The following is a 288358-nucleotide window of genomic DNA, read 5'->3' as shown; positions in this document are numbered from 1 at the left end:
ACTTGTAGCAGCATGAAACAGTCCCTACAGAGAAAGATCTCGTATCAGGAGGTAGGAAGGAGGTATTGCAAATGAATGTCCTAGAGCTTTTGATCTGGCCAGAGAGAGGACATTGTGGTGAGGACCCAAGGAACCAAGCAGATAGGCAGCTGTCAGCCAAGTGAGCAAAGAGTCGGCAGCCAGGGTCAGCACAGCTCAAAGCTAGCAGAGGCCTCTCAGTGCCCAAATGCAAGTTCAAGCAGAGATGCAGGCCATCTGGACTATACCACTGTGAAGTAAGTGGGCGAGAGGGAGAGCTGTGACTTGGCAGCCAGCTGCTATCCCTGGGGATACAAGGCTTAACCCTGGCAACAAGGAGACCCAATAAGAAATATAAAAGCCTAGCACTCATGGCCAGGCTATGATGTCCAGGACTAGCTAAGTGAACTATTGTAAGCTGGTTATCATTTGTCCATTGCTGTGACAAACCTCCCCCAAAACTTGGTGGTTTAAAACAACAGAGATACATTATTTCTCACAATATTGTGGGATGGCTGAGCTCAGTTGAGCAATTCTTTAGCTCTGTGTAGTGTCATCTGGGTTAACTGATGTGGCTATATTCAGCTAGGAGCTTGGCTGAGGCTAGAACATCAAAGATGGCCTCGCTCACAAATCTGGCAGTGGATGCTAACTGCTGCTGGGACACTTCAGTTCCATGTCACATGGCCTCTCATTCTCCAGGGTCTCTCTCAACCAGAATAAAGTCGAGTTCTTTACAATGGCAAGTGTTTTCCAAGAGGGCAAAATCAGAAACAGGTCAATATACAAAGAATTAATTATATTTCTTTATACTACCAAAGAACAATTAAAACTGAAATTTTCAAAACAATACCATTGATAAGTCCAAAGAAAGACTTAAATTAAGCTAAAAACTATAAAACACTGATGAAAAAAATTTTAAGAGTTAAATCCATAGAGGGACACCTGGGTGGCTCAGTCGTTAAGCATCTGCTTTCGGCTCAAGTCATGATCCCAGGGTCCCGGGATTGAGCCCCGCATCGGGCTCCCTGCTTCTGTGGGCAGCCTGCTTCCTCCTCTATCACTCCCCTCGCTTATATTCCTTCTCTTGCTGTGTCTCTCTCTGTCAAATAAATAAAATCTTTAAAAAAAAAAAAAAAAGAAGAGTTAAATCAGTAGAAAGATATGCCATATTCACAGATTAGAAGATTCAATATTGTTAATGTCAGTTCTCCCCAAACTGATCTCTAGACCACTAGAAATCCCAACACTGTCCCAGTAAGAAGGCAAGTTTTAAAGATATTTACAAGTTGATTCTTAAACTATAATAGCCAAACCAACTTCGAAAAAGAACAGCAAGTGAATGGTTAATCAATTTCTAGTACGTTAATATAATGCAATGCTACTGAACAATAAAAATGAATGACAGACTAAAGTACACAACAACTTGAATGAATTTCAAAGACATTCATTACTCTAAGAGAAATAAGCTAGACACAAATTTTATACACTGTATGATCCCACTTATATGTCATTCTGGAAGAGCCAAAAGTATAGGAACTCACTATAATAGGTAGGATAAATATATATATCAATGAAGCAGAATAGAGAGGTCAGAAAAAAACACAGATGGTCACTGATTTTTTTTTAAAGATTTTATTTATTTTATTTGACAGACAGAGATTACAAGTAGGCAGAGAGAGAGAGGAGGAAGCAGGCTCCCCGCTGGGCAAAGAGCCCAATGCGGGGCTCCATCCCAGAACCCCAGGATCATGACCTGAGCTGAAGGCAGAGGCTTTAACCCACTGAGCCACCCAGGCGCCCCTGGTCACTGATTTTTGACAGAGGTGCAAGGGCATTTAAATAGAAAAGGGTAGACTTTTTAACAAATGGTGCCAGAACTGAGTATCAATATAAAAAAAAAAAAAAAAAAAAGAAGAAGAATCTTGACCAACATCTCACACCTTGCACAAAATCTAACAAAATGGGTTAAAGACATAAGTGTAAAATTAGAAAGATTTTAGAAGAAGACAGAGGAAAAAAAATTTATGACCTTGGGTTGGGCAGAAAGTTCTTGGTAGGACAACAAAGCACAATATATGTAAAAGAAAAATATTATGTTATATGCAACTAATGAATTGTTGAACATCACATCAAAAACTAATGTACTATATGTTGGCTAACTTTCCATAATAAAAGCAAATAAAAATTTTTCAAAAATTTATACTACAACTTCAAAAAAAGAAAAATACTGTTAAACTGGACTTAAAATTCAAAAATCTTTGCTCTAGGGGCGCCTGGGTGGCTCAGTCATTAGGTGTCTGCCTTTGGCTCGGGTCATGATCCCTGCATCCTGGGATAGAGTGCCATGTTGGGCTCCCTGCTCAGTGGGGAACCTGCTTCTCCCTCTCTAGCTCCCACGTGTTTGTGTTCTCTCTCTCACTATCTCTCTCTCTGTCATAAATAAATAAAATCTTTAAAAAAATTTTTTTTTTGCTCTATTAAAGAACTTTTTTTATCATTCTGAAAAAGGCAAAAATATGGGCATAGAATAGATCAGTAGTTGCCAGGGGCTAACAGTTGGTAGAAGGTTTGACTACAAGAGGCAGTATATGGGAATTTGGGGGAGAAAACCTTATACTTTGATTATGTTAGTAGTTACACATTCTGCATACTTGTCAAAATCAGAAAAATCTACACAATAACAGAGAAAGTAAATTTTACTGTGTTTCTTTTAATATTTTATTTATTTATTTGCGAGAGAGTGAGAGAGAGTATGAGCAAGGAGAAGGTCAGAGAGAGAAGCAGACTCCCCGTGGAGCTGGGAGCCCGATGCAGGACTCGATCCCGGGACTCCGGGATCATGACCTGAGCCGAAAGCAGTCGCCCAACCAACTGAGCCACCCAGGCGCCCTGTATGTGTTTTTAAAAGAAACAAGTGCCATAAATAAAATTTAGCCTAAAAAAGATCAAGTCAAAACTCTGCCAGATCTACAGTGGAGAGGATATCAAGTATTATCATCTCCACAGCAAACAAACAGTTTTAAATGTTTGATCCCTTCTGTAATAAAAAATGAAGCTATATTCAAAGAAATGCCATTATTTCTCTCCTTTATATATATTTTAAAACTCTTAATAATACCTAGTACTAGCAAAGGTATAATAAAATGAGCATTATCAATGCAATGAGTGGGCATGTGAATTGGTACATTCTTTTTGGAAGACGATATGGCAATACATATAAAGAGCCTGAAAGGTATTCTTAACCCTTAGAAAAGTAAAGCCACTTCTAGGAATCAAACCTCAGGAAATAATCAGAGATTCTGATGAGGATCATCATCTTTTCTGCATTAAAACGTTGTCTCCCTCATCACAGCGACAGATGTACAGCGGCTCCTAAACAAATGTTGCCGACTAACTGGATGGCAACTGACTTTCATAAAACATCAGCTTCCAGCCAGGAGCCTAGGAGGAAGAGAAGCCTTCTACCACCGGGCCTGTTTGGTCAGAATGCTGCCTTCTGTGCAACAGCACGGAATGACTGCCTATACTCACTGGGAACAACCAGAGTGATGGTTACATTCCTAATGAGTTAGCAAGTGATGCCCCTGCTCCTACCCCTAAAGACAGCAGGGGTCTCATCCAGGCTGACTGCTTCATGAGAGACAAACTTCGGAGACCAGACTGAAGACAATCAAAAAGGCAAGAGAGTTGTTCAGCAGACACTGGGGACTGCTGGGAAAGCCAGGAAACTTGGACTGAGAAGATACTTTAAGATGGAGAAAGACCCTGGCACAGGATACAAAGTCAAGGCCTTGTCTCCCGCCCCCACTAGTGATGTCTGTGCCCTAATAATTACTCTATTTAATGTCGGTAACATTCCATCAATCCCCTGCACACTGCAACTCCACTCCCCAACTCTGGCTGAGTGACCACCTGTTTATACAGCAGCCTCCCTCCTGGCCACAGTGCTCCAGGGACCCTCTCAGTCCCGCTACCTCAGCTCTCTCCTCTGCTCCTGTGCTCCTCCAGCCCCCACTCCCGCCTCCATCTACCTCCCAGCACACCTCTCACACTCCCTCAAAGGTTACAACTACGCAGGCTTGGTTGATAGAACCAAGTTACTGAGGAAGGAAGCAAGGAATCTTTCCATAATAGCATCTTTGACACAGAACGTTGATTCTGTATGCTGACTCTAACAAAGAGTAACCATTCCTAACATTCATTGAGGAAGCACTAGCTGTGTGCTGGACACTATGGTAAGTGCCCTATATGTGCATTATACATTGTTACAATTTAACTCCTACGGTAACATGAGGAAATGATTCCTCTACTCATCATGATTAACATGCCCATTTTACATACAAGGAACTGAAAGCTCAGAAAGGAATTTTCCAAGGACAATATGGCTAATGAGCAAACCAGAAACCTAACTTTGAACTTGTTCATTTCACAAGTACTAATAGAGTCAGATACTACTATGCTAGGCAGGTAGCAACAGGGTGAACAAGACAGATCCAGCTGCCGCCCTCAAGAAACACACTGTCTGGCAAATTGGGTAAATCTTTACAGCTGCCGTAATTGGCCAAGGAGCAAGGATCCAAGGCCATGTTTTCTACACCAAAGCCCAAGCACTCAATTATCACACTTTCTGTCTCTCTTACTGTAAATAGTCCCTCTTAGAGAAATAAAAAGTTCTGAAGTTCTCAGGCTGAAGTGAGCGACCTACCCCTATGACCAAGTGTTGATGACGAGCAGATGTTGCATACAGAACACATGGAATGGTTTTTAAGGCTTTACTCAAGTGTCACCTTGTCAAAGAGGCCACTCGCCCCATGTGCCTTCTGTCAGCACTGTCAGGCCATCTTTCCCTGCTCACTTTTTCCATCCTACTTATCACCTTTTTATAATATATTCTTTTTTTTATTATACCTATTGTTTAGTATGTGCTTCCTTACATGTTAACATAATCTCCCCAAGGGGAGAGAATCCTTACTTGTTTGGTCACTGACGTATCCTCCAGGCCTAGACAGAACCTGGCACACAGAAAACACCAAATAATTATTTTTTGTGTGAATCAATGGCAGTGAAAATCACATATGGGTTTCACAGACAGATGGTACTGATCAGACCAGAGCCAGGATAGGGAAAGGAGAATGAACTTGGAACTAAGTTCCCACTCAGTAGGATGAGAGTGAGCCTCCTGGAGTCCGGAGGGGTGTGCTGCAAGAACTGGAAGGGAGTGGCAAAGGCATGTCACAGCCTGGAAGCCAGAAGCCCCTGCAGGAGGTAGAGTAGATATGCTCTATGCTCAGAAGCAGGTCAGATACTGGAGAGCCAGGAAGCCAGGGTATATCCAGGAAGTGTACAACCATCTGTGCTCCACACAAACTCAGGGAGTCAGGGGGTCAGATGAGCACGCAGGGGTTGGGGATCAAAGCAGGCAACAGCTGAGGTTTAGGAAGTCTGAAAGAGCAAGATAATGACACCCATCTAATGAAAACATAGAAAAGATCCTAATCTTGAGGCAGGGACTATGGGAGTTAAGGTTTACTTCAAGTTTTCTCCAATGAGGTGTTCAAGCTTCAGGACCCCAAGAGTGGGCAGGGAAGGGGCTATGGCTGAATGGTATGCTATAGCTACGTGGAACTGATCGTACATCTCCCTTCCCAGCTTCAGGTTCAGTGGCTCACATTTGTAGCATGAAACTGGCCGTGGTGGAAGTACTGACACTACAGAAAGGGGCAAATGCTACCAATCAAAGATTTATAGAGAAGGGTCAGATGTGTGGTCAAAAAGCCTCAAATATTTACTACCTGGCCCTTTACAAAAAGCGTGTCAACCTTTGATCTAGCAGCAGAGATAAGCCTTACTCCTTTGCAGCTCCCTCAATCAGCCATTAAAAGGATGAGGTCTGAGCCAGGACCTGGCCTGAGGAAAGACCCACTAGTAGAGGAGGTGATGCTAACACAGAAAACGAATGAGGCTGTCTCCTGTACTATGGCTCAGAGTCAGCCAATCAGAAATGTATATTTGCAAATATGTGGCCGTGTGGGCCAAAAACCTAAGGCTGAGGCATATACATTGAGTACAAGGAGAGAGTAGTTTAAGGGTTAGCCCAAGAACACAAGGTGGAACAAAGTCAAATGACCCTCATTGGAGTGAACAGCAAAGACAGAGAAAACAACAGCAACAACCAGCACTTCTCGAATGCCCACTGCATACCACATGCTTGCTGCTCCAAGCACATTACTCATATTAACACATTTAATCCTCCCAAAAGCTCTATGAGGCTGTACCTATAATTACTCCCATTTGACGGATAAAGAAACTAAAGCACAAAGAAGTGAAGTAAACTGCGAACAGTCACAAAGTTAAGAAGTAAAAAAGCCAGGATTTAAAATCAGATAATTTGATTTTAGAATCCACATTCCTTTTTTTTTTTTTTTAAGATTTTATTTATTTATTTGACAGAGAGAGAGAGATCACAAGTAAGCAGAGAGGCAGGCAGAGAGAGAGGAGGAAACAAGCTCCCAGCCAAGCAGAGAGCCCGGTGCGGGGCTCGATCCCAGGACTCTGAGATCACGACTCGAGCCGAAGGCAGAGGTTTAACCCACTGAGCCACCCAGGCGCCCGGAATCCACATTCTTAACCATTACATACACACTCTCTCAGACAGACTGGTTGGAAATAAAGCAGGTGGAAAAGGAGAACAGGAAAGAATGTGGTGACAAGCTGCATCTGAACCCAAAGAAGGAGTAGGGAAAAGGCAACAGTAAACATTTTCCTAATCCCTTGATAATCATTGCTGAGCCTTCCCTGTGCTGGGCTCTGTGCCAGATGCTGGGGGCACACAGATGAGTCCAGCATGGACTAGATGGCAAGTAGTCACAAGTAAAGAGGCTATTACAGTCTGGATTCAGTCCTACACAGCACTGTTGGGGCCCCCAAAGAAAAAAGCTTCATCTAGCAACCTTGAGAGCTGCACCAGTGACCTTGGAGTCAGGTACTAGGGAGGGATGTGGAGCTTGGGCTGCCTAGTGCCACCTGGATGAACAACCTCCAGAACAGGTCACAAAAAGAAAGGGCTCAAAAGACAGATCAAGGGACCACCGGAGAGCCCAACAAACATCCATGTGCCAGAAGAGAGAAGGAGAGGCATAAGTCCTGAATAAAATGATAGGTCAAAAGCTCAGCAGTGACTAGAAATGAGAGGTGTGGGGCACGGGCAGCTGGGGAGCCCAGATCAAGCAGCAGAAGCCAGAAAGGAGCAAGAAGAGATCAAACAAGAGGACCCAGGCATTTCTGGGTCTTCGTGCCACACTTCTTTCCCTACCTCACAGATTTATCCCTCATCTAATTTTCTAACAGCAGACTCTCCACCAGCCTCATGAACTAGAAACTTACTGATTTTGGTGCTCCTAGTGCTGGAGGAGACCTTCTAGAGTGAGGCATTTTATGCTAATGTTCCTAATGTTCCTCTTATTCCCTCCTGCCATCCAGCTGACCTACCCAGGATGAGCTAATGGCCTGCTTCTAAAAAGAAGGGTCAGGTTCCTCTGTTCACTCACATTTCTCCCCAGAAACATTCCATCCATCCAGAGCTTATGACTGCTGATAACCTGGCAGTGTCGGTGACTTCATATTCTCCCTCTGGGAAATGCAGTGACTCAGCAGTCACCAAGACCAAGATAACAATGGAAGTCATTAGGAGTTCTCTGCAGGGCAAAGAAATGTCAGGTTTGTTGGGGGGTGTGAATGTAGCCACAGGTCCTGGGGTTAACACAGCAGGAAAAAATGACAGTGTACAGAGTTGTAGGCTGGTCCAACAATTATCAAATTCTCCAAGAGCAACTCTCAATAAAGACTTGTTGACTCTGCTCTAGCAATAGGAAGGGTGGTACACTAAACCCTAGTTCTTCCTTCCTGCTTTCCAGCATAATGACCAGCATGTCTGTACTGAGCACTACTGTGTACACAGTAGCTGCCGTGCTATTAGGTATGACATGCGTGGGATTGTTTGCCAAAACCCCATACTCCTGGGAACTATTCACCCCACCCCAAACTACATGGCATCTTCCTACATGGCTATGACTCCCCCCAAGTGTTTGATGAGTCAGGGGTGAGCATTTGACACAAGGCATGCCAGTTAGAGCCCCTCCTTGGGATTCTCCCAACTGGAATAAGAGAATCAGCCTCTGATAGTGGAAGTTGAAAGCTGTAAAATTTAGGAGCTCTTTATGGCTATGTTTACAACCATGTAAAAGAGTGCTGTCTGCAACACCGAAGATCCAAATACAGAAAGAAACAGAGGTTAGGGAAACAAAAAAGATTCTTGGCAGCATCCAAGTCTAGACACCCAGTTCCTGAGGTCAAGTTGCAGCCATACTTCCTATAGCTTGGTTATTTGATTACTGGATACCCTGAGTTTTTGCCGAAGCTACTTCTAGCTTCGGTTTCTTCTGACTGGTTACAAACAGTGTCTGAATCAACCTGGACTTTGGGTGGCAATGACTATGTGGAGAGATGGAAAAAGTAGACTTCTCCAGAATGCCCCCAGAGAACTCCCTGCTTTGCTCTCTTAAAGAGGGTACCAGTGTGCAGTGACAGTCAGTCCCTAGCCCAGACAGACCACACCAAGTCCAACATGAGAGGAACAAGAGGCCACTACCTTCTCTATGCTTATTTACACCTCATGCCCCATTTGCTCTAGCATCTAACTGCTCATTTGCTCAGCCATTGAGCAAACTGCTGTCTTCTTGGTCTATTTCTCTGGATTCCAACTCACTGCATCATTCGAGGCTATTTAGCATGTCTTCCAAGCATTCAAACCCTCCAGCCAGCAAGCTAAATTAGCCTCTGCCACTCAGCATCAAAGGCTGAGCCTAGGTGGCACAATCAGTCAGTGATTGTTAAATGGTACAATATAGACTAGAACTGCCACAGGAAGTCAGAAAAGGGAAAAATTAGTTGAGGGTCTTTCAGAACAAATGGCCTTGAATTTGGAGAGATAGAAAGGACATTCCAGTGTAATAAATAAATAAACAAGGACACTGGAGCAGAAAAAGGTTGGGCTCAAGAGGTCTAGACACAAGAAATGAGCTTGACTAAAATGAGTGTCATCAGAATGGGACCAGTATTAGGTAAATCTAAGAAAGAAAAATCGGGTCAAGTTCACAGGGTCTTAACAATAAAGCAGAAGAGATTAGACTTGATATGCACACACATTTCATGGTAGGATTTTGATCAGAGGAAGGAGGAAAATGATTTGGGGGCTATGTCTTTCTCACAGAGAATGAGAGAGAAAATATCTCTTTAGTCTAAAAATGATAAAAGAGGAGATATGCCTATTCTCTCTACCCAAAGCATTCTTCATTTTCCTAAAGGATTCATCTGGTTATTTTGAGAGTTTTTGTTGTTGGGATGCTGTTCAATATAGAAATTTAGGAAATACAGACAAGCAAAAGAAAGTTCTCCCAAAACTTCACACACAAATAAGCATTGTTAAAATCCATTTCCAAAATGATCTATAACATGTACTAATAAAAATTGATTTATCTTACATAAATATGGCTCTTCTCACTTAGCAATATATTTTCCATTGACTGCTTCTGAGTGGTAAATTCCTCTATATATATTAAAATATTATTTGATTCAAAAAAATTAAGTTTATATGTACCTTTTCAGAATTTATTCCATAGCTAGGATTAGCATCTTCCTAAATTTGTTCTACAAAACAGAGCTACAAGATTTTCTGCCCCAAGTCGGGGTTATGTTTAGGAGAGGCTTCATTCTTTGTGGAAATTAAAGGTTCTTAGGTGCCCTAAATGAACTGATTAAAACTAAATAAGGTTTGCTCTAGGAAATACCTTTCCAGTGAAAATTCACCAACATTGGTATAATTCTAATTGAAATTAATGTATTCAGAAAGAGAGAGTTCAAAACACAGTCCTGGTCAAAATATCCTTCATCCAAGGGAATCAAGAGAATTGAATAAAACCCCACTTTCTGGGATGCTGGCAGTTGCCCCCTCACCCAATGTGGCCAGCAGTAGCCATACAGCTATTTCACGAGGACAGACAGACCAGAAATCGAGCATCTATCTGCCTGAAGTTTGACACAAAACTGTTAAGGTCCCTCTCAACACTGAGACTCCATGAATTTTAATTGAGAGCATTAAAAAAACTTTCAGATCTCATTATTCATTTGCCAGCCTCAAGCAAGCCATCTCTCCTCTCCAAGTCTCAGGTTCTTCAGTTTCTTTCTGTGAAACAAGGGCTGCCATCCAAATCTGAGCCACAAATCTCTAGAGCTCTTTGGAGTCCTTTCCAACAGTGACACACTCACACTGCCATGGTCTCCTGGTCTCCTAATTTCCACAGCCTTACCAAGGACCTTGATCCTTCCTCTTCATAGAAGGAAAAATGAGATAAGCAAACAAAATAATCAAGAGTTGCTCCCATGTGCACACAAAGCATGAACCAAACAGCTGGAAAACAAAGAAAGTAGGTGAAAGGTGAAGTTGTTTTGCTGAATGGTGTCAGAGGTTGGTGTACAAATCCACAGGGAGGATCAGAGCTTCACTAACACTTGCTCCGAAAAATCTGTTTGCAGAACTTCCATCCCAGCAGCCCCAACTCCACTCACCAAGCTCGTTTCTTCTCAGAGGCCTAGAGGCAAAGAAAATCTCACTTTTTTTTTTCTTTCTTTCTTTTCTTCCAGGAAAAAGAAGTTTAAAAAAATGGTTTTTTTTTTAAGAGACTGAGGCTCAATTAGAAAGAGATCCTCCTTCCTCCTTAGGAAAAAAAAAACAAACCTTCAGCTGTTCCAATGCAACGCCAGGGTCCCACATGATTTGGCTTTTCTGAATGCAGGGAGGGGTCTTGTTTTGTGTGCTCCCCAGAGTCCAAGGAAACCATTTCTGTGCTTCCTTTTCTGGTGTTGAAAAATAACAAAAGGAAGCTCAGGGAATGTGGAGAAAAATACATTTAAGTAGTGGTCAGTTCTTGAGGTGACCTTCCACCCATCCTCCAGGCAAAATATCACAAAGACCAACAAAACCTGAATCTAATTAAGGCTGAGAATGGCACAGAGCTGATTTACTGGCTGAACAGGACACCCCCCACCCCCTGCACAGGCCCTCTGCTCTGAAGCCCTTGAGGCCCCTCACTGGATGCAGAACAAAGCCCATTGCTCTGCTTTAATGTAGTATACAAATTCAACAAGCAGTCTGATATTTTTGGTGCAGTGCCCGAGGTCTAGTGTTCCTTTGGTCCTCCTCTCTCTCCACAGAGGCTGTCACTTGAACCAACTGCAAGGGTGGCTGGCTCCATCACTGTAATATCCTTCAGTCCACTTTACAGAGAACCTATCATTCTCGTAGTACTTGCAGTGCCTAAGGGAGAGCAAGGGCGTTCCCCCAAAGCCTTAAGAATCAGTTGTAGGGGGGCACCTAGGAGGCTCAGTTGGTTCAGGGTCCAACTCTGGATTTCAGCTCAGGTCATGATCTCGGGGTCGTGAGACCCAGCCCCACACTGGGCTCCAAGCTGGTCATGGAGATTACTGAGATTCTCTCTCTCTCTACATCTGCCCCTCCCTCCAACCCCTCATCTCTCTTTAAAAGAAAGAAAGGACTATTGTCATTCTTTAGGCTCTAAGACTGTTGTAGGACTATTTTCGTACCTGCTGGCTAATAAACATTCATAGCTTTAGAAAAATTTTATCTAAGACCTCACCTGTTGTGGAAGTTATAAAATAGGAGAGGTATAGCCCCACACAGCTAGAACCATCAGAGTTGGAAGACCAACTCATCCTGGTTTGCCCTGGGCTTTCTCAGTTTCGGCACTGAGAATCCCATGTCCCAGGAAAACATACCATGCCAGGCAAACCAGGGCATTGGTCCCCGCAGATATCGACCCAAAGAATTTACCAATTGCTAAAAGCCAAATTAGCTTGAGTTAGTAAAAAATATCATGTTTCTCTTGAAAAAACTTCTGCAGGCTTAAGTTTCCAAAAAGGATTAAAGGAAAAGATCTAGAGCCTTGTTGATATAGATCAACAGCATCTATATACGCCAGGAGCTTGTTAGAAATGCAGAATCTCGGGCCTTACCTCACAACTACTGAATTAAAATCTGCAATTTAGCAAGGCCTCCAAGTGGGATTTTGCACAAGGGCTTCATGTACTTCAAATTCTCAGGTGCGCTGGCCTTAGAAGAAAAATCTCAGAAAGTGACTTTTAGCTGGGCCTTGAAGTCAGTAGGAATGAGCTGGCAGAGGGCACCAGAAAACAAGGGCATAAAAGGCCCAGAAAACACCAATGTGCTTAGTCAGCAGGAGCCATTTGTTGTTTCTGGGTGTGAGAAATGGGAAATAACCCACAGGCAGGTTGGGCAGACAGTGGAAGCCCTTAGCCCCATATCTTCCTTGCTCTCTCTCCTTTCAAAACTCAGGCAGCTCCTAAACTCTGATTTATTTTCTGAAAGCCAGAGTTCCTTCCTCCCTGTGGCCTGGTTTGGTGCAGCTGAACTTGCACAATGCTAGCTTAGAGGGGGACAGCAGGCCCAAGGAGATCCTCCACCAGGGCAACATTCAGGTTCAAGGCTCTCATTTCTAGGGACCTCTGAAGGATCAGAGCTCTATAGCTCTGGCTTAGGGAACACAGTCTCTGATAGTGGAAGGCAGAGGAGACAGCCAGCATTTAAAGGGATGCAGATCAAGGATCTCTACTCTGAAATGAGAAGTTGGCAAAATAAGAAAAATGAAAAGTCTCAAGCAATATCTTGCATTCTGAGTCAGACTATACATACGGTATTGGTTTCTCAACCACTCTGTGCCCCAGTTTCCTAAACCATACAATAGGGATAACCCATGTACCCACCTCACAGGTTGTAAAGATTCAGTAAATTAATGCATGCAAAGCTCTTAGAATAGTGCCTAGATGCTATCAGGAGCCCCCTACAAGGTACTGCCTTGAATTAAACAATGACCTCTGTCCTAATGTAGGAGTTGGAGACATGACTTGCTGAGTGGGGATCTGGGGTGGCAGCCTGTCTCCAAGTCAACCCAACAGGCCATTATCTTCATAGATGTTGGCATTTGAAACTATATTATTCTGTGCTACTTACTATGGTCCTCAAATATGGAGTATTAATCAATGGAACATAGGGTGAACTGAGACTTACTGGGTGCATTCATCAGGGGACAGAGAAGCAGAGCCACGACGAGTGATAGAGAATAAAGGATTTATTACAGCAGTTAGACCTGAGGCTAAATTGACACTGTATAAAGCTACCATACTATGCATTCCTAACATGGCAGGTCAGTTTTGAGAACTTCACCAAAAATCTCTTATTCCACATACTAAAGTCCAGGAGGCTTCCCTAGGAAGCCTTTGTTTTGGTCCCTCCCTCTTGGGGGTGTACCACACGCCTCCCTTTGTACACATCTGTAACAGAAGCTGTATCACTTGTGCTCCAACTATCTGTGTCCTCCTTCCTGGGCTCTGAGCCCTTCCAGGTCAGAAGCTGTGTTTCATCCTTTTGCATCTCCAGCTCCTGGCATGGCTCCGAGCTGGCCTATGTTAGGTCAGATCATGTGACATCACTGCCATTTTATCATCTTTCATCTACAAAAAAAAAAAAAAAATGCAATTTCATAAACTTCAGAGTATTAGAGGAAGCACTCAGCAAATGATTTCTAAATAAGTGAACACAAGACAATCAAATACCCACAAATTCTAGTTAAACATCGAAGAATGAAACTACCTCAAGTTTCTGTGTGGCCTCGGGCTCCTTTTTACACACCTCAATTATTTTTGCACTTTTGAATGTGGAAATGCCAATGAGTAATCCCAACAGGTCAAACAAACAGGTTCTGTACCATTTTCATGTCTCTGGAGCCTGCCAGTATCTCCACACAGAAGATGAGGAAGTCCCCAAGGGGTCAAATGCAGTTTTCTGTACCGTTTTAGTGGTTTTGGAGGCTGGCAACATCCCCACACAGCTGAAAAGTGGTGGACTCCAAGATGGATAAGATTAAGTCTGAGATGGCAGATGGCCATGATGGCTCAGAAAGCAGGTGCTGAACTCCTCTTGACTTCCAGTCCCAGCATCACAGAATGGCAAGGAGCCTCGGAGGTCATGGAGCTCAACCATACATCCCTCAGAACTGAAAATTAGCACATGCAATGTAACTTTTTAAAAAACCAAGACATGTATCAGTGAAAGGGACTTTAAAATAATAAAAGGAAAACAAGAAAGAATCTTGTTCTTTGTACCAGGGGGCTGGTACAAACTCTGTACCAGGCAGGTACACCTGCCAAACACAACTCTTGACTTTGCTTCATCTAGTTACAAAGGGTCTAAAATTGTGGGGGTTGTCAGGATCCACAATCCAAATGGACCCCAACAGCCACCATTGGAGGTTGTAGAGGCCTGATGAGTTGGTGGATCAGGGAGAGGCTGTTTGAACCTTCAAAAAGGCCAGGGCTCCAGAGAAATGATATCCATGCAGACAGATATGCTCCTACCTGGGACCGGCCTTGGGATTCCCTGGGTTCTGGCCCTCCTCTCATTTCCCCATCCTGCTCCTTGGTCCCCAGCAGCCCTTACCATCCCTGCCTTCTGTCCTATTTACCTGATGACCCAACTCTGGACCTCCACCCTGGGTTCTGCCTTTCAGGCCTGCCCTGCTTACAGGGACAGGGGAAGGGAACTAAGAGGAGTTGGCTGCGTTCTATAGGGTTTGTCACTTCACATTCACACCAAAATGCAGAAAGTTAAGAATAACTAGCCTCCTTTTAAAAATGAAAAGTTAGGGGCACCTGGGTGGCATCTGACTCTTGGTTTTAGCTCAGGTCATGATCTCAAGGTCATGGAGTTGATCTCTATGTCGGGCCCAGCACTAAGTGCAGAGTCTGTTTGAGATTCTTTCTCCTTCTCCTACTACACACCCCCCCACTCATGCTTGCGCTTTCTCTCTCTCAAAATACATCAGTAAATCTTTTATTAAAAAGTGAAAAGTTAGATAATCTGCTTAAAGTCACAGAGCTGCTACAGGATGAAAGAGAAATCAAAACCCAGGTGTATCAGATTCCAGGGCCATATTCTTTCCAATAGGCCATCCAGCTTCTCTTACTATGATTCCTTTCCACCTTTCCTGCAGTCTCGTTTGCATGTTCTGCACCCCTGGAATTCATTCTGAGTACTTCTTCAACCTATATTTCATCTCTTCCTCTCCAGCAGATTCTCCCACTCAGACTCTGGCCAACTCACAATGTCTTCTAAGACAGAAGAGCTGCTCACCATTTGTAAGCCACATATGAAGTGAGGATGCACCTGATCACACTTCACTTAACTTACATGAATCTCCACTGCTACAGGAAGTATCCAAATATCTTGTTCTGGCATAAATGTCATTCACAGTGTGGCCCCTACCAGTACTTCTGGCCTCACCTCTCACCTGGCCTTTCTGTCTTCTTTTTCATCAGAAATTTTTAAAAGATTTTATTTCTTTATTATTTGAGAGAGAGAGAGATTGAGAGAATGAGTTGGAGGAGGGACAGAGGGAGAAGCAGACTTCTTGTGGAGCAAGAAGCCTGATGTGGAACTTGATCCCAGGACCCTGGAAATTAAGACCTGAGCCGAAGGCAGATGCCCAAAGAACTGAGCTACCCAGTGCCCTCACCAAATTTCAACTACACTGAATCTCCTCCCTAAAGAAGCCTACTCTAAGACCAAAAAGACAACACATTGGCCTATTATGTTATTATGGAAAGCTTTTTATTATCTTGGTATCTGGTACTGGATTTCTCTTTGAGCAGAACCACCTTTACTGGAAGAATTTCTTGATAACCCCCATTGGTGCAGAAGTTGAGAACCCCCATAGGGTCCCAAGTGTGGACAGGCTGGAAGTTGGGCTCTGCAGAAGTAGATGCTGCGATGGAGTTTGGGGTACAAGATGTTTATTAGGACAACCCAAATGTACATCGACTGAAAAATGGATAGACAAAACTGCAATATGCAATGGAATCTCATGTTAGAAATCCTCATATCTTCACATAAGTTAAGGCACAGAGTATATAGACCCTTAGCACTTTGCCAAATAGGTATTTCTTTTTTTTTTTTAAATATTTTATTTTTTTATTTGACAGACAGAGATCACAAGTAGGACAGAGAGGCAGGTAGAGAGAGAGGAGGAAGCAGGCTCCCCGCTTAGCAGAGAGCCCAATGCGGGGCTCGATCCCAAGACCCTGGGATCATGACCGAAGCCAAAGGCAGAGGCTTTAACCCACTGAGCCACCGAGGCGCCCCGCCAAATAGGTATTTCTATTCTAACACTACTTTTTTTCTTTTAGACTCTCCTTTCTCTCAGAGCCTCAGTTACCTGAAGCATTTGTTCAATTAAATTTTTCTTAAGTTTTGTAGAACAGAGCATCTCTTTTTCCCTCTCACAGACTTGTTTTAAAGATATTAACACTGAGGTGTAATTTATAGGTCAGGGTACATTGTGCTTAAAATCTACAGACAATAATGAACAACAACAGTGGTAAAAGAAAAAGCAAGAGAAAGACTATCACCAAAACCAAGTTGGTTTTCGTATAAGGTATTGGGCCTATAGCTTTTCATAAAAATACTGTCAGGAAAAGCTGCAATAAAGACTGTATTTCACATCTGTTTAAGACAAGAGCTATGGGAAAACCAGCAGGGAAAAAAAATGTAAACCTAGACATTTAATATGAAAACTTAAATCAATGTTTTCCATATATCATCGCATTCAGTCCTCTCAACAACTCCCTAAATTAGGGAGATCAGAATTATTACAGTCATCATTTAGAGTTGAATCAGCTCTATTCAGAGTTTGACTGGCTCAAGTTTACACAGAAACCAAGCAATGGTACCAGGTCTTGCCCCCAGAGTCAGTGACTCCAAATGCAATATTCTTTGAGTGACTACCCCGTGCCATACATAGCGCAACTGCCACCACCTCTCTACCCTCCATGGCCAGAGAGATAACCACAAGTGGCCAGACAGAAACCTGTTCAGCAGTTCAAATGCATTTCCCATGAGGCAACAGCCATTTGAGGATTAACATCTTAGAGGAAGGTTTTCATTAATGAGCATGGCTTTCAGCAAACAAACAGAATGAAAAGAATTATCTTCTAACACACCCCAGTCATGCAAGAACTCATTTGTGTGTGGTCTTACCTCAGTAAAACTCCAGACAGGCAACCGGCAACCATTTTTATCTTATTTATTTATTTATTTGAGAAAGAGAGAGATCACAAGAAAGGCAGGCAGAGATAGGAGGAAGCAGGCTCCCCGCCAAGCAGAGAGCCCGATGCAGGGCTTGATCCCAGGACCCTGAGATCATGACCTGAGCTGGAAGGCAGAGGTTCAACCAACTGAGCCACCCAGGTGCCCCAACCTGTAACTATTTTTAACTCCAGCTGTGGTCGCAAAAGGAATTTTAGATGGCAAGACAGACAGAAATTATTGAACAAAGGGCTTCCATACAACAGAGTAGCATTCAGCCCAGGAGTTTTTCTTCCTAACAAAAGTCACTACAACAATACTAGAGCACCTGGGTGGCTTAGTTGTTAAGCAGCTGCCTTCAGCCCAGGTCATGATCCCAGGATCCTGGGATGGAACCACACATCAGGCTCCCCGCTCAGCAGGAAGCCTGCTTCTCCCTCTCCCACTCCCCCTGCTTGTGTTCTCTCTCTTGCTGTGTCTCTCTCTGTCAAATAAATAAACAAAATCTTAAGAAAAAATACTAAGAAATCAAAGGCATCCACTGACAGTGATGGTGGACAGAATTCCAGAACTGGGACAAAGTGATACATCCAGTATTGATATGGCTTGTGTGATTAGAAATGAAGGGACAGATGCCTTGTACAAAAAATATGCTGGAGAAACTGTCTCAACAAGTTAAATGGCTTTCTTTCTCTAGGACTTCCCAACAGGAGAATAACTTATATAGCAATTTAAGAAATGGTGAATTCAAGCAATAAAATACAATTGGTGTGATTTATAACAGCCACAGAAAGAAACTGATCATTCCGGACAACTAATTCAGGTATGACAAGTACATGGCTTGTTTGCCTTCATTTCTCCCTCCTGCCCCCATAGCAGTCACTGCATTCCTTTCCAGAGATTCCAGATATAGCTCACAATCTTTAAAATAGTCCAAGAAGCTGCTACTCGTTAATCATATCTGCATTAACAGCTTTCAAACAAAAACTTGGGCATAAACTAGCATAAGATTAAAAAATGGACTAGATATTCCTCATGGTGCAATGGATGAAGACGTTGAGACCAGAAAGACTTGCTAGTTCACTCCCACAGGAGGAGTAAAGGGCTAGGTACCAGATAGCATGTGTCATTTTATCTTCAGTAACTAGCAAAGTGCCTGACATGGTAAACTCTGGATTTGTTTGATGAATTAACAGTTAACAACAAAATCACATGGTAGTGTTGATTTTTCATGGTCCACAGTTACTATATGCATATATTAGCCAGTAAGAAAAAATGTGTATAATTGTTCCCTATAAGGATTTACTTTCTTTCCCAGCTACTCTTTCTACTATCCTTATCAGAACCTTTATAAACAATTTCACCTAGTAAGGTTTAGAAAGCACCAGGAACCACAAAGATTATAACACCAACATACTTTGGTTTGAATTCTGAATCTACACTTAATTTGCTATATAACCTTAAGAAAATTACTTGATTTCTCCAGTCTTCAGTGCCTTTAATTATAAAAAGAGGATAATTATATCTACCTTGTAGGGTTGTTACAAGAATTAGGGATTTATTATGCAAAGTAACCTACCCAATACAGTTCCCTGTCTCTTTGTATTTATGCCTCTCCTTGCTCCCAAAAGGACTTAAAATGTTACCTACAATGAAGTAAATATATATAAAATAAAGAGGCAAATTTTCAAAGCAAAGGGAAAACAAACATAGTCAGAAGTAAACAAGGAATGACTCAGAGCATCTCACACACAGTAAACATACAATAAAATGGTGGCGGTGATGTAAACAGTTTGTACTAATAACATCAGTTGTCACTGGTGCTGTCATCTCTTCCCAGGGAATTCCAATCATCCTTCAAGTCCCCGTTTGGGGACCAGCCCTACCAAACAGTAAACATAATGTAGAAGCTTAAAAATTAAAACAGTGTGGTATTGGCACATGAATAGACAGACCAAGAGAACACAATAGAATGTCCATAAAAGATTTTAGTATTAAAAAAAAAAGATTTTAGTATATGATAAAGTTGCAAGATTCTGAAAATCTCATATACAGGTATAGACACTAAAGCAATGAGGAGTTAAGTAACTTGCCACGTTCACACAGCAGGTGAATTATAAAACAGGGGTTTTATTTCAGAGTCCATTTTTTTAAGCACTAAACGATAATATTAAGTTAAAAAAGCAAAGTACAGACCAGTAAGTATACTATGCACTTCTGGAGTAAAAAAAGGAGAAAGAAAAAAATTTATTTATATTTGCTTGTGTATGTATACAGAAATTCTGAAAGGACACATATGAAACTAGTAATAGTAGTTGCCTTTGGACAGCATGGGGATGAGTAGAAGAGTAATGGGGATTAGGGGTGATAGATATGTGAGTTAATTTTATAGTATATGCATATATATTTGAACTATATTGATATATAACCTGACAAATTAATAAAAATAAATAGGATACATTAAATTAAATATAAAAACAGAAAGAAAATGCTCATGCTGGACAAGTCTTTTCTGGCCTCCCTGCCAAACACAGTAAGCCCATCCCTCTTCTATGTTCTCATATCACGTGTGCCTACAATTTTCCCAGCACATACTATTTTGCACTGCCCTCATTTATGCTCTACTCCCCTGCTCACCTCACCCTCAGTCAAGCAATAAGCTCTTCAAAAGCAGGGTTCTGATTCTCTCATTCTTATATCCCTCGCACTTAGTGCGGTCCCCAGCATGCGGCAAACATCCAGTACATGGGGAAGTGTAAATGGAAAAACGGAAGTGGGGCAACCAGCCAAATTTGTGGTATGAGCACTATGGAAAGGGGAATCAGCTGGGGCCTTCACAGAACAGTAAGATTTTGAAGAGGAAGTGGGGAGAGAGGAAAACATAGCAACCCTTGCAGAAAAGGTGTACTCAACACTGCAAAGGCCAAGGGGGTAAAAAGGGTACTGTGGGCCAGTTCTAGACAGGGAGAAATAGGGAAGGAGAAGCCCCAGCTGAGGAAGACGTAAGCACTGAGACTGGCCCTGGAAGGGCAGGAAATAACAGCATAAGGCTGAGACTTCAGTCTTGTGACTCCAGAAGCCAAGACTGAGACCCCAGAAGCGAGGGCCACAGGAGATGCAGCTGAAGACTTCCCACCCCTCTGATGACTGAATATGGAGCAAAGGGCATATGAAAGATTGATTTTCTAATTGTTATGCCAACCACACATTTGATCTGTTGCTTTCTGTTCATTCAAACTCTGTATACACTCATCTGAGGGTTGAAAGGTGATCCACATTGAGTCATGAAAACATTTTCCCCATCAGAATAAATTCCAGATTCCATAAGCAGGGGAACTGGCCCATTCCAGTCAGACCACACGCAAATCCTGACCCTGCAAAACTGGGCTTTTGCAAATAACTGTGCATATCTTAACACTATGAGCCACAGGAATATATTTCATTATCTGATTGTGCTAATCATCAAAACTGCACAGATTCAATAGCCCTTATTTTACAGATACACACTGGAATAGATATAAGCGAAGTGAAACAATGTCTGGGATTTGCTTCAAAAGAATAGAGTGCCTGGCTGGCTCCATGAGTGGAGCACGTGACTCTAGATCTCAGAGTTGGAAGTTCCAGCCCCACCTGAGGCATGGAGTCCACTTAAAAAAAGAGAGAGACAGAGAAGAATGAAATAATATGTAAAAGTAAGAAGCTCAGATTGTCCAAACAGTAACCCTTAGGAAGAGAATGTGATTTATGCTAAGGATGCTTCACCCTAAGAGGTAAGCTAGTTAAATGAAGAAAAAAAAAAAAGTAAAATCCTAGATAATATAGGAAGTGTTTGCAGAAGGAATTTTTATTTTATTGCCTCAGCCTTAAGTGGCATTAGCAAATACTGCAAAGTAATGAAGGAGGTCATTAGGAAGGAGCTAGAAACACTGTCCAACGTTATGGGGGAAACTCGGACATCTTAATTATATTCTGCCACCTAGTGACAAAGGAAATTTAACATACTTACTGAGTCGGACTCCAAGAGCCGAGAGGGCTGTGCCCTCCACCACCTGGACACCAGATCATGGCCTGACCACTCCGGAACAAGCCTAATCCCACAAGCGGTGGTGCATGGCGTCCTCTCTCCACTTCTGCTCAGAACTCTAGGAGACACTGCAAATATGGTCAACAGCCAAAGAAGCTGTGCAATCTGTGGCTGACAGACTTCACGCGGGGCCAGAAGGTCCACGTTCTACCACTGAACAGTCCACTGCCTCCTTTGCCACCTCCTGCCCGTTGCTAAGGGCTGCAAGGGGAAACACACAGCAAGGCTGAAAAGGCCTGCTGAGGTGGTGCCTTTTTTTTTTTTTTTTTTTTTTAAGATTTTATTTATGTATTTGACAGAGAGAGATCACAAGTAGATGGAGAGGCAGGCAGAGAGCCCGATGCGGGACTTGATCCCAGGACCCTGAGATCATGACCTGAGCCGAAGGCAGCGGCTTAACCCACTGAGCCACCCAGGCGCCCAGAGGTGGTGCCTTTTAATCCTAAAGCTCCACCGGTAAGAGGGAAGAGTGTAAATACTGGGAACTCCTTCCCATGAAACGGGATAACCTTTACTCACAAATCTTGGCGCACAACACGATGGGCGGAAAACGATTAATTCCTGAATGTAAACTGAAGGAAATGATGTTATAAAAGAGTGTTCATGTCCAAGGGGTGACGACCTCCCCAAAGGCAGCCGGTCCACCAGGCTGAGGTATGCCCCATAATGCATTGCGAGGCAGGTCAGTCAGGCCAACGAGGAGACCGGAAGTCAGACTGTGGCCGCTCTGCCACGCGAAACCATAGAGTTTCTGGGGCCCTAACAAAGAACATCTTTGACGGTTCCGGGGTGTGCAAGTGTTCCTCTTCTGTTGGGTCAGCAGTCTCAGTCCATTTGTGGAAAACCATGAGCCTTACACCAGTGACATTTAATAAGGAGCTTGATCCCGTGCAGAAACTCTTCATGGACAGGATCAGGGAGTAAAAGCTAAGGGATCGGTATCGTGAGGACCTTTTTATACTGGCCCAGAGCGAGGGAACGTTTTAAAGGTTAAACAGATGGGGGCTTAAGTGGGTACGAGAAGAATAAATGAAAGAAGATGGGATTGGGAGGGAGACAAACCATAAGTGACTCTTAATCTCACAAAACAAACTGAGGGTTGCTGGGGGGAGGGGATTTGGGAGAAGGGGGTGGGATTATGGACATTGGGGAGGGTTATGTGTTTTGGTGAGTGCTGTGAAGTGTGTAAACCTGGTGATTCACAGACCTGTACCCCTGGGGATAAAAATATATGTTTATAAAAAATAAAAAATTATATTAAAAAAAAAAAGGTTAAACAGACATACGGTAAAGCAGACAAATACATTCAATGACTGAATTTGATGATCCCAAATTTTAAAGACCCCTGTCTTGAAGAAGTAACAAAACTAATCTGGTTATTTGTTACGTTTGGATTAGGAGAAGTATAACTAATTAGTATCAGACTAAATTTATATTGCACAATCGTTAAAAAAAAAAAAAAGCCATTCAAAGTTATTCATCTTAGATTTATTTCTGTTGCCCATCTGACTCCCTCCAAAGGATTTAAGAGACTTAAAAGAGAACATACAAAATGATATTCAAACCATAAATTAAAGCAGAAACAAAAAACAGCAGAATGTAAACATAATATTTATAAGGAAAAACATAATTCAGATGCAATTCAGTGATAAGAAAAGAATCTGAGGAGAATTTGTTACCAAAATATTGATACTCTAGGACTTTGCTTCAATTGTGATTTCAAGACCAACAGCATCAACATCACCTGGGAACTTTTCAAAAATGCAGAATCCCTCAGCTTTTGGATCAGAATCTGCCTCTTAGGGGCGCCTGGGTGGCTCAGTGGGTTAAGGCCTCTGCCTTTGGCTCAGGTCATGATCCCAGATTCCTGGGATCAAGCCTCTCGTTGGGCTCTCTGCTCAGCGGAGAGCCTGCTCCCCTTCCTCTCTCTCTGCCTGCCTCTCCCTCCTTGTGATCTCTCTCTGTCAAATAAGATAAATAAAATCTTAAAAAAAAAAAAAAAAAAAAAAGAATCTGCCTTTTAACAAGATTCTCAAGTGACTTATATGTACATAAAGTTTGAAAAGCGCTGACCTAGCCCCCACCCCTCCACCATGAAGACAGATTCAGGAGATCTGAAGTGGAGCTCAGGAGCCTATATTTTTTTAAATACCCACAGCTGATTCTTATTAGTCAAATTGGGAAATACTATAGGTGAATATTAAGTATAGTTTTGGCTTCCTAGTATAAAGGAAAATCTGAAAAAAAAAGTAAGCATAATTAGTTCCTCAGTGGGAAGTCAAGCATTTTAAGAAATTCTTTACCTTAAGAATGAAGCGTATAATGCCTCAATGGAAAAATGTCCTCAGGGGCGCCTGGGTGGCTCAGTGGGTTAAGCCACTGCCTTCGGCTCAGGTCATGATCTCAGGGTCTTGGGATCGAGTCCCATATCGGGCTCTCTGCTCAGCAGGGAGCCTGCTTCCTCCTCTCTCTCTGCCTGTCTCTCTGCCTGCTTGTGATCTCTGTCTGTCAAATAAATAAATAAAATCTTTTAAAAAAAAAATGTCCTCAATGATTTTTTTGGTACCAAATGTTGCAGCAAATGTAATTTGGTAATTTCTTATATCTTTAATAAAAGCTGAATGTTCTGCATCAAAAGAAAATCTCAGTGAAGGCAGTTCTGAAAAGGGGCTAAGCTACTAAGTCAGGGGTCAGCAAACTGTGTGGTGTACTCTGTAAAGAAAGTTTTTGTGGGACAGAGCCACGTCCATTCATTATGTTTTGTCTGTGGATGCATTCACACTATAATGACAGACAAAAATAGTTGCAATAGAGACCATATGGTCTGCAAAGCCTAAAATATTTACTATCTGCCCTTTATTAAAAAGAAGAAGGAGAAAAGGAAAGGAAAAAAAAGGGGCACCTCTGTGGCTCAGTAGCTTAAGTGTCTGCCTTCAGCTCAGATCATGATCCTAGGGTCCTGGGATGGAGGTTTGCCTTGGGCTTCCTGCTCAGTGAGGAGCCTGCTTCTGCCTCTCTCTCTCTCTCTTTCTCTCTCTATCTCTATCTCTGTCTCTCTCAAATAAATAAAATCTTTAGAAAGTAAACAAAAATTAAAAAGCCAAACATGGTCTCTATGAATTATTCAGGGGACAAGACAGCTTTCAGATTTCCACGAACATCACTTGTCCTCATGGGCTTTTGTTGGGAATTAGAGATTGTACAATGATGCAGGTATAAAAATTCATTTTGGGGTACGTGGTTGGTAAACTGTGGCTAAAAAATATAATTTCTAAAAAATAGACTTGTTAAATTTCCTAATTTCTATGGTACAAATCAGAGTTTCTCAACCTAACTGCTATTGACATTTTGGACTGGATAATCCTATGTTGGGGGGAGCTGTCTTTTGCATTGTAGGATATTGAGCAGCATCCCTGGCTTCTACCCACTAGATGTCAGTAGTAAACCCCCAGTTGTGATGACAGAATATGTCTCTAGAGATGGCCAAATATCCCCTAAGGGGCAAAATGACCCTCGCTGAGAATCGCTGGGGTAAATACTCCTGCTATGACCAATTTCAAGCTAACCAACCTGACATCGCTGACCATGGATATAGGAAGAGATAGACACAGTCTCTTAAGCCAGAGAAAGGCATTTCTAGCCTACCACTGTGTGAGAACACAATTGCACAGGCAATAATGTCCTGTTTTAAAAATTGAGGAAACTAGCCAGGATCTCCACCCAAATCAAAAGTTACCCTTTTCCACAAAGATGAATATACTGGCAAAATTGGTTTTTTTTTCCTTCAGGAAGCAGCCTAGATTCCTGTACACAAAGCCATGTTCCACAAACCATGGTTAAGATTATTTTGAACTACAAAATATCCAGAGCAGATGTTAACAGTCACCCCAATGGATATTACAAACTCTCAATAATATATCAGTAAATCACATGGCTTCCAAGTGGATTTGGCAGGATAAATTAGCCCCAAGCAAACGAAATGGCTGGATACGTTCTTTGGATTTGGGCTGTTTTATTATGATTGCTGTTTTTGTTTGTTTTTTTTAATTTATTTAAATCAATTGAATTTGGGGAAATATCTGCTAATGATAATGACATTAGCTTTGGAATCCTTTTCATCAACAGCACTGACAATGGTTAATTACTCAGAACCAATTACTGAGGCCACTCTTAGACCATGACATGAAAATCATATCATCAACACACGGGAGGAGACTCATCTCCTGTCCTGGGAGGGAAGGCGTCCATTTTTGTCTACAGTTTCAGATCATTAGGATAGAGGACAATTTGTATCAATCCTAAATTCTTGAGGGATATTAAAATGCATTTTTTGTAGAATTATCAATACTGTAGTGTCTATATTGAGCTTATGATATGGAAGACCAATGGAAAGTCAATAAAAGCTACAATTATATTATTTTTGCAGATTTCTGCACAAGATAATTCTACACAAATATCAATGTTACCACTTCTGGGATTTCCTTTCCCCTTCCTAGCTGTGGCCTCTCTGTTCCTTGGATGATTAAAGAAACCAAAGGCAGTTTGGATCACAGACTCAGAAGAATTTTATCAGCTCTGCGATAGCCCCTGATATCATGTGACTGACAATGTAACTCACCTCTAAATTTAAGATGCATACAAGCACACACATGCACATAGGCACAGGCACACAATGAATCACCAGCAAAGTTGAACTTCGCTTTCAAGCTGGAGCCACTACATTCTGAGTCTCATCTTCTTGTGGGATCTTGGCATCTTGTGACATGTTGTTAACATCTGCTCATAAGCATCAGGAAGTTGTTCAGGTGGACCTAGGTGATCCCAACATCCTGGCACGAACATATTGTTTAAATATACATTTTTTCTCCTATAACAAGCAACTATAAATAAGATGAATAATAAAACCTATATACCAATTTTGGGGAAATTGAATAATCCCAACTAGAATTAGTACAATTGCAAAAAAGACAGATTTTAATTATCGTAAGGTGCCCTTATACAGTGATGTTTTACATACACACATAAAGAGCCATAAATGCACTGTAAGCTAGGATATGACTGCAAGCCTCTGTCCTTTAAGCTGGGTGAGTATAATTCACCCCAAATTCATTGGAAATTACTGTATAGCTTACTTATGATAAATAATACAGTAAATATGCTTAAAGCCCATTTGCTCTACCTATAAAATTCTGTTTAGAAACCCAAACAAGGGATGCCTGGGTGGCTCAGTTGGTTGAGCAGCTGCCTACTGCTCAGGTCAGGATCCCAGCGTCCTGGGATGGAGTCCCACACCGGGCTCCTTGCTCAGCAGGGAACCTGCTTCTCCGTCTGCCTCTGCCTGTGCTCATTCTCTCTGACAAATAGAAACCCAAACAATAGGCTGCCTGGCTGGCTCAGTCATTAGTGCATGTGACTCTTGATCTCAGGGCTTGAGTTCAAGTTCAAGTTCAAAAGTCTACAAAATTTAATGTAGTTAGTTGGAGGAACCATTTCTCCTATACCTCCGTTGAAATCTTTAGTTCCACTGTCTCCATAATTATGTTCATTACAGATTCTCAAGTACAAATTTAAAGTTTTCCAGAATTTATGATACTCAATTTTTTAAATTGTTAAAAAATTATTATATTAAAATTATATTATATTAAAATTGTTAAAATAATTGTTTAAATTATTAATCAGGATAGGACAGGTTTTATGGTGGTAACAACCCCAAAGTTTCAGTGACTTAAACATTTATTTCTCATCCACAGGACCAAAGTGGGCTGCCAGGGGGATTCAACCTATCAGAAGCACTCAGATGATTTCAAGGTGAGCTTCCACAAACATCTCCAGAATAGGAGAAGGAGAACATGTAAATCACACATAACCTCTTGAAGATTCTGTCCAGAAGTGGCACATGTCACTTCCACTTGCCTTCCATTCATCAAAACAAATCACACAGAGGCGTGCCAGGCTGGCTTAGGCAGTAGAACATGTGACTCTGGACTTCAGGGTTGTGAGTTCAAGCCCCATGTCCCGTGTAGAAATTACTCAAAAATAAAAGCTTTAAAAAACACTGCACATGGCTACATTCAATTCACTGAACTGAGTGAAAGGGGAACCGAAATAATGGTAAGCAGCCCTAATAACTGCCACAATGACCAGATGTATCTCCAGGTATAAATGTAATGACTCCTTGAGTTACCTCCCAGTACTTCACCCGTTAGCTATCTAGCATTTTTTGTTTGTATAAGGCGAAACTAGAGACTCCAGATCCCATAAAGCCTCATAAACCTCCCCAGAACAATTCAAATGTGCTGCTAACACAGATAAAATTTGAGCTCCAGTTAAATGTTCTAGGGAATGCACCACTGAAGAGGAGTATATAACTCAGCATTGATTCGTTGGGCTCCAAGAGACAGGAATCTAACTCAACCTAGATGGGCAAAAACACTATGACTGAATTCAAAAAGAACTATGGCATACCAGGCCTCAAAGTGAGCCTGAATTGAGAGACTTAAATACTGTTAGTCCTCTCTCTTCTCTGTTTTTCATCTCTGCTGCTTTCTGCTTTGTCAGCATCTCTTTCTTGAGCTGGCTTCTCAAAGCAGGGGAAGGAAAGAGAAATATAACTTCAGGGAGCTCTAGGCTTACAACCAGAAAGAAACTGAGGTCCCTTCCTCAGCAGCTCCCCTTAAAGCCTAGGGAAACCACTGAAGTTGCAACAGAACCAGGTCTGTGCCTTTAAAAGATTGCTCTGGCTGTTGTTTGAAGAATAAATTGGATAGAGGCAAAAACGAAAGCACTACTTAACCCTGTTGGTCAGTTCCTTAATGACATTCTCTCTTGCCCTGCCTTCTGTGACACAGAACATTATGGTCTCTGCTGGGGGTTAAGAAGCCCTTCGGGTTCATTTCTGTTGTTACTACAGGTCATCTCTGGAGTTCTTCATGAGCTGCAAACATGGGGGCCAGGAATCCAAAGTGTTACTCTTTTGATCCTGAGGCTGGAACTCAAGGGGAGATGTTCACAGACTAATCCTGGAATGGATCTCCTTTCCGTACTTAAACCCAAACCTCATCGCTCCAACTTCTCTTCTGAGCCTTACTACTCTGCTCACGAACTGGGGCACCCGGCTGGCTCAGTCAGAGGAGCATGGAGTTCTTGATCTCGGAGTCATGAGTTTGAGCCCCGCATTGGGTGTAGAGATTATTAAAAAGAAATAAGTAAATTTTAAAAACCGTCCACAGCTCCTTCACTTACTGATTTAAACACGAACTTCTCAGGTCTTCACAATACTGCCTCCATTTATTTTTCCAACCAGTTTTTCCATTTTTATTACCCAAATATCGATGACTACTCCTCATAAAAGACTAAAAATTTGAAAGTATATACAGAAAACCGAGAAAGCTCCCCCTTTGGCCTCCTCTATTCCCCTCTCCAGAGGTGACCACTCTCACCAGTTAGACAAGTATCCTTCCATTCTCTTTCAGTGCACCTATATATGTATGAAAATGCAGAAGTCTCTTTTTATAAATGTAACAGGAATCATAATATGTATTGTTTAGCCAAATGCTACAACACATATGGTATTATCACTTAATGTCCCTCACTTTCCATTTCAATATGTATAGATCTGCCTCATTCTTTTTAAAGACAAGCTAGTATTCATAAGGTGGGTGCATTATAGTACAGGTGTACGATCTTTTATATACTTTCCCAGATTCCAAAACCATTCTGAAAACTGAGAGGTTTTGGAAGGTTTGCAGCAAACTCATCTGGTGGTAAAACTTGACCTGAAATGACACGAATCTTTTTAGTCTTTATTTGACTTACTTCGTAAATATTCCTAATTGTCATTGCAGAAATAATGGGTTTGATTAGGGGGTGTTGTCCCAAACCCCACCAGTGATGTTGCATAAAAAACAACCAAAAATTCTGAATTATGAAACACATGTACCTCATGAGCTTCAAACATACTCTTGTGACCCTATAATGGAAGGAGGATTGTTACAGTTTCTTTTTTTTTTAAAGATTTTATTTATTTTTATTTATTTATTTATTTATTTTATTATTATTTATTTGTTTGACAGAGATCAAAGAGAGAGAGAGGGAGAGAGAGAAAACACAAGTAGGCAGAGAGGCGGGCAGAGAGAGAGGCGGAAGTAGGCTCCCTGCTGAGCAGAGAGCCCGATATGGGGCTCGATTCCAGGACCCTGAGCCAAAGGCAGAGGCTTAACCCACTGAGCCATCCAGGCACCCCATTGTTGCAGTTTCTTAAGAAAAAATCATGATATATATAAAATTTACTAATGTAATAATAAACAAACATTGCTCCAGTGCTTTCCATAAACTAATTAATGCAATCCTCACAGCAATACTATAAAGTATTATTATGATCTCTATTTTTTAGATGAGAAAAACTGAGTTGCAGAGAAGCAAACTAACTTGGGTAATTTCTACAATTAATAGGTCATGGAGCCAAAGTCTAATCTGATCCAATTTGGCCCCAGCACCTGTGCACTAAGCCCATTGTGCAGTTTTTGCCTTCGTGTTGCGAATAATATAGCAAACACCTAATCAGATCTTAAAACATGTGGCCCATTTGAATGAAATGAAATCTCACAAATACAGTATGTAACCCTGTGCATCCTATCTTTTTTTTCCTTCTCAGAGGTAATCATTGCATTCAATTTGGTGTTTATCACTGTATGCATAACAATATATAGTATTGTTTTTCATATTTTAAACTTTACATAGAGTGGGGAGGGGGGCACAAATGAAACAAGGCTCACAGGTCTTCAAATGACTCATATTCTGTTTCTTCAACTGGATAGTGAGTACACGAGTATTCATTTCAGTCTCTAAATGGCACATGCATTTGTATGTGGGGTTTTATTTGTATGATGATTTTTAAAGATATAAATAGGGTAGTATTAATGGAAATAATATTATACTATTAAAAATTGTACCATTATTCAACCATACACTAATCTAGTGTTGCTGCAAATGTATTTTTAGATGTAATTAATATATATAATCAGTTGACTTTATATAAAGGAGATTATCCTATAAAATCTGGATGACTTTTATCCAGTCTGTTGAAAGGCCTTAAGAACAGAGCTGAGGAAAAAAAAAAAAAGAACAGAGCTGAGGGACTCCTCAGCTGGCTCAGCTGGTAAAGCACACGCACGTTGATCTCAGGGTCGTGAGTTGACCCCAATCTCACCCCATGGTGAGATTACTTTTAAAAATTAAAGATTAGAAGAAAAAGGTTTCGTGGTATCAGGGTGGCTCAGTGGGTTAAAGCCTCTGCCTTCGACTCAAGTCATGATCTCAGGGTCCTGGGATCAAGCTCCACATCCGGCTCTCTGCTCAGCAGGGAACCTGCTTCCCCCACCCACTCTGTGCCTGCTGCACTGCCTACTCGTGATCTCTCTCTCTTTCTCTGTCAAATAAATAAATACAATCTTTTAAAAAAGAAAAGAAAAGAAAAGAACAGGACTGAGATTTCTCCAAGGAAAAGGACTTTCTGTTTGTGGACCACATCAGTTTCTCTCCCAGACTTTCCAGCCTGCCTTTCCTTGCAGCTTATCCTGCAGATTTCAGATTGGCCTAGCCAGTCCTTAGAATCATGTGAGCCAATTCCTTGGAACAAATGCTTTTACACATACATAAACATACATATCCTCCTGGCCACATCTCCTACTATAGACCTTACTGGTCTGTTTCTCTGGTGGAACCTTGACTGTTACCAGGAAGAAAAAATATTGGAAAATAATGGCTAAAAATTTCCCAGACTTGGTGAACAACATTAAGTCACAGATCCAAGAATCTCAACAAGCCTCAAGTAAGATAAACAAAAAGAACACCATGCCTACCAGAGCTCAAAGCCAAAGATAAAGAAGCACATTAACAACTCACGTTGATGGGACACATATAAGTGAATCAGATGAGGAGTGCATTCTGAACTGTTCTGGAGAACTTGGTGGGGCAAGACTACCCGGAGAGACTTGCAGAATTCCTAAGTAATTCTGCATTTAATCATCTAATTTAATCTAAATTTAATCTAATTTAAATAATCTAAAATTGGAGAGGTAGTTTGATCCTTGAGTTATGTTTAAGTCCTATGGGTAAGTGGCAGGTGCTTCCTCCAAAATGTGAGGAGATTTAGATGTTGAAGGTTGTAAGGAAGGAATCTACCTTAGGATGGGATCAAGAAGAGGAGCCGGTGTTAAATGCCAAGATATACCTCACCTCCTAATACTCTCCCCCAGAACTTAACCTTAACCCAGCCAGTCACAGAGTGAGCTGGACAACCACAGCTTTCCCCTGACCCCATGCCATCGAAAGGCTTAATTTGTGACAAAGAATAAAGCATGCATTCCCAGTATCTACTAATTCAGGAAGAGAAAAGAAAAAAACATGCTGAGACATCATGCTCAGTCCCTTTGCCCAACTCATTGATCATATAAATTACTCCTCCTCTCTTAGGAAGAAGCAAAAGAGAAATGGAAATGTCCTACCTTGGTTGTAGAGTAGAAATTTCTTCTTCTCTATAGAAACATGGGGAGAAGGGAACAAATTGGTCTCATCTCCCAACTAGACTGTAACTTCTATAAGGAAACTGACTTCTATAAACCTCTATCTACATCTATCACTGTTCAGAGGTGGACATACCAGAGAGAGTGAGCAAATATGTATCAACGTGACCATTCTATACTTAACATGTGTATGTCATGAAGACTAAACACAATTTTAATATAACCTAATTTTACCTAATATTTAAATAGTGATCTACAGTTTACAAAACATTTCTGTATACTACATTACCTTATTCAGTCTTCACAGCAACCAGTACTATGAATGAGGAATATGAGGCTCCGAGGGGTTACATAACTTGCTCAAAGCCACACAGCTAACAAGAACCAGAGTTGAGACTCAAATCCATGTAATCCATGTAATCTATCATCACACCATGACTGCCTCACTCTTGCTATTTATTGTTAAGTATTTTGACCTCCTTAAAGAAGAGAAGGATGTTGCCCACGAAGTTTGAGGCAACAGCTGTGTCCCCGGCTGTCTGAAATGCCTCCACCAGGTTTGGCAACAGCTGTCTCAGCTTGACATCTCACTGGGTTCCTGTCAGAGCCCCACCTTGGGGAATGACAAGTTTAATGAAGAAAAATCCAACCTTCCACCTGAACTCCTAGCTTTGCAAATGCAACTGACATCTGACAGGCTTGGAGGCCCTCGCTGCAGGGAATGCGATGACCCCAGCTTCTCAGCTCATAGATTATATGTTTGGCAGCTTTCTCTGCAATTGGCTGACAACATTTGTGCCCTCTCCAGATCTTCCTTCCTGGTCCCAGCGCTAATTTAGATGCAATTCAAACAAATACTTACGGAGTATGTCCTATATGCCAGGCACTGGGGACATATAAACAGATGAGTAACACACCATTCCTGCCTTGGGGGCACTCAAAGTCCTACAGAAGAGTCAGAAACTTTTCACTGATACTATTTCTATGGAGCTAATACTCATTGCCATGGCAAATGGGCCCCTTTTGAAAAGAGAAACTCTAATGAGACTGCTCAAAAAATTAAATACCATGTTGACTATTTCCTTTGGCAGGAACAACAAATTCAGATGCCAAAAAGAATCTCAAAAGGGCTGTGGAAGGGGCACTTTGAAATGAGCATTTGAGAACGAGAATCCCATTTTTTTTTTAACCTTAAAAAATAAAGCAGTGAAAAGCATAAGCAAAGACTACCCAAAATCATGTGGTATATTATAGGGGAAATAAACAGGGCCATATATTTGGAGGACAGGGTAAAGGAGGTGAGATTAGAAGGCAAGATGGTAAAGAGACTTCATTATCATACCAAAATGTTCAGAATACATTTAGAATGGAACCATAGAAGATTTGTAAGGTGGGTCAGGTTAGCTTGATTACGTGTATGATTTAGGGAAATGATGCTAATGCTGAGGAGAGGAATGACAGAGAAAAGACTAGTGAGAGAGAACACCACAATATCCCAGCTGAGAGATGATGAGGGCCTGAACCAGGGAGGTGGAGAAGGAAACAAGAGAAGAATGGCAAAGACCATTCAGAAATGGAATAGTCCGATCTGGGTCAGAGAGGTAGAACATACCTAGTCATGTGACTGGGCACTGGGGAACTCCTGAACTGAGAGGAAACCCAGGAGAAGAGGTGAAGAAAGAGAAGGTTCAAAGAGAAGGCAGTGAGTTTGGTTTCAGCTGGACATGTTCAGTGTGAAGTACATACAGACATCCAAGTGAAGGGGCTTCACAGACAGAGAGTATGGTCCAGGGATGGAGCAGGCTCTCAGATTAAACCACAGCGAGACATCTCAAGAAGAGAACCTGGAGGGAAAATGGGTGAAGGACAAAGCCCTCAGGAACAATGACATTCAGGGGACTCCTGGGGGGCCCAGTTGGTTCAGCAGCTGACTCCTAGTTTCTGCTTAGGTTGTGATCTCAGGTCATGATTTCAGGGTAGTGACCTCAAGTCCTGGGTCAGGCTCTGCCCTCAGTGTGGAGTCTGCCTAAGACTCTCCCCCTCTGCCCTTCTCCCCAACACTCTGTCTCTCTCAAAATAAATAAATAGATCTTTCTAAAAAGCAGGGGAAAAAGAAGCACTGACATTGGAAAACAGAAAACAGAGAACAGTCATAGGAGAAAAAGGAGACTCGGAGACAGCAAAGGCAGGGAAAGGCTGAGCCACAGTAGCAAATACTTGGGAATGACCACAGCAGACTAGAGCTAAGACAGGACCTCTGGATTCCCCCCGAAAACTGAAAAGTCATTAGATTTAGAAGAAAAAAAACAAAACAAAACAAAGCAGGAGAGGAAATAAGACTGGCAAAATGTTGATCATTGTCAAAGCTGAGCCACAGGTCCATGGGTGTTCATTATGATAGCTCTGTTTGTATATATGTTTGAAATTTTTTTTCCAAATAAAATGTTGAAAATTTCAAAACAAATTAACATGTAAAAAGAATAAAATGAAATGTCATTAGTGGCTTGTAAGACCAGAGTTTCTGCTGAATATTGAGTAGCAAGCAGGAAACAAAGAAGAGGGGGCAGCTGGCATCTAATGTCACACTTTGAGCTTTGCTGGCAATGTGATAGAGTGAGAGGGAAGAAATGGGCCCTGTGCCTGTATCATTCATTCAATGTCACTACGGGAAACAGATGACACTCAAATTAGGATGGTTCCCCCAAGGGTTTAATAAAGGGAGTATTTACAGTGTAAGAGCATGGTGTCGGGAGGCACAAGGAATGGTGCAGTAACCCTGGTGCTAGTAACAGTGGGGCGTGACCAGCCTTTATCACAATGCAGCTAGAAGCATGTATTTCTCGTGGGGGGCAGGTGGTGGGGGGTAAGCCAGGTCAGCTGGCTCAGCAGGGTCTCTGCTTTAAGCTGGGGTCCAGCTGGGCTTGCCTTCTCTTTGCAGATCAAGATCTGGTCTGTTTCACATAAGTTCATTCTAGGGCCCAGACTGAAGAGGCAGCAATGCCCAGGGGAAGCTCTTCTTATGGTAATGGCAGAGACACAAAGAAAGCATGCAGAAACGCATGATGCTTCTGAAAGCCCCCGCTGGGAGATGGTAACAACAACTGGTTCCACTCATCCACCACCAAAGCAAGTCACAGAGCCAAGCCAAAGGGCAAGGGACAATAGACCCCTCCTTTCATGGAAGTAGTTACAAAGTCACATGCAAGCAAAGAGAGTGGATACAAGGAGGGACAAAGAACTGAAGTCAATAATCTAATCTATCACACCCCCTAATGTCAACCAAGGGAGTGCATAGCCAAACTCTGAAATGTCGTGAGAATAGGGTCCTCTTTAGAAGACCTCTGGCCTTCATCTGAAAGCACCTGAGGAGAAGCCACAGGGAGGATCTCAACCAGGTCTCCTGCTCAGGCTTCTCACCCACTGTGGAGCCCTCTTATGGTCCAAACAGGTCAGCCTCCCAGGGCAGGTGGCAGTGCAGGAAGGATGGACAAGTCTGGAAGGACACGTGGAGGACGAGGACCTGGCCAGCTATGAGAAGAAGACACAAAGTGAGGGTAGGAGAGCAGGTTGCTAGGAGAGGCTAGGTGGCCTGCACTGCCACCTTGGACATCTGATCTAAGGGCCTCATGGGTGGGCACCAAGCCCCGAGACAGAGTTTTTTCCTCTTGTAAGGAAGAGACACAGCTGGAGGTGGAGACAGGCAATTAGGACTGATTGACTCAGCAAGAAAATTAGCCTGCAACAGCTGATGATAGTCAAGGGGGAGGCAAGTTGCTGGTAGGAGCCCAAAGTGGGTGATCAATGTGGAGACTGACACCTTGGAGGACATGAGAAGATGTTTTATGTGCAAGGGCTCTAGGGAGACACCTCCCAACAGGGCACCTTTTATTGAAGTCAACCAACATTCCCCAGATAGGCTATAGGGAAGCTCTTAATGTTTGTGCTGGTAACATTTCTGGAGAAAAATTCATGTAGAATGCAGCCAATGTACTCCTGACAATTGACAGCAACTTTCTAAATACAACAAATCTGTTATTTTATAAGCAAAGAATCTTTACTATTGGGAGGCAAAATAAAATGAGTCCCTCAGACTAAGTTCTACACTTTGTACATACGTGATTTATTAGGCCACACACACACACACACACACACACACAGAAAATTAAAGTAGTCCCCCAAGCAGCCATTAGAAAGACAGATGTTGGATTATGGTCATCAAGAAATATGGACTCTGGAGCAAACTGCCTGGATTCAAAGTCATCTCAGATGTTTAACTATGAGCCCAGGGAAGAGCAAGTTACTTTACTCTGTGTCTCAGTTTCCCCACCTGTAAAATGGAGGTGATGATCACACAGCATAGTTATGAACATGAAGAGTTAGATGTGAACACCTCCTAGTGTTGGGCCATAGTTCGTACAACTTGAAGGTTAGCTTTTATTTTTCTTGGTGGACTCAGGGACAGTCTTCTGCCCTAGACCTGGATATCCTTACCTTCTGCCACTTCGCTCTGTGTCACAGGTGGGAGTCTGGGGAATAGAGTGTTCCAGCCTCTAGCTGAGCCTAGCTTTCACCTAGATTTCAGCCCAGCCCTGAGTATTTCTGAGTCAGGAATGCTCTCATCATTTAAGGCTGGAACCCAGAGGAAATTTCCTTCCTCAGTATGTGTTCCAACTATCCCACCAACTGCAGACTCAAGACTGATGAGAACAAAGAAAGGACGATGGAAGGGTCTTAGCTGCTGAAGGAAATCTGCGTTTTTGTGAAAGCTATAACAAGCCCACAAGCATGACATTAGCCTGGAGAGAACAAGTTTGACCAAGACGGTCATCACTGCACAGCACGTTTCATGAATTATTGCATCTCCCTGTCTCCCTGAAGTTTTCTGTCCTTTGGCTTTCGTGCGTTGGTGTGTCTCCCCTCCACATCTCTCCCTCTTTCTCTCATTTACTTCTTTCTCTCTCCTTCTTCACCTTTCCCTTTGTCCCTTCTCCCTAAGCTCTCTTTCTTTTTAGACCCGTCTTGCCGCCGCGCTGACTCAATCAGTAGAGTATGCAACTCTTGATCTCAGAGTTTTGAGTTCAAGCCCCATGTGGGGTGTAGAGAATTACTTAAAAATAAAATCTAAGAAAGAAAGAAAAAGAAACCTGCTTTCCTGATTCAATAGGACTGGGTCTGCCTAGGAAGAGAAGAGGCACCAGGGGTGTGTACAGACAGAGGAAAGGGCAGTCAGGATGAAAAGTCTCACCAGAAACCAATCCTACTGACAACTTAATCTTGGGCTTTCATTGTCCAGAACTGTGAGAAAATAAATTTCTGATGTTTAAGCCAAAAAAAAAAAAAAAAAAGAAAAGAAAAGAAAAAGGAAACTGCTTTACATTGGTTTTTACATGTGTTTGGTCCTTAGTTGTGGATTCAAGGCTCTCAGTACAATTTTTTTCTTCCTTTCAATTACAACACGTGGGATCTATTTCAGCTGTCACTACCCCACTAGATGATGTTCAGCAATAAAATAACAAACACGTATTGTGCTTAATGGGTGCCACTCACTTTTCTAAGTGCTCTGTGTGTAAAATTAACTGATTTAGTTGCCAGGGCAACCCATGAGGTAGGAACTTTCATTATTGTCTTCACCTGTGGTAAATTAGATTTCTGTTCACTAAATATTTTAGTTTACCTTCCTGCAGTGCTCCTACCCATAGCAGATTTAGGCATCCCCCCAAGTCCTGGTGGACTAAGGAGTGACTATATAATTTTCTTTAGCCAATGAAATAAGGGGAGAAGTGCCATGTGTCAGTTCTACAAAGAAACTTCAAAGGCCAGTGCGTATTTTGCCATGTTCTCTTCTCACTGTCATGATGGCTGGCAGTGCCCAAAGAGTGTCAGCTCTGTCAGCCTGGGTCTGAAAATAAGACGGCATGGAGCACAGCCATAGTCAACTCATGAAGGACACACAGTGGGTATAAGAAGGAAACATTTGTTGTTGTCTGCCATTGAGATCTGGGGGAGTCCTTTGTTACTGCAGCATAACCTATCCTATCCTGACAGTTTCCCACTTTTCGAGTCATGAAGCTGAAGCACATTTAGAGAGTGTCTGGCAGTCTCACTCCAGCGTCTGAGCTCCTAACCACTACTCTATAATTATTTCTTTAAACTTCAACTCCTGGCTTAGGAGCTGGGATAATCTGTCCATAAGCTGAAAGTAATGAATCTTATTTATTTTGGTTCCATGTGTCTAGGTCTCACTTATTCCACTCTCTGCTTTCTTTTCAGCTTTGAACATACTAGGCATATTTATTATATGGTGGATGCTGGTTATGTTCAAGGGAAATGAAGAGTTCAAAGCTGCCTACTGATGTTCCCAGCATGTTTATAATCAGAGATCTCTACTGTCCATGTTCCCAGCTCAGGACACCCTGAGGGAAAGGATTTCCAAGCTTCCACATCTCCCCACCAGGTTTCTTACTGTTGTTGGTGTTTGAAGAGGGATGGTAATAATTGTTATTATTTATTAAGTATCTGCTATGCTCCAGCAACTATACAAATATAATTTCTAATTCTTAAAGCCATATTATAAAGAAGGTAGCATTGCCATTCTTCTTGATGAGGAAACAGAAACCCAGTAATACTAAAAGATGTCTAAGGTCACATATATCTTCTGTATTTGAAGCTCCTGATTCTACATTAGAGCCATCTGGCACTAGAGCCTGTGTTCTTTCCACCAGGCTGTTTGTGTAGCAAGCACCTCTCCAGCTGATCTTCTGGTGCATTCTCTTTTATCATTTGTGACCATGGAAGTATCTGAATCTTTCAGTATATTCTATGCTAACTAATATTTAAGATGTTTTTGAAGATGAGAGTAAAGGCACAGTGAGCTAAATCTAGGCAAATTCCTAGGAAAGCCTTAATGTCACAGAAAAACAGAGAGGCTTGAAAAACAAGTAAAATGGCCTAAACACTTTGAGGTTTTCACTTAAATAATAAGGCTAAGCACAGTGCTGAGGAGACTTTGATTCAAAGCTTTCTGAGCTCTCAACCAAACCTTAATGAAGCAAACCTCCAAAGGAGGCATCCCAATTAGCCCTACATTCCAGATGATCAGACCAGGACCCCAAAGTCCAATTTCCTGTCCCTGCTGCTCATCTTGGAACACAATTATCCCTATTGCGAAGCTACGCACCAAATACCACATGTACAAATAACTGCCTGAGTTTTACAACAGGCTTATATTGAGTCATTGATCATTGCTATGTTTCAATAAATATTTTTTTCCTTATAGTGAGCCAATTTATAATCCAAAGCCAGATGTTGACAGGCCTGGACTCTTAAAAAAAAAAAAAAGTATCATAATTATTATTATTTGGTATTGCCATCTGGGTCCCATTATGAAAAATAAAAGGCTTTCTTGTGCTTTTGGAAGCTTCTTCCGGAATACTGTGTCCTCAAGACATCCCCTCACAGCATGGCCTCACAAATAGCAAGTCATTGGTATAGGCTTCTCAAAACACTTTCTCCTGAATAATCACGTTTTCACCGAAACCCCCAAGTCCTAATACCCCCTCATTCACGCAGCTGCCTTTACAAGCTGCCTGCAATATGCCAGATCTAAGGCATATGCCGTGAAGAATGCAAAGCTATACAAATATATAGTCCCACCTCACCGCTCAGTTGAAGGACATTAAATAAAAATTACTACTATTAGGTACCGTTAAAATTGGAATCCATGTAGGGTATCTAACTTTTTAGAGAGAAAACAAGGTCTGTCCATTCTGTCAAGCCTCATAATGCTCTCACTATCAAAGATTAGGGTGTTGACCTTCTTGAGAGGAAAAAATTTTTCTCTATCCTTCTCAGTTCTTTGGCCAGTTCTTTGGCCAGTCTAATAATAATCAAGATAACACAGCACATATTAATAGGGTAAAAGCATACATACAAATGAGGCCCTTAAGAATATGACACCCACAGGCAATCAGGCCGTGGAGGTTTTTTGTTTTTTGGTTTTTTTAAGATTTACTTATTTATTTATTTGACAGAGAGAGACAGAGGTCACAAGTAGGCAGAGAGACAGGCAGAGAGAAGGGGGGGGGGGGAAGCAGGCTCCCTGCTGAGCAGAGCCCATGTGGGGCTCTATCCCAGGACCCTGAGATTGTAGGTGCCCCAGGCCACGGAGGTTTATATGCCATTCTGAGCTAAAAGAAATCTCTAGAACTTCAAAGGAGAGGAAGACAACTCACAGGATAATGAAAAGAGCAAATGTTTGGTAAACAAATATTTGCCTTGCCCTGCAGAAACAATGGGACACAGAGAGAATTTTAACCTCTAGGCCCTGCAGCCTCCCCCACCCCCACTCTACCCTCACTGCCCTGCAGTTAACCACACCTAGTCCATATGCTTCCCTAGTTGTCTCTAGTAATAGTTCTCTTCCTGGACCAGCTCCATTATCTAGATCTTTGAGGCCCTTCAAGAGATTCCTTGAATCTGCTAGTCTTGATTGCCTTCACCTCAGCATAATCCATATGCCAAAATTGCACATTTTGAGGAGACTTGTTCTGAATTCCTTCCGTAGGCATTGAATCAGGCTTTATATTTCTTGGACCAAAATGCCAGGAGGCGGTGCTTTGGTGTGAGTGGGAAGTTAGCTAAAGTGCTAAAGCCCTTTGCAATCTTCAGTCTCCCGGGAGAGGCCTAGGGCTGCATTCCCACTCAGACCTTCTGTTTCCTAAAGTAGAACTAGAGTGGAGCCTATGGCAAGGCCACTAGGCCTATGCAGGCTGGCAAAATGCTTTCTCACAGTTCCACAGGAAATGACACTGGGCTATGAGTTAAGAAAAAATTACTCAAAACATGGTAAGTTCAAGAGAGCACAAACTGTCCTTTCCATATCATCCCAAACCGTAGTTTAAAAGGCCCATCCAAGAATTATGTAATTTTACAGGGTGCCTGGATGGTTGGTTAAGAGGCTGCCTTCAGCTCAGGTCTGGATCCCAGGGTCCTGGGATAAACCCCCGCACTCCACCACCGCCCCCCTCCCCCCAATCAACCGATTCCCTGCTCAGCAGGGGAGTCTGTTTCTTCCTCTCCCTCCCCCCACTCTTGCTCTCTCTCTTGCTTGTACTTTCTCTCAAATAAATAAATAAAATCTTAAAAAAAAAAAAAGATTTATGTAATATCTCATGAGAAATTTCCATCCTGAATTTGCCATTTGGTATTAATTGAGGCTGGGACTCAGTGACATTGCAGGTTAACTTGTAGAAGTGTGACTAATAGAGATGCAAATGATTTCTGACTAGTAGATAAGATCACCCCAAAGGTTGTAGTTTTATCACCCTGTAGGGTAGTAAACCAGTTTTGTATCTGCCAGTGACCTTATCCTGAAGTTCTTCTTAAAATTACCCACAAGTATCCCTTATTGGTTCCCTCATTAATTAACGAGTTAAATAAAATCTTTGACGTGTTTATTCTGTATTTTGGAAAGAGTCATGTTTTCAACTTTTGAAATATATACTTTGACAGAGGCCAGTGATCCATCCTGGGACAATGAGAATTCCTCTGCCTGGACTTGTCCTCTGGCATTTGCATCTCTTGGAAGCCTCAAAGGGAAGAACCAGGTAGGAAAGGATTCTAGTGTTATGGGACCTTAGGTCCTGGCCAAATATTACCTCCGTGGCACCAAACCAAGGCCACAAGCAATGTATTATAAACAACTGTAGATGAAAATTCAAGTATGTGCAACAAAATAAAGTAGTATTGGATAATAACTCAAATATAAATAAATACCCATGAGTTCATTCTGATTAAATATATGGCTGAGTAAATGAGTGAGAAGTCACACAAACCTCCTGTGCAGAAGAACCCCAAATAATTTATGTCAATTCCCACCCATAAGGAGGAGAAACATCTCCTCTCCTCTGTAAGAGTGGACTACACACGACTTTCTTCCCAAGAGTACAATACGAAAAGAAGGAAGAAAGAGTAACTTGACAATGAAGCAATGTGGCAAACACTAACTCAGCCAGGTGATCTGGGTGAATGTCAACAGTGAGAATATTTGCCCTTGATACAATGTAATGAAAATGTTAATCAATTCCTATGGCCTTCCAAAAACACATAACCCCTGTTTAATCATGAGAAAACATCAAACGATTCCTAACAGAGGTATATTCTATAAAATGCCTGATCTGTACGCCTCAAAACTCATCAAAAATAAGGGGAATCTGAGAAACTGCCCCAGACAAGAGGAATTTAAGGAAACCTAACTACTGAATGTAATGTGGTGTCCTGGATGGGATCCTAGAATGGAAAAAAAGGACATTAGGGAAAAACTGAGGAAATCTGAATAAAGCATGGATTTCAGTTAACAATGACATATCAATATTGGTTTGTTAATTGTGACAGATGTACCATATTAATGGATGATATTGATAATCAGAGAAACTGGCTGTGAGGTATATGGGAACTCTGTACTCTCTTCATAATGGTTCCATAAATCTAAAACTGTTCCAAAATAAAGTTTATCTAAAAATAAATCATAATATCACCTACAGAATTTTAAAGACGATTCCATCGAATGCCAATTCCACAGCTTATTGACTGTGACCTTGGCTAAGTCATTTAACCTTTCTAAGTGTCCTCCATAAAATGATTGTACTGCTTTCCACCTCACAAGATTGTTATGAAACTAAAATGCAAAAGCGCCTGGTTCCCTCCACCTTGCCTTAAGGACTATCAAAATGCACTTGAGTGAACCTGGGGAGGAAATGCACTCTAATTTGCCTAGAAACTAGGTCCTTTGCACCTTCTTGAAACATTCTAGCAGAGCCAGCAGTGCCAGGTATAGCTCCCCCTCCCCCTACCCAGTGCAAAGCTGACTAAATGCTCAGCAGTTCCCAAAAGACAGCTCTAGTGCCCTCCAGTCGCTGAGGTTCCTGGTCTACCAAGAGGGAAGGCTGGTGTGCAAAGTGCGGTGGAGTTTTCTGCGCTTACAGAGAAGGGCAAAGCCTAAGGAGGACGGTCTTCACTTAGAATACACCTGAGAGGATTTGGCAGGTGGTTCGCTAGTGAGACAGCCAGGCCTCTTTCCCCCAGGGACTTCTGCTTGGATGGGGAGTCCAGCAGCACCTGTGGGGCCTGGAGTCCCGGGGAGGAGGCTGCTGGGCGGAGCTGGGATGCCCCCGGCATCACTCTCTGGACCAGGCACTGGGCAGGGGAAGATGACAGTCTTTTCAGAAAGGGAGTTGCCCTTATACACGCCTGTTTTCTCAGAGCTCTACACCAGAGGGCAGTATAGGTGCTTGGTTCTAGAGATGCCCTCTTTTCCTAGAGGGTATAGCTGAGTAATGGGTCTTCTCACAGGATTTTTCTGAGTAATAAAAGAGGAAGAAGGTACATGTATTCATTTTCTTTTGCTGTGGAAGAAAGTACCACAAACTCAGCAGCTCACAAAAACACCCATTCGTGAGCCCAAAGCTCTGTAGGTCAGCCGTGGATTGCTTTCACAGTCAAAGACAGGAGGCAACGGTGGGTATGGCTGGCTGCAGGGGTGATCCAGGAAACCAGGCATATAACACTCAAGCCATCAACATGGGCTAATGAGCGTGACCATGCGACAGCCACGTCAGCCAAGGAAAAGAAAAGGATATGATGCAGAGTGCTTTGGAAGAGCCCAAGGGAGCAACTGAGTGGGGATTTGGCTAGGTTTACAAAATTCCCTGGGTGATCCTACAATCTGACTTCAGATCAGAGTTTCATTCTCTGTGATGGGACAGTTGGGGTGCTGTTCAATTCATCAGCACACTGAAATCTTTCCAAGTCTTAAAACAAAACAAAACCCTCCTGACTCTAGAACTTTTCCTCTGTGGTCTACATCCCTTGAAGGCTGTTTTTTATTTTCTTTTCCAAGCTATCCTGGAAGGAAAAAAAAAAAAGAACCTTTTCAGGATGCAAAAATAGGACTTCTAATTGCAAAAATAGGCTTAATCCTCCCTCGACTGCCTATTGCCTTTGCAACAAACCCACAGATTTTACTCAGGCTTAAAAGGAGAACACCCAAGCAGAAATGAGCTTAGTTGTACTGTTCCAGCCTACAAGACAGAAAACATAAACTCTACCTTCCTTCTAATTTCTCTAACATGCTGCCACTGTATGTATATATGTATGTGTGCATGAGAGAGTGGGGGGGTGGGCAGAGCAAGAGGGAAAAAGAGAACCTTAAGCTCAATTTCATGATCCTGGGATCATGACCTAAGCCAAAACCAAGAGCCAAGCCCACCCAGGCATCCCCGACATGCTGTATATTTAATTTTAAAGAACAGAAGCAGCCGAAGGAGGTCTGTGCTCTTTCTTCTCTGGAGACATTTTTTTAACAACCAATTTTGTTAACCAGTTAGGAAGCCTTACTTCTCCTTACTTGGTATTTAAAATTTATGGGGTCCTGCTGTTCAAATTTGGTAAAGAATCATATGCATTTAAGTAGTACCATTTGTTGCAAGATGTCAGGAGTGGCCAGACCTCTTTACTGACTTCTTGGGATGAAAAAGAGCCTGTAAATGCGTTTTCAAGAAAAATAACTCCTTTTTCTGCCTCTCTTGGTTAATCTACAATAGGAAGGGGATGCTAAATTTGGTGGAGAATGGAGAAGACATTGCAATGAGGAGAAAGGAATTAACCCATAAAATCTTGGTGAGTGCAAGGCTTATTACTTTGAGATGACCTTGAAACATTTCACCGCCTTCTTCTGTGCTGCCAGCTGGCTTCACAATGGACAATAAAGTCTCCAAAAATACTCCATGTAAAATTATTGTTTGTCTTCATTAATCTACCCTAGTGACCCTGGGTGGAACGTTGCTCCATCAGGAGAGGTAGAGTTCCAGGAGAGCCATCTCGCTAGTCAACTGAATTACCAATGGCCGAACTGTCACAAGAAGCCAGTTACTCACTGCTTCCTTTTTGGTAGGCTTTCCTATGGTTGAGGCTACCTCCCACTTCCTTATCAAACCTAACTTTGTATTTCTCACTTTTATCAGTGCATTTCCATTCAGACACCAGGCATTCCGGGACCAATGGCACTGTCTAGTCAATACTCCTATCACAGAGAGGGCACTTAAAATTCCTTAACTGATCCAACACTCCCCCTTTCACTTCCAAATTAACATTTTCTCTCAGCTAGATGGGGACTTCTTCCTTCCTTACTCTAGATGCTGTTTTTTCTAACTCCATGCCAGGACTTGCCAGATGAGTCAAGAAAACCTATCCCTTCTTTCACAGATACTGCCCCACACAGATATCACATACTTGTAAAGCTCCTAGGCATTCATCTTTTTAAGCCCACCTTGAGAAGAGTTACACATAAGCTGTTGATCCTCAGTTCCAATGGACACTGGGCTTATGTAGGCTTTTTCTGACACATAAATTGTCAGATAGGGCTATTATCTTTATTGAATCACGCTCTCTCCTTCAGACTGACACCAAAAAGAACACTTTAAACAGCTGGAAACATGAGGGCCCCGAAGAGGAGAAAGAGGAAAAGAAGAACAAAAGGCAAAAAGGGAGGTGGTGGGGAAAAAATAAAATAAGGCTGAGAAATAATCTCAAAACAAAAGGCCACGTATAAGAACACATTCTTGGCATTCTCACCTTTCAAAATTAAAACAACCTAACCGTCCAATGTTAGAGGAATGATTAAGTGAATTATCATCTATTCACACAATGGAATATGGTGCAGCCATCAAATGCTCCTTTTGAAGAATGTGCTGCAGCAAAGAGCAAAAGTTTATGTAACGATAAATGGGAAAAAAAGCAAAACAGGGTACCTGGCTGGCTCAGCTGAAAGAGAGTGTGACTCTTGATCTGGGATCGTGAGTTCAAGCCCTATGTGGGATATAGAGGTTACTTCAGTAAATAAAATTTTAAAGAAGAGGGAAAAAAAAGTAAAACAAGCTTTGCACAGTGGCAGTATTGTAGCCAGTGAGGCTTATCTGAGGCACAATTATTGCTAATTGATCATTTCCCAATACCCCACTATGACAACTCAAATTACAGTGTGCACTGACAATTTTTGACAGTCTCTTTCGAGACTGCATTGGGGGGGCAGCAAAACAGAGTCATATTGTACTGTAATGTGCTTATCAATTCATGTGTCTGTAGCACCATTAGATTGAAGGAAGGGTAAAGAGTAGGAGCAGCAGAGAGCCATGTCAAGGACAGAACCCTGAGGAACTCTGACATCTATGGAATGTTCCAGGAAGGGGTGTCTTCAAAGAAGACAGAAAAAATGAAGCAAAGGGACTGAACCAAGAGAGTGTGAAGTCACAGACTATAGGAAAAGATGGCACATCCAAGGTGTCTCCCAAAGTGGGAGATCCCAGTATACTACGTTAGCTGTGAGCAAACTTGAGCAAAGTTTCAGGAGGACTTAGCAAGTTGCATCACATCCCAGGTTAAGGGAGAGATGGGATCTGAGCCGGTCGGCCTTTCAGCAAAGCCTACGCTCTCTGCTTTACTCTAGGCTGCCTCCCTACCATGTTAGAAATACCTCCCGAATGTGTAGGAGATCATGATTGAAAAAGGCTCAATCAGCAGTATTTTCCTTTTTCCTTAAGATTTTATTTATTTATTTGAGAAAGAGAAAGAGAGAGGAGAGAGAGAGCATGAGCAGGGTGGAGGGGCACAGGGAGAAGGTGAAGAAGGCTCCCAGCAGAGCAGGGAGCCCACTGAAGGCCTTGATCCCGGGAACTCAGGATCATAATGGGAGCCAAGATAGATGCCCAACGACTGAGCCACCCAGGCATTCCCTGTATTTTCTACTTAAGGGCTACCCTTCGATACAAGGACAGCAGTGCGAGTAGAAGGTGAGAAAATGGACCCCAGGGCAATTGATTAGTATGGGGAGTGCAAACCTCATTGCTTGCAAAGCAGATAAGATGGAAGGGGCAGCTGCCTCCATAACGCACCTACACCCACTGCCTACAGGGGGCAGCAGTGCAGGAACCTCAGCCACTGCGGCTGGATCAGCCAATTTGTTCAAAGATGCCAGAAATCTGGATTTTATCTTTCTCTGTGACATTTTCACATTTTAAGTGCTGGGATCTAAATAAAAAACATTTTAAGACACTATGCAGACCAGATAAATCTGTGGAGTCGATTGGGTCCAATTTTAGACTCTGGCTTCTTATCGGTAAAGACAGTTTGTCTTCAGAAACTGTGCCTTCAGTGGCGTTGGTTCCATCCAGAGCTAATCCCCAGGCTGAGGGGAAATCCCTGAGCAGGCCTGGGGTGGGGGCACTTCCCTACCAACTTCCTTCCCCAGCTTATCTCATTGGGCCCATCACTCAACTTACTGTGATGAATGCTTTGTTGGGTTCAGTTCCATAGAGTTAAAGGAGCATGGAGTGTCTCTCATCACAGCCCTTCTTTCCTAAGAAAATAAATGGCCAGCTCCCTGGAGTAGGGGATTTTTTATGCAATGACTTTCCTCTACGAGATTTATTGCAGCAGCTTTGTGAGCGATTTGTAGTAAGTAGTGTTCGGGCTGTAGGTCTTAAATCCTCAATGCCACAGTCATAACTCTCCAGGAAGGAAATGATAGAAGATCACAGTAGCTAATATTGCATTATGATGATACTGTCTCCGCAGAAATGATTGCCATCTTGCTGCTGCTGTCTTACTTAGGAAACGTGAGCTCTTCAGATGTGCTTGAGATATCTATCCTGGTGGCGTTTTGTGAGATCCCAAAGAAACTAGGGGAAGGGAGCAAACATTTACTGAGTGTCTACCACTTCCCTTTTCACATATGGGGAGACTGAGGCTCAAAGAAGTTAAGTCATTTTCCCAAGGTCTCCTGCTGTAAAACCTTTCTGATTACAAAGCAGATCTCACCTACCTTGCCACATGGAACTTATTTTTAAACGTAAGAGAATGTCTAATCAATCAAAGTTGATAGGAGTGAACGGTGAAATATTTTCCCCATTTTACGTTTCAATGCACTTCACTTTTAGACTCAGTGCACAGTGTACAGGAAGTCCAGGGGATAAACAATCTATATAACACCATGAGGAAACAATCAGACAGACCCAGGCTGTGGAATAAAGACAATCATTCCAGTCACCGTCAATGTCATGGTGAAAAATGTCAAGATGCTCTTCTAGTTTAAAAGAGACTGAGGGATGCCTCGGTGGCTCAGTTGGTTAGGCATCTTCCTTCAGCTCAGGTCCTGATCCCAGAGTCCTGGGATGGAGTCCCACATAGGGCTGCTTGCTCAGCAGGGAGCCTGCTTCTCCCTCTGTCCGATGTTCCCTCTGTTTACTCTCTCTCTCTCTTTGACAAATAAATAAATAAATAACCCCTGGGGATAAAAATATATGTTTATAAAAAATAAAAAATTTAAAAAAAGATTCATCCATGTTGTTACATATAAAAAAATAAATCAAAAAATAAATAAATAAATAAACAAAATCTTCAATAAATAAATAAGAATGAAAAGAAAAATTAACAAATGCAAGATACAAACCTTAACTGGATCTTGGTTCCAAATGGAACTATTGGGTATAATATTTTGGGAACAATTGAGGAAATTTGAATATGGACTAAATACTAGATGATATTAGAGATCATTATTCATTGTCTGAAATGTGATAATGGCATGTGGTTATGCAGGGAAAGTCTTATTCTTAGGAGACACCTACTGAAGTACTTAGGATTAAAGTATCATGATGTCTGCCCTTCAGTTTCAAATGACTGAGAAAAAAATTATGTGTGTATGTATAAAATGTAAATTGTTGAATCTAGGTGGTGAACATAGAGGTGTTTGATACACTATTCTTTCAACTTTCCTGTGCATTAAAATTCTTCATAGTAAAATAAATAAATAAATAGATTCTTCATAGTATAAAGTGAAAATATACAAGTAAAAAAAATGACTGGATTAAGCTGCCTCAGAATGCTGAAGAGGGGGCTATACTGAATAGGGTAGATGCATTTTTAAATTCCTTTAGAAGATTACAAATATGGATAAACTTAGACAGCTTCGAATATGTGTTCATTAGAGTAAATCAAAAACTTATTTTAAAAGGATAGATGTACATAACCACATCCATATAAAAATATATTTGCTGGTGGACAAGAACTAAAACTATGTTTGGTAGTGGAAAGAGGTGATTTTTTTCCCCAAAATTACTCTTGCTATATCACCTTTTCCATTTATATAATCAACAAAAATATGCACAAACACCAAGGCAGAAAAAGATCATAATCTTTTGCTATAGTGTGAGGTTACAGATGACTATTTTTCTTTTAAGAGTCATCCTCCATTATAAAAAGTCCATTATAAAACAACATCCTGTATTTTTATTATCAGTAAGCGCATTAAATTTATTGCATTACTAAAAACACATCAATATGGGGACCTCAGCTCCAAAATTGTAGCATGGTTAAGAAAGATCTAGGGAAAACAAGTGAAATTAAATCATTAAAAATTTAAAACAGCTTCAGAAAGTTAGAAGTTTGGTTCAGGAATAGCCAGGCAAATAGTTTCATCTGAATTACAAGAATAACTGCCGAAAATATGGTTTAGCAAACACAGGCTGGCCACCTACATTTGTAAATAAAGTTTTATTTGGAGCATAGCCATTCTCATTCATTTATGTGTTGGCTATAGCTGTTTTCACACTACAAGAGTTGAGCGGTTTCAACAGAGACCGTGTGACATGCAAAGCCCAAGGTATCACTATCTGGTCTTTTATAAAAAACTTTGCAGAGCCCTAGTCTAAAAGTATCCATGTATATGAAAAATGATTAAATGAGAGTATGGACAAAATAAAGTTAATTTATTATGGTGAGCATATGTTGTAATTTTTACATACATTTTTAAAAAATTGTATTGTTATTACAATGCGATTTGTACATTTAATATTTACTTTTTAGGAAAAAATAATTGACTAAGAAATTACTATTTTTTCTTTCTTTCTTTTTTTTTTAAGATTTTATTTATTTACTTGACAGAAAAAGACACAGTAAGACAGGCAACACAAGCAGGAGGAGTAGGAGAAGGAGAAGCAGGCTTCCGGTTGAGCAAGGAGCCCGATGCAGGGCTCAATGCCAGGACCCTGGGATCATGACCTGGGCCGAAGGCAGACACTTAATGACTGAGCCACCCAGGTGCCCCAAATTACTATTTTTTCAATGCTTGAAATTGTGAGGGGAAAAGCAAATACAAATATGTATTATAGAGTTATTAAAGCCTGACATGGAGATTCTAATTTCCATGTACCAAAGAACATAATCAGAAATACAGGAGGGAGGGGCACCTGGGTGGTTCAGTGGGTTAAAGCCTCTGCCTTCAGCTGCCCCAGGTCATGATCCCGGGGTCCTGGGATGGAGCCCCGCATAGGAATCTCTGCTCGGTGGGAAGCCTGCTTCTTCCCCAACTCCCCGCCTGCCTCTCCGCCTACTTGTGATCTCTGTCTGCCAAATAAATAAATAAATAAATAAATAAATAAATAAATATTTTTTTTTTTAAAGCATCATCTACATAACCTTAGGAATACATACAAAACTATCTAGAAAATTTAAACTGTACCCACTAACAATATTTTTGGAGGTGATATTTGGAAGGACTTTTTGTTTCTTAATATAATTCTAGAGTATTTAATTTGATAAAGAGCATATATCAAAAGAACAAATATATATATCCACCTTTTTTTTTTTAACTTTTTATTTTTAAGTACTCTCTATACCCAGCACAGGCCTCAAACTCACAGTTCCAAGATCAAGAAGCACATGCTTTACCAAGTGAGTCAGCCAGGTCCTCCTATATATCCAACTTCAAAAATAATACTTAAAGATTTAAATAACCTAGTTAAAAGTTTATGCAAACTGAACACAAAATTAGATAAAGAATATGATCTCAGATTCAGGAATAAAATATACAAAAATAAGAACAAAGAAAATATCAAAATATTAAGTGTTGTTTCTTTTTTTTTAAGATTTTATTTATTTATCTGAGAGACAGAAAGAAATCACAAACAGCGAGGAGGAATAGAGGGAGAGGGAGAAGGAGAAGCAGACTCCCTGCTGAGCAGGGGGGGGCCTCCCACTGCCACCACCACCACCCCCCCACCCCCCCACAGGGCTCAATCCCAGGATCATGACCAGACCCAAAGGCAGACAGATGCTTAACCGACTGAGCCTCCCAGGTGTCCATGGCTGTTGCTTCTGAGTGATGGCTCGTTGGATGATCATTCCTTATCTTTGTACACTGATCTCTACCTTTCTGATCTTTCTACAATGACCATATATTACTTGGGTAATCAGGAAAATTTTTTTAAGTAAGAATTCATTAAAATAACTTTTTTTTTTAAAAAGATTTTATTTATGTATTTATTTGACAGACAGAGATCACAAGTAGGCAGAGAGGCAGGCAGAGAGAGAGAGGAGGAAGCAGGCTCCCTGCCAAGCAGAGAGCCCAATGTGGGACTTGATCCCAGGACCCCAAGATCATGACCTGAGCCGAAGGCAGAGGCTTAACCCACTGAGCCACCCAGGCACCCTAAAATAACTTTTTAAAGGAAAAGAATGTTGTTGCAGCTACAGCCAATCCATAGTACTAGACTTTGGATCTTTTTATCTCTGTCTCTGTCTCTCTCACACACACATACACGCGTGGTGATTCCTCACAATAATGACTTCTATTATTAAACTCTACCAGGTCCTCCACTTCTGCCTCACGCTTCCTGGCCAGCCTCCTTTTCTCACAAGTTCCTAAAATCCTGTATGCCATTTGAACTCTATAGTGAGGGAGAAAGGAAGAAAATGACAGCATTGAGGCATATATTTTCTGCAAGTCTCCTGATATTTTGGAAGGGATAAAATACCCATGTCCTTACAAATGGCCAACAAGGCATACTTGGTCTGTACCCTGCCCATGCGCTCCTACCCTGGCACACACGCTACTCTGATCTTACCTTACCACTCTCTCCATCATTCTTACATTTCCTTTAGGGCTCCATGCAAATTTCATTGTATGAGGGGACACCTAACTTGGGCTTTCACCAATTCCACCAACTTGGTTTCAAGGTATAAGCAAAATATGCTTTATTAAATCTGAATGAAACCATCGTAAAAGTGAAAAGTCACTCAACAGTCAGCTCCCAAGAGGGCGTCCTGATAATTGGATAGTCTTCTCTGACAGTGAATAGGGCTGACCTAGGTAACCCGTAGGATACAGCAGGCATGACAGTAGAGCTTCCAAGGCCAGGCCATAAGAGATATTGAGACTTCCACCATGCTCTCTTAGATTGCTCACTCTGGGAGAAGCCAGTCCCCATGACATGAGGATACTTGGGGGTCCTACAGGGAAACCCATGGAGTAATGAACTGAAGCCTTCTGCCAACAGCCAGCATCAAAGCATCAACTTGCCATTAACATGCGTAAGGCACCAGGGAAGCAAATTGTCCAGTCCTAGTCAAAACTTCACATGACTACATTTCTGGCCAACATCTTGGTTGTAATATCCCGAGTGACTTTGAGCTTGAACAACTCAGCTAAAGCACTCCCAAATTCCTGACCCACAGATAAAATGAGGTATTAACAACAACCAAAAAAACCCCTCTACTGTTGTCTCCTCCACTGGTAACTTTCTGCACAGCAATAGGTAATTAATACACTCACTACCTAACTCTTAAAACCTTTTAATCAATACATCTCTAATTCCTTTAAGTGACCCACCCATCAACACAAATCTACACAAACTCAGGGGAAGAAGTAGACCACTAACCCTGTCAGTGGGACTAACAAAGTCTGTTCAAAGTACCATTCTCCAGGCTGTTCCATTCTTCCTTGCTTTTCCTACTTCCCTAGGTCTTGAAGGCACATCTGTCTCTACATCTCAGTGATTGATACTCACTTCTCTCACAACGGGGTTGAGACAGATTCCAGCCTGTACATTCTCCCACGTTTCTGTTAGTCCCCATGCAGAGCCTCGCCTGAAAGTCTCAGGCGGGAAACATTTCTCATTCTTGCTTCCACTCCCACTTCTCCGACCCTCGCCTCAGAATCCAGCACTGCCTAGGGAGGAGACTGAACAGTATACAGCAGAAGCTTATCTGAATGAGCCCATCTCAACCTGCTCGTTGGGCCAGACTTTGCAACTTAGACCATTGCTGTGATAGACCGCAACCCCCCCTCTGCAATTAACAATCTCACATAGCGTCAATCTTGCTCATTTGCTCTCTTTCCCCCTTTAGGTCTTATTTATTTATTTATTTATTTAGTAATCTCTACACCCAGTGTGGGGCTCGAACTTACAAACCTGAGATCAAGAGTTTCATATTCTTTTGACTGAGCCAGCCAGGCACCCCTGCCCTGACTTTCATCACCAGTGTTCTATCGTCTCTCAGCACATTTCGAGCCCCATCAACTGGCTTGAGTCACATCAAGAAACATTCTCTGTGGGGCTTGCAACTCTGGACCTCGGGGTTGTCAACTGGAGCCCCACCTTAGCTATAGAGATTACTTAAAAATAAAATCTTTTAGGGCGCCTGGGTGACTCAATGAGTTGGAGCCTCTGCTTTCGGCTCAGGTCATGGTCCTGGGATCCTGGGATCGAGCCCTGCATTGGGCTCTCTGCTCAGCAGGGAGCCTGCTTCCCCCTCTTTCCCTGCCTGCCTCTCTGCCAACTTGTGATCTCTCTCTGTCAAAGAAATAAATAATAAAATATATTTTTTTAAATCTTTAAAAAAAAGACGAGAAAGGAAACATTCTCCATATGTGGAGGATGAACCCCTAATTCTAAGAGACAGTATGTGTGTATGTGTACGTGTGCATATGCACATTTGTGTATATGTATGTGTCTGAATGTATATTTGTGTGTGTGCGTGTCTCTCTTGTTGTATGTATGCTTTGTGTCTCTATGTATATTGTGTTTGTATGTGTGTCCTGTGTGCATGTATATCAACTATATCGTATTATAGCGTATGTATATCTGTGGTGTGTGTGTGTGTGTGTGTGTGTGTGTGTGTGTCAGTATGCATGATATGTGCACACACGTGTGTGTGCTAACGCATGTATCCAGCTTCGCCAGCCTGGGATTCATACAATCTCTCTCCACAAGGACACCCAAAATAAAACAGATTCCTCATTTGTAAGTGGACATAGTTACATAAGATGTTGGCATTAAGTGAAGCTGCATAAGCGGTGTACAGGCACTCTTCTGTAAATCTAAAAGCAATCCAAAACAGGTTTTCTAAAAAAAAAAAACTATTATCCAGATCAGTAAGAAATTCAATCTTCCTAGATTACCTTCCTCGGTAAACTTCCTAGAGTTACCTAACTTCTGTTCAAAGGCACCCATAGAGCTGAAGTCAGGCTTGATGCCCGTAAGTACAGTCCAGACAGGATATTCTGTAACTTGCCAAATTGGCTTTCCAATTTGCTAAACCTGTAGTTGATTGCCAACGATCCAGATCCCCTTCCATGCTTAGTATATTAGAACAGTTTTTAAAAGATAAAAATAAAAGAGAATTCTTAGGGGGAAAAAAAAAGAAAGAAAAAACAGAAGCATGGGACACCTGGTTGGCTCAGTCGGTGGAGCATGAGACTCTTGATCTTGGGGTTATGAGTTCAAGACCCACATTAGGTGTAGAGATCACTTAAAATCTTTAAAAAGAAATCTTTTTTTAAATCCACCAATCTTTAAAAAAAAAAGATTTTATTTATTTATTTGAAAGAGAGAGAGAGAGAGCACTAGAGAGAGGAGGGTTAGAGAGAGAAGCAGACTCCCCCACTGAGCAGGGACCCTGATGCGGGACTCGATAGAGGGACTCTAGGATCATGACCTGAGCCGAAGGCAATCACCCAACCAACTCAGCTACCCAAGTGCCCCTTAAAAAAAAAAAAAAATTTTTTTTATTAAAAAAAAACTAGGGATACCTGGGTGGCTCAGTCAGTTAAGCATCTAACTTTGGCTCAGGTCATGATCTCGGGGTCCTGGGATCCAACCTTGAGTTGGCCTTCTGCACTCAGCAGGGAGTCTCCTTCTCTTTCACCCTCTCCCTCTGCTCATGCTCTCTTTCTCTCTCAAATAAGTAAATAAAATCTTTTAAAACAACAACAACCAGAAGAACAAAGATTGAAGGGCTAGCAGCTAATTTAGGGCATAACTGCATTTTTAAGAAATCAGAGGAGGTGCTGGGTCTTACACCTGACTTTGTTCAGATCTAGGCTGAACAAAGGGAAGCTCTGGAGCAGGAGCAGTAAACTGCCCACTTAGTGGACTTGGGCCTTAGGTATTCAAACCCTCCTTAGACCTGTGTGTTGCCATGGGCTTGATATTTTACAGAGGGCTATTTTGGGTTTAAATATTCTCTCTTCTACCCCCACCCCACAAGTCAATTAAGCCTCCTTTCCCGAAGAGTGGCTCTGCCCTGCCTGCGAGGCTGGAAACAAAGTGCTCAGCTCCTGGGGGGGAATGTGGTCTTGTCCTTGCTCTCAGCTCACTAAGCAACCTGTTGACAAGCTTATAATTACCCGAACTGTGTGCTACACAATGAATGTTCTTGGGGATTTTAATGATCGAAGTGAATGAACATGCTTCAACATTTGGAAACGTGCTTGAGAGGAATAATTGCCTTAAAGTGTTTCATAAATTGTTGCTAGGAGACCACATCAAGATGGGCCTTTTTACTTACAACTTGAAGTTCAACTGGCAGAAAACTCTCCCATTCAAAATACAGATAAGCAAACAGAACAATTCAAAAAAGAAGAAAAAAAAAGCACAAATCCACTAGCTACTAGAGAAAATTTGTCACCTGAAACAAAATGGAGAACAAGAGGCAAGATAATGTTGAGGACAGTTATGAACTTGCATCTCAGTTCTTACCAGTTACATGATCTTGGACAATTCTTTTAATGTCTTCTAGTCTCAGTTTTACCTGAAAAGTGGAGTTAACAATAGGCTTACTCACAGAATTGGAGATCATGGAACATGCAAATGTACTCAGCATGTGATACTCCATATTTTATTTCATTATTTATATTCATTTGTTCTGTAAGGTTTTGAGGTAACTTACAAAGTTATTGCCTATCTTAGATTCTGTTCCCCCAAAGCAGCCCCGACTTAAGTAATTGGGTATGGGGGGCTATTTGAGAGGTAACCCCAGGAAGTTCAAGTGAGACAGTGAAGAAAATAAGATTGGAAAGGGAAAGAAGTTAATAAAAGGTGCATCAGTGACTATGAAAGTCCGCTGCAGGTCAGTCTTCTGAAAGGACCCTCTGAAGAATCCCATAGAACACCTCTCAGGATTTCCCTGCTGTGCGATGGGGAAGGTGACCTATTTATCCATTGACTCTGTTCTCTTAGTGGTTGAGGGTTGCCTCTGGGAGCCTTAAATAACCAGGACCTCCGTAATGCCCTGAGCAGTCTAGTAATTTCCAGTGGAACAGGAGAAAACCCTTAGGAAAACAGGAAATCACAGGCATGTGAGGTAGGAACGGACCAGGGAGCCCAAGAGCTATTCCATTCCATCTGCATGTGAGCTCAGAGGTGAACCCAAGAGATATGGGTTGGGACATCCACGGAACCTGCTACCCTTAGGATTCAACAAGGTAAAATTAGTTGATGACAAAACCAAGGCCATATAAAATGGTTATTCTGTAAATGTTGCTGAATCTAACAAAAGGTTATTTTGTAGCAAGGCTGGCAGTGATGACTGATAATATATTTTTTTTCTTTTTTGTAGATTTCCAATGAACAAAATAGCCTAGGTCTTGGGCAAAGTTTCCATATTAGTGTGGGCAAGAAATGGTTGAGCAAATCCTTCATCTACGGCAAGCTCTTGTTGACTAAGGAGTTACTCCTGCAGATGTGGCTACATTTTTACTGTGTTTGAATCCTCAAAGTAACTTACTTGGAGCCATGTAAGTTTCGTGACACTAAAACTACAACATGAAGCTAAATAACAATAATAATGATGACAGCCAGGCACTAAGCTAAAGACCTCATTATGTAACACTTGTCACAACTTCACAACTTAGCTTTGATTCCTATCCCTGTTTTACGGACAAGGGAAGCGAGCCTTGGGTGGTGTAATCACCTTAGCTTGCACAGCTGAGATGCAGCTGAGCTGAGACTCAAACCTGCCACGTTAGTTTCCCCTGGGGCCACCAAGCACCACAGACAGAGTGACCTAAACAGCTCAAAGCCATTTTCTCACAGTGCTGGAAGCCTGAGATCTGAAAGCAACATATCCCTAGGGTGGATTCTTTTCAAGGGCCATGAGGGAAGGATCTGTTCCTGGACTCTCTCTTTTCCAGGCAAAGCCATTTTGACCTCTGAGATCCTCATCTTCCACCTCAGTTCTCCTGACTCTCATGCCTCTGCCCATTTGCACAAGCTAGCCTCTAGGCCTCGAAGGCCTTTCCTCAAACATCTGCTAATTCCTCCTCTTCATCCTCCGAAGCCAACATCAAGGATTGCCCCTTTATGGAAGCCTTCCCTCAACTGCCAGGCTCTGCTGAGCTTCCTAATGCCAAGGTGTTATTTCTGGATCCTAAAGGTATCTCATCTAGAGAGACAGCCCCAGTGTCTCAACCCCTGTGGAATCCCCAGCTCTGGGCCTGGCACATCACAGTGTGGAGGGAATGCTGGACCATTTGATCCCCGTCCTCACTTAAAGCCAGGAGCCCCGCAGACCCCCTTCATGGTGACTTGCTGGACCTTTGAACAATCTCTGTGGCTTTGTCCTCTAGCCTTTAAAAGCTGTTGATATCTAAAAATAAAATCTTTAAAAATAAATAAATAAAAAGGGCGCCTGGGTGGCTCGGTGGGTTAAGCGTCTGCCTTCGGCTCAGGTCATGATCTCAGGGTCCTAGGATCAAGCCCCACATCAGGCTCTCTGCTCAGTAGGGAGCCTGCTTCCCTCTCTCTCTCTGCCTGCCTCTCTGTCTACTTGTGATTGCTCCCTGTCAAATAAATTTTAAAAACTTTTAAAAAATAGTAACAGTAAAAGCTGTTGATTTCCATTGTCTAGTCACCCTGTGACTTGTGGCTGCCCTAGCCCTGGGCACAATGCCCAGTTCTCCAAGCCTGCAGGTACTCCCAGCCTGTCATGTCACAGCATGATACAATGATCCTCCTCTTACCTGCCTCTGTCAGTGCTCCTTCTCTATCACTGTGGGCAGAGGCAGGACAGCAGACTGTGTGTGTGCATGAGAGAGAGACAGAACCATACCACACACGCGCACACACACACAAACACTAAGCATGGCGGTGGGCATACAAAAAAAAAAAAGCCCCCCAAAACAAAAAAACCTAGGGGTTCTGTTCAGCTTCAGTCCAGATACCAAACCCAACCTCCTCACCAATCTCCACAAGATAATCACGCATGCTAAACATTTCATTCACTTAGTATGTTTAGCAAAGATTTGTGCATCACCATAAAGGGTTACATCATGCAGCAGACATCCCTCTGCTGTCGCACTGTGGTTGCAAGCTCTTCCCCCCACCTCCCTCTCTCCCCCTTCTCCACCCTCTCTTAGGAGCAATATAACTCCCCTCCTTGGCTCATGCAAAGCAGTTTAACAGACGTTTCTTCTTGATGGAGAAGGCCCTTGGGACTTCACCTTCTACCCCAATGTCATTTCAAAGTATTTCTTCGAATCAAATAGAAAGCTCTCCCTAAGGGAGCGCTGGTGACCAACATTTTCTCCACCTCATTACTTGCCAGTCCTCACAGTTCTGCCATTTGGATAAAGCGTGTACCTCAGGCCCTGAACCAGAAGAGGTGATGATTAATAGAGCAGAGGGCTTACTTACAGGAAAGCCTCCCTTGGGTGAGAAGCCTGTCTAATTCATCCCACCAAGTCACCACAGAGCCCAGAACAGTGGCTGGCACACAGAAAGGATATTTGATACTGTTTGTGGAATACAGAGTAGTTTGAGTGATTAGCCAGCATCTCTTATGAGACAGGCAAAAGATGACGCACAACTTGGAAAACAGCAGGCCTTAGGAGGGCCCAGGAGGGCCAGAGGCCAGGCAAGATGTGTGTGAAAGGAGTCATTTACATTTCTTCCCTTGGGCAGAAGGTGGTTTCTTACACTTAGAAAATGTGTCCATTTCTCTGCATTTGGTGCCTCTGCAACTACATTATTTTTTATATCCTTTCTTTTTATTCCATTATGTATAACTACATGTATCTCTGTTTGTCATTTCATTTATTTTGAAAATACAAGCTGGTGGAAGCTATTTTAAGAAAATTTAGGTGTTCTGAACTGACCCAAGCTAATCTGGCCATTCAGCACCTGCCAAGCCCCTTGGATAAATATCCTCTGGGGCTTACAGTTGGGGAGCTGGCATGCACCCTACAAGCCCCACATCATTAAGACCAAATTCTGCCAAAGCGACAAGTTTTTACTAGCCAGCAGGTATAAGAACAGTCCTACGACCTGTTCTTGAGGCTTTGGGGATCCATTCTCTGTCTTAGACACCACAGATAAGGTAAGCAGGATCAGTTCTATGGTAGACACAAGATGATGAAAGAACCAGCCAGCCTTTTGTAGGGTCAAGCCACAGACTTCTTGAAGAAGTATACAGAACCAAGGGAATACCAGACCTCAGTTACTGTACAAAAAGGTCTTCCCCCTGAGCTTGCTGGAGCTAAGTACTCATCCACACAAGACCAGTGGGGCTTCTGTCTTTCTAACCAACCATATGTCTTGGACCATTGTTCATCTTACCTACTCAAAAATATTTCTGGGTGCCTGGGTGGCTCAGTTGGTTAAGTGACTGCCTTCAGCTCAGGTCATGATCCTGGAGTCCCAGGATCAAGTCCCGCATCAGGTTCCCTCCTTGGCAGGGAGTCTGCTTCTCCCTCTGACTCTCCCTTCTCTCACGCTCTCTCTTTCTCTCTCAAATAAATAATTAAAATCCTAAAAAATAAATATATTTCCAACATTCCTTATACAAATTCAAAACCTTCAAGTGAGTTTTTTTTTTTTAATTTATTTATTTGACAGACAGAGATCGTAAGTAGGTGGAGAGGCAGGCGAAAGAGAAGAGGAAGCAGGCTCCCTGCTGAGCAGAGAACCTGATGTGGGGCTCGATCCCAGGACCTGGGATCATGACCCGAGCCGAAGGCAGAGGCTTTAACCCACTGAGCCACCCAGGCGCCCCTCAAGTGAGAGTTTGATGAAGATATTTGAAGTGTTATATAGCCATCTTTGGGTTGTTCATTTCTGATGAGAGAATTTCAAAAACTAACCACCTGTCCCCAGGGTACATATTTGAGTTCATTTGTACACATATATATTTACCATGTGTAAAAAGTATTTGTAAAGTAAATGACCGTGCAGACAATGTAAAAAAAAATAGTATCTACTACTATTTTTCATCAAAATTAAAGAATAGTAACTATTCCACAATAGGACAGGAGCTGTAAGGTCCTAGGGGGCCCCTTTTGGTAGGGACAGTAGTAGGAACCCAAGTCAGAGAACCTCAGGGAAAAGAGAAGATGCACAGATGGAGTCCAGCTAAAGGTCAGCTGGTGATCCAGAACTTTCCTCTGCTTAAACATTAAATGACTTGTGTTTGTTTTCATGTTGGAGGCTGTTCCATCCTCCTGGGACATGAAAGAGCTAATTTCAACCCTCTTTTTATAACTCCCCTCCTTAGAGGGGGCGGTTTATTCTCCTGCTGTCAGCACAAATGTAAAAATTAAGGAACACATCTGATTGCACCTGTAGTTACCCACTTGCAGCCACAATTAGCCATAAGCACTCTCCAAAAATGGCAAAAGCAGTTAAGCATGGCTGCAATTAAGTAATTGTGGGCATCATTAGTTGCATCGTTAGTCACATGAGTAACTTTTATGGTCGCCATGACTACCTCCTGATACCAAATTACTCACCCAACGAGGGAGCACTTGGGCTAAAAACTGACCCCCCTCTTTTCCAATTTTGGAAAATTGTGTGCTCTTTTTCTAATTATTTCACACAAGTGAATGGAGAATGTTTGCAAATACAAACTATTCGTGTCAAACCAAAAAGAAATGGTCACCCTGGGTCCTCTGTTATCTGTTCATCACTTTTTTTTTTCTTTGACATAGAACAAAGCAAATCCAGCTTTTTTTCCTCTCCTGGGAAAGTAACTCACTTGCACTATCCAGGTGACAATATAATCTTTCATTTGTATATTCTGTCTAATAAAGAAGGTTTATTTTATACCCTAGTTATCATTTCCCACTTTGAATATCTGGTACGAATTTTCAATTGGAGAGCTTTTACTTCATGTCTGAAGTGAAATGATTAGATCTTTTTCCCCACAGGGTTTTAATCTGAAAGGGAAATGGGCCCAGATCTAGGAAGATAGTTCCTGCCTGGAGAATGATGGCCTGTGGAAATGTCATTGAGAAATGTGTTCTTAATGAGTCACCAACCTGAGAATGAAACATCATATTCTTCAAAATCCCAAGAAGTATATATTCACACACAAGGCTAGAGGAGGTAGAGACATGCATCTTTTAATTACATTTATTTATATAATAATTTCAGCATGCTTGAGATGACGAGAGATAATCATCCCTTACCAAATAGCATGTTTCTGACTTAACCATCCCAGAGATGAGTAGCTAGGAGCTATCAATCCCATGTAAATGTTTAGAAAACGGGGCATAAGGACCAAACAGCTCATAGTCCATCCTGTGTCTGTTGGCCTTGTTTGCCATTGGAAGAAAGGGAAGGTTCTACTGGGCTTTCTGAGCCTTGTTACTTTGGATAAAGAAGCGAATCTGTCTCTAAGGCAGTGCCATCCATTAGAACTTTTTGTGACGATGAAAATGTTCTGTATCTGAGCCATCCAATATGACAGTCACTACTTACATGTGGCTGGTGTGTGCGTGGAACAGGACTAGAAGGACTGAAGAACTGATTTTAACTTTTATTTAATGCCAATTAATTTAAATGTAAGTAGCAACTTAAGGCTAGCTGCTACCATCTTTGTATAGTGCAGCTCAAAGTACATGACTACTGTAGAGGCCGAGAAAATTAAGGCCATCCCACCTCAAGTTTAGCTGATATGGGAAACAGAGGGAGAAGAAAATCATTAAAATTCCTCACCTATTGACAAGCCCTTGAAACAGACAGAGTGGCTCTCCCCTGGGGACTTAACTGCCCTCACCTTGAGATTTTGCTAAGGGCAATCCTAACCTAACTGACCCCCTACCCCGACAGGTCCGACAGGTCCGACCAGAATCCTGGAAGTCTACTTTAACAATTCCTTTAGGAAACTTTATCTCTAAACCTCCAAGATAGTGTGGAGTATCATTCCCAAGTACAAGGCCCACTGATATACATTTAAAGGGTCTCACAAGAAGATTTTTATTATGGGTAATAAATAACCTCTCTCCCAACAATAGCTAGCCCCTCAAGGTCCTGGAGACCTTGCCTCCGAAAGTACTTAGAGACTTACGTCATCCCTAATCCCCTTCGTCCTCACCCACCGCAGAGTCCATCCCTACTCTGCCTTTAAAAACTCTGACTGTACTGTGTCGGGTATACTTGGTCCCAAGCTTAAACTTGTCAAATAAACCCTCATGTGACTGCATTGGTGCTTGGCTCCTTGGTGGTCTCTCGGATGCAAAAACTCGGGCACAACACTACAACAGGAAAAAGGTGGCTGATCTCTTGTATAAATAATAATCACTCATGAAGGTGGAAGGCCAGATACATTTCCAAGATAAGATAACTGTTCATGGCTACCATATGCTCCAAATGTGATCGAAAGTGTGGTAAGTGGACAGCAAAGTATTCAAATCCAAAATCCCGGGCCATGAATTTGGCTTCACTACTTCTAGCTATACAATCTTAAACAAAACATTGTTTCTTGGGGCGCCTGGGTGGCTCAGTGGGTTAAGCCTCTGCCTTCGGCTCAGGTCATGATCTCAGAGTCCTGGGATCCAGTCCTGCATTGGGCTCTCTGCTCAGTAGGGAGTCTGCTTCCCCCACCCCCTCTGCCTGCTTCTCTGCCTACTTGCGATCTCTCTCTGTGTCAAATACATAAATAAATAAAATCTTAAAAAAAAAAAAAAAACACTTGTTTCCTAGCTCAAGTTATGTTTTAAAGGTATTTTCATGGTAGGGTGGAGTTTGGAGAGAAATCAGAAATCACAGTGAACCAGCTTGTTTTCCTACTGCCTGGGTGTCCATGGTCTAGACTGTAGAAGGCTGTTCAGGAGAGAACACTGAAGGAGAAGCAAGACGGGATATACTCTTACACTAATTAGGACCCTCCTGACCACAAGTAGTGGAAGAACCTAACCTAAACCTGCTTTAAACGATAAAGATACTGTGGGTTTATATTTTAACCCTTAAACTTAGTGCATGCTTCACAAAAGTGGATTCATGCTTAAGTTTAAGTCATATAGATTTAGTTCCTCTCCAGTCCTTTGGTTTTGCCTTCTGTTACACTGATTTCAGCCCTGGGCTCTGTGTGGTAGCAATGTGGCAGCAGCAGGCCAAGTCCCTGTAAACTCTCAAATCTACCTTTAGAGTAAAAAACAAGAGTCTCTGTTGCATGCGTCTGACAAAAACCCTTCACTCTGGCTTGTTGGCTTTGAAACAACTGACAAGCCAGGTCTGAAGTCTGCGGTCCCCTCTGGAACTTGAAGTTGGCTTACTCAGCTTTGCCCAAGCCATAAGAGCTGAGAATGGGGGCTGCCTGGGTGGCTCAGTGGGTTAAGCCTCTGCCTTCGGTTCAGGTTGTGATCTCAGGGTCCTGGGATCGAGTCCCGCATCAAGCTCTCTGCCAGGCAGGGAGCTTGCTTCCTCCTCCTCTCTCTCTCTCTCTCTCTCTCTCTCTGTGCCTGCCTCTCTGCCTACTTGGGATCTCTCTCTGTCAAATAAATAAAATCTTTTAAAAATAAAGAAAAATTAAAAATTAAAAATTAGGGACGCCTGGGTGGCTCAGTTGGTTAAGCAGCTGCCTTCGGCTCAGGTCATGATCCCAGGGTCCTGGGATCGAGTCCCACATCGGGCTCCTTGCTCAGCAGGGAGCCTGCTTCTCCCTCTGCCTCTGCCTGCCTCTCTGTCTGCCTGTGCTCGTTTACTCTCTCTCCCTCTGTCTCTGACAAAAAAAAAAAAAAAATAGAGCTGAGAATGGAGGAGGGGGAGTCTCCCAGAAGTAAACCAGAGTACTTCCAGAAGGGTAAACTGATGCACGGCAGCAGGAAACAACAGATGTCCTCTAGAGTCCTGCTTCCAGGACTTTGAAAGACTAAAGTTCTAATCCCTTGAGTAATCATAGTAGTGACGAATCCAATTCAATTAAATTCAACTAATTCCAACAAACACACCTTAATAGTACCTGGCAGCCTTCTATTTCTAACCAGATGCATTTGGTAGCCATGAACAGTTATCTTCTCTTGGAAATGTATCTGGCCTTCCACCTTCATGAGTGATATTATTTATACAACAGATCAGAGTTACTATTTCCTGCTGGCTGTGTTCTGGGATTTTGTATCCTTCAGGAATTGTGCTAAGAATGAACAGTAGTTCTTCAGAGATTCAACTTGTACTTGATTGAAGGACTTGACTGGCAGAGATCCCAAAGGTCATTCATTCATGCTGGTAATACCACTTGGAAACCCAAAACATAGCCTAGCAGTTTTCTTTCTTTACTCTACTTACAGGGGGTAAAAGGAAGAATCAGGCTTAAAGTAGCCATTTCTCCATTCATTCAATAATAATTATGACACTACTGTGTACTAGGAATGGTGGTTGGTGCTGTAAGAGGCTTCAAGAAAGCCAGATATTACAGTGTTGTGGTTTTAAAAAAAAAAAAAAAAAGCACTAGGCTTCAGATCAGAAGACCTGAGTTGAAGTTCTGACTTTGCAAGTAATTATCACTGTGATTTGGAGACAATGGCCTCATTTGGAAGATTTCTAAAACTCCCTTGAGTTGGAAAACTGATTCCAAGGAAAATTACATGACTAAGGCTTGCCGCCTGACCTTTGAGAACTAAAAGTAAAACACGCTCCCTCACCCTCAGAATTCAGCACACATACCTCCTCTGGGATTCAGGTTGAGAGGATCAAATTAAAGTAGGAGATACAAAAGGAGCTTTTCATTAACTCTTAGAAATTGTTTTCTCTTTGGGACCAGCTTATTACAGAAGAACCCTCAGGAGCCAGCAGGCTCCCCTCCAGCAGGATTGGGTCCTGAGAAAGAAGGATCTTGCAGAACAAGCCGCAATTCAACAGCAGGAAGGGCCTGCAGAAGAACATTCCAAGCCTTTGATAGGCTTGAGGCAAGGCGGACCTGGAGCTGCGAGGCTGAAAAAGGCAGTGGTGATCACTTGCTCCTCTGGAGCCTCAGGTCTAGAAGTAAAGGAAGGGTGGTTCTCCTGAAGTCATCACACTTTCCCCAGGTTGGTTTTACATTATCTCCAGTGTCACGTTCTCTGAGTTCCAGAATCCCGAATCTAATGGGCTGTTTAAAGTCTCTGTGAAGGGGCACCTGGCTGGCTCAGTTGACACAGCGTGCGACTCTTGATCCTGGGGTTGTGAGGTCAAGCCCCACAGTGGGTGGTGAGATCATGTTAAAATAAAATCTTAAAAAAGTAAAAAGAGAAATAGAAAAAATAAAATAAAATCTCTGTGAAACCTCTACCCTGCAAGCTAGAACGAGGGTTACCAGGTCCCCAGTGTTCTCAGACTGCCATGCCTTAGATGGCGCCTCCACCCGTACGTGAGAACTCGGTGGAGGAAGGGAGCCTGACCTGAGAGATGAGACGTGCAGGTGGCCTGCCCCTCCATTTCCCTTGACTAGATGCTGAAAGGAAGAGGAATTCCATTTTCTCGGTGATACCTTCCCAGATTGGAGCTTCTGTCATAAAGCCAAAGTGGGAAGGGGGAGAGAGTGGGTGTGCCACAGACTCTAGCTGTTCTTCCCAAGATCTAATAGATTTTCACCCTTCCTTCCTTGCTTCCTTTCTTTCTTTTCTATCTTTCTTTCTTTAAAGACTTTAGTTATTGGGATGCCTGGGTAGCTCAGTCATTAGGATTTTATTTATTTATTTGTCAGAGAGAAAGAAAGAGAGAGCACAAGCAGGGGAAGCAGCAGGCAGAGGGAGAAGCAGACTTCCCACCGAGCAAGGAGCCCACTGTGGGGCCCGATCCCAGGACCCTGAGACCATGACCTGAGCCAAAGGGAGACACTTAACTGACTGAGCCACCAAGGTGCCCCTCCTTTACATATTTTCAAGCTTCCCATCATTGACTTCTCTTTTACTCTGATTCTGAAATATGATAAGACTTGTTTTGTGGGAAGAGGTGAAAAGTTATAGTAGGAATTCTTGTATATCAAGAAATCTTTGTGTAAAGTTATGTGGGTCATTTCATCTGAAACAGGAAAGCTTTACAGGAGAGAGGGCATTTGATCAGGGCCTTAAAGGCTAATGCTGGCAATGCTATTAAGGAAAACAGGGAAAATCTCTGATTCTGTTGATTCTTTTTTTTTTTTTTTTTTTAAAGAAAGAAACAGGGCACCTGGGTGGCTCAGTGGGTTGAGCCGCTGCCTTCGGCTCAGGTCATGATCTCAGGGTCCTGGGATCGAGTCCCGCATCGGGCTCTCTGCTCGGCAGGGAGCCTGCTTCCTCCTCTCTCTCTGCCTGCCTCTATGCCTACTTGTGATCTCTCTCTGTCAAATAAATAAATAAAATCTTTAAAAAAAAAAAAAAGAAAAGAAAGAAACATTTTAATTAGCAGAAAGCCTCTGGAATATTGGCTGCATTTACAATCCTAATAAATTTATCTTTGTCCTTTCCTCAGTGTCCTTAAATGTAAGTTAAGGAGGTGAGTGATCTATACAGATCCAGCCAGCCTTAACATTCTAAAAGTCTACGTACCTTAGAATGAAAATCTGCAAGGAATAAATTATGAAAGGAACAAAATGCTCTTCCTACCAGATGCTAAAGTTGAACTAAAATCAATGGGTTTATTTTGGTGTGTTTTCCCCCTCTTGGCATTGAACTTCACACATGTAGAAGGGAATTTAGAAGAGAACAGGGAAAATGTGATTTTACTGAGCAAAAAAAATATTATTTTGGTCATTGGCAGAGATTTTAAAAATTCAGCAACATCTAAATGAATAAACACTAGTCAAGTCTGCTGCCCTCTTCCTGTATTTGTTTGATTTCTAATAATAATTTCAACTTTCAATTGCTTTTAAATCTTGTTAATATTTTGGAAGTCAGTTGATCCTTCAAATATCTTATGAAATATATATACACACCATCTGGCATACATGAAGCAAAATGTACATATTCACGTAGTAACGCATAGTACTTAAAGAGGTTCCCTAAACTTTAAGGGTCCAGGTTTCCAGAGTAAGTTTATAATATGATTTACAATTTACAAAGGACATTTTTAAATCCTGACACTTGTAACTCTGGGAGTGAAGCAATATTAGCCCCATGTTACATATGAAGAAACTGGACTTCAGAGGAGGTTACTACTCATTTTTTTCTAGAAGGGAAGAGAAAACAATAAAGCTGCTTTTTCCCTCCAGAGCAGGGGTGGTCTCCCAAGACGAGGAGGAGGGAAATCAAAGCCCAGGTTCTGCCCAAGATTAGTTCTCTAAGGGGAGACCCCTTCATCCCAAAGAAGATGTGACACCAAAGGGTTGTACCTTTTGCCATTTCAGGGACTACAAGAAAATGGCCTTGTTGCTGAGCCCCAGGATGGGGAAGGAAAGTCTGAAAAGTTGTAGCAAGTTACATTCAAATTTGCAGCCTACCTTCACATCACAGAATTTGGTTGGCCCCCACAAGATTACAACTTCTGAATTTATTTTAAAATAGTCCTGAATTGGCAATGGCATTGAGCACATAACAGAATCAAATGTATATTCACTCTAGAGGAAAGCACCTTCATCCTAGACCACAAAGGACCACACAAAGAATTTTTCATATATATGAGCAGCACACAGTCAAAAATAATCAAGGATACAGGCAAAGCCCGATGAGAAAGATCCGTTAAAAACAGTAGGACACATACACAACATAATTAGATTTTCACAGATTTCTGATATCAGAATTATGAGACCCAGAGTATAAAACAATTATGCTTACTATGCTGTTATTGTTAGTTGTTGCTTGACTACCTGGGGAAGGGTATTTTTAAAAAGTTCTGGAGAAGGCCCACTTCTGATTGGAGAAAAAGGATAAGGAACAGGAAACTATAAAAAGTAGTCTAACATACTTGAAAAGGGATGTCCATAAAAATTACAATAGGAAAGAACCTGGATGACCATCAACAGATGAATGGATAAAGAAGATGTGGTGTATATATATAATGGAATACTATGCAGCCATCAAAAGAAATGAAATCTTGCCTTTTGCAATGATGTGGATGGAACTAGAGGGTATTATGCTGAGTGAAATAATCAGAGAAAGACAATTATCATATGATCTCCCTGCTATGAAGAATTTCAGAGGCAATGTGGGGGGCTTGGGGGGTAGGGAAGGAAAAAATGAAACAAGATGGGATCGGGAGGGAGACAAACCATAAGAGACTCTTAACCACACAAAACAAACTGAGGGTTGCTGGGGGAGGGAGGTAGGGAGAGGGTGGTTGGGTAATGGACATTGGGGAGAGTATGTGCTATGGTGAGTGCTGTGAAGTATGTATACCTGGCAATTCACAGACCTGTAACCCCGGGGCTAATAATACATTATACATTAATAAAAAATAAAAAAATTATTTTAAAAATTACAGTAACCAAAATTAAGCACCTGGTAACTCATTAAATATAATTAAATAGAGAATAAAAGAACTAAAAATAGGTCAGAAGAAATTATCCAGAATGTCACATGACAAATAAAAATATGGTAAATACGAACATTAAGAGACACAGAGGATAGAATGAGAAGGTCTGGTGTACATGCTGTTGAAGTTCCAGATGGAGAAGGAGACAGAATATTTGTTATGTCTCTCCTATCTCTTTGTTTCTTTGTTATAAAATTAAGCATGCATGAAAGAAAAAAAAAAAAAGAAATAATACTATAAACCCCATACACCCAACACCCAGATTTCACAATTATTAATATCTGGCCATGTTTGATCATTTTCCTTTTTTCTTTATGCCTTTCTTTGTTGGTATATTTTAAAGTAATTCCCAGTGTTCATACCATTTTGCCTCTAGAGGCAGTATTTAAATACTGAATGGCTGAAAATTTTCTAAAACCAGTGAGAGCAACCACACAAATTCAAAAATTCCAACCATTCCCCAGCAGAATAAACAAAAAGAAATCTATATCTGGACACTTTGTACAGAAACCACAGAGTAGCACGATAAAGAGAAAATCTCAAAAGTGGCTTACCCAACTTCCTGAAGGCCATATAGCCAATAAAAAGACAGTCAAGCCTCCTTTTGGGGTCATTTCATTCTAAATTCAGCATCTTTCCACAAGACTCCATGTCAAGCAAGGCAAAAGAGCCCACAGTGACCACTGAGAGGAGTGCAAACAGGCAAGGCATACAGGCTCATTAGGTGATCCACCTCGAAATAACCATAAGCCCTAAGTGACCAGTTACAACCAGGCACAGTTCCTAAGATTACCAAAAAAGGGAAAATTCCTTATGTCCCCAATACTCTCTCATTCTGCTTTACAACTGTGGCCCCTTACCACCACCTATCACAGATAGTCTCTCCATGGCTGTCCTGCCCCTGCTCCCCTGCAGTATATTCAATAAACGTCTGTTTCCTCTGGTCTGTCTTAGGTGAATTCTTTCACTGCCCACAAGGCCAGTCTCCATCAGATCAGGCCGTCCCACACTACATTAATCTAGGACAGTACCTCTTTATACTAGAAACCCCTTGCTTAGGCACCATTCGGAGAGTTAATATATAAACACAGTCTTGCAGTGTTGAGACCAGAACTAACACCCATTCCTTTACTGGTTTGGGACTAGGCAGGGACTTTAGAGCACCATGATCATTTGCCTTTTTTTTTTAGATGAGAAAAGTGAGCCCCAAGTGAAGAGATACAGCTGACGTATCTTTACCTAGGTATTTAGAGATCTTATGCTGTTCATGAAAACGACTAACTTTGCCCAAAATTTCTGGAATGAGCTAGCTACAAGGAACTTTTTACAAGATGGGGAAAAATGTTCCACCTGACTGGAGAAATTTGGGCTGTGTAAATATTTCTTTCAATAATCTCCTAAAGAGAGAAAGGAATTGGATGTCCTTCTAAAAAAAAAAAAAAGCAATCAAAGAAGTAAATGAATATCTTCTCCCCAGGAAGATTAGCAACAATCAAAGACCTGGTAGAACAAATGCCACTAACAGCTGAGGGGGAGAGAAGACGTGAGAAAAGACAATAAAGTGACACTGAATTTCAGCCTAGTCCACATGTTTTTGGGAAGCGTGAAGTGTGCACAATATTTTAATCAAACGTGGTATGAAAGATTGGGATTCAATGATTGAGCAGAGTTGAAGAATCACCAAAAATTTGCCAATATTTTTGAAAATATACTTTTCCCAAATTTTTAGAAGATTTCACCTCTGAAAGATCTCACATTCTTATAGAAATTTTAGAAAATATTGAAAAACATGTACAATAAAAAAAACAATAACTCCGTAACTAAGAGTTAACCATCAGTAACGTGTTATTGTTTCCTTCTCAGCTTTCTTCCGTGTATATAAATACATGTTTTTACAACTATCACTGTGATAAGTACCCTCATTCGTGAATCTTTGAAAACGATTCTGTTTATATTCTTTGAATATATTCCCTGAGGTTATAAAGATATATAATAGCAGAGTTATTAAGAGATTAGACTTGTAGGTGTACCTGGTTGGCTCAGTTAGTGGAGTGTGCAACTCTTGATCTCAGGGTCGTGAGTTCGAGCCCCATGCTGGGTGTAGAGATTATTTGAGTAAATAAATGCTTTAAAGAAAAAGCAAGAGAGATTGGGCTTCCAGTCAGAGTTGTCACTGAATACCAGCTTTGCCACTTACAAACTTATATCACTTCTCCAGGTCTCAGTTCTCTCCTCTGTGAAAAAGGAAAAGAAGAATGTGAAAAAACGAAAAATGTAAAAAAATGAACCTATTTCACAGTTTGACAGTGAAGAGGAAAATAGTTGAATGTATAGTTCCAGTATACATACAGTAAGCGAGCAATAAGTTATTATTATCTTTGGTAACAACTTTGGATAACAGGACCACAACTTTTACTGCATTTGGTATGCCTTTTTAAATATATAATACATTTTCTATATTAAACAGCATCTATTGAGGGGCACCTGGGTGGTTCAGTCGTTAAGTGTCTGGCTTCACCTCAGGTCATGATCCCAGGGTCCTGGGATTGCGCCCCGCATCAGGCATCCTACTCAACGGGAAGCCTGCTTCTCCCTCTCCCACTCCCCCTGCTCCTGTTCCCTCTCTCACTGTGTCTCTCTGTTAAATAAATAAATAAAATCTTAAAAAAAAATTTATCTATTGCTATGGAGGCGCCTGGCTGACTCAGTAGAGCTTGTGACTCCATCTTTGGTCTCATTCAAGCCCCATGCTAGAGTACAGATTACTTAAAATAATAAAATAAAGTGATTAAAGTGGCAAAGGTTATGTGTACTTCAGCCCCCAAAAACATTTTTTTAAAGCATCTATTGCTATTATTACAGAAAAACATTACTCTTTTTTTAAAACTTTTTAAATTTTTTGAATTTTTTAATAAACATATAGTGTATTATTAGCCCCAGAGGTACAGGTCTGTGAATCACCAGGTTAAAGTATTACTCTTTTTAAAAGACAACATTACAGGGGCACCTGGGTGGCTCAGTGGGTTAAGCCTCTGCCTTTGGCTCAGGTCATGATCTCAGAGTCTTGGAATCGAGCCACTCATCGGGCTCTCTGCTCAGCCGGGAGCTTGCCTCCCCACCTCTCTCTCTGTCTGCCTCTCTGAGTACTTGTAATCTCTGTCTGTCAAATAAATAAATAAAATCTTTAAAAAAAAAAACGTTAATTCTCTATGGGGGTATTAAGTTATATTTCCTTACCCCGCCCCCTCACCTCCCCCCCTCACCTCCCCCCCTCACCTCCCCAGGACTCTCTTTGTTTTTATTTTTTTTTAAAGATTTATTTATTTATTTATCTGACAGAGAGAGAGAGAGAGAGAGAGATCACAAGTAGGCAGCAAAGCAGGCAGAGAGAGAGGGGGAAAGCAGGCTCCCCACTGAGCAGAGAGCCCAATGCGTGGCTTGATCCTAGGACCCTGAGATCATGACCTAAGTCCAAAGCAGAGGCTTTAACCCACTGAGCCACCCAGGTGCTCCAATCTCTTTGTTTTTAAAAGTCTTATAGAAAAATACTAATAGCTGACACTTGTTGACTGCATACTATAGCCAGGAGCTTTAAGGTGGTTTGCCAAGGGCGGGGCTTGGGAGCAGCTAGCAACAATATAAGGAGCATCTGTCCATAGAGAATTTTGAAAAACAATCAAGCCTTTTCTGCTTTTTATTATCACCAAGTGCCTGAAATTTTGAACAATATCAATGATAAATGCTCTTCCCTAAAACATTTTTGGTTGGTCTACCTTCTAAACTCCTGGATTTTAAGAATATGTATGTTTATATTAAGCATACATATAAACTTATAGATGTTTATTATATAATATGTATATAGAATATTTATTATATAATATATATATACATACATATGTGTATGTGTATATATATATATATATATACACACACACACACCTCATATTAGCAAATGTTTATTACTTGTCTCAATAAACACCGTATTCCAAAACAGAAGTTAATCCGAGCAATTCTACTTATACAGTCAACCCTGACACATGCGGACACAGTTTCCCGTGTTTGCTTCAAGAGTAAGCTCATAATGGTCAGGGATTGTTCAAGCTCATTGTTCATGTTTCCAGTCCCTGTGCTAGGACACACTCCTACATTTAAGCGGCAAATAGAAATAAACAATAATAGCACAGTCATTCAAAAGGTAAAGAAGCAAAACTAGATTAATTTAATTCAATCATTCTATGTCACAATTTGGGTTTTTAATGGTACTTTTAAAACTTAAAACAGTAAAACCATGAACTGCAAGGTATAATACCTTGGTGAGTAAGTGTACATTTTAGTTCAATCTTAAAGATTGAAATTTATTTTCTAATTATTTTGAAGCAAAAAAATAAATTAAGAAAATGATTATTACTGATAATAATGTTGTCATCTGGAGGAGAGCATTAAATGATATGTTCCAGGCATCAAATATGCCAGGTACACCCTTGTAAACTTGCCAAGTATTCTCCCCCATTTAATAATCACAGTGCAATGTCAGACTAGGACAAGGTCCCACAGCTAGCAATTTGCAGAGCTGGTTATCAAACCCACATTTGTCTAACTCCAGAGCCCAAGACTGCCACCAGTATGTCAGGATGTTTGAGTTGCTAACAAGAAAGTCAAAGTAAGGAATAGAAGTTGTTGTGCTTTGCTTGGGGGAAGTTCATTACTTTTGCCTTGAACCTTGACTCCTAAGATTGTAAATTATCTGTACCAATACTCTCCTAAACAATTACCCAGGGATCTGAAAGAGTTTATGCACCTTCCCATTGGAAATAATTTACTTTCTTTTCCCAGGAGTAAAAGCACCATTAAGCTTCTAAATAAGACATTTTTTCCCTATTACCTGGTTGCTTTAATAGATGTTTGTTTTTCCAAATAACATTAAAATAATATAGAGGACATATTTTCAGAGTTTAGAAGAGATTGCAATGATGAACCAAATAGGTTTTCTCAATAGGTTGAGAAACCAGAAGGCATTTATGCTCACACTATATTAATGTGCCTTGACATTTACTTCCTAAAGAGGCGCCAACATTTCCAGTGTTTTTAAATGCAAAACTGTTCTCAAGCCACAACTTTTAATTCCAGTGTGACATTATCCTTTCCTTGGATCTGAAGTCACGAATGAGTTGTGCTTGGCAATACATGAAGAAAATTACTGATGTCAGAAAAAGGACTGGTGATAGAATCAGAACTTTAGAGCTCCAGGTGTTGGGATCAGGTTACTGATGTCTCTCCTCTGGCAGGATTTCAACGAGAACTTTCAGTAAAAGGTGTCACTGTGGACAGACTTACATCGTAGGAAAGCACTTGTGTGACAGAAAGAGGGGCAGGAAAATGAAATGATAAGGATTGAGATTTAAACATTTGTTGAGGAAATGTTAGTGGCATGAAGGTTCTCATACTTTCTTCTTCATAGTGACCTAATGAAAGGGTTTTATTGAGCCCTAATTATGGATGGGAAAATTGCTGTCAGAAGAGAGGCTAAGGGCTTTGCCCAAGGCCTCAAAACTTGTAAGTGGCAGAATGGGTATACAAACCCACCTGTCTCAAGTCCAGAGAGCTTTCTACTATGTTATAGCTGCCTCCTATGCTACAGCCACTTCTGTCCCGGAAGAAAATACAATGGTTAAGAACATGGGCTGTGGAGTCAGATAGCTTGGCTCTCGATGCCAATCCTACCACTTTATGGCTATGGGATAGTGGGCAAATTATTACCTCATAGGTCAGTGACAGTGTGTGAGCAATGTTTGCCAAAGATTCCATTTCTACTACATTCTTCCGCCTTATTGTTCTGGGAGGACACGTGACCAGTACTAGCTAATGAAATACAGCCAAACTGGGCTGCACCCATGAAAAGCCCATATAATGATTTTTTTCTTTTTTTAAGATTTTATTTGTTTATTTGACAGAGATCACAAGCAGGCAGAGAGGTAGGCAGAGAGAGACGGAGAACCAGGCTCCCAGCTGAGCAGAGGGCCTGATGTGGGGCTCGATCCCAGGACCCCGGGACCATGACCCAAGCTGAAGGCAGAGGCTTTAACCCACTGAGCCATCCAGGCGCCCCCATATCATGATCTAATTCATTCTTTCTTGCTTGCTTGCTTTTTAGAGATTGATTTATTTATTTATCTGAGAAAGAGAAAGAGAGCACGCATGTGAATGCTCACATGAGCGGAGTGGGGGTGGGGGGCTGGGGGGGAGAGGAAGAAGGAGACAAACAGTAGACTCACGGCTGAGCCTGGACCCCAGTACCCTGAGATCATGAACTGAACTGAAATCAAAAGCCAGTTACTTAACTGACTGAGCCACCCAGGCACCCCATTACTTCTTTTCTTTGAGAGGTTGAAAGACCTGAAGTTTTATAGGGTGCAGCTAAAACCGCTCAAGCCTCCAGAAACCTAAGTGCTGAATAAGTGCATGGAGCGATACTGCCATCCTCTCCCAGCTGGGTCACATGCTCTGTCATAAATACTGGGAGGGAAGAGGAAACCTTTGTTCTACTAAACCACTTCAATTTGAGGGTAAATTTGTTGTAGCAACATAATCTAGTCTATATAGATCTTTTTTTTTTTTACATCTCATTTTCCTAATCTCTAAAATAGTCATAATAATTTTAATTGAATGATTGTGAGGCTGAAAAGAGACTTTTTATAGGCCATACCTGAAGGCATTGTCAAACTAGGAAGAACGAGTTGAATATATAGCAATCTGGGTGAATCATTGTCTTTCTGTTTTTTCCAAAAGTAAAGAAAATAGACTATATGTTCCTTGGATTCCTTGCCACCACCTGCAATGCTCTGCTAGTCTTCAATTTCTCTTTGACCTCAGAATTCCATCATTCAACTGTTTGACCCAAGTTAACTGGTGAACTATTGCATGTCAAACACGGTGCTAGGAGCTGACCTCAAGGACAGGGCATAAGAAGGGGCAATCTGGATTTTCTCTAAATCCAAATTGAGGACAGAGCATACATGTTCTGGGAATGGAAAGAAAAATGGTCTGAAGAAACTTGGCATGGCCTCTCTTTCTTACATTTGAAGCAGCCATAAATGAAGCTCTCCAGGAAGGAGTTGAGGGAAGCTGGTGATGGTCATGAGAAGGCCCTTCGGGAAGGGAACAGCATGTCATTTTTGCTTTAGTACTCTTTTTAAATGTCTTTCTATATCCCTGCAACTAGCTGAGGGGGAGTAAGAGAGCAATGCTGTCAGACCAGCAGCATCTTAATTATGGAGATGAGAAATATTTTATGCAATTGACACAGCCTTTTCTAAATTACATAGTATTAGGGAAAATGACTCTGTCTAGTGCCAATGAGGAAGGAAGAAAGGAGCTCTGAGGAAAAGAACAGGTGGATTTTGACAGTTTGTCCAATAAAATAATAATAGTGGGAGGGGCTTTAAAAACCAGACTAATGCTACAATTTTCATTACCTAACACAAATCTCTTAACAGGACTCGAGGGAAGTTGGGAATGATTATAGCTAAGCTTCAAACTGTCAGTCCAGCCAGACCTTGCAGTCTCTGTCTGCCACTTTTCCTTCATTTTGCTCTGAAGCACCACACTAGGAGGCCAGCTATTGGAATGCTTGGGAAGAGACAGAGGTGGGTGGTCAAGAGATGGCTTGCTTCCCAGGCAGTCTATGTCCTTTGCTCATTGGGAAAAATATCATTCAGTATCCCTGAAGTGGTACCTTGATATTCCCAAAAAGTTCAATTACTTCCTATGGCCTAGTAATGTTCTGCCAGGCATAGAAGCATCTGGTTCTACAAGAACTGAGGTCCATAAAAAGCATCCTGAAGACTGAATGCTTTGGTAAGAATACAGAGGACTCCCATCAATCATACTCAGGCATCATTTTGCTGAATTGAGCAGGGGAGTTCATGACTATGGGCAACAGTCTTAGCACCTACTGTTTTCGTTATTTAATCTCCCCTTCTTCTAGACCTCCCTATAAGATATCAACTCGGTGATCTTTTTATTTTTATTTTTTTAACTATTTTTTAAAATTTATTTATTTGACAGACAGAGATCACAAATAGGCAGAGAGGCAGGCAGAGAGAGAGAGAGGAAGAGAAGCAGGCCCCCTGCTGAGCAGAGCCCAATGCGGGCCTTGATCCCAGGATCCTGGGATCATGACCTGAGCTGAAGGCAGAGGCTTGAGCCACCCAGGTGCCCCCACAGTGATCCTTTTAAAGCAAAGAGCTCTATTACCTTTTTGCTCCAAATCCTCTGATCCTCTTGTCTGTTAGACGTGAGAACTCCAAGGTCTATGGAGCCAGGGGGTTGTGTAGATGGGAGAAGTTGACTCCGGTCACAAGAGACGTTAGCGAATATTAGGACCTATGGCAAACTGGAGAGCTCCTAGCAAGATCTCCCACATGCATTTCTTACAATGCAACTCTGACAATTCTTCTGTTGGGGTTGGGTGCTGGTGGTATTTGTCATCCCTTCTCTTGAGTCTGAATGGGTCTGTGACTACATGCTATGTATAGTCATGCTATGTGCCTTCTATGAGACTAGATTATAGAAGGTAATGATGTAATGCCGTATCAGCCTGGTCCTCTTGGGATGCTCACTCTTATAACCCAGCCATCATGCTGTGAGGAAGCCCAGGTCACACGGCAAGAGCCCACGTAAGTGTTGTGGCTCATGGCCAACAGCCAGCATCAACCACCAGACAGGTGAATGAAGAAACTTTGAGATGATCCTTCTCCCACAGTATGATCGTAACACATGAGAGCCCCCATGTGAGAAGTCCTCAGAACTGGGAGAGATGGTGATAAATAATTGTTGCTTTAAATCTGGTTTGTGATAAAATAATACATAACTGGAACATCCAATAGATCTTATTCATTTCTAAGCCTTCACCTTTGCTTAAGTTATTTTATGCCTGGGAAATCTCTTTCTTTCCCATCTACACTTATGGAAAATCTACCTGTTGTTCAAGGATCAGCTGAATGCCACTTGCTCCAAGAAGCCTCTCTTAATCATGGCTTTTAATAGTGATCTGTTCTTTCTCTGTACTCTGGACATTTTGCATAATTTCTCCATGATTGAAAGGTCATCTGGGAGGACTGCTTCCCCCCCACAGTCATTTTATAAAAACATTTTAATGTAGTTTTAAAAACAGCACCTGGTTTGCCAAAAGCCCAAGCCATGCAGAAGTCTATAACTCAGAAGTGTCTCCCTTCTGTCTTGCTCTTTGTCAACCCAGCTTACTCTCAGCTCCTCTCCAAAGGCAACTGCTCTAACAGAGTGGTATATATTTCCCACAGCCTTTTCTACAAATACACACACACACACAGAATTTGCATAAATAAGATTCTATCATAATACTGTTTTGTAAATCTTTTTTAGTCGATGATGTATTGTAGTTATCTTCCCATGTCAGTAAATACTGATCTACCTCATACTTTTTAATAGCGGCAAAATACTTCTTATTATTGAACCAATTATTTAATATTCTTCTTATCGAAATTTAGGCCTTTGCCAATTTTTCCTTATTATAAAAAAGACTATTGCTATTGAATATGTTCCCTGGACAAGAAAAGGCTGAACTAAAAGAATGAAATGCACCTTTTAAATTCTGGTATAAATTCTTAAATTCCTCTCCAGAAAGAGGTAACTATATCCCCATCAATAGAATATGAGAGCACTGTGACTTTCTCTGACACTGAATATTATCAAGCTTTTAAATCTTCACCAATTTGTTGCATGAAGAATGATAGTGCCTAATTCTTTAACTTACAGTTTTATTTTTAGTGAAGTTGAGCAGCATTTCACATTTTATGAGTCCTTGTATTTCTTTCACTGTGGGTTCTGTCTGCTATGTCCTTTTTCTTTTTCCCTTTTGGGTGCTTTTAGAGTTTTATTTTATTTAATAGGAGCCTTTCAACTATTATCAATAGCAAATATCTTTGTCTGTTCAGGCTGCTATAACAAAATTCCATAGACTGTGTGTCTGATAAACAGACAAAAAGAGATAAAAGAGATTAATTCCTTACAGTTCTAGAAGTTGCAAGACCAAGATCTAGCATGATGGAATTCTGGGGAAGGCCCACTTCTGGCTACACACTGCCAACCTCGTTCTGTGTCCTCACATGGTGGAAGGAACTGGGGATCTCTTTGGAAACTTTTTTATAAGTCACTAGTCCCATTCATGAGGATTTGATCCTTAAGACCCACATACCTCCCAAAGGCCCACCTTCTGAAACAACCACCTTGGGATATTGAGATTTCAACATATGAATTTTCTGGAGGACATGACATTCATGCTGCAGCACTGAACCTTTTATATATCACTTTAAAGGATTATTTATCTGTTTGACAGTTGTGTTTATTTACGGTAACTTTTGCTCCATAAATCTCATAAAGAGATTTATGTAATTAATCCCGTCTTTTGCCAAGTGTTAGGCTACAGTGTCTTTCACAGAAAAACCTCCTATACTTTGTATACTATATAAACAAATATATTTTATTCCAGATGTTTTACAAGAAAAAAAGGCCAAACATTAAAAAAATAATAATCATACAGGATCTCAGACAATACTTCCTTTGAGACATTCTAGGCATTTGCAAATGTAAATTTCTGGGAACTCAATGACAAAATGCAGTTATTCATTGAAGAAATATTTGTGCCATATTCCTGGATACTAAGCTCTTTTCTAGGCTTTTGGTCCGCAGCGGGAACTTGTCTAGAGGGGATAAGGATAAGAGTGACGGGGGGAAAATGTAATGCGGAAATTTTTACGAGCAAAATAAATCAATCTGTAGACCTCCTCTGAGCTTATATAGCACGTAGACTCATTCCTCTCATTGCATTTAATCTATACTCTAATTCTTGGCTTAAATGTCCTTCTACCTCACTAAAATGTAAACGACTTAAGGGCAAGAAATGTACCTCATTTGTCTTTGAATCCCTGGCATCTAGCTAGGTATCTGGTTCATTATAACTGCTCAAGAACTATATTGTTAAATAAATGGATTTCCCTACTTTACAAGTTGCCTTCTTTCCTTCTCACACTAATACCAGAAATCCTGTCTCCCTTCCCCTCCTTCCTCAGCCCATCACCTCAAAATAAAAACCAACAGTAGTTGTAGGATGGAAGCAGCTGAAATCCCCAAGGTCTGATGTTTGCATAGTGATATTTAATCAACCATGCTTAGCTCACAAGGACTCAATTTAAAAAATTATCAAATAAATGAATAACTACAGATTTTTAAAATGTCATTCAGAAAAGTATTAGAGGAAATACTACCCCCACCAAACACAAGTTCACAACAAACAGTTTTAGAGAACTTATAAACTGTCTGACGTTGCAGCCAAAATCCAAATGAAACCATAAATAAAAGACAGAGTTACTAACAGTGGAGAGACATCCACTTACAAATATAGGCAGAAACAAAGTTGCAGAACTAAGGATTTATAATTCTCAGAGTCTTGCTGGCCTGGGTTTAGGGAAGCTCTTTTCAGGGGTTTCTAACTTCTAGGCTTATAACTGGGAAGCTGAGGTACAGCTTCCCAAATAGAGACTTGCTCTTGCCTTTCTAGTAATGAATGAACAGTTACAGTCCTTGGTTACAATTAGTTTTTGCTTCTGGAGCATTTCCCAGGGGTGATATGCCAATGCTTCCAGGAGGAGGTTGTGAGGCAGATCTGGAAGGCTGGGGCTCTGCTGAACCAACTGTGCTCTTGTGGGATGCAGCTGTGAACACAGTATGTGCTAAAATGTAAATAACACAGCCCAAAGCAACAAATGCCATTAAAAAAAAATTAGAAGATTATTCTGAGCAGTTATAAGCATACAAATACATAGATGCGTTTATATTTGTTACCCCAAAACCTCCAATCATGTGAACAATGAGTCAGGCGTTATTAAAATCATAGGAAGGACCATTAGCTCAGTGTTTTCCTACCGTGAGTGACCAGCACCAAGTCCTGCATCCGAAACTGGAAACCCTGGAATTCACACGGCCAATTATGCAATACTAGACCACTGGGAAGCATTTCGGGCTGGCTCAGCCGGTGATCTGCTTTTACCCTGCAGCATCAAGATTGATAGACCTTATAATTTTATCCTGGTTAGTGCAGATGCTGTTCTTACATAAGTTGGAAAAAAAAAAAAAAAAAAACCAAACAAACAATGCTCTTTTTCTCGAAAGAAAAACAAACTAAGCCCTTCCCAAGAGGTTTGCCTTGATGAAACCTCATGGTGGTGAGATCAGTACCTTGATCGCTGGCTAAGAAAAAAAAATCCCTTTCATGATTTCTGAATTTTCTGTAGCTTAATTTCATTGAAGGCTGAGCGTGCTTGTTTATGAGAAGGAGGGAAAAGGAACAGCAATTTGTCCCCCTCTAAAGCACTCTTTTTATGAGGCTTCTTTGGGTATGAGGGGGATGGGAAAGAGACTCCTTCTTAGAAGGTACAGAATATCAATTCAGGAGCCGCTAGTTTCTCTTATGCTAATGACGAGGTATAATTTTAAAACATCACATTCATATGCATATATGGTGCATACATACATAATTAGTATATTTACAAAGCACCTTGCAGAACCTTAGAACTCCTAGTTCCATTAACCCTTAGAGGGAAAACGAGTTCATATCAATCAAGCACAATGGAATGTACTCCCTTTCAATTATATTCACCCATCATACATACCTACGAAAGAGACCTCCAAGAAAGTAAAATACATTTTTTTTTTCTGAAGCCCTGCCACAGTCTGTTACGTACTTATCTGCTTTTCAGCTCTAATTACAAAATAAGCACTAGCTACTACATGGAATGACTACACTAGCCAAAAAGATTTTTATAATCTGAGAGAAATGCTCCCATATTGACTCTGCTAAGAGAAACAACTCCCCTTTCCTTGATTATAAAGAAGGAAGACAGATGGCTTCTTGTTTAAGACTGTAATTTTACTTTCAGCCTCCTCCCTCAGTTAAAAACAAGATGTACTTTGAGGCTTTGAGGGAAAATCTCAAGGGAAGGTTTTTTATTCCTGGCTGCATTGAATAATTCAACAAACATTTGAGAGAGCTGAGGGAAATACAAAGGAGAAAATCCTTTCCCTTGTTCTCAGGGAGTTTACAATCTAATTGTGAAGTTTATCATCAGAATTGGGACTAGAGCCCCTAAAGTTTTATGTTTTTCACTTCTGCATAGTGGCCTGATGGTTACTGGTAACACACCGAGGATTTACTAGCCAGTGGAATGGTGCACCTTCCCATCAAACTGAAAGAGAACATAGGTAGGATGCAGAGGAAGTATTGATGATCCCAGGCAGTACTCTGTAGAGTGCGGCTTATCCACCAGCCAGCTTTCTTACCCAATCTTGACTACAACGCTTCAGGGTCATCCTATCATTAACATTTCACAGAAGACAAGAAAGAGGTTTAGAAAGGTGATTCATCCACTGTCACAGACCTAGGAAATGGTCCTGGAATACACCAACCAGGAATTCTACGGCCTTTTCTTTAGCTGTCTCCAGCTTTCTATTTTGACTTTCCTTTGCTTTCAATGCACATAAGGTCAACTTACTTCTGTGCCCTTTTTTTCCCCCTTAGACTGGGAGTAATCTCTAAAATTTGCTGTCTCTCATTTGGTCATGCCTTCCAGAATCTCACTCCTTTGCACCTTTGCAAATAAACTTTTACTTTCCTTTTGATTCTGTTTTTGAGACATTCTTTGACAGGATGAAATGAAACATGTAAAAGTTTTATAATAGTGTCTGACACCTGGTTCTCTTAATATGAATCCTGATCTTTAAGTTTTATTCCTGCCACCTTTTCACTTGCTTTGTTTCAGCAAGTAAACACTTGCTTCTTTTCCCCTCCACCAAACATGGGGCTTGAACTTCAGACCAGGAGCCCAAGAGTTTCATGCTCTACGACTGAGCCAGCCAGGCATCCTTATTTCTGTGGCCTTTGAGCTATTCTCATGGGACACTATTTCCCAAGGACTCTCCGGCTGTATACTGCTTGAAGGTAGTGAAGCCTATTCTAACTTGTTGCTCCACACAGTGTATTAATGTAGCAACTTGTAGGAGAATAGAAGCTGTCTTTTTTGTTCACCTCTTTATTCACAGTGCCTACAAATTACTGGAACTTAGTATGTCCTCAGTAAATATTTTTGATATGAACGACTTAATATTCGCTTATTGTTTTTTGTAGACAATCCTGTATAAGAAAGTTTAGTTCAGATCCAACAGGGCTCTGTATTGAGAGACCTGGCGAACTTACCTTTCCCCTATATACGGCTCTTTATAAAAATTTCGACCTTGGGTGCCTTTTATTAGGCTGTCTCCTTCAAAGGCTCAGTTTCGTCAGCAAAATGGGGCCAGTAGCAACAGATGCTTGTCTCTGCCCGTTTTCTATCACCCACTCCATCACCAGGGAAGATTTATTGTGTACACTTTCCTCTGGATAAAAAGCAACCGTAGAAGCACTAAGATGCCATTAGAGTCTTCGGGTTGCGCGTCCAGCGGGGAAAGCGAGCAACCCCGCATGCCTCGCCAGTACCTCTCGGGTCCGGAAGCAATGCGGCCACATTACGGCTGCGAGCCTGCTCAGCCCCCTGGAGCCTCAATCCCACGCGACCTCTCGCTCCGAGGCAGCGCTGTGCCTCGGTGCCACCGCTAAATAGGCTCGGCACTGCGCAAGCTCCGACGCGCGCCAAAGGACCCGGCCTCGTTTTGGCCGTCGCCGCCCGGCCGTCGGCGCCGCGCTGCACTGGGGGCGGGGAGTCTGATGGGAGACGCGCGCGGCGCTGAGGAGGCGGCGGCCCGGGAGAGGGAGCGGGAGAGGGACTGGGCGCGGGAGGCGGGAGGCGGGGGACAGGGGGAGGCGCCGCCGCCGCCGCCGCCCGCCCCTTTCCGCTGGGGAGCAGCTGCAGCAGCAGGAGCGGAGCAGGAGCCGCGCAGCCGCCGCCGCCGGGGGATGTGGCCGGCGCCCGCCCCGAGCCGCGCCGCCTCCTGAGTACCCGCCGCCACCCAAGCCGCCGCCGCCGCCGCCGCTAAGCCGTGCGGGGCCAGGCCGCGCCCTCCCCGGGCGCCCGCCGGCTCGCATGCCGAGGGGCTCCGGGGCGTAGCTGCGCGCCGGGCGCCGCCTCCGGGCTCCTCCGGCCCCGCCATGGGCTGCTGCAGCTCCGCCTCCTCCGCCGCGCAGGTGAGGGGCTCCCGCCTCCCGGCCGCCCGCCCGGATACCTCCCCCGCGCCGCGCGGCTGGCGCCCGCTGCCTCCCGCTGCGGGAGAGCCACCCTTCAGCCCACCGTGCACTCCGGAGACCCCCACCCCCGCCTCTCCCTCGCGCCTGTCCCGCAGGTGCCCCCGCGCTGGCTCCGCGGCTGCCAACTCGCAGCCACCTCTGCGCGGCCCCCAGTACGCCCCCAGCTCTCGCTGGCCCCTTTCCGACTTGGCCTCTTCCCAGTCGCACCTGAGCGGCCCGTCCCGCCCGCCTGCAGGTAGAAGCCACACAGGCGCCTCCTCTCTGCTCTGCCCCAGGTGGCACCCCGTTGCCTCGTCTTCTGGGCCTTGCGCCTCTCTTCCCATCTCCTTGGAGTCTCCCCTTGCCCATCCGCCGGCTGTTTTCTCTGCTCCCAGGCGGAGCACCCTCAGCCGGGGCTCTTCACCCCGTTTCCACCTTATTCCAGTTTCTGCTCCATTAGACATTCTGCTGCCCCTTTCTCTTGCCCGCCGCCCCCGACACCAGGTTGGAAGTGTTTAAGCGGATTCCGGAGCCCTTACACGGCCCACGTCGCAGATCCCACCCGCTCGCCAGGCACCCCATCCCCCCTTTGTGCCTTGACCCTGGGCACCGCGGCCTCTTCGCACACCGAGGCCCCTGCGGGAGCGCTGGCACTAGGCTGGGAAGGAGATTGGGCACCTTGTGGGTGACGGGAGCGTTACGGAAACTCCCTCTTTGTTGCCAGTGTAACAGGAGGAAGAGGTGCCGAATTTAGTTTTTCTGTGGGCACTGGCTGAATGTTGTCGCTGAGGGCTGAGATGCAGAGATTTCTCCCAGCTTCTACCCTGCCCCCATCCAAATTTCGCTAACCTCCCTCTCCCTTGCCGATCCGAGCCCTTAACCTGGATGGAAATGTTTAGACAACTGTATGAGGATCAAATGTAATAGAACTTGACTGCTGGCCACTAATAACTGAGAGGACCTGTTTGTAAATTACCTAATTTAGTGAATTAGAGAGTGTATTTACAAATACGATAAAAAGCCATCAGGAATACTGCATCAAACTGTCTGGTGTTGGTGTATGAAAAATAGGCTCTGACAACGCCGGGGATGTAATCTCACAGTTTCATTAGCGCAGAATTTAGCTGTGGTCCTTGATTTGTTTGTTTTGGGGGAGACAAGAGGCTCTTGTTTTTTAGAAATAAAGGCTGGTTGGTTCTTGGTGAAGAAAAATGCTAGTTTGGGGGGGAAAAAAAATTCCTCCAGAGATCTAGCATCTGCGATAATGCCAGAAGTGTTTTGCTGCTGCTAAATGACTATATATAACTCAGTTTTAAATAACCTGCATACTTGTTCTGAAAATCTGAGATCTGTTAGAAAATGACTAGAATTGCAGATGAATGGAGGACATCTATATTTTATCAAGTATCCAACCTATTTGTCCAGTTCTTTTTTGGGGGGTGTTTGCTTACTGGGGTTTTTTTGTTTGTTTGTTTGTTTTTTGTTTTTTTGTTTGTGTGGGGTTTTTTTTTCTTCCCTTTCTGCCTACTGGGATCACAGTCAGGCTGATTGGTTTAGTTAGTTAAACCTTCCTAGCCAAGAAAATTCTATGTGGTGGGGATATGGAGGAGAGGTCGATAGACCAGGGTTTTCATATTAACAGTTAAAGGTGTGGGATTACACAATACCTTTCAACTGGTTAGGGAGTTTTGGGGGAGGGGGTTCTAGTTGAGTGCTCTTTATCTCCTATTTGCTTACATATTATTTTCACCAAAAAGGTGTTTTCATACGACCTTTCTTTTAAGAACTGGGTTACTTTACATCCTCCCTTGGTGGTGAGATCTCTTTAAGGCAGGAAATTATTGATAGTTTGTGGATGGCTTGCTCATTGTGGAAACAGTTAAATTTGGGAGGGGTGGATGCTGGACCAAAACTCTGGTTTAATCACAGGTCTTGCATTTGACTAGCTCCACGTCTTAATTTTCAGATTGCTGTCACATACATTTTCTTCGCTTTTCCCTCCTCTTGCAGTCACTGTTGCCTTCATGCCATGTTCTACAGACAAGATGCATGTCATGTACCCTGAGGGGTGCATTTTTTTTTTTTTTTCCTGTAGATTTCTATAACCAATCGGCAGCTGTCACATGCCTTTAAGTTCGGCTTTAGGGACTTGTAGTGTTTGGTGGAGCATCAGGGAGCAGGTTTTGTGCCAAAGAGCTGGTCTTCTTTTTTTGTTTGTTTGTTTTTAATTTGAGATTTTGGCATCATTATTTATTTGTGAAACGTTACCAGTCTGCTGGCATTTTAATGTCCCTTTCAGGAGTGTCTCCAGTTTTAGAATAGTATCATATTTCTCAATGTTGTGTTGAAAGAAAGTAGGGATGCAACTTCACGTTACTTTGAACCTCTCTTAGAGGCCTCAATTGTATTTTCAGGCAGGATGTGTTTCTTTTCATGCCTTCTTACTGGACTGTAAGCTTCTTGAGAATAGGAACTGCTTTTGTTTTCCCCATCTTTGTATCTATTGCAGTGCCTCACTATATCCTGCACAATTGTTCAGCAGTACTCAGTAAACAGAATGTATACATACACATTTCAGTATCTGGCTGGCAAGCAACATTGAATATGAGTCCAACCCTGACCCATGTGCTGTTTCACTTCCATGGACTGGTTGACTAATTCCATCAAGCCATCCTCTTTGAAGCTCAAAGTTGAACTGTTTAAGTTCAAATTGACCTGCCTTTTCCACATTCCTTCCTGTTCTGTCAGTGGTACCATCAGTTTGCAAAATTGAGCAGGAGTCTCCTTTTTTCCTGGTGTTCTGCTCAATGCCTATATTTTAGTTGGAGCAGTGGCTATAACGTCTTTAAAAAGCTTGTCTGAAAACTCTAATGATAACCTGCATAGCACATCAAAACAACGTGCTTCGGGGTACTCTGCAGTTCAGCTTAGCTTTTCTCAGTGGTATGTCAGCAATTTTAAAGCTCTGGCAGATTTTATCAATGTAAATATAGTGCGTTTCCTTTTTGTAGTAGGGATTCACTTTTGAAATGTAATTTATTTTTCCTCCTAGTTTGTTGCTCTGCTGTAGACTTTCATAAAAGGATTTATGGTCTTCCCAACTGTTTCATCTCTTACAGTCTGTCCTGGTATTATTTTCATTTTCTTGGCAGTGTCTGGATATCGTAATTCGCCATCAAAATAATTATCCTGTTTTAGGATTTAGATCAAAGAAAAGTGTCACCTTCTATACTAGCTTGCATTTCATTGCCGAAGGAGCAAATTATTGACAAAATAATTTGTGTTGCATCAGTTATGTACATCTAAGAATCTTACGAATGTCTACAGAGTCAGGGCTCTTTCAAAACTCTTAATTATGATTTTTATTAGTGTCCACTACAGGTTATTTGCTAATATTAGTAACTGCTCAAAACAAGCCAACGCATGATAGCCTTTGCCTAAAAATGTCTTTGAAGGGAACGTAAAAGTGAGATAGTCTTGAGTTACTTTTTACAGCACTAATCTTCCCTAAGACTCTTAAAATTTATTCCCAACTCTCCATAATTCGTTTGTTCTGTTATAACCTGACATAATTTCTATTCTTGTAATGTTAAACTTCAAAGTTCACGTGTAAATCTTCAGATTTATGACATGTTCTTTCCCATTGACAAACCAGTTTGAATGAAGCAGGCTTTCCAAAGATTACTTAACAAATTGCCGTAAGTCTTTGTCGTTAATGGCTAGATCATTATTCCTCACAGCAGTGCTTTGGAGGCCAGGAGATTCTGCAAGTGCTGTGAAGTTCGGTCCTTTGGTTCTAACCTTAGAAATTGTGCAAAGGATGGAAGAGAGTCTTTTTGGTTGAACAGACCACCCCTCGTCTGTCCAACTTCAGGAAAAATTGTACTTGTCTACTCTCTTGTCCCATGATCCTCAAATTGAGAGCTATAAATTTAACTATCTTTTTCTAGATCTTCTATCTCGTCTAGGGATTAATAAAAAACAGTCAGGTGGTGTACTAATACTGGTAAACTTTTGAGTATGTTAACTGTTCCTTAACAGATTTTTTCCTTTTTAAGATTTTATTTATTTATTTGACAGAGAGAGAGACATCACAACAAGTAGGCTGAGAAGCAGGCGGAGAGAAGGGGGAAGCAGGCTTCCTGCCGAGCAGAGAGCCTGGATGTGGCGCTCCATTCCAGGACCCTGAGATCATGACCTGAGCCAAAGGCAGAGGCTTAACCCACTGAGCCACCCAGGCGCCCCTCCTGAACAGATTTTTAATAATATTGTAGTCTCCGCCTGCTTTGGGGAATTTGAAGTCAGATGATAAAAATGGCACTTGAAGAGTGTAGTGGGATTTCCCAAAAGAAACTTAAGTTGTTCCATTAAACTATGTCCGGCAAAGTAGACTTTCTGGGATTAAAAAAAGTCATGGCATGAAGACAGTTTATTTTTCTTTTTCTGAATATTGTGCTGTTAATATAGAAGATCCTCAAAATATAGCAATAAAAGTTACTGTTACAATTGGAAAATAATGTAAAAATGGTAATGCTTTTTGTACAGCTATTTTCCACAGCGATTTTTGTGTTATAATTTCTATAGTAATTCTGAAGTTGACTCCACTTTCATTTTACAGCTGAGGAAATTGGGATGTGGAGGTTAGGAAACTTGGCTCAAGTCAGCTACCAAGTGACAGATCCAAACTTTAATCCCGGTCTTCTGGATCGCAGTCCTGTGTTTCTGTGTTCATATGCATGCTTCCCAAATCTTAAATTGCAGCTCACTCTATCTTTAGAAAAGGTCCACTCAATAAAATGTTGAATTAAGGAATTTTCAGCTTAAATTCGTGCCACCATTTTGAACTTCTGTGGAACAACCTAGTATAATACAGCAAAACCAGTCTAGCTAGAATGTTCCCAGGCTTCACAAATGCTATCAAGTACCATTTGATGTTTTCATCCTATCATTTAGAAATGTTATTGGCTTGGGAGGGTAATTATTTATAAAAATGCATTCTTTATTACGCTCCTGGTAATTGGTTAATAGCTGTGTTTCTACATAACCCTCCATACCCTACCCCACCCCCAGAAGAAAGAAATATTTCCATGTTGTAACCTTGGCTCAGGTTTCTGGGACTTTAGGGGATATTAGAGGTAAACCAGTCTGACTATCTCACTTTTCTGTTGATCTAAACTAGAATTGAGAAGCTCTGAAGTAGCCCAAGGTTAGAGGAATCCATTATGAGATAGCTAGGACTAGAAACTCTTGTCTCTTAATCTCCATCTTTCTGTGGTTAATTCTTAATGTTTTAAGTCCTCTTATCTTTGCTGAACTCAGAATTTGTACACACACACACACACACACACACACAGTGTCTTTTCAGAATCTCTGGCTCACTGAAGGGTACCAGTATCCTCGTGTGGAAACTGGAAACTGAGGCATACAGGAGCCTACCTTTTATTCCTCCACATCACATCACCACATAGTGCTGCTTTTACCTTCTAAATTCTATTGCCAACACCCCCGTCTAAGTCTCCCTCATCTCTGGCCAGAACCTTGCTTATGGATCTCCCTGTATTATTATTCATGCTCCCTTCAAATTTTTCTCTGTACTCATCTTAGTGATCTTTAGAAAATGCAAAGCTGGTTGTGTCCCTTCCCTGCTTGAAACCCTTTAATGGGGGTCACCTGGGTGGCTCAGTCGATTAAGCGTCTACCTTCACCAGCCCAACATCTGGCTTCTTGCTCAGCTCTGAGCCTGCTCTACCCCTCCCACTGCCTGCCGCTCCTCCTGCTTGTGCGCTCGCTCACTCTCTATCAAATAAATAAAGAAAGAAATCTTTAAAAAAAAAAAAAAGAAAGAAAGAAAGAAAGAAAAAACCAGAAGCTTCTGATTGCTTTTAAGACAAAAACCAGAGTCTCTGACCTTAGCCAACAATACTCCTTTGGGGCTGATCTCTTTCTAGTGTCACTGTTCTCTCATGCTCACTCTTCGTGCTCCCTACTAAGGAATCCAACCAGATTTCTAAGGAGTTTTTCCACTTGCTGTTCGCTTGTCTGGATAACTCTTCGTTTTCTCTTTGGACTTTGGCTGGCTATTATTCATCCTTTAAGTTTTAGCCTTAAAGTTACTTCTTTGGAAAAGGCTTCCCTGATTTTTCAAACCAGGCCACGTCTCCTCAGTAAATTCTCATCGCCTGAAGAATTTTCCCTTTGAGTGCTTAAAGCAATAAACAAATAAAGTTGATATTGTCTAGACCGGGAGTTGTTGGCAAAACTATAATCCATGGGCCAAATCTGACCAGCTACCTGTTTTTATATGGCTTGCAAGCTAAGAATGCTAAAATCATGTGTGTATGTATTTTTTAATGGTTGAAAAAAAATCAAAAGATTATTGCATGATACATTCATTTCATACAGTTATATGAAATTTGTCCACAAAGTTTTATTGGGACATGATCCCACTCGTTTGTTTACATATTGTCTTTCAATACTTTCATGCTTCAATGGCAAGGTTGAGTAGTTATGACAGAGACTCTACAAATATAAATATTTACTCCGTGGCCTTTAAAGAAAATGTTTGCTGACCCCTGGTCTAGAATGAGCTGACACCTCTTTGTCATGGGACCATATCTGTTTTGTTCACTGCTGTTACTCTCTGTGCTAGGTTGGTAGCCAGTACATGATAGGTACTTGGGAAATATTTGGATAAATTAACAAAGTTCTCTTTCCTACCATGGATGGATGTGGATGAACTCTTACCTTAGCAATTCTGATGTTTTAAAATTCAATACAATTTTTAAAGGGATAAATATTTTCTTTTTTTTTTTTTTAAGATTTTATTTATTTATTCAGCAGAGAGAGATCACAAGTAGGCAGAGAGGCAGGCAGAGAGAGAGAGAAGGAAGCAGGCTCCCCTCTGAGCTGAGAGCCTGATGTAGGACTCGATCCCAGGACCCCGAGATCATGACCTGAGCCGAAGGCAGAGGCTTAAACCACTGAGCCACCCAGGCGCCCCAAGGGATAAATATTTTCAAAAAAGCTTTCTCTACATCATCCTCAACGGTGTTCTTAAACAGCCTGTATGTTCCAGGTATACATGTCATGTGTGAAGCAAGGGGACTTTGAGAGGTGTAAGTTCCCGGGTCAAGGTAGATGGGAAAAGACTGGTCCACCCCAATAAGGCCAGTTGGATTTACAGTGCTGGCGTTTTTATAGCAGGCACAAATGGGTGGGACTTTATGTGAGGTGTTATAAAGAAAAAGTGTTTGAACTGGTGAAAACTTCAGTTGTTAAAGAGGCATTGTTATTTCTACTGTGGGAATTTACTCTGGAAATGGTTAAAGTTTCTGGCACAGTAATATTTCTGCCCTTTTAGTACTTTTTGTTTTTACATTTATTTGGAATATAGCACAGCATGATGTTCCAATTTGGAATTTATGCATTGTGTCAAACTTAGTTCTCCTTTTAAAAGGTGATTTTTGAAAGAGATTTACATTTTTCAGTATTTTTTTAACATTTTATTTATTTATTTGAGAGAAAGGGACCCTTCCCCCACCCCCCACAAGCCTGGAGGGGGAGGGGCAGAGGGAGATGGAAGAACAGAGCCCTGTGCAGGGCTGGATCCCAGGACTTTGGGATCATGACCTGAGCGGAAGGCAGACACTTAACCACTAAGCCACCCAAGCACCCCTTTTCAGTAGGTTTTAATATACTCGGTGGTAGGGCATCCTTAGTTTATTTTTTCCTGTGATACACTCCTTTAATAAAAAAAAAAAAAAAAAAAAAAAGATTGCTATATTGTTGGGGGTGAGGGGCAGAGGGAGAGGGAAAATCTTTTTTTTTTTTTCTTTAAATATTTTATTACTTGAGAGAGAGCATGCATGAGTGTGCACATGAGCAGGGGGCGTGGAAGGGCAGAGGAAGAAGGACAAGCAGAGTCCCCAAGGAGCAGGGAGCCCTCCATGGGGCTCCTCTGCAGGACCCTCAGATCATGACCTGAGCCCAGACGAAGAATTTGATGCTTAACGGACTGTACCACCCAGGTGCCCCAGTAGATTCGTTTTTGATTTCATATCAGTTGTATAGTAGGATATACTTAAAAAAACATTTGGTTGATACATCACTGAATTTTAAGTAATTAATTTCTTTCTTTTTTTTTAGAGAGAGATTTATTTATTCATGAGAGACAGAGTGATAGAGAGGGAAAAGCAGGCTCCCCTTAGAGCAGGGGCCCCGACATGGGGCTTGATCCCAGGACCCTGGGATCATGACCTGAGCTGAACAGACACTTAACTGACTGAGCTATCCAGGCACCCCTGGAATTTATTTTTTGTGCGAAAATAATATTACTCTTTTTAGCTATTCTTTACATCATCTCACAGCCAACTATTTGGACATTTATTTAGACAGGAAACTCTTAAAAGCTATTTTTAGTCTAATTTTTTAAGGTTGTTAGATATACTGAAAATTGTTAAAAGAAATATTTGATTTCTGTGTACTTTTGTATAACATAAAATAAACATCAGAAAGACAGAAAAATTGGAAATGGTTACTTCAAGATGTTCAGGTAGCAGTGAAAAAAAAGTGTAAAAAGTGTTCTGGTTTTTTTGTAGCATTGTGATGATGATGATAATCTTATAAGATTTTTCATTATGAATCACTTAGGATGGTTCTGCTGTAAGAAATAAAGAAATCTAAACAGCTAAAACCTTAAAAAAAAAGTTAATCTCACATAAATTGAGAGGTAGGGTGGCTTCTAGGTTGGTTCGTTTAGCAGCTTGATGATGTCAGGAGGACATGATGTCAGGCTCTCTTTGCTTTTTAAAATTTCTTTTATTTTAAGGAAGATCGCTTCTCTTCCCTTATCTGCCCTCATGATCCCAAGATGCATGTGGCTCTTCCTACTTCCTCTGAACTAACAACCTCCAGTGGTTTCCCTTTAGTAGGAGTTAGGGAGGGCTGCATACTCATCCCTGAACAATTTCTAGCAGGCAGGAGACCAAGAACTCTGTAATTGGTTGGCTTAGACTAACCAGGATTTCCTGGAGTCAAGTGGAGGGTGGAGCAACACCAGAACAAAATTAGAACTCTGCCAGCAGTGCAGAGGGCGAGGGTGGAGATGGTGACGGGGTAGTCAGCCAGTAGTACCTGTTACACAGTCTTGTCGTTTTCTTCTGCCTGTAAAGTTGCACGTCTGCAGTGTTTCCCAACATTTTGCTTATAGCTCCATTATAAGACTTCACAGCTCATAACTGAAAGTCACACCATTATCCTTCCATTCTCCTAGGAATATTGCTATAGCCACCGCTGAAGCCCCTGTTTCTTCTACCCACGCCACTGCCTCTTTCCTGTTCTGGGGCCAGGATAGTTTCAGGATAAAAAAAAAAAAAAGACCATTTAAGGTTGTAATAATGGTTAAGTAGTTAATTGATATTCCCACAGTCCGTGACCCTCAAGAGAATCTTGGGGGTTAGTATAACCTCTTCCCTCGGGCTCTCAATTTCCTTGTCTGCCTCTTCTGTGTGTTTTTATCTCTGCGTAGTCATTACTTGTTTATTCTCTTTTTTCTAATGTTTTCTTTTTCCGTCCTTCTCATCCCTCCCCAGTGCACTTAAAGAGCCATAATACTGAGTAGAATGTGCTAGGATAGAGAAGGAAAAAAAAGAGAGTGCCTTTTTTTCTTTCCTGCCTGTTTAATTTCTTTCTTTCTTTTTTGTATAAAGAATAATAAGCCTGAAGATTCACATCATTATTTAGGGTATCTACAATATAAAGAGCTCTCATAAAAAATACATCTCTGCAACAAATAGCTAATTTACAGAAGAGGAAATAGTAAACTAATATAAAAATGTGTTCAATCTTCCTGATAATCAAATTAACTGAAAGCACAGAGATACTCTTTTACACCTGCAACTTTAGTAAAAGTTAACAGAATATTAATTGCTCATGTGATTTTGACTCAAGTGTACTTTATTGATTTGCTGAATAAATTGGAATGACTCTCTTGGGACATTGTTTGATGACATACATTGAGAGCCATAAAAAGCAGTTGACATCCCTTATTTAGTACTCCAAAAGTATAGTAAATGCCATATGCAAGAATCTTCCCATTTGGTGCTATTTATAATAGCAAAAGAGTTTATTATTAAATATAGTATTTTGGGTGTAAAATTTATTTTTTATACTAAAAAAACTCTAGTGTATGTGTCTCATTTCCCATCCCCAGCTTAATGATCCTCCGTTAATGCATAACTGGCCTTCTACCTTCCTTATAAGAAATCCTCTCCCTATTGTTACCTTAAAGGGCCATTAGAATTCATAGAATTGATCACCATGTTATACTGACAAGATTATGGGCTGTAGGGTGCCTGGGTGGGTCAGTGGGTTAAGCCTCTGCCTTCAGCTCAGGTCATCATCTCAGGGTCCTGAGATGGAGCCCTACATCAGGCTCTCTGCTCAACACGGAGCCTGCTTCCACCAACCTCTCTGCTTCTCTGCCTACTTGTGATCATGGTCAGTCAAATAAATAAATCTCTTAAAAAGAAAAAAAAAATTATGGGCTGCATAGCCAGACTGCATGGATTTGAATTTCAATTCTGTCACCAGCTGGGTTATTTGGACCAAAATCTTTAACATTTGGTGCCTTGCTTTCCCCAAATGTAAAATGAGAACAATAATAAAACCTGTCTCATATAGGCTCATAGCAAATTGCACAACCCATGAAAATATCTCTACCATTATGATATTAATGGAAACTAAATCTGTCAGATGTCTTTGTATCCATTAATCTCCCTGAAAAAAAAGTCCTGTTTGGGTTTTGGAAAAGGAACCCTGACTTCTAAAACTTTTAAATTGTGTCTGGAAGATGAGTGCTAAGGGTGAAAAAAACAGCAATGAGAGACTAAATTGGGTGCTTAGGAGTTCAGGGAATGGGGAAGCCAAGAAAGGTTGGACTAGATATTGAGTGGGCTACCTGAAAATGACCAAGAAAGGTTGGACTAGATGTTGAGTGGGCTACCTGAAAATGACCAAGAAAGGTTGGACTAGATGTTGAGTGGGCTACCTGAAAATGACCAAGAAAGGTTGGACTAAATGTTGAGTGGGCTACCTGAAAATGACCAAGAAAGGTTGGACTAGATGTTGAGTGGGCTACCTGAAAATCTGGCCTTGAAGGATGGGACTTTGAGTGGAGGAGAGACCGATTTCAGTAGAAGACAGAAGAGGCATTCCAAAGAAAGGAACAGCTGGGGAAAAGGCAAGGAAGCCTTTAACTTACTACAAAGGAGACCTGGCCAGAGTAGAGAGAAGAGAGAGATGTAACACGTAGGGAAGGAAGTAGGCAGCCGTGGAGGGTTTTTAAGAGTGACTTAAGGAAGATTATAATATGACATCCTTGCCTGTGCTTGAAGTGGAAGAAAGGGAAACAGATGCCACTCCAGGAAGCTGTTCACTATCTTGGACCAAACTGTTTCTCAAATGGAAAACAGAGAAGAGATATTATGGAATTGAAATAGGACAGACTTTCCTGATTTATCTGGGTATGTGGGATGAAGGAGAAAGATAAAACCAGTTCAGAATTCCATATAATGGAGGAAGAGTGTTATAGGCATTGCAAGGGGAGATGGAGACTAGTGTGTGGGGAAGGGAAGATGAGTTTAATTTGGTGTGGACTGATTTTGAGGTGATATTGATACTGATACTTCCATGTAGCTAGCAGTTTCCCATACGCAACGGAGGACCTAGCACTGGGTTTCAGATAATGCTTTATGTCATGTGCATAGAGGAGATGCTTTCAGGATGGGTCATCTCTGTGGGGAAGGAAAGGGCATGAAATAAGACAGCAGGCAACTAGGGAATGAGAGATGACTGATCATGAACTGGGGGTTTCTCTGTGCTCATTCCCTGTCTGCTCTTATATAATAAATCTCATTTTTTTCTCTCAACTCTAGGGGGTGGTGTCAGTGTTAGTCCCATTTTACAGATAAGGAAAGCTGAGGCAGTTGGCCCAAGTTCCCCCAAGTAGTATAAAGCCTGGAGTAGTTCAAAGCATGTACATTTCCTACTGCAGTACATTCCTCTCTCTCTGCTGTACTGAGGACTACTACATTTGAATAGTATGTTAAATATACCTCAGACACCACTTACCTGTCACTTAAATTCAGAGATTGTATGTAATGTTTGCCCTTACTTTAAAGTGTGTGTGTTGGGGGGGGTTGGAGTGATTCCATTTATTTATTTATTTATTTTAAAGATTTTATTTATTTATTTGACAGAGAGAGACAAGGAGAGAGGGAACATAACCTGGGGGAGAGGGAGAAGCAGGCTTTCCGCTGAGTAGGGAGCCTGATTCAGAGCTCCATCCCAGGACTCCAGGATCATGACCTGAGCTGAAGGCAGACACTGAACAACTGAGCCACCCAGGCACCCTCATTTACTTATTTTTTTAAGATTGATTTATTTATTTTAGACATTGAGCGGCATGGGGGATGGGCAGAAGGAGAGGCAGAGGATCTCCAGCAGACTCCCCACTGACCATGGAGCCCAAGGCTGGCTTGGTCTCACAAACTTGTGATCATGACCTGAGTCAAAATCGAGACTCTGACGCTTAACCGACTGAGCCACCAGGTTCCCAGAGGGTATTGGTTTTAAATCCTTAAATCTGTGCACTCCAAACTAGAGGTCCAGGATGACAGTTTGGAGCAGCTTCTGTGGTCTCATAAGTTACAAACCTTGGACTCTAGGGACCCTGGACTGTTGTATATTCCCTCCTGGGCTCTTTTACAGATTCTTCTTAAAACCTTGAGTCTGAATAAGTCTGTCATGGCAGTAAGTTTACCAAATGTGACTATACTTGTGTCCTTTTCTCCATAACTTAGATTCTTGAGAATATCATTTTAAATAAGGAATATATGTTTATTTAGTCAGTGTTTGGAGATGCCCATGGATGCTAGTGTTACTTAATAGTGAGTACCAACAAGGCTCTGGAGAGCCATAAGAGAGGAAAGGGTGAAGAAAATGGCCACAGTGAAGTTGACTTTGTAGCACAAATGATTAGCATGCACATTAGGGTCAAATTGTGAAGGGAGAGATTTTTACCACCAGGGCAAAAGCTGGATTTTTTTTTTTTTTTTAAACTAAATTGCACTTTAAAAACTCAGCATATTTACGAGTTTTATTCCTTGCTTGCTAGGCTCTGAAGTTTTTTTCAGATCTGTTTTGCATGTGATTTTGTATTTTCATGACAAGTCTAAAAACATCAAGTGTTGGAAGACAATTCTAAAGCTATCAAGTTTTAGGTCTAGCATATTAAATACATTCTGAAACTACTTCTATGTCAAGAAAAACATTTTGGAATAGACACTGGTGGTTGAAGTAGATTTCAGTTATGAAAGTTTGGAAATAATACTTGAATTTAAAATTGAATGCAATTCTATTTTTAAATAATAGTGATAATTTTTAAAAGTTTACAGTTTAATAGTTTAATGTAGTTTAATCTATAAACTTGCCAAGAGCAAGTAGAAAGTCATGTTTCTCTTGTTGTAACAGGCAAACAGCAAGAAGCCTCCTGGGCCGGAGGAACACTTTTCTTCTGACCTACTACTTATCAGGCTCTGGGTTCCGTGGGTGGTGCTCTACAGTAAAGATACAAATGTTACTTATTTAAGAATGCCTTAAGGGTTTCTCCCAAGCCTCTGCTCCCCAAACACCAGGGCTACAGGTGATCTTCCCACCAAAAAAGATTCTAATGTCATAAAAGCTTGGGAAATTCTTGATTATTCCATGCCATCTCCCCAACATCTCCCTTTCCTTACCTCTTTTGTGTCACAGTGCATATCAGCATTTTAAAGGCTCATTGCCCCACACTCTCCATCCTCAACCCCAGGAAGCCAATTTAACTTGGCGTAACTGACCTTTTGAGTTTATTTGTCCTTAAATGCTTTTAATTACGTTTATTTTAAAATATATTTTATTTATTCTTTAAGTGAACTACCTCCAGCAGGGCTTAAACCCATATCCCCGAGATCCAAAGTCGCAAGCTCTATCCGCTGAATCAGCGAGGTGCCCCTTTTCATTACATCTTGAGGAACTATTCTGCAGAACACACCTTGAGAAATGGTTCTTGAAGTATTCCTTCTCAGTTCCTTTAAGTGACAAGGGAGTAACAAGAATTGTGTTGGATCAGGTAACCCTCAGGTAGGAAGCCGTTCGGCAGATACGAAATGGAGTTTGAACATGTCATAAGCTTCACATTCTTTAAAATATTAGCAGTGCTGGGGCACCTGGGTGGCTTAGTTGGTTGAGCATCTGCCTTCGGCTCAGGTCATGATCCCAGGGTCCTGAGCCCCGCATCAGGCTCCCTGCTCAGCAAGGAGCCTGCTTCTCCCTTTCATCTCTTTCTCTCTCTCTGTCAGATAAATAAATAACACCTTAAAAGTAAATAAATAAAATATTAGCAGAACAATGTAAATAAATTTTAAGTCACTCGAATGCATTATAATCTAATAGCCTTCATGTGAATGGTTTCTCATATTTGTGGTTTAAGATCTCCCAAGAAGAGTTAATAGGTTACAGAAGGATCCTACCAGTTTGTAACTTGGGAATCTGGACTGCTGTGTGGCCAGGTGGCCCAACAGCAAGAGAAGGAACCAGTCATTTGGGCAGATGCTCGAAGGAAGCTCTTCTGGCCCATCTTCACAATGCCCTTGGGGAGCAGAGTGGGTAGAGCTATAGAGCCTGTGTATTTTGTTCAGAGTATTACTGGAAGGACAAAAAGCACAGCAAAAATGTACCTGCCCATGATTGTGGCGCAGGAGTGAGGAGGCTCTGAGGCCAGTGGGAAGGCACTGAAAAAAAAGTAAAAAAACATCAAGAATTTTGGTAAAATACAGAGAAAATTCCAGGCGGGTCATATGTTTTGGTTCAGTTCAGTGTTTACTGGCAAGTGTGCTGGCCAGTCTGGACTGGCTTTAACCAAGAGTGAGACTTTGCCTCTAAAAGTCTACAGTCTACAGAGGAGTGTAGGGGCTCCCCCAGTGTTGGAGTGCACCTGCACCTCTCTTTCTTACATAGTCATAAGTTACACCCATTTACAGTGTGTAAAACGCCAATAATTTTTTTGTAGATTCTAAACTAATTATTTTTTTTAAAGATTTTTATTTTTTTATTTGAGAGAGGGACTGTGAGAGAGAGCATGAGGTGGGGGAAGGTCAGAGGGAGAAGCAGACTCCCCGTGGAGCTGGGAGCCGGATGCGGGACTCAATCCTGAAATCCCGGGATCATGACCTGAGCCGAAGGCAGTTGCCCGACCAACTGAGCCACCCAGGTTCCCCTAAACTAATTTTTAAAGATAAGAGTTAGCAGTTGGTTGAGCAGCTGACTATTTCACCTCAGGTCATGATCTCAGGGTCCTGGGATTAAGCCCCAAGTCAGGCTCCTTGCACAGCAGGAGTTTGCTTGAGAATTGTCTCCCTTCCCCTCTGCCCTTCCCTCCACATCCACCGCCCCCACCAAGCACTCTCTCTCTAAAATAAATCCTTTTAAAAAATAAAATAAAAATAAGAGCTAGAAATAGACATTATTTTTGAAGTATGATGTGTGTCGTTTCTTAACTGATAAGGTGGAGTTCAGTAAAGTTTGGGATAAATTTGTTGTGTCTGTAGGCATGATAGTATGTTATTATGCAGAGTGAAGGGAAAAGTAGTGTCCTTTTACTAGAAAATAAAGCTTCCCTGAAGCCTATAGACAGGTCATACTGGCTCCTGAGGTAGTCCCATAGAGAAGATGGTACCTGTAATATGTTTAATATATATTTTTAAGTTTTTATTTATTTAAGCAATCTCTACCCGCAGCATGGGGCTGCGGATCAAGAGTCACATGCTCTTCCAGCCAGGTACCCCATATGTTTAATATTTTTATTCCTCATTTGATGACCAACACTTAAGCTAAGGTATGATTTTTGTTCTTTGATAGTGCAAGATTCTAGTAACTTTATTTAAAGTAGAACAAATTGAAGGTATTCCTTTGTTGTTCACTCATCTCTGGCGGCTGTCTCGCTGCTTGTCTGCGCTATTGACTGAATCCCAGCTCTCTCTGCTTTCACCCTGCCAGGAGGCCCAGGTACTCTCTCGTCTCATACCAGAGGTGCGGTCCCAGAGTCTCAGACCTAACTGGGTACCGTAATCTGTTCAGCCACTGAACCACAGGGCCCACGATGGGTTCTTCATTGTCTCTTATCACTACCTTAGACCAACTTCTTGATTCTCTGCCAGCTTTCTCCCACTCAGATGGACATTTTCTCTTTTACTCTTTTAAGTATTTGCACTTCCTCTGCTTCCAGAAATGTTTTACGTGATTTGTAACCAAATGTAAATATACTTAAGACTTTTAAGATGGGGGTGCCAGGGTGGCTGGGAGTGGCCACCTTTGGTTCCAGTCATGGTCCTGCCTGAGGTCCTGGGATTGAGCCCTGCAGTGGGCTCCCGGCTCAGTGGGAAGCCTGCTTCCCGCTCTGCCCTTCCCCCTCCTCCCCCCAGCCTGTGCTTTCTGTCTCTCACTCCCTCACACTCTCTGAAATAAATAAATCTTTAAAAAAAAAAAAAAAGATTTTGAAATGAAAAGTCAAAAGCTAAAAGGAGAGGTGGTATAGAAGGAAGAGACATACATGTCCTAAGTGCCCAAGCTTATTCACCTAAGAGGGTTCCTAGCTCTTCTTTAGAATAGTACTAATTCAAAGGAGATTATTACATGAAATCCTTTTACAGAATCCCACAACTGGGAGGGCCTGTCTGTAGGCCATTCTGTAGCCCAGCCCACCGAGGTATCAGATCCACTAGGTGGACTTTGTTCAGGCTCTGCTTAAATGCCTCCAGTAGCAGAGAGCTCACTGCTTCCTGAGACAATTAATTTGGCTTTCAGGCAGTGAGTAGAAATGCCTTCCTTTTTGCAAGCTGAGCTCTTGTGTCCATGTAACTTTACTGTTGGTTCTGATTCTGCACGCTTTAGCCAGATAGAATAACTGCACCAAAGATAGAAATCAGCCTTTAATATGTGCCAAGTTTGTGTGTATTTTAAACTTAAAAACCCTTGATTTATACAACCATTTCTAAATGTCATGATTCCAGATCCTGTACTATTCTGGGCTCCCCCGTTTTTTTCCCCTCTTATGCTTTGATTTTTTAAATTTATTTTTTTATTCTTATCAAAGCAATACATGCATATATTTTTAAAGAGTCAAACATTTCTAGCCGGATTTTTTTTTTTTTTAAGTTTCCCCCATTTTCTGTTGCCCCGAGGCCATCATTTTCAAATCTTTGAACTAAATCTTTTGCTTTTGCCTCAGTATCTCTAACATGCTTGTATTACTGCCTCCTGGTTTTCCAGTTTCTGGCATTAATTTTGGCCTCCTGTTACGGATGATGAAGATGGAGCTCTCTTGCAACACCATTCTTGGCCCCCTCCCTGGGAACACTTCCAGCCCCCCGTTATCTGTTATCTAACCTCCTGCTATAGACGTGTCATCATTTTGTTTGGATCAGTATTTAGTCTTTACATCACGACCATGTAAATGTTCTTCATAGCTGGGTCACATAATATGTCATCCATCTTACATAATCTTTTGTTGCTCTTGGAGGTAATTGTCTTGTTTTGGTGTTTACCTAGTTTCCTATGCACTTCATGACTAATTTACCTCTAAATTCTTGCCTCTTTGTGTGAATTTCTTTGAGTCAGCTCAGATACCTTGGATGCTCTTTTCAGTTTCTATTTCTGGACTCGATCTCTTCCGTATCTCTAGTCCGGGGTGGCCAATTTTCAGGCCTGCCGCAAAGCTCTTAATTTGAGATTTCCCTTCACATCATACCAGGGATTATCTTGGTCTTCTTGTGTTGGAGTCCCAGTTATCTGGATCCTGTGAATGTTTTAAAAGTTTACTTAAAAATGTTTCTGAAATGTCGATGCGGCTTTCTTTATTTTGTGAATCTATGTAAGGAAAATGAAGGAAAGGAGGGAAGAAGGTGAAATAGAACTGGAAGAAGAAAATTGCAAGATCTGGGAAGAGTTCAGAACATCTTTCTCCTTGGAATGAGACCAGTGAATCTGATCAGCATGGCGGATTCAGTATGCACTTATCTGTTCTTCTCCAAACTCCTTGGTGTGGCATTAATGTAGGTCCAGATCACCTAGGTAGGATCTAAGGCCCAGGGATCCCTGAGGGCATGGGTAGGAAAAGAGGTTGAAAACCACAGAATTGGTTGCTAGTGTATGTTAGGAGTAGGTAGACCTTTGGATCACTTCCCAGCCGAGCATCTAGATGTACACACTGCCCTACAATTTTCTATTTTTACATCTTACATTAAGGTCTATGATCCATTTTGAGTTCATTTTTGTAGAGGATTTGAGGTATCAGTTGGATTTTTTTTTTGTTTGCATTTTTGCATATGGGTATCTAATTATTCCAGTACAAGTTGTTGAAAATGCTATGCTTTTCCCACTGAATTGCATTTGTACCTTTTTCAGATATCAACCATATATGTGTGGGACCTTTTCCGAGCTTTCTATTCGTTTCATTCACCTGTTTTATGGTAGCTTTATATACTATATATTGAAATCAGGTAGTGCGATTCCTTCAACCTTTCCTTCTTTTTAAAGAACTGTTTTGGCTGTTACTGTTCTTTTGTCTTTCCTTATACATTTTAGAATCAGCTTGTCAGTATCTACCAAAAAAAAAAAAAAATCCTGCTGGAGTTTTGATTTGGCTTGCGTTACAACTGTATACTAATTAAGGAAGAATTGTCAAATTGTCAAATAATACTGAAGTTTCATATCTGTGATGGTGGTATTTTTGTATTTTTATTTGTATTGTGGTGTATTTAAGCCTTTGTTTCTTTAATCAGAGTTAACTGCTCTGATCTTTTCTTAGTTTATTCCCTTAATTTGGTAAAATACCTCCTCCTGTATGTAGTTTCCTGAGAAAGGATATTTGAGATAATTTTTTTTTTTAATACCTTGCATGCCTTTATTCCTACCTCCTACCGATTTTACGTTTGGTTGGATATAGAATTCTGGATTGGAAATTATTGTCCCTTAGCATTTAAAATGTGTTGTTCTCGGGACGCCTGGGTGGCTCAGTTGGTTAAGCAGCTGCCTTCCGCTCAGTCATGATCCCAGCGTCCTGGGATGGAGTCCCACATCTAGCTCCTTGCTCAGCCTGGAGCCTGCTTCTCCCTCTGCCTCTGCCTGCCATTCTGTCTGCCTGTGCTCGCTCTCTCCCTCTCTCTCTGATAAATAAATAAAAATCTTAAAAAAAAGAAAAATGTGTTGTTCTTTTTTTTTTTAAGATTTTATTTTTATTTATTTGACAGAGGGAGAGATCACAGGTAGGCAGAGAGACAGGCAGAGAGAGCAGGGGAAGCAGGCTCCCCACTGAGCAGAGAGCCCAGAGATCATGACCTGAGCCGAAGGCAGAGGCTTAACCCACCCAGGAGCCCTTTAAAATGTATTGTTCTTTTGTCATCTTTGCTTCTAGGGTGGCTGTTGACTGTTGCTATTCTGCTTCTTGAGTTTTTGGTATTCAACTAGTATTATCCTCTCTGGACCCTTTTAGGATCTTCCTTTTAACCTATGTTCTGACATTTTTCAGTGCTGTGTCCTTTTTTTTTTTTTTTTTTTTTAAGATTTTATTTATTTATTTGACAGAAAGATCACAAGTAGGCACAGAGGCAGGCAGAGAGAGAGAGAGAGAGAGGAGGAAGCAGGCTCCCTGCTGAGCAGAGAGCCCGACGTGGGACTCGATCCCAGGACCTCGAGATCATGACCTGAGCCGAAGGCAGCGGCCCAACCCACTGAGCCACCCAGGCGCCCCTCAGTGCTGTGTCTTTTAAGGATCTGTTTTCATCTGTTACGCTGACTGCTGTGGAGTCTTTCAATCTGGAAATTTGTGTTTTGCAGTTGGAAAAATTTTCCTGAATTTTCTTTGATTCTTTCCTATCTTTTTCTCCTGTTCCTTAATTTTCTTTTCTTTCATTTCTGAGCTCTTTGTCTTCTCCACATTCTGGTAGATTTCCTCAATTTATCTTTCAGTATATTTTTTAAGATTTTATTTATTTATTTGACAGAAGAGACACAGTGAGAGAGGGAACACAAGCAGGGGAGCAGCAGAGGGAGAGGGAGAAGCAGGGAACCTGCAGGGAGCCCGATGTGGAGCTCCATCCCAGGACCCTGGGATCATGACCCGAAGGCAGTCACATAACAAAATCCGTTAATTTCCTGGGGTATTTTATTTTGTTCTCTTCGACATTTTTTTTTCATATTTGCATCTTCTGTTCTTATCTCTCTGTGCATATGTGTGCGCATTTGTTTTAAATTCAGTTCTCTATCTGCATCATCTGTTTCTTCCAGCTTTGCTCTGTCTCTGCATTCATGTTAAAACTTTCCTTAAATGTCTAATAATCTTAGCTATCTGCTCAGTATGGAGCTCTGAAAGGTTATTTGAAAGTATTGTATTCATTTGAGAGTGGTTGACTGGACTTCCACTGGAGGGTGGTCTCACTGGCCTGTTTCCTTGGGAAACACCCAGTGTTGGTATCTTTTGGACTGGTCAGGTTTTCCTCAAAGAAGTTTCTTCCTGTCTCTTGGAGGGCATTACTAGTCTGGTGCCAGAGTTCTGGGACACAAGGAGGAAAGAAAGTTGGATGGGAGTGGGTCTCTATATGTAAACCTCCACTTAACTTTTTTTGTTTCCATGGGGAAAAGGGCCACAGTCCTTCTGGGCAGACAAGGAACAGTTAGTTGCTCCATTACACACAGGATGTAACTATCCTTGGGCCTCCTTGCACTAAATTCTTCCATTCAATCTCCGGTTCCAGAGATACGTTATATCCCTAATTCCTGAGGTTTGGGGGTTTTTTGGTACCATAAGTTGGTATGCTTCCTGGCTTTTCCACTGTTGACTCAGAATTTAGCTTTTTGGTCTTCCAGGTCAATTATCTCTCTCCTACCCACTTCCAAGCTCTAAAGATTTTAAATCCTTTTACTGTCATTTTAGTGGCATTTTGGAAGGGAGCAGAGTTCAATGCATGTATTCAGTAAGTCAGCATTTACTGGAAGTACTCTCCAAGTCTCTTTCATCTTTATGAGTTCTAGTTTAATAGTTTCATTAGCGTGGTACACAGAAAGGAGCTCACTAAACTAGACGAAGTCCATCCTTCTGGATTCTTCACGTTGCCCAGGTTGGAATTAGCTTTTCCAGTACTTCCCTTACATTAGAAAAGCCTTAAGTCTTTTTTTCCTATCCTGCTGTTTCTGTAATGTTGGATTTTTAAAACATGATGACAAAACTTAAATTTCCCTAGGAAATTGAAAGCTGTTGGTTTTTGCCCAGTTTTGTAGACTTTCTGAAACTTTTGGAATTCTGACTCTATTATCCAGTATATTTGTTCTTTCTTATTTATTTATTTATTTATTTGTTATGTCTCAAGTTTTTATTACCTGATGATTGGGTCAGCAAGCCAATCATGTCTTCATATTCATTTGGGAAAGGGCTTGTTGATTGTGGGGTTGACTGGCTGGCCCATTTCCTTTGGAAAACCCCTATATCATTATTTTTTAGTCTTAATACTGTTCATTGTTTAATTATTATTATTATTATTATTTTTAAAGATTTTATTTATTTATTTGGCAGACAGAGATCACAAGTAGGCAGAGGCAGGCAGAGAGCCCGGGGGGGTTGGGGGAGGAAGCAGGCTTCCCACTGAGCAGAGATCCCAATGCGGGGCTCGATCCCAGGACCCCGAGATCATGACCCAAGCTGAAGGCAGAGGCTTTAACCCACTGAGCCACCCAGGCGCCCCTGTCTCTTCTTAAGAGTCCTCAAACCCTCTTTTGTTAATCTGTGCTAGAATTTTACTCAGTTATGTTCAGTTGCAAGTTATGTTCAGTTGCAAAGTTTGTGACATTCACTTCATTCTCCTTTCTAAAAGTGGGGATGTTGGGCGCCTGGGTGGCTCAGTGGATTAAGCCGCTGCCTTCGGCTCAGGTCATGATCTCAGGGTCCTGGGATCGAGTCCTGCATCGGGTTCTCTGCTCAGCAGGGAGCCTGCCTCCTCCTCTCTCTCTCTCTGCCTCTCTGCCTACTTGTGATGTCTCTCTGTCAAATAAATAAAATAAAATAAATCTTAAAAAAATAAAAATAAAATAAAAGTGGGGATGTTGACATGTTTCCTCTGGGTCTCTGCCATTGCGGAGGGCATATAGATGTCTATATGTCTAGATGACCAGGGTGTGAACTGTCCCTTAAGTTAAGATAAGACACTGCCTTATCCCTGTGTTCTCAGCATACTGCACTGGTGTGATATAGAAGACACTCCATAAATGTTTGAGTGAGTTTGTGTTTTGAGACAGCTTGGGGTTTCCTCTGGACTTCCTCACCTGTTCACCTTTTGGGCTTCAGTGTTTCCAACTCAGTGGTGAGTCACATCCTACTAAATTTTGGTAACACTTTAAAGGGTGTACTTTCTCACTTGTGTTTATTGTGTCAAGATTTATTTTAAAAAAAAAAAAGCCTTTTCAGAGTACCTCTTGGTGTTGCAAGCATTTTGCTGGCTTTTGGATCTATACTGAAGAATAAGACAGCTACTGCTCTCACGGGGCTCACCCAGTGGGGAGAAAGCATTGAAGAGCATGAAGCTGTGCATGGCCCCTCCTGTGCACATGTTGTCTGGACATTGGAAGTCATATGTGGGATACTTTCCCCCCCACCCCATTTTCTCTTTGGACTGCCTCTAGTCTTTCTTTATGTGTCATGTCTGGCATGTGCTAACTTTGCTGCCACTATCCTAGTCTGAGTCAACATTGTTTTGTACTCAGGGACCTTCACTCCTTTCTCCACACAGCAGTCTGTGTGATCTAAAAGATCCCATCTTCCCTGCACCCAGAACCCTCCAGTAACTTCCATCACACTGAAGTGTGATATCCAGACCTCCCTTCTGCCTCAGTCTGGCTTCCCCTGCCTCTACAGCTCCCCTCCTGCCAGTTCTGTTCAGTCTGTTCTGGCCAGATGACTGTTCTCAGACATGCTGACATCCTTCCTTGTCAGGGTCTTGCTTTTCTTCTCTCTGCCTGACGGGACCCTCAGATTTGTCAGCCTTGTTCCGTCGGTTCTGAGATGACCTTTCTACCCCAACCCTGTCATGGGCTAATTCTTACTTGGTTGTATGTTTCTGTAAGCTGATCATCACCTGAAATTATTTACATGTATTTACTGGCTTTCTCCCTCCGTAAGCTCCGTGAGGACCAGGATTTGTCTGGTTGGTTGAATGCTGTGTCCCCAGTGTGGCACCAGCCTGTGGCAATTGGTCAGTCAGTGTTTCTTGTAGGATGAATGATGCGTTACATCATGGCTTCTACCTCTCCATGATTAGTTCAAGGCCCTTTTGATGAGATAGGCCAGTCTGTGAGCAAACGCATTCTTCCATACTTAATAAGGTACCTCCTGGTAGAGTAGCATCTTAAACCATAAAAAAATAAATTCTGTTCTTTGATGCTGTTTGTGTAACTAGTGGTTAATTTTCCACGTGTTTCCTAGTCCTGTCAGAATAATAGATAAAAAGACCAACTGTGGCTCTAACTCCTTGGGTTTCATAATTCCTAGATGCACTTCTCCAGTTTCTGCTGCTAGGCTTTTTGTGTCACGCAATTTTTTTTTTCTTTCTTTCTTTTTTTTTTTTTTTAAGTAATCTGCACAGTGTGGGTCTCAAACTCATGGCCCTAGGATCAAGAGTCATATGCTCTACTGACCAAGCCAGCCAGGTTGCCCCAGTATCCTGTAATCTTGACAGGCTTTCTCTTACATCTTGGATTCCTCCCGTTAAAACTTGTTAGACTTGTTAATTTTCTGTGTATCATGGTATGATGGTTTTCTAGAAGATTCTACAGATCCTTTGTCTTCTGTTTATCTTATAGCTCCTCTGGTACAGATGTTTCATTCCCTTCTTCCTCAGTGTTTTTGTTTGATGGTATCTTTTTTTTTTTTAAATCACCTCCTTAATTCCAACTGGTCATGGGAAATGCTTTGTGAAGCAAAAGGATTGGAATTTGGTCTTGAGAAAGAGTAATAACTTAAGTTGGAGATAGGTAAAGGAACTCCAGCCTGTAAGAATGACACAAACAGAAGAATAGAAGGGTACAGTGCACAGTGTGTTTTGCAGAAGTGGTCTGGGATGACTGGAGTTACATGTTTATCAGTAGTATGGGGTCTGGCTGAAAGGTAGATTGTGACTTTAAATGAAGGCTCAGGATTATGGGGCTTCTGTATTCTTTCTCATAATATTTTTATATTCTTAGTAGGGGAATTATTTTGTTCTTTTTACATACTAGTTGAAGGTGAAGATCTCTTAATTTTTTTCCTGTCTTCAACAGCACCCTACCTAGTAGCTTGCACGTAATAGGTGTTCAGTGTTGAGTTGAATTGAATTCTGATAAGAAGATTTAATCTCCTTAAGAATCTAGAAGACCAGACTTTATCTATTGAATTAATCTAAAAAGGGAGATAAATGATTTTGTATTGCATACCTCATATGCATCTGCACGGGGATGTTCTTTTTTTTGGCATCTTTGCCTCTTACACATCGTTTTTCCGTTTATAATCTATGTTATCATAGCAAGCAGTGCTGGCATCAAGGAGGAGCCTGGGGAATATTTAGCTTTCTCAGTATCTCATCAAGTCCCCCCCCCCTTTTTTTTTTAAGTTTTTATTTATTTAAGAGAGGGCGAGAGGGAATGAACAGTGGGAAGGAGTAGAGGGAGAGAGAGAAGCAGACCCCCACCAAGCAGGAAGCCTGATACGGGGCTCGATTCCAGGATCCCGGGATCATGATCTGAGCTGAAGGCAGGTGCTTAACTGACTGGGTCACCCAGGCACCCCAAGTCCCCATTCTTGATAGGACAGTTAAGGTATTCATAATCTCCAGTGCATTCCTGGACAGGGGCATCTTCATGTACCCCCTTCCAATCAGAGATTGCTTCTGTTGCCTCCAAGAAGAAAAATCTGGAGCCACTATGAATTATCTGTGTTAGGTGTAGGGTCCTATTTATAGATGCGAAAATCAGTTGATAGAGGTCAAAGGTCTAAGACTATTGAGCAAACAAATGACCTGGAGTTAGTCTTAGGTTATTGTTTCTCCTCTCTGTCTTAAGTGTCCCAAATCCCACACACAGTTGATGGGTGGCCCATTGGCCAGTTGAAGAAAAAATGCAGTTTGTGCAGCAGTGCCTAGTCCATGTGCTGAAAGGAGGCCTTCCCCGTCTACTGAGGGTTTAGGCAAATTCAAAGCCTCTGGCCTTTCTTGTGACATGTGTGTGAAAATGGATAAGAAAAAGAAAAAGGGGCACCTAGGTGGCATAGTTGATTAAGCATCCAACTCTTAGTTTTGACTCGAGTCATGATCTTAGTGTTGTGAGATCAAGACCTTCGTGGGGCTCCGCGCTCTGCGAGGAGTCTGCTTGAGGTTCTTTTCCCCTCCTTCTCCTTCTGCCCTGCTCATGTGTGTACCTGCACTCTCTCTCTCAAATGAATAAATAAATAAAATAAATAACATCATTAGAAAAATAAATATTTATACCACATTAAATACTATGTTAAAATAATTCCATTCAGTGTGTTGAAGTTTTTAATTTTCCCATATTTTTACCAGTGACATTGTAATTCTGAAAAGGGCTTTCTCCATTGGGCATAAACTGGAACTAAGACTGGTAACTTTGACTAGAGGAAGAGTCAACCACAGTGTATTTCTAAGACAAAATGCTGATGAATTAGAAATGGAGGTTTTATTCCTGATTGTCCATGTAGTTAATACAGACTGTGGAGGTGAGTGGACTATATTTTGCTTTTATTAATACTTGTCAACTAGGTTTTTCTACTCCCCCCACCAGTTCTGATTGAACAGGTAGCCCATTGATTTGAAAAATCTGCATGTAAACTCAGGATGCTGGGCTCTTACATCATTTCATGGCATATGATTTGTGTAAAATTGCAACTGAGTGAATTTCATTCAAGCAATGGGAGTCTTGAAGGTGTGAGTCCATTGTGAAAAAGTATTATGTTCTGCGTATATTATCTTATTCTTAACCTGCAGTCGCAGAGCAGTAATAATTCAAGCCATTGTACTGATCAGTATCTTAGTTCATTAACCCATTTAGCATTGCTCTTAAATTACAGTTTTTGTTTTTCCCTCAACAGAATGTGCCTGATTTTTGTTGTTGTTGTTATTAGTAATATTAATAATAAATTACTTTTCCTGCCTCAGGGTCTTTAGAATCAGATAGCATTTTTTAGTTGTAAGAAGCTTTCAACCCCGTGTCTTCTGCGTTTTATCTGCACCACAGCCACATGTGAATGGGTATGGTAGTTCTCTGAGTTATTATTTCTCTGTGCATTCAAATATGTTTCACAGTGCTGAACAATAGGGTAGGTTAGGAACACTGACTTTGAGGTTAAAAGTAGTGAATACTGCTAATAAAAACAAAGGATATGCTCATTATAACAAACTCTTTATGCATTCGTTAGATAAATCCCTAATTCTCATTTTATTGGATGTTTTCCTATGAGCAATATGAAACTTCTTCTTTCCCCCTTTTATCCTGTTGAGCTGTGTATCTTTTACACCAGCATTCGATTCAGAATTCCCTCTGGACTCTGCCCTCCGTTTATTCATGTGGTCTTTGTCCACTGAGTAAGATGGTACTTGAGGCATGTTGGCTTTTTTCAAATAAGCATCTTACTCCTGCCTCACTGCTTTTACTTATGATGGTCTTTTTATTCAGAGTTTTCCTCCCTTCTATCCAATTCTGTCCTGATGAACCAGCTCATATTCCTTCCTTTACAGAAGTGTTTCTCTTTGATCTACACTGTTCACTCTCATCTTGGAACACTTAGCACGTAATCATCTCACTAGTTTGAGTATTGTTATCTAAGTGTTCTTTGTCGTCTACCTACAGAAATACTGACTTTTTACAGTCCTAGAAATGAGGCGCTGTCACTCTGGGGATGAAGCGAGTTCCCATGCCCAGAATTTAATTAATATATTACAGAATCAAATAGCAGTAACACCTAACTGTTTATCAACTTACTGTGATAGTAGCTATCCATTTACTTTGCTACATGTAGTGTTGTGTATTTTATACTTATTAATTATCATTAGTCTCACACTGTTACAGATGAGAAATTAAGGGCACGTTGGTTAAGTGAGTTGCCCCAAGGTTAGATAGTAGCTTCTTTGTACTAGAGCCAGAGTTTGTAAACAGGTTTGCCATGCTTCAAAACCAGTGTTCTTTGTACTGTGTGAGACTCTTTGTACCTTTAATTCAAACATGTATGTGTGTTTAACTGAAGGAATAAAGTAGGAGTCTTAAGTTTCTTTGAACATGATTTTCTTTGATAGGTACTGAGTGCTTCTATTCCCTAACAATATCATGGGTCCAGATTGTGAAGGATAGTAATTTTGCTGTTCCTGTCCTCAAAGCACTTTAATCTAATTGGGTAATATAGGCATATGTATTGTTACCTACACACAAGGAAGGACGGGATAAGATCTATAAAGGAAAGTAAATAGCCGTGTAGGTCCATGGAAGAGATTATCATTTCCAACTGGAGGAATTAGGGATGGTACCAGAAGCTAGCATTCTGGGATAGAAGTTGGAAAGAAGATTATGTTGAGTTTGGACTTTGGAACTTGGAGATTCGGGCTCAGTTTCTTACACCATCACTTACGAGCCAGATAACCTTGGGAAAACTAGCCAAAAGCTCAGACTTTTCTTCCTTTAGTAACACTTACCCCTAGGGGTTAATGAGAAGACTCTAGGAAAAAAATTACATGTGAATCTCTTGGCATTGTGCCTAGTACATAATAAGCACTCAGTAAATGTTAGCCAAAGTAATTTTGTTAATGAAAAGGTCATGAACAAACACTTAGAAGAAGCTTGAAGGTGACTATTAAGTTTGTGGAAGGGTTTAGTCTCTTTGGGACACAGTGGGCTGAGCCTTGAAAGGAAAATTGGAAATTTCATCCTTAGACTATTACTGCCTCTCCCTTAGTCAATACAGCCTTTAGAGTTCTGTTTTTTGTTTTGTTTTGACAGGAAGTGATGTCTTATAGCCTGAATTTTAGGAAAATAAGTTATGAGAATGGGAAAACTAGACTGAAGATAATTGGAGGGGTATGGGGAAGACTGGCTGATGATACAGCAGACTAGGGGAGAACTGATCAGAATCCAAACCAGAGCCAGTTGGGGAGGAGTAAGGGGGGACAAGAATGTGAGACTTGTAGGAACAGGAATAACCTCCTGTTACTTCACCTCAAGATTATATACACTAACACCAAAATGTATTTTTTTTTAAGATTTTATTTATTTGAGAGAGTGACATAGAGATAGTGACAGAGAGCACAAGCTGGGAGGAGAGGGAGAAGCAGACTCCCTGCTGAGCAAGGAACCCAATGTGGGGCTGGATTCCAGGACCCTGGGGTCATGACCTGAGCTAAAGGCAGACACCTAACTGACTGAGCCACTCAGGCACCCCTGAAATATATGTATTCTTATTGTTCAGATTATAAAATCTTCATGTGCTCATTGTAGAGAAGAGCTTAGAGTGAAATAATCATTTATAATTCCAGCACATAGAAACAACCACTATGTGCTTTTATTTATTTTTTTTAAAAAGGTATTTATTTATTTTATGTGTGGGCCCATATGAATTTTATTTACTTGAGAGAGAGAGAGAGAATGAGTAGGGAGAGGCAGAGAGAGAGAGAGAAAAAATCTCAATGTGGGACTTAACTCCTGTGACCCTGAGATCATGACCTGAACTGAAATCAAGAGCTGGATACTTAACTGACTGAGCCACCCAGGTGCCCATCCCTTCCAAATTTAGAATGTCCTTCATATCTAATTTTGGTTGAAATATTGAAATATTGATTGATTATTATTTAATCAATATTGAAATATTGATTATTTGGTTGAAATATTATTTATTATCTATAATAATATTGATTTATTCTAATCTTCACATCACTTCATGTCCATGTAAATGTGGTTGCTGTTATTATCTTAAGGTAGTTTCCCTTCATTTGTTTTGGGGTATTTGTATTTTGTCATGTTAGGTCTGGAAGATGTGTGGGGGGGGTTGGTTTGGTCTTATGTTGTTGTCGTTGGTGTTGTTTTAAGAGCCCTTGAGCAGAGGGAGGGAAAGAGGGAGACAGAGAATCTCAAGCAGACTCCATAGTCTGTCCAGAGCTGGCCACAGGACTTGTTCCCAGGACCCTGAGATCATAACCTGAGCGGAAATCAAAAGTCAGGCACTATCTGACCGAGCCACCCAGGCAGTCCTTGAATTTTTATTTGGAAATAATTTTAAATTTACAGAAGAGTTGCAAAGAATACAGAATTTTCCTGTATTCCCTTCATCCAGCTTCCTCTATGTTAACACCTTACATGAAATTGATACATTTAAAAAACTAAGAAATTAATGTTGGTATAATACTATTAATTAAACTAATGCCTTTATTTGGGTTTTCCCACTGTTGGTTTTTTTTTTTTTTCCCATCCCAGGATCCAATCTGCATTACTGCATTTAACCATCTTATCTTAGTTAACTCCTCCAATCTGTGGCATTCCTTGTATTTCATTACCTTGTCCTTACTGAAAAGTAAGCACCTATGCTTTTGAAGTAATGAATTAGAGGCTTCCCCACTATCCAAAAGTAGAGGATTCCCATGAAACCTTTTGTAAGCTTGAGATGCTGAAGAAACAATTACCATTTCATAAGATGAAAATCCTCTTCGAATTTCTTTCATTTGAGAAAAATAAGAACTAATGTAGTTCTTTGGTAAATCAAACTTTTAGGTAACAGGGAAAACCTGTGTGTAATTTGAAATCCACCTATGTATGGACCCACATGAATTTTAAATTCTTTTTTTTTTTTTAAGATTTATTTTATTTTTTAAAGAGGTTATTATTTTAGTTAATTAAAATTTTAAAACATTTTAATTAATTAATTTGAGAGAGTGATCAAAAGAGGGAGAAGCAGACTCCCACTGATCAGGGAGCCTGAGAGGGGGGCTCAATCCCAGGACTCTGGGATCATGACCTTAGCCTAAGGCAGATGCTTAACTGAGCCATCCAAGTGCCCCTATTTATTTATTCTAGAGAGAGAGCATGAGCAGGGGGAGGGGCAGAGGGAGAGAGAGGGAAAGCAGGCTCCTAACGGAGTGGGGATCCCAACATAGGGCTCAGTCGCAGGACCCTGAGATCATTACCTGAGCTGAAAGCAAGTGTCGGACACTTAACTGACTGAGCCACCCAAGCACCCCTAAATATATTTTAAAGATGATTAATAATGATATAAAACAGATTTATGAAATTAAGATTTCAGAATTAATTCAAAATCATTTTGAAGAATGATTTAATAAACTTGCTAATCCCCAAGCTGCAAAATTACAGGTTGCAGGCCTGGAACTAGTCAAATAGCATTCTTGATGTATTGATAGGAATGTGGCGTTTAAGAAACAATTGTACTCTCGAGCTATTGAGTATGTAGTCAGGCACATTTCAGTTTGTCCTGACTCTAGGGTTACATCACAGATGGAAAGCTCCAGTGTTAATTTCAGTCCTTTCATGAAAAAGAGTATGTTTTTACAGTATCAGGGATGGTAAACACATTCTAGAATTGAGCTCATGTCAGAAGTTTTAGGATAACTTTAAACTTGTAAGTTCATCTTCAGACTGTCCTAAATATTGACTTGTTGATTAAATTTTGCCTTCAGCTCTTGCATTTTGTTCATGAAAATGTGAGCTCTGCCAGTGGGACAAATGCTTGATAACTCAGGCCTGTCCCTGAAGGATGCAATTTAAAGGTAACCACAGATACTCTTTTGAGATTAATTGTTAAGATTCTCTCATTTTTAAATTCAGTGATTCCATTGAGTGTAGGGGTTCGTCCGCCCTGGAAAAATGAATGCAGTTGCCATAGGCTTGATTCACTTGTCCAGTTTGAGTCAGCACACTTGTATATCGTTGGTCCTGTCAGTGCTCCGGGGTTTTTTTTTTTCCCCTGCAGTTTCAGTTTTGGTGTGTTCAAATGTCTTGTCACATCATGGAGGAACAATCTTGTGAGTCACCTGGGGGTCTGACAAGTCCAGCCACTCAAAGCCCTTTAATTCCAAGTGTCCTTGATCTGAGGAAGCAGCTCAGTAAATCTTTTAAATAAGTTTTCACAGCCTAGCCATATGCCTGCATTAAAATAAAGGAAACTTTTGTGCACCGCTTCACCTTCTTCCAGATATTCCTTGCGTTTGTGATGCTGAAGGCCATAACCTGAAGTTAAAATCTGTCACTTCCTTCATCACTTCATGCCGGGAACCTGATTCATTCATTAAGTAGTAATTGAGTTCAATATGTTCTGTGTGCCAGCAACTCTTGTAGGTACCCTGGAGACAGGACAGCAATAGGCTTTTTTTTCTAGTGGACAGGGAAGGTGCACCACATAAGTAAAATATGCAGTTTAGCAGATGGAGATACATGCTATGGGGAATAGTAAGGGAGGGGAAATAGAGTGAGAGAGAGTGAGTGTGTGTGTGTGTGTGAGTGTGCATGTGTGTGTGCGTGGGGGCGGGCAATATACAGAATGGTGGTTAGGGGAAGCCTCACTAAAATGACGACATTTGAGCAAAAGCCTAAGGGAAGTGAGGGGAAAAGCCAGCTTGATTACCCAAGAAAGGACTACTCTAGGCAGAGGGAACTCTGAATTGCAAACGTCAGGATTTGGTAGCAAGCCTGAGAGACTAGAGGGCCAGCCAGCAAGGCTGTCCTGGTTGCAGGTGTGTGTAGACGGAAGGAAGGTTACAGCTCAGAGGTGCGTGGTGCTGGAGCATCTCATGTGCTGAAGCACCTCATGTGCTGGAGCATCTCGTGTGCTGGAGCACCTCATGTGCTGTTCAGCCGTCTTATGAGCTGGCCTTTGCTCTGAGTGATGTTGGAAAGCATTGTGGGGTTTTGAGCAGAGGAATAATGATCTGGCTTTCCGATGAAAAGGGTATCATTTTATTGAAGCTAGTGTTAAGGGGTCAAGGATAGAAGCCAATAGAAAGCTGTTGTAATTCAGGTACAAGATAATGGTGGCTTGAACGAGGGTGGTAAAAATGGTCAGATTCTGGACATATTTGGAAGATAAGAGACATTAGCCTTTCCTTTTTTTATAGATTTTATTTATTTATTACAGAGAGAGAGAGTGAGAGAGGGAACACAAGCACCAGAGAGCTGTGGAGGGAGAAGCAGTCTCCTCGCTGAGCAGGGAGTCCCAGATATGGGACTCCATCCCAGGACGCTAGGATCATGACCTGAGCTGAAGGCATAAACTTCACAACTGAGCCATCCAGATATTAGCACTTCTTAATGAGTGGGATATGTGGTGTGGAGAAGGCCGGCAGGCTTTCAGTCTGGACACTTGGGAAGGTGGAATTCCTATTTGCAGAGATGGGGAAGGTTGTGTTTGTGGAGCAGGCAGTGTGGGCGATCAGGAGTTTTGGTGGGGTCTGTGTGCATTGTGAATGAGATGATGGGGTCAGGTGTGGCCACTGCCCTTGCTTGAATGTACTTCAGAAATTTGCATATGCCCTCTCTCTTCTCCGCAGGTACTCTGTCTATGACAAATGATTTAAACTTTTCAATATTTAAATCAAGCATCTTAAATTCCTTGATGGCAAGTACTTTGTGTCTGTTAACTGTCTGGGTTAAAAAAGAACCTCACATCTCAAGTGGGCTTTACTGTGCTAAGTAGGTTGCAGTAGACCCGATGGGTCTGGAATATGGATGTTTCTACTGCCACACCATATAGGTGAACCTGGAAAAACAAGCAAACCAAAACATAACAAAACTAAGACTTAACAGGGCGCCTGGATGGCTCGCTCAGTCGTTAAGCGTCTGCCTTCAGCTCAGGTCATGATCCCAGGCCCACATCAGGCTCCCTGCTCAGTGGGAAGCCTGCTTCTCCCTCTCCCACTCCCCCTGCTTGTGTTCCCTCTCTCACTGTGTCTCTCTGTCAAATAAATACATACAAAATCTTAAAAAAACAAAAAACTAAGACTTAACAATTCAAAAGTAAAGTAAACAACCTCATGTTGTGCAAAATCCGGCTCTCAAACCAATAAGGCTGATTGGAGAAATGGAGTTGGGACAGAACACTTAAAACTAAGGAACTTTGTAACTAACAGAAGTAGTAGTCCTACTAGAAGTATTAAGAAAAAATTAGAGTTTACTGGTGTTGTACCCAGTTTGGCAGTGAGAAACTTCTTTGTAGCCTTACACTCCTGGGCTCAGGCTTTCTTCTTTGGAGAAGTGGGTCTTAGTGGGTATTTACTTTTAATAGAACTCTTTTAATCAAAATTAAAAATCTGATCCAGGTTACATAGCCTTCATTAATCCATGATTGTAATACAGGGAGAAATGTCTTTGCAGCTTCCTTATCTGCATTTACAGCTTTGCCAGATGGTTTAGAAGATGGAAAGTGCCTGGGTGGCCCTATCAGTTAAGCATCTGCCTTTAGATCAGGTCATGATCTGAGGGTGCTCGGTTCAAGTCCCGCATTGCACTCCTTTCTCAGCGAAGCGCCTGCTTCTCTCTCTGCCTGCTGTTCCCTCTGCTTTGCTCTCTTTCTGACAAATAAATAAGATCTTAAAAAAAAAAAAAAAAAGATGAGACGGGTCATTTTATTTGAAGTCAATGAATCAGCCACCTCTTAAAAGTCACTTCTATAGATTTTTCAGCTTCCTCACTCCCCCCAAGGTCTTCTTGCTAAGGCTTTCTCTTTAATAATCATGAGAAAACTTGTGTCAGATTACTTGGAAACATTAACATGCTAGGAAAAAGTACATGGGAGCCAATGTGACTTCTTCATTATGCAGATGTCATTCATTTGTTGCCAGTTGTGTGTGACTTAATGCATGTCAAAGAAACACATTGTGGCAGAACAGATTGTACCTGACCTAGGACTCCTGACTCCTGAGAGCTGACATACAGTCCAGGACCAAACTTAGATCTACCTCTTTATTGGATGGTCTAGAATTTTTCTGTTTAAAGTATTCAGGGTAGGTGCCTGGGTGGCTCAGTGGGTTAAGTATCTAAATCTTGATTTTGGCTCAGGTCATGATCTCAGTGTGGTAAGACAGAGTTCCACATATGGTTCTGCTCAGTTGGGAGTCTGCTTGAGATTCTCTCTCGCCGCTCTGCCCCTCCCTCTGCTCGCATGCTCTCTCTCTATAAAAGAAATAAATCTTTTTAAAAAATGTGCTTTAAAAAATAAAATAGGGTTTTCAGTAAGAAAAAACCCTAATGTTTTTTCAGTAGTATACTCAAAAAACATTTGAAAAAGTTCAACATCTATTCATTTAAAAAGAAGAAAGTAAAAATTATATCTTCAACAAGACTGACTATTTCAAACCAACCAACAGCCAAGATCATTCTTGACGATGACACACTAGAGGATTTTCTGCTTATTTCGGGAACATATTAGCAAGACTTCTATGGCCACGAACAGTATTGTAGAAGTTCTGACTGGTATGGTAAACCATAAAGCAAAAATAAGTATAATTATTTGAAAAGAAATAAAATACAAAAACCAAGAAAGTCAACTAAAAGGGGTGTGTTGGTGTGTATGTGTGTAATGGGAAGTATAATAGATCAATAGAGCTTTCCCAGGTGTTTACAATAACCAGTTAGAAACATAATGGGATGAACATCCCTTCAGTATAGTAACAACAAATATAAGATACCTAGAAATAACCCTAGTAAGAAATATGTGGTAGTGAAATCAGGAATACCATAAAACTTGAAATTTTTAAAGTAAAACTTGAATAAACTAGAGGAATGTACCTTGTTCATGGATGCCAAAACTGGAAGATTGAGATGTCATTTTTTTCCCAGTTAATTTACAAATCTAACATCTGAGTGAAAATTATGTACATTTCTGGAGGGACTTGAGAAAATGATTCTAAGTAATAAAGGAGAGACTAATATCAGATAATAATACTTCACATATAGCAGTCAATTGTGTGTTACAGTTTAGCATAGTAGTCATGATGTCAGGTGTTGGAGGTAGAGTACTGGGATTCTAGGAAGGTGACCATGGCCCAGTTACTTAATCCATCTACTTCTGAGTTTTCTCACCTGTGAAGTGTGAGATCAAATGAGATAATGTAATAAAAGGCTGAGCAAATTGCTGGTACACGGGAAGTACCCAAACATGGTAGTTATTCTCGTTTTGTGTTGACACAAGAGTAAAATAGGTCAGTGGAAGAGAATGTATAAACCTGAGACCATAATATAAAATAATTGGTTGTTTATTAAAAGAGCCATTTTGAATAAAACAGCTGATTAGATATTTAGGTTAAAAATCATGGATAAGGGACGCCTGGGTGGCTCAGTTGGTTAAGCAGCTGCCTTCGGCTCGGGTCATGATCCCAGTGTCCTGGGATCGAGTCCCACATCGGGCTCCTTGCTTGGCAGGGAGCCTGCTTCTCCCTCTGCCTCTGCCTCTGCCTGCCTCTCTGTTGCCTATGCTCGCTCGCTCTCTCTCCCTCTATCCCTGACAAATAAATAAATAAAATCTTTAAAAAAAAAAAATCATGGATAAGCTCGTATTACACATCAAAATAAATTCCATGTAACCATAAACAAATAGAAGGAAAAAAATTGTATCAAATAGATAAGAGCTTAAAAGCAGCGAGTAAAGGTCCAAAGTCAAATTGATTTGCCTAGACAAAAAATTTATTTCTGGGGCGCCTGTGTGACTGTGTTGGTTAAGCAACTGCCTTTGGCTCAGGTCATGGTCCTGGAATCCTGGGATCGAGTTTGTGGGGAGTCTGCTTCTCTCTTGAACTTCTCCCCTCTTATGCTCTCTCTCACTCTCTCTCTCAAAGAAATAAATAAAATCTTTTAAAAAATTTATTTCTGTATAAAAGAGAAACTCACATGTTGGGTGATAAACTAAGGCGCAGTTAGTGGTGTCTTGGTAAATATATAATAACCAGCTCTGTGAGGGAGGGGAAAAAAATGCCCAGGTTTGTCCCACTGGCAGGTTTCCTTGTATAAATTCTTCCACCGTATTGATGTCAGGCTGCCGACAGGAAGTCGGTGAGTGGGAACTGGGAAGGGATGTGCATTGTTGGCTGTCGTGAGCCTGGTGCAAGCGGGCTGTAGCACTCCACTTGCTCAGAAATGGCAGAACATGCTGAGAAATGACCTAGAGATCATCCAACCCAGAGCACATTCCTGCCAGAAACCGCCTTCTCTGGGAAGCATCGGATAGAGATAACAGAGAATAAAAATCTACCCATCGTATCATGGAGAATACCCTGAACTGGACTTACACGGGGTATGTGGGGTGGGTAGTGCCCGTCCTGGGAGCAGCCTCTTTGGGAACAAAATGATGTATTGGTTGAGGACCAAAGTGGTGGACAAGATGTTGGTAGGCAAATGCTTAGCAGAAAAAGAACACTTAGAAGAATGGACCAGAGCCGAGGTTGTTTCTCCCTCGGTTTCTTCTTCTAAAGCCCTTGGTACTCTTGGTAGTGGCACATGTGTTATTATCTTCTGTGTCTGCATATTGATATTCTTATCTCGTGTTTTTTATTTTCCTTTTGATATTGTTCAGTTACTGTCTAGAGTAGTTTTCCCAAGTGTGGTCACCAGAAAGACCAGTCAGCGTGGGAATGATGATGTGTGAGAGCAGGAAGTCTTACGCTTAGACAGTGATGAAGTGAGCCATATGCTTTTTTATGGTAGACTCAGAGGCCAAAGACATGTCTCATGATCAGGGAATGATGGTATTGTCAGGAAGGGAGGCTTCAAGGTATGGAGACTTGGGGTCCTGTCTCCTCTTTGTTGGATTTTGGGATTCCATCAGGGGCTTGTACTCTGGTCCACAGTAGATTGCTAGCTTGTTATTTGGTATACTGGTCTCACATTTATCATCTCAGATGATATCTGGGTGATCATATATGGAGTTCTAATAGATTGGAAATAGGATTTAATTGGATTTCAAGGACGTGAAGACTTACTGCATATGGGAGCAATATGGCTAGAAGTTGTGTAGTTGCTTGAAGCCTATGATTGAGAGTAATTAACTACTTTAGGCAGTAAAGAACCAATTGGTATGCAATGGGATAGGGGCGTAGAGAGGGAGAAGAAGTTGTTTACTTTTAAGGGGTTAGTGAAAATTAATCCTATGGCATGAGAAAAGTAACTTAAATGGACATACAGAGGACTAGTTGGTTGGAAGGATGGGTTGCTGGGTTCGGATACAGACCAGTCAAGGTACAAATGAGGTCAGCCGGAGTTGGAAATTTGGCTTTGGAGATGGATAAACATTGTTTCTTATGAGTGGGCTTTTTGTTTTGTTTTGTTTTGTTTTTAAATGGGATCCACACCCAAATGGCAGGCTTGAACTCATGATCCTGAGATCAAGACATGAGCTGAGATCAAGAGCTGGGCACTCAAACCGACTGAGCTACCCAAGTGACCCAAACTCGGAAACTTAAATGACTCATTAGGCATGGAAGTTTACAGATGTTCATGTTTTTAGAGCATTTATTTATTCAAGTTTAGTCCATTAACATTCATATTTCTTAGTTGATTTTTTTTTTTTTTAAGAGCAAGTTTAGTATCTGTCGTTTACAGGGCTATTAATTTGATGATTCAGTATTCCTTCTCACTTATTTGGGAGTTTGTAGTCTTTTTCTATGAGTTTTCTGTAATCGCTTCAGATCTTTAGCTGGTTTTCATTAATTTAGCTCCTCATGTGCCCACATACTTTCCTGAAAACCTTCTCCTGATGATAGAACATTGTTATCTCCGGGTTGCACAGGACTGTAATGGTTTTCTAATCCGTCAATTTGATGCTTGAATCCCCCATATTATTCTTTTCCATTTCAGACTTACATAATTGATGTCTTTGATTTTTTTAATAGTGGGATTTATCAAGAAGTGGGATTTGAGGGTGTGTGGCATTCTCAGGCCCAGCATTCACTTAGCAATAACTAACTGGTCATTCTTAGGGATGGCTGAAGGCCTTCTGATTATCTGATGCTGAAATATTGATACCATTTGGTGGCCCTTACTGCTGGGTACTCTGACCTCTAACTTTAAACTCTGGGCAGGGTGTGGGAGGGTGGTTTGATTTAAGACTCAAATTCTAGGCCCGGGCTAAGGCCAGGACTGTCATGTTCCAAGGGCTTCCTGCACAGTTCTTATCTATTTGTAGGCTGAGGTTGGTGGTGGTATAGAACCAACCTTTGTTTCCCAGGCCTGCCAGCTAACAAGGCCACAGTGTAGGTCCAACAGCTGCCTATTTGTAAATTATGCTGGAATGCTGGGAGAGGTCTCTAAAAGGGTTCTAAATTATAGCTCTTTAAGATTTTCTTTGTTTCTTTCTTTCTTTCTTTTTTAAAGATTTTATTTATTTGTCAGAGGGAGAGGGAGAGAGAGAAAGCACAAGCAGGGGGAGCAGCAGGCAGAGCAAGAAGCAGACTCCCACTGAGCAAAGACTCCCACTCGATCTCGGAACCCTAGGATCATGGCCTGAGCCCAAGGCAGCTGCTTAACTGACTGAGCCACCCAGGCATCCCTTAATATTTTCTGCTTATTGAATTTGAATGCAGAATACTTGGCGTGGTTCAGGTTTTACCAAGGAAGCCCAGCTGATGTTAGAATTCACCAACCCCTAGAGCTTTGGAAGCTCAGAAAGTTAAGTTTGCTAGTACATATAGAGAGCATCCTTCTGTTAATAGTAGAATCATGTAAACCTGAGTCGTAAGACATATGTCGACTCAGGAGGCTATATGAAAGTTAGATATAGACCAGAAAATTTTAGTTTCCTTAGCTAGTAAGTATTAAGGCAAAGCCAAATTATTTATTTATTTATTTATTTATTTAAAAATTAGCCTATTTATCCTTAATGGAAAGTAGTCCTTTTTTTTTTTTTTTTTTTTTTTTTAATGGTCCAAGCCAAATATGGAAATGTGTAAGTCGAAAGTCCTTCTGATCCCACCTGGTGAAGTAACAGTTGTTAACAGCTTTGTCTAGACGTATTCATCCAGACTCTTTGCACACACAGGAGCTTCTGTTTCTCTGTTGCTTTATTTTTCTGCAGCTCTCTAGTTAGATTACACATCAATTGTTCAGTTGTGGGAAGAAGCTGGAGAACAGTCAGAAGGTTGCCTGATGACACGCAGTCAGATGAACAGAGCAGCCTGGATGACTCACAGTACAGCAGCCTGTCAGAAGCCTGAATTGTCTCTCCATCAGTCCAGAGTCCACTGCCCTGGCACCTCTTGCTCAAGACAGTTTGGAAGGGTGATCTCAACGTTTAGCTCTCAGACTGTTATTTTTCAGTGTAACTGGTCATGCACAGATCGTGCCACGTACTAGATGCTAAATAAAGAGGAGCTGTGCATGGACCTGCCCTTTCTGGCCCTTTTGTCAGACAAATACATTCTTTGCCTAGGTGTGTTCATACCATAGTCTAGTTTTGCCTTGGCATGTGTGCCCTTTGGTCTCTTTAAGGTGACTTTTCTTTTTCTATTTTGATCTGTTTTATCTTTTAATTCAGTTCAGTACGGCCTTATTTCTCTTTTCCTCTTGTGCTGCCCATGGGAGGATTAAACTACTCAGTGAAAATCAGTGCTCTATCTAGTAATTCTTGTAATTTCTGATTGCTCACAAAAATGCTTCCTTTCATCAAATTTCATTATGACCCAACTCTTTACCTCAGTTAAAACTATTCTGCTTTTTTCTTGTTGTATATCTAATATAGCTGTATTAGAAGTGTTTGTATGATGTCTGTCATAAAATCAGTAGAACACCACATGTGAAGTGGCCAGTATGGTCGCCTTGTAAGTGTTCTCTGTGATTTAGACATATAACAACTTTACTGAGACATAATTTTTTAGGGGGCAGAAAGAGAGGAAGAATCTTAAGTAGCCTCCATGCCCAGTGCGGGGGCTCAGTCTCACAACCCTGAGGTCCTGATAATGTGCTGAAATCAAGAGTTGGACACTTAAACGACTGAGCCACCCAGGTGCCCCGAGATTTCGTTCTTAGACCATACAACTCACCCATCTAAAATTTGCTTTTGAGTAGTTTTTAGTGTATTCAGAGTTGTGTAAACATCACTACAATCACTTTTAGACCATTTTTATCATCCCCCAAAGAGACCCATGAGCAGTCATGTACCATTTTCCCTTCAGCTCCCATCCAGTATTAGGCAAGCTCTACTACTTTCTATAGATTTGCCTATTCTCCATGTTTTATATACATGGAGTTATTTAATTTGTGGCTTTTTGTGTCAGGCTTTTTTCACTTTAATGTTTTCAAAGTTCATCCATGTTGTAGTATTTATCACTGCTTCACTCCTTTTTATTCTAAAATTTATGTTCGATGCTATGGATATACCACATTGCATTTATCCATTCCTCAACTGATGGGCATTTGTATGTGACTTCTTGCTTTCTTCTTCTTCTTCTTTTTTTTTTTTTAAGTAAGCTTTACACCCAATGTGGTGCTTGAACTCATGACCCTGAGATCCAAGAGTCACATGCTCTACTGATTGAGCCAGCCAGGCACTCCTGTATGTTATTTCTTATTAGCAAAGTAGCATTTAGTATTATTTTCCTTTTTGAAATCCAAACAGTGTTGTACAAAATATGATGGAAGTTACAGAAGGCTAGGAAGAAACAACAGTTGGTTCTACCTGTTAGACATCACTGCAGGTGTTTACTTCAAATATCAACAGCAATATTTGGACATTTGGAAATTATCTTTGAACTCAGAATACAAAATATGTTAATAACATGCTATTCTTCATTATGGCCTATAATTTTCCTGTAAGAAAAATGTTAACTGTGCAAAAAAAAAAATCAATTTAGATAAAATAAGCTGCAGAATGTACGACAGTAATTTTGCTGTAATTTTTATGCTTCTCATTGTTCTGTTTTCCTTCTTCTCTTCCACATACATCTTCCAGTCTATAGTATCCACACAGGACATTAACCACAGTCAACACAGAAGAGCAGAGCAGTCCTGAGCCATTGAGCTCAACTATCTGCTTCACATCCCTGCTGTTTTAGTATTTACTGGTTATGTGATTTGGGCAAGTTACTTACCCCCTCTTTGCCTCAGTGTTGTCATCAGTAAAATGGGAATAATAGTACCACCCTCATAGACTTGTGAAAATCAAATAGGTTAGTATCTGTAAAGTGTCTGACACATGGAATATACTCAGTAATATAAGCTGTAATCTGTATGTAGTGTCACACAGTCACTAAAGCACTTGATAATAAAGCATTCTTTTGGTAATCTTTTTTTTTCCTTAAGATTTTGTTTGTTTACTTATTGAGAGAGAGAGAGCGCACCCCCACAGGCCAGGAGGGAGAGGGACAAGCAGACTCCGCACTGGGCGGATTTTTGTATACTTCGGTTGACTCTGGGTTTTAGAATTGAAGTGTTCTTCGTATTTCTTAAAAACTTTAAGACCTAGGAAGGCATGTCAGTTGCTCTTGTTGCCATTGTCATTTGAAGGTTACTCTTAATTTGTTTCTGTATTTACCGCAATTATCTCTACAACCGTGCATTTACTAATTTCTCCTGATTATATTTCCTTTATAACTGATTTTCCATTTTTTCAGGCACACATTTTAGAATGTATGCAACATGGGAGCCATTTTTACATGCTTGACATGAGTATTGGTGAGAATTTAATTTTTAAGATATTTCACAGGGAAGATTTTCCCCTTTGCCAGTTGTGAAAGGGCATTAACAATGGTTTAGGGCCTGGTCCTAGCTTGGAGCTTTACTTAAAATCGTTTAGTCCTGAAAACCATAGCATGTGGTATGGGAATCGTCTCCACCTGATGAGTGGGGAAATCAGGTTAGCTGATCATATATCTATTTAGAAGAGGAGCTAGGATTCGAACCCAGGTTTATGTTGCTTCCTCTCAGCGTACCCATGTATTACCTCTCTAATATTTGCTAGTGTACTTATTATCTGTCTGGTGTTGCCACTTCTGCTTTCTTTAGGAACAGCCTTGATCCTGCCCAGCTGATTCTCAGCATATAGCTTTCCAGTGATGTTTAAAGTGTTCTATCTCCTGTCAATAAGTGCCAGATAGAAAGATATGAATGTTTTCTGGTGGTTTTGACACTGTGTCTGTTTATAGGTGATATTATACTGAGAAAGTAGAAAAAGAATAATCTGGAGAAATGGGAGCCAGTGTTACTTTTTTGTTATTTTTTCCATAATTAAACAGCATTAATGGAAATCAAAGTGAGGCAAATGCATCATAAGTCAGACTATTTAAAAATTGCACTATCGCTGGGAAAACTGGACAGCTGTATGTAGAAGAATGAAATTCGACCATTCTCTTACACCGTACACAAAGATAAACTCAAAATGGATAAAAGACCTCAACGTGAGACAGGAATCCATGAGAATCCTAGAGGAGAACATAGGCAGTAATCTCTTCGATATCAGCCATAGCAACTTCTTTCAAGATATGTCTCCAAAGGCAAAGGAAACAAAAGCCAAAATAAACTTTTGGGACTTCATCAAAATCAAAAGCTTCTGCACAGCAAAGGAAACAGTCAAAAAAACGAAGAGGCAACCCACGGAATGGGAGAAGATATTTGCAAATGACAGTACAGACAAAAGGTTGATATCCAGGTTCTATAATGAACTCCTCAAACTCAACACACACGAAACAGGCAAACATATCAAAAATGGGCAGAAGATATGAACAGACACTTCTCCAATCAAGACATACAAATGGCTATCAGACACATGAAAAAATGTTCATCATCAGTAGCCCTCAGGGAGATTCAAATTAAAACCACATTGAGATATTACCTTACACCAGTTAGAATGCCAAAATTAACAAGACAGGAAACAACATGTGTTGGAGGGGATGTGGAGAAAGGGGAACCCTCTTCCACTGTTGGTGGGAATGCAGATTGGTGCAGCCTCTTTGGAGAACAGTGTGGAGATTCCTCAAGAAATTAAAAATAGAACTTCCCTATGACCCTGCAATTGCACTCCTGGATATTTACCCCAAAGATACAGATGTCATGAAAAGAAGGGCCATCTGTACCCCAATGTTCACAGCAGCAATGGCCACAGTCGCCAAACTATATAAAGAACCAAGATGCCCTTCAGAAACAGACGAATGGATAAGGAAGATGTGGTCCATATACACTATGGAGTATTATGCCTCCATCAGAAAGGAAGAATACCCAACTTTTGTAGCAACATGGACGGGACTGGAAGAGATTATGCTGAGTGAAATAAGTCAAGCAGAGAGAGTCAATTATCATATGGTTTCACTTATTTGTGGAGCATAACAAATATCATGGAGGACAAGGGGTGTTAGAGAGGAGAAGGGAGTTGGGGTAAATTGGAAGGGGAGGTGAATCATGAGAGACTATGGACTCTGAAAAACAATCTGAGGGTTTTGAAGTGGCGGGAGTGTGTGAGGTTGGGGTACCAGGTGGTGGGTATTATAGAGGGCACGGATTGCATGGAGCACTGGGTGTGGTGAAAAAATAATGAATACTGTTTTTCTGAAAATAAATAAATAAATAAATAAAATATGCTGAGTGAAATAAGTCAATCAGGGAGAGTCAATTATCATATGGTTTCACTTATTTGTGGAGCATAACAAATAGCATGGAGGACATGGGGAGTTAGAGAGGAGAAGGGAGTTGGGGGAAATTGGAAGGGGAGGTGAATCATGAGAGACTATGGACTCTGAAAAACAATCTTGAGGGGTTTGAAGTGGCGGAGGTGTGGGAGGTTGGGGTACCATGTGGTGGGTATTATAGAGGGCACGGATTGCATGGAGCACTGGGTGTGATGAAAAAATAAGTGAATACTGTTAATGCTGAAAATAAATTTAATTTTTTAAAAAATTGCACTATCTCCTTCTAGTGCTTGTACATTTTCATATGCTGTCTTATAAGTTGTAGAGCCAGAGCATAGGATACAATTTCATACCATGTTTATATATTTTATTTTTTTAAGATTTAATTTATTCATATCATTTAAAATTTTTATTTATTTATTTATTTAACAGACAGAGATCACAAGTAGGCAGAGAGGCGGGCAGAAAGAGAGAGGAGAGGAAGGAGGCTCCCTACTGAGCAGAGAGCCTGACGTGGGGCTCGATTCCAGGACCCTGAGATCATGATCTGAGCCAAAGGCAGAGGCTTTAACCCACTGAGCCACCCAGGCGCCCCTCATACATATTTTTATTTTTTATTTATTTATTTTTAAAGATTTTATTTATTCATTTGACAGAGATCACAAGTAGGCAGAGAGGCAGACAGAGAGAGAGAGAGAGAGAGGGAAGCAGGCCCCCCGCTGAGCAGAGAGCCCGATTTGGGACTCGATCCCAGGACTCCGGGATCATGACCCGAGCCGAAGGCAGAGGCTCAACCCACTGAGCCACCCAGGCGCCCCCTCATACATGTTTTTAAATACAACTTGTTATCATTATCATTTTTATATGTTACAGTGCAAACTCTTTGTATTTTTGTAATTGCTTCATATTCCATTCTCATATTTAACTATTTTCTGTTAATTTCTACACAATAGAGCTGTATTGAACATCTTACTGCAGCTCTTTTAATGTTTTAGATTATTTCCTTGGCTTTTTGAAATGTATTGTCAAATACTTTGCAAAAATATCTAACCAGTTTAAAATGCTTTCAGTTTTAGCATAGTCTGAACTAACACTACCCACCTTCACTTTCAGAAGTGAAGTGTTTTTCAGTGGGAGCATGAATCCTTGTGCTCTGGTTTCCAGAAATATATTGTTAGAGAGGTTGGCACTGTCTGTATTCATGTCTCCCATGACCCCATAAGTTTCGAGAGTCTCACAGTAAGGTCTCAGACCAATCCCACTTGAAATAATAGATTTTGTTAGCATTTCTGGAACTGATTGAAATCTGAAATTTATTTTTCTTGTAGATTTATTAATAAACATCTTTGGGGAATACCATACTGTATAATATCTCTCAGAGAAAGCTCCAGCCTATGATGCAGTACAGTGCTTTTTAGGGACGTAATCTCATGCAGGAGAGACAGTAAGGATGTTTGCTGTAACATGTCGTGCCAGTGGTAAGGGACCTAGCCTTGTTCATTCATTCATTAAAGAAATTTAGAGCTGTGTGCCAGACACTGTTCATCTACTGAAGGTATAGCAGTAAATAAAACCAACAAGTCCTTGCCCCTAAGTAGGCAGTAGAGTGGAAAGAATGGTCATTGTATGTTTGCTCCCTTAGAGGAAGATTCTGTACACTTTGTTTTGTTTTTAAGATTTTTTTTTTATTATTTGAGAGAGAGAGAGCTGTAGGGAGGAGTAGAGGGAGAGAGAGAAGCAGACTCCGTACTGAGAAGGGAGCCCAAGGCGGGGTGCCCTATCCTGGGACTCCTGGGACCATGACCTGAGCCGACGACTGATGCTTAACTGACTTAGCCACTCAGATGCCCCTATACACATTGTTTTACATGGAATAGGCTTTTACTTGAAGAACTTTAAGTGCCAACTATAAACAGTGCTGATCCGTGATTTACTGTGGGTGGGAGGGGATGTTATGCTTACCTACAAGAAGTTTGTAATCTATTGGGAAAACAAATAATTTATAATGTGAAATGATAATTACTGTAATGGTGGTATATACATAATCGGTTTATAGAGGAAAGGAATCTAATCCATATTTTGAGAGTTCCAAAAATTTTTAAGCTATTTTAGGAATTTGGTCACTTAAGAGTTCTTACGCACTGCCATATATTGTTTCTGTGCATGTTTATTGTGAACCTAAAAACCTCTTCATTGGCAAAGGCAATATCTAATTCTGATTTTAAAATTTTTATTTTAAAGATTTTATTTACTAATTTATTTGAGAGAGAGGGAGCATGAGCAGGGGGTGGTGCAGACGGAGAAGCAGACTTTTTGCTGATTTGGGAGCCTGACACAGGGCTCGATCCCATGACCCCAGGATCATGACCTGAGCTGAAGGCAGACGCTAGAGCGAATGAGTCACCCAGGCACTTCTCTAATTCTGACTTAAAACACATTTACTCAGTTCTACCCACCCATTAACTGTGTTATAGTCAGTGTAATCTTCATATTCCTTCTCCTCAGTCAGTATAGACTTCATAAGCCAATTCTTACTGTGTCATGGAAAGAAAGCCAGATGTGAGTTAGAATCCTATGCTGAGTACGTATGACGCCTGCTTTAATACATGTTTCTAGTATAACAGGGAAACTCAGTAAGCAGTCTGGAAACTGGCTGTCCTGTCACAGGGAGGTGGTGCAAAGTAGAGCTTTGGTCTTTTTCATCTGTCCTTGGTATCTTCAGGTAGCGAATACGTTCTGACACTTGTGGGATGTAATAGGGGGGTGGGAATGAAGGCATAAAAATGGGATAGTCAAAAATAAATAAATAAATAATAGTAACTTCAAGTTAAAAACATTGCTCACCACTGATTCAGAAGAAAGACCGATTAGATCCAGTTTGAGGACGGCAGACAAGGCTTGTCTGGATAATTTTGACATGTTTCACTGATGATACGGTGAAAGATGCTAGTAGCCGTGTTGCAGATGAGGATGGCTTTGGCCTCTGCCCACTAATTATCATGTGTTCATGGCAAGAAAGACAGCCACTGAGGAATCTGATGGAAGAACATCTTTGTAGCAGGCCCACAGTTATTTATTTATTTTTAGGGTGGTTGGAGGAAGGGTGAAGACAAAAGGGAGCTATCTCCCCATGATCTTTCTATCACTGTGTAACTAGATAACTTACAGAGCAGCTCTAGTTGCCATCTCCCCCTTTTTTTCTTCAGTGGATGAATGTCTGTGATTTAGCATAAAGTTCATGAACTAAGAAAAGCAGTTGGACACAGATGCCTATATCTTTCCACTCAATGTATCTTATTACCTTTAACTGCCTGTTAAAATCATGCTTTTATTTTTACCTTTCAAATATAAATTGCCATCACCAGACTTAGCAAATGAAACGGATTACTTATGGTAACTGTAAGTAGTTATGCACTCCAAATCCTTGAGAGAGCTTTCCCAAAGGGCAGGCAATGTCTTTCAAAATCCTATTACAGGATTTTATTTGCAGGTGCTATGAACAGAAGGCTGAAAGCCTCCCATGTTTTATTGCTGCCCAACTTCATCAGGTCTGCTCACTCTATTGAAAATTGTGGCAAAAATGATACACATCAGCTCTTTTATTCTTTTGTTACTACTCTGCACAAATAAAAGCATATTGGGGAATTTAATGAAGCAGTATGTCCTTGGAGGGAGCTTTGAAGATTTGGAGTGTGTGACTGTTTGTCTTTAATACTGGAGATTTTTGTGTAAAACAGACTGGCACGAACAAAATAAAGTCCTTACAGATAGCCCAGTGTTTGCCACATGTGTCATTTAAATCACTGGCTACCTAGTGGCAGTCACCTTGGAGATGCATTCAGGGACTACCTTACAGGCTTTCTGGATGTGCCAAAGAGCAGCCAGGACAATGAACGCTGTAGCAGAGCCATTGGAACTATGGAGCCAATTTTTGAGGTGGTCTGTTTATCCAGGCAGTAGAGAGACCATGATGTTCCTCTAAAAAAAACCCCAAAAAACAAAAACCCCAAAACCAAAAAAACAACACTGCAGGGGGGTGGGGTGGGGAATTTGATTATTCAACACATTAGCAAACACACCTCAAGGAGACCTTCTGGGAATCTGTCCTGCATGAGAGGCTACATCTCAGCTTGCTTTGGCCTTCACATGCACAGTTGGCTTTTCACTGGAATCTGGGAAAGGAGCGCGGTTGGAAAGGATGGATCCAAGCTGCAGAGATCTAGGCCCACACATGGTGTCCGTGTGCTTCTCATGAGATGGAGGCTTCAGGTTCCTGTTATTCCTGATTTACCTGTTTAACTTTCATTGCTGGCATGTGGGAGTGTAGGCATGTGTCAATGACCTTATAAGGAGAATCTTGATTCTGCTCAAATTTCTGAACTTCTGTACCTAATTAGTAATAATGAATGCTTTTGCTATACCTCCCCATTGATCAAAACACAGAAGTATTGGGCAGCTGTAGCTGTGAACTCCTGGCCCTCAGTGTTGGAATGGATGCTGGCTTGTCCTTTCTTGGCAGCGTTAACATCAGCCTCCTGGGTTGACGCTTTGTGCTGCTTTGAATGTAGGAGAAAACAGTCCCCCAGCTCACTCAGGGGAAATGACAAAGGAGCTTGTGGTCACTTAGTGCAGCCAAAATTTCCAGCTGATGCAATTCTAGATGTCTGCGACCAGACTTAGGAGTCTCACCAGTGACATCAACATGAAAATATTTGAGTAGCTTAGTTAGTACAGGGCTGCACTAATTGTGCCCCAAAAGAAGGTAAAACCACTTTTCAGTCTGAAAAGACTGGAAGGCCCATTCCTAACTGGAGGCACCGTAGAGTCTTTAATAGAAAGAAATCTTAATGGAAACAAAGCTAAAGAATGGCTGGTTTTTGTATTTTTAAGCCAACTTAATGTTCTGTTTGTTTACGACTAAACACTTCTGAGTGGAGTAATTCTTACTTGGCAGTCAATATTTCCGCACCATAGAGAGCGAGAATTTTCAGTATGTTTTGGGCACAAAACAGCATTCTATTTCAGACACCGAAGGATCATTTTTCAGTGTTTGCCTCAGAATTTGCGAGGTCATTTCAACAGATTTCACAAGCGTTTACTCAATAGTTCCACATCTCTTTTCCTGCATTATGTTTTACACGTCTCTATTTTGGCATCACTTGGCGATACCATAGTAGCTAATTTGTCTTTCTCTTTTTAAACTGGAGCCCAGTGAGGATGGGGCTATCTTACTTGGCTTTGAATCTCAGGTCCATTGTGTGGCACTCAGTATCGATCTGAAGAATCAACAGAATGCCTGAGAGTATTGTCTGCAAATCGAGTAACTTCTTAGTGTAATTGTGCTTTTTTTTGTAGCACATTTTTCATTATTTTCGAATCATGTCTGCACAAGTCTGGCGTGTCAAGGAAAGATTCATAGCATTAGGAAATACTGTTATTAGATTAGTGTAAGAATCTTTTGGGGGAAGCTTCGTACTTTCATCTTAATTAGGAGAAAGTCATACAGAGAGTAAGCACAGAGTATGAAGAGGCTGGAAACATTCAGTCCTTGGTTCTTAGATATCACCTGGGTATCTGTCTTGTGACTTCCTGGACCCTCCCTGTCTCGGTGTTTGAGGCCTGCTTGTCTCATTTCTGGATTGTTGGTATTGCCTCTCTGATCTTTTCTTTTTTTTCCCAATCCTTTCTGCCCTGCCCACTTCCATGAATTAGATTCACATCTGCCAGACCTTTTCCTACCCTTGGTCCACCCTGCCTGCTCTGTTTACTACTGATGCCCTCCAGTGATACCTGATTTGACCTGACTAGTTATAACATATCATTTGTCCAAAGCTCTGTGTGTTCCTATTATCTGTAATACATTCACTCAGGAGCCATGTTTTCATTAGAAATAACGTGGACATTTAGGTCACAACATTACAGGTTTAAAAAATACATATCCCTGCTATACCACATCAGATTCATCAGATGGTTCTAGGTGCTCGGGGCTCGTAGTGAATGTGGAGTCTAGGACACAGCTGCCTGGGCTAAAACTTCTGTAAGAGATACGGTGGAAGCTGCTTCCTTCCTCCCTCCTCCCCTCCCCCTCCCCTCCCCTCCCCCTTCCTTCCCTCCCTTTCTTTCTTTCCATCTATGATGGGCAAAATGTAAGAAGGAATCTGAAGATATTAAACATTGTTCTTCCCTATCTTCACGGATATGAATATAATAAAACATAAACATGAGGTAGAGGTCAGGGGGGTCCAGGTGACTCAGTTGGTTAAATGTCGGACTGTTGGTTTTGGCTCAGGTCATGATCTCAGGGTCGAAAGCTCAAGCCCTGCGTCGGGCTCTGTGCTCAGCGCAGAGTCTGCTTGATCCTCCTGCTCATGCGCACGTGCACTCTCACTCTCAAAATAAATAAATTAATCTTTAAAAGAAAAAACATAAGATGGAGGTCGGTTGTGGTCTGACTGAGAATTATTTTTTATGGTCTAGTACTAGTATTAAAAATTACAATTCCTGGGCGCCTGGGTGGCTCAGTGGGTTAAGCCGCTGCCTTCGGCTCAGGTCATGATCTCAGGGTCCTGGGATCGAGTCCCGCATCGGGCTCTCTGCTCAGCAGGGAGCCTGCTTCCTCCCCTCTCTCTCTCTCTGCCTGCCTCTCTGCCTACTTGTGATCTCTCTCTGTCAAATAAATAAAATATTTAAAAAAAAAAAAAATTACAATTCCTAGATACTGACCTTGTGTAAGTAAAAAGACTATAGGGTAAATGTCCTTGTACACGTATAGTCACACCCTTGTCTTTTTAATTAAAAAACAACAACAACAAAACTTTAGGGCGCCTGGCTCAGTCAGTTGAGCAACTGACTCTTGGTTTCTGGTCAGGTCATGATCTCAGGGTCCTGGGATTGAGCCCTGCTTCCAGGTTTATGCTCAGGGAGTCTGCTTGTCCCCCTCTCCCTCTGCCCCTTCCCTTGCTCACATTCTCTCTCTCTCCCCCTCTCTCTCAGATAAATAAATAAATAATTTAAAAACTTTATTATGGGAAATTTCACTCTTTAACTTTATCCATTTTTGGGAATCTTTGTTTCTTTGTGTACATTGAAATTTGTCTGGTATTTTATCCTTTCTATCTGAAGACTTTTAAAAAACTTTTTTGTAGTTGAGTTTGCTGTTAATAAATTCTTAAATTTTTGTTTGAAAAAATATTTCTGAGAAACATTTTTTTGAGGGGTATAGGATTCTGGGTTAATAGTGTTAGTTCTTTTGGCTTCTTTTTTTTTTTTTTTTTTTTTTAAAGATTTTATTTATTTATTTGACAGAGAGAAATCACAAGTAGATGGAGAGACAGGCAGAGAGAGAGAGAGAGGGAAGCAGGCTCTCTGCCGAGCAGAGAGCCTGACGCGGGACCCGATCCCAGGACCCTGAGATCATGACCTGAGCCGAAGGCAGCGGCTTAAACCACTGAGCCACCCAGGCGCCCTTTTTTTTTTTTAAGAAAGATTTTTTTAGAGAGAGAGAGGGCATGAGTGAGGTGGGAGAGGGACAGAGGAAGAGGGAGAAGCAGACTCCCCATTGAGCAGGAAGCCCAACATGGGACTTGATCCTGGAATGCTGAGATCATGGCCTGAGCTGAAGGCAGGTGCTTAACCAACTGAGCCACCCAGGTGCCTCTAGTGTGCTGGTTGTTTTTAAAAAATTTTTTCAGGGATGCCTGGGTGGCTCAGTTGGTTGGGCAGCTAGCTGCCTTTGGCTCAGGTCATGATCCCAGCGTCCTGGGATCGAGTCCCACACCAGGCTTCTTGCTCAGCAGGGAGCCTGTTTCTCCCTCTGCCTCTGCCGGCCATTCTGTCTGCCTGTGCTCACTCTCTCTCCCTCTCTCTCTCTCTGACAAATAAATAAATAAAATTAAAAAAAAATTTTTTTTTCAGTAATCTAAAGATGTCATTGCATAGTTTTTTGCTTTGCATAGTTTTTGACAAGAAGTTTGTTTAATCTTTGTGCCCTGCCCCTGTCCACTGCCATCAAGATAATCTCTGTATTTTTGGTTTCCAACAGTTTGAATATAATATATGTAGGGTATGTATTGTGTGTGTATGCACACCCATATATGTGTGCTCGATTTATCCTGCTTGGGATTCCCTGAGCTTCTTGGATCTGTGCTTTGATTTCTTTTGTTAACATTTTGTAAATATAACTATGCTAATTTTGTTATAAATTTCTTTTGTTATAATTTTTGGAAAATTCTTAGTCATTATTTCTTCTAACATTTTCTCTGTCCCATTCATCCTTCTTCTGGGATTCTAATTATGCATATGTTAGACCATTTGATATTGCCCTATAGTTCTTGGATGCTTGGTTGTGGGTTTTTTTTAAATTTTTCACTCTTTTTTCTTTGTGTTTCCCTGTCAATAATTTCTATTGACCTATCCTTCAGTTTATTGATTCTTTCCTCAGCTGTGTTTAGTCTATTGATGAGGCTGACAAAAGCATTCTTCATCTCGTTACCATGTTTTTTATTTTTAGCATTCCCTTAACTCTTATATTGTCCAACTCTCCACTTAAGATTGAGATTTCAGGTTTCAGAAATAGATTTTTCAATTATTTTCTCGGAACCTTGGTTTTCTCTTTTACAAAAGAAAAAAAATCAGGAATATATAATAATGACTAACAGAATTGTTTTGGGGAATCAATGTGATCCTTTGGGCTAGACCCTGCCTCTCTCTTCCCTCAGTCTCAATCACTGTCACTCAAGGCTTGCAGGGTATGATTACTTTGACCCTAATTAATTCCTAAATTGTAAGATTCTGTGAAGAGGAAGGGACCTAACATTTATTGACAGCCTGTATTAATCTCATGTAGAATTTGAGAAAGGGATAAAAATCACATTTTAAAAGTGGTTTTGTAGAACATTTTACTTTGCCGGGTCTATGTGGACTTTAATTGGAAGAAACAGACAGCATTAAATCCAGTTGCCACTTGGTTAAATCTGTTAAAGAATCATTAAAATTTTTCAACTGTTGAGCTTCTTGACTTGCTTGAGAAATGTCATGGCTCATAAAACATCTCACTCTCTCTGTGCATATAGGATTTTAAATAATTGGTTTGGCTCCCAAATTTTGTGTTGTGAAGAAAAACTAATGGAGTTTTTTGCTCCTTACTGACTGGTACAAATTAAGGATATTCTCATTGGATTTGGCTTTGTAGTCCCGTACTTGGATTCAGATTCTGGTTGCACAGCTGTAAAATCTTGGGCTGATTATTTAACTTTTAAGCTTGAGTTTTTGTTGTTGTTTTTTAATCTGTGAAATAAGGATACGTTCACCAGCTGTTCTGAAGATATATGTAAAGAAGACATCAAGTATGTAAAGGTTTGGGTATAGTGCCTAGTTAATTATGATGAATGACTGATAGCATTAAGAATAATAGCTAAGGGGCGCCTGGGTGGCTCAGTGGGTTGGGCTGCTGCCTTCCGCTCAGGTCATGATCTCAGAGTCCTGGGATCGAGCCCCACATCGGGCTCTCTGCTCAGCAGGGAGCCTGCTTCCTCCTCTCTCTCTGCCTGCCTCTCTGCCTGCTTGTGATCTCTGTCTGTCAAATAAATAAATAAAATCTTTAAAAAAAAAAAAAAGAAGAAGAATAGCTAAAATGATGGGGCTCCTGGGTGGCTCAGTGGGTTAAAGCCTCTGCCTTTGGCTCAGGTCATGATCCCAGGGTCCTGGGATCGAGCCCTGTGTTGGCTCTCTGCTCAGCGGGGAGCCTTCTTCCCCCTCTCTCTGCCTGCCTCTCTGCCTACTTGTGATCTCTCTCTGTGTCAAATAAATAAAATCTTAAAAAAAAAAAAGAATAATAGCTAAAATGAAAATATGCTGCTGTTAAGTTAAATATTAATAAATCAAAGGGGAAAGGCAAGTTTACTTTTTTTATTTCTTTCAGTTAGGGAGGTCCATCTGGTAAAAGGATATTTTAACAATAGGGAGAGGGGGAACTAAAAAGTGAGTGTTGATGAATAAGAATAATAACCGAGAATGAGTGTTTACTGTGTGACAGCATCCTCAGAATAGCTCCAAGAAGTAAGCCCTCCATCCCCTGATTCTTTAATTCTTTGAGTGAGGGCGACCGCCCCCTGCTTTGTGGTTCTTCTGTTCTAATTTGTACTTCATCACTGTTTTTTATATGTAACCCCTATCCTTTTTCTACTTCTCATCCCCAGTGAAAAGTTTTTTTGTTTTTGTTTTTGTTTTTTTTTTAATATATTTGGTTAGAAGTGGCCCACAGTAAGTTGTATTGCTGAGATGTTGAATCTTTGTATGTTTCTGGTCAAGAATGAAATCCCACTTTCTTTATGTTATAGGTGAAAATCTAAGCATTAAAAAAAGAATGTTGGTCTAAGGTAAAACTACTAAGACAATAGTTGTGGATAAATAAACTCCTTCAGTCCAAGGCTCCCCCCCAACCCTACCCCTGACTGTTAAAATAAACAAATATCAGATTTTAAAGTAGCTGTTGCTCTGGGAATTACCTTAGAATAAATACAGTGAATTTCAAAGAGGTGTCCAGATTCTGTGTTTGTAAGTAATTTTACTGTAATGGGGATTACTCAAAATGGAAATTATTTAATACAAAGAAACATTCTTTTTTATACTGTGAGCAACTGTCTTCCAAAGCACAGACCACAATACAGGCATTCTTGAACTTGAATAATACAAGGAATAATGTCAAATTATTTTTGTAGATTTTTTTTTTTTTGGTCATAATAAAAATTTTCACAAAACTGTCCTCCTGATCACAGCTTTTCAGAGTTGGAAGGAACCTAAAAGATCCAATCTAACTCCTTCCTGCCACCCAGAGAGAGAAAGCAATTTATCTAAAGTCATGTAGCTAGCTAATGACAGAACCAGGGAGAGAACAGAGCCCTTTATCCATTTCCAGTGTTACATTCCTCTGGAAAAAAACTGCCTACTCACTCTTGGTTTTTAATGCTAGTTAGAGTCTCCGGGTAAGGTTTTTCCCCATGACTCACTAATGCTCTTTTGTTTTCTTGTGTGGGTGTCTGGGAGCAAACTATCAAGGGTAATGGGGTTTTTGTTGTTGTTGTTGTTGTTGAACAATTGAACAGTATAAGGCACTAAACAAGGAGAAAGCATTTATCTGGTTAGCACAAAGGGGTTCAGGAAGGAAAGGTTGAAGTTCATACTCTCTGTCCTCAACATTGATAGGCAGGTATTTTATTTTATTTTAACGATTTTATTTATTTATTGGACAGAGAGGGAGATCACAAGTAGGGAGAGAGGCTGCTGGGGACGGGGGCAGTAGACTCCCTGCTGAGCAGGGAGCCTGATGTGGGGCTAGATCCCAGGACCCTGAGATCATGAACTGAGCCGAAGGCAAAGGCTTAACCCCCTGAGCCACCCGGATAGTGGTGCCGGACAGGCAGGTATTTTAAAGTTGAGCTTCCTAACCTGGGGTCGTTACGCAAATAGATGCATACCTCCCAAGACAAGACAAGACTGTGTACCTTTCATCAGCTTATTAAAGGGTACCTAGCTAAAACCTTTTTTTTTTTAATAAAGGGAGGGAAAGCTAATAAGCAAACCTGAGAACCAGTTTCTCACTCTTGCACTCCAAATGCTAATTATACTGGAGGGCTCCTATTATCTCTAGCTGCCTTCTGCTTGTGTGCCCTTTCCTGCAGATAAGCCTTCCCAGATGGCTTCCTGATCTTGTCATGGAAGCCGTTGGAGGCCACAGCCGTCTTCTTACAGCAACTTTTCCCATAGTTTTCCCAAGACTACCATCTCTCCGCCTTTTCTGTTTATTTTTTAGCAGAGGGGGTGAGGCTCTGAGATTTTTGTTCATTAGAAAGCTAGGGGTGTTATTTCAATTACATTCTGGTAAAAGGTATTTGTAAGATGACTTGAAAACTTAAGACTCTTTGCTCTAAGAAAGAAAAATACGATCAGGATTCTAGTCAATACTTTGCAAATTCACGTTTAGAATGCTTCTAGTTCTTTAGTTAGGGGGATCACTGTTTGATCTAGAAACTCTTTAAACTTCCCAGAAACAGATTAAAGATCTGTGGATGGTAGGTAGGTAAGGAGTTACTCAGATCAGTCTGTAAAAATGTTTTAATTCAGTTTTTCCTTCCTGAATCTTATTAGATATAAAAGAAGCTACCCCTGAATAGGAATTCATTTTAATGGGCTTTCTATCTAGAAGAGGACACATGTAAAGCACATTCTATAAGTTTAGCATCTGGACACTCAAAGGGAAAGCTACCACAAAGATTGAAGTTGGAAGAATTTGTTCTTTTTTTAAATTTTATTTATTTTAAGCAGACTCTATATCCAGCGCTAGAGCCCAACATGGGGCTTGAACTCAAAAGCCCGAGATCACAACCTGAGCTGATAACAAGAGTCAGACACTTAACCCACTGAGCCCAACAGGCACCCCTGTTTATTCATTTTTAAAAAGCTCACACTGAGTACCTATCTGGGACCCTCCAGTGTCATGTAGATGCCAGGAAATGAGAAGAGGTCTCTTCCCTTGGGAAGCTCCTGATCTTCTGGAGACACAGCTCAACGTATTTCAATTCAGGATCCTAAATGCCATAATAGAGGTAGAAAAAAAAAAAAAAAAAAAGCATTGCAGTCAGTAGTCTGCCTGGCCAGGAAGAACGATGGGAGTTAGGTAAGACTTCCCAGAAAGGTGACACATATTCGAGTTGTATCTTAAAATGTTAAGTAAGAAACTTGTCAGGAGGGGCACCTGGGTGGCTCAGTGGGTTAAACCTCTGCCTTTGGCTCTGGTCGTGATCTCCGGGTCCTGGGATCGAGCCCTGCATCGGGCTCTCTGCTCAACAGGGAGCCTGCTCCCCCCCTGCCCCCGCCTGCCTCTCTGCCTACTTGTGATCTCTGTCAAATAAATAAATAAATAAAATCTTTTAAAAAAAGAAGAAGAAGAAGAAGAAAGAAAGAAACTTGTCAGGCAAGAAGCAAGCTAGGGGGCGCCTGGGTGGCTCAGTGGGTTAAAGCCTCTGCCTTCAGCTCAGGTCATGCTCCTAGGGTCCTGGGATGGAGCCCCGCATCAGACTCTCTGCTCAGTGGGGAGCCTGCTTCCCTTTCTCTCTGCCTGCCTCTCTGCCTACTTGTGATCCCTGTCTGTCAAATAAATAAATAAAATCTTAAAAAAAAAAAAAAGAAGCAATCTAGGAATCAGTGGTATGTTTGTGCCTTCCTACTTTACATTTAACGCTTACCAGTCTCTTACTGTGTGTTTTCCGTTAGAGCTCTAAACGAGAATGGAAGCCGCTGGAGGACCGTAGCTGTACAGACATCCCATGGCTGCTGCTCTTTATCCTCTTCTGCATTGGGATGGTAAGGACCCTCTCACAGATCATTAGATCCTGGCGGACTCAATGATCCAGGGGAATGATGCGGAACTGGTCTAAAGAGGGAGCTTGTTATTTGATTTATGTTTAACTCCTTCTGAATTGCTTATGACTGGAGGTCCTAGGAGACCATTGAATCCGGTTATTTTTGTCCCATATACAATTTGTTGGTATTTGGTACCCTTTGATATATGAGATAAAATTAAGACGATTGGAACTGTCCCCTGGACTAGATCATTTAAGAAAGACAGATCATGAGACATAAATTTCTGTGAATTGTCTTGTTGGAGTGTTGAGCAGAGCCCTGGCCCCTGAGTCCTGAGTACGTATCCAACCCAGTCACACAAGCCTGACTGTTTTTGCACCAGTGTGCCCCTGGGGGATTTGGTGTTCTTTTATATACAGTTAGAGTTTGTGCCAGAGGATGTCTACAGTGTTTCCAAATCTGACATCTTTTAGTTCTTCCTAGAGAGGAGGCTGGCTGCTCTCTGCTTCTGCCCATACTCGGCCCCCGCTGCCTGCTGTAAAGGGTGGCATCTCTCCATTGGAGATCAGGGACTTGGTGATTTTCCACTGGGTGTCGAGGGTGAAGGAGCAGAGCCCCTGGTGCAGAGTGTCGGTGGGGCTTTTTCAAATAGCACCCGAACCCTGCCTGGCAGGATTTCTGACACAGGCTTCAGGGACTGGAGAGTCACTGCAGGTGTGCTGGGCTGGGAAAAAACGGGGTGAAAACAGGGTTTAAAGCCAGCTAGAGTTAGAACAGGCTTGGAAATCCCCATCTGGTTTATTCCCCTCATTTCTTAGATGGAAAGCATCAAACCCGGAGATGGAAATGACCATGCCAAGGCCAATTTTTAGTTCATGGGAGAGCTGGTACCAGAGCCCTGCCCTCTTCATTTCCAGGACAGTGCTGTCTTCTGCCAGCCCCTTTTCCTTCCTCCTTCCTCAGAGGGACTCTGCAGGGGGGTATTATGCTCTCTTTCTTAGTCTTTACAACTAAAACATAAATACCTCTGGCAGCTTTTTTTCACAAATGTATGAGTGTTTTTAAGCCTCATTTCCCCATACCTTTTGTAGAGCTTCTTTAAGGATAATCTGATTCTGTGTCCTCTGCAACTGCTCACCTCGTAAATGCCATTTGCAGACTACAGAACCACCCTAATCCCGACAAAAAAGCATAATTGCAGGGACCTGTTACGCATCTGAAGAAAGGAAAAGAAAGCAGCCGACTTTAAAGAGATATAATAAAGCAGGTAAAATGAGGAAAGTTCGTTTTAAATAGACGGCTCAGTTTCATGAAACCTAAGATATTTAGAAGACATCAGAATACCCATTTCCTCACTTAGGACTTGGAAGATGTTTTTTAGGAGTCTGCTTAGTTTAGTGGAGTAGTTCCTGAAATGCAGTGTGCGTGCCGAGTGTGGGAAAGATTTTTTTTTTTTGCTTACAGAATTAGCACAGCCTCTCCCTACGCCCTGAATTATTCCCAAGATGGATGGCAGCTGACCTTTCAAAATTATGTTTATAAAAACATGTACCTGCCACTCCATGTACTTTTGATTTTCTATGCTAAAAGAGCTCAGGAAAGTGCAGTCAATTAATGTTGATAGGTTGATTTGGGAGTGACTTAGAGTAGGGAGCTATCTGTTCACTGACACATTTTAATGCAATGGTAATTAATAGAACCTTGATTTCAGTGCCATGGCTATTAAGACCCACTATGTGTACTTTTAATTGCAGGCATAGTGTTACTTGTTTTGGAATGATTTTTTTTTAATGGATTAGTCTCATGCAGTTGAGCTTACCTCACATTTTGCCATGTGGGAACTGGAGAAATTTCCAAGTTCTGTTGCCATGCGGACACAGCAGTAGAACAAAGTTTTTTGTCTTCTGTGCATTTGTTTTGTATGATTTTTTAGAAGTTTTTTTTTTTTTCTTTAGGATTTCGTTCTTTTTGAGAAACATTCATCAAATGTTTGTTGAGGTTATCCTATGCTTGATGCTTTTGTATGATTCATCTCATTAAATTCTCCCATTTACCTTATGAAATAGGTTTTCTCCCCAGCTTACAAGCAAGGTGTAACAAGGTTAAAAATTAGCTTGTCCAAGAATAGAATATTGGTATTGTGGGGCAAAGGTAGAATAGGAACTAGAATACTAGTTCTAGTACTAGAACTAGAATACTCTTTTAACCTCATGGTGTCTGCTTCTTCTGTCATCTCGGGGCCGAATATTCAAGCCAAATCTTTATTCATCGTCCTTACTTGCAGTTCTTTGCTAATTCCTTGATACCTATCCTTTGAAATATTTATTTATGTAATGCTTTGAAATATTTTAAGACCTTGTCTCATTTCATTCATCTTCACCATTAATCTTTTTACTTACACGCATTCACCTCTTCATAAATATTTGTACCTTTATTTCCTCGCTTACGTCCAGGGTTTTTCCAGGCCCGCCTTCCATGCTCGCCTTCGACATTTGAACTATTATCAATATTTTGAAATCACTGGACATACATTTACTCTGTTCTAAAAAAAAGTTGCATGTAACATTGTACTTCTAGATTTCTGTTTTCCAGTAAGTAGCAGTCAAGTGGTTCTCATTTTGGACAAGTTGATTATCAGAAGCAGCTAGAATTTAGAATACTCTTTCCTGAATTCCTCCTCTGATTCTACTTTATCTCTGTGTTTGTGGTGTTCAGCCAGGGTTGGGATTCCTGTTTTAGGTGCCAATAAACCACTGAAGAGTTTTCTCTTCTTCTTTCATTCTTTCTTTCCTTCTTTTTTTAGAAGAGGGTGAACAGGGGAGGGGTAGATGGAGAGGGAGAGAGAAATTAAAGCAGCCTCCATACTCAGCATGGAGCCTGACACAGGGCTCAGTCTCACAACCCTGAGATCATGACCTGAGTGGAGATCAGAGTCGGGCGCTTAACTGACTTGGCCACCCAGGTCCCCCATTCACTGAAGGGTTGTGAGCAAGAAATGATGTGACCGGGTTTAGAAGGATGGCTCTGGTAACCGATGTTGTAGATGGTTTATAACACATTATAAAGAGGGCCTGCTTTGGAGGCTGATGGAATAGTCCAGGGAACATGTGGGAAACCTGAAATAGCGTCGTGATAAAGGAGAAGAGAGAGTGTCATCGATGTTGCAGACAAGGGGGAAGCAGAGTAAGGATGACTAAGAGGTTCTTGTATGAGGGTTCAGAGTAGGGTTTTTCAGATCAAATCTGACTGCAGCTTGTAAGTTCCAAACCACAGTTTCTGTGTACGTGAAGGAACAAGAATGAGATGGATAAACAAAGCACTGTGTTAGGAGCCAGAAAGTCACCTGATTATACTCAGTGAAGAGCTCCTTCATAAAAACAACTTGTAGAATGAAGCGTGGGCTGCGTGGCCCGAAGATCCTTCCCATGTAGGACAGTGTGACTGCATTCTGTTTCGCGGGAAAGAGGTATGAGTGAGAAGAGAGAAGAGATCGATCCATCTGGACCCTCTCTGCCCAGATGAGGCAGGAAAGAGGGGGCTCCTTGGCCCTAATAGGAGTGCTCACCATGGACAGTGGTGACGCCCTACCACGTACTCCTGATACCGGTCGCTGCTTATGGCGGACTTGGGACTATTCTGCATGTGACACAGAAACATTTACATTTCACAGCTATACAATGAAGTCACTGCTGTTGTTAACATCATTCTCATTTTACAGATAAGAAGACAGAGGCACAGGGCTATGTTAAGTAACTTGTCTAGGTTACACAGTGGCAGGATTGGACCTGGAAGAGAAGAGCTCTAGAAGGCGAGGCCTCGAGAATCGTCCTTCCTTTGTTGCCTGGAATTGGAACAATAGAAAAGTTGTTGTTTGGAACATGGACACAGTAACCTCACCTGCCAGGAGAAAGTGGTCTCGTCAGGATTTCAGATTCTAAGCAAACAGTTTAGCATTCTTACTTCCTCTGGTGCAGTTAGGAGGCGAGAGTAATGGCCAGAGGCATGGAGAAGGGAGACCAAGGAGTCCGCTCTACTCATACCCTTACAGGTGTGGTCTGGTAAGAGATGATACTACAAAGGCAGACAGGGTAGATGGAGGAAAGGAAAAGTGGCCTGGGGAAATGTGGAATGAGAAGATGAGTTCAGGGGAGGTAGGGTGTGGGTAAAGATAAGCAGTGGGAAAGGCAGAGTTGGGAGTTTTGGAGAAGGCTCTGGACTAGAGCTGGGAGTAGGAGACGACATTGCATGTGTTGTCCCTTCAGACCACTTTCAAGGACCTTTTTTATTTTATAGCACTAGTCTATTTCCCAGCGCCTAGTGTTTCTACCTCATTAACTATTGTTGAGCATGCAGCACAAAGTGAAAGACTCAAAGACTGACTGCAGTGTTTAGTCATCTGTGTGATGGTCTGAGCTATGGTAGGATCAGAGAGTAGGAATAGCACGCCCAAAATTATCCTGAGGTTACCTGATCCAAATACCTGCCTCCTTTCTGTTAAAACTTTGTTTCGTTCCTTTTTTTTTTTTTTTTGAATTATTGTAAAATACACATAATGTAAAATTTGCTATTTAAACTGTTGTTAAGGTTTGAATCGATTTGCTTTTAGTCCACTCTTTTTTTTTTTTGTATCCTCTGTCACTGTGCTGGACCCAATGTGTTTATCCTACTTCCTGCAAGTATAGTCTGAAACATTTTACTCTCTACCTACTTTTCCTTAAGGTCATAAAATTTGGGACGAGGAGAGGGCTTTATAGATTAACCTAGTTCAAGCCTCGTGACAGGTAGGGAAACCGAGTCTCAGTATTTAAAGTGACTTCCCCACAATCATAAGGATCGTTTGAGGCCATGCTGGCTTTGGTGTCTAGCATTCCTTGCCCATGTGTTTTATTTCTTTTATTCATTGCTCCGGCTGCCCGTGAAACTGAGCCTCTCTGATCTTGCTTCCTCACACCTCATTATTTTCTGATCTTTTGAGAACATGTCAGGTCTTTCAGGGTAAACTTGATGTCTTATAATTTTTTCGTCCCCTGCATGACATCTGTTTGATTGTGCTCGATAAATGCTTATTTGCTTATTGACAGGCCTTTCTAGGCTTCCAGTCATATTTGCTTATTGCTTCTTTCTTCTTTCTTAGAGTAATGCATCCTATTAAACTTTAGAGAGATCTGGAAGATTGTGAGAATGTTTAAATTTTTTGTTTGTTTGTATAAATATTAGCTGTGCATCAGACATTCTTACCCTGTCTGCTGAGTCCTAATAGCCTTTCAGGTCTCAGGGTTCTACAAAGAGGAGAAACAGAAGCCAAATGTTACTTTGAGGTTTGACAAATTAGTTACTAGGAGATTGACTGCCAAGCTTTGGTTGAGTTTAGGGATAGAGGTAGAGGATTAGGGATAGAGCTAAGGAGGTAGTATTTGAGGAAAAAGGGTCTGGGCATATTTTCTTGAATCCCTGGGAGAGAGCTGTAGGAGTAAGATCTTTTTTGCCGTGTTTTTATTTTGAAACATTTTCCCATATTCATATTTCATCCCCACCTGCCACATAGGTTTTGGCTGACCCATTTTTTTTTCTGCCCCCCAAAACCGAAACTAAGGCCATCTGCCTTGCTCAGTTGCATGTTAAGCCTCCAGGTTTGAAATTCAAACATGCTTGTGAAATAAAGTATGTCCCTCCTTTTGACTAATAGTGAATGAATCTAAGCAAATCCTCCTTCTTACATTGAAATAATGAGCCCAGTTCATTAATTAGCAAACTGTCTTTCTCCCGCTCAGGCAATAGGGAACTTAACGAGTTCGCAAGATCTGGCTTGGGATCCATACCACCAGATGCCCTGATCTGACTTGAGTCACCTCCTGTTTGTGATTCCATTTGTCTGCTCCTCCTCTCTCTCGAAAGAGCAGTTCTGCAAGCACTTCAGAAACTCAGTCCTTTTAAGATTTTTAGCCACGGTTCTCTTCCTTACTAATAGGCTTACTTTCTCTGCCGTGATCGCTCTCTGCTATAGGCGTATAAAAGCTTTCCTCATCCCCCTTATCATTTGCTTCATTAATATGATTTCCTTCTCTTGAATGCCTCTTCCTCTCCCTGCTTAGAGCCATTAAATTATTGAGTGCATTCTGTAAAGTTTCTCTCATCCTATTTTAATTTCATGTACCATATTTTTTTTCTCATATGAAACTATATGGCTTCCTGCATTTGGACTTCAGAATTTTTTTTTTTTTTAAGGCGATTGTATTTTTAATTATTTTTGGCCTAGTTCCCCATTGTCAGTACTTCTACCATATGGGAAGTCCCTGGGATAATAGTCATGGTTTCTTCCTATCTTATTAGCTTACTTTTTTCTCCTTGCTTTCTCCCCTGCAGCTTCTCAACCTCTCTTCTCTAATGGCTTTGGAAGCTACTAAGCAACTAAGAAATTTAAGTGGCCTGGGTGAAAATACATCGGTGTCCCATTTTACCATATATATGTAACGTTTATAATTTATCCTCTGTCTACATCCCAGAGGGATGTGAGGTGGCTTATGATTAAAAAGAAGAAGAAGAAGAAGAAAACTCACATGTCCAACAGTACTGTTAAAAATAGTCAGAAAGGGAAATCAGAAACCATTTAAAGGAATCTGTAACACAAAGTACTTATCAAACATAAGAAAATTTCTATAAAAAGTGAAAGAAGAACATAACCTTTTAATTATGCAAGGGCTTTGCTATTTCAGGCTAGTGAAAGAAGATTGTAATTGTGGTCTGAATGTTTCTGTGTGGTGACACAATTACTGACAGTATCGCTCATTTTCCCCCTAGAAATTTTTGTGCTAAAGGAGAGAACTGAAGGAGTTTTTGGTTAGTCCCCAATTATTGGTGTCAACTTCTTGTAGTCTGGCTTTATCCTTCAAATTTCCCACTAACAGCTACCATGTCTTATGACCAGCCATGTACCAGACCAGCTAGGGCTTAGAGATGCATTATCTCTCTCCTTTAGTCTTCATCATGACATTCATATCTTCTATGAAATAGATGATAGTGCTTTGTGAGGGATGAGGAAGAAACACTCCAAGTATGTAATTGGATCAAAGTCACGTAGGTAGTAAGTGGTAGAGCCAGTGGGTGCCCTTTCTGTTATTCTCTGATTCTTCTTGTCAAAGAACTGTGTTGGAAAGGTTAGCTATTAAACCTCCTAATGTTTACCTCCACTTCCGGGTTTTGCTCGGTGTGGGATTTCCTAATTGGAAGTTCATCGATACGTTTAAAATGGCATGCTGGTTTGCACATGTGTATGTGTGCAGGGGCTTAAATGGTTTTTATCTCATGTTTTACTGTTGGCTTGAGGTCCTGACATGGAACTCTCTTGCATTTTCCATGGAGGAATCCAGAGAGAGGGAGGGAGAGGGCAAAAGGCGCGGGTGAATGAGTGGGCCCGACCAGCCTCTGCCTAACCCTAGTGCAAGCAGTTAGCTGCTCCTTGGAGGCAGAAGGGTACTAACATTTTTATTGAAACAGACACTTACATGCATTATTTCATGCGATTCTCATAGCAGCCTTTGTGGTAAGTGGTTTTATCCTCAACTTATAGACGGGAATACTGAAGCACAGAGCATTAAGCAGGTTTGGCCAATGTCACACAGGTAGAATATAGAGTCATCAGTATTCCATTGATCAGCGAAGCTTTATCTGACCCCGAACCCGTGATCGTTTCCTTTACACATTCTCATTTCTAACAACAATAATAGCTAATATGTATTGAGCTCTAACTGTGTGCTGAACAGGATTCTTACCACTTTACAGGATTATTTTATTTCATCCATACAGCGCTCTTACGAGCTATACACTCACTATCCCATTTTACAGGTGAGTAAATTAAGGGACGGAGACTTAACATAACTTGGCAGGGATCAGAAGGCATGAGAGCAACAATTCGGTCCTCTCTGGAGTGGAATTTTTTTTTTTTTTTAAGTTTTATTTATTTATTTGACAGAGAGAGTTCACAGTAGACAGATAGGCAGGCAGAGAGAGAGAGAGAGAGGGAGAGGGGAAGCAGGCTCCCTGCTGAGCAGAGATCCCGATGCGGGACTCAATCCCAGGATCCTGAGATCATGACCCGAGCCGAAGGCAGCGGCTTAACCCACTGAGCCACCCAGGCGCCCTGGAGTGGACTTTTTTATAAGCCACAGTTTCAAGAAGTTTCTATTAGTTAGAGCCACATTCTCCCTCCTTTCCCTTTCCTTACCCGCAAGATAAAACCAGAGGGTTTATTTAGAAAAAAAGAGTTTGTTTGCCTTTTTAGGAAAGTATGTTTAAGAGGGAAACACTCTTCTTGGAGGAGGTGCATGTGGGTACTGATCTGAGCACCGTGGGCCCGAGATCTAGCTGAGCTGCTTACATGTGTCCTACTCCTGAGACGTGGCTAGAATACATTAAACGGTGATAATCCCTGCCTTCATTGGCCACTTCATGAAGGATAATAAAAACACACCCTTTTAATGACCACGTTGCAAGATTTTTCTAACCCCAGTCTTTTCGCCCAGTTCAGTTTATCTGTAGTGATTCACCGTATTTCCTATCGTTACGCCTGCTCCCTGCAGTGAATGTAGGCTAGATTGCTCTGTCTTGGTCAGTGCGTACTTGACTCAGCAGGTATGATACATTCCCGAAGCATCTACCATTTATTTGCCTTTGGCACTGTGATGAAGCCTATTCCCAGGAAACAGAGTGACCTTTGTGGCACACAGACCCAGTGCCTCCCTCTCCTTGCGTCTGCAGTTTTAAAAGCATGGTGGTGTTTCATGGCATAATTCTTTGGCTTGTATACAGCTTTACTGCAGGAAGGAAACAGGAGTGTTGCGTGCACCGGAGTGATAATAATTTAAAACCCACACACCTATTCTTCTTTGAATTTTTTTTCTTTCATCTGTTGCTGTTGTCCATTTAACAGAGCTCCTTTACAACCAAATAAAAGTAAAGAATGAAACAAGCAGGGTTTGATTTAATGTTCTGATCTTTACTAGCTTCTTTGGCGTTGGGCAACTTATTGAACCTCTCTGGGTCTCAGTTTCCCCATCCTGAGGATTAGCGATAATGTCTGGTAAGCACTTAGTAGGAGCCTGGCACAGCACAGATGTTCCATACAGAGAAGCCGCTGTTTCTATTATAAAATGCATAGACGATCTTATGATGTCAGAGCTTAAGATTTGTTTTGTTATGGTAGTAAATAGTGTTTCCCTGTGGACTTCTCTGTGCTGCTTCTGTGAAATCCCAGGAAAACAGTAGAATAGTGTTTGCAATAAGGAGAGATAGCTCTTTGTTCCCTTCAGCGGACAAAAGAAGCTCATTATCGTATCAAGTAGTGACTGTTGTTATTGAACTGGTTTATTTGTATGTTTTTTCTGTTTTTTTTTTCTAGGGATTTATTTGTGGCTTTTCAATAGCAACAGGTGCAGCAGCGAGACTAGTGTCAGGATACGACAGCTATGGAAATATCTGTGGGCAGAAAAATGCAAAGTTGGAAGCAATACCAAACAGTGGCATGGACCACACCCATCGGAAGTGAGTAGACTGTTGGCTGAATGAAGGGGGGTAAAAAATCCTGCTTTTCTTACTGTTATAAAAATAATATCTTACTGAATATTATCTTTATATGTCTCCTGTTGGTGTTTTTATTTTTATTTTTTTAACTGCCTCCTCAAATTAGTCCTGTTTTTGGTCTGTAAGTACATTGCCAGGAAATAAAATTAGCTGCCAAGTTAAAATTAACTATCTTAAGGTTTTAATGAGTAAAGGCTTGATTTGAGAGGGTTCTACCTATACTCTCTTTTCCCATTAGCCTTTAGATTGTACATGAAGTTTTAACTCAGGAAATAACGTAATTATTTTTTTCTTCCTAAGATTGTACTTGATGGGCGACAGAGGGATGGTAATGTTTTTTGAAACATTAAAGGTATAACGAAACATTTTGTGATGCATCATTTATAAGTACAGTACACATCAATTTCCAATTTTATGAAAGATAACATTTTCTTGGTCAGACTTTAAAATTTGTTTTGTGTTCTCAAGCTTCATCTTTTGCATTTTATGAAATTCCTGTCTTAATTGTCTTTTTTCTTCATGAGAGCTATGACTTCATTTTTAATGTCTGTGAGGAAAATGTCATCAAACATATCTTAGGTATGATGTCAATGTATTTGTCCACACTGTATATTAATGTCCCATCACACTTGATTAGACAAGCATAATAAATGAAAACAGGTCTTCAGAATTAACCAAAGTAATGGGTTACTCAATTCAATTAATAACAGGGAAGAAGCATTTTCCAGGATAATGTAGCTTGCTTTATTTATTTATGATTTTATTTACTTATTTGACAGGAGAGTGAGCACAAGTAGGGGAGTATCAGGGAGAGGGAGAAGCAGACTCCCTCCCTCTTCATCAGGGAGCCCAATGTGGGGCTCCATCCCAGAAGCCTCGGATCATGACCTGAAAGGCAGACGCTTAATGCCTGAGCCACCCAACTACCCCATAGTAGCTATATTTATTATTAGATAAATCTGTTTATTAAATCAGGGCCCTTCCTGAAAAGTATTAAGATTAATTTGATAATTTCACAAACTTGAAGAAATCCAGATAGTTAATCATACCTCAGAGATAGTCCCCCATTGAAAGAAGGACTAATGCATTTAAAATAAATAAAATTTCAAATAATAACAGTGACTATTTGTGTAGCATATCATAGTTGGCAAGCATATGATACCATGCTGTGAGGTAGGTGTAGCAGAGATTTAGAGAGATTGAAGTGATTTTCTCAAAAGTCTGGTTGGTCAGTGGAATATCAAACACAGACTATGAGCTTTATTCTGGATAAGGCCCCGCATCCCTTGACAGAAGTGAAAATTGGACTCACGGAGAGTAATTTGGAGGATTTTCATTTATTGCTTTTTTTATTGCTTTATAGAATTAACACAATGTTTAGGCCTTGTGTTATTTCTGATAACAAGATAGCCCATTCATATATTTTTAAACTTTTTCTTTGGAAATAATTTTAGATTCCTAGAAGTTGCAAAATAGTACAGAATTCCACATCTTTTGTTGTTGTTGTGGATAGTGTCTATGCTGTCCAATACATTTTGACTCTTCAATGCTGGTGACATGTACCAAACATGAAATATTACCAATTAGGTAATTGTGGAAACAGGAGGAAAAGAGCTCTCTTCCCTCAGATCTGTTGCTCACATGAGGTCATACTCATGTTTATGGCTCCCTTTATAACTTGCTGATGGTTCCAAGCGTATTGTCACCATAAGGTTTGTATAAATGTCACTCTTCACACTTAACTTTATAGAAGTTCATTTGATCAATTTTTAATTTCAAATCCTTGTATTTTCTATATACTGATACAGATATTCTCTATGTACTATATGTTCTATACACTATATATATGTGTGTGTACACACACACACACACACACACACACACACCTTGTATATATTTATGTATATTGGTCTTTTGCAAAGAGAGCCTGCTTATTATTCCAAAAAAAGTGGTTACTTTTCCCTGAGTGCTTAAGCATAGTTGGGAGCCATTCATGGATTGCTGTAGAAGAAATTGTTTCCCAAGTGTAGCTATACCTTAAGTATAAATGTTTGTTTGTTTATTGAGAGGGAGAAGGTGAGAGAGACTCTCACCCGGGCTCAGTCTCACAACCCTGAGATCATGACCTGAGCCGAAATCCAGACACTCAACCAAATGTACCACCCAGGGCCCCCTGTTTATTTATTTTTGATCTCTACTTCTCCTCTGCATGTACACATTTCAGGGCTGACCCATCTAAGTAGTCTATCTATAAATGGAAGATAAATATTTTTAAGGATTCATTCGTTTTGAACATACCTTTCTCAGGTAAGTCTATCCTGTTTGGGTCTTAAAGAAGGCACAGTGCCTTTGCGCTTGTTACTTTTACCTGCCAAATGCATTTGTTTCCTCCTTTTTCATTCACTTCCTGATACATCTTTCTTCATTACTACCAGAGCTACCATCCCTACCATGGCTGTAGAATTTTTTTTATATCTGTTTTATCAACTTGATCTTGATCACTATTTTCTCCCATTTCTTATCCTCAGTAAGTATCAGTGCCTGGTACTTACTAGGACCTACCTCCATACATATTTGTTGAATAAGTTAATAAATAAATCCTCTAAAATCTTGAATACAACGAACTCTTTCTTGCTTGAATGAGTACTGTTTTTCTCCATCAGAAAGAAACGTTTCTCCCATTCTTCATGTGGCTAAATTCTACTCATCCTTTAGTCCTCACTATAATGTTATTTCCTAGAAAGGTCTTTTTTGATCTCACGATTTAGATCAGGTATTTAAAAATACTTTCTCACGGGGTGCCTGGCTAGCTCAGTCAGTAGAGCATGTGCCTCTTGATCTTGGCGTTGTGAGTTCGAACCCCATGTTGGGTGTTGAATGCACTTAAATAAATAAATAAATAAATGAAATTATTCAATAAATAAATATATATATAAATAAAAATATTCTCGTTGTGTCCTAAAATATGTGTAATTACATATATATTTTGTGATTATTTATTAAATGTGTCTTCTAAGTTCTGTGAAAGCAGAGGTGAGGTCTGTTTTCAGTACTGTATCCTCAGTACCTGGAATGTAGTAGATACTCAAATGTTTGTTGAATGGGTAAAAAATTTATTTTCTTGAAATATTTTCTAGGAAGTGAATTACCAAGTTTGAGGATACGATTAAAACTACTAATAAATATTTTAAGATTATTTTAAGATTATTAATAAAAATTATTGATGAATATGGCTTTCCGTAAAGTCTGTTCCATTTACATTCCTGCCAATGTCTGAGATTGCTTTATCTTTGCTAGTATTACTAGTTTTTATTTTTTTACTCATTTGGTTAACCAAGAAATGCCGTTTCATAGTTTTAATATGCTCATCTTTGGTTATTTGGGAGTGTGAGTCTCTTTACCACACATGTTTGTTGACCTCAGGACAATTGTTGTGCTAGCATATCTATTCTTGGCCTTCTAATCTCTAATCTTCTCCATCCTTTATGCTGTGATAGGATTAAGTTCTTTCAAACACTTTTTATGTTCATTTCCCTGCTCAAGAGCATTTACTTTAGTGTTGTTGATGCGTACAGTATTAAAGGTGAGCCTATTCAACATTCCAGGCTTCCAGTGATCTAGACCCATTGTATCTCTTCAGTCCTTTCCCACTGTTTCTCAGTGTAATAGTAGTGTTCAAGATACTCATTCTTCCTGTGTACTGTACTTCTCTTTCTCTGCCAATCTGAATTCTTGAAAGACTTAAGGTGTCCTGAGCTCTTCATGAAATATTTCAAAACAAACTTTATCCCTTAGTGATCTTTTATTACCCAAACTTTCCTATCTCAAATTTGTTTTTCTGTTGCCTCAAAGTCCTTTTCCAATTACAACGTGTGTTTCTTCTGCCTGTAGTAATTATCATTTGCTAGGTAACAATGTTACTATAAACTTAGTGGCTTAAGATAAGATACATTTGCTATCTCACACAGTTTCTTTGGGTCAGGAATAGGGTATAGCTTAACTGGGTCTCCTGCTTCAGAGAGTCTTGCAAGATTGACATCAATGTGTTGGTCAGGGCTGGGGCTCTGCTGGGAGTTCCCCTTCCAAACTCATATAGTTGGCAGCACTTTCAAGATAGTTGGACAGAAATCCCTAGTACTTTGTGGCCATAAGCCTGGGGCCACCTCAGTGCATGCTATGTGGGCTACTCCATATGGTGGTTTACTTCAAAGCTAGCACGGGATAGTATTAGTAGAGTCTGCTAGCAAGATGGAAGTTAAATTTTTTGTAATATAATTATAGAAGTGATGTCCTGTCAGCTTTGCCATATTCTACTTGTTAGAAGCAAGTCACAACTTCCATCCAAAGTCAAGGGGAGGGAATTACACCAATGTGTGAATTCCAAGAGGTGGGAATAATTGGGGCATCTTAAAGTCTTCTGCCACCCTGCGCAACTGTGTCTTGCTGGAGTGTCATGTTTTATATAGCTCCCAGATTTGAACACCTGAGAGTTATTTCATAGGGGCTTATTGAATTGCAGTAATAGAGGAAGCAACAAAGCTAGAAGAAGACTAGCAAGGGGAAATTCCTTTGTCCTCTTCTAATTAGAAAATTTCAGGGACGCCTGGTTGGCTCAGTCAGTTAAGCATCTGCCTTTGGGTCAGGTCATGATCCTGGGGTCCTTGGATCAAGCCCCACTTTGGGCTCCCTGCTTAGCAGGGAGCCTGCTTCTTCATCTCCCTCTGCCCCTCCCCCTGCTCATGTGTTTCCTCTCTCTCTCTCTCTCTCTCTCTCCCTCAAATAAATAAATAAATAAAATCTTCAAAAAATGTTGAAGACGTCAGGGTGCCCGCCCAGGTGGCTCAGTTGTTAAGTGTCTGCCTTCGGCTTAGGTCTTGATCCCAGAGTCCTGGGATCAAGCCCCACATCAGGCACCCTGCTTAGCAGGAAGCCTGCTTCTTCTGCTCCCACTCCCCCTGCTTGTGTTTCCTCTCTTGCTTCTCTCTGTCAAATAAATAAAATCTTTAAAAGAAAAGTTTAAGATTCTAAAATGACTATAGGATTCTATTAGTGGTAAAGAAAAGGCAATATTTTATTGCCTTATCATTCTTTTTTTTTTAAGGTTTATTTATTTGACAGAGAAGGGGAGGGGCAGATGGAGAGGAAGAGATGGCATCTTATGCAGGTTCCACCAGCAGAGAGCCCAAGGTGGGGCTTGATTCAGTACCCTGAAGTCATGACCTGAGCCAAAATCAAGATCTGGCTGCTTAACTGACTGAGCCACCCAGGCGCCCCTGTTGCCGTCTTACTCTAATTGTAATGTGTTCTTTTTCTTCAAGTAATACTTTTGACCTGATAGTATATATTTACTGCAGTAAGAAGGATGTAAAGGAAAATGGCAGATAAGATTTTATGAGCTACAGGGAGATCCCAACTTCAAATGGATTATGTTCCCGAAGTTTACTTTTAAGTTGGTTAAGATATATACAACCCTTCTGCATAGAAACTGCTATAAATAAGATTCTGAGGCTCACTTAACTCAGAAAACTCATTTATCTTAGAATCATAGACTGTCAGAGGTGAAAGGGATCTTCAAGATTATCTAGTGTGTAACCACCTTAAAACATCCTGTCAAATATTGGTAAGCCTTGAGTGTAACCTCCGTAAACCACCCCATCAAATACTGGTTGAGTGCCAGCTGAGGCTCAGAGAAGAAAATGACTTGTTTTGTAGTTGAGCTATTATTATGTAGCAGAGATGCTAGAGAACAAGTGTAAGCCTTACAGTCTTTTGGGGAGGGCTGTGGGGGATGGGGTAGTAATAATATATTTGGACTCTGATCGACAATTCCAAAATTCTACATCGCCTACCGTTTTCAAAACCCACCATTCTTCTACGTTCTACATTGCCTACCATTTTCAAAACCATAAAGCTAGCTTTACAGTGTATGTGTCAATTTTTAGAGTATTATTATTATAGAAATTGTTCCCAAAGGGGAAGCCCCTTGTCCTCCATATCAATTTGGATAGAATAGGGCTGCTTCTAGTTCTAAGATACCTGGATCTGTGGATATGGGGACTGTACTAGAGCAAAGCATCTAGCTCTGTTGGCCCCTGGGGAGATAATTGGAGGAGGGGAGAAGTGTTTCCACTATGGATGTCACCTTTGTCATGGGTATTTGGGGTGGGAGAGGCTATGGCAGGGTGGCAGTGACTCTTAGGGTGCATAGGTTATTGGAAAGCCAGGTGTGGGTAGTAGAGAATTGCTTTCAATCCTTCTTACGTAGGTATTATATCACTTATTAGAAATGTTTTCTCCATCCTGCAAATAATCCTAACACAGAGCTTAGTGACTCTTTCTTTGTGACTCTTAAGAAATTTTCTCCGTAAGGAGGTACGTGAGATAGGTCTCACATATCAGTATTGATTTTTTCTTAGAGGTTCCAAAGATACATTTTTTGCACAAATCTAACTTTATTCTTTATCTTTTTATCTTTCCTCTAAGGAAGCCATTTAAAACCCCAATCACTGATAAAGGCTCTTTGACCATAAAATGCCTCTCAGATTTCAGATAATCAGTATTAACAGGATGTACAGGAAATAGAGGTCTGAGGCGGCTGATGGCATACATTTGGAAGTAAAATCTCTAGGGGGCATTTTGTTGAGACCTTTTTCAATTACCTTCCTTACCTGTGGCAGGGTATCTAATGCGAGTTTTACTTCTTTTTTTCAACTGTTTCATTCCCCAGAAATCCACAGCATAGAATGTATGTGGTGGAAGGGCTCTGGAGATCACAGAGACTGAGGTTTAGGATACATCAGCGGCTTGATGAAACAATAGTATCAGGACTAGCACCCACTCTTGAATGCGCAGTCTAGTGCTCTTTGCATTATTTCCTGGTGAGCTACACAATGATTCCAGTTACCCCCCCCCCCCTTTTTTTTTTACCTTTTAGGGCCTCTACCTCTGATTTATTTTTTTAAGATTAAAAAAATTTTTTTAAAGATTTATTTGTCAGAGAGAGAGAGTGTGTGTGTGTGCATGCACGTACAAGCAGGGGGAGCAGCATGCAGAGGGAGAAGCAGACTCCCCACTGAGCAAGGAGCCCAATGGGAGACTTGATCCCAGGACTCTGGGATCATGACCCCAGCCAAAGGCAGACCCTTAACCAAGACTGAGCCACCCAGGTATTCCCCTCTGTACATTTACAGATGAAGAAGTTTTAGTAGAATACACTAGAGAAGAAAGGGTGGGTTATATAAATTAATAGTTACAACTAAAGGAACTTTGAAACCTACCCAATCTATGAAGGCTTCGAACAATCTGAAGGCAATTTGGTGGTGGCCCTGGAACCACCGCTGTATTAGGTGCTACTACAGCTGTTAACAGATGGCCACCAACTAAGTGACTTGAAACAACAACATTCTCTCTAAGTCAGAGGTCTGCGTGGCAAGGCTCAACTAATACCGTGTTCCAGGTTTCACAAGGCTGAAACAAAATATCGGCAGGGCTGTGTTCCTCTCTGGAGGCTCTGGGGGATGAATCTTTTTCCAAGCTCATTCATGCTGTTGCCAGAATTCGGTTCCATGTGGTTGTCAGACCGAGATCACATTTCCTTGCTGGTTGTCAACGAGGAGTCGTTCCGAGTTTCTGGAGGCAGCCTGTATATCCTATAGCCTATATTCTGGGTTTCATGGTCCATTTCAGTTAGCAACAGTCAGCCAGATCCTTCTCATGCTTAAGTCTCCCTGATCCCCCCCCCCACTTCTTCAGGGTAGCATCTTGGTTCTAGATCATCCAGTTGGTGGAAGGATTTCTTAGCCAGTGATTCGGGGTTCAGGGACAGTCATTTGAAGTAGGGTTTTAGAGCCTTAGGTTGGAGGATCTGAGCAGGACTTGCCTTCTAGCAAAGGGGAAATCAAATAAAGTAGGCTTCTGGAGCAGTGATGGGGGTGGAAACTGGTGAATGGATGGTCATGTGGGTTCTTGGGCCACGTGGCAGCTCAAGAGCCCATCTCTTGTGAGGATGGAATTCCAGTTAGAGGCCAGGCTTTGTTCTCATTGGCTTAAGAACATTGTGTACAGGTTGGAGTTCTGTAGGACATGCTAAAGCTGTCTGAAAACTGGTACCCACGATGAAGAGCTCCTAACTCTTATCTCATGGACTTACAGAGACTTCAGAGAGGAGAGACAGTGCCTTTCATTCACTGCTAATGCTTGGGTTTTACAGTGTTCAGGGTATTCTTCAGAGCAGCTCAATAGATCACCTGCTCATTCCTATAGCTAGAGATAGGTTTGAACAAATGGAGATATTTTAAGCCTTCGATGAGTTTGGTTTTGCTTTGGGGGAAAGCATTGTCCTCTTTGTGTCCTGTCAAATAGTCTCTGATTCTAACATTAATATCACCTCTCCTACTTGGCTCAATGCAAAGAAGAGAAGCCAAGGTAGATACTCCGTGTGAACTTGCATTTGTGAACTCATTTTGTCACAAGCTGATAAGCATTTGAAAACAGTAACACCTCGGATGTTCTAAATGGAAACTTAAGAGTGTTATTTATGCCCTTTCCCCTAAACTTTATTTTTCTCTCATGGAAAAATGTTAGAAGGTGTAAAAATGATAGGTAAATTTTCTGAAGGCAAATTTATGGAGGCAGCTTTGGAATTTTTTTTTTTTTTGGCCATATTTTGGGACCCGCGCCACTCTTTAGCTTGAATTTTCAAACTTTTTACAAAGGTAACATCTGTGTTACTAGTATAAATCTAACTTTAGGATAATACTTGCTATGGATAATACTGCTAGCAATTTGAAAGAAGAGATTCAGTTACATACCTTAGAACATACAGGAGTTGAAACCTGAAATGTTTTGCAGATTCTGAATAGGGAAGTAAAAAGCCACTTAGAATTCTGAAATGGCATGCATGCCAGGAGGCAAGGATGGGGTGATTGGTTTCTCTGTGTTACCTGCTTCAGTGTGTATCCTCCCCTAGCTACATTAAACAGCTGATTATACATGCTCAATCCAGACTTTCACTACTTGGGTTGGTTCCAGGTGAAGCAGGCAACTGTAAAGATTCTAAAAAGCTCTTGTCATTGTATGTAAGCTCATAGATAATGACCTTTGTAATATATTTTAGATAATTATTAACCACTTCAGCTGTGAATTTTAAAGTCATTAGTTTACCATCTATTTATTTATCGGAACCTGGTTATGAAGGCAACTGAGAAGTGGGAGGGTACACAGTCCATACATGACCAACCCTCACCTCTGACACTAATTATAAATTTGGGTCCCTAAGGCTACCTTTACTTCTGAGACCAGTTGCAAGTTGAGTGGGCCATAAGACCATACTTAGGAAGCCTCACAGAACTCACTGAAATCTATTATACTCACAGGGAAGAACTACAGATTAAAACCAGCCAATGAGAGAAGTACACAAGGTGGGGCGTTCATTGTTTTCTCCCTATGGAGTCAGGACATTTACTTAGCTGGCACTGATATGTAACAGCACACATGGCACATTGCCAACTGATAAGCTCACCCAAGTCTCAGTATTCAGAATTTTTATTGGGCTTCATTATGCAGGTATAGTTCACTGTGCAGGAGGCTGATTCCATCTCTAACCCCTCTTATCAAGCAGAAAACACAAGATCACTCAAATTCCTAGTCTGCATGACATTGCTGGTCTAAGTGTGGTCAACCCCTTGGGCACCTGGCTGGCTCAGTCCGTGGAGCGTGCAACTCTTGATCTTGGGTTGTAAATTGGAGCTCCATGTTGGGTGTAGCAATTACTTAAAATTAAAATCTTAAGAAAAGGAAAAAAAGTGGTTAACTGCTGCCCTAAATTCTATCTGGTGTGGCCTGCCCACGCCCTAAACCACACTGGTTGGACTATCTGCTATGACCCAAAGCCCCTGGCAAATAAAGACACGCCTTTGCCCAGAGCAAAGTCAAAACCTTTCTCTGAGTAGGTTAAATTCTTTACTGCATACTTTGAGTGTGTGGGACTTAATTAGGGACTCTTTAAGTTGGATTTTGTAAAGTACATTTTTCAAGATGAAATTTGAAATATTCTTTTTGTTTTATTAAGGTATAATTTACTGTAACTGGTAACTGTATACAGTCACTCGCCCTCTGACACAATCCGCATGTCTGTTGCCCCCTGAAAATTGCCTCATATCCCTTTGTAGCCAGTTCTTCTCCCATCCTTGTTCCCAAGCAACCACTGATCTGCATTTTGATAGTATCGTTTTGCCTTTAAAGAATTTCATATGCAAGAAATCATACAGTATATTGTGTTTTGTGTCTGGCCTCTTTAATTTGGCGTTATAATGTTAATGAGATTGATCCATGTTGTTAAACAATAGTTTGTTCCTATTTTCTTTTTTTTTTTTTTTTAAGATTTTATTTTTTTATTAATTGGCAGAGAGGCAACGAGAGAGGGAACACAAGCAGGGGGAGTGGGAGAGGGAGAAGCAGGCTTCCCGCTGAGCAGGGAGCCCGATGTGGGGTTCAATCCCAGGACTCTGGGATCATGACCTGAACGGAAGGCAGATGCTTAACAACTGAGCCACCCAAACACCCCTATTTTCTTCATTTTTAATTACTGAGTGGTATTCCATTCCACATTTTGCTTGTCTGTTCACTACTTTTTGCATATTTGGGTTATTTATTTAAAATAATTTTGTTCTATTGTAACTAACACTGCTTTGGAAATCTATGCATGCGATGCTGTATGGATATGTATTTCATTACTCTTGGATAGATACCTAGGTTTGGGATTGCTGAGTCATGATGAGGTTATGTTTAACTTTATGAGAAATTGCGGAACTGTTTTCTGGAGGTGTTGCACCATTTTGCATTTCCCATGTGGCTGGTGTGTAGGGATACAAGAGGACTTGGTTCCAAGGGTTCCAAATAGACCAGGTTTGGCTGGTCACATGTGCATGTGATGGTATTTCCTTGTGGTTCTAATTCACATGTTTTAGTGGCCAGTGATGGTGAGCATCTTTTTAAAGTGTTGGTTAACCATCCATATATCTTCTTTTGTAAAGTACTTGTTCAGATCTTTTGCACATTTTTTGACAACTTGATTTGTTTTAAAAAGTCTTAAGAGTTCTTTATATATTCTGTTTATAAGACCTCTGTCAGGTATACGTTTTGCAAGTATTTCTCTCATATGTGGTTTGCCTTTTTGTTTTCTTAATGGTTATCATTTGATAAGCAAGTTTTTAATTTTGATGAAGTCTAATTTATCCATTAGATACATTTAAAACATACACACACACACACAAAGATGTATATTTTTTTAATGGCTCATGTTCTTTGTATTCGGAGAAGTCATTGGTGTAATCCCAAGTCATACAGATTTGTTTCTGTGTTTTTGTAGCAGGGGCACAGGGGCGCAGGAGCCCCTGGCTCCAGGGGTCCCAAACAGACCGGGTTCAGCCCCTTGCCCCTGACAAAATCCAAAAGCAGAGAGACACGTGATGGGGAAACAAGAAAGGAATTTATTTCGGTGAGGCCAGCACCGGGAAGGCAGCTGACTAATGTCTCAAAGACTGTCTTCAAAGTGCTGAAAATACTTCTAGGTTTATATAAGGAGAATATGGGACAAAGGTGGGCGGGTACATGCTGGTGGGCAGTAAAGGTCAGGTCATCATTGTCTTGGGGTCAGTCCCGTGGGGTCTTGCTGACTCGGGGTAGTCCTTCCTGCTCAAGCGGGTAGTTTTGGTTCCCATCAGGGGATGCTTTGCCTGCAGGGTCTTTTGCCTGAGTTAAGAGATAAGCTAGAAAGAAGAACTTAATCAGAAAGTACAGACTGAGGTCAAAATGGAGGTAGCTGACATCCTCTTTCATTTTCCTCTAAAAGTTTTGTATTTAGCTCTTATGTTTATGCCTATGATCCATTTTGATTTAATGTTTGCATATGGTGTGAAGAGGTCAAGGTTCGTCTTCTTCCTCCATAGAAAAATCCAGTTATTCCAGCTTCATCTATTGAAAATACTGCCTTCCCTGTTGAATAACCTTGGTACCTTTGTTTAAAAAAAAAAGATTTTTAAATCTGAGGGCATGAAAGGAAGCTGATGCCGTTTCCAGTAGTGGCAGATACCAGTATTACGGAAAATATTAAAGGAAGGGTATCACCTCTTGTATAATACTGTTTTAAATAACTAGTTGGAACAAATTATATTAAAGAGATAAATGGAGTGTGTGTAGGTCAGTAGAGATAAAAATAATACTATCAACCAACGACAAGGGACTATAACTTGAATGTTTAGGGGATTTGACAAAAACATATCTTGAAATGAGATGCTTAAATCATGGGTTATAAAACATACACCTAACTCAATTCAGTCATTGTTTTTTATCACTAGACAAAATATAATGAAAAACGTAATATTTGTTTTATGAGAAAACAGAGTCTAACAAGATACAGGGCCAAAAACAGAATTATAATACTTTAATAGAATGAAAAGAAAACAAATAATAAGAGAATATAATCTACTCCTGGCTGAGTAGTCTTAATATAATAAAAATGACAGTACTAACAAATCTAATTTAGAGATTTAATACAATACTAGTTAATATCCTGATAGGATGGTGAATTGGACTTGATTGATAGTATAAATCTCAGAATAAAGGAGCAGGAAAGAACTTCAGGGGAGAACATTTTAAAAATCATTCTTGTTCTCAAAATAATTTGAGAGGATTAGAATCAGAAGCATATATTGTAAGACAGTTAAATGGGGATAAAAGAGCAGAGAGCTATACACCAAATTAACTACGGACTTTCTGGCTTTGAAGGTAGAAAGGGGAACTTGTGGGTTTCAGCAAAGTTTGGATTCTTATTTATTTATTTTAAAAGATTTTATTTATTTATTTGAAGGAGGGAGAGAGTGAGAGAGAATATGAGATGGGGAGGGTCAGAGAGAGAAGCAGACTCCTCACTGAGCAGGAAGCCTGATACGGGGGCTTGATCCAGGGACTGTGGGATCATGACTTGAGCGGAAGGCAGAAACTCAACCAACTGAGCCACCCAGGTGCCCCCAAAGTTTGCATATTTAAAGGCCTGTAGGCAGTCACTATAAATCACTTAAGTGGGCTGGGAATAAAATAATAGAGAATGTTGGACACTCTGAACTTGATATGTGTATGCCCAATGAAAGGAGAGTTTCTATTTGGTTTTAGCTGATTTTTGGCATGTGGGTGGATGGCCCAGTGGTGCTCCGTTTTCAAAAAAAGCCAGTAATCTTAAAAAAAAAAAAAAAAGGCCAGTAAGCTATGGATGGAAGGAGAGTAGGGGAGCACACACGACCTCTCGCCTTACTCTGTTTAGGCTGTTTCAACAAAATATCACAGACTGAGAAGCTTAAAAACAACAGAAATTAAATTCTCTTAGTTCTGGAGACTAGAAATCTAAGGTCAAGATACTGGAATGATCCCGTTCTCATGAAGGCCTTCTTTCTGGTTCATTGCTAATACTTTTCTCCCTGTGTCCTCACATGGTAGGAAGAGATAGGGATGTCTTTGGACCCTCTTGTATAAGGGTACTCGCCCCACTCATGAGGGCTCCGTCCTCATGACCTAGTCACCTCTCAAAGACTCCCAATACAGCCACCTTTGGAAGTTAGGATTCAGCATAAGAAATTTGGGGGCACAACATTCTGGCCATATAGCACCTCTTGATCTTCTGATTCTTAAATATGGGCAGTTAGTGTATTGTCCAAACAAAACAGGTAATGGGCAGGGGATCACTCATTGTCTAATTAGTGACTGTGTAGCTTAGAGTTGAACAAAAAGAAATTTTGCCGTTCAAAACCAACACTTACTCCCAAGTATATTAACGAGCCTGCCTAAATGCAGGTTAATAACAGTGACGGAAACAAAATAGAAATACAAGAAATGAACTGATAGTAGCATAGGAGAAATCAAGTAAAATAAAAACTAATAGCAATCACTGTTTAACGAAAGACATTGTTGAATGATAATATGAAGGAAACGACATCTAGAGGTTTTTTTTTTTTTTTTTTTTTTTAATTTGACAGAGATCACAAGTAGGCAGAGAGGCAGGCAAAGAGAGAGAGAGGCGAAAGCAGGCTCCCTGCAGAGCAGAGAGCCAGATGCGGGACTTGATCCCAGGACCCCGGGATCATGACCTGAGCCGAAGGCAGAGGTTTTAACCAACTGAGCCACCCAGGTGCCCCATCTAAAGCTATTTTTAAAAAGATTTTATTTTTCGAGAAAGAGAGAGTGCACATGGTGGGGAAGGGGCAGAGGGAGAAACAGACTCCCTGCTGAGCAGGGAGGGAGCCTGACATGGGACTTGACCCCAAGACCCTGGGATCATGATGTGAGCCAAAGGTAGCTGCTTAATGATTGAGCCATACTTTAAAACAAATATACTTTTGTTATGGAGAGGAAACCATTTATATATTGAAGCATTAAAGGAGTAAAGTAGTACCAAGGTGGGCATGTTTGATTGTCAAAAAACTTGATTCTCTGATGTAAAGATAAAAGTAGTACCTTGAGAAGAGGACTTATAGTTTTTCTATGGTGGGTAAGATTTTTCATGTAATTGGAGATATATCCATAAGGCTAGATTCAGTAGACAGATAATTAATGATGGTTTACATTTTCACCATGGATGACAGACACTGGAGAAAATTACATTAATATGTGTGACCTAAAGATCTTCATTTGTAAAATAAAAATAATAGTAGTACCTACTTCCTAGGGTATTTTGGAGGAATAAATACGATAAATGATGTATGCTTCTTGACATATTGCCTGGAACCATAGATGTTAACTGTTATTTTTTACAATCATTTTCATTATTATAATCTTCCAAAACAAGTTTCAAAGTTACTTATCAGAACTTCTTCCCTTTTTAACGTAGATGGGGAAAACTGCTCATTTAGCCCAATTTACATTAGTGGAGTTTACAAAGCACTTTCACATATTCTGTCTCATTCTCAATCTAGCCCTGGGAACTCTGAATTTCCTCTGTGGTGGGGGGCTTTCAGGATTCACTCTTCTGTAGTCACAGCTTGGTTTCTGGTCATCACCCTTTATCGCTCCACCTATAAAATCAATTCAAACTAATTCAAGAACTCCCCACTCTGACCACAGCCTTTTCTCCTTCTGGTTTGTGTGTTCTTTGCCTTTTGGAGCCATTCTTTGACCTTTATTAGTTCTTTGACTCCTGTACTTTCTCTCCTAACTTCTTTTCTTCCTTTACTTTCATTCTTATTTTCTCTTACAATTTTTTCATACTGTTATGATAATATCAAGTGCCTGTCTCTGTCTTACTCTGTCCTTCTGAAAGACTGAAAAGTCTATGACGGGCAGAAGATTTGAAAGGACATTTCTCCAAAGAAGAGAGGTGAATGGCCAGTAAGCTCATGAAAAGATGTTCAACATCATTAGTCATGAAGGAAATGCAAATCAAGACCACAATGAGTTATTACTTCACATTCACTGGAATGGGTGTAGTAAAAAACACATAGGTGCAAGTGTTGGCAAAGATGTGGAAAAATTCGATCCCTCGTACATTACTGGTCTGAACATTAAATAGAGCACCTGCTATGGAAAAGTCTGGCAGGTCCTCAAGATATTAAATACAGAGTTACCATATGACCCAGCAATTCTACTCCTTATTATTTATCCAAGAGAAATAAAAAGATGTATCCATAAAAACATACACCCGTAGAAAGGCTTCTATGCAAATGTTCATAGCAGCATTATTCATAATAGCCAAAAAGGGAAAACAGAAATGTGCACCAACTGATGAATGGATAAACAAAATGTGTTCTGGCCATACAACATAATATTATTCAACCATAAAGAGGAATGACACAGACAAAGCATGAAAACATCATACTAAGTAGAAGCAGCCAGTCACAAAAGACCATATATTCTAGGATACCATTTATGTGAGCTGTCCAGAAGAGACAAATCTATAGAGATAGTTTGTTCATGGTCGCCTAGGGCTTGGGGTTAGAAAGTGAGGGAATGGGGAATAACTGTTAATGAATATGAGATTTCTTTTTGGGGTAATGAAATGTTCTAAAATTAGATTGTGGTGATAAACAACTCTGTGAAATATACTTAAAAATATTTAATTGAACTGAATTGTATACAACTTTGAACTGTACAGTTAACAGGTAAATTTTATGGCACATAAATTATAGCTCAATAAAGCTATTAAACTAAAGAGAAAAATAGATCTCTGGTCATTGACTATCAGCACATACTACTTCTCAGCCTGAGTGCTGGAACAAGCTGATTCTGAGAATGGTTCGCGTGACTGTGTAGTATTGCCAGTGAACTTGGGGTTGGGGTGTTACTCCGGTTGACTAGAGTAAATAGAGAACTTTTCTTTAACAAGAACTTAAAGTTCTTGTGACTGACTTTTAAAAGGTATTTTAAGGACACGGGGCTGGCTCAGTCGGTGGCGTGTGTGACTCTTGATCTCAGGTTGTGAGTTCATGTCCCATGTTGGGTAAAGAGATTGCTTAGAAATAAAATCTTCAAAAAAAAAAAGAAAGAAAGAAAGGTGTTTTAATTTGCTCCTTGATCTCAGTTTAGTATGAAGAACACTATTTGCTGTCAAGCTCTTGGTTACCATGCTGGGGATCTTTCTCCCTTTGCAGTATATGCATAAGGAGTAGGCAGACACTTAGCTAGATGATAGAATCATTTATCCTCATGCCTTTTCAGTTCCCTGCCTTTGTTTTGGCTCTCTGCTCATCGTACTTGACTTTAGTTTTAACCTCTTTGGGGGGGCTTTGGCAATCTGATCAAAACTATAAGTAAGTAATCTCTCTTCAGGAAGCTGCCTGTGAATTTGTACACCAAATTTTGTTTACAATTTCAAGAGGGTCACAGATTTTGCGAAGGATCAGAATCTCAACTCTGCACACTCCCTTTCACGATCTCATGTATCCTGGGCCAGGTTATAATTTATATGCTGGTAATTCCACAGTCTTTATCTCTTGTCCAGATTTCTCTGCCAGAGCATTCTGGCCAACGTCTAGGTCCACTTGGATGCTCCATAGATACTCCAGTGTCACACCATCTACAGTTAGAACGTGATCTTATCCCTCCAGACTCTATTCCTCCTTCTGAGATGCATGTCTTACTGAACAGGAGTCCAAACCAGAATGCCCTTGCTACCCTAGTCTAAACCAGATCATTCTTTTTTTTTTTTTTTTAAAGGATTTAATTTATTTATTTGACAGACAGAGATCACCAGTAGGCAGAGAGGCAGGCAGAGAAAGGAAGCAGACTCCCTGCCAAGCAGAGAGTCTAATGCAGGGCTCTATCCCAGGACCCTGGAACCATGACCTGAGCCGAAGGCAGAGGCCCCACCCCACTGAGCCACCCAGGCGCCCCTAAACCAGATCATTCTTAATTTCTTCCTTTCTTAATTTTTTTTCTGTAATTAAGCATCATGCTTAATTTCTTTCTTTCCCTCCACATATAATCAGTCATCAGGTTTTCTTAATTGTGCCTCAGTGTTTCCAAAATCTCATTTTTGTTCCCATTCCCACCTTAGTCGAAGCCATCCCCTTGGTAGAGATTCAGTCTCTTTACTTTCTCTCTTGCTTGCCTTTAATTCATTCCCCACATTACAGCTGGTGAACCCTCAGTGGCTCCCCAGTGTCTTTAGGATGAACTCCCAGGTTTCTGACCTTTTTGATACCACCTGAGAGGCCTTTGTGATCCAGCTCCAGCTTGCCTGTCCGGCCATCTGGTTCTTTATCCCAGTCCATTTCAACCATCATGATGGTTTTCATTTTCTCAGTTACACCGTGCTGTGTCTCACTTTTATGTCTTTTCATGTGCTCTTCTTTCCCTGTTTTTGCCTCCTTTCCTCCATACTTGCAAACTCTTACTCATTCTTTAGGTCCTGGCTTTAGATTTCCCTCCTTCTGGACACCTGTCCATTCATGGGGCCCTTTGGAGGCATTCTTTTATCCTCTTTTCTCTGCAATAGCATTTATATGCTTTTGTAATTACCTCCTTACTCTCTCTGGACTGTCAGTGCTGGGAAGGGAAACACTTGTTTGTGTTGGTCTCACTTATCATGGCATCGTGACTCCGTATTTAGCCCTGCACCTGGCAGAGGTGTTTGATAAGTTTCTGTTGAGTGAATGAGACTATTTCCTTCTACCTAAAATATCATCTTCCTTACCTTCCCTCCACCCGCTCCTCCACTTGGCAAAATCTTACACAGTTAACCCATGTATAAATTCAACAAATAAGTTAGGAACTCCTTTATTCCAGGCACTGTTTTAGGCACTAGGGATATAGTGATGAAGAATATTTCTGCCCTGTGGGAGCTGATACTCTATGGCTGGAGACAGATAATAAATCAATAAATAAGTAAAATATACAGTGTGTTAGTGAGTGTAGGTGCTAAGGAGAAGCAGAAGTCAGGAAAGATGGATGACGCACATCCGAGTGGAGAGAAGCATTTCAGATGGGCGGCTGCCCCACTGTCATTAAGAGGGTGACTTTTGCTTGAGGACTTGAAGCAAGTGAGGGGTCTATAAGTGGCTGTGCTGCTCTTTGGAGGAAGAACGCTCCAGGCAGATAGAAGTGCAAAGGCTTCTAGGTGCGGGTGAGCTAGAGAGTGAGGGACAGAAAGGAGACCTGCGCGAGGTGAGGTCAGATGGGTTAACATCTCCAAGTGTCGCTGTCTTCCTCTGATCCCTGGGCTCCCTCCACAGCTGGAGGTTGTTTTCAGCTCTCGATGCTGTGCATTTACCAGAAATGACTATGGGAGTTTCCCTGCTTAGCAGTTACCTGTGAATCAAGGGCCACAGACGTGCTAGCATCGAAGGCTGCCGGGCTGGGGAGGCATTTCTTTATCAAGTGCTTCCTCTGGGGACGTTTTTGCCTCTTCCTCATTGAGACTGGGGTGCTGCTGTCCTCACCCTCATGGGTCAGGTCGCCCACAGTTCACCTCTGCCCTTTCTCTCTGTTCCTTAGTCTTCTTGCCGTCTTGGGGGCGTTGTGAGCATTGTGCTGTTCTCTCAGCTCCTATGTAGAGTGACAGTTTTGAAGATAAATCACTGCTGTCAACATATTTCTCTCTCTCCACTTGGCTTTGTTCCAGAAAGGGGAGGGCCAGCGGGGTTTTAGTTTATGGTGTGTTGCCTCAGTTTGTTGGGTTGGTGTGTGTTGGGGTCGTTTGGGGTTTTTTAGGGACTTGCGTATGCAGGTTTCATAGCTCTGTCCTGTGTAACAGAGCCCTTCCCGGTGCAGTTGGGTCCCACCCCGGTGGGATGACTGGGCTGGCCTTGCTGGCACCCGCACAGGAAGTCAGAGGTCTCCTCCGGGCACGGTTCCACGGCGGGTGGAGCGGAGACCAGGCTCTCCCAAGTCCTATTGAGCCTCTGTGAGGTGGCTGTGTTTTCCGTGTCGGTGTGATTCACTAATGGCAGCATGCTCTGCGGAGAGGGGCTGTAAATTGTAAATTGATACGAGGTAATAATTGGAAAAATGATCAGACTCCATTTTTATTCTCCTCTGGGGGAAAAACGCGTGTCCAGAATCGCTAACGCAGAAGGCGCGGGACGGAGGGGTTTTGCCGCCAGCTTTCCAGCTGCCGGGCCTCCGTCCTGATGAGAGAGGAGAGGAGCCAAGTTTGGCAGGAGGTGGCCAGCCGACCAGGATCTGTTTGCCACTTTTTGCTCCAAAAAGCCTTGCCGCGGAGTTGCCATGGCAGCTGCAGGCAATTTAATGGCAGAGGCTCGGCTCTGGAGCCCCGCCACGGGCGCCCCGGCCTTCCCCTCGGCGGCCTCCACCCTGAGGGGCTGGTGACGCCGGGGGTTCCGCGGGCCGCACCCTGGGTGCCGCGGCTGTCTGGGTCTGCGCAGTCGAAGGCTGCCTCGCTCTCCAGCCCCCCCGCTTCTGCTTGGGTGCAGCCCTTTGATGTCCCGTCCCGGAGTCCACCTTATCAAATTACTTGCAAGTTCCTTAAATATGCTCTTTCATGCTTCTCTCCTTTTATACATGCAGTTTCCTCTGCCCAGAACGCTCCCTTCCCCATCTGTCTGGAAAATTCCTGCTCATTTTCAAAATACGGCTTAGAAACTGCCTCTTGCTCCGTATTGCTTCCTCTAACCCCATATGCTCTGTGCAGAATGACACGGTTTCCTCTGCCATCTCAACCTCGCCGCCCATCACGTGATTTGGAATGACTGCATTTTTGTTTCTTCCTCTCTAGCTTGTTAAGTTAGTTGCATTTAAGAACTTTTTTTTTTTTTTTAATGAATTTTGTATCTCCAAGCCTAGCCCATGAGTAGGTACGTAATAAACACTCTGTAGTGTTTGCTGAATGAAGTGTTTACATGTTATCCTGTGTAATTCTTTTTTTAAAAAATATTTATTTATTTATTTGAGAGAAAGAGAGAGAGATAATAAGCAGGGGGAGCAGCAGAGGGAAGAAGGGAGAAGCAGACTCCCCACTGAGCAGGGAGCCCAATGTGGGGCTCCATCCCATAACCCTGAGATCATGACCTGAGCAAAGGCAGATGCTTCACCAACTGAGCCACCCAGGTGGCCCCATCCTATGTAATTCTTCTCATGGGAGCGTAACTCACCATGTAGAGATCAATCACTGTGTGATTGCTCTGTAATTCACTCGCCATTACCTTTATTCTTACTTGGAGGACCAATGGCAGGAAGAGCAGCCCTCGGAGTCCGTCCCCTGGGGCTCAAGGCAGTGTAGCCTTTGGTTGCTAGCCCAACTGTAAATCCCAGTTCCCTCTTGTTGAATTAGGATGTGTGAGGACAATGCCAAAGATGCTTGGTGGCCCAAAGTAAATTCTTGGCATATCTTATATTCTCCACCTTGCCCTATCTTCCTTGAAGAACATGAAAGCAAAAGCAAAAGAGAAGTTTAAACCAGTGTGAGCCATCTCTGGATGGCTCTGTCTCTGCATCGGCTCACTCCGTGTTCACTGCCCTGCCCTGAGCACAGCTTCAAAAGTCACCTCTTTCTGTACCTCTTGTCCCTTTTCCTGAGCTGTCATGCCTTGCAGCCCTGTATTCATCTTTGGTGCATCTGTGCCCACAAGTTTACTGTGTAGATAGACATTTTCTTTAGATCTCTCTCCTGTGCTGTCTTTTTGGGGATAAGCTGTTATTTCAAGAATTGCGGTCGAAAACTAATTTATTTGTTTCTCGTCTTTAGTTCCCAGGAACCATCTCGACTATAATACATACTTCCACACCTTACCTGCTGTCCTCTGTAGTGTTTGCTTTACAGTTCAGCCTTCCACGTGTTTTGCCATTCCTCGAACTCTGAAGTTCAAAGCTCGCCTGGGTTATTGTGCTGTCCTCTTTGCAAATGTGTTCTTGATACTGTGTGATGATGCTGTATGCTTGTCATATGTGCCAGTGCCCACAGGTGTCTGGGCTGTTCAAGTGGTGAAAAGTGTTTTTCTCTTGTTGCGTCTCTCCCTACTTTCATTCCCACTTTTGGTATTTTATTCATACCCACTCCTCTACAGGATGTGAAACTTAAAGCTGCTTTCAAGTTGTTAGTAGGTCTAGTAGAAGACTCACTGAGGATAGAGATGAAAATTTGCTTTTCACTCCAGTTTACTGTTTATCTGTGACTGTGGTTCTCCACCTTGAAAGGAGGGCATGTAATCACAAATCCAAGTACCCCAACCCCTTCCCAGCCATTTACCCAGTGGCAGAGTCAAGGTAGGCTGTTTCAAGAAACCTTTTTTAGGGTGTTTTATAACCTCTTACCTGGTGTCTTTCGCTTTCTTGGTTTAAAAAAAAAAAAAAACCCAGTCATTGGTAAATTTGTTAGTTAAAATAATTTGGTCTGCCAATGTCACGCTTATTTGAGAGCTGGGTATTTGTTTCATTTCAAAAAAATGAAATTGGCAAATATAGTTCATTTTGTTTGAAGTGAAAACTGAAACTAATGTAAGGATTTATTTACCTGACTAAGGGCATTTTTTAAATCAAAAGGCAAGAAAGTGCAGTTTTAATGAATCATAAATTTGTCTGTTTGACACATGCACTTTTCCTACTCTGTAAATATTCAGTTAAATGCCATTTAGTTAAAATTTAATTACTTATGAACACGTTGCCATGGATTGAACGAACTTCAGAATGGTGGAAGAAATACTCAGAGTTAATATAGAACAGTTACAATGATTTATCATTTTATAGGAAATATTCTGGGGCTTGAGCAGGTTGGACACAGGGTGAAACTCCAAATCAGAAGGACTAGGTTTGAATTCATGCTCTGGCATCTACTAGCTCTCTTGGGCCATGTAGTTAGTCCCTTGGGGCCTCAATTTTGTCCTCTGTAGAATGGTAATGGCCTCTAGCTCATAAAGTTGTTGTGCGAATCAAATAAAGTCATGAATGTGCAGTTTATAGATAAGGAAACTGAGGCTCAGAAGGATAAATATATTCCCCAAGGTCAGAGAACTATTAAGAAAGAGAACCAGAAAGCAGGCTCAGATGGGTCTGATCCAGGCTTGGTACAAGGCTGCTGCCCAGTCACTAGGCTAAATCAAGAGTGTGCTTTAAGATGCAGAGAAAGCTGGGAATATAGTGAGGACACTTTTGGTCTTGGAGGGGGCAGAATCCTGCAGGACCATCAGCCAAAGTATCTGTTCTCAGCAGGCTATAAAAGTCCGGGTCACTGATCCAAGGCCCTAGGAACCTGTGGCAGTCTCTCCTTTTCCCCAAGCCCGTTTTTTCTGTTGTCATGTGATTTTTCCAGGTATTTCTGCAGGCTTTGCTCTTCACTTAGAACTGTGCACTTAACTCCTGTCCCCACCCCAACTCCACTGCCCACACCCCCCCGACGCCAACAAAAACAGATGACGGGATTGTTGTGAGGATTGTGCGGTAAGGGAGTTGATGTGTGTAAAAGGTTTATGAATATGACATCTCGTACGTAGTAAGTACTCTATAAATGTTGACTACCATTATTTTTATGGGTATTGCTGACAGTATCCATGGTGGTGGTAGTTAATGATTCCCAAGTTTTTATGACACCTTCCTCAAGGACTTGTGTGTTTCCTGCTGTTCCTTGCACAGAGCCCCAGGCGGGACATACTCACCCCCAGACACAGGACAGATAGAGGGGGAATCAGTAAGGGAGCACTCGCTTCTATACAAAGGTGGTCAGAAAGTTTTCTCCTTGCGCTCCTTCCCAACCATCAGGCACAGGAGCAGTCTGATTTCCACTGCCAAATAACACCTTTCTGCTTGGCTTCTTTCTTTCCTTTTATCTATGTAGAACATAAATGATATTGGGGCCACTAGCCCAGTTACAAAATATTCTTTTTTATTTTTTTTAGTTTGGTGGTTTATAGCTGATCCTTGACCTTTGTATGGGTTCCTGGTCCCTAATCCCTGCTGTGTGCAATATTACTTCACATGCAAAGGCCACTCAGACCTCCCTCCCCCAACATATACACTTTATTCTTTTAATATTTCGTTTTTTTCTGGTATCCTTTTTTTTTTAATTTTTTTTTTTTTATTTATTTGACAGACAGAGATCACAAGTAGGCAGAGAGGCAGGCAGAGAGAGAGAGGAGGGGAAGCAGGCTCCCCACAGAGCAGAGACTCTGATGCAGGGCTCGATCCCACAACCCTGGGATCATGACCCAAGCTGAAGGCAGAGGCTTTAACCCACTGAGCCACCCAGGCCCAGGCACCCCTCTGGTATCCTTTTATATTGTCTGTCCCAGTGTATGTATTGACTTGATATTTTTCTTTCTTTTTTTTTTTTTAAGATTTTTCTTATTTGAGAGGGAGTCAGAGAGAGAGTGAGAGAGAGAGCACATAGCAGGGGAGAGGAGCAGAGGGAAAAGCAGGCTCCCCGCCGAGGAAGGAGCCCGACATGGCGCTCGATCCCAGGACCCTGGGATCATGACCTGAGCGGAAGGCAGACACTCCACCAGCTGAGCCACCCAGGGCCCCCGATATTTTTGCTTTTCAGTTTTCTCACCTAGTTCTTCTATTTGGTTTTACTCCCTGGTTTGAATCCTATTTTATATAGCAAAGCAAACAGCGTTTAACAATGTGGGAAAAGCTGTTGGGAAATAGATGATTTCATAAAACCTTCCTTGGACCCAGTAGCATGGAAACCAGTGCTAGAGGCTCTTTAACTCCTCCCTGACATGAAGGCATTCCTATTTGTACCCCTTCCGTTGCTCCACATTAGACTTTGCTTTTCTCAAGAGTATTTGGCTCTTACTTTCTTTTTGGGCAGATGATAACAACATCTACAGTCTGTCATCTCTTTTGCTTTTTTAACATACATACATACATATGAACATTTATTTATTTATTTATTTGACACAGAGAGAGAGAGAAAGAGAGAGAGAGAGAGAGAGAGCGCGCGCACAGCAGGGGGAATGGCAGGCAGGAGAGAAGCAGGCTCCCCGCTGAGCAGGGAGCCCCATGTGGGGCTTGATCTCAGGATCCAGGAATCATGACCTGAGCCAAGGGCAGATGCTTAACCGACTGAACCACCCTACTTTTTAACATTTAAAAAAAATATATGTTTCAGTGTAATTTCTGATGGATCTTTCCTTTTTGAAAATATAAATGTATAGAATACAGAAGGGATAATTTAAGTTTTGGGCATTACTTTGTTGAAATGTAATGGACCTTCTAGTAAACAATATCAACTGTAGTTATCTCAATTCAAAAGTCATCTACATTTTCTAGAAAATGAGACTTCTGAAAAGTGGAAGAAAGATTAAAATCATTTTATTTTAACATCAGAGATGACTGCAGTTAAATTGTTTGTGTATTTCCTTCAAGCCTCCATTCAACTTTATATTTCAATTTTATATAATTTTACAATTCATTTTTATAATTATATATTCATTAATAAAAGCTTATATATCTGTTTTTATAATTTTATATTTTGTATATAATTATTTTTATTACATAAGTTTATATAGAAACTACAATTTATGTTATATAGCAGTCTTGGGAGATTCTGAAGGCACAAGTTCGGCAAAAAATAAAACTACTTATTTTAAAAAATAACTTCTAATGATAAAGTATACATTACAAAAATTTAAATGTTGGAAAAATACATCATGACAAACATTTCCTCCGGTCCCTACTGTTAATGGTATATTTACAAACAATTGACGAAAAAGAAAATCTGTGATTAGATTTGTGAAATATCTGTTCCTCTTTGATAAAATTTGTGAAGGAGTATAGACTAGCACAGATGTTCTTTGCTTTTAGGCGTAGTTAAATTAGGCAGCGAACCAGAATGTGTTCTTGTGAAATAACATCTCGGTATTTTTGTCCATGCTTTAGGTATGTGTTCTTTTTGGATCCATGCAATCTGGACTTGATAAACCGGAAGATCAAGTCTATAGCACTGTGCGTGACAGCATGTCCAAGACAAGAACTGAAAACCCTAAGTGATGTTCAGAAGTTTGCAGAGATGAATGGTGAGACATGAGGCCATCCAAGTCCTCACCCTGGTCACTTGCTCTCACTGTTAAATATTGTGTTTGCCTTCCAGTCTAATTGGTGTTAAAGAAATATCAAAGAGCCTTAAAAAGAGAAAGAGAATTGAAACTGCTTTTGGACATCCTTGATGAAAAAGATGATAGTCACCTGGGGAGCTTGTTAAAACTCCAGATGCCTAGGTTCAGCCCAGGGAAATTCTGACTGAGTAGGTCTTTGGGTTCTGGAAATTTGGTTTCTTTTGTTTTGTTTTGTTTTGTTTTTACAAATGTCTCAGGTGATTTTGATGGAGTGTCTTTGCACATTTAGGAATTACGAAACTACCCTTCGTGAAATTGGGTTTTTTTCTTTTTCTCTTCCTGAGTATTGCTTAAAAGTATTTCAATTAGTATACTTTATTTTTATCCCTGGAAGAACAATGTAATACATGCCTAGTATGCGAAATTTAAAAAATTCAGGAAAAGGAAAATGAAGTAAAACCCAAAATTCCACCATCTTTCAAGTGTGTTAGTGTGTTTTGCTTTTTTAAATTTAATATTGTCTCATAAGGATTTTTCTAAGGGTAAGGTTTTGAGAAACTTTGAGATTAAACATATAGGGATTAGCTGAGAAAACAAACATAGTTTCCTTAGCCCTGACTCCGTTCCCTTGGGTTACTCACTTTCACGTGCTATCTTCAGTTCTCTTCAGATAATTTTATTTTTAACCTGTCTTCGTGGAGGGTCACAAACTTCTAGCCTGTGTTTTTGAACTTCATGAGGCTTTAAGTTTGCATTTTGTGTGTTGGAATCCCCAGAGCTGACTTTTAACCCTGCCTGAATTTACAGGCTAGTTCTGGTTCCTCAGAATAAGGGCTGACTCATGCATCCATCGGTATAATTTCTAGCTGGGTAAAGAGACAGCCTAGGAACATAGCTGCACACACACCTCTGCACGGATCTGGAGTCTTCCCTAGGGGTTGCTGGCCTTTTGAGGGCAGAAGGACAGCATCCTTCCAGACTGACCATATTCTTGTCCTGTCATTTCATGCTCTCAGCGTGAGGGAGTGGGAAGAGCATGAGATTAATGTGACTCTGGATTCTAATTCTGCTGCTGTCCCACTAACTGGCTCTGTAATGAGGGACTGAAGGTACAGCCTTTCTGAATTTGATTTCCTCATCTGAAAAAAAAATGAATTAAATACAATGCCTCCTTCATAGATGGTTGTGAGGATTAAATAAGATGATGCATGAATCCTTGGCACTTGGTGGGCGTTAAATAAAGAGGTACCAACTACCCTTCAAGATCTCATTTTTTATTCCCACATGATATCCTTATCTGTATTGATTTGCTAAGTCTAATACTAGAACTGTCAGCCCTGTCATTATCAGGTTTCTGAGGGAGAAATGAATTATCCCTTTTGGGTTTTTCTAAAATCTGAGACAGTGTGAGCATACACAGTACACTCTGGAAGATGATGGTGTTGAATTGTTAAGAGTATAGTCTCTGGGGGCGCCTGGGTGGCTCAGAGGGTTAAGCCTCTGTCTTCGGCTCAGGTCATGATCTCAGGGTCCTGGGATTGAGCCCCACATCGGGCTCTCTGCTCAGCTGGGGAGTCTACTTCCTCCTCTCTCTCTGTCTGCCTCTCTGCCTACTTGTGATCTCTATCTGTCAAATAAATAAATAAAATCTTTAAAAAAAAAAAAAAGTATAGTCTCTGGAACCAGAGAGGTTCAGATGTTGGTCCTACCACTTAGTAGCCACAAGACCCTGGCAGGATACTTGATCACTAGATGCCTCAGTTTCCCTATTTGAGAAGCAGATAATATTTGCGTGAAAACTATTTCATAGGTTGTTACAAGGACCTCATACATGAAAAATGCTTAGAAGAGTATCTGGCAACTAGTAAATTGCTAAATATATAGATACAGATATAGATATAGATATAGATATAGACATATATATTTATTTATATAAAACTTCTGTTACATTACTACTATTAATGTTGTTCCCCCAAAGGAATGTGATAGTCTTCCTGCCTATAGTCTCTCTACTTCTAGCTCCTTACATACTGCTGTATTAATGTTGCTAGAGCTTCAATCCTATTAATCCCTTACTCAGAAATAAGTAAAATAATACTTACTCAGAGGTAAAAAAAATAAATAAAATAAAACACTGTATGCCTTTCCTTGGCATTCAAAGCTAAGATCTAGTGTCAAACTATCTTCTAACATGTCTTCTTGAACCCACTGGGTGTGAGTCTTGGTCCCTTGAACCTGACATGTCAGCTGGAGGGCCATAAGAGAGTTAGTTCCTTGTCAACTGTATTGCCTGCTGTGATGACCCACTGGGGAGAAATGCCCCATGCTGCCCTGCTGGTTTGTTTATTTCCAGGCCATTATCCTTCTAAGTGATTATGATACTGAGTATGGCTTATCATGGCCAGTTTATAAGACCTTTTTGCTGAGTTTTACAGCTTGGTTTTTTTCACAGTGTCTTACACAAAGCAGGTGTTCAGGAATATTAATGAATAAATATTATTCCAGAAAAAAGACTTCTTAAATTGATGCCCAACTACACAGGTACCCTTAGGCTTTTGAGGCAGCTGTTTGCAAAATAAGTCAACGTGTTAGGCATAAAAAAAAGTATTAATAATGGCAGCATCAAGAAGCACAGCCGTGGAGGATAGAGAAGATAAATATTTTAAAAGGCAATAGAAAAACTATGAAATTATAATAGAGAAGGGAGCCTTTGGTGGAGGGACCTAAATACTTTTATTTTAATAGCAGCCCTAAGTTGAAAATCCTGGATTTCTCAACAACAACAACAAAAATCTGTATTGTTCTTTGGATTGGTGACCTAATACTGGACCTGGTAAGATTTAATTCCAACATTATTTTTGCCAATGAGAGAATTCTTTGTCTGTTTTTTATGTTCTTTCTTCCCCTTTTGTCTTTCCTTATTTGAGATGCATATTAGATTTGGAAGGAGTAGATGATTTTAAGTTTATGTGGGAAATTTCCAAACCTCTAAGAGAGAATTGTTCAAAATCCATGACAGAGTGGAATGTAAGAGCAAATTATAAAGCTCTTAGAAGAAAACATAGGGGAAAACTTCATGACATTACATTGGCAATAATTTCTTGGATATGAACCAAAAGCACAGTCAACAAAAGAAAAAGAATAGATAAATTAGACTGCATCAAAATTTAAAACTTCTTTGCATCCAAGGACACAGCAGAATGAAAAGGTAACCCATGGTATAGGAGAAAAAAGATATTCAAATCCTATATCTGATAAAGGGTTAATGCCCAGACTATATGAAGAATTCCTACAACTCGACAACAACAACCCAATTAAAAAATGGCCAAAGGACTTGAACAGACATTTCTTCAAAGATGGTACATCATGGTCCAGTAATAAGGACATGAAAAGATGTTCAATCTACTAGTCATACAGGAAATGCACACAAAAACCAGTGAGATACCTACCCCCTTACACCCATTAGGACAGCTTCTTTAGAGGAAAACACAAAACATCACAAAACAGAAAATAACAAATGTTGGTGAGGCTATGAATATATGAGAATCTTTGTGCATCATTGGCAGGAACAGAATTGTATGTCCTCTATGGAAAAGAGTTTGGAGTTTCCTTAAAAAATTAAAAAATAGAATTACCACAGAGGATTTCTTAGGGCAGTGAAAATAATTCGTATGATACTATAATGATGGAGTCATGTCATTTTTACATTTGTCCATGCCCATAGGACTGTGGACTTTGGGTGATTATGATGTGTCATTGTAGGCTCTTCAGTTGTATAAAATGGACCACTCTGGTGGGAGTGTTATAATGGAGGAGTCTATGCCTTTGGGGGTCAGGAGGTATGTGGGAAGCCTTTGTACCTTCCTCTCAATTTTGTTGGCAAACCTTAAGACTGCTCTAAAAAAATCGTCTTTTAGAAAGTAGATTACCGTATGACCCAGAAATCCTTGGGTATATGTATATAGCCAAAAGAATTGATGACAGGATTTCAGAGAGATATTTGCAAACTCATGTTCATTATAGCGTTATTCATAATAGCCAAGAGATGGGAGCAACCTCAACGTCCAGTGTTGGATGAATGGATAAGGAGAACATGGTATATACCCACCACGGAATATTAGCTTTGAAAAACAAGGGAATTATGTCATATGCTACAATACAGATGAACCTGAAGTCATTATTTTAGGTGAAATAAGCCAGTCATAGCAAGATGGGGCAATGGTTTCCACCGGCTATAGAATCTCAGTTTTGCATGATGAAAAATTTCTAGGGATGCCTGGACAGCTCAGTCGGCTAAGCGTCTGCTTTTGGCTCAGGTCATGATCCCAAGGCCCTGGGATTGAATCCCACATCGGGCTTCTTGCTCCGTGGGGAGCCTGCTTCTCCCTCTGCCTTTGCCCTGCTCTCTGCTTGCATGTGTGCACTCTCTCTGATAAATAATAAAATCTTAGAAAAAAGAAAAAAAATTCTAGAGATCTGTTGGGACAACAGTGTTCGTATAGTTAACACTGCTGTACACTGAGAAACTGGTTAAGATGATCAGTGTTGTATTACAGGTTTCACCACAATTTTTTTTTAAAAAAGGAAGGAAATTCTGATACATGCTACAGTACAGACGAATCTTGAAGACATTGTTAAGTGAAATAAGTCAGGCACATAAGGACAAATACAATATGAGATACTTAGGGTAGTCAGATTCATAGAGACAGAATAGAATGGTAAGTTGCGGGGTGCCAGGGTGGCTCAGTCGTTAAGCTTCTGCCTTCAGCTCAGGTCATGATCCCACGGTCCTGGGGTTGAGTCCCACATCCAGCTCCCTGCTCGATGGAAAGCCTGCCTCTCCCTCTCCCACTCCCCCTGCTTGTGTTTCCTCTCTCACTGTATCTCTCTCTATCAAATAAATAAAATCTTTTTAAAAAATGGTAAATTGCCAGGGGCTGCAGGGTGGAGAGGAATGGGGTTACCATTTTAGAAGTAAAGAGTTTGGATTTTGCAAGATGGAAAGTTCTGGAGTTAAATGGTGGTGATGTTTGATCAACAACATGAATGTACCTAATGCTGCTGAACTGTGCATTTAAATGGTGTTAAAATGGTGAATGTTTTATTAGGTGTATCTTACCACAATTAAAGAAGATCAGGAAAGAGAAAAAGATTCATCTGGGTAGTAACTTTTTATTTATTTATTTGTTTATTTATTTATTTTTTAAAAAAGGCTTTTTATTTATTTATTTATTTGTCAAAGAGAGAGCGTGAACACAGGCAGACAGAATGGCAGGCAGAGGCAGAGGGGGAAGCAGACTCCCTGCCGAGCAAGGAGCCCCATGTGGGACTCGATCCCAGGATGCTGGGATCATGACCTGAGCCGAAGGCAGCTGCTTAACCAACTGAGCCACCCAGGCGTCCCAAGTAGTAACTTTTTAAATGATAATTTTAAACCTTATTTTAAAATGTAAGGTAAAAGAATGTTTTACTTACCAGACTAAAAAGATACTATAAATCATTTTCAAAGAGTTTTAAGTTTCCATGACAACATTTGAAAGTGCTTTTTAGCACTTACAACTATCCATTTGTGTGGATTTTTATTACCTTCACAAATTATTTAAAATCTTTGTAAGGGAAAGCTAACTTTTAGGTTCCTATAACAACATTGTAAGAAATGCATTTAATAGCCCCCCCCAAAAAATTTCCTCAACTCTTTCTTTTAGACAAGAAAGAGGAGTTTTCTTGGACATTAAAGCTGGTAGAACACCTCTGTTAAATATGTCTGACTAGAATGGAAAATTTAGAAGAAACAGCTGAACATGTGATGGTTATGAAAAGCTTCCATGATAAAGAGCTGTAAAAGGCAAAAAGAAGGACATCTGGGTGGCTCGATTGGTTAAGCGACTGCCTTCAGCTCAGGTCATGATCCCAGAGTCCTGGGATCGAGTTCCACATCAGGCACCCAGCTCCATGGGGAGTCTGCTTCTCCCTCTGACCTCCCCTCTCCTGCTCTCTCACTGTCTCTCTCTCTTCTCTCTTTCTCTTTTTCTCTCTCAAATAAATAAATAAAATCTTAAAAAAAATAAATTTAAAAGGCAAACAGAAGAATTTAAATGAATATAAACATCTTTTAAGTTCTGGTCCAGGAGTTGGGTGAGAGGTAGACAAACATATACCTTATTATTACTATGGTTTGTTGTTTTTATATGATCCAAATATAAATATGCTAGAGAACAAATTAAAAATTGCCTTTTAAAAATTAAAATTGCTAAGTACCATAAGGACTTAGTACTCAACTTTTTTGGTTCTTCATCATTTTCCTGCAGCAGTGCATGAATTTCCTGTGGGACGAGATCATGCTCTTTACTTCTGAATATCCTTGCCTCAGTACAGAACCCCACATAGTGGCTACTCATGTGTTTTGAAAGAACAATGGATTGGACTTCTCTTTCTCTTTTTAAAAAAATATTTCATTTGTTTATTTGAGAGAGAGAGAGCATGAGGCAGGGCAGAGGGAGAAGGAGAAGCAGACTCCCTGCTGAGCAGGGAGCCCAATTCAGGGCTCCATCCCAGGACCCTGAGATCATGACCTGAGCCACCCAGGTGCCCCTGGACTTTCCTCTTCATCTTTCTTGGCACTTAATAATTTCTCATTCTCTCACCACACGTTATCCTTTGCTCAGTTCTGAATCTGTGTCAGTTGCCACCAGCTGGTAAAATGATTAGCTTCATGCTAAGCAGAATTGATATTAATCTTTGGTCATCTTCCTTCTCGTCTCTCAGTAATTCATCTTACTCATTCATTTATCTCCCCTGTCCATCCTATCCGCATGACTATTCATAACCTTTTTTTCCCCTCAGCCCTCTTGTTTTTCCTCTTTCCTAACCTTCTGCCCTACAGAGAAAACTGAAATCATCTGGTGGGAGCCCTCCCCTGATTTATTTGCAGCAGAGCGTGAATTCCATCTTATTCTAATTTTACTTCCCTCCAGTTTCTGGTGAACAGTTTCCTTCTTACTTTATTATCATTATTTTTGAAAACTCAAATAACATATCCATTGTAGGGGGGAAGAGAATGGGCCTCCCTCCGAAACTAACCAACTTTATATGAGATTTTCATCTCAACCCAGGACATAATGCTTGCTCTCTCCTGCTCTGAGTCTGGCCCATAGTTCATCCTTCGATTTACTCTTGTCCAGCCATTGTTCTGCACAGGCGTCTGAGTCTATTGAATGGATAAAGTCAGACTTAAGCCCTGCCTTGTTTCACCATACCATTTACTAGTACCTACTTTGTGCCACGCACAGTGCCAGATCCTTTCCATGTCATTTTATTTCTTTCCACTTGCTAATCTAAATTCTAAACAGCAGTTTAGAAATAAGAACGACCTGAAAGTTGGGGGCCCATGCATATTTTCAGTCCTTGCTAATGTGTTACCTGGAATACCTTATTAACTTTTTGCATTACTCTTACCAAACTTTTATAAAATCTAATTTGTTTTCCTTAACACAGTAGTACAATGGCAGAAATCTTTTCTTTCTTGTGTGTGTCCTGTTTATAGCATGGGAGAAATCACTCCCATCTGGGAGTGCTTCTGCAGTGCACTGTATTTTGTGAAAAGTTAGAGAGTTTTATGAACTACCATGTAGACCATGTTCATACTTTGAGTAGGGCCACAGAGCTGGGTGCTTTCTCGGTGATTATTTTTCTGTCTTTGAAAACCTTGAAAGATGATATGACACATCAGATAAAATTTATGAATAGAAACAAGCCTTTGATTGTCATTATCTAGGTGTTAGGTTTAAAGTTAGTATCAGTCAATGATCAGTATTACCTTCTTTCTTACCAGTCAGTAACAATATAACTTAAACCACAGATTATTATGGATTCTTTTTGACACAGTGAATCAAAAGATTGGACTTGATATCACTTACAAATGAATGAAATGATCGACCCTAACAACTGCTTTAATAGCCTCTAAGTCAGAAACCAGCAGAAATCAGCTTCCCTTGAAGCTTGATTGTTAAGGGCGGGGGGGAATCCTTATATTTGATAATGTGATTTTAAATAATCCCTTAATTCAACAGTTAATTAGCACCCATGAAGTGTGTGCCAGCGAAACAAAGAAAAGGTACAGTTCTCTTTAGGGAGCTTGCATGATAGAAGACGAACTTTTCATTGTCGTCCATAATACCTAGAAGTCTTGCACATAGATGTCCAAAATTAATTCACTCAGCAAATATTTATTATGTGCAGAGTATGTGCTGCTAATAGTGGTTGACAGATAATGTCACAGCACTAGCTAGTTCATGGGTGCTTCTTGGGAACTGCAAATATGTCCTTGCTTTTTGTTGGTTCCTGGAAATTGAAAATGGGAATTGTATTCTTCCAGCGTGTAAATATATATGCTTTCCTCATTGGAGAGAAGGGGGTTAAATTCACTGGACCCCACACAGCAGTGTAATTTATTTTTTTGTAATGGACACTGTTCTGCATTGGGAGATTTTCTTTTTTTATTAACTACAATTTTCTAAAGTATGTTTTATAAGGAATCTTTTCTCTTAATTTAGTGTAGCCTACAAATATCATTGTGATAGCGAATCAAGCAAAATTTTAAAGCCAGAAGAATTAGCCTCCAATTTACCAAGCCCATTTTGTATTTTTGTTTCAAATAATTTGGTATTTTAGAACAGTGGTTCTCAAGGGTGGTTTTGCTACCACATGCGCCCCCCACCCCCATTTACCCCGACCACACATAACAGTGTGAAGAGACATTTTTGGTTGTCAAAACTGGGGGAAGGGCTAGGGGAAGGGTTCTGGAATCTAGTGGCTGGAAACCAAGGATACTGCTAAACATCCTGCAATGCACAGGACAGCTCCCTACAACCAAGAATTGCCCAGCTCCAGGTGTCATAATACCAAGGCCGAGAAATCTGTTTTACATAGTATAATTTGTATACTTTGTATAATTTGTAGTGAGTGGTGAAAAGCATATAAACATTATATATAACATGTAACACCAAAATAAGAGATTAAAAATAAGTTTTGTTTTTTTTTTAGTCATGATGTCTGTTGTCTTCAACAGATGGCTTTTGAGTGCTGTCTATGTGCCAGGAGAGATGGGTCGCACATATTTTGAAGGCATAAGGACCCAGTTCTCAAAGAGCCCAATTTCTAAAAATAGAGATAATATGTAAGCTAAAAAAATTACAAAATAATATGCTAAGCGTTATAGTAGAACTGAGGACTAAATAGCTTTGGGTGCATCAGGGAAAGCTTAATGAGGAAGGTGAGGCTTGAGTAGTTTGTAGAAATTCTTCTCAAACTTGAACACTCACTCAGATGGTCATTAGGAATAGACAGTCCAAGCAGAGGGAACAGCATACAAAAATGCCTGGAAGTTTTTAAACAGCAAAATTGTAAGTAGCTTATTGTGTTAAGATAAGGCTGGAAGTTTTAGGTAGAGGCCTGATTTAGGAGAGCTTTGAAACCAAGAAGTTTGGAAATTATCCTGAGGGTATTACAAGTAAGGACCATTTTACAAAGGCCATTTTCAAGGCTGTGTGCAGCATATAGAGAAGAGTTTTTGAGATATCTGTGGGATATATGTTTTTTGCCCAGAGCTTATTGAATATTTGTCTGATTATGATATTTAGAAATGGCACAGAAGAAGCATTGTGGCCTAGGAGTAAAGGATGTTATTCCTAAATTTGTCAGTGATTGCTTATAAAGGCCTTGGAAGTATTACTTATTTTTTTCATTTGTAATGTTTGGAGTCTAGTGATGGAAACATACCTCTTAGGGGAGTTCTTACTAAGTGATACTGAGCTAAAAGATAAATAATTGAATATTAGAAGGCATTTGAAAAATTATGGTAGTTAAACATTCTGGGGACTGTAGCAACTATTTACCAAGATAAATGTTTATATATGGAAGTTGGCTTCCTAAGATCACTCATTTTGAGTAACATTGGCTGAGTTGCATGGATTGCCTCTGGTGTAGTTTAGATAAGCTTTTGGTTTTGGTTTTAGACTTCATTACTCAAGTATGGTTTCCCCTGCCATTTGTGTTAGAAGAAAAACTTTGTCTTACTCTTTATGACCAAACCTCTTGTGCTAAGTATTGTTTATACTCTCACTATTAAAAAAAGAGAGAGAGAGAGAGAGAGATGGATACCACCTTAAAAGTGTTCACTGAAAATGCATCAGCTAATCAACATGAAAAGAGAAATAATTGCAAAATGCTTGCCAATACTGGGTTGTTTTAATGTTCTGCATTGAAGCTTCTCTCTCCATCAGCCCTTTGAGCAGGAAGCATTATAAGGTTTCTTCTGATTGTTACTACATTGTAAAGATCTTTTTCCTTTAATCTATTTAGTACAGGATCTACTTAGTACTGGCCTATGTCCCAGAATACCATCAGAGATAAGGCTATTATCCTTTCATTGAGCATTATCCTGGGAAAGTATTTATAAAATTGAACTCTGTTGCACCTGCTGACCTCCTTTTTTAAATGAAGAAAGGGTGGGGACAGAGATTATGTTCACTGAATTCAGATGGAGCAGTGTGTTTGACGGTGCTGGCACAGTGCCTTAGTTAGGCCCTTTCATATTGTGCAAATCGATTCCGTCTTAGACCCTGAAAGAAAGAAATTGACAATTCAGATCGGGAAGTTGATGATCCTCTTGGTGCTCTGCAGTGACTGGCATGGTTGCTGTGTTTTTCCTAAGTTGTTCTATAGTCGGACTCCAGATATTTCAGGATTAATCTAAAATGTTTGCTTGCCACTGCTGTCATGGTTTCTTCGAAACTGCTGTAAATAGAATCTGGTGGCATTATCTTCAAAGACAAAAGACTAATTTTAGAAGAAGTAGATATTTAATATTCATGCTTAACTTAAATAAGTCATTAACATGGAAAAGGATGTTCTGAAACAGTTTCAGAAACTTAAGTTTCCTACTGAATCTATCTTAAGAAGTGGTGGAAACATGAATAGTGCCATGTTCAAGTATCTTTTGTAAAATACCTTACGTTGTCAAGGGGTGCCTGGGTGGCTTATTCGGTCAAGCATACAACTCTTGATTTTGGCTCGTCATGATCTCAAGGTCCTGGGATCCAGCCCTGAGTTGGGCTTTCTGCTCAGCAGAGAGTCACTTCTCCTTCCTCCTCTCTCCCTCCCCTGGCACACTCTCTCTTTCTCTCTCAAATAAGTAAATACATATTTTTTTAAAAGTACCTTAAATGCATGCCTGGGTAGCTCAGTCGTTAATCATCTTCCTTCGACTTAGGTCTTGATACAGTGTCCTGGGATCGAGCCCCACATCAGGCTTCCTGATGGACTGGAAGCCTGTTTCTCCCTCTCCCACTCCCCCTGTTTGTGTTCCCTCTCTTGCTGTGTCTCTCTCTCTCTGTGTCAATGAAATAAATAAATAAAATCCTTAAAAAATAAAAAAGTACCTTACATTGTCAAATTACTTGAATTATCTTTATATAAAATATATAAAATAGATGCTACTTGTTTTTTTTTTTAAGTATGATATCTTGACCTCAAATATTTATATACTTAGCAAGTTGGTTGCTGATTTGAGGGTAGTATTACTGAGTTAAATGCAGGTTTGTGACTTTTTGAAAGTTCTTTTGACTGATAGGACAAGATATAGATGAAATAAAACCATTCTCAAGGTTGTTTGTTGTCCTAGCAAATCTTTTTTCTGTATTCTCTTGAAATTCTTTCTTACATCCTCACATGACATTATTAGTTTAATGTTAAAACCTGCTGTTTTCACTTCACATTTTATTTTAAAATAGCTAATATATGGCAGACACTCAGTAAAGGTAGTTCTAGTACTTATTATTGTTATTATCATTAATATCATTAATTAAAATTTGTACATAAATTATCCAAGAGGAATCAGTTTTTGTTTTTTGGTTTTTGTCTTTTTAAGATATTATTTATTTATTTGACAAAGAGAGAGAGACAGCACAAGGAAACCCAAGCGGGGGCAGTGGGAGAGGGAGAAGTAGGCTTCCCACCAAGCAGGGAGCCCGATGCAGGGCTCATCCCAGGACTCTGGGATCATGACTGGAGCCTAAGGCAGATGCTTAACCACCCAGGCGCCCTGAGGAATCAGTTTTAAATGACTGAAGACGGATACTAAAGACCAAATCAGATTCTTATTAATTCTATAGTGTTTGAATTAATATGTTGAATTAATATTAACATATAAAATGAATACAGTGAATCAGTGAGAGAATTTGAGGCTCTGTTCTGCTAGCTAACATCCAGCTTTTCTTTCAACAGGATCAGCACTATGTAGCTACAACCTAAAGCCTTCTGAATATACTACATCTTCAAAAGCTTCTGTTCTATGCCCCAAACTACCAGTTCCAGCGAGGTAAATCTTACTGTATTTTGTTAACTTGTGACTTTTGTTTTTGTAGGTAGATTTTAAACTGTATATATTATCCTGGGGAAAGAGTCACTTGATGATGCCTATTGCTCAGGACCAATACTTTTATCACAAAATTTAGAAAGTAATACTAGAAATGACAGCATGTATTTCATATCTTAAAACACACACACACACACACACACACACAGGCTAATAGCTTTTTTCTCATTCTCAGATTTTAATTTCTTTTGGAGGCTTACTTTTTTTTTAATACCATAATTTTTAAGAATATACAACTACTGAGTCATTGCAAAATCTATAGCAAAATTAGAAGCCAAGTCTCGCAGTCTCCAAAGATCCTTTGAAGTTGACCTTAGTAATACTGGGATTATTTTTAATTTACTTTGTAAATTTAAAAAATATGCCAGTGATTATTCTCCATACCTTATTTCAGGCTGCATCTTTTAGTACATTCTCTATATTAATATACTGTGTGCCTTATCTTATCCAAGGTCTAACTCAACAAACACTGATTATTTTAGTACCTACTGCATATAATGGATACAAAGAAGAGACAGGAAATAATCTTTACAGGGATCTCACAGTAGTTTTAAGGGAAGCAACTTTAAAATTATAAATGGTTTTTTTAATGAGGAAATAAATTTGCAAGCATTGTAGAATATGTCCCTAGAATTAGGTGAATAGCATTTAGAAGCATGTCTCATCTTGAGAACTTTAAGTGTATATCAACCAGGTATGACATGAGTCAACTTCATCAGGAATACTGAAGAAGCCACTTTTATTATATCTTGGTATCTTATAGCAAGCTACTGATTAAAATGTTGAGACTGATCTTATGTGTGCTTTCCTTTGGCTTGCTAATGGGTGTAACTTGTGCTTTATTAACTTGAATGAAATGTGGAAATTTCTGTTGAAAAGTAGACAGAGGATCTATCAGTCTCATTGGTGTCCAGCTCTTTTAGTCTTGTCAACTTGCTATTGGAGTTAAAATGTAAAACCTACAGAAATGAAAATAAAGGGATTATTTTAAAAGATACTAACAAGTGGGATCTGTAAATCATGGGTTTCGAGCTATAGGTAAAGAGACCCCATTTGTGACCGTTGAGAACATTAGAGAAGCTGTAACAGTAAGAAAAGGAGGTCCTTTGAATAGAGTCTTGGAGAAAATGTATCAATGTAAAGACAAGAAAGGCTCTGTCCTCTTATCTACTCGAACTTTAAAACAGCCTGTTTTAAATGCCTACTATGAGTATAGAGTCATATTTTAAGATATAAACATATAAAAGGATAACCGGGCAGGGGTCAGGTAAATCCTCCTTCACCTCTGACCCCACCATGTTGAGGGCTGCCTCTTTCTGGTATCTCAGATGTTCCGTTCTTGGCCATACAGAGCTCACACATCTCACATACGGCGTCCTGAGGGGTATTCACTAGAAGGTAAGACATAGTATTAAGGGCTTGTGTTTTAAATGTGGACAGACTTGGCTTCTAGCAAGATTGTCCACTGATGTCTCAGTAGTCTAAGCTGCAGTGATGGCCCGAAACCATCTGAAAACTGACAGTGAACTCCGTTTGTACTTTATTTAAAGATCCTCGGGTTTTATTTAATTTAGTACCTCACAGTCTAAGGATCTTATCATTTTTATCTGAGCTCAGCCTTGGAAAGTAAACAAAGAAGTAACAGTTGATAGAAGAAAATCAAATTAGGACCTGGTGAACAGCATCATTTAGCCTTTGGCAAGCAAAGTGCAAAGATCAGAAAACAGTGAATTGGTTGTAATAAAAAAACTTGGGGCAATACCACATTTCCCACCTCACATTAGAGACCACATCTTCAAAGATGAGTAAGATCCAGTCTCTGTCCTTAAGAAGCTCTGTCCTTTAAAAAAACAAAAACGAAAACAAAAACTACTGGTTTTGGTGACTTTTTGTATACACCAAAAGACGGGCTGTGGGCAAAGCATGATGCAGCCAAAGGACTTAGCATCGTTCACATCTCTTTTGCTCTCCTCCTAGGAGCACCCTAGTGGGACAGAAAGAGCTGCCCTTTGAGTCCAGCTAGGCCTGGGGGTGAATGCTGTGTCACCACCTTCTCTTTGTCAGCTTGAGCAAGTCTCTTCACCTGTCTGTGAACCAAGTGTCCTCCCATGTAAAACGGCAATATTAATACCTCTGTCTTGGAATTGTTGTCAGAATTAAATAAGAGCATATGCTTTAAGCATTCATTATTATGCTTGGCATCTGGCTTAGGGAGTAATATTTCTCTTAGGCTCTAGAGCTTTCCCTTTCACCCTAGCCTCCCTGGGTGCCTGGGCACCTTCTGCCATTGAAAGCAATGCCTGTTTCTTAGAGAAAAGCAGTTATAAACTAATTTGCAGTAAAACACTAATACCACATAATTGCCAAATGGGGACTATTCCTAAGAGCTTTCGAATTTTATTTTATTTTACTTTTTAAAAAGACTTTGTTTATTTGAGAGAAAGAGAGAAAGCGCAAGCAGAGGAGGGGCAGAGGCAGAGGGAGAAGCAGACTCTTTGCTGAGAAGAGAACCCAACGTGGGGCTCAATCCCAGGACCCTGGGATCATGCCCGGAGCCATGATACTTAACCGACTGAGCCACCCAGGTGCCCCGAGCTTTTGAATTTTAAAAGCAGATGCCTAGAAAGGGCCATGTTTTAGCCAAATTTATAACTTGGTGACATGATGGAGCGTGGTAGCCATAGGGAAACTAGCCCTTATACCTAAAATGCTTAAAGGTTTAAGTGTAGTTAAAGAAAACTGCAGTAGTACAAACATTACATGAATTCAGTAAATCTCACCAAACATTTATTTTACTATTGCTGGATGCCAGAAAGGATATTCGGTGTTGGGGAATTAAAAACATGATATGGACATGGGAAACTAATAGCCAAGAAAAAACGTGTTATCTGTTCATCATATTTTTAAAATAAAGGATTCCACATAAATTAACACTTGTTAATCATCTGTTGGGTGCCAGTCACCATATTAAGCTTCTCACGTGTATTGTCTTATTTAATCTTCACAAAGCCTATAAGGATATTGTCCCTAATTTATAGATGAGGAAATAGAAGATAGGAGAAGTTAAAGGGCTTGTGCGAGGTCACCCAGTTAATTGTTAGGAATCAGATATTTAGTCTAAGATCTTGTAAAATCTATACCACAGTGTTATACTGATGTGAGTGTTATCTTGTTAAATACATGGGATGAGGTGAGTTTAGGGTCCTTTTCCTCTGCCATCTTCCCTAAGCAAAGTCCTATACCACAGTTAGATTGAAGAGAAAAGAAAAAAAAAAAAGGAAAAAGGTGGGGGCCGCCTGGCTGGCTGAGTTGGTAGAGAGTACATGACACTTGATCTCAGGGTCATGAATTCAAGCCCCACATTGGAATTGGAGCCTACTTTTAAAAAAAAAATTAAAGATTAAAATTTTAAAAGAGTACAGGAAGGAAAGGAGAGAAAATAAATAAAATGAAATACATGAAAAACCACTGCGTATTGCCATGAGAGTCTTGATTTATTTTCTACATTTTCTGGGCTGTCAAGAATCCTTTCTTACTATTCTTTCTTAAGTAAAATTTTTCATTAGAAATCATGTGTAATGACTTTTTTATAACCTGAAGTTTGAAGATCACTGTGTGAGAGGCAGACTCCCATCTTCTCTTATGAAGGCATAGGGGTGAGAGATACTAGGCATTGTTTATCATTGGACTTTGAGGGAGGGGAGCTCACTAACTGAGAGTCTGGACTTAAGGCAAATAGTATGTTTGCCAAGGTAAGATACAGTATCCCTCTGAGCTAATTTTTAAAAATCTTTAGAAGACTCATTATAAATTCATTTTGTTCTTGTTGACTAATGTTTCAATAATGCGAAACAGCATCAGTTCCTAATGGGACTACATTGACTTCGTAAAGATTCAATATTCTGTGGGCTTCAAAAGGTAGGAAAAGTTGCTATAAATAGAATTCTTTATGCTTATCCTCTTAATTAAGAAGCACAAAGTGTGACATTTAGGTTAGACACTAAAGTAGAAAAGATCTCACATAACGAGGTTCTCAGAAGCATTCTTTTCTGAGAGACATATGAAATCAGCTAATTCGAATTTGTTACGTCACATAGGACATAAGTGATAAAATAGAAGAAAAACCATTTCAGTGCCATGATTACTTAGGTTTTGTGGGTTTGTTTGTTTGTTTTTTAACAACAACGTCATTTGAGTATTAAAAACTCATGGCTGCTTGTTTTTGTTTGGGGGGGAACAGTAGAGGAAAAGGATGACGAGGAAATGTAGTGCTTTTTACTTTAAAACTAACTCTTGGGGCACCTGGGTGGCTTAGTGGGGTAAGCCTCTGCCTTTCGCCCAGGTCACAATCTCAGGGTCCTGGGATCGAGCCCCGCATCAGAGAGCCTGCTTCCCCTTCTCTCTCTGCCTGCCTCTCTACCTACTTGTGATTTCTCTCTGTGTCAAATAAATAAATAAAATCTTTAAAAAACCAAAAAAACTAACTCTTTAACTTTTTTTATGACTATGTCCAGATACCGTCTTCTCTTTTATTTGCCTTCTATTTCTGATATTCCCTACCACGAAGAACAATTTTGACCATTTTGACCATCAGCTAGACAATGTAATCAGTCTGTGCTAATCTTATACCTTCAAATTTAGAGCTGTCAGGTTGGTTTTTTTTAAATTGACAGAGATTAAATTTTAAGGCACTGTCGTTAACGTTGCTTTAGTTCTTTGAAGGAGACTTGTAAAAATACTCCTTCCAATTAGCCAAGAGCTTAGATATAGTATAAAAGTGACTTGAGGGACGCCTGGGTGGCTCAGTTGGTTAAGCAGCTGCCTTCGGCTCAGGTCATGATCCCAGCGTCCTGGGATTGAGTCCCACATCGGGCTCCTTGCTCAGCAGGGAGCCTGCTTCTCCCTCTGCCTCTGCCTGCCACTCTGTCTGCCTGTGCTTGCTCTCGCTTCTCTCTCTATGACAAATTAAAAAAAAAAAAAGTGACTTGAAAGGGTAAGAGAACAGGTATTACTCAGCATTAACTCTTAAATAGAAATGAAAGATTTGAATTTTAAGAATATAATCCTTCCCTTTCAGCCATCTATCCTTATTATAAGTCTGAAAAGCAGAAATATATGAACGCTGCTGGGTATGCTGCTCCTGTTGATTTAGAATCACTGACTTATGGCTGGGCTCCATTCCTATTTATTATTATTGTCATTACTCCTACTCTTTTAGCTAAAAATGCAATTGTGTAATGTTAAGGGGATCACCCAAGGCTTTCGAACTTGTCCAGTTTTGTTTTCCTGTTGTAACAGACCCCACTGTCTTCTGGAAATGATGCGTATTTCTCTTTGAGCCTAAAACTAAAGCAGCATTCTCCTAGGATATGGGAGGTAGATGTGGAGCTGCCTCTGGATGGAGGGATAATACTTATAGTTATACGACAGGAAAATGGAAACAGAGCAGGGCCAGAAAATTGGTGGATATCGAAAGCAAGAAGGTGGCATCTGTATCCTGTTTTATGTTCAAGGTTGGAGGCAAGTGAGTTAAACAGAGGCTGCACCAGAAATGATAGTGTTACGAGTAAAGCAGCTGAATGTACAGGTAATTGTAGAGCAGAGAAGATTTTGGTTTTGAAAGATAGAGAACTCAGGCTTTAGTTAAAAATAAGGTTAGAAGTCCTTAGAGACATTAATCTGGCAGGGACATTACCTAGATAGACAGCATCAGGAAGAAAAACAGTTGTAGGTCAAAATAAAGTTTTCTTGTCCTAAATTAGCCACCGTTGACTGTGAACTTATGGTTAATTCTTTGGATGCTTTCCTGTAATATTTCTGAATAAATCCATTTCACTGAAAGATATTCTATAATTTAATAGCTTTTATATCATTAGTGAAACAACTTTTGTCAAAAACAATGGCTTGCATACCTTTAATTTAAGCATTGCTCAGAATGCTCTGACTTTCTGCAATTTCTGACAAAACATCAAATCTTGGGCATTAAATTTCACCAGTCCTGTTTTGAAGGTACACACAAATACACCCACAAGTCACAAGAGACACTTCTTTTTTTAAGTGAACATTCATGTCATAATGTCACGTCATTATTTTGGGATACATTTTACCAAAGCATAACTAAGGTAAGACTTGATCTTTATGATTATTGTTTTGTTGTTCCATGAAGTTTGACCGCATGGAATATGTCGCTTATTCTTACTCCCATTGGTGCTCCTTTACCAGCATCTAAGGAAAATCAATACCTAGTACATTTATATTTTTATTTGAAGAGAAATATTTTTGTTTTTTTCCATGGAAGGAAACAAAGATACTGTTTCACTTCAGTTCAGACAAAACTGCTTTGCTGGGATCAGAAACCTTGGAATTTGGTATTTAGTCATATATTCTTAGCCACGAATTTGACCCAAAAACAGTGCCAACCAAGAATGAGAGCACGCTTAGCTCATTGCCATCAACAGAGTTATATTAGAGCTATGACTGATAGTTCTACAAATAATTCTGAAAATCTGAGATTTGTAACAATGGCTAACCTTTAACTTAATGCACACAGACGTGTGTATTCATGTACGGACAGACATATGGATTCTGTTAGAATCCATACAAATCACAACTGAGGACATGTTCATAGAACTTTTTTAGACTCTCCTGTTGATCAGATAAATACCATAGTCTCAAAGGCTAAAATAGATAGAATATGTTCTAACAAATCAGAGCTACATCACTGTTCGAACATAGCTGTGTTCCTTCACAAGAAGAGCCCTGTGGTCAGTGTAAACCTGATAGAACCGATGACCTCATTTTTTGGACACAAATAATCTCATAATCATAATGACATATAAAAAGAAAACCATGCAGAATCTCATGACCCTAACAAATTTTTTCATTTACATATATTTATTCTGTTCTCATTCTTATGTTTCTCTTTTTTGTACAGAGTTGGCAGCCATCACATTAGATCAAATTTCTGCTTCTTTCCCCTGTACTATTACCTCCTAAGTGTTTCCATACATTAGTATCCATGGTTATTGTTTTAAACAGCCGCATATTATGCTGTATGTTGATGTCTTGGCATGATTAATTGATAGGAAAGTTAATAAGCTTGTGCCCCACACCTTTTCTTAATGCAAGGTTTTGTATGCTGTTCTGATAGAGGAAACTTTGTATTCACGGTGGAACATTTCAAGCAAAAGCATGTGTGTTTTCTAGTTTTAAATAGCTTACGGCAAAAAGTCATTTTCAGTCCAATGAAGTATATGTTTGTAAGTTTTGTCATCTGCCCATTGACCGATGGATGTACAGGCGAAGGAGTTTAAGTGTTTGCTTTTGCTTTTCGTATTCTGTATGTGCGTATGTGCGTGTATATGTGCGTGTGTTTCTTTCCAGAAGGGGAGGGTAATGTCTTCCTTTGGAATATGCACTCCACCCTCTCTGATAAGGCCTGTGGTAAGATTCGCATCCCTGCCCATAACAGTCATCCTCATAGCATTAAGCTCACAGCTCTTGGCCCCCATATGATGTGTGGAGGGTGGAGTGTATTGCAGTCATAATCACCTTTCATTTGTGTGTTTGATGTGGCATTTATATTAAGTAGGAGTAATTTTTTTTCTGATTTTTTTTTTCTTGTATCACCAGTGCACCTATTCCATTCTTCCATCGCTGTGCTCCTGTGAACATTTCCTGCTATGCCAAGTTTGCAGAGGCCCTGATCACCTTTGTCAGTGACAATAGTGTCTTACACAGGCTGATTAGTGGAGTAATGACCAGCAAAGAAATTATATTGGGACTTTGCTTGTTATCACTAGGTAATTGTTTTTCTCATTATTAGCTATTGCATAGTACTGCAGTAGAAGACTGTTCTGTCTTTTAACCAAAATATGAATACAACCGGGATACCTGTACAATGTTTAACTTCCCATAGCCTACATAATTGTTTCAGATTATATAGAGTTGTAAATATATACATATTTAAATATATATATATATATATATTTATATTTATATATCTGAAACTTTCTTTTTCTCTCATTGGAGATAACGGGTGTTTTCCCAAACTGGTTACTGTCTATAATAACATTTAATATGATAGCAAGAGGCTTCTTTTAGTGAATCAGTACCCCCTTTGTTTTTAGTTATGATTCCAGAGAGGCTTATAAAAAAGAGCCACATAGTCTCTTTACTATTTCCATCAAAGAGCAAAGCTTTCTGATAGATTACTTTTTGAGTATGTTTTTTTTTTTTTCATTGCTACAGTTCATAATACCATTGTATTGCTGGAAAAGTTAGGAAATCTCCACTTGTTAGCCCTTGAGTTTTCTTGTCAATAGATAAAGTAAATGTGATTTTCAAGATGTAAATACCCTGGGTTAACCTAGAACCATATGTAACCGTATCAGAATCTATAGCTCTTTTTAGCTGGGAGGAGTAAACTGTGGTAGGAACCAAGCACCTCTTTCACTGTATAAGTAAAATGAGTATTTATGCCTGTTAACAATTGTAGTCATTGAGAAGACTAGCTGTATTTCCATCTTGTCATTAGAGAGTATTTTCTTTTTGCTTAGGTAGTACTTGACTCAGTTGAAATAATGCTGTCCATATGAAAAGCTATTTCTGTGATATTTGAAACGCTCCCATCTGTTTTTGGTTCCTGTACATTTATTGCAAAAGTGAGTACCTTAATAATGTTACCTAGTCACAGATCCTGACCGTTTTTTTGGCTTTGCAAATGCCCCCCCAAAAAACTTGAATTAGTCCAGCTTTACGAAAAAGTTACTTGGTTTCTGAAATAGTTGAAGACTTTAACCAAGAAAAGAAAAACCAAACCTTTAAAATTGTGCTAATAATGTGAAACCATTGGAATTCCAGTTTTTATTGGAATGGTTCTCTTTGTTCACTTGTTGGTAACATGGGCATTTAGTTAATTAAAGAAGAACAAATGATGATTTCAGAAACAAATTTCCCCATGCAAAGGTCAAATCTTCCTGGTTTCTTTTTTAAGATTTCTTTCACTCAAGATTTTAGCATGTTGGAATTTAGCTTTGGTTGGGTAGAGGCATTGGCTAAATAACTCCAACTGAGCTTTGCTCTTTTTTGAAGAGTCTCTCAATCAATCAGAACCCCTGACCCCAGTTAAGAAGTAAGGTTAAAGGAATTTGGGCCTCAAGAGGCTTCAGGATATTATTACATAGGGTCAGAGCATTTTTTGGAATTTCAGAAGAGAAACGACCATAAAAAGATAAAATACTGTCTAGCGTGTGGACCATCTATCAGAGAAGTTGGTCTTGATATGCAAGGGTTACTCCAGGAAGCGTAGCACCTGGAGCACCTTTAACTAATCTCTGTCTGTGTGTGGTAGTTTTTCCAATCACCAACACGACACATCACTCTCTCCACTCTGTGTGTTGGCATGTCTGTTTGCATGTGAGTTCTGACGTCTTCCCATGGTGAATCCACAACAGTTGTGTGCTGTTTTGGAGTCACCATGTTGCATTTGCATGTGTTCTTTTCTGTCATTTATAAACCCACGGTTAGGTGCCTTTGGTTTCCAGTGCTGCAAGTACCAAAGTCAAAGCGCAGAAGTAGCCAGTTAACCTTTTGTCCCTAAATTGGGGTCTTGAACGTGTCAATAGCGACCAATTGTATCCCTAGGAGAAAACAATTGAAAGAGTTTCTCTTTATATTTTCCACTGTTTTAAAATAATATTCTACGTGTTCTCTGTTTTCCCTGCAGTTCTATCCATGATTCTGATGGTGATAATCAGGTATATTTCAAGAGTACTTGTGTGGATCTTAACGATTCTGGTCATACTGGGTTCACTCGGTAAGCTGCTTATTCCTTTGTTTTTTAGTAATTAGAATTGAGAGTTAAGTTTGCTTTTAACAGTCCCTCAGTTCAGAACTACTTTGATTATTTTAAAGATTTTATTTATTTATTTGAGGGAGAGAAAGGTGCACCTGCACTGAGAACACAGGACCTGGAGATCATCCAGATACCCCACTCTGGTTATTTTAAATAATTTTCCTTTTGTAAGTCTTGTGAGTTCATTTACACACCATAAAAAGACTGGTGAGTGGATTACACTGACGTTAATTCACTAGGAGATCACTAAATGAGATAAAATGGTGAAGTCCTGGGCCGTTTGGAATAGAGCAAGTGGAGACATTTTTAAAAGGAGGCTAACATTTTTCTATCAGTATCAGTTTTGGGAAAAGAGCCCATAAGAAAAAGAAAACAACTGAGGCCCTGTTCTGCTTCTTTTTTATAATTTTTCTCTTGATGCTTTCAGTGTTCCCTGTCTGGTAGAGGAAGGGATCCTTTCCTTTGATCCTAAACCTTTTAATGGCCTGAATCCCCCATTCTAAGGTGTTGAAGTTCTTTCTGGTTGAGCTACTCCTGGTGGGATAATTGTGTGTGTATAAAATTTTTACTCATTCTGTTTTGTTTAATATTTTTGCTGACATTCTGTTTTGTTTAATATTTTTGCTTTACTATTTCTAATGAAACCTTCTGGGTTTTCTGTGTTTATTGTCTTTTCTGGAGAATAGTAATTCCCTCCCCTCCCAAATATAAATGATCTAACTACTTCCATGGTAGAAAATAGAAATATAAAAAGAGGAAAACGTTTTATTTTCCTATACCACCTCTTTTCTTTATTGTTTTTAATTTAATTTATTTATTTGAGAGAGCAGAGTGAGCAAGAACACAAGTTGGGGGGAGGGAAGGCAGAAGGAGAGGGAGAAGCAGGCTCCCTGCTGAGCATGGAGCACCGTGGATCTCAGGATCCTGGGATCATGACCTGAGCTGAAGATAGACAGTTAACCACCTGAGCCACCCAGGGGCCCCACTACCGCTTTAAAAGAAGTTTACTTTTGCCTCTAAAATCTTCACAGTTTCACCCCACCTTCCCTCAGTTTACCACTATTAGTGTTGAAATTCAGAACATATGTATATTATTTTTAAATAAATAAAGTGCCTTTTTTCAATGCATTTGTAAATGCTTTACCCAATGTGAAACTTTTTTAGTAGGGAGTTTGCTGCCATTACATTTATAATCCTGCCTGCTATGTTTGGTCTTACTGGTGTCATCTGTTTCATGTTTTCCTGAAGTGTGTGCTTTCTTATTTTGTTTTCCCCATCTTTGCTATATGAACTACGCTTTCACTGGTTATTTTCACCCTGTTTTAGAGGTATACATTTTATTTTTACTTCTACAATTGGTAACCCATATGTTTTCAGAAAATATTCTTCAATCTAGAATCCTATCATTATTAAAGGCTGAAATGAAAGGGTAGGTGTTGGGTTTCCCCGTACCTCCTTTAAATTCAGCATACACGTCTTCCTTAACAATCCTACTCCTCTCAGTCTGCTCCCATTTTAGCCATTAAAAATAATCTGAATTTTTGCTTTCAGGTTATTAAAGTTAAACTATTATTTGATATATTGTATCTTTTTTAAAGAATTTTTCCTTTGGCTTGAAATGTTTCATAATTACATTTATAAATTTATTTACATTCTTCTGTCCTAGTTTTAGTGCGAACTTCCGGTCTTCCATAAAACGTAACTCTTGAGTTCTTAATTTTGGTTCATCTTTGTTTTTAGTTCTTTATTTAGATTCAATTTAGTTAACATAGACTGTATTATTAGTTTCAGAGGTAGAATTTAGTGATTCACCAGTTGCATATAACACCCAGTGCCCTCCTTAATGCCAGTCACCCACTTACTCCATCCCCCACCCACCTTTCTCCAACAACCTTCAGTTTGTTTCCTAGAGTTCAGTATGTCTTGTGGTTTGCCTCCCTATTTTCATCTTACTTAATTTTTCCTTCCCTTCCCTGTGTTCATGTGTTTTGTTTCTTAAATTCCACATACAAGTGAAATCATATGTCTTTTATCTTTCTCTGACTGATTTATTTTGCTTAGCATAATACCCCGTAGTTCCATCCACGTCACTGAACCTGGCAAGATTTCATTCTTTTTTTTGTTGTTGTTAAAGATTATTTATTTATTTATTTGACAGAGAGACATCACAAGTAGGCAGAGAGAGAGAGAGGAGGAAGCAGGCTCCCTGCTGAGCAGAGAGCCTGATGCGGGACTCGATCCCAGAACCCTGAGATCATGACCTGAGCCGAAGGCAGTGGCTTAACCCACTGAGCCACCCAGGCGCCCAAGATTTCATTCTTTTTGATGGCTGCAAACCATTCCATTGTGTGTATATATACATACATCTTTATCCATTCCTCTCTCGATGGACTTCTGGGCTCTTTCCATAGTTTGTCTATTGCGGCATTGCTGTTATAAACATTGGGGTGCATTTGTCCCAGTTCATCTTTGTTCTTTTTTTTTTAAATTTCTTTTCAGTGTAACAGAGCTCATTGTTCATGCACCACACCCAGTGCTCCATGAAATACGTGCCCTCCATAATACCCACGACCTGGCACCCCCAACCTCCCACCTCCCGCCCCTTCAAAACCCTCAGATTGTTTTTCAGAATCCATAGTCTCTCATGGTTCATCTCCCCTTCCAATTTCCCTCAACTCCCTTCTCCTTTCCATCTCCCTGTGTCCTCCATGTTATTTATGCTTCACAAATAAGTGAAACCATATGATGATTGATTCTCTCTGCTTGACTTATTTCACTCAGCATAATCTCTTCCAGTCTTGTCCATGTTGCTACAAAAGTTGGGTATTCGTCCTTTCTAATGGAGGCATAATACTCCATAGTGTATACGGACCACATCTTCCTTATCTATTCATCCGTTGAAGGGCATCTTGGTTCTTTCCACAGTTTGGCGACCATGGCCATTGCTGCTGTAAGCATTGGGATACAGATGGCCCTTCTTTTCACTACATCTGTATCTTTGGGGTAAATACCCAGTAGTGCAATTGCAGGGTCATAGGGAAGCTCTATTTTTTATTTCTTTTTTTTTTTTTAAAGATTTTATTTATTTATTTGACAGACAAAGATCACAAATAAGCAGAGAGGGAGGCAGAGAGACACGGAGAAGCAGGCTCCCTGCTGAGCAGAGAGCCTGATGTGGGACTCGATCCCAGGACCTCACAGGTCATGGGATCATGACCTGAGCCAAAAGCAGAGGCTCTAACCCACTGAGCCACCCAGGCACCCCTATTTTTAATTTCTTAAGGAATCTCCACACTGTTCTCCAAAGTGGCTGCACCAACTTGCATTCCCACCAACAGTGGAAGAGGGTTCCCCTTTCTCCACATCCTCTCCAACACACGTTGTTTCCTGTCTTGCTAATTTTGGCCATTCTAACTGGTATAAGGTGGTATCTCAATGTGGTTTTAATTTGAATCTCCCTGATGGCTAGTGATAGCCATTTGTATGTCTTCATTGGAGAAGTGTCTGTTCATGTCTTCTGCCCATTTTTTGACATGATTATCTGTTTTGTGTGTGTTGAGTTTGAGAAGTTCTTTATAGATCCTGGATATCAACCTTTTATCAAATATCTTCTCCCATTCTGTGGGTTGCCTCTTTGTTTTATTGACTGTTTCCTTTGCTGTGCAGAAGCTTTTGATCTTGATGAAGTCCCAAAAGTTCATTTTCGCTTTTGTTTCCTTTGCCTTTGGAGACATATGTTGAAAGAAGTTACTGTGCTGATAGCTAAGAGGTTACTGCCTATGTTCTCCTCTAGGATTCTGATAGATTCCTGTCTCACGTTGAGGTCTTTTATCCATTTCGAGTTTATCTTTGTGTACGGTGTAAGAGAATGGTTGAGTTTCATTCTTCTACATATAGCTGTCCAATTTTCACAGCACCATTTATTGAAGAGACTATCTTTTTTCCACTGTATATTTTTTCCTGCTTTGTCGAAGATTATTTGACCATAGAGTTGAGGGTCCATATCTGGGCTCTTTACTCTGTTCCACTGGTCTATGTGTCTGTTTTTATGCTAGTACCATGCTGTCTTGGTGATCCCAGCTTTGTAGTAAAGCTTGAAATCAGGCAACATGATGCCCCCAATTTTGTTTTTGTTTTTCAACATTTCCTTAGCGATTCGGGGTCTCTTCTGATTCCATACAAATTTTTGGATTATTAGCTCCAGCTCTTTGAAGAATACCGGTGGAATTTTGATCAGAATGGCATTAAAAGTATAGATTACTCTAGGCAGTATAGACATTTTAACAATGTTTATTCTTCCGATCCAAGAGCATGGAATGCTCTGCCATCTTTTTGTGTCTTCTTCAATTTCTTTCATGAGTGTTCTGTAGTTCCTCGAGTACAGATCCTTTTAACTCTTTGGTTAGGTTTATTTCCAGGTGTCTTATGGTTCTTGGTGCTATAGTAAATGGAATCAATTCTCTTAATTTCCCTTTCTGTATTTTCATTGTTAGGGTATAAGAAAGCAACTGATTTCTGTACATTGACTTTGTATCCTACCACTTTACTGAATTGCTGTATGAGTTCTAGTAGTTTGGGGGTGGAGTCTTTTGGGTTTTCCATATAAAGAATCATGTCATCTGCAAAGAGAGAGAGTTTGACTTCTTCATTGCCAATTTGGATACCTTTTATATCTCTTTGTTGTCTGATTGCTGTTGCTAGGACTTCTAGTACTATCTTGAACAAGAGTGGTGAGAGTGGGCATCCTTGTGTTCCTGATCTCAACGGGAAGGCTGTGAGCTCTTTCCCATTGAGGATGATATTTGCTGTGCGTCTTTCATAAATAGATTTGATGAAGTTCAGGAATGTTCCCTCTATCCCCATACTTTGAAGTGGTTTTTTTGTTTGTTTTGTTTTTAAAGATTTTATTTGTTTATTTGACAGACAGAGATCACAAGTAGACAGAGGCAGGCAGAGAGAGAGAGAGGGAAGCTGGCTCCCTGCTGAGCAGAGAGCCTGATGCGGGACTCGATCCCAGGACCCCGAGATCATGACCTGAGCCGAAGGCAGCGGCCTAACCCACTGAGTCACCCAATCAGGAACGGATGCTGGATTTTGTCAAATGCTTTTTCTGCATCAATTGAGAGAACCATGTGGTTCTTCTCTCTTCTCTTACTGATTTGTTCTGTCACGTTGATTGATTTGAAAATGTTGAACCATCCTTGTAACACAGGGATGAATCCCACCTGGTCATGGTGGATAATCTTTTTAATGACGTGAATTTGAATTCATTTAACTTATTCATGAAGAACTTGTGGGTTCTATATTTTCTTAACTCTTGAGCATCTAAGATTATTAGCTCTGCCTTAACATGGGAATATTGAATCTGTTGCATATAAAATTCTCAGGAGGCAAAATGTTCTCTGGGTCTGTACTTTACTTTTTGGAGACCAGTCTAATTTTGTGCCTTTGCCCACCACCTGTTTCACTCACCTAGATGTGTCTCTGATTTTTAACTTATCCTTATAACTTAAAACTTCTGTCTGATTCTGAATCTTAACTAGGTTTGCCCATGATCTCTTTTTTGGGGTGGCGTGGGTGTGTCTTTTCAAACTTGAAAAGTTGTCTTATTTCTGTATTTGAGTACTGTTTCTGTGTCATTGGTTTTCCTCTTCACATCATTCTTCATTCTTCTCCTATTATCTTCTACATTATCATTTGAATCCTTTATCACTTTCTTTACACTCAGAAGGAGCTCTTCAAGTGTACCTTCCAGATCACTGATTTCGTTTTCCTCACTGTCACTTCTTTACTGGACCTCCTCACTTTGTTATTCCACTCCTTCCTTCGTCCAGCCACCTTTCTTTTTACTTTAGCGTGTGTCACCATCGTATCTAGTTTCTGTTTCTTGGTCACTTTGGGCTGCTGTGACAAACTACCATCGACTGGATGCCTTATCAACAACAAACGTTTACTTCTTACAGTTCTGCAGGATCAAAAGGCCAAAGCCAAGGTGCCAGCAGCTTCGTTTATCCGGTGAGGGCTGGGTTCCTGCATCCAGCCATCATCTTGATATTTTCTCACATGGTGCAAGTGGGGAGGAGTTCTCTGACAGCTGTGCTATAAGGGCACTGATCTCATTCATGAGGGCTTCACCCTCATGATGTCATCATCTTCCAAAGACCAACCTTTAAATACCATCTTATTAAGAACGAGGACTTGAGTATATGAGTTTTAGGGGGTCACAAACATTCAGTTTATAGCAAATGGATCATTTTTATAAAAAACTAAATCTGAATTCCAGCTCTGCCACTTAACTAGGTGTGTGATAATTGGCACGTTATTTAACTTTCCTGAATTTCAATTTTATTACTTAAAAAGTGGGACTTTTAATATTTGCTTAATAGCATTGTGTTGCTTCAATTTGTTCGCGTTGGTTTTGCACTTCCTAACACAAATTTACATGTTTAATAAGTGGTATCTTCTGTGGCTGTGATGAACGGTATCCTCCTTGATGTTTCCTTTATTATCTCGTTCTGTTTTCTGTTTTTATTCTGTCTTTATTTCTCATTTCTTTTTTTCTTTCTCTCATAATGTTTTTAAAGATTTAAAAAAATTTTTTTTAAGATTTTATTTATTTATTTGATAGACAGAGATCACAAGCAAGCAGAGAGGCAGGCAGATAGAGAGAGAGTAAGGGGAAGCAAGCTCTCCACTGAGCAGAGAGCCTGATGCGGGGCTCTGTCCCAGGACCCTGGGATCATGACCTGAGCTGAAGGCAGAGGCTTTTTTTTTTTTACTATTCTCTCCCATTTTTTAAATTTATTTATTTTCAGAAAAACAGTACTCATTATTTTTTCACCACACCCAGTGCTCCATGCAATCCGTGCCCTCTATAATACCCACCACCTGGTACCCCAACCTCCCATCCCCTCGCCACTTCAAACCCCTCAGATTGTTTTTCAGAGTCCATAGTCTCTCATGATTCACCTCCCCTTCCAATTTACCCCAGCTCCCTTCTCCTCTCTAACACCCCTTGTGCTCCATGGTATTTGTTATGATCCGCAAATAAGTGAAACCATATGATAATTGACTCTCTTCTGCTTGACTTATTTCACTCAGCATAATCTCTTCCAGTCCCGTCCATGTTGCTACAAAAGTTGGGTATTCGTCCTTTCTGATGGAGGCATAATACTCCATAGTGTATATGGACCACATCTTCCTTATCCATTTGTCCGTTGAAGGGCATCTTGGTTCTTTCCATAGTTTGGCAACCGTGGCCATTGCTGCTATAAACATTGGGGTACAGATGGCCCTTCTTTTCACAACATCTGTATCTTTGGGGTAAATACCCAGGAGTGCAATGGCAGGGTCATAGGGAAGTTCTGTTTTTAATTTCTTGAGGAATCTCCACACTGTTCTCCAAAGAGGCTGCACCAACTTGCATTCCCATCAACAGTGGAAGAGGGTTCCCCTTTCTCCACATCCTCTCCAACACATGTGGTTTCCTGTTTTGTTAATTTTGGCCATTCTAACTGGTGTAAGGTGGTATCTCAATGTGGTTTTAATTTGAATCTCCCTGAGGGCTAGTGATGATGAACATTTTTTCATGTGTCTGATAGCCATTTGTATGTCTTGATTGGAGAAGTGTCTGTTCATATCTTCTTCCCATTTTTTGATATGTTTACCTGTTTTGTGTGTGTTGAGTTTGAGGAGTTCACTATAGATCCTGGATATGAACCTTTTGTCTGTACTGTCATTTGCAAATATCTTCTCCCATTCTGCGGGTTGCCTCTTTGTTTTTTTGACTGTTTCCTTTGCTGTGCAGAAGCTTTTGATTTTGATGAAGTCCCAAAAGTTCATCTTCGCTTTTGTTTCCTTTGCCTTTGGAGACATACCTTGAAAGAAGTTGCTATGGCTGTGATATCGAAGAGATTACTGCCTATGTTCTCCTCTAGGAGTCTGATGGATTCGCTGGGAAAACTGGACAGCTATATGTAGAAGAATGAAACTCGACCATTCTCTTATAGCGTACACAAAGATTAACTCAAAATGGATAAAAGACCTCAACGTGAGACAGGAATCCATCAGACTCCTAGTGAAGGCAGAGGCTTTAACCCACTGAGCCACCCAGGCACCCAAGATTGTAAAAATTTTTCAGTAATCTCTACACCTAACGTGGGGCTCAAACTCACAACCCCAAGATTGAGAGTTACACGCTCTACCAACTGAGCCAGCCAGGCAGCCGTTTCCCTCATAACTTCTATTCCTATTTGTAGAGAACATATTTTACTCCATTTTTTGAGGCTATGACAGTTTTCTTTAAGATTTCAACATGGAAGGGCGCCTGGGTGGCTCAGGTGGTTAAGCGTCTGCCTTTGGCTCAGGTCATGACCGGGATTCTTAGATCAAGTCCCACATTGGGCTGCCTGCTTCTCCCTCTGCCTGCCACTCTCCCTGCTTGTGCTGTCTCTCTCTCTTTCTCTCTCCCTGTGTTTCCAGTAAATAAATAAAAGCTTTGAAAAAAATAAAAATAAAAAAGATTTCAAAATGGAAGTACTTCCCTTTTTCAAATGTTTTTCATAGGCTCATGGTGGTTTTAAATTTGTTTATTCATCTTCAATGGAAAAAAAATTCGTGCTCACTGTTTGCCACCAGGCAGGGGTGGCATTTCCCTTTGACACTATTCACTGTTTACTTGAGTGCAGGTGGGGATCAGGTTGATTTGAATATCTCTGAGCCCAGTTTCTCCTCGCCCAGGCATTTATCTTGTCTGCTTACATATACACATCTTTATTCTGAATCTTCCATTTCCTTGCTGTAGCCTACAAGGCCTTCCACTAGGATCTGGTCCTAGAGCCCCTCTGCCCACAGCTTTTACCCTCTGCTCCTTGCTTGTTGCTTAGCCATGGTGGCCTCTTTTCTCTCCTGCCAGGCGGGTGTCCCACCTCGGCATCTTAGAATTTGCTATTACCTTTGCCTGCAACAGCCTTTTCTTAGATAGTTTTATAGATTGCTTTTGGCCTGTCTTTGATTCTTTTGCTCAGATACCAACTCACCAGTGAGACCTTGCTTACCCATCTTGTTACAATGCTTTCCCAACCCTAGCACTTTCTATCCTTATTAAGAGGTTACATTTTTCTTTAGACGTCATATACTCTATTTTTACGTAATTCCTTTTATGTTTTGTTTCCTTATGACTATATAAGCTCCATGAGGGGACTTTCCTTATGACTATATAAGCTCCATGCGGACTTAGTTTTGTTCACAGCTCTGTCCCCAGCACCTAGCACAGTCGATGCTCTGGGCACTCAGAATGAAGGTGTCTGATACAGTGTTCATGTGGTGGCGAGTTTGCCCCCCTCTACAGTTTACCTCTAGTGATCTCTGAACCAGTGACAGGAAGAAAAACTCCCATCCCTAGCATACACCGCTAGCAAGCTATCAGAGATCTCCTATCTTTGTTCCTGCTTTTGGTGGGAATTACTCCTTTCATCTTCATTTGCTCATTGTACAAATACTGTATCCACTGCATGACTGTTTCCACAGGAGGCACTGGGGTTACTGTGATAGCACAACAAAGAGGATCTTTCCTTTCCTCAGTCCTCAGCTTCATTACTGATTTCTGTGACCCTTACTTGCTTCCTACAATCTCCTCAGGTCCCAACAGGCTCTGACTCTCTCTTCATGATCACTTCCTCTCAGGGATACCTGTCTTTGCTGGCTCTCTCTGAACTTCAGTGTCAATAATAAATATGGCTGGGCACGTGGGTGGCTCAGTTGGTTAAGTGCTGCCTTCGGCTCGGGTCATGATCCCAAGGTCCTAGGATCAAGTCCCACATCAGGCTCCCTACTCCACAGAGAGCCTGCTTCTCCCTCTCCCTCTGCCTGCTGCTCTGCCTACTTGTGCTTTTTCTCTGTCTGTCAAATAAATAAAATCTTTAAAAAATAATAAATATGGCTGAAGGACATTTATTTGATACACTGGAATATGTCTAAGACCTAGTGTGAACGATGAGAAAGGAGTAATTGGAGCTCCCCTTATGTCCGCAAAAAGTTACAGCCATGCACCACCACCACCACCCCTGCCAAATGGATTGTTGCTGTATCAGTCCCACAGTGATGTGTAGGAAAGGGCAGATTTATGTTATGCATTTTCTCGTGCTACTTATTTCCAAAACAATTGGTTTTTGAACCCAGGTGGCACAGGGGTACTGTGGTGGCTGTATGCAAAGCAAAGAAGGTCTCCCAAAGAAACCGTGATTCCTGAGCAGCTTCAAATAGCTGAAGACAATCTTCGGGCCCTCCTCATCTATGCCATTTCAGCCACAGTGTTCACAGTGAGTATGGGCTTGGGTGGACCTTTCAGGTTTACGTTTTTCTTTACAGGGATCGTGAATGGAGCAGAAACTCACCTCTAGCTATTGCATGCCTAACCCTGACCTCCGTGAGAGAAAATCTCTGTCCCACGGTGTGGAACACTAAAAAGTGTTCAGAAGGCTCCCCTATTTGATGAGTGTTATTTGATGCAACCTTTTATTCTGCACTGCCTGCCTGTTGAGAGAGGAGTTTCGCCTAGAATATTTACATTATCATAAGAACATGTTATCTTACTGTCATAATAGAATTCCTTTTTTAAAAATATTTATTTATTTATTTATTTGAGAGAGACAGAGATGGCAAGAGAGAAAACAAGTGGGGACAAGATGGAGAAGCAGGCTCCCCCTACTGAGCAAGGAGCCCAATGAGGGGTTTGATCCCAGGACCCTGGGATCATCACCTGGGCCCAAGGCAGCCGCTTAACCAACTGAGCCACCCCGGCGGCCCTAAAAATAGTTTTTTTTCCTAAAGTATGTAAAGAAACACACCACTTCATATCATTTCTCTTACTTGTTCACTAATTATTTTCCCGTTTTTGCCTTTTCAACTTTTAACAACATTATTCCAAGTCGGTGAGCCCTGCTGGCTAGGCACTCTACAGTAGATTACCAATGAACATGTGGTTAAATAATCTGTACTCATATCTTCGGTTCATCTTCTCCTCGGTGAAAAAAGGAAAAAAAAAATCTCAGACCAATCCCAAGCTTTTAATTGAGGTTTAAAAATTAAATAAGCCGGGGCGCCTGGGTGGCTCAGTGGGTTAAAGCCTCTGCCTTTGGCTCAGGTCATGATCCCAGGGTCCTGGGATTGAGCCCTGCACTGGGCTTTCTGCTCCGCAGGGAGCCTGCTTCCTCCTCTCTCTCTCTCTGCCTGCCTTTCTGCCTACTTGTGATCTCTCTCTGTCAAATAAAAAAAATTTTTAAAAATTAAAATAAATAAAAATTTAAAAAGCCACACAAAACCATTTGTCCCAAAAGGTATCTATTTGTTACTATTATCTAAATATGTATTAATCATCTTTAAGTACAATTCTTCTTCTTCTTCTTCTTCTTCTTCTTCTTCTTCTTCTTCTTCTTCTTCTTTTTTTTTTAATTTAAAGTATCCTTCACCCATCCTCACCCAGGGCGGGGTGAGGGTGTGCAGGGCAGGAAATCTGACATCGACCCTGCTGTCTAGGGGCTCTTGATCCAATAAAGGAGGTGAGGTACAAATATGGCCTCTGATTTTGTAATCAGGGTGTATTGTCTTCTCCCCTGTTTTCAGAGTGACAGGTGTGTATCTATCCAGATAAATTCAGAGCCTCATCCCGACTGACAAACAGCTCATTTTGATTCATAATGAGTAGAAAAGTAAAGTAGGAGAATTTTAGGACTTATTAATTGAGAAATCCTTTTATGTTTAGTTTTAAGGATGTTTTCAGTGTACAAACGAGAGCGCTAAGTGCCACAAGACTGATAAAGTATTTTGGGGATTCAGAGAATAATAGTCCTAACCCCATTTGAAAGGAAGGGTTATGTTAAAAATGTCCGCCATTGTTCGGTTCCTGTGTTTCCTGCCCAAGACGCTAACGGGAGCCTTTCTCTGCCTTCTCTGGACACAGGTTATCTTGTTCCTGATCATGCTGGTCATGCGCAAGCGCGTTGCTCTCACCATCGCCCTGTTCCACGTGGCTGGCAAGGTCTTCATTCACTTGCCGCTGCTAGTCTTCCAACCCTTTTGGACTTTCTTTGCTCTTGTCTTATTTTGGGCATACTGGATCATGACACTTCTTTTTCTTGGCACCGCTGGTAAGAAGACCTGCTGCTTCTTTCTCTCAGTGATGAATCTGATTCGTGTTAAATTATTTTAAAACTTAAGGTATAATTCTCAGACATTTATGACTGAGGTCTGATCGCCCTCAGAACTACTAGTGGTCACAGCTCTTCACCAACCCATTCCCTGTGTGTGGTTTTTAGATCATCCTAGCAGAGTGGGTCTAAACCAGGTCATGGCTTTGAAGTACACTCCAAAACTGATTCAGACATTTGGATTCATTCTCAAACAGATTGAATGCAGGGTGGCTGTGGGGTTGCCTTAAATCCAGTTACAGCCAAAGATTAGCTTGCTTCCTTGGGATTTTCTAGTTTGCAAAAGATCTGAACCTAAGTAGAGTTCCTTGTGATGATACCATTCATAGTTAGAGTCTCAGACTTGCTTACAACCACACTTCATATCAAAAGTGACTCCTAGGGTTAAGGGGATAGGAGAAGAATAAATGAAACAAGATGGGATTGGGAGGGAGACAAACCATAAGTGACTCTTAATCTCACAAAACAAACTGAGGGTTGCTGGGGGAAGGGGGGTTGGGAGAATGGGGGTGGGGTTATGAACATTGGGGAGGGTATGTGCTATGGTGAGTGCTGTGAAGTATGTAAACCTGATGATTCACAGACCTGTACCCGTGGGGATAAAAATAAATTACATGTTTATAAAAAATTAAAAAATAAAATTAAAAAAAAATACCCCTAAATGGAATTAATGGTGAGGAGTGGCATAAGTATTGTAGGCTTGTATGTGAACTCTCTGGCCATTTAGCAACATTCACCAATTGAAAATAATATGAATTTCCATCCATTGCTAATGATTTAGGTATATAATTATTGGATGAGTCATAAATAGCTCTGAAAAAAAAAATGAAAGTGTTTGAAAATTCATGCCTAAATTAACCGGTGTGGTAAGGACTGTATTCAAATAGAAGACCTTTTAAAAACTATATGATGCCTTTGGGGAAAACAAAATGCTTCATTGTACAATGTCTGGCTTCACAGCTTTTCAAGTGATAATTATTTTTGTCTCCTAATTCAGTAGCACTGTGATCATAAAGTCATAAAGTCAGTAGTTTGGGGGAAAGTGAGGGGGGCGCATTAGAGGGGTGGAGGGGGTGGGAGGGGGCTGTCGTTGGGAATTAGATTAATGCCTTACATTGAATAGCCCTATTGCTTAGCTTGTGCTGTATGTGTTTCTCTTTTCCTTCCTTGATATTCTCCTAGGCAGTGCTGTTCAGAATGAGCAAGGCTTTGTGGAGTTCAGAGTTTCTGGGCCTCTGCAGTACATGTGGTGGTTCCATGCAGTGGGCCTGATATGGATCAGCGAATTCATCCTGGCCTGTCAGCAGATGACTGTGGCGGGGGCCGTGGTAACATACTATTTTACTAGGTGAGAATTTATACTCGTCAGAAAACTTAAGATCATCTAAGGGATTGTGTCTGAAGGACACAGAGGTGAGGCTGTAAGAGTTTCATGTCTTTTCTTCTTTTTTTAAAAAAATTTTTTTAATTTTTTAAAATTAATTTAATTTTAATTTAATTTTTTAATTTTTTTTTAAACTTATTTGACAGAGAGAGACACAGTGAGAGTGGGAACACAAGCAGGGGGAGTGGGGGAGGGAGAAGTAGGCTTCCCACAGAGCAGAGATCCTGATGTGGGGCTCGATCTCAAGACCCTGGGATTATGACCTGATCCAGAGGCAGATGCCTAACGACTGAGTCACCCAGCCATGCCAAGTTTCATGTCTTTAAAAAGCAGTTGGAAGTGAATATGACAAAATGTTATACCTGATAATTCTGGGCAGTAGGAACATGGGAGCTTATTACTTTAATCTTTATACTTTTCTTTAAGTTCCTCAAAAAAATTAATCAGAACAGCAAGTCATGATATCACTGCAATTATATTTAGCAGAAGAATAAATCTTATACCGTCTTTTGTTCTTTTTCTATTGGGGCCCCTGGGTGGTGGAGTCAGTGAAACCTCTGACTCTTGGTTTTGGCTCAGGTCACAATCTCGTGGTCGTGAGATGGAGCCCCACGTTACGTGGAATCTGCCTAAGATTCTCACTCCTTCTTTCTTCCTCTGTTGTTCACATTTGTGCTCTCACTCTAAAATAAATAATCTTAAAAAAAAAAAAAAAAAAACTTAAAGGTCCGTCAAAGGATAACATGCCTTTTTAATTTGTTTGGATCACAATAAGTATTGTGACTCCCTTTCCTAACTTCAGAGCTGAATATAAGTTGTAGGCCTTACAATTTTCTATTACAATGAGGTACCAGGTCTAGATTGAACATCTTTTTTTTTTTTTTTTTTAAGATTTATGTATTTATTTGGGAGAAAGAGAGCAGGTAGGGAGGAGCAGAGGGAGAGAGAGTCTTAAGCAGATTCCACATGAGCATGGAACCAACATGTGGCTTGATTCACGACCTTTGAGATGAGGACTCGAGCTGAAACCAAGATCTAGACGCCTAACCGACTGTTACCCTAAACATTTTTTTTAAGTTCCATTTTTTGGTTGTACATTTAATTCCGTAAGTATTTATGAGGAAAAGCTTTCAAAGCACAGTTTCATTTTACTTTAAGTCTTAAGAGCCTAAGAACCCCATTAAACTACCATAGAGAAATGAAGCATTAATTTTATTTGGTACATCAGTAGCATCTGTATTAGCTATATATTTCTTTGCCATTTTGCCACAAAGCTAGAATTTTTTTTAGATGAACTGATTTTTTCACTTCATTGGGCTTAAAACCATTCCTGTACTTAGGCTTTGTTTTAACTGTCTTTTTGGTTACTTTTTAAATAGGGATAAAAGGAATTTGCCATTTACACCTATTTTGGCATCAGTGAATCGCCTTATTCGTTATCACCTGGGTACGGTGGCAAAAGGATCTTTCATTATCACGTTAGTCAAAATTCCACGAATGATCCTTATGTACATGCACAGTCAGCTCAAAGGAAAGGTAAGAAGAGAAAACATTTTTGGGCTTTCTGTGGTTGTCGCATTCCAGACCTCAGCTCTGCATGTGGTAAAGCTCCCAGTGATGTTAAGTCCATAGCTGTGAATGTTTTCTTCAAAATCCCTGCAAACAGAATCCAGCCCTTCTGCCTTATCCCCTATTCTTGCTCTCTATATGCTCTGGCAAAACCATCATATCACTGGTTTGGCAAAGTACCCCTTGCTTCTCTTCCTCTATGTTGACTCACACCCTCCTCCTTGGAGCCTGCTCCCTGTCCCTGACTATGGAGATAACATGCATTTCAACACAGGTTGGCTCACATGACACATCTTCCCAGAAGCCTTCCCTGATTACTCCTCCTCTTTGATGATGTCATCTCTGTGTTCCACTCTCATCACACTAGGATCTACTGCATATTCTGATTCTAACCTTTTTTTATATTTAGCATTTTTTTTCTTCTACAGTAGTATAAGTTCCTTTCTGGTCTGAGATACCTTACTCTATCTTATATGCAGTAGGTACTAAATAGCTGTTGAATTAAATTAAAACTAATTCAGCTATTACATTTTGAGGGAAAAGAGGGTGTGGGTGTAGAGGCCTTGAAACATAGGTTTTGATTTTTTTTAACTTTTATTTATTTTTCTAACATTTGGAATTTTCGGTATGATCATCTGATTCTTTGGTTTTTAATTATTTCAAATTTTTGTCCTTCCCAGGAAAATGCTTGTGCTCGATGTGTGCTGAAATCTTGCATTTGTTGCCTTTGGTGTCTTGAAAAGTGCCTAAATTATCTAAATCAGGTAAAAGATTTTAAAAAATCAGTCTAACATTCACTTTTAAAGACAGGTTCATCGTTTCTTCTTCCAAGATAAAATAATTGAGCTTACTTGAAAGATTTTATGTATTTCCCATGTTTTGGTATATTGTAGCGTGTTCAGGTATATCTATTTCTATCATATTCTTTTTTTTTTTTTTTAAGATTTTATTTATTTATTTGAGAGAGAGAGCTGCGCACTTGCGCATAAGCAGGGGGGAAGGGCAGAGGAAGAAGCCGGTTTCCGGCCAAGCTGGGAGCCCAATGTGGGGCTCAATCCCAGGATACTGGGATCATGATCTGAGCTGAAGGTGGACACTTAATCAACTAAGCCACCCAGGTGCTCCTATCATAGTCTTATTTTTAAAAGTGATAAATATTCTTACCAAGGCTTATTATTACTAATTATAATATAAGGATAAAATATCATTAGGGTTCATCTTTAAGGAAAAACATTTATCTTTTATCCCTTAATTAACATCCTTTCATCTTTGATTTTCCCTAAGAACCTGTCTACTCTAGCTGGATTTCTTTAATTCTTCTTTTAAATACTGTTTGAGGGGTATCTGGCTGGCTCATTCCATAGAGCATATGACGCTTAATCTCAGGGTTGTGAGTTCACGCCCCATGCTGGGTACGGAGCCTACTTTTTTTAAATGAATGAATGAATGAATGTTGTTTGAAAGCTTTAATTTAATGAAAAGTCACTGTGACACTTAAACTCTTTTTTTCCCTGCAGTTCTTTTTTTTTTTTTTTAAGTTTTTATTTATTTATGACAGATCACAAATAGCCAGAGAGAGAAGCGGGGGGGGGGGGGCAGGCTCCCTGCTGAGCAGAGAGTCCAATGCGGGGCTCAATCCCAGGACCCTGAGATCATGACCTGAGCTGAAGGCAGAGGCTTAACCCACTGAGCCAGCCAGGCATCCCGTCCTTCAGTTCTACTATTGTTCAAGACTAGTGTGCTCTCTATCCTGATACTTTTTGGCAGGAGAAATCCAGCTGCTTAAAGACTGTAATACTAGCCTGGGAAATATTGTCAGAGGAATGCTATCATTTCCTGGGTCAAATGGAAGAACTGGTATTACAGAATAACTGTTCTTAGGGAGCAGCTTGTTCCTCTGTCTTGCTGTGCCTGGGCACACAGGACTTGCCGGGACTCACTCTTCCCATCTTCTTCATTTTTTTTTTTTTAACCACTTCTCTCCATTTCTTGAAAATCAATTGTGATGTGCCAATACCCTCTTTTAATAGACTAAAGATAGAAATGGACTTTCTCACCATTTATGACTAAGTGATTCAGGAGTAGCAATGTGTTTTCCATTCACTCAAGGGTAGTCCGAGGACGGTAGTCCTTGCGGTGGTTAGCGTTCCTGGAGTTTGCTTTATTGGATTTCTGTGGTTAATATGAAGAAGGAGGCACGACATTTCATTAGCAAAATAAATTCTTGTAGATTGTAATACTGTATGGATGTAAAGTGTTTGGAAGGTCGTTATTAAAAATAATTAGTATCAACCACAGCAATTTGAAAAATTACATTCCTTAAAATTCAGTTTAGGACCAAGTCATCCTTATCAAAAAGTTGATGGATGCACTAAAAATAATCATCATTACATTTCGTACCCATCACTAAATAGCTCATCCGCAGAGAGAGATGCTAAACCCACCTCTCCATTCTCAATTTCTACCACCTTCCCACAGGAACCTTTTGCTCTCGCAATTAACCAAACATGCCTGGAATGACTTCCTTCCAACGCTTGGCTAACTCCTTCCAATCCTTAATGATTCTGCCTGAGTGTCACCTCAAAGCAGTCTTCTCTCAGTCCCTGCCAATTTTTCACAACACGGGTTCATACCTCTACTATGAAAACACTGAAAACAGTGTATGGGAATTGTCTGTTTATATATTTATCTCCACATTTAGACCTTTAGCTCCTCAAAGACAGGGATCTTAGTTTTGTCTCTCCAGAGACTATCACAGTGCTTGGTATAGAGTAAGTGGTCTTTAAATGTTTTCTGAGTGAGGGGCGCCTGAGTGGTTCATTCTGTTAAGCGTCTGCCTTCGGCTCAGGTCATGATCCCAGGGTCCTGGGATTGACTACTGCATTGGGCTCCCTGCTCGGTGGGGAGTTTTGTTTCTCCCTCTCTCTGCCCCTTTCCCTGCTCATGCCCTCTCTCTCTCTCAAATAGATAACATCTTTTTAAAAGATAAATGTTTTCAGGGTGCCTGGGTGACTCAGTGGGTTAAGCCTCTGCCTTCGGCTCAGGTCATGATCTCAGGGTCCTGGGATCGAGTCCTGCGTCAGGCTCTCTCCTCAGCAGGGAGCCTGCTTCCCCCCTTCTTTCTCTGCCTGCCTCTCTGCCTACTTGTGATCTCTGTCTGTCAAATAAATAAATAAAATCTTAAAAAAAAAAAAAAAAGAAGAAAAATAAATGTTTTCTGGATGAGTTGTTAATCAGTGAATATTTGGATTTTAAAGACTAACAGACAAAAAGACTAACAGTCAAAACCAAAAGAAAGTGTTTCAAAAAGGAGATGTGCAGTTTTACTGAAGGAAGAGAACAAATCAAATGATGGTAAGATGCTTAGTAACCAGGTGAAAAAATCCAAAATTTCAGCTCATCCCAAGATGAACATGAATCAGCAATTTAGTGCAGTCCTGAGTTGTATATCCAAACTTCAGATTGGTCTTTCTTTGTACAGGTTTTGTGCATTTTGGATCTTCATTGTTTGAAGATACAAGGGAAGCAGTAACATAGTAATAAATGAGTGAAGGTTTCAGGAGAGTAATTAATACTTAGGTCTGTTTGGGAATACGAAATGCTGCCCTCTGGGGACTGATTACCAGCTGCTTCCTGTTTTGCCCAGGAATTTCACTTGAAGTGAGGTCAACAGATTGAAGACATTGGAACACTTCCTAGCATGAGAGGTTAAGCCTAAATACCAGTTGCCGGTGGAATTCTTTTAATCCTTGTTCCTGTGAAATGTTTCAGAGCTGGGTGGGCACCCATCCATTTAAAGTATTTAAGGTGACAGGAATCATGGCAGTACTGAATAGATGAGCTCTAAAGACTTGTCTAAAATTTGGAAAAAAAAAAAAAAAGCAATAAGGTCCAAGAGTATGATCTGCTGGTGTCTGAAGGGGCGTTCTTCTCAGCGCTGCTGCATACATTTGGCAGTTCTGAGATTAGTGCTCTGCTAGAGATCAAGCCAGAGCTGGCACCAAGATAACAGGAGGCTCATACCTTTCCTTTCCTCTCTGGTGTTTATCACCGCTTTCTGAAAATGAAGTTCCTTTTTCCCCATACACATTGGATTGAATCCATACTTTTATAGCCTTGTTGGAAAAGGCACAGTTGATAATTGGGGGAAGATACAGTGGAGAGAGCCCAGATATTGCAGATGTGTTTCAATCCCAACAGTTTAGCTCTTTGGCAAGCTCAATGCAACCTCTGAGTCTCTGTTTCCTTCTTCAGGGAGTAGAGAAAAATATACCTGTCCTCATAAGCTTTAGGTAAGGATGAAATATAATGCAGATAAGTCAACTCTTACAGTGCCTGGCTCCTGATCATCACCTAGTAAATGTTATCGCTCCCCCTCCATTTTATTGTTTTATAAAGAACTCTCAGTGTTTTACTCTAAGATAAGAGAGCTCTGGCAAAGATAAAACAAGAGGTATTTCCAAAGATGTATCTATTTTCTTTAAAAGTCAATAGAATGTAAAATACTGAAGAGTTTGGAAAACCAAGACAAAACAAAACATCACCCATGATCTGACCGCGGTAACATAAGTTACCTTCATTGAAATACTGTTAGCTTCGAGAAAAACTTTCTAAGACTTTACTTCAGTGCAGTAAACATTACTTACAGACTGTCTTATCAGTCTATACACATCATCTGTAAAATGGTGATAATAATAGCACCTATAGTGCCCATGACCGTGAGGATGCAGAGATGATATCTGTAGTACCCCAGGCATGTGGCTGGACACAGCAAGTCCACTGTAGTGATGACTCTTATTCTGTAGTACTGTTCATTGTTAGTTTCTTTTACATTTTTAAAAAATAGTTTATTAATTTATTTGAGAGAGAGAGAGCAGGAACCGAGGGAGGAGAAGAGGGAGGAGCAGACTCCCTGCTGGGCAGGGAGCCCAGTGCCCGGCTCCATCCCAGGACTCCAGGGGCAGACACCTAACCATCTGAGCCATGCAGGCATCCCTCCTTCCTAATTCTCAAAAATTTCTTATCTCATCACCTGTTTACATTCTGGAATTATCCTTGCAGTGTCCAATAGAGTACAGTGAAATAATAATACTAGTTATAATGCCAGCTAATATTTATCAAGCACTTATCCTGTGCCAGGCACCGTGGCTCACATTTTACATATGGAGTCTCCCATTCGGAGATCTGTTCTGTGTACTCTTTGGAAATGGTTAATAATTAGTTAATGCCTGTTGCATTGTTTTCCTCCCATCCTTTTGCTATCACTCCTGAGATTGGTATGCAGCTTTGAAGTCAAAAGCCTTGAGCAGAGCTGGACAGGGCAGACGCCTGCTGGGCCAGTTGAGGTGTATTATTTTGCTTATGCAAATGAGAGCAGCAGACAGGGTCCGAGGCAGCAGAGAGTGGTGGAGACTGGCAAGTTGGGGAGTTCATATTCCAATCAAAGAAGACAGTCACTTCTTAGCCCAGGTATATTCTTGCCATATGAGAATTTACAGACAGTTTCTAACTCTTCCAGTTTCTCAAGCGAAGCCAGAATTCTGGATGTTTGCATTTTATCTCCTGCTATTAAAATGTTGACAGCTAATTAAAAAAAAAATGTATATCTGAGTGAGCCAGAGCTGCTAGGGTCTCCGGGCCATACAGTGTCAGTTGACCATGGGCCACCAGTTTGTTGCCAGTACTTAGAGGATAATAGTAGAGGAGTGTTGGTACGTATGGAGGTAGACTAGACCAGAGTTGTTTTGCAGCTCAGTCTGAAATTGGGAAGCCCCATCCATAGTCCGGTGCCATACTGCATGGAGAAGACAGCTGGCTTCAAAAATGACCTTTGGGTTTTCAAAATAAGCCATTAATTATTTATAGCATAGGTGTTAGAGTTTTGCACATAAATAGAGTGAACTATAAACTGCTCTTTGTTTCTGCCAGTGCTTATCTTAATGTGTCAGGAAGGTGATTGTACATCTCATCTAACAGAATGCACTTTGGGTGGAGAGATTGTCTAGAGTCTGTTTCTTATGGGCATTACTCTGGCCTCAGTTTTCTTCGACACCATTTGGAGATAGTGGAGTTTAATACTGGAGGGGATCTGCTTTCTGGCTGCCAAGCTTTTAAGATTATAAAGCTCGTCTTGACATAAGTAGGAGTGGGAATTGCAAAGAATATCTTTTGAGCACCTATACCTGATACCATACTAAGCATTTAATCTATATTATCACTTTCTCTCCAACTCTATAAGGAAGGCTCATTACCTTTGGAGAGAAAATGGAGACTAGCATCTTGTCGCAGACCATCTGACCTAGAGATGGAGGAAGTTTTCAAATCTAAGTTTGTGTACTTATTGCTAGGATATCACCCTGTTTTCCATATAAATACCCATTTTATGCAACATAAAGAAGACTAGAGTATAGATTATTTTAGAGAATATGCAAACATCTCAAATTTTCATGTTTCATTGTATAAACTAAAACAAGTGATGGTTTTAAAGACAATCAGTTTTGGGGCACCTGAGTGGCTCAGTGGGTTAAGCCACTGCCTTCGGCTCAGGTCATGATCTCAGGGTCCTGGGATGGAGCCCTGCGTCGGGCTCTCTGCTCAGCAGGGAGCCTGCTCCCCCCGCCCCACCCGGCCTGCCTCTCTGCCTGATTGTGATCTCTGTCTGTAAAATAAATATATAAATTCTTTAAAAATAAATTAAAAAATAAAGACAATTTAAGATTTGTGACATATTATTAATTCTTATATCTCTTAAACAGTCTAAGAATCTAGAACCAAACTGAATGAAATGAATGATGTTGGTGGGACTTTTGCCCCCTCCATTCCTCACTCAAAACAAGAAAGGGATAATTTTAATTACCTTTTCCCTTACTTAATTCATAACAATCCACACATAGAGTTGTACATATCTGTTCCCTTTACCTACCATTATTGTTTAGCTCTCTCCTATTATTCTCTAAAGATCTTAAATTTTATCTCTTTTTTAAAAGATTTTGTTTATTTATTTGAGAGAGAGACAGTGAGAGAGGAAAGGGTCAGAGGGAGAAGCAGACTCCCTGTGGAGCTGGCAGCCTGATGTGGGACTCAATCCCAGGACTCCGGGGTCATGACCTGAGCCGAAGACAGCTGCTTAACCAACTGAGCCACCCAGTTGAAGAGAATTTTTAAGTCTGTAAGTGAAGAAAGGAAAGGTACAGAAATGTAGATATGTTCTGGGACATGTGGCCAAGCAGACCTGGGTTATCTACGTGGTGACCTTCCACCTCAACATTTTCTTCCATGTGACCAGGACTTTTTCACCTCATCCTGTCACACACATATGTTACCACTTGGGCCTAACAGTCATCCTTTTAAAACGCTTCCTGGAGGGTGATTACCTTTATCTTGCTTCTGGGAGTTATATAGCCTTAAGGCCTCCATCCTGCCTGCGCACATTTTGAGCACTCGCTAAAGCTACATGTTAATCATCGATGCCTCTCTGTGGGCGGTTTACTCAAGATCAGGAAGGCTGTGTGAGAAAGGAGGTGGGCTGGAAAAAATCTCAACCAAGTAGTTCAACAGAAAGTTCAGAGAACAGTAATAGGGAAGGGCACAAAGAACTCAGAATTTCTTGAGCACCTTAGCATGAATCCTTTCAGACTAGGAGGTAGAGAAATAGAAGGAAATTTTCACTGGCATGCTATGATCTGTAGCACAATTTTCCTCCTGCAGAGGTCATCCTGACCTGTGTGTGTCACATGCAGCTCATCTTTCTGCCTTGGGAGTGGGAGAAAGAGCTTACGAAATATCCACTTAACTTTTTTCGGTTAGGTTGACTACAAAAGGAGTTGCACAGATCTGTAGGAATATTGCCAAGAAAGCTAAATTTCTAGGAGCATATCCAGCCCTGGAACTTAGGAGTAGAGAAAAATTATTGCTGCCTTCTTCCAGGTCCACAAATAAATAGGCTTCTGCTCTAAATGTAGATGGGATGGGTGGGGCAGCATGGGGAGAGAAGAAGGAAGCAGGAGAGGAGGAATCATAATTTCTTCTGAAATGACTGAAAAACAGAAAAGCTTTTATGGTTTAGTCTGGAGATGTTAGGCCTTCTCTGAGTCAGCTGGTCTGATGTTAGGGGAGAGAGATTGGAGGTATATGGGTCCTCTCTTGCTTCTGTCTCTTTCAGAGAAGATCCTTTTCAAACTAGAAAGGGGAGAATAGCATACTTAAGAGTGAGTCGTTGATCCTCATTGAGGAGGTGAAATTGAAGACACTACCTATTTGATTTAAATGGGTTATCGAATATCTTTGATTCTAGATATCATAATGCTTTTTTTTTTTAACTTCAGAAAGTATCTCATAATCAATATATATAGTTAATGTGACAGGGTATCTTCCCCTGGAAATCTGTTACTAAGTAACTGACATTCGTTTCTTGATCATGTCTTAGGATAGAGGAAGTAAGGTATTTTCCTTATGGGATGTTCTATTTCAAATCATTAGATGTCTGTCGTTGAACTGAAGCATTTTGGTGAAAGATGCTGGAAGACTTTGAAGTTGCAGAGAAAGGTACTAGAAGATTGAAGGGATAAGAAGATGGGTTCCATAGGCTGTAGACAAGGGTGATACTGTTCCTGGGCAGTACTCAAGAACAGGGATCAGCAAAGTTTTCTGTCAAGGAACAGATAGTAAACATTTTTGGCTTTGTGGCCATATAGACTCTGTCCCATTTGCTCAGGTCTGCCATTGTAGCCTGAAAACAGCCATAAATGCCATGTAAGCAAATGAACATGGCTGTGTTCTGATAAAACTTTATTTACAGAAGTAGGAAGGAGGCCAGATTTGGTGCACAGGTGGTAGTTTTTCAACCTCTGCTTTAGAATAAATTGTTGAATGCATTTTTTGTTTGTTTTGAGTATGGAGGGAATTGTATTGGTTCTCTGAGAATAGATCAGGCCTGAGAAATTCTTCTCCATTATCTTTCGGCAGAGTTAAAATTACGTAAGATCAAAAGTATAGTTTATTTTTATGTCATTGAGGCATTTGGCAGAATATTTGAAAAGAAGCTTTGTAGATGAAGAAATGTAGACCACTGCAGTTAGGTGATTAACTCTTTGGTGCCTGCTGCCTTTGAACTGATAAGAAACACTGGCTGATGACAATATATGAGAGCAAGCAGCAAATTATTGCTACCAGAACAATTTAATAGTATCATTTCCTTAAAAGACTCTGTATATTAGCTTTTGAGATAAAAAGAACTGCGAACACAATGTAGTAGTATGTTCCAATAATAAATTACCCCAATTTGTTTAGTAGAGTTGTATATAGCAAAATCATACTGTCTTTCTCAAAGAGCATCATTATATACTGCTCCCTTGGTGAAAAATTAGTGTCCTACTCAGTTGTAGTGTTATTTCCTTGGCCCTAAAATACTCTGTATTTTTAATCAATAAATTTAACTGTGTAATGGCAACAAATTTTTGGTGACTCAGACTTCATCTTCATATGAAATTCCTATTAACTAACAAGCGTACAAGAGGAACATTCATAAAATAAAGACTGTGTCTCCCAAGCTCAGTGTTTAAATGGGAGTGGGAGATACAGGCCTCCAGTTACGGAATAAATAAGTCATGGAGATGAAATGTACAGCATAGGGAAAATAGTCAGTGCTGTTGTAATACTGTGGTGGCTGACGGTAGCCACTCTTGTGAGCAGAGCATAACTTAAAGAGTTGTGGAGTCACTGTGTTGTGTAGCTGAAACTGATGTAACATGATGTGCCAACTATATGTCAATTAAAAAAAAAAAAATGGGACCCCGGGTAGCTCAGTCAGTTCAGCGTCTGCCTTTGGATCAGGTCCTGATCACAGGGTCCTGGGATCGAGCCCTGCATTGGGCTTCCTGCTAAGCAGGGAGTCTGCTTCTCCCTCTCCCTCTACCCTGCTTGTGCTCTCTCTCTCTCTTTCAAATAAATAAAATTAAAAAAAAAAAAAAAAGGAAAGAAAGAAAAAGACTTTATTTACAGGGGCACCTAAGGTATCTCAGTTGGTTGAGCATCTGACTCTTGGCTTTGGCTCAGGTCATGATCTCAGGGTCATGAGATTCAGCCCGGCATCAGGCTCCATGCTCAGTAGGGAGTCTGTTTGAGATTTTCTCTCTCCCTCTGTCCCTCCCTTTACTCTTTCTTTCTCTCTAATAAATAAAATCTTTTTAAAAGATAAATGTTTCCGGGGCGCCTGGGTGGCTCAGTGGGTTAAGCCTCTGCCTTCGGCTCAGGTTATGATCTCAGGGTCCTGGGATCGAGTCCTGCGTTGGGCTCTCTCCTCAACAGGGAGCCTGCTTCCCACTCTCTCTTTCTCTCCCTACTTGTGACCTCTCTCTCTATCAAATAAATAAATACATAATAATAAAAAAAGAAAACAGTATTTCACAGACAACACAATGTAAAGTAAGCCCTTCATGTGCAGTAGTTTTCCAACAACTTGAACATTTTGGACTCACCAACAATTTAAGTCCACACTAAACCAAAAATTCCTCGGGATTATAAGTTTTAGCCACAAAGCCTACATACTTTCGCTTCCTACGACTCAGATGTATTTGATGTTCTAGCATGTATTCACATTTCCCAGAAAATGTCAATCCTATTCTAGAATGCACTGTACAAAGGGGAAAAAAATCAGAGTCTGTGACAGAGGGTCAGAGAGGACACGGAGCAGCAGAAGCAGGTATAATTGAATAAAAGTGTGTCACCTGGGACCCAGTACTACAAGGGACAGAAAGCCAGCTCCATCTGGCCTAAAAAAGAGAAAGTGAGAAAGGGGGAGGGGGACAGAAGAGAGATTCTTAGCAATTTATTAGCTTCTTAGGCTAAAGTCCAAAAACGTGGCTAGTTCCTAATCGTGCAAACATTGTCACCAAGTACAAGACCCTGGTTTCTCTCTGCTCTTGCTTCCATGATGGTAGCCTTGCCCTCCCTTTCATGTTGTTACCTCCAGCAGCTTCAGGCTCTTCCCATTATGTTGGCCAAACAGCCCTGGCAGTTCATCCCTTCACACCTTGCTTTCCAGGAAAATGAGAGACCTGCTTTGTCAGGAGCTCTTATGGAAGAAGGAGACTTTTTTTTCCCCAGAAGCCCCAGGGAACATCTTTGGCTTTTATTGGCTCTATTAGTTTATGTCCCAGTCCCTGAACCTGTCTTTGTGGAGCTGGGTAGAATGGGCTGATTGGCTTACCTCAATCAGGGCCCACCCCCAGAGCTAGAGATAGCGTCCCCCACTCAGACTCTAAGAGAAGGGGGAAGGACTCTTTTCTCAAGGGGAACTTGGGGCCCTGCTCCCAGGAGGGAGGGGTGTATTGGGCAGCAAATAGCCGTCTACTACAAAAATTGTGAGAAGTGGCAGCACAGACGAAAGCACCAAGGGGAGATGGTAGGTGTTCCAGATAAAACAGCACGCATCCTTGTGCCTTTTATCTATTTGTGTGGCTTTTAAAGCATCACTGAAATGGTAATAGTGCATCCCTGATATTCACAGTGATGAACCTGAGACATCTAGGAAAGGTTAAATTATGTTTGATTTACTAAGACGGGGAAGAAGTTAATGGATGTTGGAAAGGTTTGTGTGCCTTAATAAATATCAGTGTTTTAAAAAGACTGAAATAAGCCAACTGAAAAGCTCTTTTTACCATATTGGGTTTTGGGGGTTTTTTTATGTCTAATATTCCTTGTGCTGAGTTTTAACCTGTACCTTACCAGAGCCATGGGTTTAACTGGGAACTGTTTTCACAAGCTGTGCTTTAACTGTATTTGGTTTATATCTTAACAGAGCAAAATTACATTTACTGATGAAAATACCATTTTTTGCTTTTGTACAGAATGCATACACAGCCACAGCTATCAACAGCACCAACTTCTGCACCTCCGCGAAGGATGCCTTTGTCATTCTTGTGGAGAATGCTTTACGGGTGGCTGCCATCAACACAGTGGGGGATTTCATGTTGTTCCTAGGCAAGGTAAGACCACATCTGTTACCTGAGACATACAGTGAATTTTTGCATATATATGTGTTTGCTTTTTCATTTGAAAAATATCTAGTCCACCAAAAAACTTAAAGTAATATAGGTAATATATAAGAAACACTTACAAAGCCCTTAATTTATGTCAGGCACTCTTCTAAGTACTTTACATGTCTGGTGCTCATTTAATCCTAACAAGAAATTTGTGAAGGAAGTTCTGTTATTATCCTCATTTTATAGATGGGAAAACTGAGACAGCAGTCAGTAATATGTCCATGTTTCTCCTTACATACTTTGATCTGTACAGAATTCAGGAATAGTCTTCTTAGTGGTTAGAGGTGCTGTATCTGGAGCCTGACTGCCTGGATTTAAATCCTGGCTCTCTCACTGTGTGACCTGAAGCAGGGTACATAACCATTCTGTGCCTCAGTTTGTTCATCTGTGGAAGTGGGATAATAATAGAGCCAAACCCCTAGAGTTGTAAGGATTAGACTGGCTAATACATGTAGTGTACCTAAGACAGTGTCTGACACATTGTAAATTCTCAATGAATGTTGGCTGTCACTGTTTCTGTATATAAATGCCTTTAAAACAGAGCTGTGTGGGAATGAGACTTACCTGTCCTTAAACTGTCTGAAAAGAGGTAATTTTTCTATACTATTAAAATCTGCAGAATAATAAATAACATTATAGTTGGATTTCTGTGTATCTGTACATAAATATACTCAGAAATTTTGAAAAATTAATATACTATACCATATATAATATACCATAAAATACTCAGAAATTTTGAAAAATTAAGCTGACATCCCTATAACCTAATAACATCACTTATATATATTCCCTCCCAGTGTTTTTTTCATAGGCTTATATTTCTATAGTGTAACACTCATAGCATACTTACCAATTTGTTCTGCCCTTTGCACATTATATTACATTGTATCCAGTTCTCCTGTTGCTTTGATAATCTTCATAAGTATTCATGATCATGATGGGCAGTATTTTATCAAATGCTATTCTTAGACACTCTCTTACTGCTAAACACTTAAGTTCCTCCAGCCACTGTGTTTTGAAAATGCTTTTAAAAAGGAAAAAATACTTGGTGTAGAGAGGCCAAGATACCATGGTGTGGTGTCAAGTTCTCAGGCAGCTGTCATCTAAAAAGAATTATAAAACCATGCAGTTGTTTTGAAAATCTGTAATTAAACTTACTTGGATTAAATTAAATTAAATTAAACTTGGATTTGTTCTTGTCATGTTTTTACAACAGGAAATGTTTTATAGTAAGGATTGAATGAGTCAGTCCATGTTAAGGACTGAGTATAGCGTTTGACACTCTTATTAACTATTGCTATTATTTATATGCTATATGACTAATTTAGGAAGCCTTCAGATTTTATGTCTAGTTTATGTTTTACATATTTATAATTTATCCCCACTACTAAGAAGGATATGAAGCAGCTTAAAATACAAACATATGTACACAGAGCAGTTAAAATAGAAGAGAAGCCATAGAGAGAAATAAAAGAAAGTTATTCTCAGGGGCAACATTTGATCATAATGGTGATTTTAGTAAACTCTGATGGAGACATTTGCTCCGTATTAGGTACTGAGGAATGTACTTTATGGGAAGTGTTATTCGTCCTCTCCTAGAATGTGAGCCGCTACTGTTTTCCTTCATTTTGTAGCAGAGGAAACTCAAGTTTAGAGAACTAGATAGGTTGCCCAAATTTAAAGGACTAGAATGTGGCAGAGCTGGAGTTCAAACTTACGTCTAACTTCTCAGTTTGCAGTCACTATGTGCTAACCTTAAGTTTGCCCTTGAACTTTTTTTTTTAAGTCTTTTGATTCAGTAATTCTGTTTATGATAAACCACTGCTAGATATAATCCTAAATACAGAAAAATACAACATTATTTCTAATAGTTAGTAATTGCCAACAATCTACTGCCTACCAATAGAGAAATGGTTAGAAATAATAGCAAACTGTTATTCACCTGTTGTTAGACCATGTTTTTATTGAAAGTTTATCATGTGATCTTTACATATAATATGACAAGTGAAAAGACTGACTTGACTATCAGTTTAAGGATGTACATATTAGAAAGAATTACTATCTCAAAGTGTTAATGATTATCTTTGGTTATTGAAAATACAAGTGATTCCAAACCCCTTCCCCTGCTTTACCATAATGAAATAAGTTCTCTATATGAAATACACATTTCTCATAATGGGGAAATATAGAGGTGATAAAATACAGTGTTTTAAATTGACTTTGAGTTTTTGAGCAGCCTATATCAAAATTTTTTCTTTGGTTTTACCATTTTTTTTCATTCCACAAATATCCTAGAGTGCCCACTAGTAATATGCTAGGAACTTTTCTGGATACAGGTGATACAGTAGTCAATAAAGAGAATTTAAAATCTAGTAGAAAAAGCAGTTTTATATCACTTTTTTCACTTTATGTTATGAGCATTTCCTATTTTATTAAAAATGTTTTAATCATGGTTATACAATTGTATCATTTATTTAACTAAGCCTCCAATTTTTTATAGTTAAACTATTTTTTATAGTTAAACTATTTTCATTTTACTAACATAAAGTATGATACAGAGAAACTTTTGTATACAAATCCTTGCCTGCATCAATCCTTATTTCTTGAGTCCAGAATCCTAGAAATAGATAGAGTCAGAGTACATAATATGTTTCTTGATGTACATTACCGTGCTCACTTCGGCAGCACATATACTAAAATTGATGTACATTACCAAATTGCTTTTCAGGAACATTTACATTTGAATAATATAAAATTTATAACACTGTAAAAAAATTACTTTTAAAACCATGAAAGATAAACTGGTTTTTTTTTAATAGTATTTTATTTATTTATTTGACAGAGATCACAAGTAGGCAGAGAGGCAGAGAGAAAGGAGGAAGCAGGCTCCCCGCGGAGCAGAGAACCCGATGTGGGGCTCGATCCCAGGACCCTGGGATCATGACCTGAGCCGAAGGCAGAGGCTTAACCCACTGAGCCACCCAGGCGCCCGATAAACTGTTTTTTAATCCAGATACCCAAAAAGAAAAAAATAAAAAATGAGAGGGGAATAAAGTCTGGGTTTCCAACATACTGAGATAAACATTCTATAGTTTTCTTTTAAAAAAATATAGTACTGATCACAGAATACAGTAAATCTTTTGAAAGCATTTCTTTCTAAAAGTGGTTGCTAGTGTGCAGAAATAGTTTCTGAGCAGATAGTTCAAGAGGGGAAATCGGAAATCCCCAATTTCCCTGGGGAAAGACAGGCACCTGTGTGGCTCAGTCTGTTAAGTTTCTGCTGTTTGGCTCAGGTTATGATCCCAGGGTCCTGGAATGCAGCCCTTCCTCAGTCTTCTGCTCAGTTGGGAGCCTGCTTATCCCCTCTCTCCCTCTGCTCTTCCCCTTGCTGGTGCACTCTTTCTCTGTATCTCTCACTCACTCTCCTTCAAATAAATAAAATCATTTTTAAAAATTAAATAAAAGTGTCAGGAACGAACTATTGATAATATACAACTTGGATTAATCATGAGATAATTGTGCAGAGTGGAAAACACCAACGCCAGAAAAGTAACTACTGTATGTTTCCATGTATGTAACATTCTTATATACCTTTTTTTTTTTTTAATTAAGTAAGCACTACACTCAACATGGGACTTGAACTGATTATATAACATTTTTGAAATGACAACATTATGGAAATTGGTGGTCACTCAGCTAGAGATGGGGTGGGGGAGGAGTAGGAGTAGTTATAAAAGGTTAACGTGAAGGATCCTTGTGATGATGGAAATGTTCTGTATCTTGACTGTGTCAATGTCAATACTGTGGTTGTGGTATTGTACTGTATACAAGATGTTACCATTGAAAGGAACTGGGTAAAGGGTTTATGGAATCATTCTTTGTTATTTCTTACAACTATACGTGAATCCAAAATTGTCTTAAAATTTACCATTTCATTTGTAAAACCCCAGAATTCAGGGGCGCCAGGTGGCTCAGTGGGTTAAGCCTCAGCCTTCGGCTCAGGTCATGGTCTCAGGTTCCTGGGATGGAGCCCCGAGTCGGGCTCTCTACTCAGCAGGGAGCCTGCTTCCCCCTTTCTCTCTGCCTGCCTCTCTGCCTACTTGTGATCTCTCTCTCTTTCTGTCAAATAAATAAATAAAATCTTTTAAAATAAGTAAATAAATAAAATATTAAACATCTTAAAAAAAATTAAAAACCCTGAATTTCAAAGAAAACAAAAGACAATGCCCTGGATTCCATTTCTGTGGAACCCAAGTGATTTCATGGAATGGAATTAGATTTGGAAGGGATCTTAGCTCCTTTAGTTTAGTGGCTTGTGACCTGTGATCACTGGTCTATAGGGTCCTCCTAGGTAAGAATAGAGATCTACAAGCTATTTAAACATTTTCAACTCCTATAGATAATGCATATTTGCCCAATAAAATTATACCAAAAACCCTACAAAATCTGTTTCTCCACTTCTGTCTGAAATTTTTTCATCTCTATCTGAGAATACTACTTATAACATTAATTATTGGCAGTTTATTTGGCATTGATTAATTAAAAATGAGAATATGAATTATTACTTAAATAGGTGCTATTTTACTGGTAAACAAAATCTTTCAAAACTTGAGTTCTATGTGGAAAGGGCATCATAATGCAAGATTTATGGTGGAAATCAAAGGAAGGAAGAAACAGATTGCCAAGCCCTGTGTTATATGCTTTCAGAATGCTTATTTTAACAATTACGGGATGTGTGTACTCTTAGGTCTCTTTTAAAGGTAGAAAAACAAACTCAGAAAGCCTGAATTTGAACTTGCTTGGAGTCACAAACTAGGAAGCATTAACTCTGTGTGATTCAGATCTATGTCTTTCTGATTCCAAAACTAGCACCCTTTCCTTCCTGCTTCTCACATCCTGGCCTGTATATGAATCTCTTCTGTTGCATCACCAATAATGTATCCTGTAGACAGGAGAGTCTAAACTTTTTAAATCGGGTGTCTTATTAGGGAAAAAAAAAATTTGAGCACACTTCCTAATATATTTATATTTATTAATATATATATAGCTTTTAATAATATGTATTGTAAAGCATAGTACAAAAGAAAATTTCAATAAATGAGAAATACAATATGAAGTCCTAGGTGATCCGCTTCAATACTCCTTGAGTATGTATATCCCACTATGGAGACCATTGATAAAGACCAGTACTTCTTATAGGCTGTGGACTTTATCAGAATGACCTGAGGTACTTTTTAAATAAATATTGCTGGGTTTCATCTTAGATCCAACCAACTGGACTCCAGGGGTAGGGCCCAGGAATCTGTGTTATTCTCGAACTCCCCAATTGATAACCTAGACCCCTCATCGTTTGAGAGCCATTAATGTATCCTCTGCTTGAATAAATGCATGATGCCCTTTCACTGTATTTGGAAGCAATTATTACACTTCTCTGACCTTTTCAGCTAAATATCATTAATTCTCTTTTTTTTTTTTTTTAAAGATTTTATTTATTTGACAGACAGATGACAAGTAGGCAGCGAGGCAGGCAGAGAGAGAGAGAGGAGAAAGCAGGCTCCCCATGAAGCAGAGAGCCCAATGTGGGGCTCGATCCCAGAACTCTGGGATCATGACCTGAGCCGAAGGCAGAGGCTTTAACCCACTGAGCCACTCAGGCGCCCCTGAATATCATAAATTCTTGAAGTTGTTTCTAAAGTGACAGTATCCATCCTTCCACCTCAACAGCTTTTATCTCAACATTGGTTTGGTTTGTCTGAGTCACATCTTCTCCCTATAATTGACTTTAACATTTCAAATGTGGCTTGACTTTAAGTAGTCTAATGAGAGCATAAAGAACCTAAGTCCTTCTATAGGGTGGATATCAACAATTTGAAGAAGAGCTATCAAAAACAGTGATTTCATCCTAAAACCAAAAAGCATGAGAGAAAATGGATATAATTAGTTACCTGTAGAAGTCACCCCAGAAAGTAATGGTAAGAGAGGATTCCTGAATGTTTGCCACCAAAAAATGGTAAAGGGTCTTCAAAATTTGGAGCAGACCCAGATTTGTTCCCTAAAATCATCCGAGAAGGGTCAGCTGATAGCCTAACCAATATTTCGTCTAATGCATTATAACTCTTGGTTAAAATAATAGAGAAGGAGAGATGCTTTGGTGTGGATTAATAGTAGGGGAAAGGCAAGAGAATTAATTCTCAAGCTGCCTGTTCTCAGCACTGGACAGGAAAAGACTGCTATGATCCTAGAGGACTCTTTCTTTTCCTTTGTTACTTAATGATGGATGGTAAGGCAAATAAGGGGCTGAGCAAGACTGTGTTTAGGATTCAGTATAACCTATTGCTGCTTTATATCCATATCCAAGTATTTACTGAGTTTTTACCTGCAAAGAATGCTGGAGCTGGCATCGCAAGACCATGATTTAGGTGGTATCTGCTCTTCTACTCTGTGACCCTGGGCAGGTTGCATAGTGTCTCTGAGCACATTTCCCAGTCTATAAAATGAGGATGATGATGTTTGCCATAAACCATTATAGGGACTGAAAAGCTGAACTAAAATATAGTAAAAGAACTACAAGAAATTTCAAGTGCTGCCTGGAAATGATCAGAGTAGGTCATTCTTGACAATAAGCAAATTGGCTATTTCTTGTATTCGTCTATGATGGATGCTTGTGGCAACCTCTTTCCTCACAGGTAATCTAAATTTAAATTTCGTGGCAAATCATATTCAATTCGCCATGTATTCTGTGTGAAATAAAATATGAAACAAAGAAAAAACTCTCAGAGATGTTTGTTGCAGCATTATTTATACCAGAAAACAATAAAAGTCTCCAGATGTAGGAACCCGGTCAAATTTTCTAAGTCCCCTGTAAGATGAAATTATGTGACTAAGTGTTTATGAAACATTTGATAGTGATATTATAAATATTAATGAATAGCTTTTAATGATTCGTATGTATAATGCTATTTCATATATGTAAAAGTGCTTAGAAGTACATAGCAATACCCCGGAATGTCAATAATTTTTTTCTTAGTGCTATTGGGGTCATTTCCTAAAATATGTATACACTTATTTTAAAAATGGCCACAGGTGCTATATATATGGGAAGTTTTAAGGAATAAGCATAATCTTTGGAAAACATGACTCTTTTTTCATGTAAACCAGAGCGTTTAAAGGACGATGTTTTGTTTATGTGATAAACACGTGTATGTATCTGTGGGTCTGTGTGGATGACATACTTCCTAACTTGAGGTGGAATGAATGTATGCAACCATCATTTAAGAATTTTGAAGGGAACTTGAAATCTGCACGTGTTGAGCAAACAGTGGCTGTTAAATGGGCTCTTTGTTCTCTCTGCTTCAGGTGCTGATAGTCTGCAGCACAGGCTTGGCTGGGATTATGCTGCTCAACTACCAGCAAGATTACACAGTCTGGGTGCTGCCTCTGATCATCGTCTGCCTCTTTGCTTTCCTAGTCGCTCATTGCTTCCTGTCCATTTACGAAATGGTAGTGGATGTATTATTCTTGTGTTTTGCCATTGATACAAAATACAATGATGGGAGCCCTGGCAGAGAATTCTATATGGATAAAGTGCTGATGGTAAGTACTTCAAATGCCCTCAATTGCTTTAGGGGTAAAAATACAATTCAGAAATTTTGCAAGACATTGTCTGTATTTCATTGCTATTATATGCAACTGAGTAATTGAGGATGAGACCTATAGTGCTCATGAATGAGCTTAGTCTTGGGGAAATCAGGGAAGGAGCTCTTCTTGGCATGGATGGGACCGTTTATAGCTGGAGCAATAACCATTAGGTAGCCCCGATTCACATTATTTCAAACTCCTGCCTCCCTCTCTGTGATTAGATGGATTAGAATTGACTTTTTAAACCTGCATTTTAGCCCTTGAATTGGAACACTGGACTACTGATGTTCTAAGTGCCCTTTCCTAAAGTGGAGCTCAAAGACTTCCCAGGTTGTAGTACCTGCTTGTATTTCTCTATCACCTTTCCAAATATTATTGCCATCAGACCCATTAAAACTCATTATCCTAAGTATGCCAGGCCAAATTGAAGGTGTTTCATAATGAATACAGATGAACAGACCCTGATTGTATTGTATTGTTTTCTGTAAGTCAAGATCCAGAGATAAAGGTATTACATTCAGATTCTTTATAGTTACGTTATAGTTATGTAGACTCTGCAGATTCCCTATGTTAGAATCTCAATAGAAATTTTTTAAAATTTAGAAATCCTACTTAAATGGTTCATATACTGTTAACACTGTCAAATGCTGCCAAATTAAGGATACTTAATAGTACTTTGCTAGTAAGCTGTGAAATGTTCCTGTCTGAAGGGTGGGTAATGTTGAAGACTGAACATTAGACATTGAGTTAACAAGTCCTCTTCCAGGAGCATGGTTTATCTAGTTAAGTCAAAAATAAATATGTCGGGGGGTGCCTGGGTGGCTCAGTGGGTTAAAGCCTCTGCCTTCAGCTCAGGTCATGATCCCAGGGTTCTGGGATCGAGCCCCAGCTCGAGCAGGGAGCCTGCTACACCCCCCCCCTTCTCTGCCTGCCTCTCTGTCTACTTGTGATCTCTGTCTGTCAAATAAATAAATAAAATCTTTAAAAAGATAAAATATAAAAATTAAAATAAAATAAATATGTCGGGAAGCCTGGGAGGTACAGTTGGTTAAGTGACTGCCTTCGACTCAGGTCATGATCCTGGAGCCCCAGGATCCAGTCCCACATTGTGCTCCCTGCTCTGTTGGGAGTCGGCTTCTCCCTCTGACCTTCCGTTCTCATGCTCTGTCTGTCTCTCTCTCAAGTAAATAAATACAATCTTATAAATAAATAAATAAATAAACAAACAAATAAATAAAATAGATTCCTTTTTTCCCCTCTCACAGTCACAAAAATTCCAAATGATTTAGCTGACGTATTTGGTACTATCTTTCACTGAGAACTACATTTTGGCCATTTCCATAATGTCTATACTATAATTCTAACTGGTTGTTCTCGTGATGGAATTTGACTTGTGAGCAATCCATCTCCTTTTTGATGAAGGCATTTGGAAGAATTTGGGGATGGTTGCGTGGCTCAGTCGGTAGAACATGTGACTCTTGATCTCAGAGTTGTAAGTTTGAGCCTCACAGTGGGTTTAGATAAAATCTTAAGAAGAAGAATTACTTGTGGGATGCCTGGGTGGCTCAGTTGGTTAGGCCACTGCCTTAGGCTCAGCTCATGATCCCAGGGTCCTGGGATCAAGTCCCACATCGGGCTCCTCGGTGGGGAGCCTGCTTCTTTCTCTGCCTCTGCCTGCTTGTGCACTGTCTCTTTCTCTCTGACAAATAAATAAATAAAATATTTTTTAAAAAAAAAAAGAAGAAATACTTGTTTCTATTTTTTAAACCTCTGATCAAAAGTTGAGTTAAAAAAAAATAACACTTTTTCTTCTTTTAGTTTTCTTCTGTAAGAATGATGAGTATATCGAATGGAGAAGTGCTCCATAAACTTTGACAAGATAGAGATGTTTCCTTCAGGGTATAATCCCATTTTGACTACTTTTCTACCACAGGTTCTTGTTGTAACTTCCCGTCTTCCTGCTTTATGGAGTAATTTCAAAGCCAAATAGACATTTTTTTTTTTAAGTAGCTTATTTCTGGTTTGGTAAAAAGAGTTATCTGGGCTTAGTATCAGTGCTTTCTTTTACCTTCTAGGGTTATTTTAAAGACAGGCCTTCTGGAGTAAAATAGTCTTTGTTATTCCCTTTAACCTTGATGTGGAAAAAGTAAAACAACAAATAAAACAAGAATCTATGGGAAAATAGTCCTCTTAAAAATAATTAGGTATTTTCTCTTCCAAATAGAAGTAACATTCTCTCTCTGAGCCTGAGTGAGATGGTCCCAGTGAATGTATGGAAAAAAGATTTTATCTTGACATTACTGCCTACCCGCACCAACTTAATAGCTCTTGTGTAGTGATACTATCATTTATTGCTATGTTTTTAGGGCATCCCTTTATTAACATTGAATCCAAAATGTAAACGCTCCTTAGGTTCATCTACCAACCACAATCTGAAGGACCTAAGAATTTATGCCATTTGGTCCCTATTTTGCAGGAGTTTGTGGAAAACAGTAGAAAAGCAATGAAAGAAGCTGGTAAGGGAGGCGTTGCCGATGCCAGAGAGCTGAAACCGATGGTAGGTGGAGATGAGGAGGTGGCCGGCCTCCAAGAGTTTCATTTTCACTTCCTCTCTCTCAGTGTCTTCACTGACTGCACTTCTTCGGGAGAAGCTGTTGTTATCTGTATCACGCAGGATGTTCTGCTCTTTCTGTTTGTGTGTTTACCCATCACTTGGATGGCAGAACTCTTGTCACAACTGAGACCACCTTCTGTAAAAGTAAGCTGAAAGGAACAGTGTCTTTTCCCGGTGCTCCTGGTGGGGAGGGACTGTTTCTGTCCCTAAAGTAAAATTGCCATTTCTCGGGTGGAGGGTGTTTGTTTTGTTTTGTTTTGTTTTTTTCCTTTTTAACTGTCAGTGTTTGGTTTTCATCAGACTGAACATTTGGTTGCACACGTGAACTGACAGTTTGATTTTTGTCATTTTTGGAAGGTGATAATAATTCCTTTCAACTTGCTAAAATTCATATCCCCCACGTTTTTAATATTGGTTTGTTTCTGTTGCTGTCTTTTTTCCCTTGCTGACTTTTTCTTCTGTTGCCTGGATTGTACTTTCTTTGTTTCTTCAGCTATTTTTCAGTAGGAAACAAGGTTATTTCCATCAACACTCACATTCCCCGCTCAGAAAGACAACCGGGTCTTCTCTAACCTCAGCTTGATTGTGAGAAGGATAAATTATCTCTGGTCAGGGAGACGTGTGTATTATAAGTACTGCACTTTATTTGACAAAAAGCAACTCAGTCAGCATAAGAGAATCCTGAGTAGCTTTTCCCATAGATATTCTCACCTCTGCATAATAACAGATGTCTCTCGCACATATTTGTGTAATTACTGCTTATTTTACTAATGTATTCTTAAAGAGCATGTGACTTCAAAATATTATATAATTGCCTACCTCCTTAAATGGTACATTTTAAATAACATGACTTCTCATTGCACGTAACTTCCAAAAGCGTGAGATTAAGACTCCTCTTCTTTCTAGTTTAGTAAGTGGTTGATTTCATAGGTCTCCATCTGGAGAAATACATAATGTAAAACAAGCCCATTTAAGTATATAAGCGTAAAGGAAATGGGTTCGTTTAAGGTTGGGGGGGGCATATGTATATGCATATGAATATGCAAAATAATTGCCTATTCAACCTAAATTGAAGCCTCAGCAGAATGTTTAGATAAAAACTCATTCTCCATAACCCCCTTCCAAGGCCTATTTTGGGGTTGCTTTTAATAGCACTGATGATTATAAAGTCAAACCTTCAGTGTTTAGTTCCCAAGTATAGATCACTCTAATTTTAAGTAAAAGGATGTAGAGCTCTTAGTTTTAAGCATGCATTAGCCAGAACTGCATTGAGTGAGCAAGAGGCACCATCAGCAATGCCCATGGTCTGGTTGCTTGCCTTCCCTACCCTTTCTATATCTCTCTTACTTGCCACTGGCCAATGGAGAAAGCAGTAAAGATTCTTGCCAACCTTCTGGTGGCATGGGTAAATGAGGAAGGCTTTCTTCGTGTCATTCTTGGCTTATCTTACTTGTTCAGTAAATAAGGTTCCCAGCCTATAACTTTAAAAAGGTAAAATATAAAATCTTAAAATGTAAACCCTCTTCTCTCTACCACTTTCTGTCTTTCTAGTGGTTGGCACTTCTATTAAATCATTTGTCAGTAATAGTCATTTTTCCAAAGGGAGAAATATGTGGAGGTCTACACTATCTTATTTTGAACCATGAATTGACATGTATTTTTTTTTTGCATTATCCTTTAGTGAGAGATAAATTGTGGTAGACCAGATGGCAAGTATGCCTTCTTTCCTCGAAACCCTAATTCATAGGTAATAATAATAGAATTGCCCAAGTTATGTGGCATTCTACCAGAAGCCAAGAACTTAGATTTTTCCCCCTAATATTGCTTTCAGTTTTAAATTATTGTCCCTTAACTCAAACACTGCTTTAAAATCTTCATTCATTTTTTGCTTTTATTTTATATTGTTCATCAGCTCATTGCTTTCAAATTTGTGACAAAACTCTCCACTCTGTCCTGAAATATCTCTTTTATGTGCATTGTTCTGGTGCTTTGGACATTACAGCATTTGATCCCTAAGAATGATGTTTTTATATGGCTTAAAAACTTTGCAGGAGAGAATTTGAGAAATTTCTCGCAGAGTAGTTAAATACTTGAAGCATAATCAATACCTCTCATTCTTATCCCTCTTCTCCATTAGCATGGTTGGAGTTGACCACCATCTTGGATGTGTTCCTAAATAATTACCTGAGAAATTTCTCACTAAAGTTTGGGGATTGGTAGAATTTAGTATTGTTTATTTGTATTTGCTTGTTTTAATTCACATGTTATTCCCATAGATGAAAGTTGTATGAAAGCATCATACCTATTTTGCCATATCTGTACAACCTGCTGTTTAAGTTCACTGGTCTATCTTCTTTCTTAGTGGGATATTTTACTTTAGAATTTACTTTTAGCCTATAGAATAATGTTTAGGGAAAAAAATGAGCTTTTAAATTTCCTTTTTGACAGGGAATCATTGAACTAAAATATAAGTACTTCCAGTTTTCCTCGTGGACTTTTTTTTCTTTCCTTTTTTTTTTGAGAGAAACTCACTAGTTAAGGAAACGTCAAAGGTTTGTGAGGTCACCCTATACATCTTTGAAAATTATTTTAGAAAAATTGATCACATGTGATGTAGAAGTTGAAGAAGGAGACACTCTGGCCTTCTGCCTATAGGGAAGAATTTATAGAGGAAAGGGAGGGGAAAAACCTGGACACTGCAGCAACATAGGCGGGAGATGTATTCTCTGCATATCTCAGAGCTTACCCAGAAGTGTGACTTTCCACATTCATAGGAATTGCAGCCCCTTGGAATATAGGTTTGGGGAGAAGGGCTCTCAATCCATTTTGCTTTGTTGCCGCTTGTGACCATCTATGTATTTGTAACATCGTTCATGATCTCCTTTTAATGGTAATTGTCTAAGATTCTACTCTGTATGACTTTGTTTTCTAGGCTTCGGGAGCAAGTTCTGCTTGAACCTAGCCGACCGTTACGGAACCCATTGACATTCCAAAACAATATATACACATAACTATGTATTTGTGTGTGTGGGTGTGTGTATATATGTATATGTATGTGTGTATATATATGTATATGTATATACACACACACACATAATCAGCCAAAATCAGAGAAAAGGAACAGGGATTTAATACCTTTTTTATGCTTATTTTTGTCAAACATGTACTCCTTTCATACGGGTGGCTTTTACAAGGCAACTGCCGTCATTTAATGTTTTCAATTGTAATTGTCTTAATGGAAATGTTAAGATTCATATCTGATTAACATTTTTAATAACTTAGAGGAGATTTTAACTTTAGTTATTTAAATTAGGTAAAATGATTGTACCGAATTCTCTGTCTAAAGTTTATTCAGGGATGATTTCCCTGATGTGTGCATAAAAATCAAGGTCTTACTTTACTGATGCATAAGTCCTAGCGGGACGAGACTAGGCATATGCTTTCAGATAAATAAGGAGATACTCCAATCAGTTTTCCCCAATCAAAGAAGCCATGTCATTTTACTTTTAGAAACATACTAGTGGACTCAATATGGGAATTTTCATAATAGCTCATGCATTTGTCAGCCAACATTAAAAAGTAACCAACTCCTCAGGTATTTGTAGTTTACCCTAAGCTTCTATAAGAGAGTAGGTTAAAAAGAAAAGGGTAGATAATCTTTCTTATGCAAACTTTGTTCTTATAGTTTGTCTTTCTTTCATTTCTTACTTTAGTAGCACCCTCCACACATTGGTGTGACTGATTTGAAGGGAAGCTGGGGCGCCCAGCAACGTTAGCCTTTAAGTTTCCGTGTATTGATTTGCAGATTAAGTAATGCTGGGAGGAATAAAAAAGGGAGAGAAACATGGAACACAAAGCATTGCAAATTCCAGTGCTTGGGCTTCTGCTCCTAAGGACCTTCAGTGGCTCCAGGCTAAGTGGCCATTTTATTCAAATACTTGCTGTAAAATCTGAAACCATACTGGCAGGTGCTCCTCTCCTCTGCAATTCATTAAATATCCAGAATTCTACAATGTTTAACTGAAGAATTGGTTATGTTTTGATCCTCAAGTGTTGAATATTCTTTTTGTTCGGGAATGGGTTTGGGGTTTTTTTTGTTTCTCGTTCTTTTTCTTTTTTATTCCTGAAGCTTACCAGATATGAATGGCTAATATTCCATTGTTCTGCTTATTGTAATGGTGAATGCTTTAAGGAAAAAAAAAAGTGTAATTTGCTAAGAATAATTCATGATCTGTTTATGCGATAACTCCTTTTTGTTACGATTTTTTTAAAAAAAGCTATTTTTGTTAATGTAAAGTAAATATTTCAGAGCAGATTTTTTAAACTTATTGCACTAAATACAGGCTCTGTACAAAAAAAAAAAAAAAAAAAAAGCCTCAGCATTTTATCATTCCATGGAAGAAGAATCTTTTGAAAGAAAGCATTGCCTCTTACCAGAAGTAGACAGTGAGTTAGACCGGTATTATGGAAATGCATACAATTAATGTCACTAGGGCTTAATCAGCAGCGGTTTGCTCATGTGCTTGCTTTCAAAGGGTTAGACCTTTAAATTGCTGCAAAAGGTAAATTGTATTTTTTTCTTTTTTTTTTTTTTAGTATCCGTGTTCTTTACTCTAGCTAGGCTAAAATTTGCTAAATGCCTTGGTTTCTTTTCAAAGCTCATGTAATATTTCTGATTTTTCAGAATATTTGCAATAAGAGTCTGGATTAAAAAAAAAAACAACAACAACAACAAAACAAAATACACACAGTTAAGAGCTCTTATCTTGGCAAGACCTGGGAAACCAACATTGTGAGAATAGCTATTTTGAAACAATAATCCTCCAGAAGTTAACATCTAACATCGCCAGACAGTATCATTGTACTCTTTTTGTATCCTCTGAAATGGAATAAATATAATTATGTAACTAACAATTATCCAAATAGATGAGAGAGCAAATCATGTAAGAAAATTCAGAATACCTTCTGTTTCATAGCCACACAGATTTTGGACATTAAGAGACATTGGGAACTAAATTTAGGATTGGAAAAAGTTTGCAAGATGAGTATCAGAACAGAAGACATTCTAGGAGCTAGCTGTTTTAGGAGATGTCCCTCCAAAGTGACCTGATGGAAGTCTTGAATTTTGGAAATTAGGTTCTACTCACTTGGACATCCCAGCATCATGGACTCTCGCTGCACCCCTGTTCATTTGCTCGCAATCTCAGCTATTTGGAAACCACCAGGAATGCTTTCTAATTATCATTTGCAACTAGAACTGTAATCAGAAAGAAATTTTGTATTTTTGTATAACTTGATCGTGTGCCATTTTATATAACAGGTCCTGTTTTACAAATAAATTTTGTTTTACTAACATTGTGTTTAGAAATTATGATCTATGTGTAACCATGTCATTTGAGTTCCAAATTAATTACTAGGCTGTGTTCCCTAAGTAAATGTGTGTGCCACATAGGTAGATATATGCTTCTCTGCATATATGTGTTACCCAGGCACATACAGAGAGATATTTAATGTAGAGAATATCACTCTCATATGAGCTTCATTCCTTGATACATTTTATAAAGCCTCACAGAGGCTTTTTAGCAATATTTCAATGTTTTGGGGTTATGTTTGGATATTCCTGCTGCCTCTTTCATTCATCGTGAGTCATTCTTGAGCTAGCTCTGGGCTGCCTTACTGCTATTCAATGCTCACTGCCTCCATCTTCTGCCCAAGTGAGAAGAATAGATGAAGAACAAAAATTATCTGTGATATGTGGTGACCTGAAAAATTTTAGAAGCCATTGACTCTGTGTTGCGGTCTGTGTCTTTTTCTGTGGTGGATCTTGAAAGTCGTGTTCAGTACCAACATCTCCAGAGTACAGTTAAGGTCCTCCAGTGTAAGTGGTGATCGTGGGGACCCAAGCATCACTGTGGGTTCTGCCATCAGCAAAAGGCTCTGGTACCTGATTTAGACTTTGCAGGCTCCTGCCTCAAGAGGGAGGAAGTGCTGCAGTCATATAAAGTGGAAAGGAAAAGGTCATATTTTAGTATAAATCCAAGAAACCCATCTTCTAGGGGAGGCTTAACCAGTACGTTAGGTAAACACTAGTAATTTAGCTAGGGCATTGAGATTATATAATCCTTGCATAGATGAGCAGAGCTCAAAGCAGGTTGTTCCTTTAAACCATTTAATGCAATGCTTAATGTTTAGGATTAGAGCTTTTATCCTATCCTATAGCATGATTAAGTCCTATGTTACTGCAATTTAAGTAGCTTAACTGTGTGCTGGTCCCCAAACTTTTTGTGTAATGGTTGGAGAAGAGGTACTCACTGAGTCTCTTTTAAAATTATGCTGGAAATAAGTTTTTTTTTTCTTTTGTAGAGATGTTCCTTTACTCTTCCATTTTTTTTTTTAAGCAAAGAACATTAAGCTGCCAATTGCCAGTACCATTGACCTTGGTATCTGCCAAGGGCCCTTGTCTTTCCAGGGCAGTTTCAGGACTTCATCCCAGTTGGGCTTAGTGAAGAGATGACTCCTTCCTTTATCCTGATGCTGACCTGCTGCTTTATACCAGAGTAATGCTTCTACCACCAGAACTATGGGCACCGAATTATCAGGGCATATCCGTGCCCCCCAAATTTCAACGATTTCCACCATGTGCCAGTACTAGCTAATAAAGGCCATTTCAGGAGATCTTCCCCCACCCCTAAACCACCGCAACGACAAAATAGAACTGTAGGGTCAGTCCCAAAACCAGAGCTGCCAATTATGGTGACCTAAGCATTTTATTTTGTCTTTGGTCAGTAACCTTCTCATTTATATTTCTGGAGTTTCCAGTAGCCTTAACGTAGCCTACAAGACATTACCTTCAGAAAAGTCTTTAAGCTTTCACCTTTCAATAAGTTCTCTACTGCTTTTTTATTGCTACTTAAAAAAAAAAAAAAAAAAAAATCCTGAGAGTCTGGAGGCTTATAAATGCACCTGCCAGAGTTAATTTCTGTATTCTTTTCATATATTCCATCTGACAGATAGGAGTGCACTATAAGGGCTTGCCTAGAGTTGTTAAGACGTGGTCTGTGAATATATATTGGAAAATTGCAGGTTCATAAGTAAATACACATAAAGCAGAGATTTGTGTATTATAAATTCACAGCATAGACTGCCTTTTGCTTTAAATGCATATTCATGTATCTTTGTGTACTCAGGATGCATATTAGCCCTTTTGAAAAGTAGGCACTGTTCAGATACAGTGGCTGTTTTTGAAATTAGCTCATTTTTGATTAGCGGCACATAGCCTAAATTTTGAAAGCAGGACATTTGAATGTGCCAAGAGAAAAATCTAATGCTTGTAACAAACTTCAGAAAACAAAACAAAAAAACTATGTTGTATACACTTGTCAGTTTAAAACAGCACACTTGCCCCATTCAGATTTCATAAACGTGAGCCAAATTCTTACTCTCCACATTTTAAGAGAAAACTTTAATCTAAGATTCAAACTTTTAAAACAACTTTCTTATAGAAGGCTTCAATGCAAAGTTTTTAAATTTGAGAATTTCTATGGAAAACCTTTCTATAGAAATACTACAGTACTTTCTTTCCCATCTTCAGGATTTTTATATGCATAAAAAATGGCAAATGGTGTTTCAGTATTGCATAAACAATGATCACTTTTGTAAATGACATGGAAAGGATTTTAGTTTGATATTTTCTAAAGGAACTCAATAGTAAATTTGTGGAAAAGATATGAAATTATTAGGAACCAAAATATTAGGCAATTTTATTCCATTTTGATACTCAAGTTTTACAACTAAAATGATTTCCTGAGGAATAAATACTCCAGGCCAGGGTACTCGGAATAATGAAGCTTTTAGGTTACTCAAGGTCAAGTCAAGATCTAGCTGAATATGAAATCACTGTAATTCCCAAATGTTTCAAGAATTTCTGTTTTACTTGCTAAGACCTGAATTTAATATTTAATATTAAGCAGGTTCTTAATCTTTTGAGAGAACTATGGGCCCCTTTGAGAAGCTTATGAAAGTAATGGACTCTCTTTCTCTCAAAAGCACATAGTACATTTATGAACATTTGAAATGGTAATAGAATTTCAGGACCCTCTATCTGCCAGCCTCCAACCCACCATCCCCTTAAGGCCTAACACACACAAATCAAAGGCTGCCCTAAAGTTGGTTTGATAACATGTTTTGAAATAAAGTAGTGATTGGGCCTCCACTAAAAATACTTCTAATATGGTACTTACCTACTTATAACTTGGAATTATTTGTATAACCTGAAGACTTTGATTTAGTACTAGCTTTGGAAACCGAAACCACACTAATCTGAAAGGAGTAAGAAAATGGTCAACACTGAATCTTCAAGAGTAAGATTTCATTCCTTGGAGGTGTGATGGGGTGTGTTGGGGAGGGATTTTGGCAAGCTACCCAGTTTTTTGCAGTGGACAAAAAAATCCAAGAATCTTATAATTATCCATCAACCAAAGCACTGGATTCTTTTGTTTCTCAAATATGACAAATGCTATCAGTAGATCACTGTCCAAAAATACGTCATCAGTCATTGTGACCAAGAACAGTTGAAGATGATGAGAAATTAGCAAACTCGGTGTAGTTTACAGTTGACAATATTTTAGTGGAAAGTTGGAGGAGCAGATGCTGGTGGGTGGGAGGAAGGGAATTCAAACGTTGTTTTTCTTCCTAGTTACATCAAGGAGGTGTTTCTTTGTTTTGACTGTTTTTGAGCCTTTGGCCACTCTGCCAACAAGACTGTGCCTCCACTCCCCTGCATCCATCCCTGCTTCTTTAGGGAAGCATGTGGGTTTCTTCACATCTCAACCCTACTATTAGGTAAGCGTGCTGCATCTACATGGAGGGACCTCAAGACCCTTAAAAAAAGAGCAGGCAGAAATCCTTAAAGAGTTTGAAGTTCTTTTAAGATTTGATTCCAGTGAGTCATGATTTGTAGTCAGACATCAAACCCTTACCTACATTTTCAAGCTGAAGGAAGCAGTGGGAATCTCATAACTGGCTGGAGAAGAAAGGAGAGTCAGCTCCCTCCCCCACCCCGCACCTCCAGAAGAGCTTTAATGAACCTTCTACAGTAGCAAATGGAGAGACCGTGGGTGAAAATTCCCATAACAGGTGAAAAAGGGCCTAAGTCCACTGTAAGTATCTGCATTTGACATTCCTTTTGTTGTAGACATGTATGACTTAGAATGTTCTGATCCTCCCATCTGAATCTGATCTACCCTTCCCATCCGATTGGAATGTAGTTTGAGTTAGTTATTTTTTTCAGGAATTTGTGTTAAGTCATTCTGTGTAAGTAAAATTAAGGACTGAAAAGAAGACTTGAATAAATGGGCATGGAACTGAGAGGAAGCTCCAGCCAGCATCCCACGGACCATTCTACCTGCCACTAGAAAATGTGAGCACTCTCTATTTACCATGTTGATCACCAGGCCAGGATTCATAAATTGTGTTAGATACCTCACAGGAATGAGACAATAATAAGACAGTGTCAGGGGCTGATGATTTGAGACAGAGACTCTTAAGTAAATTTTCTCCATCATCTGGGTTCCTTCCAGTAGTAGTGTGTGCTCAGAAGTTCTTTTTGGCTCCTCTTGTTTCTGTGCTGGTTTTGAGTTTCGGAGACTTAGCACAGGGAAAGTTACCTTTCTTCTATGCTGCCTTAGTGCTACAAGATTATATTGTGTTGCTGAGGTTTTCTGACTTCTTCCTTCCTATAAAAGGGTAATAGGGGCTCCATAATGAAAAGAAGTTTCAATGGTATTGTCTCAGAATATTCTTGACCACTGAATGCACTTCAAACAGGTCTTGTACCCAATGAAATAAGTTTAGTGGGCTGTTAGCTGATCTGATTTTAGGAGGAAAAACATTACAACCAACCAACCAAAAAGTAGGGAGAAAAGTATGGAGGGCACCTAACAAAATTACAGGGGCTCTGGAAAAACAACCAAAGACAAAAGCATATCTTCTGCAGACCAAAGGTCCAACTTTTAAGTACTTGCTGGCTCAGCCTATCTGAACTTTGGGAGTATAGAGTAGAAGTCCTAGAATAGGCAGCTGAGCTTTAAGATGAGTCAGTGCAATAGGGACCTGCTCTTGATCTCTCAGGCTCTGAGGCTTATATCCAGTGTCTGGCCCAGCCCAGGGTATGGATGGGATGATAGGAATAGAAAACACGCATCAGTGTGTCTTGATCACTCACTGTTGTGTGATCCAGCATGAGAAATATGTTGTGGTGCCACATATTTCTTAACCTGATGCCTTTTTGTCTTTGTCATTTTCTTTTGCCATTTGCATCCTATTTCATAGTGTCAAAATGGATTCTTGTATCATGTCCTGTCTGTCCATTATGAACTATAGGATCAGAGTTCAGCCTTCCATGAATTCTGCAGTTCGGGATCCTTTCCCTTAGGGTCATTTTGAGCTTTTCCTTATCCCAGTGTCACTACACTGTATTCAGGTGGGGGAACAAACATGTAGGTGCTTGCACATGCCCCACAGACACGGTTGTAGCTCTACTATTTGTGACTGTCATTGTTGACACAGTGCAGACTTTACAGACAGAGCATTATGCTCTCAGAGGACTTTAAAAATATGTATATTAAGCAATTAACTTTCTGGAGTTATCAAATCTTGCTGGGAAATTAACTTCCAAGAGCTCTGAATTGGATGGAATTCCATCTGGCTTCAGAGTACAATGAGCCTCTATGAAATGGAGCTTTGAAATGTTTTTCTTGTGCAGAAATATGAACTAGAAAAAAAGTGCTGATCCAATGCTAAGTTTTCTCTGTGTACTGACTCAGTTGCCAGAATTATAATGAAAACTGTATTTTAGTCTAACAAATGTATAGAATTTTTTATGTAATAAATAAAATTTTATAGGAAAGATTGTCATTGTCTACTGTGTTGGAACACTTTCCCATGTCCAGGGTGGTGATTAATAGTAGTGTAAGGGAGGAAAATAATTTTCCCCCTACCCTTCTGAATTTTTAGTTGAGACCTCTCCCCCATAACAGAAGACAGATTAATGAGAGATAAGCCTGCTGAAGTGTATTAACATGTATACCTCATGTATACATGGGAGATACCCAGGGAAAATTGATGACCCCCCCCCAAGGTGGCTTAAAATTCAAGCTTAAATACCATCTTACTAGGGAAAGGGGAGTGAGGTAGCTTTGTTAGGGGAGAAGAGATGATTTTTTTTTTTTTTTTTTTTTTTTTTTTGGAGAAGAGATGATTTTTTTTTTTTTTTTTTAAAGACTTTCATTTATTTGCCAGAGATAGAGAGTACACACAAGCAGGCAGAGAGGCAGGCAGAGGCAGCGACGAGAGAAGCAGGCTCCCCGCCGAGCAAGGAGCCCGATGTGGGACTCGATCCCAGGACCCTGGAATCATGACCCGAGCCGAAAGCAGCGGCTTAACCAACTGAGCCACCCAGGCGTCCCGAGAAGAGATGATTTTTAAGAAAGGTGAGTGGCCCCTTAGAAGAATAAAGGAGAGGTAAGACAATTTGTGAAAAATTTTGCCTGGGTGTAGTGTTGACTTCTTGTCCACTGTGATAAATCTTTTCCCCAGTTGATGAACCTCCCAAGAACAGAGTTGATGACAGTTGAGTTCCTTTTGGAGGATCTGTCTTAAGGTAGGTCAGGAGAGTTCAGAGAAGGCCTCTTCCTGCATTTACTACTTTTCAAGTACCTACAGTTGAAAATGATCAATATACCAAAATGGCATTTTGGGAGATAGCGTGTTTTGAAATCCTAAAGTCAGATTTTGGGGCAGCATATCCTACTTGTCAATGGGAAGTGATCTTTGGCAACATCTTGACCTTCTTGGATTAGGTCATTATGCTGCAAGGGTGCCCTAGAATTTTCCAGTTCTTCCTTTCTAGCCCCTCTCAGCATGTCCTAGCATCCTTGAAGTGCACAGTATAAAAATGCTACAGACTAAAGAAGTACAAAGTTCATCCACTGCCCGACCAAGCTTGGGTCTGAGTTGCCTTGTGAATGCTAAGGTTGCAACTGAATAAATCATTACGTAGAATAGAAAAAAAGCCTCTTCGATCACATTTACAATGGAAAACACTTTTGTCTGGTACCGTGCCCTGCACATAACTTGAAGCCTAGATCTGTGCTGAGTTAGTGGGTTTGTGAAGCTGTGGTATGCCCTCAATTATACAGTGGCTGTGCCCCATTAAAGCTTAGAAAAATCAAGTTTGTTTAAGATGAATTGTATTTTAAATGATACTGAGGACTAAGGAAGGGGATGTTCATAAGTCGAAGACCTTTTGTACTACCAATAAACCTCTCCTAATTTGTTTCATAATTTTGGACTTCGAGTAGCTGCTCTACAGACTGCTTTTCATTAGTAAACATGAATGATGCCCAGATGATAGCCCCAGATGTTTATCTATACCACCTTGCCAAAAGTTGTGATAGGACATTTGTGAGGTATCCTTAAACACTGGAAGTATTTGACATACTGAAGAATATTAGTAAGTCTAGACTGTTAATTCTTTTTTTCAGCGGTTCTGTTCAAACTTATACAATTTCTTGTTCTATAGCTCACCTAGTGATTAAAGAGCCTGTGAAAAGCTTCACATCTCCTAAAAGGTACCTAGATTTTTTGTCTCTTTGGCTGTGGAAAGTATAGTCTGTGTTCAATTTCCAATTTTAGAAAATAAAAATAAGACTTCTTTCAGGAAGAATACTGTTTGTGCACTTGAGGTTAATATGTAAGTTAGGATTGAGATTTGAGTTTCAAAGAGCTAAGTAACTCAAACTCTTACGGGTGTTGAAAGATTCAGAAAGAAGCCAGTATGCTATGAGAATCTTTGGCCTTAGATCTCTGATCAAGTTCTGTGAAACTAATCACTGCTTCTTCATATATTTTTTAGTCGTGGCATGGAGCAGTGAAAGCAAGAAGTAACTTGTGCCTTTAATTTGATATTATGCATTCAATGAAAAAAATAGAAGATGCACCTTGATTTAATTTGGGTTTTCAGAAAACACAAAGCTAAACTATTAGACCATTTCATGGACTTAATCAGCAATTTCAACAGATGTCTTAAAGCTTTCTAGATAGTTATAAGCTCCCTGGCCAGGTATGTCAGTCTAGGGAGGTGACAGTAGAATTGCCTTCAAGGCAAAACAAGGCTTTTAGTCATTCATATTTACGATATAACTTTATTTTTGGAGACAGGATATTAGACATTTGTGTCTGATCCAGAGTCCATCTGCCAAGAAGGAGTCTCATAATTTACAAAATAAAACAACAACAAAATTAAAATTAAAAATAAAAGGAAAATGAAAACTGAGAAAGGAAAATTAGCTGTATAAGAAACCCAAGGATGAGCATAACACTGAACTGCTAGTTTTCTGTCAGTCCTGCAAAGAGGAAGTCAAAAAAGGTACATAGTTTTACATGTCTAATAAAAGGAAGCATGGGGTTGGGGGTTGGGGGAGGAAGCATTGAATAGAACTTTAATAGGAGTAACGAGTCAGGTATTAAAAATGAGTAATATTTAATGACTTGTAATACCTATAATCAATGAAAAAGGGATAAAACAGTATTGACAGCCTGATCTCATTTATGTAAGTCAATTTTTATACATTTTTAAATGACTGATGGTATAGTAGCTGCAATTCTGTAAGCACTGGTAGTTAATCAGTTAATTGAAAAATTTGGTTAATGAAGAGAATCATTATTAATGAAAAAATTTTTGAATACAAGTAAATATTGGCTAATCTTTGACATAGGTATAGTTCTTTTTTATGACTGACTCCTCTGAAGTTGTCTGTTATCTTTTTTTTTGCACTAACCACACCAATAATGTAACCACCTAAAAATGTGATAAGTGAAATATTGGATTTTAAAAGTGGATCAGGAGTTTAGACACGCTTATGAAGCCAGCTGTGTATGTACTCCCAGATTTTTATAATTTCTTTCCATTGTTTAGAATTCTCACACACACATAATTCGACAGTAATATTTTTAGTATCTTTAGCATTCAACTTAGTTTTCTTTGCAATTACTCTCTTTATACACATTGTTTTTATCAGTATGTGTGATATAAATAATCATACCATTAGAATAAACAGTGCACCTGACATAACATGTTGGAATAAACACACCTGACTCTTGCTAAGCATAGTCCACTGATGTTGAGAACGAAGTACACTTGCCCCCAGGAACATTCAGCCTGCTGTGACATCAACCAGTACCTTCCACAGGGGAGTACAGAAATGTCAGTTAATCTGGCAAGATGGTGAAGTGGAAGTCAGCTAAGAAAGCCACCCTTTTTACATCAAAATGATTATTATGGTTAATCTCTACATTACGGGAGTGTGGGTAATTTAATTTTTTCTTTACTTATCTGTATGTTTAAAATATTCCTCTCTAGTTTCTTACTCTGAACAACATAGTCACATTAAAAAGCAAATAGCTAGGTCAGTATATTAAAATGATAGTAACTAAACCCATATGGTAATATATCTAATGGAGTAGAAGAGATAGTTCCCAAAACAAATTATATTTTTATAAGAATTTAATAAAAGCTAAGGATATACCTCAAATGAATAAGGAAAGAAAGAGTTCATTTAATAAACGGTGTTTAGGACAATTGATTTTCAGTTTGAAAACAAATCCAAGTCAAATCCAAATGGATTAAGGATTTTTTTTTTTAATTAGATGAGGGAAAGATCAGGGGAAGGAGTGGGAGAGACTTAATAAATTTAGAAGGATTAGGTTAAAAAAAAAAAAAGCATAGACTGCTGGGAGTTGGTGAGATCCATGTCTCACATTTTGTGGAAAATGTAATGAGTGAGGCCCACTTCCGATGCATTTACTAAACAGTGTGCTGGGTGTGTTCACTTTAATTCAATAAGCATTTCCTGAGACCTCCTCTGGTCGGTCAGATTTCTAATGTGGGAACTCATTGGTAAATATTGACTCCCTGATCTTAAGGAGCTCACAGCCTAGTGAGGGAGGTAGACAGCAGTGAGGTTAGGATGAGAACAGGGTGCTTTGGGAGCACCTAGGGAGGTTCTGGGGTCATTAGGAGAAGCTACCTTGAGCTGAGACTTGAAGGATGAGCAGGAATTAATTAGCGCGATGAGATAAGGGAGATGCTGGGAGGCGAGAAGATTCTACTCAGAAGAATAGCAGCGATCATACAGCAACATGTCCTAAGCCGAGAACTTGTGGATATGATGCAAGAGGTGACAGTGACCCTGGAGAGGATGCAGGCATCTTGCCTATACACTCATGCCTGAGCCAAGAGCTGTCAGGAGCCTAGGACAGGAAGAGGGAGACCTGGGAGTGAGAAGGAAGGGGAAGAGGAATATTCCAGGGGGAACTCTAACAGGCCTGGTGACCAGCTAGATCTGGGGGAGAAGGAAAACAAAATCGTGGAGCTGTACACTCAGAGTGGTGCATGTCACCTCTGCATTTAAAAAGATAGGGGCTTGTACTGGACGGGCAAGTTCATCCAGGCTCTGCTTCTCTACTTCACCGGATATCAGAAATATTTACCTTTCCTTCTTAATGCTCTCTGATGTAAAAGTTCTGTAATGATAAGAAGGAGTCAGTTGTAGAAAAGTTTGAGGGTCGAAAATTCTCTGTACCAACAAGATATTTATTTTTTCACTCCGTGATGAATGAAATCCACCCGATTTCTGGTTTCGGTTAAGAGATTCCAACCTAGCAATGGCTGTGCAGTTGTCGTAACTGCAGGCAAAGTCTGTCTCAATGGCTGTGACTCTGTTCTACTAATTGTTACCTTAATCACCTGTGCACTTCTACCCTAACAAGAAATAACGCAATATATTTGGTGTATTTGTATGTTTACATATTCATGTTCTGCTTTTCTCCAAAAAGGCATATATAAATTAAGATTATTGAAAACAGAAAAGCAGGAGTGTCTAGTTGGCCCAATCGGTGGAGCATGCAACTCTTGATCTTGGGGTCATGAGTTTGAGCCCTAGGTTGGGTGTAGAGATTATAAATAAGCAAACTCTAAAAAAAAATTAGAAAAGCAAAGGATAAGCAAGAAGAAACAAACATGCTAGATTCTAGGACTAATTGTTACCACATAGTAAGGCATTAATATTTTGAGCCTCCTGGCAACCTGAACGAAAAGAAAACACCAAGATTTATAGAATATCATTCTTTGATGGAAGTAAGTATATGCATTATTCAGGTGACTGTGAAAGCAAAATTAATCTACATGACTGTCAGATTGGGGTTTGGAGGTGCTGGGCTGATTAAGTCCCAGCATGTAACTTCCTGAGTCTTTGAATGTGTGACTTTATTCTTATCCAGATCTTCCTCTATTAGGACTTACAATATACATTCTTAAGTACTAATAAAATAGAAGTCTTTGTTTATTCACCAAGTCCTGTATTAGCTAAGGATACGGAAATGAAAGATCCAGTCTTTGCTTTCCAAGGTCTCACAATGTTCAGGAAGGCAGAGAGGGTGAGGAGATGGTTGTAATGTAGTGTGCCAGACGCTGATGGAATTCACTCAGGAGCAGCATGGAGACTACTTGAAGGTGGGAAGGGCAGGGAGATGAGATGTGGTAAGGGAAGGAAACCTTTTGCAAAAGTGTCACTGCTCCAAACCGAGGGGACAGTGTGTATAAAGAAATGACATGTCTGTGAATCTGTCCCAGAGAATAGGTGTGGGGACATGAAATCAGAGAACTCAAGAGAAATCAGATCTTGAGGGTCCTGTGTGCTAGGCTCAAGGACTTGATTTGATGCTGAAGAAGATGGGAACTCGCTAAAGGGTTTTTTTTTTTTTTTTTTTAAGATTTATTTATTTATTTATTTATCAGAGAGAGAGAGAGGGAGAGAGAGCGAGCACAGGCAGACAGAATGGCAGGCAGAGGCAGAGGGAGAAGCAGGCTCCCTGCTGAGCAAGGAGCCTGATGTGGGACTCGATCCCAGGGCGCTGGGATCATGACCCTGAGCTGAAGGCAGCTGCTTAACCAACTGAGCCACCCAGGTGTCCCTCGCTGAAGGGTTTTAAGCAAGAGAGTGCTTGGTGATTTGAGCATTTTAGGGGGAAAAAAATCACTGTGGTAACAGTGGGGGAATGTACCCAACCTGATAAGGAGTGTTTATGAAAACCACATAGCTAGTACACTCAGAGGTGAAAGACTCAAAGTTTTACCCCTAAGATCACTTATAAGACAAGCATACCTACTCTTGCCATTTCTCTTCAACATTATACCGAACATTCCAGCCAGGGTAATTCAGTAGGGAAGGAAAAAAAAGGGAAAAAGATATCCAGTTTAGAAAGAAAGAAAGTTTTATCTCTTCCCATATGACACAATCTTCTATATAGAAAATCGTAATGAGTTCATACACACACAATTAAATAAATTAAGCATTGTTTGTGGGATAGAAGATCAACACATTAAAAATCAGTGTTATTTCCTTTTTTTTTTTTTTTTAAGATTCCATTTATTTTATTTAACAGAGATCACAAGTAGGCAGAGAGGCAGGCTCCCCACCGAGCAGAGAGCCCGACAAGAGGCTCGATCCCAGGACCCCAAGATCACGACCCAAGCTGAAGGCAGAGGCCTCAATCCACTGAGACACCCAGGTGCCCCCAAAATCAGTTTTATTTCTATCTAAAGTTTTATTCCTTTCACATAAAAATCAGTTTTATTTTTAATCTAAAAAAGAAATGAAGAAAACAATCCCATTCACAATAGCATCAAGAAGAATAAAATCCTGAGAAGTAAATTTAACAAAGGCAGTGCAAGATGTTTACATTAAAAACTATAAAATACCATTGAAAGAAATGAAAAGAAGATATAAGAAAATGGGGAGACATCAGTGTTCATGGGTTGGAAGAGTTTTTTATTTACTTATTCTTTTAAGTAGGCCCCATGCCCAATGTGGGGCTTAAACTTACAACCTTAAGATCAAGAGTCAGATGCTCTACTAACGGAGCCAGCCAGGCACCCCTGGAAGAGTTAATATTGTTAGGATGATAATACTATCCAAAGTGATGGACAGATTCAAAGCAATCCTTATCAAAATCCCGAAAGCTTTTTTGGGGGGGGGCAGAAATGTTGATTCAAAAATTCATACGGAGTTTTGCAAGCTACTCCATTTTGCCAAAACAATCTAGAAAAAAAAAAAAAGTTGGAGAACTACCACTTTCTGATTTCAAAACTTACTCTAAAGTTACAGTAATCAAAACAACATGGTACTAATACATGGATAGAAATGGAGGTAGATGGAACAGGACTGAAAGCATCAAAATAAAAGCATGTGTCTATTGTCAACTATTTCTCAGCAAATTTGCCAAGACTATTCAGTGAGGAAATTTATCATTTCCTTATCATTTCCAGTAAATGATGCTTGCACAACTCAATATCTACATACAAAAAAAAAAAAAAAAAAAAGAGAGAGAGAGAAAGAAATTGGACCTTTACCTCACATCATATACAAAAATTTAACTCAAAATGAATCAAAGACTCATATAAGAGTTAAAACTGTAAATCCCTTATAAGAAAACAGGGGCAAATTTTCATGACCTTGGATCTGACAATGGTTTCTTGGATATGACACCAAAACACAAGCAACAGAAGAAAAATAGGTAAATTGGCTCCATCCAAATTAAAAACTTTTGGCTTCAGGAGATACTATATTTAAAAGTATGCCAAGGCACCCCACATAACTGGAGGAAATAATTGCAAATCATATACCTGATAAGGGTTTAGTATCCAGAATACTTAAAGAACTCTTAATATTCAACAACAGAAAGAAAACCCAATTTAAAAAAATGAGCAATGCAGGGGCATCTGGGTGGCTCAGTGGGTTAAGGCGCTGCCTTTGGCTCAGGTCATGATCCCAGGGTCCTGGGTTCAAGCCCCACATTGGGCTCTCTGCTTGACAGGGAGCCTGCTTCCCTTCCTCTCTCTCTGCCTGCCTCTCTGCCTACTTGTGATCTCTGTCTGTCAAATAAATAAATAAAATCTTTAAAAAAAAAAAAAGGGCAATGCAGTTGAATAGGCATTTCTCTAAAGAAGATTTTTTTTAATGGCCATGAAATACCTGAAAAGATGCTCAGTATTATTAAATATTATTAGAGAAGTGCAAATCAAAACCACAATGAGCAATGAGCTATAACTTCATATCCACTAGGATGACTACAACCAGACAACCAATAGCAAGCATGGATGAGAATGTGCAGAAATTGGAACCCTCGTATGTTACTGATGGGAATGCAAAATGATGCAGACCCGATAGAAAATAATTTGGCAGTTTCTCAGTACATGCTCAAGCATAGAATTACTACATGACCCAGGAATTCCTCTCCCTAGATATATACCCAAAATAATTAAAAACAGACATTGAAACAAAAACTTTATGCAAATGTTCATCAAAGCACGATTCACAACCAAAATGCGGAAATAATCCAATATCCATCGACTGATGAATGGAGAAACAAAATGTGGTACGCCCATACAGTGGAACATTATCCAGTAGGAAAAAGGAGTTAGGTACTGATGCAGGTACTGATGCAATATGGATGAAACTTGAAACCATTATGCTAAACAGAAAAGGCCATATAATGCATGAATACCTGTATATAAAAATATCCCAAATAGGCAAATCCACAGAGACAGGAAACAGATTTAATGGTTTTCAAGGCCTAGGGGAAGGTGGGGGAAGGGGTTGCTGCTTAGTGGGTATGAGGTTTTCTTTTGGGATGTTGAAAATGTTCCGGATTATATAGTGGTGATGATTGCACAACTTTCTGAATGTACAAATGCCATTGAATTATTCACTTTAAAATTAATAAAATGAAACATTATTATGTTTATTTTACCACATTTAAGAAAAAAACTAATGACACTGGTAGATATTATTTATTTAACTTTATTTTGAAATTTTAGAACTTACAGAAAAATTGGAAGAATGGTACAAAGAATTCTTATATACCTCACACTCTGATTCCCCAAATGTTAGCATTTTGTCATATTTGCTTTTTTGTTTTCTGTCCCTCTCACTCTCTCTGTTGCTCTCTATCTGTCTGTCTCTTTATTTCTGACTCTATGTGTCTGTGTGTGTGTGTGTGTGTGTGTGTGTGTGTGTGTTCTATAAAGTATTTAAATTTTTACAGTTGTCCCAGGGATGGCCTTTATGGAAAAATATTCTGATCAAGAATCCAATTTAGGATCACACATTGCATTTAGTTCCATGTATCTTTTTTTTCTCTTTTCAGATTTTATTTATTTATTTGAGAGAGAAAAAGAACATGAGAAGGGGAGGGTCAGAGGGAGAAGCAGACTCCCTGTTGAGCAGGAAGCCGGATGTGGGACTCAATCCTGGCACTCCAGGATCATGACCTGAGCCGAAGGCAGTCGTTTAATCAACTGAGCCATCCAGACGCCCTGGTTCCATGTGTCTTTAATGTCCTTTAATTTAGAACAATTCCTCTATCTGACCTTGATATTTTTTTAAGAGTCAGGCCATTTATTTTATAGACTGTCCTTCGATTTGGGTTTAAGTTTCCTCATGATTAGATTAAGTTTTGCATTATTGGCAGAGATACCCCAGAAATCATGTTGTGTTCTTAGTGCCTCATATCAGGAGGCACATAATGTCTGTTTGTCTGATATTGGTGACATTAGCTTTGATCTTTTGGTTAAGGTGGATCTTCCTCGTTTCTCCACCATGAAGTTGCTATTTCTCCCTTGTAATTAATAAGTATCTTGTGAGGAAATATTTTGAGACTATGTAAAGATCCTGTTTCTCACCAACCTTTCACCTCCTGGCCTTAGCATGTATTCATGATTCTTCTTTGAAACGACGACTACTGTGGGTTTTACCTAATGGTGATTTTCTAATACCATCATTCCTTCTACATTTAAGAGTTGGTGTTCCACTATAAAGAAGAACTTTATCTTCTTTCCCACTTATTTACTCATTGGATAAATATCAAAGTATGGATTTTTTTTCTATCATTATCTTTATACCCCAGTGGTCTCACATTTCACCCATAGGAGCACATCCATACTAGTTTCTGTATCCTTTTGACCTGTCTCTATGAGCCTTTGAGTACTTCCCTGTTTACTGACACAAACCAGATATTCCAGGCTCATCTTAGCCTTGCCCCGTCTCAGCTCTGTAATCACTAATGTCTTAAAGGAACCCTTGTTCCTTTTTAATGGAAATTGGTATTTAGAAACCAAGATCTGGGCACTAGAAGTACTCATCGTGGTAGCTTTTTTTGAAAATACAGAAAACTGACTTTCCACCTAATGGTACTATCTAATGCTTTTTTTGTTGTTGTTTTATTGGAAAGGCAGTACAAAAGTACTGAAAATATTCTACCTTGTGCCAATTCTATTTCTATTTTGTACACATTATTTCTGGTTCTAAATAGGAATGAACATGCGCATATATATATAGTTATAATACACATATATAGTTACAGTTATATATATAGCTATAATTATACATACAAAGTTGCAACCATGTGTCATATCCCTTTGTCTTCCTTTTTTCACTTATATTAAATCCTGATCCTAAATATGTTGTCATGTTGCTGCAAGAGCTCACTCCCTGTCCTTTCAAATGGCTACCCAGAGTTCCACTGAGCAACTGTGCCCTGTACACTAAGTTCTTCCTTCTCCAGTGTGGGCGGGTAGTGGCTTTTAGCTTTCAGCTGTTCTGAGATGGTTCTGCAAATCTAGCATCTATGTTTTTTCTTCAGTTGTGTTTGTTCTTCTGGATAAATTCCCAGAAGTCAAAAAAGATTTTTTTTTTAAAAAGTATAATACAATTTCTTCAACCTTTAATCTTTCACATTTCTTTCTCCTTCAAGGATGCCTGGAGCTCCAACAGTGCATTGGAGTTTCACTGGTTGTCAACAAAGTTGTAAAGCAAGGAGTGCCTGCCAGGTGCCCGATTCTGTGCTGTAGGGTTTGGAGATACGTACTTGTGCACACATGTATATGCATTTGACTCCTCGCAACAGATGTGCAAAGTGGGTCTCATCTGAGGAAACTGAGAGGCCAAGAGGTTAAGGAGGTTTTTCTAGTGGCAAATGGCAGATCCAGGATTCATTCAACCTGAGGTCTTTTTTACTCCAAAGTCCTTTGAACTTGGTTTGCCACACTAAAGCACTCCATACTGCCAAGATGTTTGTTGGGCTGCCACACCTGCTCTCGGCATGTAGGTCTTATCTCCCATTTTTCTTCAGCATCAACTTGGTTCTGGGAGTCCTTCCTATTTATCTAAATTGCAAAGGACAAGACTCTTAGGAGCTAAGCAGACCTGAGAAGAAATATGGGTGGAATAGTCATTAATTGAAGGATCAAACCTAAGGCTTGCTAATTAATTTCAACCCAAGGGAGGACTCTGAGAGAGGAGCCAGACGCCAGATGTGAGTAACAAAAAAACCCAAAATAACAGTTGCTGAAATAAGACAGAAGTTTATATTTCTCACACATTGCCCTAAGGCAATGCATTGTAGTGATTAACTAGGAGCATGAGCTCCAGTTCAAGCACACCTGTATCCCTTAGGAGCTAGAGGATCTGGGGCTTCAGCCTCCCAAGGCCTTTGTTTTTCCACCTATGTAGTAGAGTCGTCGTGTCCAAAGTAAGAGAATTTTTATGATTATTAGCTATATTATTCCATGTAAAATGCATAGAGAAGTTCCTGACACCTAGTGAATGTTCAGCAAATACTAACTCTTTTTGGTCTTTTGCCTTAGTCTGGGACAGTTTAATATTTTTCCTATGGATGTGGGTGAAGAAACGGAAAGAGGGGCGCCTGGCTGGCTCCGCTGGTAGAGCATGTGACTTTTGATCTTGGTTGTGAGTTCAAGCCCCATGGAGGGCATAGAGCTTACTTAAAAAAAAAAAAAAAGAAAGAAAGAAAGAAAGAAAGAAAGAAAAGAAAAAAGGGAAGGAGACAAGGGAGGGAGGGAGGAAAGCGATGACACGTTGTCTCCCCATATCCTTTCAGTCTTCAATGTGACATTTACCAGATTTTTAGATGGGCATACAGCCATTCTGAACAAAAACTACATTTCCCAGCTACCCTTTCAGCTAAGTTATGACTATGTGACTCAGTTCTGGCCAGTGGGATACAAGTAGAAATGACGTGTAATTACCAGGAAACATCTAAAAGGAAGGGCCATTGCCTCTTCTTTGATTTCCTCTTTTCTTTCTTTCTTTTTTTTTTTTTTTAAGATTTTATTTATTTATTTGACAGAGAGAAATCACAAGTAGGCAGAGAGGCAGGCAGAGAGAGAGGAGGAAGCAGGCTCCCTGCTGAGCAGAGAGCCCGATGCAGGACTTGATCCCAGGACCCTGAGATCATGACCTGAGCCGAAGGCAGCGGCTTAACTCACTGAGTCACCCAGGCGCCCCTGATTTCCTCTTTTCTGCTAGCTGGAATTTAGACATGATGACTAGAAGTCTGTCAGCCATCCTGAACAATGCAGTGACCTTGAAACTGGCAGAACTTAACAGAGTAACAAGATAGAAGGTGCCTGCATCCCCAATACTTGGCACACCACATCATCTCTGGGCTGACAACCTCCAGACTTTTTTTTTTCTTTTTTGAGAGAGTGAGCAAATGAGTCAGGGGTATGGGAGATGGAGGGACGCAGAGAAAGAGAGAAAGGGAATCTTAAGCAGACTCTTCGACCAGCATGGAGCCTGACACAGGGCTTGATCTTATAACCCTGAGATCCTGACCTGAGCCAAAATCAAGTCAGACTCTTAACTGATTGAACCACACTAGGCGCCCCCAACCTCCACACTGCTTGAATAAATCTGTTCTATGTCAGTAACTGTTATTTGGCTGGGTTTGTTTCGTTTTGTCTTTTGGGGTTTTTTGTTTTGTTTTGTTTTGTTTTGCATTACAGCTGAACACAATCCTAACTAATACTAAAGATAGATCATATTTTAAGGTGACTTAGGGCTTAAAATGCTGTTGGGTAACAACAACCAGAGCTCAGGAGCAATGGACTAAATCTGGCAGCATGGAGTTTAGCAATGATTATGTAAAGTGCTTCCTTGGGTCTATAAAACCAGCCTTGCAATGGCTCGAATGAGGTTGATACGGCCTTGGGGTCTTCTGAATGGAATGTGTGATAAGGGAGATGGCAGAGAGCCTTTCAGAGGGTATGGATTCAGTGCTGTGTGTCCCCATTGCCCCACCTCTTCCCCCACAAGCATCAGAGTTCAAGACACGCTCTATATAAATTGACCGTGGGATGTTTCAGTTCAAGGGATTTGGGGCTCTGTTAACAGCACGGTGTACAGCAGGAAGAAGGTGATGATTCTGCCTTAGTTTTTATGGCTCAGTCCGCACCTGGAATATAAACAAATGGAAGTGTTTTCAAAGACAAGCCTGGAAAAGACTTCTACTCGGAAAAGAGACATCTTGGGGTGGGGGACGTGAAAAGAAATGATCACTGTATTCAATTATCTGAAGGGGTATTACAGAGAAAGAAGAGTTTCTATAATCTTGTCCTCAGCCTCTGAAGGGTTCTAATGGTTAGAAAGACAGATTTTATCAGCCAATTAACATGTTAATCACCTTTTGCTATGAGGCTCTGGCAATGACTGCTAATTGTCCTACCCAATATCTGTTCTGTCCTTCTTCCTCACGAGTTTAACCCAGATGTTCTGGTCAACAAAGTGCCCGACTGAAACACCCACCTCCTACTGAAGTTTTGAGTTGGTCATGTGACAGTTCTTGCCAAGATACAAGGTGAAAGATAAGAGGGAGTTCCAAGAAAGTGTTGCCTTCTCTATACAGGCGCCTCCCATCCTCTTGGTTTTCCCTGCCCTCTGCCTGTCGGGAATGCAGATGTGGTGTGGGGGGGAAGCAGAAGTAATCTTATAAACAGGAGCAAGAACCACAGGAGAAAAGATGGCAGAGCAGAAAGAGAGAAGGAGCCTAGCTCCTGGAGGACGTCCTTACTTCCTTCATTTGGGTTTGCTGTCTTCTGGGCTTCCTGTTGTAGATGAAAGATGGACACCTTCCTTGTTTAGGCTGTTGTAACAGGCGAGGATGCCACCTGACCCCGGGCACCATGCTAACTTTGAGGGGTCAGGGAAGGCTTGCTTTCTTGTGGAGTCACTGGCTTTTCCTGCCTGTCAGTCAGGATGTGAAGAGGAAGTTCCTAAAAACTAGAACATTCCTAAGATGGACTGAGCTCTGGGAAAGGGAGTGATCCCTTGACCCTAGGGAATGCATGCAGAGGCTGGGAAGTGCTTCGGCAGCTGCAATGTGGTAAAGCTGTGTTGAGTGTGCAGTGAAAAGTTGGATTCTGTGAACAAAAACTTCTCAAAAGTCAGAAAGGTAGTTAAAAAAAAAAAAAAAGTTGGGCTCAGGGCCTTTTAAGTGTTGGTCACTGAACAGGTGGTATGTTTCGGCAGTAGACTGCCCTGGAATCCATACTTCCCAGTGATTTCTAAGACAGCCCTCTCCCTGAAACCCCCTGGGTAACCATACCATGCCAGTTTTAAGTTTCTAATGAAATTTTAGTTTATGCTTTCTTTGTAGTAATGTCATTTATCCCACTGTTTTACTACTTGAGATTTTTATTTATCTTGGATTTGCAAAGTTAACGTGACAGGAGGACATATACTCAGGAGCATTTTGACTTTCAGATACTAATGGGTTTATTGTTTTCGTCTTTGTTTTAAAATAATGGATTTATTATTATCTGTGCTTTAGAAAATGCATCTTGGTAACAAGAGTCCTTTTCGACTGTATGTTCCTAACTAACCATTAGGGATCAATTTATTGGCAGAATTTCTGTCAATGTGAGAGTGTTCTTTATGGGAAAGGAAGACTTTTTTCCTCTCGTGATGGAAGCCAGGTTCTTTGCTGCGGTAAACGCAAGAAAACATAATTTCAGTCTTCACTGGGTGTTCTGTCCGATCCCTCAGTGGTGATCTCAGACCTGGGAATGTGCTGCTTGACTTTGCGAAGGTGCCCAGGGGTGACTGGCAAGCCGTAAGGGCTCAGTAGATGTTGGGTGAATGAATGAGCCCATGAATCTCTTTCCAGCCTGACTATCTCTGAGTCGAGGCTGTACGAGGATATTGGACAGTCTACGTGGGTCCAAATCAGGGTTTCTCCAAGCACCTCAAAATGGAGGGTTGAGGGAGGATAAGCAGGTGGTGCTTAAAATGGAAATTTTTTATTCAAGGCCCTCCTGCATTCCTACTAAATCAGAATCTCTGCAGCTCGGGCTCGGGAACCTGCATTTCAACAGTCCCTGTGCTCCAAGTGCCTTTCCTGGATAATGAACTTTGGAACCATGGGCGTGTAGATTGGCTGTTCCAGTGGAAGCTTCCACAGGGTTGTGGGACCTTAGAGAGCGGCAGAATTCCAGCTGGAGGCAGAATTCAGGGTAGTCATCCTCGAGAAGGCAGCCACCGCGGATGTGCTTGTCTCTGGTGACACCTGCTGGTTGACGGTAACAATTAGCAAGCACTGAACCCCCTCTAACTACATGGGTGCTTTCTCATATGGGGCCCACAAGACCGTGGGGGCTGTATTTTAGTGTTCAAAATCTGACAGCAATGATTAATACACCCAAAGTCCCAGGTATCAGGAAGTGGGGAACACCTGATTTCACATTTCTCTCCTCTTTTTACTAGCTTGGGGGAGAATCAATGGATTCTTAGAGAATATTGTCCTTCAATTATGTTACATGTTTCTTAGAACAAAATTCTTTTTTTTTTTTTTTTAGATTTTATTTATTTATTTGACAGACAGAGATCACAAGCAGCCAGAGAGGCAGGCAGACAGAGAGAGAGCGGGGGGGGGGGGGGGGAAGCAGGTTCCCCACTGAGCAGAGAGTCTGATGTGGGCTCGATACCAAGACACTGGGATCATGACCTGAGCTGAGGGAGAGGTTTTACCCCACTGAGCCACCCAGGCGCCCCAGAATAAATATTCTTATCTCATGCTCATATGAAACATTGACAAGTTTTGGATGTCCTCTGGAAGGATTTACTGAAACTTCAACTAGAGAACTTATTCTTTGTGGTTGTTTGAGGGAAATGAGGAGAAGCCAACTTTGATCTCTCATTGAAGACTCCAGGCAAGATAAAGAAAAAATGTTTCAAGAGATCTTAGCTCAATTGATTCCGTTCCTTACTGAGCACCTACTCTATGCCAGCCCTCCTCTCAGGGAGTTCAAAGTTCAGGGATGGAGACAGGGGAGGGTGTGCGTAGGGCCGTGGAAGCATGTGATGTGTAGCAAAGCAGTGAGGGGATAGATGGAATCCAGAAACAAGATGAAGTCTGGGAAAAATGGATTCTTCCAAATCCTACATAGACATTTCTAGGGCAGAAGTTCTCAGAATAGAGACAGGTGTATGCTAAAACATAGAGGTGTGAAGCGGCATTTGGGGTGTCTACACTGGGAGAGCGGTAACCTCCAAAGAATTTGCTCTTATGGAGTGTGAGATTGCAACTGATGGGTGATGGGGCCAAGGAGGCAGGCCAGGCCTCCCCCACCTTCTAAGAAGGTTAGAGTTCATCCTATAGGTGTAAGTGATCACTGAAAAGTTTAGATTTAAGGTTTACTTTTTATCAGATTATTTATTCCGTAGGATATCAACATAGTAAGTACAGGACTTCCTTTGTAACTAATAGTGGTCAAATCTGAGTCTGAATTCCTGATTAAGATTAGAGGTAGTCGTTGAGAATTTTGCGCAGATTCAACACAAAAAGTCCCAGTCCAGTTGGAAAGTCTCTTAGTATTCTGGTAATTAGATTTGACCCGTGTGTTTAACAAGGGGTTCTTTTTATGCAGATATGGGACAGAGGTGGATTTCTGTGCCTTTTTAAAAAAGCTGTAATTAATTAATTAATTAATTAATTAGAGAGGGAGAAAGAGAGAGAGAGAACACAAGCAGGGAGAGAGGCGAAGAGAGAGGAAGAAGGAAAGAATCTCAAGCAGGCTCCTGGCTGGGTGTGGAGCCCGAAGTAGGGCTCCATCTCATGACCCTGAGCTCCTGACCCTGAGATCATGATCTCAGGGAAACTAAAGTCGGGCACTTAACTGACTGAGCCATCCAGGTGCCCCTATTGTGCCTTTTATTTAAGAGCTTCTGGGGGCACCTGGGTGGCTCAGTGGGTTAAGCCGCTGCCTTTGGCTCAGGTCATGATCTCAGGGTCCTGGGATTGAGCCCCACATCGGGCTCTCTGCTCGGCAGGGAGCCTGCTTCCTCCTCTCTCTCTGCCTGCCTCTCTGCCTGCTTGTGATCTCTCTCTGTCAAATAAATAAATAAAATCTTTAAAAAAAAAAAAAAAAAAGAGCTTCTGCAATGCCTTCTCTTCCCGTCCTTACTCTGAAGCTTTGCCTATCACACAAAATCCAGGAAAATCCCACAGGTATCCTGCCCACGTCCAAAAGCTAACACTGGTTCATATTTAGAGCCAGAGGCAGTAAATAAATTGGTTCATTATTTTGTGCATAGTTTTTCACCTTTTAAAAATAAGTGATCGGGGCACCTGGGTGGCTCAGTCGGTGAAGTGTCTGCCTTCGGCTCAGGTCATAATCCCGGGGTCCTGGGATCCAGCCCCACGTTGGGCTCTCTGCTCAGCAGACAGCCTGCTTGTCCATCTCCTTCTGCCCCTCTCCCTGCTTGTGTGATCTTCCTCTCTCTCTCAAGTGAATAAATAAACTCTTTTAAAAATGAATAAGTGATAATGATATATGTCCAGGTTGCTTTTCACAACGGAATAAGGTGTTCTGGTTGGGTTCGTGCTCCAGAATCAATACTTTTCTTCATGAAAGATGGACAAACAGAATTTCTTTGCTTCTCCTTCCTCCCCCTGCTGCATCTCCAGCCATACCATGCATATCTTTACACATTTGGCCTGGTCTAGCAGAAAAAGCATGGATTTGGAAACTGATGGACTTGAATTTGAATCTTGCCTCCTCCCTGCCATTGCATTGGCAAGTCACTTAACTTTTCCTCTTTTTTTACTGGCCAAAGGAGCTAATAATACCTTATCTTGAGGACTGAGTGAGAAAAATATGTATAAAATGACTGAGACCAGTGCCCAGCACACAGCAGCTCCTTCATAAATGTTAGCCCCTTTCCCTTTTTTCCCTCCTTCTCTTGATACCAATGAATCATCAAAAGACCAGGAAGCACACAGCATCGAGACTGCAACAGTGGTAAGTGGCTATTAGTTCATGCTCTTTGGTGCTCTTTATGGGGTTTACCTCTGAAACAGGTTAATTAAATAAGAGACCTTTTCTTAGCTTACAGATTTTCTGTCCCGATCTCTCTGTAAAGAGTCTGAGTTCTTTCAAGGATGGAGTCTGACGGTCGTTAACCAGCTGTTCAGAGAGGAATCCAATTCTGTCAATATTTGCTCACCGCAGGACATGGCCACAACGCTAATGTGATCCCCCAAACCAGGCTCTCTTGACCCGTGGGTGGGGCTGCCCCATCTGCACAGATAAGGAGCTTGTGCCTGACTGGCTTGACCCCAGATCAGGAGAGGGTCTCTTAGCCACTCATGCCCAAGTGTGGCTCTCTTATTAACAGGTATTGCCTAATACACTGAGGGTTCTTGCTTACTAGGCAAGTCAACAGCCTAAAGGACATTACTCTCAAAGATTTGGTCCAAAGTTAATCTTTGACTTAAAGGGATAACATCTGGGGTGGGGGACCCTTCCCCCAAATTGTATATATTCTATTGTATTCATTACTCTTACTATCCTGGTGATGTAGAGATATGGGCAAATTGTCCCTAAACAAAGTTTAGCAGTGGGTATGACAATCAAAAAAGGGCCAAAGAAATCAATCAATGAAAGATTGAAAAGCCACAAAAGAAAAAGACCTAGAAGCTGAAGAACCCTCCTGTTGGCTTGTGGGGGCATGTGATAGGAAATGGGCTGGTTTGCATAGCATCAGTACTCCCCAACAACACTAACGTAAACCGTGCCAACACACCTGCCTGAGGGTGTCTGCTGCCAGATCTGGTGACGACATGGGGAGATAACGATGATCCTCAAACACGACTCTGCTTTATTTGTACTTGAAGGATTTTAAAGTATGTTCTAGGCAATTTTTATTTTCGTGTCTGATAAGCTCAAAGGGTTGGAAAGGAGATCATACATTCACTGTAGTTTTACAAAGGGAGGATCTTTCAGGAAACACATGAGTCAGGAGAAAGAGTTTTGGGACAGACCACATGTCCCCAGCTGGGATTTAAAAGGTCTGAACACACTCTACTCCCAGAAGCATCTTGTTTGCTCTGGAACTCCTAACTAACAAGTACCCTAACTGCTAATTATTAATGGAAATTAATTTAGTAGTCCTTACCTTCTAAGCAGATTAGGAGTCCTTGTAAAAAGCACCTGTTTCCACGCCACCTACTCTGACAGTTGGGGCAGAATCTGGTGCTTTGCACCTATTCCAGAGTACACTCTGCACTGTCTTTTGAAACAGCAGGTGCCCATGCTGTTTGAGACCCATCAATCATTTGCTCAGAGGTCTCTTTTGTCTGCTATTATTCAGGACAAATGCCATAGTCCCCAGAGCCCATGGTCTTGGTCTGGACAGAAAGAATCCTGTTGCCTGCAGCACCCCAACATTGTGGCAGGAAGAGAGGCGAGACAGCTGTTTAACTTCTTGTTAGTATCCAAGGAAGAAGGAGGAAGCCATAGAACTTGATTAAATAAAAGTCATGGTTATCTGTAACTTCTGCTTATTACAAAGTGTTGGCCTCCTATTGGGAATGTAAAATTAAAGTTATCACAAGATTCTTAATTTGTCCTGAATATAGAAATGTGTATATGGAGAAGAGTAGAGTACAGAGTGCAGAGTATGGAGACTTTCCTTTCACTGGGAACCACACATTCCTTTTGTGTACATCTCTTTCTTTCAAAGTATGGAAGTCAGCAAGATATCAGAAAGTTGACCTGAGTACAGCCAATATAATATTTATATAAATAGCATGGTCTAGGTAAATCTGCTTTTGGGTTGCTTTGACAATCCACTCAGCAAGGAACTACAAAGGCCCATACAAAGACACAGATAGGTAGCATGATTTTGGTGTATAAAAAGTGTTCAGCAGGGGTGTCTGGGTGGCTCAGTTGTTAAGTGTCTACCTTTGGCTTGGATCATGATCCTGGGGTCCTGGGATCGAGTCCCACGTTGGGCTCCCTGCTCATCAGGAAGCCAGCTTCTCCCTCTCCCAAACACCCTGCTTGTGTTCCATCTCTCACTGTCTCTCTCTGTCAAATAAAAAAGTAAAATCTTTAAAGAAAGAAAAAAAAAAGTGTTCAGCAGATGTTGAATGAACTAACAAATACCTAGAGTTCCAGAGGTATAACCACATCATATATTTTAAGAAGGCAGATGCTGAGTGTTTAAAAAAATCATACCTGGGAACGGTTCCTCTGGTTTTCAAATAGATGGTCTAATAAATAAGATGCATTAATATTTTATGAATCAGATGTGCTAGTATGATGTACATTGTTCCAGAAACATCATTTACTGAATACTTACTAAGTGAAAGTTACTCTACTGTGGGTTTTATGTGGATTATCTTTTTAAAACCTTATAGGAATCATGAGACATTGAATTATTCCCATTTCATTTATTTATTTATTTATGGATTTAATTTTTAAGTAATCTCTACACCCAATGTGGAGCTTGAATGCACAACCCCGAGAATAAGAGTTGCATGCTCTACCGACTGAGCCAGCCAGGCGCCCCCAGTTCCCATTTTATTTTATTTATTTTATTTTAAAAAAGATTTTATTTATTTATTTGACAGAGATCACAAGTAGGCAGAGAGAGAGGGAGAGAGAGAGAGAGAGAGAGAGGAAGCAGAGAGCTCTGCTGAGCAGAGAGCCCGATGTGGGGCTCCATCCCAGGACCCCGGGATCATGACCTGAGCCGAAAGGCAGAGGCTTCAACCCACTGAGCCACCCAGGCACCCCTCCCCAGTTCCCATTTTAAAGATGAGAACACAGTGACTCAGGTCAGAGAGCCTCCAGAGGGTTAGTGACGTATGAGAGCCACAGTCATTAGCAGAACTCTGGATGAGGAAGTTTATATCATAACCCATATTTAGAGAGGGGAGTTACAACCCTCATAATCCAGTCTTGCCTTAGGTTCAAAATACTCCAGCATCTCCTTGTAATTCTATTGGCACCTGGGTGTGTTCTTATTATTTTCCAGCCTTGTGTAGGGCTCAAGGCTACCAATAACTGGCAGTAATTAGTATTGTGCATGCTGAAATCTTTTACTAGGTCCCAGATGAGAGGAGACAAGATGGTGGTATTGGGTTGGACTCTCCTGTCTGAATTACAGCAATGAGGACGTCCACCAGCACCTCTTTTAACTCAAGTTCAGAGTCAACTCTAGCAGCTTAGGTGCTCAAGCCAGGTAGTAGGAAAAGTGCTTCAAATCAAGAGTTTGAGGGCTGGCCCTGGTGTGCACAAACAGGCCTTATGCCCTGACCTGGAGTCTCCTGCTCCATCCTCTATCAGCTGCCATGAGACAGAATCCTTGCTAGGGCAGTTCTGCCACAAGTCCTGGTGAGATGATGTGGCCACTGGTTAAGAGTAAACTTTGCACCATATTTTAAAAGCTCATTGCCAAATAATACCCTCCAAATTATAGTTCCTCAGGGCAAAGCCTGCTCTCGGTGTCCTATTTGTGGCCTTACTAAGTTAAACGTTTTCCTCCAAATTCTTAGAGAGCCATCACCAATCTAAATAAAGAAGGAGTTTTAACTTCTTTAGATTGGTCTCCAGAGCTAAAGAAGAAGTTTGGGGCAAGATATCCAAGTCACCCAGTTCAAAACTCTAGAGTCTTCCATAGCTTTTCCTTCTCCCCAGGCTTCTCTCAGCCCCCAACGAGGAACAAAGCTAGATTTATCTCAGGCCCTGGGTGGGTCATAGTAGGTACTCAAAAAAGTTACTTATTGGGGCGCCTGGGTGGCTCAGTGGGTTAGGCCGCTGCCTTCGGCTCGGGTCATGATCTCGGGGTCATGGGATTGAATCCCACATGGGGCTCTCTGCTCGGCGGGGAGCCTGCTTCCTCCTCTCTCTGCCTGCCTCTCTGCCTACTTGTGATCTCTCTCTGTCAAATAAATAAATAAAATATTTTTTTAAAAAAAGTTACTTATCGAATGGACAAAGGAAAAGTGGGAGGGAAAGAAGGAAAGAGCAACGGAGGCTTGGAACTTCAGTGTTCAAAATTTGTCCTAATCTTAACAGTGTGAAGAAACAGCTCTTTTAAAAGTTATTTGGCAATGTGCATTAAAATCTTAAGAATTTTTTGGGGCGCCTGGGTGACTCAGTGGGTTAAAGCCTCTGCCTTCGGCTCAGGTCATGATCTCAGGGTCCTGGGATCGAGCCCTGCTTTGGGTTCTCTGCTCAGCAGGAGCCTGCTTCCTCCTCTCTCTCTCTCTTTCTCTCTCTGCCTGCCTCTCTGCCTACTTGCTATCTCTGTCAAATAAATAAATAAAATATTTTTTTAAAAATCTAAAGAATTTTTACATCCCCTAATCAAGTAATTCTGTATTTAGAAATTAAAGATGTGCAAAAAGATCTTGCCACAAATCAGAGTATAGTTCCTAATGATACCATATTGCAAGCAACCTGAATGTCCAGTAAGAGGGAATCCGATCAGTGAATTACAATGTATCTATACCTGTTCGTCCCCTGGTCTTTCCCATCTCAGTAAACAGCACTGTTAAATCAGTTGCTCAGGCTGGAAATCTACCATCATTTCTAAATTCCCCTCCCTCTATTTCAACCATTAGTCCAAGTCCTATCATTTTCCAAAATCAACAGGGAGTCATCTTACACATGTGTTAACTTAAGCAGGCAATAGATGCCATCAAGCCTAAAAGCCAATGTATGAAAGAGTTATGAATGCTTTCAAGGGTTTACTTGTCATGATACAAAGGAAATATATTATTCCCATAGCTACGTAAGTGGGTGTTGATGACTCCATCAGTGTCATATAGGATGAAATTAACTGAGAGATATAGAGAAACATGGACAAGGAAAAATTAGAAAACAATGATAGAGGGTCATACAGACAAAACATACAGCACTATGCTTTAAGGATGATTTATGAGATTTTTCAAAGTTAATTTTGACTAGATGCAATCAGTTCTGCCTTAAGTAGTCCTGAGCATCAGATCCTCACTCTTGTCCTCCTCCCGCTGGACCCCTTCACAGAGCAAAAAGTTCACAGAGCTGAGGGGATAAATAAATAATAAATAAATAAAATATTTTTTTAAAAATGTAAAAATATACTACACATAACGTTTGTGTGTGTCAGAAAAATCTGCAAGGTGCTACAGTGGTTTCCTGGGTTGCAAAATGCAAGTATAGTTCACTTTCGCTTATCTTTTAAATACTGAGTGTGTATTATCTTCATAATAAGAACATATCTTAGGGGGCGCCTGGGTGGCTCAGTGGGTGAAAGCCTCTGCCTTCGGCTCAGGTCATGATCTCAGGGTCCTGGGATCGAGCCCTGCGTCGGGCTCTCTGCTTGGCGGGGAGCCTGCTTCCTCCTCTCTTTCTCTGCCTGCCTCTCTGCCTACTTGTGATCTCTATCTGTCAAATAAATTAAAATTAAAATTAAAAATTGAAAAAAAAGAATATATCTTAGTTTTTATAACCAAGTAAAGACATTAATATCCACCTGTACAGAAACTATCACCATAAACTGACATTTTACTTGGAAGTAGATTGGATGCCCAGCATTCTGGGAATGTTGAGCTAGGGTATGGCACATCAATTCAATAAAATGGTAGGTCATCATTAAAAAATCATTGTGAAGGATGCCACAGGATGGAAAATGCTAATGATATGATATTAGCTAAGAAATTTAAAAAGTGGGCTGGGATGCCTGGGTGCCTCAGTAGGTTGTGGGTCTGCCTTTGATTCAGGCTGTGATCTCAGGGTCCTGGATCAAGCCCAGTGTCAGGCTCCTTGCTCAGCGGGGAGCCTGCTTCTCCCTCTCCCTCTGCCTGCCGCTCCCCCTGCTTGGGTGCTCTCTCTGTGTCAAATAAATAAATAAAATCTTTAAAAAAAAGAACTGAAAAAAAAAGAAATTTGAAAAGTGGGATGAAATGATAAAAATAATCTTAAAATGATGTTACTGCTTTGCAGTGATAGAATTATGGTGATTTTTTTGTTGTTCACCAAACTCCCTGTACTATAATATTCTACGTTTCTACACGTTTGAACAATTTATTATTTGATCTCCTCTTGTTGCATGTTAATTTTTTTTTTAAGATTTTATTTATTTATTTGACAGACAGAGATCACAAGTAGACAGAGAGGCGGGCAGAAAGGGAGAGGAGAGGAAGCAGGCTCCCTGCGGAGCAGACAGCCCGATGCGGGGCTCGATTCCAGGACCCCGGGATCACGACCCCAGCCGAAGGCAGCGGCTCTAACCCACTGAGCCACTCAGGCGCCCCTGCATGTTAATTTTTTTTTGGTAAGAATATTTGTAGAATTTAGGCTTTGTGTATAAATTACTTCAAAGTAAAATCGCAAATGCCCTGGGATGTGAAATGTATCATTAATTCCACAAGGTGGCAATATCATAGTTGGTGAGCCGCATGAGAGCATTTGCTGGGGCTACTCAGCGCGTTGCATCGTTCCTAACGTTATTTCCTCTTATTTGAGCTTTGATTTACATTGGCATTTACATTCCTTTGAAGTCCTGAAAATGTAGTATATTTTGTGGGTTTTGTTTTTATTTATTTTTACTTATTTTTAAAGATTTTATTTATTTATTTGACACAGAGAGAGAGATCGCAAGTAGGCAGAGAGGCAGGGAGAGAGAGCGCGGGAAGCAGGCTCTCTGCTGAGCGCGGAGCGGTCGGGACTCAATCCCAGGACCCTGAGACCATGACCTGAGCTGAAGGCAGAGGCCCAACCCACTGTGAGCTACTCAGGAGGCCTTTATTTTTTTATTTTTTTATTTTTTTAAACTTTCAGATCCTTATTCACTTAAAAACAACAATAATAAATTACATATTAAATACATAACATACTTTGACAAAAAAAATATATATACATATATATGTGTGTGTGTGTATATATGTCCCCCCCCCCCAGGGTGCCTGGGATCAAGTCCCACAGGTTCCTTGCTCAGCAGGGAGTCTCCTTCTCCCTCTCCCTCTTCCTGCTACCACCCCTGCTTGTGCTCTCTCTCTCTCTCCTTCTCTCTCTGTCAAGTAAATAAAATCATATATATATATATATAATCATACACACATATATATGTACATATATATGTATACACACACACACATATATATGATTTTGGATATATATATCAAAAACAAAATAAATTAGTGAGAAGAGTGGCATTGTTTCCATTTTTGCAATCCCTTCAATGTCTAGCTTGCTAGAAGACAGCTAGAGCCTCATCTGCTGCTTCCTCAGTCTGTTGAGATAAGTTGTTTAGAGGAAGTATGTGAATTAAAAAATATGGCCTCACCCAGGTATATAGTTGGAAAAGAGAGAAGTATTTTAAAAATCTTTTCATAGAATTGTAGATATTCTTCTCTGATAATAACACCTGGAATCCTAAGTAAATTTCTTTCTTTTTTTTTTTTATAAACATATATTTTTATCCCCAGGGGTACAGGTCTGTGAATCACCAGGTTTACACACTTCACAGCACTCACCAAAGCACATACCCTCCCCAATGTTCATAATCCCACCCCTTCTCCCAAACCCCCTCCCCCCAGCAACCCTCAGTTTGTTTCCTTGCAGATCATCCAAGCAAAAGATCAGCAAGGAAATAAAGGTCTTTATTTTTAAATTATAGGGAAAATGATTCCCCTAACTGGGAGGATGTGAAGGTCTCTCTAGACCCATGCATTCTTGGTTCCTCACTACTTCTTTGCTTCCTAAGTCTTTTTTCTTTTTTAAAGTAACAGTTAAATACTATCAACTGCTATTTCCTGAAAACATTTTATGAGTAAGTCATTGTTCTGGGTCCTTCTATGCATTTACTTCATTTACTCTTGCACAGTGGGTGTTCTTCATTTTACAGATGAAAAAACAGAGGCTAAGGGAAGATTGATTGGTAATTTGCCCAAAGTCCAGTTATTTTTTGCCAGAGCTTGGATTCAAGTCCAGTCTCTGTAAAGAAATTGTTAAATGGAAAAATTGAAAAATAAGTGAATAAATGAGTAAATAAATGACTATACATAAATGAAAGAGAGTGCATGTGGGTATCCATCTACTATCTATCTAATCCAAATCATATTAAAAATAAAAGGTTACAGTAAATTAAATACATATTGAATAATTACTGTCCTGTTTTCCCTTAACATAAAATATGAGAATTTTATTGTGTGTTATTAAAAATTCCTAGTAGATAGGACTAATAGATTTACAACCTTCTTTCATTTTATGTACTATATTTTCTTCAGTCTTTCTTCTATAATTGAATTTAGCAGTTCCCTCTCAAAATTAGAGTTATTAATAATGTTAAAGCAATCACTTTTGCATAGAAATCTTTGTCTTTATCATTTTTCATTGTTAAGGATACATTCCTGGAACTTGACTGACTTATTAGGTAAAAAGAAATAAACTTCTGGGATGCCTGGGTGCCTCAGTTGGTTAGGCGACTGCCTTTGGCTCAGGTCGTGATCCTGGAGTTGTGGGATCCAGTCCATATTGGGCTTCCTGCTCAGCAGGGAGTCTGCTTCTCCCGCTGACCTCTCTCCTCTCTTGTTTTCTCTCTCTCTCAAATAAATTTTTAAAAAAATTTTTAAAAAGCAATGAACTTTCAAGGGTTCTTGTTAAGTTAAAGTTAAGTTAGAGTAACACATTTTCCTTTTAATATATGTAGAAAATATTTCCAGAAAAGAGAGAAAACCTTACCCCCTAACCCCCTAACCACAATTAACTAATTGTATGATTTTATTTCCTGCTATATATTTATGTATCTATAATATTTATCCACCTATATATCTCATTTCCACAGTTAATGATAAAACATATATACATAGAAACTTTCATATCCTGTCCTTACCATTTAACAATATATATAGGTATATAAATAAATATAACACAAACATATTGCAGATCATTAAATATTCTTCAGAAACATGATTATGATAGTGGATTTATATTTCCTCATATTAATGTTTTATCATTAAACTTTTAGATTATGTATAATCTTATGATTGTAGACTTGTATTTGTCACACTGCTGATTGGTTCCTTAAGATAGACATCCGGAAGTGGTATCACTAGGTCAAAAGGTAAAGGGACTTTATGAATGTTGATACATGTTGCCAAATTGCTTTTAAGAAAGGTTGTACCAATTTACTAAAGTAAATATTTACTAAGGTCTATGAATGTCTCCATTTTCCCACACCTGGCAAATAGTCCTGATGCCATTCTCATTCACTTCTGATAACCCTAAAGCCAGAAGATGAATGATAGTCTCTTGTAAAAACATTGCATTTCTTTATTAGTGAGTTGAATATTTTGCATTAATTTATCAGTCCTTTATATTTCTTCTTCTGTAAATTCTCTGTTCATGTCCTGTGCCAATTTTGCTATTGAACTATCACTGCTTTCCTTCCTGTTGGATAAGAGATTTTTTGATATCAGGGATATTAGCACTTTTTCAGTCATATTCATAGCAGATATTTTTCCTTATTTATAATATGTCTTTTAATTTTGCTAGTGATATTTTATGTATAAGTGGTTTAAATTTTTATGATAGACAAATTGATTTATTTTGTGTTATTTTTCCAGTTTTTTGTTCAAGTTTTTCCCTATTCTCCTAAATCAATAAAATACTTACCTATATATTCTTCTATTTTTCACATATTTTTTCTTTTTAACATTAAGATATAATGTATGTTGTGTTTTCAATGATTCTATCATTTTTCATATTTATTAATAGCCAGAAATAATCTCGTTATATAATATGAAAAGAAGCCCATATTGAATATTAAACGAATTTCCACCAAATCATTTATTGACTAATTCATCCCTTCCCTCACTGGTTTGTAAAGATGTTTTATCATATGCAGTAGACCCCTTAAAATTTCCAAGAAGTAAATTAATAAGCCAAGAGTTTGGACTTTGGACTTTGTGATCAGCCACATCTGGGTTCAGATTCTGGCTCTGCTATTTTTTTTTTTTTTATTTGAAATAAGTTACTTAGCTCATCAAACCCTAAGCTCCCCCATCTATAAAAGAGGGATTGTGAAGAGGATCCTATTCTTTGGTGCATACAGAGCGTTTAGCAGGAGGTGTGTCACCTGGGAAACATTCTATAGGGTATGTATTTGCTACCATAACTATGACTGTGATATTGGTAAAGTTATTCCATATTTTAATAAATCTCAGTGTTCTTGAATGGTGTAGGAAGCTTTAATGAGTTACTGGGAATCTGAAAAATAAAACAAAGCCACATTTGTTTTAACCAGTAATGAGTTACTGGGAATTTGATTAAAAAAATAAAACAAAGCTGCATTCACATCTCCATAGTGGATATTAGCTGGGCTCACTCTCAGTTGAGTGACACTCTTCCAGATCCACAGGCACACAACTCCTATTATGCCCTAGAAGGAAGACCCGAAGGATAAAAAAAAAAAAAACAAAAAAAAAACACACAGATTATCTCAAAACCTGGAGGGATATGAGAGTACAGCTTTCTGCATTACTATAATTTTTTGATAATAATTATGTATATTGAGGGACAAACAATAAAGAAGTTTCCATTGGGAAAACTGCGTACCTGAGCAAATTTTAGAGCTAAATCGTCACGAAGATTCAGAGCTCATTGCCAACGGTAAAAACAGCAATGCTTAAATCTGTAAACGCAGAGAAGCCTTGGAGCAACTGTTTCAAGGCATATTTCTTGTTTCATTGATCTCTCTGGTTTTCTGCGTCAGTTTTGTTTATTGTAGTTTTAGATTGCACTTTCATGTCTGTGAAGCCAATTCCCACCTTAATCTTTATTTTGAAGTTTTATTTAATAGCAACTCTTGCCCATTATTCTTCTAGATGAAATGCAGATTAATTTTTAAGCCTCTCCAACTGCCTACCTGCCATCGCCACTTGGATTTCTAATGAGCATGACAAATGTGACATTCCCTACCTGAACTCTCAGTAAATAGCCACTCTGGCCTTGCGTTGGCTGAGAACAGAAGCTGTGAATCATCCTTGACCATGCTTTTTCTCTCACGCCCTACACCCGGCCCATTAGCAAATCCTGTCAACTCTATTTTTCCATAGAGAGCCATAATACAATCGTTCTCACCTCCTCCATTGCTGCTACCCTTTATGCTTACCTGGAAAATGGTAACAGGTTCTTAACTCATCTTCTTGCTTCCAGCCTTGTTCCCCTACATTTTCTTCTCAGCACAAGAGTCAGAGCGATCCTTTTAAAATCTAAGTCTGATCTCATCAGTCCTCTGCTCAAAACTCTCCAAAGGCTCGCCTTCTCATTCAGAATAAATAGAATAGGTTTCAGAGTCCCTACATGATTCACCCTCCACCCGCTAACCCATCTACTGCTACTCTCAAATCATTTCCTACCATTCTGTCTTCAATCATTCTGTGCTAGCTGGAGACCTCCTCCAGCATCTTCTGTTCTCCATGTATCCAGGGGTAACTCAGGGCCTTTGTACTTGCTTCCACAGGTCTCGTGCCCTCATTTGCCTCAGGTCTCAGTACAAATGTTACCTTATCAGTACCTCCTTCCTTGAACTACTTAGAGAAAAGAGTGACCCAACCACCACAGTCCCTGTCTGCTTAATACCCTTCATTTTTCCATATAGCATTTTTTATCCTTTGATATATAAAATCACTTAGTAACTGTTTATTGTCAAAAAGTCCTCTGCAGTTTTAAGCAGAAGACTACTAGATTTATAAATTAATTTGGAAAACATTATTTTTTTTTAGATTTTATGTATTTATTTGACAGACAGAGATCACAAGTAGGCAGAGAGAGAGGAGGAAGCAGGCTTTCCACCGAGCAGAGAGGCCGATGCGGGGTTCCCTCCCAGGACCCAGGATCATGACCTGAGCCAAAGGCAGAGACTTTAACCCACTGAGCCACCCAGGCGCCCCTAGGAAAACATTATTTTAAAAATAATTATTCTTCCTATTCAGAATTGAACCTGGAAAGAGAGTGTAACTCTGACCAGTTTCAAGAGCCTCCACATGTCCAGCCCAGCATCCTCAAATTCATCTGATAAATAATGAATTCCCAGTCTCTCCTGTGCACAATAAACCAGTCTTGATTGAGGACTTCCATTTCTGGCCTACTTCCAACATTTTCCAGGGTTACCAAAAACAGTACTTTGACTCTACTACCATTTTTCATTTGCTAAAAACAGTTAAATGGTGGCTCTAGTTTTTGAATAGTTGCTTTATAGGCCTTCTCTTTGTCAATAATTACCTTGTAGGCCAACTGTCTGTTCAGACCACTCCTTGTTAGAAGTAATAAAACCTTATCATTTGTGTATAATAGAATGCCTGTTGTTCCATTTCACTTGGTTGAAGGTAGCTGGGGGGAGGCATCTGCAGGATTGAAGAAAACACCCAAAAGGATATTATTTTATTAACAAAGTATATGGAAGGGGGACAGAGACAGTGATTCTCTGGGCCTGGAAGTTTTATCCTTATTTCTTTAGGGACCAAAGCTTTGATGCAATGTGGTCTTCTAGACCAAAGGTGGACCCCAGAGATCACAGAGTAGCATGGTACAGAGTTTGTGTCTGGTAACGTTCTATTATGATGAGAGCTAGAACAAGAGCCATAACCCTGAACTTTGGAACAAAGATGGTTTTCCGCTCAGCACAAGTTTTATTGCAGTGCATTGCGGAAAACCCAGAAAGACAGCCCTGATTTTTTTTTTTTAAGATAAATTTGTTTGTTTATTTATTTATTTGAGAGAGACAGAGAGAGCACGTGCACACACACACCCTAGCCAGAGGAGGGACAGAGGGAGAGAATCTAAAGCAGTCTCCGCTGAGATGTGGGACTTGATCTCATGACCCTGAGCCAAAACTAAGGGTTAGATGGCTAACTGACTGAACCACCCAGACGCCCCAAGACAACCCTGATTTTTAAACAAAATTTTCCTTTTTAAGTTGCTTAAAATCGAGCCTTACATTTGCCATAATAAAAACTAAGAACTTCTGCTCATCAAAAGACACCACTAGGGGCACCTGGGTGGCTCAGTGTGTTAAGCCGCTGCCTTCGGCTCAGGTCATGATCTCAGGGTCCTGGAATCGAGTCCTGCATCGGGCTCTCTGCTCAGCAGGGAGCCTGCTTCCCTTCCTCTCTCTCCGCCTGCCTCTCTGCCTACTTGTGATCTCTCTCTGTCAAATAAATAAATAAAATCTTAAAAAAAAAAAAAAAAAGACACCACTAACAGAGAGAAAAGACAAGCCACAGATTGGAAAAGTGACATTATTCAATACACATTTGATAAAGAATTCCTATCCAAAATTTATAAAGAATTTCTGCAAATGAGTATGAAAAAGACAACCCAAATGGTTAAAAGACTTGAGCAGGCACTTCCCAAAAGAGAACAGTTAAATGCTCAGTGAGCATATAAAATGTGCTTACCATCTTCAGTTATCTAGGACATGCAAATTAAAATCATAATGTGATACTACTACCCACCCGTCGAAATGACTAAAATTTAAGGTGTTGGCTAGGTTGTGGTGCAACTGAAACTCTCACTCACTGCTCATGGGAAAACAAATTGGTTCCCAACAAATTGGAAACTTATTTGCTGTATTATTGAAGCTAAAAATAAATATATGTCCTAAGATCCAGCAAGTTCACTCCTGTGTATATGCCCAATGGAAGTGTGGGCATATGTGTGCCAAAAGATATGCTTAATAATCTTCATGAATGGATTATTTATAAGAGCCAAAAACTGGAAAAAACTCTATGTCAACTATACTACAATTTAAAAAAACAGTAAAGGGTTGCCTGCGTGGTTCAGTTGGTTAAGCATCTGCCTTGAACTCTGGTCATGATCCTAGGGTCCTGGGATCAAGACCTACATCAGGCTCCCTGCTCAGAGGGGAGACTGCTTCTCCTTCTTCCTCTACCTGCTGCTCCCCCTGCTGTGCTCTCTCTTTCTCTCTCAATTAAGTAAAAATAAATAAAATCTTCAAAAATATATTAAAAAATAGTAAAAAGTGGAAATTATTCATGTCCACAATATTCAAATGGATTAATAAATTGTGGTATATTTAAACAATAGCATACTACACAGAGGTGAAAAAGAATGAGCTACAACTAAATTGAAACAGCATGAATAAATCATGCAGATATAATATTGAGCAAAAAGCTAGACACAAATACATTTGTATCACACATACAGTGTGATTTCCTTTAACTCAAGTTTAAGAACAGGTAAAAGTCATCTATGGTAAAACCCAAGAGAATAATGGTTACTTTGTGGAGGGTTTTGACTGATGGGCCATGAGGGAGTCTTCCCGGGTGCTGGAAATATTCTATATGCCAATCTGGATGTTATATGCATACGTATACATGCAAAACTGCATTAGGTGTGTATACTTAAAATTTGTGTACTTTATTGCATTTAAGTTGTCATTAAAATTTTTAAATGTCTATTAAAAAATAAACTTTTCCAAACACCATCCTCTATTCTGTGAAGTCAGACAACGGCCCCTTCTTATCCCCAACAGACAGCTAGAGGGGTATTCTCTAAAGAGGCTAGAATAGAATTTAAGGGGATATAAGAAGCAGAGCTACCACACTTAAATCAGGGGGATTAATTGGAAGTCTGAATACTGGAAGAGAGGACCTGACGCCTTCTTTCTTCTTTCAGCTCCTGGAATCCTAGCAACTGGGCCTTTGCCCACTAAGTTGGAAATTGGAAAATTATTCTCTGGGGAACCCGACTAGGCCTAGAGAAAATACCTAGAGAAACTAACACAGGTTCTCCAACTAAAAGGCCCAGCCAAATCACCTTGAGTGAAGCACTTCAACTCTACCTACAAATAAAAAACTTCCAACTAGCTTTTCATGCCCCAATCTTTTTTTTTTTTTCCTTTTTAAGATTTTCTTTATTTATTTGAGAGAGAGAGAACGCAACCAAGAGAGCACAGGTAGGGGCAGGGGCAGACAAGAGGGAGAAGCAGACTTCTCATTGAGCAGGGAGCCTGATGCAGGGCCACTTCAGGGCCCTGGGATCCTGACCTGAGCCAAAGGCAGCTGCTTAACTGACTGAGCCACCCAGGCACTGCTCAAGGCCCCATTCTTAAATAAGAATTACCAGACCCTTGAGTCAAGTCTCTATGACAGGAGAGAGATCAAAACAAAGAGAAAACAACAAAATGACTTGGAGGAAACTGAAGTAAGGTGCAAGATAACATTTTCAAACGAACTAAATTCAAGGTATCCTGGGTGGCTCAGTCAGTTAAGCAACCAACTCTTGATTTCGGCTCAGGTTGTGATCTCAGGGTCTTGGGAATGAGCTCCATGTCGGGCCCCATGCTCAGGGAGAGTCTGACTAAAGATTCTCTCACTCCCTCTCTCTGCCTCTTCCACTGCTCGCTCGCTCTCTCAAACGAATAACTCTTTTTAAAAAAATGCTAAATTCAGATAGATAATAAAAGAGATTATGTAGTAAAAATAAATTGACAAAAGGGGAAAAAAAGAAAACAGAAAAAGTCTTTCCCCTTTTAAACTACATTAGGGAAATGTTTAAATAATAATTATACATCTACTTAATGAAATATTATATAACCCTTAAAAAATATACATAAAATAAATACCAGAGACATAAGAAATGCTTATAATAAAATGTGAGGTAAAAAGAACACAGGCTTAGCCAAAGATAAAGGGGAATTCATAATCCTGAAATAGGTATGCTACAATGGTGAAATTATTATTTTTTTTTAATTTTTTTTTTTTAAAGATTTTATTTATTTATTTGTCAGAGAGAGAGTGAGTGAGAGCACAGGCAGACAGAGTGGAAGGAAGAGTCAGAGGGAGAAGCAGGCTCCCCGCAGAGCAAGGAGCCCGATGTGGGACTCGATCCCTGGACGCTGGGATCATGACCTGAGCCGAAGGCAGCTGCTTAACCAACTGAGCCACCCAGGCGTCCCATACAATGGTGAAATTATTAATAAATTTTTCTTTTTGTAAAAATTCATTTTAATTTTATACTGGGTTTTTAAACAGACAAGGGAAACATCAAAAAGCTTAAAAAAAATAGAACTGGTAAAAATCCTATGTTGGCTGTTTAAAATTCCATGCCAAGTATTTCTTTTGGAAAGAGTTGCTGTCAAATATGCTCAGTGTCTGAAATCTTTATAACTATTAGCTCTTTGCTAATGGGATACTATTCCCTAGTAGGGTACTAAAGGGTACGGAATTTAAGTTGTTTCCATCTAAAAAACTGTCTGACAAAAGGGTATTGTTTCTCTTCCTTAAGAGAGAGAATGGGAAATTACCCACTCCTGGTGGGAAAAATATGGCCATTTGTTTAGATGTTACCATGAACGCCTTCTTTTTACTCCAGCTATGCAGGGGAAAATGAAAGGAATACTGAATGAAAATGAAAGGAATACTGAAATGAAAGGTACTGAAAGGAATGCAGAGCCCATGTTATATTGGAGGCTAGGAAGGGCACTTAAACTTTGCCTATTAATTAGCTCTATTAGCTAATGAGCTCTTTGAGCAAGGTTAATAGATAGACTCCTGATAATTGAACCAGAGAAAAGTCACTGGCAGCTTAAAGGCAGCTGATACCATAGTTTTCCTTAAAGGACACTCTAATATTCCTGGCCAGAGGGAATAATACCGGCAGTCATGTTACTGAGGTACTTTCCACCAGTGGTGGTGAGAGCTCATTTTAGCACCCTCTGTTATCAAACACGAGATTTCAGGAAATCTCTGTGTGAAGTCCTGTGTAGAGAACTGCGGTTTATTGTATAAGAAGCAAACTTTATTGGATTAGCTAATTAGATCTAGTCTTGGACGTGAAATCTGGGCTCCCAGAGGTTCTGACATAAAGGGAAAAGTCAGGGAGTCTTGCAATGAATGTTATAATAATGCTTCGGGATGAGTTCGATACTGTTAGATGCACAGCATCTAACTTTCCTACGGCCCCTACTGTTCAAGGGCAGTAGGAAAGATAATGATTATAAAGTGTCGTATAAAATCTTACTCAATCAGACTACACACATCATAGAGATTTCATGTGTTACTCTTTAATGGTTCAGAAAAGTTGTATAGACAGAGTGGCATTAATAAAACATATGTGATAAAATGTAAATGATTGCCAATCTTGGTGAAGGTGATACAGGAGTCCTTTTTCTTTTTTACAACTTTTCTAGAAATCTAAAATTATTTCAAAATAAAAGATTAACAAAAAGAAAGGAAATTCCTAGTTTGTTAAGAGTTTTAAATCATGTATGAATGTTGAATTTTATCAAATTCCTTTACTGTATCTATACAAATGAATACCTACAGTTTCTTTTTTTAAAACTTTTTAAAAAGATATTTATTTATTTGACACAGAGAAAGATCACAAGTAGGCAGAGAGGCAGGCAGAGATAGAGGGGGAAGCAGGCTCCCTGCAGGGCTCGATCCCAGGACCCTGAGATCATGATCCAAGCCAAAGGCAAAGGCTTTAACCCACTGAGCCACCCAGGCGCCCCTACATACATTTTCTTTTATACTAATAACTGGGTATATGGTGAGATTTTAGTGTTAAGCCATCTTTGATGATTGAAATAAACACGCATTTTATGTTTAAAAAAAAGACTATATTTTTTATATTTGGCTTCTTAAACAATATTTTACAGTCTCAGAATAGAAGGGAAGCTAACTGTAGTGTTGTCCCTTGGATCCTGGGATAGTCATTAAGGAAAATGAATGAAATCTGAATAAAGTATAAAGTGTAATTAATTAGCATATACCAATATGGGTTCGTTAATTTTAACAAATGTCCATAGTGATGTAAGATACAAACAGTAGGGAAACAGGGTGTGGTGTATATGGGAATTCTCTGTATTATTTTTGCAACTTTTCTGCAAACCTAAAACCATTCTAAAATTGAAAAGTGTATCTAAATTACAAAAACAGGAGGAAAAACTTTTATGTCAATTTCAGACAAATCACAACTTGGGCCTCAGCCTAGTGTTCAGAACGTAAGACGGAAACTAAGCATCCGCCACTCTCGGGTATCGGTCTAATCATAGCTTCTGTTTGTTTCAGTGGCAGGAAAAAAAATATTGAAAGTTGAAACTACAAATCGAAGTATGTGAAATCATAAAACATGGAAGTGATGAGACAGCGACGTTTAGAAACGGTGTTCTAGAACATAGGAAAGCATCGTCACTTCTTGAGTGAGGAAATGATGCAATGAGAGAAATGATTTAGGGATTTACTCTATCAGCAGTTTGCCAAATGGATTGAAGATGGGGAGAAATCTTTGGCAGGGGATCAGCAAAAAGGCAATAATTGGCATGGGAAACAAAAATTTCGGGACTAAAACCCTAAAATGAAACACGGGGCAAGGGTTTCAAGCAACATTAGTCTTAGTGCCACATACAACCCGTTTTAGGTGCCTGGGCACAAGCAGGGCCCACCGGGGAGATGTGTTTCAGGGTGATCTTAGCCTGACTCCACTGTACATTTGAATCCTAGAGCCAACTGTATGTCCCCTCGTTCAAGTCCAAGCTCTCTTGGCATCTTGTCAGGACTGCATCATCCCCTCTGCTTGTCCCTGCTGCCGCCCTGTGCTTGTCTCATAGTTGAGCTGGAGTCAATGCTTCTTTTCTATTTTTAACCCACCCTACTGGGCTTTTTAAAAAGTTTTTATTTGGAAAATATTTCAAACTTATGAAAAGCTGCATGGATAAGAATGGTACACAGAACACTAGGACTCTTGTCACACCTATTGTTAAACATTTCTCTCCCTCTCTCTCTCTCTCTATAGGGACACCCAATATTTTTGAACCATTGGAGAATGATTTGCATACATCATGGCCCTTTAGTCCTAACCACTTCATTATGTATTTCCTAAGAATAAGGATATCCTTTTATAAAACCACAGCACATAGCTGCCGGCTTTGGTATACTGTACTCGGTCACCGTTTCTTGAACTGAACCGAATGATGGAAACACCCATCTTCCTGGTTTGACCTGTCCTACTGCTGAGTCACAGGAGACGGAACTCCAGAGTCTCATGTGAATTTCAGGTTTGGCTCTTGGAGAGTATCACAGATTCAGATTTTTCAGATTCCTTTTGAATTGGATTCATTATGTGTTTGTTTGACTTCATTGTTCAGCTATTCTGAAAACATCTTTTTCAAAGAATAATGCTGACACCAACACTGGCAAACACTAACAGGACAATCATGATTATTCAGGGACTGTTCTTAATTCTCACAAGTGTAAAGAAACATACCATGAGGGGCGCCTGGGTGGCTCAGTGGGTTAAAGCCTCTGCTTTCAGCTCAGGTCATGATATCAGGGTCCTGGGTTTGAGCCCCACATTGGGCTCTCTGCTCAGTGGGGAGCCTGCTTCCCTCTCTCCCTCTGCCTGCCTCTCTGCCTACTTGTGATCTCCCTCTCTCTGTCAAATAAATAAATAAAATCTTAAAAAAAAAAAAAAAGAACATACCATGACTATCTTCATTTTATACGGGGCGGGGGGATGTAGACACGGGCCTTAAATAACTTGACTCCAAATATAAAGCTGATGAGGACGGGGCGCCTGGGTGGTTCAGTGGGTTAAAGCCTCTGCCTTTGGCTCGGGTCATGGTCCCAGGGTCCTGGGATCGAGCCCCACATCAGGCTCTCTGCTCAGTGGGGAGCCTGCTTCCTCCTCTCTCTCTCTGCCTGCCTCTCTGCCTACTTGTGGTCTCTGTCAAATAAATAAATAAAATCTTTAAAAAAAAAAAAAGCTGATGAGGACAAAAGATCAAGATTTGAACTTAGGGTCTTTTCTTATTTGTTAATGTGTGTGTGTGTGTGTGTGTGTGTGTGTTTGTACTTAGCCTTCTTCCATTTCACAGCATTTTCTCTAAAGATGACCCCACGCTATTTCTTGTTATTGATTGATTCTCGTTGTGTCGTGTTCCCCTAGGACAGAAGCATTCATTTTCCTGATGTGTTTATTTTTCAGCTGAAGCGAAGGTGACTGGTCCCATGAGGCCGGAAGAATGAACTCAGAAGAGGCTGTTTACACGAGGGTCTCCCACTCACCAGCTGTTGCAAGTCTGTGGATGAAGAGCGGGATCTTATTACTTGGATGGAAGCGTGCGACCGTGTTGCCGAACTGCACCAGCAGCCGAGCGGATTTGGCACAGCGGGGCTGGCTAATAAATGATTCATCAGAAGTATCTGATACAAATTCATCTTGTAACAGCGTCTTCAAAGTTTGCGTTGCCTTCTTATCTAGCCTCGTGTGTGTTTCTGTGATCTCTGCTGCTTCTCTCTCCAGCACCGCTACTGGCCTGAAGGCTGGATCCGCAATGGAATTTTCCTCATTCGGGCTATTTATAGACTCAGTGTGGGTTCATAACTATTTATTGAATGCTTATTCCATGCCAGTCATTAGACTGCATGCTTGAAAACATCTGATCTTCACAAAAATCCTATAAAGTTGCACCTACTTCCTCCATTTCGTCTGTGAAGAAACAGAGAGAGGCTCAGAGAGGTTGTGCGCTCTGTGTCAGATCACACAGCTGGCAGAGACAGGGCGCTGTCTAGATCTAGATCCACAGCGCTTTGCCTAACACACTGCTTTGCCTATGGTCACTGGCATTCCTTTCATAACTAGAGACGGGGATGGGGCTGTGTATGGGAAGTGTCTAAGAGGGAGGGTCGGGGAAGCTTTAGAGGCATTGAGTAATAATGGAATTATTTTCTAAGAAGAATAACACAATGTGCTTTTAGATTAAAGGCTGATAAACTTGGCCTGTGAGTCAAATCTAGCCCCCAACCTATTTTTGTAAATAAAGTTTTATGGGAACACAGACATCTCCAATCCTGTCTGTGTTGTCTATGACTGCTTTCTCTCTACATAGTTGCATAGTTGTGGCAGAGATCATATGGCCTGAAAAAGCCTAAAATATAGACTGTCTGGGTGTTTCCAGAAAAAGTTAGCTGATCCCTGTTTTAGGTGACTTAGGAAGAAAGCCAAGTTATTATTTTTTCCTTTGAACTGAAAAACTACCTAAAGATTCGTAATGCTGAGATATTCACTGTATTTTAATGGTGGAGGAGGTGGTGGCACAGTCAGGATGGGGGTGGAGGTTTTGGGGATCTAACCCGGGAAGCTTAAGGGACAAGGACTAGGAGGGAGACATCTGGGTCTCTGGGTCCCCAGCCAACTCCCCACCCCAGACTCATCCCACTCATGTCCTTCCTATTCCTCCTGCCAAATCACGTTTCCTAAAATAACCCTTTGCTCATGAACCTGTAAGTGGTTTCCCACTTACAACATGCTCAAATCCCAACACCCCAGCCTGGAATTTAGAGACTATAACAATCTGACCCCTACTAATCTCTTTCCACATCCTGCCTTTTTTTTTTTTTTTGTAATCATGAGGAAGTCATGCTAGATTTGAATTTATGTCTCAAAGTCAATTTGTCTTTGATTCTTTTCTTTTTTTTTTTTAGTTTTTTTAAAATGTCAATTCCAGTATGGCTAACATACAGTGTTACATTAGTTTCAGGTATACAAAACAGTGATTCAAGAATTGTATGCATTATTCAGTGCTCATCATGATAAATGTACTCTTTAATCCCCATCACCTATTTCACCCATCCCCCCTCCTTTTGAGTCACTTTTTTCTTTTTTAGAGAAAGGGAGAGCATGCTGGGCAGGGTGTAGTGGTGGGGGGCAGTGAGAGACAGAGAGAGAACATCCTTTTGTTAAAATTTTTTTTTTAGGGGCGCCTGGGTAGCTCAGTGGATTAAGCCGCTGCCTTCGGCTCAGGTCATGATCTCAGAGTCCTGGGATCGAGCCCCGCATGGGCTCTCTGCTCAGCAGGGAGCCTGCTTCCCCTTCTGTCTCTGCCTGCCTCTCTGCCTACTTGTGATCTCTCTCTGTCAAATAAAATAAATAAAATCTTTAAAAAAAAAAAGTGTTAAAAAAAAAAAAGAATTGTATGCATTATTCAGTGCTCATCATGATAAATGTACTCTTTAATCCCCATCACCTATTTCACCCATCCCCCCTCCTTTTGAGTCACTTTTTTCTTTTTTAGAGAAAGGGAGAGCATGCTGGGCAGGGTGTAGTGGTGGGGGGCAGTGAGAGACAGAGAGAGAACATCCTTTTGTTAAAATTTTTTTTTTAGGGGCGCCTGGGTGGCTCAGTGGGTGAAGCTGCTGCCTTCAGCTCAGGTCATGATCTCAGGGTCCTGGGATCGAGTCCCGCATCGGGCTCTCTGCTCAGCGGGGAGCCTGCTTCCTCCTCTCTCTCTCTGCCTGCCTCTCTGCCTATTTGTGATCTCTCTCTGTCAAATAAATAAATAAAATCTTTAAAAAAAATTTTTTTAAATTTTTATTTTACTTATTAACATATGATGTATTATTTGCTTCAAGGGTACAGGTCTGTGAATCATCAAGTCTTACACAATTCTTTTTTTTTTTTTTTTAAGACATCTATGTATTTATTTGACACAGAGAGAGATCACAAGTAGGCAGAGAGGCAGACGGAGAGAGAGGAGGAAGCAGGCTCCCCGCCGAGCAAAGAGCCCGATGCAGGGCTCGGATGCAGGGCTCGATCCCAGGACCCTGAGACCATGACCTGAGCTGAAGGCAGAGGCTTTAACCCACTGAGCCACCCAGGTGCCCCTTGTTTTTAAATTGTAATACAAGCTTCCTCCGACATTGCTATGTATTTTTCAAAAAGATAATTTTTCATGCTGCAGAATATTCCTTTATTTGTATGTTCCAATGTTTTCTTAATACTTCTCCGGGATCAGGGGCATTGAGGGCTCCTTTTTCTGTTCATTTCACCTCCTATCTCCATTCTCCAGAGTTGTTCTCCTCATTCCCTCCCACCTTTGCTCAGGCTATTTCTTTGGCTTGGAGAGGATCCTGTCTTCCCTTCATGCCTGCTGTCTTAAGTTACCCCATCCAGCTTCGGTTCTGTCACTTTCCTTCTTCAAATTTCAATTGCTAGAGAGAAGTCCAGCAGAATGAGAGAGATGGATTTCAAGAGACTTGTTTCCCGGAAGTTCTGACGTGGCACCATCTGAATCTGACGGTAGCCCGACAGTATCAAAGGCTCACAGACACTATTATCTCCTGGCACTGTGCTCAGGAGAATGGTTTCTTTTAGAAAATAATAACTGATAGGGGCATCTGGGTGGCTCAGGCAGTTGAACGACTTGACTCTTGACTTCAGCTCAGGTCAGGATCTCAGGGTCATGAGATCGAGCCCCTTGTTGGGCTCAGTGCTGGGCATGGAGTCTGCTTAAGGTTATCTCTCTTCCTCCCTCTGCCCACCCCTCCCACCCCACTCCACTCATGCTCTCT

General features: G+C 40.4%; 1 protein-coding gene, 1 long non-coding RNA gene and 1 other non-coding gene across 6 annotated transcripts; 2 read left to right on the top strand and 1 right to left on the bottom strand.

The window, feature by feature from the left end:
- Positions 1-13223: 13223 nt before the first annotated feature.
- LOC131812648 (uncharacterized) lies at positions 13224-22005 on the bottom strand. Of its 2 annotated transcripts, none has more exons than XR_009346425.1 (4): positions 21855-22005; positions 21258-21403; positions 13961-14165; positions 13224-13623 (listed from the first exon to the last, which is right to left on the bottom strand). It is a non-coding gene; the product is annotated as an uncharacterized LOC131812648 (long non-coding RNA). The 2 variants fall into 2 exon arrangements; XR_009346426.1 differs by having other exon boundaries at positions 21258-21393.
- A 23783-nt stretch (positions 22006-45788) lies between these two features.
- On the top strand, positions 45789-45927 carry LOC131813419 (U4 spliceosomal RNA). The gene has a single exon (XR_009346812.1). It is a non-coding gene; the product is annotated as a U4 spliceosomal RNA (small nuclear RNA).
- Positions 45928-83541: 37614 nt separating this feature from the next.
- On the top strand, positions 83542-285848 carry SLC44A1 (solute carrier family 44 member 1). 3 transcript variants are annotated; one of them, XM_059143509.1, is made up of 16 exons: positions 83542-83872; positions 140893-140982; positions 150377-150519; positions 175876-176012; positions 188334-188427; positions 196117-196286; positions 198212-198301; positions 208520-208659; positions 210300-210486; positions 211729-211894; positions 213310-213466; positions 214180-214263; positions 225346-225483; positions 232897-233133; positions 235655-235735; positions 284994-285848. In XM_059143509.1, the coding sequence occupies exons 1-16, from the start codon at positions 83837-83839 to the stop codon at positions 285006-285008; spliced, it is 1965 nt and encodes a 654-aa protein (XP_058999492.1). In that variant the 5' UTR covers positions 83542-83836; the 3' UTR covers positions 285009-285848. The 3 variants fall into 3 exon arrangements, with proteins under 3 accessions (XP_058999492.1, XP_058999491.1, XP_058999493.1); XM_059143508.1 differs by lacking the exon at positions 284994-285848 and adding an exon at positions 238725-241147; XM_059143510.1 differs by lacking the exon at positions 284994-285848 and having other exon boundaries at positions 83686-83872; positions 235655-238660.
- The last annotated feature ends 2510 nt before the right edge of the window (positions 285849-288358 follow it).

Source organism: Mustela lutreola, chromosome 12, assembly GCF_030435805.1.
Source record: "Mustela lutreola isolate mMusLut2 chromosome 12, mMusLut2.pri, whole genome shotgun sequence".
NCBI lineage: Eukaryota > Metazoa > Chordata > Mammalia > Carnivora > Mustelidae > Mustela > Mustela lutreola.
Note: the sequence above shows the minus strand (reverse complement) of the source record. Positions and strands in the feature narration are given on the sequence as shown.

What these genes read in the sequence shown, in the direction of transcription:
- SLC44A1 (XM_059143510.1), top strand. Translation starts at nt 83,837, where the DNA reads ATGGGCTGCTGCAGCTCCGCCTCCTCCGCCGCGCAG. An exon ending in ACAGTCAGCTCAAAGGAAAG is followed by an intron (nt 213,467 to 214,179) that starts GTAAGAAGAGAA and finishes TGTCCTTCCCAG; the next exon opens with GAAAATGCTTGTGCTCGATG. An exon ending in ATATGGATAAAGTGCTGATG is followed by an intron (nt 233,134 to 235,654) that starts GTAAGTACTTCA and finishes CCTATTTTGCAG; the next exon opens with GAGTTTGTGGAAAACAGTAG.